Source organism: Megalobrama amblycephala, linkage group LG1, assembly GCF_018812025.1.
Source record: "Megalobrama amblycephala isolate DHTTF-2021 linkage group LG1, ASM1881202v1, whole genome shotgun sequence".
Lineage (NCBI taxonomy): Eukaryota > Metazoa > Chordata > Actinopteri > Cypriniformes > Xenocyprididae > Megalobrama > Megalobrama amblycephala.
The window spans coordinates 10,106,791-10,334,968 of record NC_063044.1 but is presented as its reverse complement, the minus strand read 5'-3'; the positions used below and the strand labels follow the sequence as shown (position 1 = coordinate 10,334,968).

The 228,178-nt window shown below is 38.7% G+C and overlaps 4 protein-coding genes and 1 long non-coding RNA gene across 6 annotated transcripts; 3 read left to right on the top strand and 2 right to left on the bottom strand.

Annotated features, from left to right (window-relative positions):
- The first annotated feature begins 10,288 nt into the window (after positions 1-10,288).
- LOC125262527 (C3a anaphylatoxin chemotactic receptor-like) lies at positions 10,289-13,612 on the top strand. Its single transcript, XM_048181331.1, has 2 exons — positions 10,289-10,369; positions 10,600-13,612. The coding sequence occupies exon 2, from the start codon at positions 10,639-10,641 to the stop codon at positions 11,647-11,649; it is 1,011 nt and encodes a 336-aa protein (XP_048037288.1). The 5' UTR covers positions 10,289-10,369; positions 10,600-10,638; the 3' UTR covers positions 11,650-13,612.
- A 21,972-nt stretch (positions 13,613-35,584) lies between these two features.
- LOC125250578 (NACHT, LRR and PYD domains-containing protein 12-like) lies at positions 35,585-165,119 on the bottom strand. Its single transcript, XM_048163219.1, is given in 14 exon segments — positions 35,585-35,669; positions 54,078-54,193; positions 54,196-54,253; positions 57,616-57,789; positions 57,876-58,049; positions 70,561-70,734; positions 109,883-110,053; positions 110,219-112,004; positions 116,686-116,733; positions 117,442-117,579; positions 117,655-117,744; positions 143,243-143,346; positions 146,655-146,727; positions 164,658-165,119. Coding segments are annotated over 11 exon segments (2,997 nt in total). The 5' UTR covers positions 117,728-117,744; positions 143,243-143,346; positions 146,655-146,727; positions 164,658-165,119.
- Positions 165,120-168,073: 2,954 nt separating this feature from the next.
- Positions 168,074-171,615, top strand: LOC125249443. Its single transcript, XR_007180562.1, has 3 exons — positions 168,074-168,798; positions 169,057-169,136; positions 170,424-171,615. It is a non-coding gene; the product is annotated as an uncharacterized LOC125249443 (long non-coding RNA).
- Positions 171,616-179,750: 8,135 nt separating this feature from the next.
- LOC125243161 (gastrula zinc finger protein XlCGF57.1-like) lies at positions 179,751-198,680 on the top strand. Its single transcript, XM_048152572.1, has 3 exons — positions 179,751-180,458; positions 181,039-181,231; positions 197,434-198,680. Exons 2-3 carry the CDS (start codon positions 181,039-181,041, stop codon positions 198,678-198,680), a joined length of 1,440 nt encoding a protein of 479 aa, XP_048008529.1. The 5' UTR covers positions 179,751-180,458.
- A 25,334-nt stretch (positions 198,681-224,014) lies between these two features.
- On the bottom strand, positions 224,015-226,090 carry LOC125243573. Of its 2 annotated transcripts, XM_048153326.1 has the most exons (5): positions 225,069-226,090; positions 224,916-224,975; positions 224,758-224,817; positions 224,536-224,616; positions 224,017-224,429 (listed from the first exon to the last, which is right to left on the bottom strand). In XM_048153326.1, exons 1-5 carry the CDS (start codon positions 225,430-225,432, stop codon positions 224,374-224,376), a joined length of 621 nt encoding a protein of 206 aa, XP_048009283.1. In that variant the 5' UTR covers positions 225,433-226,090; the 3' UTR covers positions 224,017-224,373. The 2 variants fall into 2 exon arrangements, with proteins under 2 accessions (XP_048009291.1, XP_048009283.1); XM_048153334.1 differs by lacking the exon at positions 224,916-224,975 and having other exon boundaries at positions 224,015-224,429; positions 224,758-224,802.
- Between the last annotated feature and the right edge of the window lie 2,088 nt (positions 226,091-228,178).

The window sequence follows — 228,178 nt, the reverse complement described above, 5'->3', positions numbered from 1 at the left end:
TAAGAATTATGTTTTTTGTAGTGCTTTTAATACAATTCAAGCACATCTTTTAGCTAATACATTACTTTAGGGTTGTCAAAAGAAAGTCAATACTTAACCCTTTACTGCACACATGTTGATGGCACATGACAAAAAAAAAAAAATTTTGGTTAATTTGGAAACATTTTATTGACAAAATATTTTTTGTTGTATCAGGGCAACGTTGTGCAACAATGGTACAGAATCATAGAGAACATTATTATCAAAATCCATTAAAAATAAAAAAATGTCAAGAAATCCTTAATTAAAAAGCGAAAAACACTTGAAAGACATTGATATATTGAATTTGATACATGCATAGGTTTGTATCATGTAGTGTGTCATGCCATATCATGTACTTCATTTAATAAGATTTCACTCCGTACGAAACTTCAAAAAGCAGTTCTTCTCTGCTGTGAAATAGAGGTGTATGTTACAATTTTTGCACATCACTGCGTGTTCCTGCACACCCTTCCTGGGTATAACACATTGTGGCCAATGTGAGGTATTGGCCAAAACATCCTCGAAAAGTACCCCTTATCGTACAACGTTGCCCTGAGGCAATGAAAAGAAAAACTGAATTTATGAACATGCAAAATAAAAAAAAACTTCATAAAACCTGACAAAAGTCTTCTCTACACCTTCATACACACACATATTTTTATGTACAGTTCATTTAATTTTAAATGAGATTACTAAAGCAAATAATCTTGCCTTAATCTTTTCACACCATGTGCTCCTGTGATCATGGTGCAACCAAAACAGGACGTCCCACCTTTAAATGGTGCTTGATAGTGACTCTCACACCTTACTGGACTGCTCTTTGGTCCGACCTTTCTAATGCATAATTTAAAGAAAAATGTACTAAACATAAGGCTTAATAAAACGTTCCATTGCCTGAGGGCAACGTTAGGCTGTAGAGGGTTAATTTTTCAATTTTTAATTCCACATTCTTCACAACTTCCTATTTTTGTCTCCTCTTATCGCTAGTAAAGCAGTGAAGACTTACATCTCTTCTCTTGTTGCCCTTTGTTCTGAAAATTACAACCAAAAGCCGCACAATGAGGCATCGTATATTATATTCCGAGTTATGTTACGGTAAAAATAGCAACAGGCTAGCATCAGTAGCTCACCGAGTGCAACCATTTGACCTCATCGATGTAGAATGCACTGTGCACCTGTTGGCCTCTCTGCTGCCACACCTGACCTTCACTGGTGAGACTGATTATTTAACAGCATATTATGATGACTTTTACAAGTGTTTAATTGGTATGTGCTGAATAAGTTGACTAACAGCCAGGGTTGGGGAGTAACGAAATACATGTAACTTAGTTACGTGAGTTCCCTTTCAAAGGCTACACACTAAGCTGCGTTTTATTCAGTGCTGTGGGAACGTCTTTAGTCGTGACCAGCTGTGAATATATGTGTAAAACAACATCAGTGAAATTGACCTATATTTATAGCCTTACGTGACGTCATTGGAAAGCGCCGTGAGCGAGGCTATAATTAGATGTGCCACCTGTACATCAGCAGGTCTTTTGTCTTCAGAGGCCACTCTGTGAAGTTGTGTGTGAACTATTGTCTCAAAGAATCTATGTTTTTTTTATTATTATATTATATTATATTATTATATATAGAGAGAAAGTATGACTGAACAAGGCAGACGGTCCGATTCCTCCGGATCTCGCTGACGAATGGGAGACGGGTCCTGCCCTTTCGCCCGATTTGTCACCTGATTCACGTGTCTCCTCGCGCGATCCTGAAGCGCACTCCGGTGCTTCTTCAGCTCACGCGGGGGGCGATGATTCTCGTCTGCCTCTGAGCGTTCCTCACGTGATGATAAAGCCGTTGAGGAATTACTCGAGGTAGTAACTCGAGCTGTGGCTAGATTACAGCTAGACTGGCCACAGAAAAAAGAGACCCCCAAACCATCTAAGCTTGAGGATAGGTTTTTGTTTGGTGGCAGAGGGGAGGGGCCACAACGCCAGTCTCTCCCCTTCTTTGAGGACCTCCATGACGAGTTATCTAAGTCATGGAAAAAGCTATATATTTCCCGTGTTTTTGTGCCCTCGACGTCGATTTATTCGACTATCGTGGGTGCTGAAGCACGGGGGTATACAATGATGCCACAGGTTGAAGAGACGCTGGCGAGCTATCTCTCGCCTGTGTCAGCATCATCGTTAAAGAAACCTACCCTCCCCACAAAGCCCTGTAGAACCACCTCAGCGCTTGTGGGAAAAGCTTTCCAAGCTGCAGGTCAGGCTGGTGCTGCGCTGCACACTATGGCAGTGTTACAAGTGTACCAAGCTGACCTGTTGAAGGATCTGAGTGCTGGCACTACCATCACAGAGGAAGCGTTCACAGAGCTTCGTTGAGCCACAGATCTGTCTCTCCGTGCCACCAAGCAGACGGCACATGCCATCGGCCGTTCTATGGCTGCTATGGTTAGCACGGAGAGGCACCTGTGGCTAAACCTTATGGGCATCAAAGATAAAGATCGTGTATTCCTTCTTGATGCCCCAGTATCACCTTCTGGCCTGTTCGGAGACTCTGTCAACACAGTCGTGAGCAGATTTCAGGAGGTGAAAAAAATCAGAAGAAGCGTTTGTGAAGTTCCTTCCTCGCGGCACTCAGGGGGAGGGGCCGTCAGCCACCCAACCCCAACCCGGTCCTTCTAAAAGAGAGGTTCAGAAGTAGAGTGTGGCGAGCCAAACTCCCCCTTGTAAAGACTGGGGACCGTCTCGCCGCCCTGCACAACCTCCCAGGCAGGACCTCAGGACTATTCTCCAAAAAAAGAAGAAATCCTGACGGTCTTGCGCCCAGCCCTGTGGAGATGGCCCCCCTCGGGACGGGGCGCGTAAAACTAGCTCCTTCTCGACATCTCCACAAAAACCCTCCTTTCCCACCACCTCTGGTGCTTCGGGGGGCAGCGGTTTCCAGTGAAATGTTAGGTCTTCCGTTAGCTCCTGTAACACATCAGGATGCGGAACACCTAGTATCCCCTCAAAAGGAAGTGTCAAAATTAGTGCCCATTTCAGAAAGCCTGGCAGCGAGGAAACTACTGCCAGGGATTTCTGCGTGGGTTCTAAAGACAGTAGAATTCGGATACAGAATCCAATTTTTCCGTCGTCCTCTGCGTTTCAACGGCATGGTCTCCACTACCGTGAAGCTGGGGCAAGCGACGTTACTGTCACAAGAGCTGCAAACTCTTCTGGAGAAAGGGGCCATAGAACGTGTTTCCCCTCTACAGAGAGAGTCAGGTTATTACAGCCGATACATCCTAGTTCCCAAAAAGGACGGGGGGCTGCGTCCAATTTTAGATCTTCGAGGCTTGAACCGTTCAGTCAAAGCTCTCAAGTTCAAAATGTTAACAGTAAAGATTATCGTGTCGCAAATCCAACAGTGCGATTGGTTCGTCACGATCGATCTCAAGGACGCATATTTTCATATCGAAATATTGCCACAACACAGGAGGTTCCTGAGGTTCGCTTTCGGGGGCGAAGCTTACCAGTATCGGGTTCTTCCATTTGGCCTAGCCCTCTCACCCCGCACATACACAAAATGCATGGATGCAGCACTGGCTCTGTTGCGACTCCAGGGCATTCGCATTTTGAATTACATAGACGAGTGGCTAATATTAGCGCAGTCAAGAGAGATGGCATTAAAACACAGAGATGTCGTTTTAGTTCATCTAGTTTCTCTAGGGTTGAGACTCAACGAGAAGAAAAGCATTCTCTGTCCAACCCAGAGAACGACATATTTAGGGGTCATTTGGGATTCGACCACGATGCGGGCACAATTGTCTCCCGCTCGAGTCGAGACCATTCTACACACCCTGAAAAATGTCAGGCTAGGCCAAGATTGTACTGTTCTACAGTTTCAGAGAATGTTAGGTCTCATGGCATCAGCGTCCTCTGTAATTCCTATGGGCCTGCTGCATATGAGACCGTTTCAGTTGTGGCTCAAAGCCAGGGGGTTTCAACCAAGGGCCAAACCCCTGAGGCAAATAAGGGTTACGCGCCGCGGGCTTCGTACCCTATCTGTGTGGCTCAGACCCCGGTTCCTCACCTTGGGTCCCACTCTAGGGGCGCCATGTCATCGCAGGTTGCTAATGACAGACGCCTCCCTGACGGGCTGGGGAGCGGTCTTAAGTGGCCGTCCAGCCCACGGGGAATGGGAGGGCCATCAGCTCGTCTGGCACATCAACTGCCTAGAATTGATGGCTGTATTTCTGGCCCTGAAATACTTCCTCCAGCAGCTGAGGGGCTGTCATGTCCTAGTGGGGATGGACAACACAACAGCAGTCTCTTATATAAATCGCCAGGGAGGTCTGCGTTCGCGCCATCTCAACAGGATAGCGTGACAGATCTTTCTCTGGGCCCAGGACAAATTCCTGTCACTGAGGGCAGTGTATATTCCTGGGGACCAGAATGTGGGAGCGGATTTACTGTCCAGACAGAAACTACCGAGCGGGGAATGGAAACTTCCCCCCGACGTAGTGAAACAGATATGGCTGAGATTCTACGAGGCGGAGGTGGACCTCTTCGCCTCCCATCAGACAGCGCAATGTCCCCTTTACTTCTCTCTGAGTCACCCAGCCCCCCTAGGTCTGGATGCGAAGGCGCATACATGGCCTTTGATGCGCCTGTATGCCTTTCCTCCAGTTGCTCTGCTTCCGGGAGTTCTAGGCAGAGTTCGCCAACAAGGGACTTGCCTCTTACTGATAGCGCCGCATTGGCCGAACAGAATATGGTTCTCTGAGATAATATCTCTCCGCGACGGCTCGCCTTGGGCGATACAGAGCAGGAGGGACCTTCTGTCTCAGGCGCAGGGGACAATATTTCATCCCCACCAAGAGATGTGGAATCTTCATGTTTGGCCCCTGAGGGGACACAGGGCTTTCACCTGAAGTTATCGAGACTATTTTGAATGCTAGAGCTCCCTCTACTAGAGCAAGTTATACCAATAAATGGGGTGTCTTTGAAAGATGGTGTACTGCACACAGTGCAGATCCAGTAAACTGCCAAATTGCAACAGTTCTGGACTTCCTGCAGGAAAAGTTATCGACAGGTACATGCCCCGCCAATCTCAGGGTTTATGTGGCCGCTCTCTCGGCTTGCCACGCTCTGATTGACGGGGTACCGTTGGGCAAGCATGTCCTGCTCTCTCACTTCGTTCGAGGAGCTAAGCGGCTTAGGCCTCCTTCTAGAACCAGGATCCCTTCATGGGACCTAGCAATAGTCCTAGAGGGCCTGGTTGAGACCCCCTTTGATCCATTAGAGTCAGTTTCTGACAAGCTGTTAACTCTGAAAATGGTTTTTCTTATGGCTATAACTTCTCTGAAAAGAATTGGGGATCTGCAGGCTCTGTCCATTGTGCCATCCTGCTTAGACTTTGCCTCAGGTATGATAAAAGCTATTTTGCATCCTCATCCTGACTATCTGCCTAAAGTTCCTTTCTCAAACTTGCATCCGGTCACTCTTGAAGCCTTCTGCACTCCGCCGTTCAGTACGCCGGAGCAGGAGAGACTTCACAGACTGTGTCCAGTCTGTGCTCTTCAGACTTACGCCACTGGCTGGTGCGGTGGACATAAGTCAGAGCAACTGTTTGTTTGTTATGGCGGCCATAACAGGGATGCGGCCGCCACGAAACAGACCATGTCACATTGGGTGAGAGATGCTATTGCCCTTGCCTATGAGGCACATGGTCACACTTCGCCAATGGGTATTAGGGCTCATTCCACCAGGGGAGTTGCCTCTTTCTGGCAGGGGGCTCTCCCTTGCAACATGTTTGTGATGCGGCAGGATGGTCCTCTCCGCACACATTCATAAGGTTTTATAGTTTGGATGTTCATGTTACTCCGGGCTCTCATGTCCTTGAGTCGACGTCACAAGCTAGTGTCTGAGACTCTCTGTGCTTTGTGACACACTTCACAGCCAGGGGGCCCGGACACACAGTGCGGCGGCGTGGGTATTCTCGTTCCCACAGCGCTGAATAAAGCGCAGCTTAGAGTGTAGCCTTTGAAAGGGAACGCCCTGGGTTACTTCACTGTAATCCTGTTCCCTGAAAAGGCGGGAACGAGAAGCTGCACTTCATTGCCACACTGAGTTGTCCCTGGACTCTCTTCAGACAAAATATCTGCTGATGTACAGGTGGCACATCTAATTATAGCCTCGCTCACGGCGCATTCCAATGACGTCATGCAAGGCTATAAATATAGGTCAATTTCATTGACGTTGTTTTACACATATATTCAGGGCGTATATTATTAATATATAATATATATTAATGCAATTAAGACTACAAGGGGCCCCTGGGCTTTACCTCTTTAGGGGGCCCTTCATTCCCCAGCACTATTACGTACATTCAGGGGTTATATTGGGCTGGGTAAGACTTTATAATAAGATTCCACCTGTAAGGTTAATAAAAGTATTGTTCATTGTTAATTTCAACATTTCAACATTTTACCTCATTGAACGTTTTCAGAAACTGTATTTTTGCATGATTTGTATTTTTATTGGACTACTGACGACTGCAGGGTTCAGTGAGTGAAGGGTCGCCATCGGTCAATAAGCGTAGCGCCGCACCACGTCTTTAAAATTCGAACACATTGTCTTCTTTGGGGCTGTTCACACAGAACGCGCTTTTCTGCGCTACTTTTTCTTTGTTTTTCTATGTAAACATGCGCTAGAAGGACGTGCAGAACCGTTGCGCTCGCATCTTGATGCATGACATGGCGTTCTAAAGCCATAAATCAGTTCAGCTAAGTTAAAAAAAAGTTTATAAAAAAAGTTTTGTACGCACACAGGCAGCGCCACTGGGTCTGTCCGCGTTGCCCAGATACTGATACTTAGTTGCTTGCTGCTAGACGCGGTGCGTCGTAATGAACTTCACGCACAGAACAGCAGATGTATTCAAATCAAAGCGATGTTAAAGGGACAGTCATTACATTATAAAATGCGGTTATATTTTTTCCGGCATCACCGGGGCCCTCCCTCAGCTTAAGCCCAGGTAAGCCCGTGCATTAATGCGGCCCAGCATATATTCACAGCTGGTCACGACTAAAGAGCAGAATAAAGTGCAGCTTCTCGTTCCCGCCTTTTCAGGGAACAGGGTTACAGTGAATTAACCCAGGGCGTTACTTAGTAAAATTTGAGTAACAGTATTTCATTACAGTTACATTTTAAATGGGTGGTAATCAAATTACAGTTAGATCCAAAAAGTATTTTTGATTACCAGAGTGATTACTTTGAATTTTAATATCATTTACAAAACCGATTCCAAAAAAGTTGGGACACTGCACAAATTTTGAATAAAAACAGAATGCAATGATGTGGAACTTTCAAATTTCAATATTTTATTCAGAATACAACATAGATGACATATCAAATGTTTAAACTGAGAAAATGTATCATTTTAAGGGAAAAATAAGTTGATTTTAAATTTCATGGCATCAACACATCTCAAAAAAGTTGGGACAAGGACATGTTTACCACTGTGTGGCATCCCCTCTTCTTTTTATAACAGTCTGCAAACGTCTGGGGACTGAGGAGACAAGTTGCTCAAGTTTAGGAATAGGAATGTTGTCCCATTCTTGTCTAATACAGGCTTCTAGTTGCTCAACTGTCTTAGGTCTTCTTTGTCACATCTTCCACTTTATGATGCGCCAAATGTTTTCTATGGGTGAAAGATCTGGACTGCAGGCTGGCCATTTCAGTACCCGGATCCTTCTTCTACGCAGCTATGATGTTGTAATTGATGCAGTATGTGGTCTGGCATTGTCATGTTGGAAAATGCAAGGTCTTCCTTGAAAGAGAAAACGTCTGGATGGGAGCATATGTTGTTCTAGAACTTGGATATACCTTTCAGCATTGATGGTGCCTTTCCAGATGTGTAAGCTGCCCATGCCACACGCACTCATGCAACCCCATACCATCAGAGATGCAGGCTTCTGAACTGAGTGCTGATAACAACTTGGGTTGTCCTTGTCCTCTTTAGTCCGGATGACATGGCATCCCAGTTTTCCAAAAAGAACTTCAAATTTTGATTCGTCTGACCACAGAACAGTTTTCTACTTTGCTACAGTACATTTTAAATGAGCCTTGGCCCAGAGAAAACGCCTGCGCTTCTGGATCATGTTTAGATATGGCTTCTTTTTTAACCTATAGAGTTTCCACCGACAATGTTTTCTGGAAGTATTCCTGAGCCCATGTTGTGATTTCCTTTACAGTAGTATTCCTGTATGTGATGCAGTGCCGTCTAAGGGCCCGAAGATCACGGCATCCAGTATGGTTTTCCGGCCTTGACCCTTACGCACAGAGATTGATCCAGATTCTCTGAATCTTTGGATGATATTATGCACTGTAGATGATGATAACTCTTTGCAATTTTTCTCTGAGAAATTCGTTTCTGATATTGCTCCACTATTTTTCGCCACAGCATTGGGGGAATTGGTGATCCTCTGCCCATCTTGACTTCTGAGAGACACTGCCACTCTGAGAGGCTCTTTTTATACCCAATCATGTTGCCAATTGACCTAATAAGTTGCAAATTGGCCCTCCAGCTGTTCCTTATATGTACATTTAACTTTTCTGGCCTCTTATTGCTACCTGTCCCAACTTTTTTGGAATGTGTAGCTCTCATGAAATCCAAAATGAGCCAATATTTGGCATGACATTTCAAAATGTCTCGCTTTCAACATTTGATATGTTATCTATATTCTATTGTGAATAAAATATAAGTTTATAAGATTTGTAAATTATTGCATTCCTTTTTTTATTCACAATTTGTACAGTGTCCCAACTTTTTTGGAATCGGGTTTGTATTTAATTTAATTAATGTTAACAGGAATTGGTGATTCTCTGGCTCTGTCACTGCAAAAGCACAGTTCTGCTCGTAAGTTTCATACCCCTTGCAGAATATGCAATATTTTAATAGTTTAAACAAAATAAGGTGCATGTTACTTTTATTTATTTATTTTATTTTTTGCATGTTATTTTTATTTAGTACTGAATAAGTTATTTCAACAGATGTTTACATAAGAAGAAATGACAGAATTTATAAAAAATTGCCCCATTCAAAAATGTACATACCCTTGAATCTTAACTGTTTGTCAACTATTTTCATGTTTTGTAATTGTCTTGTCTTAATTTTTTCTTGTAATTGTAAAAAAAAAAAGTTAATTGTGACTTTTTATGAGTTTATTTCACAATTCTGAATTTTTTTCACAATTATTTTTTTCTGGAGAATTTTGTGAGATTATTGCTCACTGACTTTATAACTTGCAATTCTGAGAAAAAAAAGTCAGATGTGAAAGATAAAAACTCTTACAAAATAAAAACAATTTGTTTTTGTGTTACATACTTGTTAGTATTCCAAAGTATTATAAAGTATTTAGATTAGGTAATAAAACTTGGGTAATCTAACGAAATATGTTACAAATTACTTTTTAAAGCATGTATTTTGTAATCTGTAGTGAAATACATTTTAAAAGTAACCTACCCTGCCCTGCTAACAGCAATGTTTCTCTCAGCTCATGTGAATGTGGGTATAGTGAATGGAAAAGAAGTCAGACCCCACGGTTTCTCTTCAGAAGAGTGGGAAACATTTCTGTGGTGGATTCCTCATTTCTGATCAGTTTGTCCTGACTGCCGCACATTGCTGGAAAAGGTAAGATCTTGTTTAGAGTGAACTGCAATGTTGAGTTAAAATTACTTTTGACTGATAATGACTGAAGTGCAACCTGTATATCAGTTATGACATAAATTACCATTTCCAATACGCTCTTTCAACAGATATGATAATCTGATGGTTGTTGTTGGTGCTCATGACTTAAGGGACAGCAAGAGTTCAGATCACATCAGAGTGAAGTCCTACATCCCGTACCCAGACTATAGGCCTACAAATAAACCTCATCATCATGATGCTGACATCATGCTTTTGAAGGTAACAACCTGTAATATATTTAATTTTTCAAAATAATATCCAGTCAAGAAACAGTAGCACAAACCACTATGTTTGAATTTCTATTGCAATTTCTTGCTTTTAAAATTACTGAAGGGATTTAAATAATTTCTGTGTAAATGGCCAAGTGCACAAAAAAAAAAACCTCAGCTTCTGTAATGACCTCAAAAACAACAGTATAATCAACAAATGTCAGTTATATAAAAGATTGTTTATTAAAAATGGTGGTATTTTTTAATTATAGCTAAAGAAAAAAGTCAATCTAACCTAGATAGTTCTTCTGTAGTTTTTCATCAAATCATTAGGACTTCCTTCCATTTCCTGTGGTTCCGCCTTAAAGTGGTGAAAGGGGTGAAGAATCACTAGCAAGTACAGAGCAGCTGGTGAGGTGAGTACGGTTTTGTATTCAGTAATATCTGATCTGTAAAACTCTAATCTAAATGAGTATATAAGTATGTGATTTGTATTAAATATATTGAGTACTATATTTAATAAAATATAAACATTATTGTTTAATAATACTGAATATTGTCTTATTTTCCTCATTTATAAATCAGTTTGGATAGAAGCATCTGCTAAATGAATGAATGTTTGACTAATAATACATGATATTTACAGGATAAATAGAGCACTTTGGACAACATCAACTCAAGCAAAATGAATGAGTCTTATTACAGTAACGACATGAACTCAAGTGGATTTGATTTCAACAAGACATACTCAGTGTCTCCAGAGGTGAGGAAGTCTATGAGGGTGATTTCTCTGGTCGTCTACAGCCTGACGTTTCTCCTCGGAGTTCCTGGAAACATTTTTGTTGTGTACATTGCTGGAATGAAGATGAAGAGGACCGTTAATACAATATGGTTTCTCAATCTAGCGACAGCTGACCTCCTGTGCTGCCTTTCCGTACCGTTCAGTATGGTGCAGATCCTTCTTGACCATCACTGGCCGTATGGATCCGTCATGTGCAAGATTCTCCCCACTGTTATAGTTAGTAACATGTTTGCCAGTGTTTTCATCTTGAGCTTGATTAGTCTAGATAGGTTCACCCAGGTGATCACACCGGTTTGGGCTCAAAATCATCGCAATTTGTTCCTTGCACGGCTGTCCTGTGTAGTGGCCTGGGTTCTGGCTTTGGTGCTCAGCTTGCCCTTAATGATATTAGGACATACTTTCACTAATGAGCATTTGAACAACACATATTGCACGTTTCTTGCTAATGAAGAAGATGTGTCAACATCGGGATTGTTGAGTATCATCAGATTTGTGTTTGGCTTTTTGATACCTCTCACATGCATCACATCATGCTATGGAATCATCGCACGCAAGTTAGGCAGCAGTCATTTTCACTCTGGCAGAGCGTTTCGCATCATGTTGGCTGTTATTGTGGCATTTTTTCTGTGCTGGCTGCCGTATCACATGGTGGACTTAATAATATGGTACGGAGAGGATTCAATTTTTTTAACAGCTTTGGCAGTGGATCCATTGGCCATCTCTTTAGCGTATTTCAACAGCTGCCTGAACCCCATTCTGTATGTTTTCATGGGGCAGGATTTTAAGAACAAAGTTAAACTTTCTCTAAGACGTGTTTTTGAAAGGGCTTTCTCTGAGGAAGGAACACAAATGTCACGATCCACCCAGTCACAGCAAATGCACTCAGTGTTGTGAAGATATGAACTCAGAGTTTTATCTGTTTAGGTCATTTTTCTATACCAAATCTATGCATACAAGGCTTTTTACTTGCTTTATATATATATATATATAAATTTGTATTATTCTCAGAATCATTTTCTTTACCAAAATACTCTTGTAAAGTATCTTGACAAAATATTTTGCCTTTTGTTATTTGTCTTAAAAAATGAAACTTAAGATATGAAAAAAAAAAAAAAAAAAAAAAACACAAGTAGCTTTTTCTAGCTCTTTTCAGTAGAAGTGTCCACTGTTATTTTTTTCTTTTGTCAGGAAGTTATGGAACTCTTATTTAGAATGAAACAGATATGATAGAGAAGGAATATTGTTTTATATTACAATGAGTTTTTGCCATTCTTAGCAATGTTCAGTTTTTGTTGCATCGCTTTGTCTTTATTTATATGAATTATTAATTAATATAAATAAATAATTATTATTAAACGTTCAAACTGATTTTTAATTTGGACAAAAAGATTATACAGTGTTATATTTGGGCTGTATGGAATACTTTTAACTGGTTATTGGTGGTTAAATATTAATAAGACTAAGGCTATCATTGTCTCAGTCAAATGTTTTCATGTCTAGTTTCATGTAGGCTATCAATCTACACTCTCTTTCTTCCCACATAGCCCAATAAATCCAACTCAATATTTAATGTCATTTATAAATAGCTTTGTATTGGGGTCCTGAATCATCATGTTGGAATTTACTTTGTGAAGATGACTGATTGACTGTATCTTGTGCTGTTTTGTGCAAATAATACTTTTACTTCAATGCCTGATAGTTTCCTCTACAATGCAGGGCAGCAGAAATTGCTTTCACTTCAAATAACATAAAGTCAATTTTTAGAGTAAATGATAATGGAGATAAAATATGAAACACAATTGCTTTCTTTATACATTACTTTTTTAAATTCACCATCTTAAATCCATTTGGATTATTATCTGCTGCGCTAGCAGTTTTACGACGTAGCTACAATCGTTTTTTCTTCTTCTTTTCTTCCAATTTAACTGTAGTTAACCCCCAGCTCTTAGGTTACTTAATTTAATGTTATGATAACTAAGTCATTTATATATTTTTTCGTCAAGCATAACATAGGTAACAATTGCTTCACCTCAAATAATCGCGCCATTCCCTGCGTGACATTCAGACTTCACCTCAGCGCAAGTCAAACGAGCGCGGAAAAGGTGCAGGTGACGACGAGGGAGCTTCAGTTGAACAACAGTGAATTGCGGTCAGGCTATGTCAGTAAAACTCCAATCAGCCGTTATACTGTGCTCGCGGCGTGCACTCAAGAATTGCTCGTGCAAAAGCGCTGGCGCGCGCTGCAAATGACTTTATTATAGCTTAAATAAAGCGCAAAAGAAACTACGGACATGCATTATTCTGAGGTAAATTAAGTCTGCCACAAAACTGTGCATGCATGTATGTATTTGTTGACATGGTTTTAAAATTGTTATCCAATTTGTTGGCCTGAACGTCTTAAAATGCACACATGTAGCCTACCACCAGGGAAATCTAAATTTTCTCGGGGGAGCATGCCCTGTACCCCCCCTAGGAAACTACGTTTTGTACCTCGTTAATTATGAAACCCTGAGTACGGCCCGGTTTATATTCTATCTAACTAAATCAACAGTAATCGTGTATTTCTCCATATGTGCGCACTTTTGGACTAAAAGTTTGTATGTGTAGGCTATGCATTTTGATAAAAAATAGATGGGGGCAAACGCGATTGAATGTAGGTTTGTGTCCTGTTGTTCTATTAAAAAAATCAATAACTACCGATTGATTTTGCATTCCTATAAGAAATTAAATATTATTAGTTTCATTGTATATTGTGGTGCAAGTACCGAAGATATCTAATCTAATACTTCAAATCTCAAGGTTAAATCAGAAGATTTACTGTAAAAATGTTTCTGTAACAGCTGCCAAAAATAGTATAGGCTATAGCTCCACTGTGGTTTATGATTTATTTTCAAGGGGGGAAAAAAAACAAAAAAACTTTTTAAATCATCCCCAATTTAATGTATACATAATATATATATATATATGTTTCTGCATTATTCTCAGAATTATTTTCTTTACCAAAATACTCTTGTAATGTACCTTGACAAAAATATTTTGCCTTTGTTATTTCTTTTAAAAAATAAAATGTAACCCCATGGTACGCAATATAATATCAATGATGAAAAAAATTATTTGTGTTGTTTTTCCTGCTTAAAATTGGACACTTTAACAATATCAATAAACATTTTCATAATTTGTATTTATTTTTATTTTATTTATTTTTATAAGTTTTATTTTATTTTTATAAAATGGAAAAATTTAAACATTTGGCATTTTCATGTTAATTAAAAAAAAAAACTTACTGAAAACATCAATTACCTTAACTAGACACTTGAACAAATTTATCCAGTTTTTAATGTATTAAAAGTTTCATATTTAATAAAAAGTAACATTTTATTGCAGCGGTTGCTCTCATTCAACATTGTACCATAACACAAGTATTACCAAACCATCATATTATTATATTATTAGGCTATATCAAGTTATCATATCCATCTTCATCCTCATCTCCATCTTCTCTCTCACCCTCACTCTCTCCGTGATGGATTGTCACTATGATTTTATCTTCCTCATCACAGTATGGCCCCTCATCATCACCCTCATCAACTGCCAGTGCTACTTGTGTTTTATACCTTTTCAAAGTGCTATAGAAAATGTGAATATCATAATAAATGCAGATATAGTAAGTAAATTACTATTCTTATAACGTGAATTACAAAATCATGTGAAAGTGTAAATATATTTAGATAATTCTTACTCTTTTCCTTACAAATATAATACATTTATACTGAAACCTATTATGCCTGTATGGCCTTATGCAATTCCATTATGGTACAATGTTGCCTTGAGGCAGCACAGTTTTTTGTTATTTTCTCTAAATCACTGGATGATATATAATGAAAAGTTTTTTGAAAATACTTTTCTACTTGCCAGTAAAGGTGACTTGTATTTTTGTGGGTGATTAAATGGATACAAACAAGTGAAAAAAGCACTTTTCATTGGAGAAAATATGGAGCCATGTGACGTGCTGAAACAGCCCCCTGTTGGTCATGTTTTGGTCTTTTTGCACTTTTATTGATTAGTATTTGAGTTATTCTGTCCTGAGATATGTTTGATCAATCAATTGATGCCTTATTTTATTAAAAACATACTAAAATAGACTATGTTGCCCTGATGCAACAAAAAAAAAAAAAGAAATTGGGGGGCTGACAAATTTTTCTATTTTTTTTTATATCAATAAAATGTTCCCAAATGAACCAAAAAATTATGTGGAATATTTTTTTTTCATGTGCCATCAACATGGTTGCAGTAGAGGGTTAATGGATGTTGTGATCATGGTTCTGATGCACAAAACATAAATTGCACGAGCCAACTCATACTAATAACAGCCTAATAACACCAATAGATGTTTTGAAAAAGAAAACAATTGTTTAATGATATTTCAGCATAAACTGTAGTGATGTTGTTGTGATGTTTCAGGATTGGGCACTTCTGGTGTACACGATATACTAATTAATGACCTAGGGAGCTAATAGAGGGTATGCTTCGATGTCACTTTCCCGTCAGAACGCGCTCTCTCAGCTGGACTGATTCGCAAAAGAACCTGCTGCATGACTGCGAAAACGCGAGTAAAATGATTAGACTAAAGGTTGGACTTGAAAGTTTTTCTTACAACTTGTCAAATAAACCTAATCGATGGATATTGACATGCAGCCAGGAATCATGTTTCCTGACATTTATATGTGCCTGATTTTAACGCCATAAAGCAAATCTGCCTGTGAATATTTTATAACTACAATATTGGCAGGTTTAAATCCGAGTAATCACTTATATCAATGTTATATATATCGTCATATTGCCCTAAAACTTGTATAGTTTTTGTCAGTGTTTATTTAAAAACACACAATTATGCAGAATATAAGATGGTAAATATTTAATTGATGAGTTGTCAACACAAAATATAACAATACAATGTATACAATATATATATAGACTTTACCTCAAAATCCAACAATTTGACAAAATGATAACTGCAAATCCATTTTTCTCTGCCTGCAGTCCAGCCATTTCTGTGAATTGCAGTGATCCATTTGCTTCTTTTTTCTGCCGGTTTTCTATCAGAATTAGTACTAGCTGCAGATAAAGTCCTTGTTGTTGGTGATTTTAATATCCATGTAGATAATAAAAAAGACTCATTGGGATTGGCATTTACAGACATTCTAACGTGTTAGACAACATGTGTCGGGACCCACTCATTGTCGTAATCATACTTTAGATCTAATATTGTCACATGGAATCGATATTGATGCCGTTGAAATTCTGCAGCAGAGTGACGACATCTTGCTAGGCATCTTGCATGTTGCTAGGCAGTTGCTAGGGTGTTCTGGGTGGTTGCTAGGCAGTTGCTATGGTAACCTGGGTGTTTGCTATGATGTTGCTAGGTGGTTGGTAGTTGTCACAGATTGTTACTATGGAGTTTTTATAGAGTTATTAACATGTTCTTAGCCCAATTTAGCACTTAGCTAATCACTATTAGCATGTAGCTATTCACTGCTAGCATGTGTAGCATGTTGGAAGTCCAGATTGCTAGCATGAGTCAAAAGAGCCAACCGCCATGTCTCTATGATGTTCTGATGCAGAGATATAGATCTTGCAAAACGGTTGCTAGTGCACTATTTGGTTGCTAAGGAGTGGCTTGGCAGCTACCAATGATGATACTTCAAAGGCTTCTTGCCAGTATGAATGATATAAACCAACTCCCATGCCTCTATGATATGCAGATTTGAAGATATCCCTGTATGCTTTGGGTTGCTAGGGTACTGCTATGAGGTTGCTAGGATATTCTATATATGATAGATAGATAGATAGATAGATAGATAGATAGATTTAGTTTGATAGATAGATAGATAGATAGATAGATAGATAGATAGATAGATTTAGTTTGATAGATAGATAGATAGATAGATAGATAGATAGATAGATAGATAGATAGATAGATAGATAGAGTTTAATGAGTTTCATTGAGTTTCAATAGATTAGAAATAGTACATAGAATGGCACTTGAGTCTAATTGAGTTTTTGAGTCTAATGGGCTTCCGTAATTTAATTTGAATTTTGACAGTTGGAATTTGAAAGTCTTATGCTGTGTTCACACCAAACGCGAATAGAGCGTCTGGCGCGAATGATTTCAATGTTAAGTCAATGTAAAGACGCGTTTACGCGCGTCTGGAGGTCTTGCGGCGCGAATGAGGCGTTTAGCGCGGCGCGGAAGACGCGAATTCGCCTCATTCGCGCGTCTAGTTCACGCGAAGACGCGAATTGAGCGTTTCGCGCGATACGCGCGTTACGCGCGAATGGTGCTTTTTGTGCATTTAGCGTTTGACGCGAATTCGCGTCTGACGCCCGAGTTGAAAAATTTTAACTTTGGCGTAAATTCGCGCCGCGTTAACCAATCAGGAGCCTGCTTGCTGCTGTGGCGGCAGGCCCGCCCGGAGTCACTCATTCAAAATGGAGGAACGACTGATATTATCAGTGAGCAGTCACCCAGAGATTTATGACACAAGTTCATACTTCAGACAGGAATAAAAAGGACCTCGCTTGGAAGAGTGTCGGTGAGGAGATTGGGCTACCTGGTAAGTTGTAAATACACATTTTACTTTTGAGTCACGTACACGTTTATCGACCCGCGGCCTTCCCGCGACGCTGACCCCTACGCCGCTGTTCTGCTCTCCAGAGCAAATACAAAGCGGTAGCTCTCTCGATGAACGCACGATCAACATCAGCCATCTTGCAAACAGACAACCGCCTAGCACTTGCCCCTCCCACAAGAAGCGGATTTCGCCTCGAACGCGCGTCAATTTCGCTTCAAACGCTTGTTTTTTACGCGCGTCTATTTCGCTCTAGACGCGCGAATGCATTCAAAATGTTCAAGCGGCAAACTAGACGCGGTAGACGCGAATTTGACGCTCTATTCGCGTTTGGTGTGAACGCAGCATTAGGCTGCGTCCGAAATCGCATACTACACGAGTAGGTACAACATTTGAATTTGAACGTACTACCCGACCATTAAAACAGTACGTTCTATATAGTATTAATATGGGTAGTATGAATGGAATTCGGACGTACTACATCCGCCATGTTAATGTTGTCACGTGTCATGCGTCGTCACAACAGCGCGAAAATTTAAAGGGCCTGCTCTACTCCGCTTTCATCAGCAATGTTTTTTATTAATGCTTACTGCTTTCATCGTTTTAATGTCGATTCAATCAACAGCTCAAAGGAGGCGTCGGTCAGCTGCTCGCAGATCACGCTTTCTTCAACAGCTTGTTAAATATGTCAAAGTATAATCACCTATTTAGCTAGCAAATTTTACCTCAGAAAAAAAATACATCTGTTAATATCACGACAGAGGCTGATTTGAAGCAACGAAATTAAGTAATGTATTGTTAAAAATTAATGCATATAAAAATACACGAGAAACAAAAGACATGAATCAATAAACAAACTTGAAAACATTATATAAAAATAAATAATGTGTAGATAGAAAGAGAGGGCGAGAGAAATACACAACATAGCCTAAATATTATATACAATATATACAAATAAATACAATGATAATAATATATAATAATAATATAACTATAATAATATAGTTAATATATAGTATATATAAATATAGTATAATATAATATAGTATAGTATAATAATATAACTATAAAGTTAAACTACTGCCGCCTGAATGTTGCTGTCCATTAAGTTTTCTAATCTCATTAAACTGCTTAACAACGAACGTCTCCGTTAAATAAAACAGTGTTAACAAGCTGATGTAACGTTATCTCGACCTGTTCGTTAGCTTGATGTGCTGTCAGTAATAATGATTAAACATCTTTTTACAGCCAACTCTTAATCTTCTCATTACATTGTTTAAACTTTCAATAAGTCAACCGTTTACTTACATTATGTTAAACAAGTGCAATTTAACCACAGTAAACACCGTTTTTCCCTGAGGTACTTAAGGACTTGAATGAGCTGCATATCGCCGCTTTCCGCCATTTTTGAATATGAAGAATCCTCTCCTGTGGCATCACGGGATAGCGCAGCGTCCATCGAATGCCTACTACAGAATTCGGGCGGAAGCAGTAGGTCATCCGGGTACTTCTCGCCTACTGTTTTTCGAATACTATGAATTCGGACATACTACTTGCCTCGCATACTGTTTTTCGCATACTATATAGTAGGGAAGTATGCGATTTCGGACGCAGCCTTAGCTGTGTCTGAAACCGCTCCCTATCCACTATATCGGGTGTCGGCCATTTTGTAGTGGTGTCCGAATTCTGAGTGAACGACTTCATTCCCTACATTCGTTCACTACTTTATACCCACAATTCTCTCTGATTTCGAGTGTACATTCCATGTACACTTGCTGAAGCACTATTTCCCAAAATCCAATTTTTTTAACCTTTTTTTTTTTTAATCACTACTTGAATAAAACCTACTAAAATGTAGGGGGACATTATTATATAGATGAATTAAAAAAATAAATTACATTAATAAAAATATTATTTTTATTATTAAAATTGTGTACACTTGTTAATGTGTTTATTTTTGTTTGCAGTATTTTATAGTATTAAATAATTATGAACACATTAAGCATGACAAAAAATATACAATCGATTAAACTACAAAGCTGGCACAGAGGCATGTATGATTACAAACTGAAGTCATTATGATTGTTATCGTTATTAACATTGTTTCATAATGTAAATAACATGTAGGATAAAATAGTTTTATCGCGTGTCGAGCCGTTTCTGAGATAGATATCTCCGATGCATAGTGTATACGTCAGCGTCCGAATTCACTTACTTCATTTCGTTCACTCCATACAGATATAGTGCACTCAAATGCCATACACTATATAGGGATTAGTGACTCAGTGAACGAGTGAGCGGTTTCGGACACAGCTCTTGGCTCATTTGAACATTTCGTCAATGAAAGTCAATGGGATTTTTCCGAGCTTTAAAGGTCCCGTTTTTCGTGTTTTTTTGAAGCTTTGATTGTGTTTATAGTGTGCAATATAACATGTGTTCATGTTTCGCGTGTAAAAAAACACAGTATTTTTCACATAATTTACTTATCTGTATACCGCTGTTTCCACTGTCATAAAAACGGGCTGATGACTTCCTTGTTCTATGAAGTCCCTCCTTCCAAAATACGTAACGAGTTCTGATTGTGCCAGCGGTTCCTGTGTTGTGATTCGACAGCTCTGAGCGCACCGTGCCAGGAAAAGTCACGCCTCTTACCATAACGTGGAGATGCATGCGCTCAGTGTTATTGTAAACATGTCTTTAATTTTACCCTATCAATTTGAGCCGGAATCAGACCCGGTGATTGGACTGCGGGATGAAAATAACAGCGTTTCGACGACATGGCGACAAACACACTCTACAAACGCAACTCTTGTGTATTCCTGTGGGCGGAGGTTAGTCAAAAAACTGTTTTAGTGACGTAATTAAAGAAGGAAGTAGAGGGATGTAGTCCAAACTGGCCGTTCGATGTAGGCGACTTCTGTTAAATAAAATATCTCGCTTGGCATTGAACTTTGAGCTTTAAAATTTTACAGATTTTATTTATACTCTAACAACAACATTACACACTAACTAAAGTTTGAAACATGGGATCACGAAGAACGGGACCTTTAATAGTCATTCTTAGGAAAACCGTAAGTCGGATCAGTTAGAAAAGATATAGCAACCCTAGTCAGAACAGTCTGAAGGTCTGACCTGAGTTTGGAGTTTGTAGAGTTAAAGCTCTAGGAGGACTTAGAGTCAGAAATTTTAGTCTCAGAAAAAAATAGCATAAAATATGTTGGCTTTTTTAAGCCAACTTAATTATTTATAATGTAAGTATTTTAGAACTAAGAAGTACTTTTATACTGTTATGATAGACAACAATCTTATGTTTGGGAGCAATTTAGAGAGAACATACAGTTGTGGCCAAAATTATTAGCCCCCTTCATAAATATGATCAAAGATGACTCTAAAAATAAATCTGCACTGTTTATCCTTTTGATCTTTAATTTATAAAATTAGCAAAAATCTAACCTTTCATTGAAGGAAAAGAATTGAGAGTGGGGGGGGGGGGATAACATTATGAAGTAAATGTTTTTCTCCAAAACACGTTGCCTAAAATTATTAGCACCCTTTTATTCAATACTTTTTGCAACCTCCTTTTGCCAAAAGAACAGCTCTGAGTCTTCTTCTATAATGCCTGATGAGTTTGGAGAACACCCGAGAAGAGATCAGAGATCATTCCTCCATACAGAATCTCTCCAGATCCTTCAGATTCCAGCTCCATGTTGGTGCTTCTTCTCTTCAGTTCACTCCACTCATTCTCTTTAGGGTTCAGGTCAGGGGACTGGGATGGCCATGTCAGAAGCTTCATTTTGTGCTCAGTGACACATTTTTGTGCTGGTTTTGATGTTTGTTTTGGATCATTGTCCTGACGGATGATCCAACCACAGCCCATTATAAGATTTCTAGCAGAAGTGGTCAGGTTTTGATTTTTTATCTGTTGGTATTTGATAGAATCCATGATACGATATATCTGAACAAGTTGTCCAGGACCTCCAGCACAAAAATAGGCCCACAACATTAAAGATCCAGCAGTATATTTAACTGTGGGCATGGGGCACTTTTTATCCATGTGTGCACCAAACCCATCTGGTGGGTTTGCTGCCAAAAAGCTATTTTTTTTGTTTCATCTGACCATAGAAGCTGGTCCCGTTTGAAGTTCCAATCATGTCTGACAACTGAATATGCTGGAGATTGTTTCTGGATGAGTGAGGAGGATTTTTCTTGAAACCCTCCTGAACAACTTGTGGTGATGTAGGTGCTTTTGATAATTTTTTTTTGGCTTTCTGAGATTCAAGACTCAACTAATCTCTGCAATTCTCCAGCTGTGATCCTTGGAGAGTCTTTGGCCACTTAAACATTCCTCCTCACTGCGCATTAGGATGATTTAGACACATGTCCTCTTTCAGTCAGATTTGTAACATCTTTAGTTGATTGGAACTTCTCAATTATTGCCCTGATAGTGGAAATGGGGATTTTCAATGCTTCAGCTATTTTCTTACAGCCACTTTCTATTTTGTGAGGCTCGACAATCATTTGTTACACATCAGAACTATATTATTTGTTTTTTCTCATTGTGATGAATGATTAAGGGAATTTGGCCTTTGTGTTTCCTCATGTTTATATTCCTGTGGAACAGGAAGTCATGGCTGGACAATTTCATGTTCATGATCACTCTGGTGAGCTAAAAATAATGTAAATATGAAAGGGAATATACTTCAGAGATATTTTACTCATAAAACATTCTAGGGGTGCTAATAATTTTGGGCAACGTGTTTTGGAGAAAAACATTTATTTCTTAATGTTATTTTCCCCCCACTTTCAATTCTTTTCCTTCAATGAAAGGTTAGATTTTTGCTAATTTTATGAATTAAAGATCAAAAGGATAAACAATGCAGATTTATTTTTAGAGTCATCTTTGATCATATTTATGAAGGGGGCTAATAATTCTGGCCACAACTGTATCTGTAACGTTGGGAGTCGTGACGACAAGGAGTAGGTCCAAACGCAGGCTTTATTAGAATGAGTGTAGTTGTACAGGCAAAGGTCAAACACCAGCAAACAGAAACATAAGGGCAAGGCAGAAGAATAATCCAAATCACAGGCAATGGTCAAGACAGGCAGCAAATGATCATCAAACAAGGGATAAACAGTCCAGGTAATATTGCCTATCCAATTCCTTAATGGACTCGAAAATCTACAAACTAGGGAGATTAATAGTAGGATTCTTGCTTAATAATATAGCTAGTCAGAGGAGCTCACTAGAACGCATCTTTCCTCACAGCCTGCATCACGTGACTCCCTTGTCTCTATAATTTTTAATTAATAAATTTGTTATTCCTTATTCAAATTTGATCTCTGACATAATCATTGCTGGACTGCCTGGATCTCATTGCCTTAAGTTTTTGCATCAAGTGGAAATAAATCAACACTGAATTTTCTTAAGCTTGAAAATGCCACCTTTCTAGAGCACATCTTCTAGAGCTGCTGTACAGCCCAAAAACAGCCCATTACTTTCCTGTTATCACTGTAAAGCTGCTTTAAAACAATTGTAAAAAGCACTATATAAATAAAGGTGGCTTGACTTGTGACGGATAGGTTTAGGATTAGGAAACAGAATATACAGTTTGTATAGAATAAAAATCATTATCTCTATGGAAAGTCCCCATAAAACATGGAAAACCTGTGTGTGTGTGTGTGTGTGTGTGTGTGTGTGTGCGTGTGTGTGTGACAAACATTTCCACTTCTTTCTTTAGTTCTCTAAACTCTACACTACCAAAACCACAAAAGAGCCTTCACAATCCCAGATCAAGGTGAAGAGATTGGCCAAAAGTTTTCCCACTGGTTGAGCGTGGGAGGTCACAAAAGAGACTATGACAATACTAAAGTTGTAGCTGTAAGATGTAATTCATTCTGTAAGAATTATGTTAGTGCTTTTAATACAATTCAAGCACATCTTTTAGCTAATACATTACTTTAGGGTTGTCAAAAGAAAGTCAATACTTAACCCTCTACTTGCACACATGTTGATGGCACATGACAAAAAAAAAAAAAAAAAACATAATTTTTTGGAAAATTTGGAAACATTTTATTGACAAAATATTTTTTGTTGTATCAGGGCAACGTTGTGCAACAATGGTACAGAATCATAGAGAACATTATTATCAAAATCCATTTAAAAAAAAATGTCAAGAAATCCTTAATTAAAAAGCGAAAAACACTTGAAAGACATTGATATATTGAATTTGATACATGCATAGGTTTGTATCATGTAGTGTGTCATGCCATATCATGTACTTCATTTAATAAGATTTCACTCCGTACGAAACTTCAAAAAGCAGTTCTTCTCTGCTGTGAAATAGAGGTGTATGTTACAATTTTTGCACATCACTGCGTGTTCCTGCACACCCTTCCTGGGTATAACACATTGTGGCCAATGTGAGGTATTGGCCAAAACATCCTCGAAAAGTACCCCTTATCGTACAACGTTGCCTTGAGGCAATGAAAAGAAAAACTGAATTTATGAACATGCAAAATAAAAAAAACTTCATAAAACCTGACAAAAGTCTTCTCTACACCTTCATACACACACATATTTTTATGTACAGTTCATTTAATTTTAAATGAGATTACTAAAGCAAATAATCTTGCCTTAATCTTTTCACACCATGTGCTCCTGTGACCATGGTGCAACCAAAACAGGACGTCCCACCTTTAAATGGTGCTTGATAGTGACTCTCACACCTTACTGGACTGCTCTTTGGTCCGACCTTTCTAATGCATAATTTAAAGAAAAATTTACTAAACATAGGGCTTAATAAAACGTTCCATTGCCTGAGGGCAACGTTGTGCTGTAGAGGGTTAATTTTTCAATATTTATTTTTCCACATTCTTCACAACTCTTCACACAAAACCTCTTATCGCTAGTAAAGCAGTGAAGACTTACATCTCTTCTCTTGTTGCTCTTTGTTCTGAAAATTACAACCAAAAGCCGCACAATGAGGCATCGTATATTATATTCCGAGTTGTGTTACGGTAAAAATAGCAACAGTCTAGCATCAGTAGCTCACCGAGTGCAACCATTTGATCTCATCGATGTAGAATGCACTGTGCACCTAAACAAAATGGCCCTTCATATGTCATGGATTTTTTTAAATAACGTAAATCTTTCATGGGTTTTCTACTACATATTTCAGTAAGAGAAATCATTTACATTTTATTAAGCCATACAAGTCTTAATTCCCTTTAAAAATGTAACAGTACAAGTCTTTCTGCCCTACCAGTAGTATTAATTATTGGGTCAATCCGGTACCTGATGAGGTTCATTGTGCAGCACAGACAGATTTTTTGATTATAACAGGAGTTTTCACTCAGTCAGTGAGCTTGCGCTGCAGCTGAACTGAAGTGATATCAGCTTCATTGATTATAAAGCCAGCGCTCTTTGCTTGCTTTCTGTATATAGTCCATTCATAATTTGAATAAAGGTTTATTTTTCATTCTGCAAAGTACACACTTCATAGATTCAAGAGTGACAACTGAATTAAAATGAGAGATTGAACTGGAACTGGAACATGCAATTGGACAATGATCTGAAGATCACAAGCAAATCTACAGCAGAATGACTGAAAAAGAAAAAAATCAAGGTGTTGCAATTGTTCAGTCGAATTCCAGACCTCAACCCAAATGAAATGCTGTGGCGAGAACTGTGCATAAAAAAAGCCCACAAACCCCAAAGTTCACAAAAAGTTGTAATTTCTGCAGGCTATAAACAGCTCGTGAAAATGAAAATAGGCCTAATAAATTCTATAATAAATTTTAAAATATTTGTTAATCGCTGTTTTATTTATCTTATATTTATGTTGTTTTATTTTTGTAATGTGATTTTGTAAAGTCGTACTTTTGTTATAGCATAATAGGCATATTGTTTTTATAATGGTTACTATTAATAGTGTACGTTTTTTGGAGAATTGTATTAAAACCAGACCAAAAATCCTAATAATAAATTAAATCATAGTAATTATTAATGTAGGCTAATAATACCCAGAACAATTAAAAAACAAAAACATTCAAAAATGTACAGATAATAACAAATGAGATTTCGGTGATATTTTGACAACTCAAATGAATATATTTTATGCTAATAACGTTATAATTTTTTTAATGATATGAGTAAAAATATAAATAGTATGTAATATATTGCATATTTAGCCAATAGTTAATTTTTCTAGCTAACATGCTATGGTCATTAAATGGCTTTCCTGAGGGAAAATGCAATTCTATTGAATTGCATTTGATAGATTTCACTTTCAATAAAATATTTGCGATGGGTTTATAAAAGATGTTTTTATGCATCTTTGGCCTGAGTTTTTGTTGCATTTACACTGTTCTGACCAGCAGGTGTCACCAGCGTGTGGTGTTTGGAACGCTTAGTTCGAAACTGAATCATTTTGCGAATTGATTCTTTGAAAGGAGTAATTTCTCCCACCTTAATACCAGGTCGAAACTGTCTCAAAGTAAAAGGAGTGGCCCACCTCCTGTCCTTAAAATGTTTTTTTGAGAGCTGCTAATCCTTTGAAATATTTCAAACTTTTCTGAGAATGTGAAGTGGAACAATTGTAGTAATTGTATTTTCTCAGTCAACATTTTTACTACACAATTTTCCACTAAAAGTACAAAACAGGGTTACACTATGAGTATACACTGATCAGCCACTTAAAACTGACAAAGTGAATAACATTGATTATATCATTACAGTGGCACCGGTGGAGGGATATATTAGGCAGAAACTGAACAGTCAAGACTCGGGAGGCAAGATAACATAACAATGATATTTATTAACAATCAGCAAGCAAAATATGGTAAGATAAAGTTCTTTGGCGTAGGGCCCGTCCGTAGCTCACATCCTGACTGGTGCGGACTCTGCATTTTCTGACTGAAGATGAAGGCAGGGGTGTAGCTGACCCCCGGTAAGTATGGACAGGGACCATCCTGGTGGTGATGGGGAGGATGGAGGTGAAGGTTGGCATCAGCATCTGCGAACTCAGACATGTGTAAGTACCGATCTTTTATACTCCAAATGTTAGATAATGATTGGTTAGATCTAAACTAGTAAGTGTCAACAGCCGAAAGTGCCTACGACGGGCATGTCAGCATCAGACTATGGTGTGATGGAAGAAGGTTGCCTTGTCTAATGAATCATGTTTTCTTTTTGATCAGGTGGATGGCCGTGTGTGTGTGTGTGTGTGTGTGTGTCATTTAGGAAGAGATGGCAGCCGGATGCAGTATGGGAAGAAGGTTGGTGGAGGCAGTGTTATGTTCTGGGCAATGTTACGTTGGCATGTATTACTACCTAAAGATTGTTGCAGCCCACATACACCATGGCAATAGTGTTCCCTGATGGCAGTGGCCTCTTTTTTGCACCATGCCATACTGCAAAGAAATTGTTCAGGAATGGTTTGAAGAACATAAAGAGTTCAAGGTGTTGCCTTGGCCTCCAAATTCCCCAGATCTCAATCCAATTGAAAATTTATAGGATGTGTAGAACCAACAAAACTGGTCCATAGAGGCCCAACCTTACAGCTTGCAGGAGTTAAAGGATCTGCTGGTAAAGTCACGAGGGGGTCCTACATGATATTAAACAGGTTGTCTTAATGTTGTGGCTCATTAGAGTATATAACTGTGTACATAAGTGTTTGCTGTGGTTCATGAAAGCCAATTTTGATGAACTTTACATTTTCATGTTGCCTTCTATTTTACCACTTTTTTTTTTTTTTTTTTTAAAGGTGCAAAACACATTTTGTAGTTCAAAATAAGTTTGTATTACTAACATTATATCAGTTAATGATATATACAGTTATGATCTGTAAAATATTCAAAATGCATGCTTACCTTCTTAATTCTTATCATCCAAACCATCTGTGGCTTCAATGAAACCACAAAGTTTAAATATAGCTGCGAGCAGCGATGGCGGGCCCAAGCCCGGTGGCACCGCCACCCCGGTGGCTTCAGGGCAACTGTGCACAGCGGGCAATAGGCATTTAAAATGGTTAAACATCAAAGGGCTATGTCAAATTCACTCCACATTTACTGCACTACAAGGTGCCGCTATAGAGCCCCTCCTCCCTGCCCATTTTCAAATGATTACATGTGCCAAGTTTTAACATTATTCTGATGAATTTTGAAGCAAATCAGGTAAAAATAAGAGGGTGATCTCAATGTATGCTGAAAGTGACACATTTTCTGCTTCCAGTTGGTGGCGCTATGACTTTGAATCACAATAGTCACATCCATGTGATCAGCCTTGTACAACGAAGACTAAGCCAAAGTTTCATCAAAATCAATTAATGTATGCAGAAGTTATAACACTTTGTTTCCCTTTTCTTGCCATAAATTCATTGCCTCGCCACGGCCAAACCATTTGAGATATCCAAAATCCGTTTGCAATTAAACAACTTCAATGTGTTAGCAACAAGTTAAAAAAAGCTTGGTGTAAATTGGATAAACCCTGTAGGAGTAGTAGTATAAAATTCATAGCCTGTTTTTTCAAAAAATTAAGATTCAAACAAAAATAGCCGACTTCCTGTTGGTTGGAGCTAATGAATGTAAATTAGAAAATTGTCCGGCTTGATGAGAACAATATGTGTACCGAGTTTGGTGACTGTAGGAAAAACTAACCCCCCCACTTTTGTCAAAAGGCGGCGCTACTGAGCCCCTCCACCACGCCCACTTCTATGGCTTTGTCCATGTCTACTGGTTGACAATATTGATGTGTGTGTCGAGTTTCATGCAATTTGAAGCATGTTAAGAGCCTCAAAAACACTCAAGAATATTATTACAGTTTGACCTGTTGCCATGGCAACAATATTTCAAATATCAAAAATCCTGTCATAGGTCTACATCTGCTGTGTATTGACATTACACTGATGAAGTTTGAAGCAAATCAGGTAAAATAAGAGGGTGATCTCAAAGCATTTCAAAAAGTGATACACTTCCTGCTGCCAGTTGGTGGTGCTATAACTTTGACTCACAATAGTCACATCCATGTGATCAGACTACTACAACCAACACACTCGTGAAGTTTCATAAAGATCAATATATGTATGCAGACGTTATAACACATTTCCTGTTTCCTTTTTCTCGCCATAAATTCGTTGCCTCGCCACAGCCAAACCGTTTGAGATATCAAAAATCCGCTGGCAATTTTTAATCATCAATGTCTTGACTTCATGCTGACCGAGTTTGGTGGCGATCGGATTAATCGCCTAGGAGGAGTATATCAAATTCCAGAGCATGCGTTTTTCAAACAACCCTTAATAGCTGACTTCCTGTTGGCGTGGCGTTTAACTTAGAGCACGAAAGTTGTTCGGCCCGATGAGGTCTATATGTGTACCGAGTTTCATACTAATACGTGCAAGCGTGTTTAATATATGGACCAAATTTTCAGACTTTTTTCAAGGGCGCTGTCGAGGCCCCCTGCCACGCCCGGGTACCAGCCTCTGCGGCGTCCTAATGGCTGCGGATTCCAATGTGTGTGCCAATTTTCAAGAGTTTTTGAGCATGTTAAGGCCCCCAAAAAGCCCCGGAAGACGGAAAAAAATAAAAAAAATAAATAAATATAGCTGCGAGCAGCGATGACGGGCCAAAGCCCGGTGGCACCGCCACCCCGGTGGCTTCAGGTCAACTGTGCACAGCGGGCAATGGGCATTTAAAACGGTTAAACATAAAGTACTATGTCAATATCACACCACATTTACTGCAGCAGCTTTTACTTCAAACTTCAGCCATGTTTTTAGTGTTTTTGGTCCAAACAGCATATTATTAACTTTTAACCATTTCAACTACCAGAAGACTGCTATTACACTACAATTGTCCACTATAGATCAAGTTTTAGAATAACAAATACTTTCTTACATATATTTCCCTGTCAGCTTGCCTCCTTTAAGGTGACAAATACATGATTTAATTTTTTACTCCTACTGCTACTACCTTATTAAATTTATACACATATTTCTTTCAAACCATATTAAGGCTGTGCACTATAAGTAAATGTTGTGTTATATCAAACTATTATTTTAACATTGATTATATCATAATATTTACAAATAAATAACTACACACAAAATACTGCATTGTACCCTAAACAATGCAGTTTTATTTTCCAAGTTTTAAAGTTCATTAAAGGTGCCCTTGATTCAAAAATTGAATTTACCTTGGCATAGTTAAATAACAAGAGTTCAGTACATGGAAAAGACATACAGTGAGTCTCAAACCCCATCGTTTCCTCCTTCTTATATAAATCTCATTTGTTTAAACGACCTCCGAAGAACAGGCGAATCTCAACATAACACCGACTGTTACGTAACAGTCGGGGTGTACGCCCAATATTTGCATAATGCCAGCCCATGATGTTCCCAACATTATGAAAGGCATTACACAAGGGCAGCCAGTTAACGTCTGGAGCTGCACACAGCCGAATCATCAGACTAGGTAAGCAAGAACAACAGCGAAAAATGGCAGATGGAGCAATAATAACTGACATAATCCATGATAGCATGATATTTTTACTGATATTTTAAATTGTCTTTCTAAAAGTTTCGTTAGCATGTTGCTAATGTACTGTTAAATGAGGTTAAAGTTACCATCGTTTCTTACTGTATTCACGGAGACAAGAGCCGTCGCTATTTTCATTTTTTAAACACTTGCAGTCTGTATAATGCATAAACACAACTTCATTCTTTATAAATCTCTCCAACAGTGTAGCATTAGCCGTTAGCCACAGAGCATAGCCTCAAACTCATACAGTATCAAACGTAAACATCAAAATAAATACTTTACTCACATAATTCGAAGCATGCATGCAGCATGCATGACGAACATCTTGTAAAGATCCATTTGAGGGTTATATTAGCTGTGTGAACTTTGTAAATGCACTGTAATATAGTCGACAGCTGGTGTGGCAGGGAGCTTGCGATTTAAGGGGGCGGCGCCGAGTGTAAATCAGTGCATTGTTAATGATGCCCCAAAATAGGCAGTTAAAAAAATTTATTTAAAAAAATCTATGGGTATTTTGAGCTGAAACTTCACAGACACATTCAGGAGACACCTTAGACTTATATTACATCTTGTGAAAGAACGTTCTTGGGCACCTTTAAAACTCATACAATGAAAACATAGAATCAATCCACTTTAATCAGTGCCTAACACAGCTATTTTGTCATTCGAACTTAAAAAAACAACAAAGACTAACAGTTTTCTTATCTTTTTACTGATCTGAAGTATAGTACCTTCATTTTGAATTCATCCAGGTTCAATTACTAAACATACAATCGTAATTTAATTTAAATCAAACAATGAGTGCAAAATACCATCCTAATCTGCCATGTCTGTGTTTTTTCTCAGACAAACCCTAAAAAAATTCTAGAGCAAATTACATACTGTTATTTGTGCAAACTCCACCGTGCTCTGAGAAATCTAATTTAGCCTTAATGCGAATGTCTGTGATTGCTGATGTTGTATCCACCTTATTCCAACGCCCCACGACGCTTTGCACGAATTATGGGAGTAATTTCCGTTAAACTGTAAACAGTCAGTGATAGACACTATGATCTTTTTAAACTGGGTACAATAAGATGACATTATTCTACTCACCCTTCAACCAATGAACAATAAATGGACATTTAAAAGTGTGAAAGCATCAACAACGTAATTTCAACAAGCCATGTAAAGGTGTGATTTTTTCCACAGCAATAACGGATGGGTTGAACATATGCTATAGTGATATATATATGCATTATGTAATACATTGCCTTAATAAAAAAGGTCATGAACTTCAGCATTGTGTGATACTATTTCAAAGTGATTTCCATTTTAATAAATTGTATTTACCTTTGAAACAAACCTGGAAAGAGACGTGAGGCTTTGAGGAGATTCTTTGTGCATTCCAGTGAATTATTAATGGGATGTATTGTAAATTATATAGAGAGAACAGACCACAAATGTACAGTATATGCTGTCCCTTTTCATACTATTACAGCAGTATGCAAAGAGACAAAATAAAATATTCTGGAGGATAGAAAGCAGCTGCTGAAAAGAGCTCTTGCCATAGATATTTTTGTTATAACATATTACAATACCAAGCGTTATGTCATTCTCATGATGTCTGAAAATAAAACATGAAAGAAATTGACAGCTGATTCAGTCAAGCTGACTGATAAGCTTTAATTGTAGGGCAACCATATGATTTGAAACGATAAGTTTCAGTTTTTTTGAATGGAAGTTCACCAATCCGGAAGTGGAACCCGTAATTTGAAACGCAGTAGGCTAGTCAGGAATAAGGCTAGTCAATAATCCTCACACTTTATGTTTTTGACCTCCCTGAGCTGTTGTTTGTGCCCCAATCTTATGCACCAAAAGCATGCTTTTGCAGTGTGTTTTTATATTTGAATTAACCCTAATTATCAAACTAATAATGTAATAATATGTTGTCAGTGGCCTACAAATGAACTGGCCTGATTAGCTGCTTCAGATGTGTTTGAGTAAGGGTTGGGAATAAACTCTTAAGCACAGTGAGTCTGCAATAAAAGGGTTAAATAACTGGCTGTAAAACTCTCTCTGTCTCTCACTTTCACTCACACACACACACACACACACACACACACACACACACACACACACACACACACACACACACACACACACACACAGAGGGAGGGGGAGGGGGACTGAGACCCTACGTCTAAGAGAGCTTAAGAAAAATCCACATTTAAACCAAAATATCTGACTTCCTGTTGGTCAGAGCTAATGACTGTAAATGAGAAAGTTGTCCAGTTTAATGAGAACAATAAGTGTACCGAGTTTGGTGACTGTAGGTTAAACTAAACCCCCCACTTTTGTCAAAAGGTGGCGCTGCAGAGCCCCTGCTCCCCGCCCGTTTCTAAGGCTTTGTCCATATCTACTGTATGACAATAATGATATGTGTGTCGAGTTTCATCCAATTTGAAGCATGTTAACGGCTTCAAAAACGCCCAAGAATATTATAAAAGTTTGACGTGTTGCCAAGGCAACTATGTTTGAGATATCACAATTCTTTTCAAAGGTCTACATCTGCCATGTTTTGACATTATTGTGGTGAAGTTTGAAGCAAATCGGATAAAAATAAGATGGTGATCTCAAAGCATTTTGAAAGTGACACGCTTCCTGCTGCCAGTTGGTGGCAGTATAACTTTGACTCACAATAGTCACATCCATGTGATTGTCTATTACAACCAACACACTCGTGAAGTTTCATAAAGATCAATCAATGTATGCAGAAGTTATAACACATTTCCTGTTTCCCTTTTCTCGCCAAAAATTCATTGCCTCGCCACAGCCAAACCGTTCGAGATATCAAAAATCCGCTGGCAATTTTTCATCATCAATGTCTTGACTTCATGCTGACCGAGTTTGGTGGTGATCGGATTAATCGCCTAGGAGGAGTATATCAAATTCCAGAGCATGCGTTTTTCAAACAACCCATAATAGCTGACTTCCTGTTGAGGTGACGTATAACTTAGAGCACGAAAGTTGTTCGGACCGATAAAGTCTATATGTGTACCGAGTTTTATACTTGTATGTGCAAGCGTGTTTGATATATAGACCACGTTTTCTGACTCAATTCAAGGGGGCGCTGTCGAGCCCCTCTGCCACGCCCGGGTACCAGCTTTTCTCCGGCTGTAATGGCCGCGGGTTCTGACCCGTGTGCAAAATTTCAAGAGTTTTTGAGCATGTTAAGGGCCCCAAAAAACCCAAAAACTTAGAAAAAAAAAAAAAAAAATTAAAGCTGCAAGCAGCGATGAAAGGGCCCTCGCACCCGGGCTCACTGCCACCCATTGGCCTTAGAGAAACAGTGAACAGTGGGCGACATGCATGTAAGTGAGTGAATACAGGAGAATTATGCCAAAGTCATTTCGAAATGCCACACTTCCTGTGGCCAACAGGTGGCGCTTTGACCGTCACTGAATATTGCCATGTTGATGTCTTCAGGCAAGGACTATCATCGAACATGTGAAGTTTGAAACAGATCGGACATTGTATGCCTGGGTTACAACAACTTCCTGTTTCTTTCGTGGCATTATTTGCAAACATTAGCACTCAGCCAAGTGTTGCATAATTTAACGTGTTTCTAGCATGTTTGGTACTTCGTGGCATAATGAAATGTGAATCTGGTAGTGAATTACAGTGTAAAGCATGCCATTTCCTGTTGCCAGCAGGTGGCGCTATGGCTAACTGAATATTGTCATATAGATGTCTTTAGGCCAGGAATCACACATGTGAAGTTTGGGGCAGATCAGACATTGTATGCTTGAGTTACAACAGCTTCATCATTCATGGCGAAACATCAGACTTTGTCAGTCCACCACGGACACGCCCTTCACGAAAACTCAAGATCTTTGATATTTAACATCTCCAAGGCCTTAAGATTAGACTGGCCATATATGATGTTGATCTGGTTTAATCTCTATGAGGAGTTAATCACAGTGTAAAACATGTCATTTCCTGTTGCCCCCAGGTGGCGCTATGACTGTAACTGAATATTGTCATATAGATGTCTTCAGGTCAGGACTCTAATAAAACATGTGAAGTTTGGGGCAGATCAGACATTGTATACCCGAGTTACAACAACTTCCTGTTTCATGGCGAAACATCGAACTTTGCCAGGCCGCCACGGACACGCCTTTCAGCGAAAACTCTAGATCTTCGCAATTTAACGTCTCAAAGGCCTTTAGATTATACTGACCAAATATGATGTTGATCTGATTAAAGCTCTAGGAGGAGTTCATTAAAGTACAACGTCTGGAAATGGCAAAAACTGCACAAATTTTGCAAAGAAAATTCAAAATATCTCACTTCTAGCTGGTTTTAAGATTTCACTCCAAGAGACTTTTTTGTAGGTATTGGGCTGTTAGATGTGTGTACCAAATTTCATACCTGTACGTGAAACGTAGTGTCAGGGGCACTTCGTTGAAATTTTTTAGGTGGCGCTATGGAGCCATTTTGCCACACTTAATTCTGAAACCCATATCAGACGTAAATTTTCACCACTTCTGACGCATCTGCAAAGTTTCATGAGTTTTCGAGTATGTTTCGGCCTTCAAAAAAGTGATTCACCTTACATGGCGAAACATCAGACTTTGTCAGTCCGTCACGGACACGCCCTTCAACGAAAACTCAAGATCTTTGCAATTTAACATCTCAAAGGCCTTAAGATTAGACTGGCCATATATGATGTTGATCTGGTTTAATCTCTATGAGGAGTTAATCACAGTGTAAAACATGTAATTTCCTGTTTCCCCCAGGTGGCGCTATGACTGTAACTGAATATTGTCATATAGATGTCTTCGGGTCAGGACTCTAATAAAACATGTGAAGTTTTGGGCAGATCAGACAATGTATGCCCGAGTTACAACAACTTTCTGTTTCATGGCGAAACATCGAAATTTGCCAGGCCGCCACGGACACGCCCTTTGGTGAAAACTCTAGATCTTCGCAATTTAACGTCTCAAAGGCCTTTAGATTAGACTGACCAAATATGACATTGATCTGATTAAAGCTCTAAGAGGAGTTCGTCAAAGTACAACATGTGGAAATGGCAAAAACTGCCAAAATTTTGTAGAGAAAATTCAAAATATCTCACTTCCTGTTGGGTTTACAAACTTTGCACCCAGGGACTTTTTTTGTAGGTATTGGGCTGTTACATCTGTCTACCGAATTTCATAACTGCACGTGAAACGTAGCACGAAGGGCGCTTAATTGAAATATTGTAGGTGGCGCTATCGAGCCGTTTTGCCACACCTAATTCTGAAACCCATATCAGATGTAAATTTTCACCACTTCTGACACGTGTGCAAAGTTTCATGAGTTTTTGAGAACGTTTAGGCCCTCAAAAATGCGATTCATTTTGGAGAAGAAGAATAATTGGCTGAGCAATTCCAATAGGGTCCTCACACCATCGGTGCTCGGGCCCTAATAATCCTAAAGAAAACAAAAGGGCCTTCAGCCCCTTACAGGGCTTTGGCCCTAATAATCCTTAGTGGATCAAGAGGGCCCTGCGCGAATTTTCGCTTGGGCCCTAACAAGAACAATGCTTTCTTATCATGTTGATCTACAATTTTAAGAAGTAAGTAACAGTCAGCTCAGTGACTCCACCCAGCAGTATTACACCATGTTTAGCCAGTGAGAGCTCACTGATCGTCTTCATCATGACCATCATCATCTCTCTGCTCCTGTTGGCCTCTCTGCTGCCACACCTGACCTTCACTGGTGAGACTGATTATTTAACAGCATATTACGATGACTTTTACAAGTGTTTAATTGGTATGTGCTGAATAAGTTGACTAACAGCCAGGGTTGGAGAGTAACGAAATACATGTAACTTAGTTACGTGAGTTACTTAGTAAAATTTGAGTAACTGTATTTCATTACAGTTACATTTTAAATGGGTGGTAATCAAATTACGGTTAGATCCGAAAAGTATTTTAGATTACCAGAGTGATTACTTTGAATTTTAATATCATTTTACAAACCCGATTCCAAAAAAGTTGGGACACTGCACAAATTTTGAATAAAAACAGAATGCAATGATGTGGAAGTTTCAAATTTCAATATTTTATTCAGAATACAACATAGATGACATATCAAATGTTTAAACTGAGAAATGTATCATTTTAAGGGAAAAATAAGTTGATTTTAAATTTCATGGCATCAACACATCTCAAAAAAGTTGGGACAAGGACATGTTTACCACTGTGTGGCATTCCCTTTCTTTTTATAGCAGTCTGCAAACGCCTGGGACATGTTTACCACTGTGTGGCATCCCCTCTTCTTTTTATAACTGTCTGCAAACGTCTGGGGAATGAGGAGACAAGTTGCTCAAGTTTAAGAATAGGAATGTTGTCGCATTCTTGTCTAATACAGGCTTCTAGTTGTTCAACTGTCTTAGGTCTTCTTTGTCACATCTTCCTCTTTATGATGCGCCAAATGTTTTCTATGGGTGAAAGATCTGGACTGCAGGCTGGCCATTTCAGTACCCGGATCCTTCTTCTACGCAGCCATGATGTTGTAATTGATGCAGTATGTGGTCAGGCATTGTCATGTTGGAAAATGCAAGGTCTTCCCTGAAAGAGACTACGTCTGGATGGGAGCATATGTTGTTCTAGAACTTGGATATACCTTTCAGCATTGATGGTGCCTTTCCAGATGTGTAAGCTGCCCATGCCACACGCACTCATGCAACCCCATACCATCAGAGATGCAGGCTTCTGAACTGAGCGCTGATAACAACTTGGGTTGTCCTTGTCCTCTTTAGTCCGGATGACATGGCGTCCCAGTTTTCCAAAAAAAACTTCAAATTTTGATTCGTGACCACAGAACAGTTTTCCACTTTGCCACAGTCCATTTTAAATGAGCCTTGGCCCAGAGAAAACGCCTGCGCTTCTGGATCATGTTTAGATATGGCTTCTTTTTTGACCTATAGAGTTTTAGCCAGCAATGGCGAATGGCACGGTGGATTGTGTTCACCGACAATGTTTTCTGGAAGTATTCCTGAGCCCATGTTTTGATTTCCATTACAGTAGCATTCCTGTATGTGATGCAGTGCCGTCTAAGGGCCCGAAGATCACGGGCATCCAGTATGGTTTTCCGGCCTTGACCCTTACGCACAGAGATTGTTCCAGATTCTCTGAATCTTTGGATGATATTATGCACTGTAGATGGTGATAACTTCAAACTCTTTGCCATTTTTCTCTGAGAAACTCCTTTCTGATATTGCTCCACTATTTTTCGCCGCAGCATTGGGGGAATTGGTGATCCTCTGCCCATCTTGACTTCTGAGAGACACTGCCACTCTGAGAGGCTCTTTTTATATCATGTTGCCATTTGACCTAATAAGTTGCAAATTGGTCCTCCAGCTGTTCCTTATATGTACATTTAACTTTTCCGGCCTCTTATTGCTACCTGTCCCAACTTTTTTGGAATGTGTAGCTCTCATGAAATCCAAAATGAGCCAATATTTGGCATGACATTTCAAAATGTCTCACTTTCAACATTTGATGTTATCTATGTTCCATTGTGAATAAAATATAAGTTTATGAGATTTGGAATCGGGTTTGTAGTAATAATAATAAAGACAGAGAAATTACAGCTTCCAGTTGAGAGGGGAGGATTAGGTCTTCCCAAGTTATCTCTGTATCATTATTCATTTGGTTTGAGACACCTGGGACAATGGATTTACCTCCAGAACGAGCTCCCCCATGGTTAGTTATGGAAAAATTTGCTTGTCCGCTTATACCTTTTGAGTCCATATTGATAACAAAACTACCACTACCAGTGCATAATCATCCAATTATTTCCCATCTCCAAACAGTTTGGAAGAAGACTTGTCGTATTCTAGGGGTTGACCCTTTTTTAAGCCCTTCATCTGCTATTTGGGCCAATCCAAAGTTGCTAATAGGTGGAACACCCGTGTTATGGAAGAAATGGATAGATAAAAATATAAATATTCTGGAAGATCTTTATGAGGATGATGCTTTAATATCTTTTGAGAGACTTAAGCAAAAATTCACCTTGTCTAACGACCAGTTATGGAGATATCTACAGATGAGACATATGCTCACAAGTATCTTTACCTCCCCCTCATATGCTCCCAGGGGTAAAAACACTCTCAAGATGATCCAGAAGATTGTAGGTACTGGCCATGAGGGGTTTAAATATTATTCCTTACTTATTAGTCAGATGGGCCAAAATATTAGTTCTGCGGTTAAGATAATTTGGGAAAAAGATTTGGGATGCACATTTGAGGATGAAGAATGGGGGAGGATCACTGGGAATTTAAAATTGATGTCCAGAGATATTAGAACACGTCTCATACAATTTAAAATCTTACACAGATTCTATTGGACACCCAGAAGGCTGTTTAGAGCGGGTTTTAAGGATAATCCTGAATGTTGGCGATGCCAGAGAGAGGAGGGCAACCTATTTCATGTTTTATGGCAATGTCCAGAAGTCCAGTATTTTTGGAGGGAGGTGCACGATTATATTTTAAAGATATCACAGACCCAGTATGATCTCTGTCCTAGTTTATATATTCTTGGTGACCCTCAGCCTTTAAGTCATGTTAAAAAAAATGAATCAGAATGGATACAGAGCTGCATCATGCTGGGCAGACGTGTGATTGTAAAAAACTGGAAATCTTCTGGAAGGCCTCCGATTTTAGAGTGGCTTTCGGATTTAGGAAGGGTGGCAGCCCTTGAAAAACTCTCCTATAGTCTACACGGGAGGATCGAAATTTATTCTGAAAAATGGGGGAAATTTTTGAATTTCTGAAATCCGTAGTAGCAAGCATGTGACAAGACAATGGTCATGGTGAATATGATTTAGTTTATAGTGGAAACTTATGGTGTTGCCTATACCCCTGCCTTTTTTTTTTTTTTTTTCTCTTCTTTTTTTTCTTTTTACTGTTGTATTTACTTATTTTTATATTGTTACAATTTATCGCTTGTTTTGTTGTATGTATGTGTTTGTGGATTGTTTATATGTTTCGTACTTGATTGTTTATACCACATCTGTCTGCAAATAAGAAAATCAATAAAGTACAAATCATAAAAAAATAATAATAAAGACACGATCAGATTAAAAGGCTGTGAGATAAGATGGATAAATGTATTCTTATGGGCCTTTATTATTTAATGTTCTTACATATTCTTTTATCATTAAATGAAGTTTGTTATCAAATTGATAATATCAAACTTCATTTGAATGCTATAGTGGCAACATCACGCGCAATAGGCTATTTATAGCTTATTACATTGCGCGCGATGTTGACTATATAGACAGCATTCAAATAATATATTAATATAATAATTTCTTAATTCCGCCCTTATTTTATCATTCCTAATTCCAGGTTGCTATGGAAGCACAGGTTGTTTACACATTTAACTGGTGGCCATGAGAAATAGATGTCGTTCCCTCAACATAATGAAGTCATGGCCTCGAGAAAAATATCTCGTTCCCTCACCATATGATCTCGAGGCCAAGATTTTACATAGCGTGGCCACGACATAAGGATGTCGTTACCTCGACAAAATGATGTCGTGGCCACGACTTATTATCACTTTCCAACAAATTAATATCTTGTGGCCACGACATATTATCACGTTCCCACGAGTTTATATGTCGTGGCCACGACAAAACTAAGTGAACCGAACATGTCCCCTCCCGGTCACCGTAAATTTTAACCAGGACACAGACCATGTCCGTGTGTCACCTATCAATGACATCATTACCCTCAATTTCCGGTTTTATTTTGTCGAAACCATGGAAACGTCAAAGACACTTTAGTACTGTATATTATGTGTTTTATTAGACAGGGGAGCAACTGTTTGGATACATTCATCGACAGAAACCTCATCATGTTATATAGTTTAACACATTAAGGGCCAAATTTACTAAACGGGGCAAATTAGCGTGAGAGCGCAATTCCACAAACGCGCCGATGGGAGTGGCAAGTTTTGCACGTGATCTGCTGAATAAAGAATAAATTATCTCCACTTTTATTAAGAGTATTTGAGGAATCTTTTTCTTCTAGTACCCTACCTCCAACTATGCAACACGCAGTCATATCGCTCATTCTCAAGAAAAACAAAGATCCTCTTGATTGTAGCTCTTATCGCCCTATCTCTCTTCTTAATGTGGACAGTTAGATCCTGGCAAAAATGCTGGACCATAGGTTAGAAACTGTTCTGCATTCTATTATATGCAATTATCAAACTGGATTTATCAAAAATGTATTTAATTATTTTTTAATATACGTCGACTCTTAAATATTCTTTATGACCCCACTCCATCTAATGTCCCTGAAGTACTTCTATCACTTGATGCTGAGAAAGTTTTTGACCAGGTGGAGTGGGACTATCTGTTTTATGTTTTGAGGAAATTCGAGTTTGTTTCAAAATTACTCATTTGATTAAAGGGCACCTATTATGCAAAATTCACTTTTACATGGTGTTTGACCATAAATGTGTGTTGGCAGTGTGTGAGCAAAACCACCCTAGAATGAGAAAAATCCACCCAGTGTTTTTTTTACAATCTCAATAATTCATAAGCACTGTCTCAGAACGCCCTGTTCTAAGATTGCTCTCACTGTGACGTAGAATTGCGCTAAGCCCCACCCACGTGGTTTGATTGACAATCTGGTTTTGGCATAGACCCCGACCTCGGTGATCTGTCAACCATCCTCCATTGTTTCAACGACAGCCGGTAATGTCTCCTAAGAAACATAAGTGTTCTGTTGTGGGATGTAATAATGAATATAGTAGTTTACACTTACTTCCGACATCAGAGCCACTGAAAACGCAGTGGATGAATTTTATTTACGAAGGAAAGGCGCCACTCAAAATTCCAAAATACGTTTATGTTTGCGCGAATCATTTTTTGACTGACTGTTTTGAGAACGAGGGTCAATTCAAAGCAGGTCTTGCTTCAAAGTTAATCCTCAAGTGTGGATCGTTGCCTACTGTTCGCGATCCAACGTCACCTCCAGAAGAATAAGTGTATTTAATGTTTTTTGAAGCAAATAGTCATTTCAGTGGATGTCAGCCAATTCAATAACAAATGCGTCTAAAGTTGTTGTCGTCGTCGTCGTAGAATGTCTGTGTATATAATTTAAACCTTGTTTGTATAGTATGTATCCACACGTATATATATATATTTTTTAAAGATATTGTATTAAAAACTGTGTATGTTTACTTAGCAAACGTTATTACAGTATTTGTGTTTGTAGTTTCAAAAAATTGCGCGAACGTTATCACAGTGTGTGTGTTGCACATCCATAATTGCAAAGGGGACGCGATTAAAACTCTATAAGTACATAAATGTATCAAATAACCATTCAGAGACGTCCTGCTCCATTCTCAATTGTGTTTCTTCTGCCGGAGTCTCTTCATCATCTGGGTCTGATTCCGGTTCATACATGTACGGCTGAATGCCATACAAAACAGCGGGTCTCTCACTCTCAGCCATTCTGCTTCTACCCTCTGTTTATTGCCATAGGTATGCAAGTTACGCCCTCATCCAAAGGCAGGGCGGGGATATGCAGCTCATTTATATTTAAGGTGGTACACACCAAAACAGCTCTTTTTAAAACAGGCCCCAAAAATGACATTTTCAAATGGTTATAATAAATTAACTGTGGGGTATTTTGTGCTGAAACTTCACAAATACATTCTGGGGACACCCAAGATCAATATTACATCTTGTAAAAAGGGGCATAATAGGTGCCCTTTAAGGTTCTTTATACATCCCCTCTTGCGGCAATATGTACAAATAATAACTTATCTCCCTTTTTCTCTCTACTGCGTGGAACAAGTCAGGGTTGTCCATTGTCACCCCTTTTGTTTGCGTTAGTAATTGAACCACTAGCTGTAGCTATACATGAGCAGATTGCCATTAAAGGAATTTATAGAAGAGGTATTGAACACAAAGTTTCTCTCTATGCAAATGATATGCTTATATACTTGTCTCACCCACTTACAAGCTTACCAGTACTGATTGGACTGTTAGATGTCTTTGGTAAAATCTCTGGATATAAAGTCAATCTACAGAAAAGTGAACTTATGCCTATTAATCTAATATCTCATTCAGAATTATCTAACTCTTTTCCATTTAAACTAAGCACAGTTTAAGACGCGAATCAGTGAATGTTTGAACCTTTTTTAATAGTTGTGTTTGAGTCGCTCAGTTGTCCTCCATGTGAAAAGATGGATCTCAAAATCATTCAGTCACTGCTGGAAAGGGTTCAAATATGCAAAAGATGGTGGAAAACTGGGACCTGGAGATTTTTTCTGAAGAACAGAGCTCAGTTTAACTGCTCAGAATAAACAAAGGACTCATGAACAACCATCACACAACAAAAAAACAGTCATAGATCATCCAGGTAATGACACACAGTATTAAGAATAAATGGTTCACAAACTTTTGAACTGAGTCATTTTAATAAATTCAGCTATTTTTTTGTCTTATGGATTATATGTAAACATCTTTTATGTAAAATATCTTATTCAGGACAATACTAAATAAAAAATAAAATACATTTTGTATGATCTCTCTTATTTTGTTAAAATTTTGCACATTTTCACAGATTCTGCAAGTGGTTCACATACTTATTCTTGCAACTATACGTAACCTGAGACGTTCCCTTTCGAAAGGGAACTCTACACTGCGTTTGAAACGCATATGGGGAACGATATACCCACGCCGCCATGCTTGAGGGGAGTGCATGCCAAAAAATGGCTAGACAAACATCAGAACTAGCAGCTTCAACTAAAATGCCAGAACCACTCCCCCTACGTCATACATTGGCTGTCAGTGACAGCATTCCCTATGGCCAACAGCCCAAGCTATAAGCCTCAAAGAGGCCTTCCACAGAAGGCCTACCAAGGCCGCTCAAAGTCTTCTGGGACCAAACTTCTTTTCATAGAAAAGAGGGTACCTCTAAGGGAATGTAGCCAGGGGGCCCGAAGAAACCCTAGCCAGTCACTTGTCAGGGGAAACAGAGTCAACCCTGAATGCCACCAGGGAGGCTGACCTGGTCTCACTAAAGCAACCTAGTCTTGGCCAACAACCTGTCTGATCACAGAGTCTCAAATCACATTCTTCAGAGAAGATATCCACTAAGAGTGACTGCAAAGAGGCAGTAACCAACTCAGACCAGAGTGAAGAGAGGGGCATCCTGGAGAGCAGGACTCAGCTTAGCGCTTTTTACCCTTACCAATGAGGGGAATAACACTCTGCTTAATCCTAGGATCTACTCAGCGCTTGATTATTTGCACTGAGGAGGCTGTGCACTCCAAAGGAACCCAACAAGTGGAGTACCAGCCTGGGGGCTGATCCTCAATAGGGAGGCCTCAGAGAGGCCTTCAATCACTGACAAGCTTAACCCTCTGGAGCCTGAGGCTGATTTGGGGCCTGGAGAAGTTTTGACATGCCCTGACATTTGTGCTTTTTTCAGTTGTTCATAAACATATTAATGGCAAAAGTGTCATTACACTGTATTCAGCACAAACTAGGCTACCATAATATGTGAGGAACATGTATGTACATGTTTGTGTTTTTGAAGGAATAATGTTTATGTGTGGTTATTGAAAAAACAAAAAAAACTTAAGTCACTGAAATAAGGCAAAAAAGTATATTAAATCTGTGTTCACAAGACTTCTGGGTATTGGAGGTTGTAGACTAGAGTTTTTGCTTCAAAATTATGTTAAAATTATGCTGCCTACTCCTTCATAGAAAACAATATATTGATTTAGTTTTTGTAAGAAACTTTTTGTCAAGAAACACAGTATGCGTGGAGGTGTGAATCATCATGAATAATGGGTGATTCTCACCTGAGAAGACAAAAGAATCACATAAATAATGACCTGAAATGACTTGCATATTAATGAGGCCTTTCAGTCAGGTAGGCTATGTGAAAAAACCCTCTGTGATCATGTCTCATATATTGAGCTGAATCATGGACTTCTGACATGGCTCTCTTTTCATACAGGTTACATAAACACAGAATGTTTGTTTTCGATTTGACTTGCACAATTTAAAACCTGACATTTCAATGTTTCTTTAGACATAAGTCTATTTTTTTTTCATTAGTATTCACTAAGTTATAGTTCATTTTCTGAGAACTATCAGATTGGACTTCGTTCAGAGGGAGACGAGAGATCACGCATCATGTTAGTTTTCTTTATTTTACAAAAAGCACAACATCGTGTTTTTACTCTGAGTGTACACAAATAAAAGAAGACATTATATAGTTTCAATTGATATATTACTTATGTCTCTATGACAAGAAATGACAGAGTATTTTAAGTCTGTTTTGCTGCAATGTGAAAAAAATCCTGCAAAACGCGCCGGCGCGTTACCCGACTCCAGAGAGTTAAGGAGCTAAGTACTATGCAGGACAACCCTCAAATGAGGGGAGTACAGAGCTCAACCTAACAGATAAACTGTACTGTAGACCCAAAAAGGGGCCTGCAACATGACACAAATTCTACATTGTGTAGAAATACATCCCAGCAGCCTTGCTAAAGGCCAACATGTGAACTACATGCTCAATCTGCTTAGAGGCCTGTGAAGGCCGCACACCCAGAGCAGCTTGCTTGCTGATAAGCAAAACCCACAAACATGGAACTCTTTCAGAATGAAACCGAGTTAAACCAGCAGATAAGACTGTAGAGTGCCCACATAACAGTCTACCTAACACAATCCAACAAGCAGTGTACTCAGTAAAAAAAACTTTTTACTCTCTAAAACATAAGGAGTACAACATACGCCATCATGCACTGCAGGAGGCCCAAAAGAGGGCCTACGACTTCCAGACAGACACGTGGCGTCAGCTGGTGGCAGTGTTCTAAGCTCTAAGGGAGACAAATATGATAACCAAACTTCTCCAGTGAGGTTAACTAGTTTAACTCAACCTGAGCCACCATACCACCTGGCAATGTACTCAGTAAAACACCTTTTACTCTTTAAGCAAGACGAGTACAAACCTATGCCATCATGGTCTTGAAGGAGGCCCAAGCAGGGCCTACAACTCAGAAAGACATGTGGCGCCAGTTCTAGTGGCAGTTTCTAAGCTCCAAGGGAGCCATATATAGAAATAAACTATCCAGTGAGGTTAAAGGCCTTTGCACACCGAGTCCAAAATTTGCATGCGAAATTTCACACGTCAAAAAATAAATTCGACCTCACGTTATGTCAATCACGTTTGCACACTGCCTCCGAAACTTTCGTCTGTCATAAAAATATTCGGATCAGGTTAGATTTTCTGCGTTTTTCGCATCCGTGGCACGCATTTTGAGAGATGTTTTGACAATTCAGAGCCACTGTACGTAAATGCAAAAATCCAGAATGCCATCTGACAAGTTGATCCACGTCATCTACAGCACAAAGCAGTAGCACTGTATGACAAACAATGTGCGAAATACAAAGACAGAAAATAAATTCAGATTGTGCCAGTAGCAAAACATCAAACTGAGCCACTGACATCCTGAAGTAAACTTTGAAACACTCGGGATAATCATGCAGCTCCTTGATGAGGTGAACCCTCCTTTCTCTCTATGCAATCTCGGGATTGGATGGACCCAATATTTCTCTTTCTTTTTCTCTTTTAAAGAAGAGAGAGGACAACTAAATCATGCTCGCTGCTTGAAGACTTCTTTTTTGTATTGTTTTGCGATTTTTTTTTTTTTCACAACAGATTCATTAATACGCATCGGACTCAGTGTGCAAGGTCTCTGTGCATGAATACGAAAGGTCTCTGTCACGAATACGAAAAAACGCATGCGAAAATTTCGGACTCAGTGTTGCCTGGCAAGGCCAGACTGATATATCTTCTACAAGATATATCAGTCTGATCAGTCCGCCCTCCGTCGCGATTCGAGTCAACTCCAAACCGTACCGTGCAAACAGCGTCACTCTAGTGTGGCGAAAGTCCCTTCAATATCAACAAAGATTGCACACGGGAGACCCGAGAGTTTGTTCTATTCAGCCGTGAATTCAGTTTTAAATGACCAAAAACACATTAATTATTTACTTTTCACTGTTGACTCTCTTGTCGCTTTGCTAACGTCATATCCGCCCTTCTCTGATTAGTTTACTCCGCTTCCTGTTTGCTCGGATTTGCTCTGCCCTAGAAATCGAATTGATTCAATGGCCGACCAGACTCATCCGCTGGTACAGTGGTGAGGCTGGATTTTCCAGGCAGGATCGTAAAAATTCCGTCATAATCAATTGTTACCCGTCATTTTTATTTTTATTTTTGAATAAGACATTTAATAGTTTCTGTTTTGTCCACATTTTCATTTTTATTCACGAGCTTACAGAATAAGCAAATAGGTCTAGGCTATGCATTTATTTATATTATGAAAAGAAAGTTGAACAAAGACTGTGCATCACTTTTCAGTTTTCGTGGATCGTGAGTGAACGTGATCATCCCTTTCTCTTTACTATTTTACAGAACGAAATAAACATGAATGAACATCAGAAAATGTTTAAAGATGGTAGCTTTTTACCGAAATCTGTATCACGTCTTAATCAGCTCAATCAGTGTTGCAAACAATGTCATGTAACATTATACCTCAGAAAAGCCATTCGTTGACCATAAACTTGATAGTCAGCAAAAAAAAAAAAAAAATGAACCATTTAAAACAAAAGAAACTGGATTAGAAACTTTATTATGCAAGTAAAAGGATTATAACTTTATTATTATTAAATAGACTTAAACTAGGTGCTCGCCTGTGTATAATCAAACGCATTGTTTTCATTTTATTCTGGAGACTGAACTCGCGCTTTGCTGCCACACTGGAGCGGACTCGCCACCAACTCGACAGGGGTGGGAATTACAGTTACAAATTACATTAGCCTCAGTGTAATCTGTCAAAATGACAGACAGCCTTCAGCTTTTTCCGTCACTGCAAAAAAAAATTTCGGTTAACGCGACCTCTGATACATGTGTATGTATATATATATATATATACATACACTACTCACAAAAAGTTGAGTTCACATGTTCACATGAGTTTCAAGAGTCACATGTACATATAATTCAATATAATAAAAGTTATGCGTATTTGCCGTGCTGTCCAGGGGGAGGGCTCTGAGCTCGGAATATTGGCCCGAACCCAGAGGACTCCCCCTGGTGCAGTAAAAATAGATAGAACTACAAGTGAGGAGATGGGGTGGAGTAGGGATGCTAGTAAACTCTCAAATGAACAGATGTAAGTCTGCTGTATTTATACCTCTAGTCATTGGTTGAGTTGATTAACTGAATGCTCTCCACCTGTGCTAATTAGGTTAATTATCTGAACCTGCTCCTCCTGAATTTTGTTAAAAAAGTTATGCGTATTTGGCGTGCTGTCCAAGGGGAGGGCTCCCAGCTCAGAATATTGGCCCGAACCCAGAGTACTCCCCCAAAAAGCAAAGAGAGCAAAGGACAGCCGCCAGACTAAAGACTCCCAAAAGATGGTGAGAATTGGCAGGCTGGCATGTTAAAAAGAAGCCTGGTCAGTTGACCAGGAGAACCCTTGTTGCCTCTGGCAGGAACAGCTCACGGCGCCGGGCGGACGGGCCCTACTGGCCAACAAACAAGGAGATGCTGAATTTGGAACGATCAATCCGGAGACCAATGCTCACGGCATCGGATGGGTAAAGCCCTACCACCTAATAATTGGGGCGCAGCAGGAGTTAAACTGTCCGGCCGGGGGGGTCCGTGCTTCCTCTGACAGGAATTGTACATCGCCAGGTGGACGGGCCCAACCAGCCAATAGACAGGGAGCACGTGATTTGGAGCGCCCGATCAGGAGGGCTCTGGCTACATCTGACGGGAGACCAATGCTCACGGCATTGAATGAGTTAGCCCTACTGACCGAAAGACAAGGGGCAGTGTGATTCAGGAACGACCGACCGAAGGGGCCCACTCAGCCGACAGGAGCAGCTCCCAGTGACGGGTGAGTGAGTCCTATTGGTCGATGGTTGGGTGAGGGGAATTGTAAGGGCCAGCCAGGAGAGCCCTCACAGCATCCGTTGGGAGACCAATGCTCACAGCATCGTACTGAGAGGGTATCGTGGGAGACCAATGTTTTAGGACAGTGAATCTCAACCTTCTGAGTAATGGACCCCCGTCATCTTTGGAACCGTCCTCAAGGATTCCGGAATAAAATTGGCTCATTGGTATCATTAATGTCTTTGTGATGAACAAATGCAATCGATTGTAATTTACTATAACATTAGTTGACATACCTTCATTTATGGGAACATGTCAAATGTCAAAATATATAAAAGTCATTCAGATATTTAATAAGGACCCCCTGGCATTATGTCAAGGACCACTAGGGGTCCATGGACCCGTGGTTGAGAAACACTGCTCTAGGAGGAGACCAATGCTCTGAGAGGAGACCAATGCTCTAGGAAGAGACCAATGCTCCATGAGGAGACCAATGCTCCGGGAAGAGATCAATGCTTCGGGAAGAGATCAATGCTCCGGGAGGAGACCAATGCTCTGGGACGAGACCAATGCTCTATTAGGAGACCAATGCTCCAGGAGGAGACCCATGCTCTAGGAGACCAATGCTATGGGAGGAGACCAATGCTCTGGGAGGAGATTAATGCTCTGGGAGGAGACCAAATGCTCTGGGAGGAGACCAGTGCTCTAGGGGGAGACCAATGCTCTGAGGAGACCAATGCTCTAGGGAGAGACCAATGCTCATTGCATCAGACGGGTAAGCCTTGCCGGACGAGGAAAGATAAGCACTGACTGGGAGGCTTTTGTGGTGTCCGGCGGGGGACCAATGCTCAGGGAGACCAATGCTTATGGTGGCCGATTTAAGTAACGTAAATAAATAAAAAGGAAGTGGGTAAAACATGCAAAAGATAAAGGCATGTATGCAGCTATTACTCATATTGTAATAATAGTAGGCAAATAATAAAATATGGCCTATCACTTATGTTATGTTGCTTGCTATGCTATTACACATTGGCCAACAATATTCATTTTTCTGTCCAACTAGCTTACATAACCAGACAGTAAAATGTAATTTTGTAACATGTAACTTTTTTTAAACAAACGTAATAGCCTACTTTAATATTTTTTTTATTTTGTAAAGTTGTGCAATTTTGTAGGATTTATGGTATTTTGTGTTATTTATGTGCCTCAGTTTGTAATAATTTAAGTATATACATTTATATAAAATAGCATTTTATGTTAAATCCACTTTAATAAAGATCTACATTTCTAAATTTCATTTATAGTGATAGACATGAAAAATGTGCCTGGTTTTAGTGGACGATTACTGCCATCTACTGGAAAGCAAACACTTAATTAAATTAAAATTAAAATAACGATTTTTTTAACTACAGCCACTAGATGGCTATAGAATTAATCAATGGTTCACATTATAAAATAATTATTATAACTATAAAAATAACTCTATATCAAATTTTAGCATTTTTTTGTACTATCATTTGTACTATCATGGGTATTTGAAGATATTTTGAAAAATACAATTATTTACTGTAGAGAACAGTGCACTATTGCAGACTTATATACTGAGGTTTTAATTGCATTATTTTAATATAGTCAGTCGTGAATTAAAGTGGGCCGGTCTAAGGCATGAAACTCCAGGGCTGAAAATGAGTCCCAATCCGGCCCTGGGTCAGGTACCCTTGCAGATTATATAGTACCCAGATCATGCTGATGCAAGCGGTTTCGAATGGTCTGACGTGAACACTCGGGTGCCTCTCACTTCCCTTAAACTTGCCTGGAGTTGAGTGGCATTCATAATCTGGTTCTGCAGGGCACTATTCACAATGAAGTGGTCATCAGCATGGGATGTGGCCAAAGGATGCCCCTTCTATGCCTTTCTGTGACTCTTCCAGTCTCTCTGCTTCTCTGTTGCAACCTGCTGATGACACTCTGTGACACTAAGCTCAGTGGCAACTTCTCTCTGAGAACATCCTGTTTGAAGCCTCGCAATGGCCAGGTACTGTTGATCAGTGTCGTCTTGGTCTCATGATGTCAAAATGTGAACAGCATGATGAAGAGGACTGTTTAAATACAAATTTTCATTGAACCGGAACATTTAGTGCTCGATTCATGGATCAGACAGTTGTTGTGATTTTTGCGGTTAATCACCTTGTTAGAGAACAGCATATTATGCAAGAAGTACTAAAACATTGAACAGTTGGACATGTGCATTCAAAAGTTTAGAGAAGGTCAAATTAAGTTCACCTTTAAAGGTTATAGTGCATTTTAGGTGCATTCTGAAATTTCACCTGAAAGTCAAATATCCCTAATTTTTTTGTGAGTAGTGTACACACACACACACACACACACACACACACACTTAAAACACAATTAAACACAATTAAAACACAATTAAAAACATTTGTATAGCACAACTTTTTAATGAAGCAACAACATTATAGGCAGGACAAAAGACTATTACTATTCTTTCATTGTGCAAAAGTATTATAAAGGCTCCAACACAGAGTGGCACTTATGCACATCCTGTGTGCAGAATGATGCGCTTAAAGCAACACAGAGTCACTCCTATGCAACAGTTTATTGAGCAATTTTTTTAAACAGTTTTAAATTTCAGTTACTGTGTGTGTGAAGAATGATTCATAGCACTCTATTCCCAGTGTTGTGATCTAACAGACACTGTTTCAGATGTGTGCGCACTGCTTTTTGCAAGGCTTTAAAACATATTTTTTTAGGGAAGCTTTTATTTGATTTACTTCTAATTTTTTCTATACCACTTACTTATGGAACTGCTTTTATAACATGTTTTATATTTTTGTTGTATATCTGAATGCCCCACTTTTATGAATGCATTTTATTTTATCTTTTATTTTATTGTATTTCTCGTTTAGGGTGTACTCACACTAGGCATGGTTGCCTTGAACCGAGCCCGAGCCCGAGCCCGATTGTCCCCCCTCCCCACTCCCCCTCTTGCCTGCACTCACACTGCACTTAACGTTCCGGGCCGGAGCATGCTTGCATCATATACGATGCAGCTTTCTGAATGGAAGAAAACATGAAGAAATGCACTTTCGCTAAGATGCTGCCTAATATAGGCTATTTATATGCCACACAGCGATTTTCAATAGCACGTATCAGAGAATTATTACAAAGGCAGCTGACGACATTAATGGAGGAATTTGCAGCTTTACTCGCAAACTACGATTCCTGTTCATCAATAAGGTGAGAATCATCAATTTGGTGGCCCTTATGAAATAGAGTCATCTTAGTGAAACTGATTATGTTGTGCGTACTCCAGATTGCAGAAGAAAAACACGAGTCTGTCATGTGAATATGCTGAAGCCTTATTATAAGAGAGCTCATGCTGCTGAGGATGTTGATGTCCCATCTGTTACCGTAGTAACACCCACTGGCCGCGGCGAAAAAGATGATGCAGTTAACAATTTTGAACGAATTGCAAGACTGAAATTCAGTAATGTTGTTAAACATCGAACAAATGTTGTCTTATCTTCCTGATCAGCAACGTCGAGATATTATTTTGTTGATTAAAGAATAATTTCTTTGTTTGCAGATACTCCCTCTCAGACTACTGTGATAGTGCACATTATTAAAAATTGAGGGATCAGCTTCCATACGTCAACATCACTATATCGTGTAAATCCTGTAAAAATGGGAGATTATGAAAGAGGAGGTGAAGTACTAGCTGGATCAGGGGCTTGCTGTCTCCAGCTCCAGCCCATGCAGCTAACCTTGTATCCTTGTACCTAACCCTGGTGGTACCAATAGAATTTGTAACAACTACCACAAGGTTAACAGTGTCACAAAACCTGATTCCTTCCACATGCCCTATATGGAAGACTGCATATATTGAATAGTAGGCTATTACAGAGCATTTTGCAAGAATTTTGCTTCTGTCATGTCTCCAATTACTGACTTATTGAGTTCATTTAGAACCTTTATCTGGTGAAAATGTGAAAATGATTTTAAAGTGGCAAAAGATTTGTTGTGTTTTGCTCCTGTTCTGGCCACCCTTGAATTCACTCGCCCTTTTAAACTTGAGGTATTTGCCAGTGTTGTAGGAGCTGGAGCAGTGCTGTTACAGGATGATGACAGTGGAATTGACCACCCCCTGTGTTACTTCTCCAGGAAGTTTTTAAAACCTCAACAAAACTACAGTACTATTGAAAAAGAAACGCTTGCTTACTATTAGCACAAACTTTTTTTTTTTTTTTTTTTATGTGGGCAGCAGTTCTCTTCCAATTAAAGTGTTCAGGGATCATAATGCCCTGACTTTTCTTTCACGCATGTCAAATCACAATTAGTGTCTGATGAGACTGTCATTGATTGTGCAGGAATTTAATTTGAAAATTACAGCACAAGAAAGGAGCTGACAATATTATTGCTGATGTTCTTTCCCAGTCAGTTGGTGTGTGACTTTTCATTGATGGCTGATATAGTTTTTCTTTATTTTTTTGTTTCCTTGTAATAACACTGGAGTTTGTTTCTTATTGGGGTGGATCTTACGTCCTCGGGCATATATAATATTAAACTCTGATTTGTGGGTATGTTTTCCTCTCTCGAGTTTCTCTCACTCCTGTTGCTCCAGATTCCAGCAGCTAATCACCTGGGAAAGTGGATTGGCTCCTCTCTTGGCATCACATCCTTTAAAAACCCGCTTCCACACAATACAAGGGATGCGCGGCTCTGTGTGTGTGTTCTTCCAGGACGATGCGTTTGTGTCAGCACCCCTCCGAAGTGTTGTAGCCTACTAAAGTTGATCAAAAGTGAAGTAGCCTGTTGCATGCTTAATGTTGTTCCCACTGTTTTCCCCACTGACTTTCTTTGGTTGTTGTTGCTACTATTTTTATTTTAAATATTGTGTTGGTATTAAAAGGTAATCTGTAAATATATTATAAGAAATATAATTTTATATAATATACTTTTATAAAAAAACCTGTATACATTACCGATTTTTTTTCCTCTCATGTGGCACAGATCGGGATATGACGTGAACATGTAAGCAGGAAAAAAACGCATGAATTCTGATATTCTCTGATTCGGTTTCAGGCCTCACTCGTATGTGGAAATAAATCTGATACGTGCATTTGCATCTGCCATGTAAGCGGTCAAATCAGATATTCCCCAGTAAATGTGAGTCGTATGTCGTTGAAAAAGGGAATGGAGGCAAATGACGTCAACTCAGGTGGACACGAACTGTGATCACATGACACTAATGGCTCTACTCTTTTTTCTCCACCTTACGAAAGCAATGTTTTGCTGACCTTTAAAGATAGTGCAAAAAGCAAAACGTATAAAATGTTGTCTGCCTCCATTGCGTATACATATCGCGCCAACTTCCTTTTCCGGGTCAGAACGTCTTGGGCTGTTTTGCCAGTGTATAGTGTAAATGCAAATATCGGATACGGGTCACTTTTAAAAGATAATGTAAGCGGGTCGTCAAAAAAAAAAAAAAAACGGATATAGTCAGATATAGTCATATAGCCAGAATTAGGCCTTAGTTCAATAGGGATATTTAAGTATCTTTTATAAATATACACTAGAAAAAAAACATTACTGGTGTGTATCTTGAGACAAAACAATGACACTGGCATATTTAAGATCTGTCAGTACAAGTTGTTTTCATATCAGTCATGACAACTCTTGAGGTTTAGCACATTGTTTAACATGTAACAGTTTGGCAATGTTAATGTATTGCGTCTTGGCAGACTAGATCTGTTATGCTGCTGATGATTATTGCTACTACAGAGAAAGACAGAGATTGGCTACTGCTAATAGATACACAGACACTGTTGTGAGCATGTAAGATATGTGCTACATAAATAGACATGCATAAATTCCATAGCAGATCTAGGCAGGTGGAGCTGGCGGAGGTGGAGGAAATCTGAAAGCATTCTGCAGGATTAGATTGCAGCAAACACTGAAAAATACTATTTAAGCAATTTCATTGGCTGTAGGATCAGCAAAAGGCCAATCAACTTGTGTCTTGTAGTAATGATGTGGTTGCTTGCAGATTACATGTAAAGGACATATCAGCCTGCACCCTCTAGAGTTTCATGAGTAAACTAGACAAATATGTACATCTTTTTAAAAAAAAAAAAAAAAAAAAAGAAGAAGATTCCTGTTCAGCATACCTGAGATTGCCCAGAGTGTAGTTTGGGTGGTTGAGTGCATCAGAGAGCAGCTTCGCTCCTAAATCTCCTGGGTGATTGTAGCTCAGATCCAACTCTCTCAGGTGTGAGGGGTTTAGAACTTCAGAGCTGAAGACACATAATGACAGCCTTCATATGTCACCATACAGCCAGACAATCTACAGACAAACACAGACAACAGTCCACATGATATTAGTTTGGCAATCAGATGTCATCATCACAGTCAATGGCAGTAGCTGTTACCCAGCCAACATGGCTGTGCGGACCCACACTAAACCCATATGGTGTTCGTCCATGCAAGGCCCACAGATGTTTTCCCTTTTGGGGCCCCTATCTGGACAAGTAAACCAACAAAACAACCTGTAGATTTTTAGCAGCTGTTTCCAGACAGACAAAGTTAGAAAGACCACATTGCAGTAGTTCAAAAACTCCATTAGACCTCATCAGCATTAGGTCCCCCCCAATTAATCATGGCACAGCAGGTGGTCAACCAAAATGCCTATTACTGCCATGTGTACCACCGCCACAAGGATGTGACGGTAAATACAACTCAGTGGCCAAGGGCCAATTGTCAATGGCCAGTAAGGCTGAAATTGGGATATTTACAGTAATAAATGAAGTTAAAATAATGAAACAAATGGCTGGTAATGATAATAAAAATATTAATGTAGCATTGTAGGGGGGCTCTGTCATGAATCCAATCCTTGTTGTTTCTCCTACTCAACACCAGATACCCACTGGTCTCCATCTCCCATAATCCCTCACCTAGGAACTGATTAGTCACTCACCTGTCACTCACCAATCAGACAGACTATTTAAGATGCACTCTCTCACGCACACACGGCGAAGTATTGTAAGCCTGTGCTGCACTACCAAGCATTTACCCAGTTGTCTTGGCTTGTTCTTGTTTTTGACCTCTGGACTGATTTCCCACTGTTTGATCTTTTGCTCCCTGCCCTGACCCTCACCTGTATTGTGAATTACTCTTTTGTCTTGCCCGTAATGTTACTGTTTGCTGGTGTTGACCTTGCTTGTCTGACTACATTTGTTAATAAAGCCTGCAAGTGGATCTCCAACGCTGTTGTCATGCTGTTACGTTACATCTAGTCAGTATGTATTGCTCTGTGATAAGACACTGTCTAGAGCAGTGTTTCACAACCCTGGTCCTGAAGGACCCCCAACACTGCAGGTTTTGTCTTTTTCCCTAATTAAACATACCTGATTCAACTCATCAGCTTATTAGAAGAAACTCTACTACCTGAAATGAGTGTGTCAGACAGAGGAGACTTTCAAAATGTGCAGTGTTGGGGGTCCTCCAGGACCAGGGTTGAGAAACACTGGTCTAGAGTATGCAAATGTGCTGTTAGTTGGTTGTATGAAAGAACAAGCAGCTTTACTGGTAATCATGCAAAAGTGAGCATGAATTATTATAAAAACATCAGTACATCTACCTGATTTGCAAAGTAGGAGAGAGCAATCCACCATCAAATTAATACAAAAAATGGCTCCGAATGAACATCCTCTTCATGATTTTGTTCCACTAACTAGGGCTGAAAAAACTTGTCGTCTTAAGAAGCAAATTTGCATTATTTGCATTAATTGCGTTAAAATATTTTAACATGTTAGTGATTAATCACATGAGTTAATGGGTTAACAGTGACACCCCTAATAAAATAATATGGGAAAAAAATCATGCCTGCAAATGTTGTTTTTGTCTTTTCTGGCATTCAATTGAGAGCAGATGCCACAAACGGTGGCAAAATGTAACAATAATTTATAGTAATTGCATTTTGTTAGTTTTTATGAAAAAAAGAGGAAAAAGGATCCCGCACATTAGAACTAGCATGTGTGACCAGTCACGGAAAGTAGGGACACAAGTCGGTTCTGGGGCATTTTGAGTTATTCACAGATTTTGAAAGTGTAGTCTCCAACCTTTCCAACGATGTGTAACACATGGAAATCTGATAATATTTGGAGAAGTTGTGGCCATTTGAAGGTAGGCACTCAAAAATGCTCAAAGGGCAGAAAATGACCTCTAATTTTGCAGTTCTCGCCTGTTCTCACCTGCTGGGAGTGACAAAAGGGCTCATTTACATCTCATTTAGATAAGCCATACCCCCTGTAAAGCTGCATGGTTGCATAGCAACAACAGACGCAACGGGAAAAATCGGACCGCATACTATTAATAATAAAGGATAATGTGCATTGTAAATGTCAGTAATTTATCTTTTTTGACATTAGGACTTTTTTAACAGGATTCTGTGATAACTGTATAGTCCTGGTTTAGACCTCAGTTAGTGGTTAGACCTGGTTTGAGTCAAAGGATTAAAAAAATCCTGTACATCAAACTCTTCAATAAATACTTTTACTTTTGACTTATAACGCACATTTTACGGCTACGGATACTTTATACTTTTACTTACGTAGGAATTTAATCTGATACATTTACTATTACATTACTAAATCCTTGTTAAGAATATTAAGTAGTAACTGGCTAAAATTATTAGCGTCACATTCAATTCAAGAATAGTAAGGTTTACATGAGCTAAGTCATTCACACCAGTCAATTCAAGCAGTTGAAGCGTTATTCAAATTAATAGCAGATGCTAACATTACCATCTAAAAGCCCATTATAGTAATGGGGGTTTTTGGCAAGTGATACGATGCTAACGATTACAATTAAAACGAAACTCCTGAGCTAGCTAATAGCAAAAGACACATGAGATAACGTGTAGCCTACGTGTTCTTAGAATGAACACAAAACGACAAATTTTGATGTTTATGGAAACTCACCCCATAAGAAACAGAAAAGATCTCGTTGCCTCCAATGAAATAAGTTGTTTGGGCACACTTTCTCTTTGTCGGGGTCTTCTTTGTGGATGTAACCATCTCTGAAGTTTGCACTACTATGCGTCTGTTTGCCTCTAAATGTCCAATAATTCGCATGTCCTGACACTCTTTTTTCCACAGCTAAAGAATCCAGCCGTATGTTGTACTTCAAAACATTTTTGGTGTAACGGCCACGGTTCAGCTCGTCTGCGAAATTCTTTGCGGCGTCCATCTTCATTAAATTTTGATATCAGCTAGAGCCGGCCAGAGCGCTGCATAAATAAGTAGCCACGCTTCCCTTGGAGGGCGGCGGCAATAACAAAAGAAACAAAAGCTGGCGTATCCGATTCCAGTATGGAAATACAAACAGACAATGACACGCCCCTACTGTGAGATAGAATCCCAGAAAAACAAGCCGATTTCAACCTCAAAATGTACGCTTTTAAATAAACCAATACTGCTACCTAAAACACAGAGATGCTTCTTCGTGATCTCAACTAACAGATTCTGCAAAAAAACTAAAATCACCAATTTTGAAAAAAAAAAACCCGCTTCTTTCTCAGTTTGCGCAATAGTTGTGCTGCCGACTTGTGTCCCTGGTTTCCGTGAGGGGTCACATATAAAATATATATCTTTAAAAACATAATTTTGGTAACTGGACCTTCATCAGGTGAAGATATATTTTTAGTACCTCAGTATCTCCAGTTGACAGTTAGGATTCTTCAGTCCATCAGAAAGCAGCTTCACTCCTGAATCCTGCAGGTCATTGTTACTCAGGTCCAGCTCTCTCAGAACAGAGACTGAGGATTGTAAAACTGATGACAAACTCTCACAAGACTGAGCAGTGAGATTACATATGGGAAATCTGAAAAGAAAAAAAACTAAATAATTTCATACAGAATAAATCTTAGAAGTGATTTAAAAAACTAATGAAAGCATTCAAACTCAAACCTCAGTATCTCCAGTTTACACTTTGGACTCTTCAGTCCATCAGAAAGAAGCTTTATCCCAGAATCATTCAGGCAATTGTTAGTCATGTCTAGCTCTCTCAGTACAGAGTTTAACAATTGTATAGCTGATGATACATTTTCACAGGACTGAGCAGTGAGATTACAGCTATGTAGCCTGTGTAGAGGAAAAAAAACAATGGTATTACATTTTTAAAATCAGGTAGGGGTTATAACCTGGAACAGATCCTAAAAGGAAGTTCTTCTGATCAAGACTGAGAGGATGTTAATTGGTGTGGTGACAGGTAATGCGTCTACACTGTGTTTCAAATTATTGTGCCAAATAAGTGCCATAAGTGACAAATCAGTAGGATTTCAGTACAATAAACATTCACATTTTAGTTTTTCTAAGAAAGTGTTTGTTTGTTTATTTATCCATGTCTTTTTAGATAACTGGCATCAATCTCAGAAAAAATAATTTGCCAGGTATACTTAGGTAAATGGAAACCCTACTTAAAGAGGTTGTTCCGTATTATTAAAGGATTAGTTCACTTTTAAATAAACTTTTGCTGATATTTACTCACCCCCATGTCATCCAAGATGTCCATGTCTTTGATGAAAACATTCCGGGATTTTTTTCCATATAATGGACTTCAATGGGCACCAAACGGTTCAAGGTCCAAATGACAGTTTCAGTGCAGTTTCAAAGGGCTTTAAACAATACCAGATGAGGAATAAGGGTCTTATCTAGTGAAATGATTGGTCATTTAAAAAAAAAAAAAAGTTTAAGCACAAATACTCGCCTTGCTCTGTTCTGCGATGCGCGTTTGTGACGTCACTTAATACGCAATTACATTGAAAAGGTCACGCTTGACGTAGGCGGAAGTACTGAGTGTTTACAAGTCAAACGCTGTTTACAAAAAAAGGTAAAACAACAATGTTGGACGCTTTTGAACTTCAAGGAGAAGATGAGTTTTTCGCCCTGCCCTACTTTTTTGAACCGAAATACACAGAGGAAGAAACTGCTGCGGCGACACACACCTCTCAAGCATCGGGCAGACGAAGATATTATGTGACGTCATGAAGGCGCATCACAGAACAGAGCAAGGCGAGTATTTGTGCTTATAAAACTTAAACTTTTTTATTATTTTTTTTAATTGACAGATCGTTTCGGTAGATAAGACCCTTATTCATCGTCTGGTATCGTTTAAAGCCCTTTGAAGCTGCACTGAAACTGTCATTTGGACCTTGAACCGTTTGGTGCCCATTGAAGTCCATTATATGGAGAAAAATCTTGGAATGTTTTCATCAAAAACCTTAATTTCTTTTCAACTGAAGAAAGAAAGACATTGACATCTTGGATGACATGGGGGTGAGTAAATTATCAGCAAAAGTTTATTTAAAAGTGAACTAATCCTTTAATCAAGTCACAGTTATCATGTAATATGGGGAGGAAGAAAGATCTTTCTGAAGATGAAAAGCATGAAATGGTGCAATATTGTGCAAAAGGCATAAACTAATATTGTGTGAAAACTGAATGCAGATTATTGAAATATAATAAGATTTGTGAGTGATTTAGAGCACAGCAGAACTCAGTCAGATAAAGGCTTATTAAGGAAAGTTTCCGTCAAACAAGTTAATTGTATTAAAAGGGGCAGCTATAAAAAAAGCCAGTGTTGAGCAGCAAACAGGTATTTGAAGCTGCTGGTGTCTCTGGAGTCTTGAGAACCTTGCATTTTAGCCACCACTAACCAAACCTCACAAAGAGAAACATTTACAGTGGGTGTAGAAATACATTTTCAAACAATTTTTATTGCTGTGGTGTTTTTTGCATCATGGGATAGTGCATAGTGCATTGTATTTCAGAAGGCACTATCCTTCTTTTTATACCATAGCTGAAAATGGCCAGTTATGAACGACACATACCTTGCAGAAGTCATTTTGACACCCTCAGAGACCCTAAAGGGACCTTCCATCTCACCTCCCAATATTCCAGCCCAAATCATCACCCGCAAGCTTCCTGCTGATGTCGCAGTCTTGTTGGAACATGGTGGCCATTCACCAACCATCAAGAAATCCATCCATTTAGACCATCCATTATAGTACGGCATTCGTCAGTGAATAAAACTATTTCAAAAATGAGTCTTCATGTATTTCTAAACCCACTGTAAATGTTTCTCTTTGTGAGCTCTGGCTAGTGGTGGCTGAAATGCGTCTTTATGCACAACTGCCAGCCTGCATGGAGAAGTTCTCAAGACTCCAGAGATACCAGCAGCTTCAAATACCTGTTTGCTGCTCAACACTGGCTTTTTTTTATAGCTGCCCTTTTAATACAATTAATATTTTGACAGGAACTTTCCTTAACCTGTACTGGTGCGCCGACACACCAAAGCTTCTTTGTTTAAATTAGCTCAAATTTACTGTTAGATTTAATGTAATTACCTTGACAAACTATACATCATTAAAAAGATCTAAGACTCGAGCTTCAATTTTTAATCTTTATTTTACTCTCAACATCATATAGTGACCGTTATTTGTTAATATGCGTTGGGAGTTATGAATATGAGAAACGGAGTCGTTACCTTTTTATTGAAATATGAGCGTCAGCCTCAGCCATTGATAAAAAAAACTCCTGTGAGATCGTCATGAAAATACTCCACAAAATAACATCCCTCAGGGCTTTTAGCTTAAAAGCATGCACATTTGGATAAATATTGATGGATTCTCATACGTTTATGTCAATTTTCTATACAGAGGAGTAATATTTATTCAATTTTTACCCAAAACATGCTGTTGTCATCATATGAGCGCTGTATACACTGACTACTGTGTTTTCAAATCATACCTGCAGCCGGAGGGCGCTCTGTGCACACTAGTCCACAAATAACACATGATGAACAAGAGGCAATCATGTGACATACACGGAACTAACAGAGGCTACCAGACATCTCTATAATCATTGATATAAACATACAGAACGTCACTTTTGAAAGTAATAAATACACGATTGTGACGATATGTGGTTTATCTGTGTTCTTCACGCCATGTCAGGTATTCATAATAGTAGATTATTTATATAATGCAATGCTAATCAAGATAGCTTTTCTCATTGTGCAGAATAGCATACAATGATATATTTTCTGTCTGATTTTTGATCCGAAGCCACATCACATCACAGAAGGTTATTTAAAACCTAGTAAGTTTGGAGTAAAAATGTGGCTTTAATCTTATACATTGTCGTGTTTTGTTGGTGTGCTAAGATGTGTTAGCTAACATGCTTACGAGCCCAGGGATGCACCTGTTCTGAGCTAATGCAAATAAATCATTTTGAATCGTAAAGCTCACTTTTTTTCTGTCTTTTTTTCCACGAAGGGCATTAGATACAGTTTGAAAGAAGGTGAAGTGAGAAGTTTGGTGAATGAAATGAGGGATTAAATCATCTTGAATAGAACATCAGTAATTATAATATAGACAAAAGAAAAGAATAATTAGAGCCATAAGCAGGATGGAGAGGTGTGAATGTGTTCAGGGGAGACTGAAACTGAATGGGGCAGTTAGCACCACAAACCCAATATGGACAATACACTTGAATAGATGACAATAAACATCAGTTAACATTTTAGAGTCTTTTCTAAATAAAGTGGTCATGACATGGTCTTGAAAAACATGTAATAAAACTCAGAGTTTTAAACTTGTCATCTTCAGATTTGAAATGTAACATGGTCAGACATGTGGCTTCAGCTGCAGTGCATTTCTAGATTGCCACAAGGCCAACTTCACTTTTATTTTCATAAATATATTTCATAAAAATAAATTTCTAATAACTTTTCAAAACTTTGAAGCTATTTTTAACTATAATTAATACTTAATTATGAGTTTACCATGAACTGCAAAGTGTCTGCTTTCAAATGAGACCTTACTTATGCTTTTAGTGCAAAGGGTTCATGAACTGTATCTGTTTTAGTTTTGGTATGTCATTTCTTGGGATTTTCCAAAAGCAGGGGTGCTGGCTAACAGGTTAATAAGCCTTTATCTGACCAAGTTCTGCTGTGCACTAAATCACTTACAGATCTTATGATAATTCAATTTCCATTCAGTTTTCACACAATATCAGCACAATTCCATGCTTTTCATCTTCAGAAAGATCTTTCTTCCTCCTCATATTGCATGAGAACTGTGACTTGCTTAATAATGTGGAACAACCTCTTTAATTAGGGTTTCCATTTAATCCTCTGGGGTCTGAGGATTTTTGGGGCCCTGGAGAAGTTTTGACATGCCCTTTTTTCAGTTGTTCATAAACATATTAATGGAAAAGGTGTCATTATACTGTATTCAGCACAAACTAGGCTACCATAATATGTGAGGAACATGTATGTACATGTACATTTTTGAAGGAATAACGTTTATGTGTGGTTATTGAAAAACAAAAAACTTAAGTCACTGAAATAAGGCACAAAATAAATACAAAATATGTGTTCACAAGACATCTGGGTATTGGAGGTTGTAGACTTTTTTTTTTTTTTCAAAATGATGTAAAAATTATCCTGTCTACTCATTCATATAAAACAATATAGATATATACATTTTGTAAGACACTTTTTGTCAAGAAACACAGTATACATGGAAGCGTGAATCTTCATGAATAATGCTGTGATTCACACCTGAGAAAACAAAGACCCGCATAATGAGCCCTTTCAGCCAGGTAGGCTATGCGAAATAACCCTCTGTGATCATGCTGATAACAGGAATACATTAATATAATGTCTACTCTTGACAAAAAAAATGATTTTTATGATATCATGCATGCATGTATTATTGAAAATCATGTAAAGAAAATTTTGAATAGGCCTATGTTAAATTACAGTACCAGTCAAAAGTTTGGACGCATTACTATTATAATTTTTTTAAAAGAAGTCTCAAACCAAATAATGGTTCTTATTTTAATATACTTTAAATATAATTCTTATTTCTGTGATGCAAAGCATCTCAACATCTATGTTAGGCCTACCTCTATGGCATTTCATATAGGCTATTATATTTGTTATATAGGCTATAGCCTAAATGTTTATGCGCCGTTGACAAACTATACATCATTAAAAAGATCTAAGACTCTAATACATGTATTGCCTCAGAATTTGCCTCTGAATAGCGCTTGCTCCATGGGCGTGGCCACATTAGTGGATAATGAGCTGACTCACAGACATCTGATATGTCTATCTTTTCATTCAGATTACATAAACAGAGAATTTTTGTTTTCGATTTGACTTATACGATTTAAAACCTGACATTCCACTGTTTCTTTAGACATAAGCCTCATTTTTTGTCTTTAGTATTAACTAAGTTACACTTCATTTTCTGAGAATTATCAGATTGGACTTCGTTCAGAGGGAGACGACAGATCACGCATCATGTTAGTTTCCTTTATTTTGCAAAAAGCACAACATTTTCTTTTTACTCTGTGTGTACACAAATAAAAGAAGGTATTTCACAGATTAAAATTGAGTATAACTCTTAATTGTATGTGCAAAATTGACAGAGTATTTTTAGTCTCTTTCACACTGGTAAGAAAAAAAAACGAGGTGGTATCACCGGCGATACCGCCGACTCCAGAGTGTTAACTAAGTACACCTGGCAAATTATTTTGTCTGAGATTGATACCAGTTATCTAAAAAGACATGGATAAATAAACAAACAAATACTTTCTTAAAAAAAATAAAATCTGAATGTTTATTGTACTGAAATTCTACTGATATGTCACTTGCATAATAATTTGGAACACAGTATAATTTTAGAGACTCTAGCGCTCAGTTGATCAGGGGTTCATGGAGTTCATTACTTGACAGTTGGACATGTAAATGACAGGAACGGCATCATCAAATCTCTTTGTTCTTAATAGCTGAGAACTGTTCCAAGTTTTTTTCTCCAGCAATGCAGTAGCAGATTAGGGGCCAGATTTACTAAAAAGGGCAAATTAGCGTGAGAGCGCAATTCTAAAAAGGGCAGATGGGAGTGGAAAATTCTGCCTGTGATCTACTGACAACGTGCAAATTAAAGAACACAGACACAGCTGGATCATTTCCATAATGACCAACGCAATCTGTTGGTTAATGTCTGGTTTATCTTAGTAAGTCACCTTGCGTGATTCATTTAAATACTCTCCTTCCATAAATTTTGTGTCTAAAAAAGGAAAACTACAAATGCATAGGCAATAAGTTCAGCCGCAAAAATATCCGTGTCCTTGCCTCTTCAGCACTAATTTCACACTGCATGTCTTTAGTAAATCCTGACAGTTTTTTAACGGCAAAAGAGGGTTTGCGGTGGCACAAGCTTTTAGTAAATCTGGCCTTTGAGCTTTAACCCTCTGGGGTCGACAAATGCACAGGTGTGTTCACTCTTTTGTCCTGATAACAGGAACTTAAAATACTCCATCATTTTGATTGTACAGATTGGAGTAAGACACCATTCAAAACTGTGAAGAATTATTTTTGTGCGGCAAAAAAAAAAAAACTTTATTCAACAATATCTAGTGATGGGAGATTTCAAAACACTGCTTCATTAAGCTTCAAATTTTGAAATCACTCATCACTAGATACTGTTGAATAAAGTTTTTTTTTTTTTTTTTTTTGCCACACATGAGGTTGAGTAAACAATGACATAATTTTCATTTTTGGGTGAACTAACCCTTTAATAATATACAGTGTCCTCCACAAATATTGGCACCCTTAGGAAATATGAGCAAAGGCGGCTGTGAAAATAAATCTGCATTGTTTATCTTTTTGATCTTTCATTAAAAAAATTCACAAAATTCTAACCTTTCATTTAAGTAAAACAATTGAAAATGGATGGAAAAGCTCATTATGAAATAAATGTTTTTCTCTTGTTCATGTTGGCCACAATTATTGGCACCCAATTATTGCAATGTCCTTTTCCCAAGATAACAGCTCTGAGTCTTCTTATATAATGCCTGATGAGTTTGAAAAACACCTGAGGAGAGATCAGAGACCATTCCTCCATACAGAATCTCTCCAGATCCATCAGATTCCAGCTCCATGTTGGTACTTCTTCTCTTCAGTTCACTCCACTCATTTTCTTTAGGTTTCATGTCAGGGAACTGGGATGGCCATGGCAGAAGCTTCATTTTGTGCTCAGTGACACATTTTTGTTTTGGTTTTGATGTTTGTTTTGGATCATTGTCCTGATGGACAATCCAACCACTGACCATTATTGGATTTCTAGCAGAAGTGGTCAGGTTTTGAGTTTTTATCTGTTGGTATTTGATAGAATCCATGATACTATGTATCTGAACAAGACGTCCAGGACCTCCAGCAGAAAAACAGGCACACAGCATTAAAGATCCAGCAGCATATTTAACCGTGGGCATGGGGTACTTTTTATCCATGTGTGCACCAAACCCATCTGGTGGGTTTGCTACCAAAAAGCTATTTTTTTAGTTTCATCTTACCATAGAAGCCGGTCCCATTTGAAGTTCCAGTCATGTCTGACAACTGAATATGCTGGAGTTTGTTTTTGGATGAGCAAAGGAGGACTTTTCTTGAAACCCTCCCGAACAACTTGTGGGGATGTAGGTGCTGTTTGGTAATTTTTTTAGGCTTTCTGAGACTCAAGACTCTGCAATTCTCCAGCTGTGATCCTTGGAGAGTCTTTGGCCACTCAAACTTTCCTCCTCACCGCGCATTAGGACGATTTAGACACACGTCCTCTTCCAGGCAGATTTGTAACATCTTTAGTTGATTGAAGCTTCTTAATTATTTCCCTGATGGTGGAAATGGGGATTTTCAATGCGTTAGCTTTTTTCTTATACCCATTTTCTATTTTGTGAAGCTCAACAATCTTTTGCTGCACATCAGAACTATATTATTTGTTTTTTCTCATTGTGATGAATGATTAAGGGGATTTGGCCTTTTTGTTTACACATATTTGTACTCCTGTGGAACAGGAAGTCATGGCTGCACAATTTCATGCTCCTAGTCACCCTGGTGTGCTAAAAAAAGTAAATGTGAATGGGAATATACTTCAGAGATATTTTACTCAGAAGAATTTCTAGGGATGCCAATAATTGTGGCAAACGTGTATTGGAGAAAAACATTTATTTCATAATGAGCTTTCCCCCCATTTTCAATTCTTTTCCTTCAATGAAAGGTTAGAATTTTGTGAATTTTTTGAATGAAAGATCAAAAAGATAAACAATGCAGATTTTTTTTTTCACAGCCACCTTTGCTCATATTTACTAAGGGTGCCAATATTTGTGGAGGGCACTGTAGGTGTTACATTATTGATATCATGATATCATTGATATCATGCTCAGTTGTTTGCTTTATGTTGTTGTTGTTTTTTGTTTTGTTTTTTTGTTTTAGACTGACCAGATACCTGCCTGCACTTGAATCTGGAGCACAAATGAGTCCTGCTATCTATGAGTCTTTTCAAACTGTTTTTCTCTGAGAGCGCTGTACCAGCTCTGTGCCACAACGCAAATGTCTGGGAAATGGGAAAACACCTTGGAAATGCCAGTAATGGTTTACTTGTGTCTATAGTTAAACAGAAACTGAATCCAGGAATGGCACATAGGTATGTAACTGTTAAGTCTCTGTGTTCAGTCAGATCAGTGTGCTCAATGTGCCTTTGACCTTCATTATTTATAGTTGGATTATATTGTGGAAAATGTTGTAAATAAAATGAAAACAAACAAATACCCATTCTCTTAATCTCCTCTCACTCTTCTTTGCCTGTCCCACAGTCACATTCCACATTAATAGTAATTTTTTTAATAGTATTTTTTTTTTTCTTTCAAGGTGTGAATATTCATGGCATTGACATGTTTTATATGAGTGGGCAGGATGATTTTCAATAATTTTGTATTTAACACACTAGTCTACTACATCTGGTACTGAAATATATGTTTAGTATGTGTTTTCTGGCCTTATTTCGAATGACGTAAAAAAAAAATGTTTTTACTAACCAAGCAAAAATCTTTTTTTTTTAATATAAACTTGTACACATGCTGTTTACATAATATTATAGCACAGTTTGTGCGGAATACAGAGTCATTACACATTAGCCATTATAAAAAAAATAGTGTAAATGTCAGGGATAAAATATTCTTTCTGCATTGTTTGTGGTTTCCTAAAGTCAAATGGTTAACCAATATTATAGGCTCAATTTAAATGTTTAAAAATGAAATGCATATTAAGACACAATGGTACTTCAAAAAATTGTTTTTATATGATTTGCTACAAGAGCTGTGCTGAAAAGGTAGAAGCATAGAAATATATGCTTTTCATACAAAACCCATCCAAACTAATGTGCTCAAATGACATCCTCAGACCTCAACATTAGATTTGCCTTAGCCTCGTCTCTACCATGGCATCTAGACCCAGTGAGACCACAGGAGGATCTAGTGCGTCAGTTTGCAGTTTGAGTTAAATCAACCACAAACCCCCCTGATGGTTCATGTAAGAGACCAACAATGTATTGTCTGTCTGGACAAGCAGATGGTGTCTCCTGAGATCTGGGGGGAAATGTCTCAGAGCCAGAAATATGGCTAACATCTCCAGACAATTTATGTACCACAAAAGATGGTGGTTCCTTCAAAGACCTTATGTCGAGCGACCCTCCAAGATCGCTCCCCAGCCCATAAGGGAAGCATCTGTTAGTGTCTTGTGTTGACAGGTCGCTCCCAGCACTGGGCCTTGGGAAAAGAACCAAGGCTTCTTCCACATATCCAAGGAACAAAGGCAATTGTGCGTTACCTTGATCATGCGAAATGGGTTGCCCCTTGGGGAGAACCCCTTGGTCTTGAGCCACCACTGCCAGGGCCTCATGTACAACAGGCCAAAATGTATTACATTGAATGCTGCTCTGGAACTGTTTGACAGTGATGGACTGGCCTAGCTTCAATTTGTTTATGGCTGAGAGAACTGAATCGATCCGAATGGGTGACAGATGTGCTTGCATCGTTGTTGAATCCTAAACCACACACAGAAAAGTGGTTCTTTGTGCTGGAGAATGTACACTTTTCTTGGCATTCAGCCTCAACCCCAATTCCTTCATATAGGTGAGAACGACATCTCTTATTGAGCGAGAATCAACCAATCATTGAAATAATTAAGAATGTGAATGCTCTGAGTTCGTAATGGTGCTAGTCGCATCCCCTATCTTTGTGAAGGTGCGAGGTGACAGAGCTAGGCCAAAAGGAAGATACTGGTATGCTTCATCCCAAAAGCAAACCTCAGGAACCTCCTGTGTTGTGGAAAGATGGATACATGGGAGAATGCATCCTTGAGATCTATCATGACAAACCAGTCCTCAGACTAAATTTGAGACAATTAACTTGAGTGTCAACATCTTGAACCTGCAGCGACACTCTGTTTCTGTATCTGAATGTGAGAGGAGCTAGTAGATGGCAAGGGAGGAATCTTTGTAAAGTAGCCGCTTGCTTCTTCACTTCCTGAAACCTCTCAACAACTGAGATGACAGCACCACTGAAGAGGCCAGGAAGTGAAATAGGGGCGTCAAGGAGAATGTTCTTGTCTTTCTCCATTTTGTCCAACAGATTCAGCCAGAGATGCCTCTCTGTGGCAACTATAGCTGCCAAAAAAAGGCCAATAGATCTGGCCATTTCTTTGGTGGCCCGGAGAGACAAATCTGTGGACCGACGCAGTTCTTTGATCATGTCTAGGCCTACTCCCTCGCCCTCCTCCAGGTCTCTCAGCAGGTCGGCTTGGTATGCTTGCAAAATAGACATCATATGTAAGAAAATACCAGTCTGATATATGCTTTGTCCACTAGAGCCAAAGTTGTTCTGCATAGCCTGGTGAGCAATGTCGGGGCCTTCAGGGACAGTGCTGTCTCTGGAGACATATAATGAACTAAATGATCTTCAATTCTCAGCATCGCCCCATACCAGTGCTCTTTCACCCCCAAGATGGAACAGTAATCAGAAACATGGGGTTGAAGACATTGGCAGAATATGGCTTCCCACAATCTAGATATTAGTGTGTAGATAATGAAAGAAAAGAAGGCCTCGACGAGGAAGTTGCACTCTCGAGGACAGGAATCTCTCATCTAGTTTGCTCTTAGGATGAATTTACTGTCTCTCCGCTGGCCAATAGATGTTTAATTTGGCTACAGCACAAGTGACAACATCCACTAGCTCCTCATAACCAGGGGAACAAGGTGACGAATCCTCTAAATCCCCCACCTCCATGCTCAATGTATCCATCTCCTCAGAGGCGGATACCACAGAACGTGCTTCCAATGCCAGAGAGAAGGCACTAGATCTGGCAGGTGAGAGCAGAGAATGCATGCTACATTCTTAGGCATTTGACACAAACTGCATGTGTGTCCTCATTTGGTATGTATCTGGAACTTGGAAGCACTCATGGCTTGAAATGCCTTTCTGCCATAATGAGATATAGACAAATAACATCATATATATATATATATACACACACACACATATATATACATATATATTATATAGACAAACAACACCAAAAAGACAATTCACACAGAGCAATTGTTGAATGCACGGAAGATGACTCTGTTTGGTTTGAGTGTGCTTTATAGCTTCCTGGTCTTGACGTCTCGCATCATGATTTCACAAGTGTTCCCATAGAGTCGTAACTTCTGACACCGTGCAAGTTCTGTTGAAGTGCTAGTTCCATTGAAAGGGCCACTCTTAAATGTGAGTGTCTTGTGTGTAAATGAATACAGTGCCACGCTTCACTCTAAAACTCATCATATCAGGCTTTATATTTCTATGATTACATCACAAACTCAATTCCTGGAGGGCCCACAGTTCTGCACAGTTTTGCTCCAACCCTAATCAAACACACCTGATCCAGCTAATCAAGGTCTTCAGGATTACTAGAAACTTCCAAGCAGGTGTGAGTTGGAGCTGGTCAGAGTTAAACTGTGCAGAGCTGAGGCCTTCCAGGAATTGAGTTTCAGACCACTGCACTAAGCCATATCACATTCTCACAACCATGCATTGTTGAAATTGTTGTTAAGACCCAACTGGCAAGTAACACCATTTCATTTATTCGCCAGGGCCGTGTTAAGTTTGGACCTTAGCTAAAAGTGTCTCATTCTGTGCTGTCAGAAGTTATCCTTGCAGTTTTGCAGTTTCTTTAGTAATTGTTTCAGACCATTTTAATACATTTACACCTTAATACATTTTACCATTTCAATCTTGATACAATCCACTCACCCCCTAACCTCAAACAAATGATTTTCTGAGATTTATGCAAGGAATTATTCTTCTCAGGACAGAAAATCAGCCTGCATAAATATTTTTAAAAATCCTGCCTGCAAATGTTGCAGTTGTCTGTTGTTTTGGCATTCCATTAAAAACAGATGCAACATTTAAATACAAAATTTAACCCTCTGGGGTCTGAGGGTTTTTTGGGCCCTGGTGAAGTTTTGACATGCCTTGACATTTGTGCTTTTTACAGTTTCTTATGAACTGAAAGTAGACCCTTTACAGTTTTGGATGATGATTTACAACCAAAAATGACCAAGTATTTTAAGTTTCCGCTGTTATCAGGAAAAAAATTTTCAAACTCTGCGCATTCAATGACCCCAGAGTGTTAATGATCATTTATTGTGACATTTTATTACTTATTTTATGGAGGGAAAAAAAACAAACAAGCAAACAAAAAAACATTTACCTCAGTATTTCCAGCTTACAGTTTGGACCCTTCAGTTCATCAAAAAGAAGCTTCATTCCTGAATCCTGCAGATCATTGTTACTCAGATCCAGCTCTCTCAGGACAGAGTTTGAGGATTGTAAAACTGATGACAAGCTCTCACAGGACTGAGCAGTGAGATTACAGCTCTGTAGTCTGTGTAAAGAACAAAATAAACAGTTATATTAATGTGTTTATCAAGTAGGTTTATAATCTGGAGTGCACACATAAACATCACCATTATTGAATTAACACTGCTTAGTGTTCATATGTGTGTACAGAGTGGTAAAAGTAACACTGAAATAGTGTTGCAGTTAATGAGATAATTAAGAGATGATTGAGCATTAGTGATGACCAACTGCTGTTAACAAGCAGAAAAAATAATAGAAATAAAAGAGAAAAGACGAGCAGAAACACAACACTGCGTCTGATTTGAGCGCCACTGTAACGTGTGATTGATGAAAGCGAAGAGGATCCTAGTGCAGCTAAATGTTTATAAAACAAAAACACAAAGTACCTCCAGTCATGGGCAGAATAATACAAATATGGTGAGAAACATGGCATGAAACATAACAGCTAAACAGGATAACACCAGACAAAGAAAACAAAAACTGGGGAATATATACATGGGATAAAAGTGAGGGGGAGGGTCTGATCTCCAGAAACTACAAGGGTAACTATGACAACAAACAAGCCAGGCACAGGAACAAGGGAACACAAGACAGGGCAGACAAGACAAGGACAGTGACATCAACACTGTGATGACAGTTTGTTATCGTCTGTATTATTTGTTTTCTTTTATTTGTTTCTGTTATATTTTGGTTTGTTTTGCCCTGTTTTCAGTTGGCTGCTATTCTACAGCAGCTTTTGTGGTTTTTGCAACCCCTCTGGTTTCTTGGATTGCATTTTTCAACTTTGATCCACCTTCTCTGCATCAGCATCTCTGTTGCCGTTGTGAACTCTCAGCTGTCGGCTTGCTCCAAGCTCTTTCTCTCCTTGATCCTCATTTATCAGACTGAATGTGGGGTGACTTAAAATTCTCCTTATTAATTACTCTATTTGCTTACTGTCATGCTGGGTTGCTTTCCTCTCAGTGAGCAATTTATAGATGCTGTGATGGTTGGGGTTCTGGTTAACGTGGATTTGCTGATGGCTGGCTTTCTCATGGCTATTGCTAGTACGTAAGCTTTAGCACTCATCTAATTTCGGGTGTCCCTCATTTTCAGATTAATCTCCAACACAGAAACTGGGTATTTACCGTAATATCTAAAGGCATCAAATGGGCCTTGACTCTGCAACATAGGAGCATTGCCGGTTGATTTGTGTCACCCAACAGTGTTATGCACATCGCTCACCCCGAAGGATTTTCAACATTCAACAGTCAGCAGCTATGACTTTGTGCATTTGGGCAATTAGTAGAGCATTGAGGAAGCCACAGCTTCTGCAAAAAGATTGTTGGACACCATGATCACTTGTCAAAATAAATCAGACTCAAATTATACCTCAACAGGCAACTTGGGTGTATTGCAAAAACAATTTGTTCTCTTGAACTGGGCCCCTATCATAATGAACAAATTACTGACACCAACCTGGACATATTACTTCTCACTGAAAATTCACAGACACCTAATGATTACATGCATCTTAACCAGTGATGGGACTAACAGCATTATAAATAAACGGCGTTACTGACTAAAAAAAAATATATGCCGCGTTACTATAATTGAACTCACTGAAGCGGTTTTCATCCGAGTCTATCAATTTAATTTAATTTATAGCCTTTCAATTTAATTTCTTAAATACTGGAGAGAATAAACCATAATAATGAGCGTTTACGTAATATAGGCTTATATAGCACTCATAAAGTGCACACATAAAGCTTGCCATAAAGAATTGCACATCTTATAGGCCAATTCACACCACACTGACAAACGCCAACAAACTCGTCTGTTGGAGTTGTTGGATAGGTGTGATACCCCTGTTGCCATCGGTCGGAGTTTGTTTTCACCCGACTGAACATGTTTAATCAGCGTTTATTGGCTCGTGGAATGTCTGTGCGGTGTGAACAGTTTTCCAACAAACAGCAACAAACTCTGACGTAATCTGACCTGGCCACGAACCATTGCCATGACGATGAGGCAAGTCCACCTCAAAGACAGCTGTTTGATCACGCCCGCGCCTCATGCACACACAACAAAGCACTGGAAACGTGACATCACAGCTTGTTTGTTATAAAAAATAAAATGCAGTTTTAAAAAAAAACATATAAAAGGTACAATAGTCCGTAGTGCAATCCGTGCCATTCAGCAAGAGCACTGCTCGACTTCACCGAAAGAGAGAGTAATAACCACCATATGAGAGCAACGCAGGTTTACCTTCAGTTTTGTTTTAAATTAATTCGTTTTGGCTTGTTTAGCTACATGTTTGTATAGGCCTCACATAAATAAAATGGGTCATGCAAAAAAAAAAGTTTAAAAACCGGTGTATACCAACCGCAACGTGATCAGATCGAGATATTGCTGTTGTTGGTGCTGTTTTGTGGTGTTAGCGAGTCTGACTGGGGTTGACACGTGGGGTGATGACATCATTGTTTCAGAAATATACTGATTTTTTCTCAGAACTCTGAACTATTACTAGTGCTGTGTCATCCCATGTCCTACAGTAGGTAGTTAACCAAAATTAGCCAATTACCGCCACGAGGCCGCAGCGTTATATGCACCCAAATGAAAGTAAAATCACCACCAGGTGGCGCAAAGTCACAATTTGCACCAATGCGTGAGACTGCTGTGACATTTGTACTTTTAAATGAAGATAAAATAACAAAATAAATTACTGGTGGTAATAATAGTAATAACAATAATAATATAAAATTTAGTCTTGGCTAATTATTTATCATATAAGTGCATAATGTTCCAGCTATTTGAATAGTCTACTGTTGGAGTGAAATATTACAGTGAACTATCCCTGAACTAACCCTTTAATCTGTCCAATGTAATGACAACACTATCAAGAAGGGGCCCTTTGGAAATTTTTCTTAGGATCCCCATAAGGCCATGGTCAGCCCTGGAAACATATAGTGACAGATCAGGCCATTATTTGTTATATTTTATAAATGATCCACCAGAACGTCCACCAAACAAACTAGGTGTCTGTGAAGTCCCCCAAACTGCAACTAACACCCTGATGCAGAACAGGACTCTGGTTATCCTGGTAACAAATCAAGATAAGACTGGTTTACAACTCAAAGAAATATAGAGTTTCACTCCAAATTCACAAAACAGATTTCCTGAATGATCATTTACATTATATGTCAATACCAGCTCAACATATTAGTATTATAAGAATCTTATTAGCTTCTCCACCAATATCCAATCAAATTACACATGCAAAACACCATGATCGAAGACAAAGGATTCTAAACTTTCTCTCTGAAAGTTTAAATTGCCTCACTGCCCCCTTGAAGGTGATTCAGTCTAAGAACATTGTAAGATTTCTTAAGTTCTAGAGTGTGTATTTGCGTGGTTTTCACCATTTTTCAGATTTTTGCTTCATGTATGTACAGTAAGTATGTTATTTTCCATAACCAGGAAATGAATGTTGTTTTAAGGCTGGTTCACACTCTGCGATTTTTGCCACAATTTGGTCGTCTGAGACAAATTTTGCAAATCCTAAAAGATTCCTATAAACCTAGCCTAAAATCTGTAGTCTTTGATCGCTAGTTTGACATGTTCACTGACAGCCGATTAATGACCGTTGTGATCAAATTTTACCTCAGGCGAAATTCTGGCACTGTCAGAAAATTTGGTGCACAGTCCTCCAATGTGACTTCTCCTACAACGAACATCAAATTGTCTTCATTTTTTTTAAGACAAGCCGTGATCAAAATGAACGAAAGTGATTTCTGCACATTTAGTCCACAAATTATTCTAAAGAAGAAGAGGACATATCAGGAACGGCATGTCTTCCAGAGGTCGTTAACCATGGCTTTTACATACAGATAAACACTTTTCAAGACAATAAATACATGATTGAGATGATGTATGCCTGTATTGACTCATAATTTGCCTCTGAATAGCGCTGGCTCCGTGGGCGTGGACGCATTAGCGGATAATGAGCTGAAACACGGACTTCTGACATGTCTCTTTTCATACAGATTACATAAACACAGAATTTTTGTTTTCGATTTGACTTGCACGATTTAAAACCTGATATTTCAACGTTTCTTTTGACATAAGTCTAATTTTTTTGTCATTAGTATTCACTAAATTACAGTTCATTTTCTGAGAACTATCAGATTGGACTTTGTTCAGAGGGAGACGAGAGATCATGCATCATTTTAGTTTTCTTTATTTTGCAAAAAGCACAACATTTTGTTTTTACTGTGAGTGTATACAAATAAAAGAAGATATTCTATAGTTTCAATTAATATATTACTTATGTCTGTATGACAAAAAATGACTGAGTATTTTAAGTCTGTTTTGCTGCAATGTGAAAAAAATCTGCAAAATGCGCCGGCGCGTTTTCAGACCTCAGGGAGTTAAGCATAGGCCAGGTATATCATGTTATATCTCTTTATGCCGATGACGTTCTTTTGTACCTTTCAGATCCTGAGCGCTTTGTTCCCCCTCTGTTGGATTTATTAAATTCATTTAGCACCTTTTCAGGTTATTCCGTTAATTGGCAAAAAAGCAAGTTCATGCCCATCAGCAATAATATAGATCCAGTTTTCATGCAGAGTCTACCTTTTAAACTGGCTTTGGACTAGGGCTGGACGATTAATCGAAAAGTAATCGAAACCGAAATTCAGAACCTCTAACCGACGTAATTTTCCCATGTCGGTTATTTCGGTTTTTTAATCCTGTTAATACTTCCCCCTTAAAAACATAACTGCGTGTGTAGCCACGTGACTCCGCCCCGTCCAGTCAGTGGCATAAAAGCAAAACACGGAGGTGAACGGCGGTTCAACACATAGTGATGGCGCGCGAGCGGTGAGTCTTGCGTCTTCACTAAACTTTGTCAGTTGTATTTGTTTTATGGTTTGGACATTAAAGCGATTAGACGATCGGATGTGTATTATTATATTGAGCTACGGCGCTCGCATAGATACATACATATATGTATGCCGTGCTCGCGCAGCTGCATGTGGCACAAACACTCATACAAACAGCTGCGCAAAACGTGAAGATCGCGCGCACACAGAGGAACGCAGAAACTTGTTGTCAGCACTGTCCTGTGATTTATCACTAAAATAGCTTAGAAACTCAAAAGTTATAGCATCTATTTTTTCTACTTTTGAAGGAATTATTTACAACCCACAGCTTCACAATTAATAGAGAGACGGTATGACTAATTCACACACACAATCACTACTGGTACTGTGCTAATTTATCTTTATCTGATTTACGAGCAGAAACCTGTAAGAAATGTTACAAACCATAGATAAAATAACTGCTGATAGTGAGCTATGATGTCAGATCACTCTTTCAACAGGAAAAAAAATATCCCACCTTAATAGTCAATCATAGGCTATTTACAGTACAAACCTTGTCAGTGAACTATGAGGGCAAAAAAAAAAAAAAAAAAAAAAAAAAATCAGAAATAAAATAATCGTTCATTAATCGTAATCGAGGTAAAATGTTCAATTAAACGAGGTTTTGATTTTAGGCCATAATCGTCCGGCCCTACTTTTGACATGATAAAATACCTCGGTGTGGTCGTCCCCGAGAATCCAAAGGATTTAGTTAAATTAAATTTTTTATTTTTTTTGCTACTAGATAACTTAAAACAGGACATAGAAAGATGGAGATTACTCCCTATATTAATGATTGGCCACATCAATGCAATTAAAATGGTGAGCCTTCCGAGATTTTTATATCTTTTTCAAAATGTGCCCCTTTTCCTTCCCAAATCTTTCTTTAAAACTCTTGACTCCATTATTATGCCTTTCATCTGGGGATTCAAAAGTGCTTGTATATCTAAGACTCATGTGTATAAACCTAAACACTTGGGGGGTCTCGGTCTGCCTAACTTTCATCATTATTATTGGGCAGCGAATTGCAGAATTTTAATGTATTGGCGTTCATGCAGACACTCCCCCCTGGCTAGCAATAGAACAAAGTGCCTTTCACTCTTCTCTTTCTGATTTGCTTTTTTCAGTACCCCTGCTTAGTAAAGAGGTTCCCAAAGATAATTTAATACTTAATAATTCTATCAAAACCAAGTACCAAGTACTTCCCCACTTACTCCTATTTGTTATAATCATGCATTTAAACCATCTCTCACTGATAAAGTTTTTAAGGAATGGCAAAGCAAAGGAATTTTCAGTGTTAAAGATTTATACTTTAATAAGGCTTTTGCCACCTTTTCCTCAGCTCAGTGAGAGATTCAGTCTCCCTTCTTCAGATATCTTCAGGTCAGCAACTATGCTCGAATTAAAATTTCAAATTTTGATGTTTTGTCTTCAGATTGTAAAATGTTTGACTTATTCTTAAATTCTCCTAATTCTAGAGGCCTAATATCCTTATTCGTTAATGCTTTTAAAGATGAAACAGACTTTTCTTCCCTTCATTTGAAAGCTGCTTGGGAAGAAGACCTGGGGATTCAGATTTCCGAGAGTGACTGGGATAAATGCCTTTTGTCTGTTTATTCATGATCTATACATTCAAGATATCAACTTATTCAATATAAGGTATTACACAGACTTCACTATTGTAAAACAAAGCTTAGCAAATTCTATCCTTCCGTCTCCCCCATATGTGATAAGTGTAAAGCAGCTGAGGGTACCCTGGCACATCTTTTCTGGTACTGTGTACAAATTCAGAGTTTTTGGCTAGAAATCTTCCAGTTTCTTGCCAAGGTTTATAACTGTGTTTTACTCCCCGATCCAATGATAGCAATTTTTGGCTGGTCAGATTTGCTGGAGTCTCTCAGTTTGAAGGTACGTTTACCTGTTCTATATGAAATGATTGTAGCAAAGAAAGTTATTCTGTTGTTGTGGAAGAAAAATGTCAGGCCTCTCTTTTCTGACTGGCTTTCTGGACTCACTTCCACCTTACACCTGGAAAGAATGAGATATACCATCTCTGGGAACTCTGCAAAATTTGACAAAATGTGGGAACCATTTTTTTTTTCTTTTCTGAAGAGCCACAAGGACTAAAAGACTTACACAGTTATTCCGGATCTGTAACAGTATTTTTCTATAAATATGGTAATTACACTCTGTAGGAAATGTTTCTGTATATCGCCATTCCCCTTTTTTTGTGCTTTATTTTACAAATTGCGCAGATTGTTATTATACGTAGGGTCTGTTTGTCTGTTTTTGTTTGTTTTTTTCTGTATGTTTGTAAAAATCATAATAAAAATATATAAAAAAAAGAAATAAGATGATACATACAAGATATGAAATGCATTAAAATGAAGTAAAAACAGGAAAAGGAATTAAAAGAATAAAAAGATAATACATATAAAATAAAATGCAAACAGTTCGGACATAGCACAGTGCTCAATCAGCAAATGCATAGATAAAAAGATATGTTTTGAGTCTGGATTTGAATGTGGCTACTGTTGGAGCACATATGATCTCTTCAGGAAGCTGGTTCTAGCTGCGGCTGGCGTAACAGCTAAAAGCAGACTCTCCTTGCCTTGAGTGAACCTTTGGTATTTCTAACTGATGTGTTCCCATTCAATCGGTCACGTTCGACGTACATCGGACAGACAGGCGAATAGGAATCTCGTAGAATAGGAATCTCCCCAGAGGTGTGTACCATCCGTATCCTTCGGAGCTCCCCAAGATGATAGGATGTCGATCACTGCTTCGGAGGGTGAGCCTGACACTTCGGGGGATGATGATTCGGCGCAGCTGCCTCCTTCGGGGGTGACAGTTGTGCCCGATTCGGACCCGGAAATGATGGCTATGCTTTCCCATAGCCATTGCTATGCAACTGTGCCCTAACTCCACCTGGCGGGGGGAGCCGTCTCTCCCTTCCCGGGCCTGTAAGTACTCTTCGGATCTTACCGGCAAGGCTTATCAGGCATGTGGGGAAGCTGCCTCTGCCCTGCACGCTATGGCGTTGTTGCAGGTCCGTCAGGTCAAGGCACTGAAGGACCTGCACAAGGGTGGTCATGATCCGCAAGTTCTCCAGGATCTTTGTGCCGCGATGGACCTTGTGCTTCGTGCGACGAAGGTCACGGCGCGGTCAGTGGGCCGTGCGATGTCCACATTAGTGGTCCAGGAACGCCATCTCTGGCTGTGTCTCGTGGACATGAGGGATACCGACAAAGTCAGGTTCCTTAATTCCCCCGTGTCCCAGACCGGCCTCTTCGGCGACACGGTCGAGAACTTCACCCAGCAGTTCTCAGCTGTACAGAAGCACTCTGAGGCCATCAGCCACATCCTGCCGAGGCGGTCAGCTGCTGCACCTCCACCGCCCGCAGCACCTAAGTCTGCTCGTCGCCGCACCTGCGAGTTTTGAATTGGAGCCTTTACAAGCTACTGTTCAAAATGCTCACGCAGAAACTAATTTTCGAGTGAATCCGTCCCCAGGATTGGTTTGCAGCGATCGACCTGAAGGACGTGTACTTTCATGTCTCGATTCTTCCGCGACACAGGCTGTCATCAACCGTCAAGGTGGTCTACGCTCCTGTCGCATGTCGCAACTCGTCCGCCATCTCCTCCTCTGGAGTCAGAAGCATCTGAGGTCGCTTCGTGCCATTCATGTCCCCGGTGTGCTCAACCGTGTGGCCGATGAGCTATCACAAGCTGCGCTGCGATTCCACCCCAAGGTGGTCCAGCTGATCTGGAGAGAGTTTGGAGAGGCTCAGGTAGACCTGTTTGCCTCACCAGAAACCTCCCACTGCCAGTTGTTTTACTCCCTGTCCGAGGGAACACTCGGGACAGATGCACTGGCACACAGCTGGCCTTCTGCTGGTTGCATTGGCCTCCATCAAGAGGATAAGAGACCTGCAGTCATTTTCGGTCGATGAATCGTACCTAGAGTTCGGGCCGGGTGACAGCCACGTGGTACTGAGACCCCGGCCTGGCTATGTGCCCAAGGTTCCTACCACTCCCTTCAGGGACCAGGTAGTGAGCCTGCAAGCGCTGCCCTCAGAGGAGGCAGACCCAGGCCTGGCTTTGCTCTGTCCAGTTTGTGCTCTGCGACTGTACATAGACAGAACCCAAAGCTTCAGGACCTCAGACCAGCTCTTTGTCTGTTACGGAGGCCAGCAGAAGGGAAAGGCTGTCTCCAAGCAGAGGATGGCCCACTGGATAGTGGATGCCATCGCCCTGGCTTACCAAGATCAGGGCGTGCCCTGCCCACTCAGGTTGCATGCTCACTCCACGAGAGGTGTCGCGTCCTCCTGGGCGCTGGCTCGTGGCGCCTCGCTGACAGACATTTGTAGAGCTGCGGGCTGGGCGACACCTAACACGTTCGCTAGATACTATAGCCTTTGTATCGAGCCGGTCTCCTCCCATGTTCTCGCCTCAGGTCAGAGGCACGGAGAGGCCCCGGCTTAGTGTCAGCTTGCTGCGCTACATGCGCTTCTTCTCCAGAGAGTCCCTACAAGGCAGACCCTGTCGAGACCTCCAATTGCCCCTCGGCAGCCGATGTGGCGGAGCACCTGGCACCAGGCCTATACTCCACTGCATCCTTGAGAACCGGATCTAGGCTGGTTCCATATGTGTGACCCTACGGGGATCCCATATGTCTGGTTCCACGGTTGCTCCTAAACGAAGCCCGTGTCTTTCCCTCTGGGCTGACCCACCCTTCATTGGGTTGGAGTCACCCCAGCTCTTCCATATGTAGCACAGCCCTACAGGGCTAGTCCATATGTACTTCTCCAAATAACTCCTTCGGGGAAGGATGTGGCTTCTGCAGCGTTCCTTTCCTAAAGGGTAAGGAAAGGGTACACTTCCCAGTGTTATCCAATAGTCTCACTGAATGGGTTTTGGGGAACAGCAGTGATCAACGCTCTCTGTGCTAGCCCTGTCCCACTGTCCTCAGGCAAGGAGATTCAGGTGGCTTGCAACAGAGCGCTGGAAGGGGGCAGCTCCTGTGGCACTTTGGTAGGGATTCCTATTCGTCGTCTGTCCGACATACGTTGAACGTGACCGGCTGAATGGGAATGTCTCGGTTTCGAAGGTAACTCTCGTTCCCTGAAGGAGGGAACGGAGACGCACATCCCGTCGCCACAGTCACTGTACCCTGCTGATGCTGCCGCCTTTCCGGTTCGGCTCCTCAACAAAAACCTGAAGATGCAACGCACCTGCTGCTCATTATATACCCGCGCTGCGAGGCGAGCAGCTGATGCATATGATTGCATGCCAATGTGCATTGGCTCGTTGTAGTTACACTCTAAGTAGATTGGCCTCTCTAGTGAGATTCCTATTCGATGGTCTGTCCGACGTACGTCTCCATTCCCTCCTCCAGGGAACGAGGGTTACCTTTGTAACCGAGACGATCCTATTGATCTTAGTGATCTGTTAGGTTTATATTCTATGAACATATCTGCAATGTATTGAGGTCCTAGGCCAATGAGTGATTAATAAACAAGTAACAGTACTTTAAAATCAATTCTAAATGCAACTGGAAGCCAGTGCAAGGACCTGAGGACTGGTGTGATGTATTCATGTTTTCTGTTTCTGCTCAGAATCCTGGCAGCAGCGTTCTGTACATGCTGCAGCTGTCTTATGGTCTTTTTGGGAAGACCAGTGAGGCAGCCCATTACAATAATCCACCCTGCTGGTGATGAAAGCATGAACAAGTTTCTCTAAGTCTTGACTGGAGACAAAGCATCTAATTCTTTCAATATTTTTGAGATGATAATATGCTGATTTAGTTATTGTCTTTACATGGCTACTGAAACTCAGGTCTGACTCCAAAATCACACCAAGATTCCTGACTTGATTTTTTGTTTGACCCCTAGAGTGAAGGAATGTGTTCACTTTGACAACTTCATCTTTGTTTCCAAACGCAATGACTTCAGTTTTGTCTTTGTTTAACTGAAGGAAGGCACATCCAATTTTTAATTTCATCAATGCATTGGCACAGGGAGTCAATGGGGCTGTAGTCGTAAGGGGATAGAGCAAGGTAAATCTGGGTGTCATCTGCATAGCTGTGATATGCAATTTGGTTCTTTCTCATTATTTGGCTCAGTGGCAGCATATATAGGTTGAACAGGAAGGGTATTGAACCTTGAGGGACTCCGCATGTCATTGATGTCCACTCTGACTTGCTCACATAATAACCTCTCCCTTCTAAGTATGACCTGAACCATTTAAGGACCATCCCAGAAAGCCCAACCCAGTTGTCCAGCCTGTCAAGAAGAATGTTGTGATCGACAGTGTCAAACACAGCACTGAGGTCAAGTAGAACCAGCACTGATCATTTACCTGTATCTGTGTTTATGCGAATATCATTTATTATCTTTATGAGTGCTGTCTCTGTGCTGTGATGCGGTCGGAAACCAGATTGAAAGTTGTCAAAATATCCATTCAAGCTTAAGAATTTGTTCAGCTGATTGAAAACAACTTTTTCAATGATCTTGCCTATGAAAGGAAGATTTGAGATTGGTCTGTAGTTGCTCAATATGGTGTTATCCAGATTGCTCTTTTTCAGGAGGGGCTTAACAACTGCAGAGAGAAGTGAGGCGTTTACCACTTCTTGGAGATCTGCTTCTAAACAGTTAAACACACTTTTGAAAAAAGATGTGGGAAGTGTGTCAAGGGCACAGGTTGATGTTTTAAGGTGCTGTACTGTTTCTTCCAAAATTTTACCATCAATTGCTTCAAAATCAGACATAATAGCAACTTTCTGAGGTTGTGATCTGATCTGTTTTACCCCAGTGCAGCTCAAGGATGTGCTGATTACCTTTCTGATATTATTAATTTTTTCAGAGAAGAAGGAAGCAAACTCACAGCATTTGCTGTCTGAGAGCATTTTACTGGGAATCTGACTTGGGGGGTTTGTTAGTCTTTCTACAGTAGGTTTCTGTTTATAATATTTGAGAAGAAGGTCTATCTTGCTTTGCCTAGTTCCACATTGAAAGCATGAAGGATATCTTTATAAATGTTATAATGGATTTCAAGTTTTGTCTTTCGCCACATGCGCTCAGCTTTTCTGCATTGTCTTTTCATATTTTGCACTGCTGTTGAGTTTCTCCAAGGTGCTTTTTGTCTGCCACTCTTCTTCCTGACTTTCACAGGAGCAATGTTATAAATAACATTCTGTACTTTTGAGTTAAAAGACTCAAGGAGAAAATCAACAGAGTCTGCAGATATGTTTGTTGTTAAATATATAGCTTTCATAAACAGTATACTAGTATTCTCATTTAAGCATCGCTTTTTGACCGAGATAGGTCTAGCTTCAATGGTTGGAGAGATCAATACAGGGAGTGCAGAATTATTAGGCAAGTTGATTTTCTGATCATATTTTTTTCCCAAGCACATTTTACCAATTCCAATCCACATCAATCTTAATAACTACTATTAATATTGTTTTTAATCATTTATAAGTGATATATAATTGTTCATGAAGGCTGGAAATGAAAAATGCCTTATATTCAGGTGTGCAGAATTATTAGGCAAGTTTTCTTTTACAGGCAAAATGAGCCAAAAAAGAGATTTAACTCAGACTGAAAAGTCAAAAATTATTAAATACTCATGAGAAGGACGCAATACTAATGCAATACTAGAAATTGCAAAGTTAAAGCATGACCAAGGGACAGCAAAATGCTCATTGGGTCAGCGGGGTCAGACAAAAACAGGTGGAAAAGAAAAGACACATGTTAACTGCAAAATAATTAAGAATTAAGGTGAAGAATTAAGTGTGAAACCATCAGGAACCCTTTAGTCTCCAGCGCCACCATTTTCCAGAGCTGCAACCTACCTGGAGTCTCCAGAAGTGCAAGGTGTTAGGATCTCAGAGACTTAGGTTAGCTAAAGAATCCTAAAAAATGACCTGCACTTGATAAGAATCACAAGCTGAAGTGTTATAAAATACATGAAGACTGGGTTTTAATAGGGCTTATAGACAGACAGCTTGAGAATGACTCCTGATGGACCAGCACCACATCCTCTTGTACCACTGTTTGAAGAATTTATCCAGAATCTGGCAGTAAGGTGTTTGAGTTCACTTTTAGTCCATCTCTTATCCTGAAATGTCTGTCTTGCAGAGATGGGCTAAAAATGATCTTCCAAAACTTACTGCCAGATTCTGGAAGATAAATTCTTCAAACAGTGGTACAAGAGGATGTGGTGCTGGTCCTTCAGGAGTCACTCTCAAGCTGTCGGTTTATAAGGCCTATAAAAACCCAGTCTTCATGTATTTTATAACACTTCAGCTTGTGATTCTTATCAAGTGCGGGTCATTTTTTAGGATTCTTTAGCTAACCTAAGTCTCTGAGATCCTGAGACCTTGCACTTCTGGAGACTCCAGGTAGGTTGCAGTTCTGGAAAATGGTGGCGCTGGAGACTAAAGGGTTCCTGATGGTTTCACACATAATTCTTAATTATTTTGCAGTTAACATGTGTCTTTTCTTTTCCACCTGTTTTTGTCTGACCCCGCTGACCCAATGAGCATTTTGCTGTCCCTTGGTCATGCTTTAACTTTGCAATTTCTAGTATTGCATTAGTATTGCGTCCTTCTCATGAGTATTTAATAATTTTTGACTTTTCAGTCTGAGTTAAATCTCTTTTTGGCTCATTTTGCCTGTAAAAGAAAACTTGCCTAATAATTCTGCACACCTGAATATAAGGCATTTTTCATTTCCAGCCTTCATGAACAATTATATATCACTTATAAATGATTAAAAACAATATTAATAGTAGTTATTAAGATTGATGTGGATTGGAATTGGTAAAATGTGCTTGGGAAAAAAATATGATCAGAAAATCAACTTGCCTAATAATTCTGCACTCCCTGTATATCAAAGAAAATACAGAAATGATCAGATAGTGCTACATCCTTAATAACAATGGATGAAATGTTTAGACCCTTACTAATAATTAAAGGTCCCGTTTTTCGTGGTTTTTTGAAGCTTTGATTGTGTTTATAGTGTGCAATATAACATGTGTTCATGTTTCGCGTGTAAAAAAACACAGTATTTTTCACATAATTTACTTATCTGTATACCGCTGTTTCCACTGTCATAAAAACGGGCTGATGACTTCCTTGTTCTATGAAGTCCCTCCTTCAGAAATACGTAACGAGTTTTGATTGTGCCAGCGGTTACTGAGTGGTGAGTCGACAGCAGCTTAGCGCTCCTTGCCGGAAAGGTCACACCTCTTACCATAACGTGGAGATGCATGGGCTCAGTGTTATTGTAAACATGTGCTGCACATAGTTTTACATGTGGATTATAATTTTCGGAACCAAGTTAAACATAAATTGTAACCATTGATCTCTAAGTACAGCGTCCCTGGGAAGGCCAAACAAAGGTGATTGGACTGCGGGATGAAAATAACAGCGTTTCGACGACATGGCGACAAACACACTCTACAAACGCAACTCTTGCTCTTCTCCGTGGGAGCGCAACAAGACCACGCCCCTTTTTGTGTATTCCTGTGGGTGGAGGTTAGTCAAAAAACTGTTTTAGTGACGTCATTAAAGAAGGAAGTAGAGGGATGTAGTCCAAACTGGCCGTTCGATGTAGGCTACTTCTGTTAAATAAAATATCTCGCTTGGCATTGAACTTTGAGTTTTAAAATTTTACAGATTTTATTTATACTCTAACAACAACATTACACACTAACTAAAGTTTGAAACATGGGATCACGAAGAACGGGACCTTTAAATCCAGAGTGTGTCCACAATTGTGTGTGGGTCCATGTACATGCTGAGTCCGATCAAATGTATTCAAAACTGTTAGGATTTCTTTTGCCATATTGGATTCTGCATTTTCTATGTGGATGTTAAAATCCCCAGTAATAAAACAGTCAAACTCTGAGGAAATATAATGTATGTAATATAATGTACTATAAGTAGAATGCGAGGAGCACCTTTTAACACAATACCCAAGTATTCGAAAGACAAGTAATCACCAAGTGACACTGGCTTGTATTGATAGATATCTTTAAATAGAGCAGCTACACCTCCAACTCTCCTAACAGCTCTGCAGACACTCATAAAAGTAAAGTTAGGAGGTGCTGTTTCATTCAGGATTGTTGAACTGCAACTGTCTTCAAGCCAAGTTTCATTTAGAAGCATAAAATCTAGGTTGTTTGTGGTTATTAAGTCATTGACTAGAAGTGATTTATTTTTAAGTGAACGGATGTTTAAAAGTGCTAACTTAACAGTCTTACTTTCTGTCTCTACAGTAATCTTAGTTTGATGTGTAATAGGCAGCAGATTAAATGGATTTGCCAAACGGTTTGAGAAGGGCTTAGGCTTTCTATCACGTAATAAAACAGAAATAGAGAAAGCAACAGGCACACTGGGTTCCCGCTTGTTCTGTAAACATTTGACAAAATCACTGTTATCATAGCGGGGACCCAACACACATCACTGAGTGCTGTTATCAGTTGTTTTTGGTTCACCTAGAACAGATGGAGGAGGGTGAGGGCCCTGGCGTTGTGGCAGGGGCCAAAGAGCTCTCGCAGGAGGAGGGGGAGGCCGAGCTGGGCCCACAGGCTTTGGTGGTTTCGGGGCTCGTTTTTTTGTTGATATCTGGGGGCTCGTGGCAAAAGAGTGGGAGAGTTTGGTTCCAGCATACACCAGTTCCTCCATTTTCTCTGAGAAGCACAGAAGAGGGTATGCTGGAGAGAGGGATAACGTGTCCGGTGAGAGAGGCTGTTGCTCTGGTGTTACCGGAGGCTGTAATATGTTGTCCTGGCTTACCTGTCTGTTTACCCGAAAGTCGTCCTTGGGTGCTGAATCTTGGAGCAGTTCTAACACGTCACTGTCTATCGGTGAGCTCTGTGGGCAGGGCTCAGTCAGGATTGTGTCCGTGAGCAGTGGTTGTTGTGGCTGCATGGTGTTATCATTGACCTTGTGGGATGTGTCAACCGCATGTCCATTCAGGTGCTGAAATGAAGTCCTGTGGTCAGTTGTACTCTGTCCAGGTGTGTTAGTGCCATTCAGATTGAGTGGATTTGCACACACTGCTGAAGGATGATGGAGGGAGAAGTAGATATTGTCCTTTAGCACTCTTGAGCCCAGTTTGTTTGGGTGCAGGCCATCACGTGTGAACATTTGTCTCCGACTCCAGAAAAGATTGAAGTTGTCGATGAAATTCAGTCCCTTTAAGTTGCAATTTTTTTGCAGCCATGTGTTAAGCCCAAGCAACCGTGTAAATCTATTTGTTCCTCTTGCTGGGAGTGGTCCACTGATGAACGACTGAACTTTTAGTCTTCTAAGCATTTCAAAAAGTTAATTGAAATCCCTTTTAAGGAGTTCTGACTGCTCCTTCCGAATATCATTCTTCCCCACATGGATGATTAGTTGATTTGCAGTTTTATATTTCATCAGAATGCTCTTAAGTTTACATCAGAAACTGTTGCTTGTGGAAGGCAGCATGTAGTTGTATCCCTGCTGCTAATGTTTCTGATAATAGAATCACCCACTATCAGAGTCCTGGGCTCGGCTGCTCTATGAGCTGAGTGCCGCTGTCTGCTCGAACTTGAGTGGCAGTTAGCATCGGTGTTAGCTGCTGGCTGATTTGATCTGTGTCCGATCATGTTTGGGGATTCCTCACCCACATTCATCATGTCTGGAGATTCCTCACCCACATTCATTAACACTTCAAGTATGTTCTCCAGATGTACTGGTGGTGGTAGGGAGCTAGTGTTTGGGGTAGAGGATGCTACTACAATATGTGATACTCGTGACAATCTGATGTCTCGAGTGCCTTTGGGTCTTGCTCCGTTTGTGCCATCGATTAGTATGTTGATCAGTTTCGGCACTCAGTATGGTCTGTTCAGGAACATTAGATTCATAGGACTCACCGACTGTGTGCTGAGATTATTTATAATATTACAGGACATCCATGACGAAGCTCTGTTGTGTGTTCCTGGTTTGCTAGTCCCGCAAGTAACTTTGTTTAAAGAACTGCAATCCTTTGTAGAAGTCTGTGTCTGTTTGTTCAGCAGGTATATTCTTCAACCAGAGGCGGCATATTATTTCTAATCCTTTTGGATGTAGGCAGCTCTGTTTTCCCTTCTCCGGAATGTAAGCTGATGGCTGCGTCAGTGGTAGGCTGGTTGGATAAAAATTCCCCTTTTTGTAGCAATTCTTCCAGTTAAAATGTTTGTTGGTGCCAAGATTTGTCGTTTGAGCACTGTGCTGATTTGCTGTAGGTAAAATTAAGAGATAAATATAAAAGCAATAAAGCAAAGCGCAGAGCTGTAAGCAAGAGCGTCCAAACAGTAGCGAAGCAGAAGTCATTAGAGTATTTGGCTGAGCTCGTCCGGAATATCTGGTAATGCACATTAATTAATTTTCTGATAATACTAATATTAAATAAATTCTTACGATTAATATTTATATACATAGGCCTATTTCACTATTAATTTACTATGACTAGCTTGCATAGCACATCAGATAAAATGCAATGCCTTTTAATTTGTTTAATTTCATTGGCATTATTCGGTCCTTATCTGGTGTCTTCTGAAATGTGTTGCTTTCCACATACCTTTAAGAGTATCAACACACTGAATGTATATGACAGCAGATCATTTTCTTGCACTGAAACTCATTCAAGGAACCTAAGTTTATATTCTCTACCTCGTCGGTGTCAGGTATGGTGAGGGAAGGATGAAGTGAGGACTCAATAGTGCAGGTTGAGAGCACATAGCACAAAGAAACACGACAAGCCATGTGCTCACACCAAACATAACAAAAACACAAGCACATGGCCAATGAAGACAAATCACAAGCCATGTGCTTACACAAAATGATACATGAACACGCAACTATGAGAACCCATAAGCCATGTGTTCACACAAAACAAGACGACACGAGAGCACGCAGCTCGTGAAACACAGAACGGCGTGCTACACATCACAAGACAAAAACACAACATGAAAGCACGCGGCAGGTGGAAACAAACCGCGTGCTACACAAAACATGACAATACAAGAGCGCCTGGCCAATAAGAACCGACCAGGCGCTTCAAAAAACATGAAACAAGAGTAACAATAAAGACAGGACAGGGAGCGCGAGTGTCCGAATCCCGACACAAAACCGAAACCAAACTAGACATGAGTGCCAGGATCCGAATGCCATGCTCCCAACGTGAAACAAGGCACGCAGACAAGAGAGCGCACGGCCCGAGAACACTCGAGACCGTACGCTCACACAAAGACAGGACAAAAACGGGAGTGTCAGAGCTCTGTCACAAAACCAAGAAATAAACTAGACAGATGTGACAGAACCCTGACAGTCGGGTCCTATATAATATCATGCAAATGACTTTGATCACTCCTGTTACTTAATGCAAATGTTGACAAATATAATCATTTTGCCTTCAAGGAATTCTACTTAAAATAGAGTAGTAAATATCTATGAAAAATATAACTTCACGTTGTGGTACTTTGATTATATTACTATTGAAATGTTCATGTGGACCCCTATCTTCTTCAACTAATATATCCACATTGGATTCAGACTTGAATTTTGATAAATTTTGTTCTCGTAAGAATCTCGGCTTTCTAAACATAAACACAAGGAGTCTTATATCAAAACTAGATCAGCTCAAACTATGGGTAGAAAGCGTAAATCCAGATGTATTAGTTATTACAGAAACATGGTTGAAAAAGACCATTGATGATTCATCAATCAGTATGACTGGATATAATATTTTCCATCATGACAGGTCATCTAAAGGTGGAGGGGTTGCTATTTTTGTAAAAGAGTATCTCCAATGTACAAAAATTAAAATCGATTCCGAAGCAATTTTAACTTTTGATTATAAATATAAAACTATCATCCCCCATCAGCTCCTTGTGTTTTAACAACTCTTGGATCAATTCTTAGCTCTTATACAGATTCAGAATTTATATTAATGGGTGATTTAAATTGTAATATGCTAAATCCTCCTGGTTATGTTCTGCTCCAGTTTGATTCTTTAAAACAAATACTCCAGATCGATATCAGTCTGATGTTTTTTGTAATGATATTAGTGACCATTGCTTTATAGCATGTATCCAGAAAAAAATGCATGCTTAAACAATCTAGTGTAATTTGTTTGAAACGTACTTTTAAAAATTTTAATGAGCAAGCTTTTCTACACGATTTAGCTGCTGCGGACTTGCACAAAGTCAAGTCAGTTTAATTCCAACTGTCGAAGAAGCATGTTCTTATTTTTTTACCAATCTTTTAGTATGATTATTAATAAACATGCCCCCTAAAAACAATTCGACATAAAAAAACGCAGTTGCCCATGAATAAACTGGAGCTTAGTCACATTATTACATAAAACAAAACAAAAAAAAAACATACAGTGGGTACGGAAAATATTCAGACCCCCTTAAATTTTTCACTCTTTGTTATATTGCAGCCATTTGCTAAAATCATTTAAGTTCATTTTTTTCCTCATTAATGTACACACAGCACCCCATATTGACAGAAAAACACAGAATTGTTGACATTTTTGCAGAATTGTTAAAAAAGAAAAACTGAAATATCACATGGTCCTAAGTATTCAGACCCTTTGCTGTGACACTCATATATTTAACTCAGGTGCTGTCCATTTCTTCTGATCATCCTTGAGATGGTTCTACACCTTCATTTGAGTCCAGCTGTGTTTGATTATACTGATTGGACTTGATTAGGAAAGCCACACACCTGTCTATATAAGACCCTACAGCTCACAGTGCATGTCAGAGCAAAGGAGAATCATGAGGTCAAAGGAACTGCCTGAAGAACTCAGAGACAGAATTGTGGCAAGGCACAAATCTGGTCAATGTTACAAAAAAATTTCTGCTGCACTTAAGGTTCCTAAGAGCACAGTGGCCTCCATAATCCTTAAATGGAAGACGTTTGGGATGACCAGAACCCTTCCTAGAGCTGGGCGTCGCCAAACTGAGCTATCGGGGGAGAAGAGCCTTGGTGAGAGAGGTAAAGAAGAACCCAAAGATCACTGTGGCTGAGCTCCAGAGATGCAGTCGGGAGATGGGAGAAAGTTGTAGAAAGTCAACCATCACTGCAGCCCTCCACCAGTTGGGGCTTAATGGCAGTGTGGCCCGACGGAAGCCTTTCCTCAGTGCAAGACACATGAAAGCCTGCATGGAGTTTGCTAAAAAAACCAAGATAGAACTTTTTGGCTTTAATTCTAAGCGGTATGTGTGGAGAAAACCAGGCACTGCTCATCACCTGTCCAATACAGTCCCAACAGTGAAGCATGTTGGTGGCAGCATCATGCTGTGGGGGTGTTTTTCAGCTGCAGGGACAGGACGACTGGTTGCAATCGAGGGAAAGATGAATGCGGCCAAGTACAGGGATATCCTGGACGAAAACCTTCTCCAGAGTGCTCAGGACCTCAGACTGGGCCGAAGGTTTACCTTCCAACAAGACAATGACCCTAAGCACACAGCTAAAATAACGAAGGAGTTGCTTCACAACAACTCCGTGACTGTTCTTGAATGGCCCAGCCAGAGCCCTGATTTAAACCCAATTGAGCATCTCTGGAGAGACCTAAAAATGGCTGTCCATCAACGTTTACCATCCAACCTGACAGAACTCGAGAGGATCTGCAAGAAGGAATGGCAGAGGATCCCCAAATCCAGGTGTGAAAAACTTGTTGCATCTTTCCCAAAAAGACTCATGGCTGTATTAGATCAAAAGGGTGCTTCTACTAAATACTGAGCAAAGGGTCTGAATACTTAGGACCATGTGATATTTCAGTTTTTCTTTTTTAATAAATCTGCGAAAATGTCAACAATTCTGTGTTTTTCTGTCAATATGGTGTGTACATTAATGAGGAAAAAAAAGAACTTAAAGCAGAACTCAGTAAGATTTGCGAAGCTCCCCCTACGATGGAGGTGGGTAATTTTCGAAATTGTCTTATAAAGTCATAATATACATTGTTTTTGAATTGCCGTAAAGCATTTTGTCACTCTCGCGTGAACGTGAACATGAGGCGAGATTGTTTCGGGTCGGTGCAGCTCAAGTTGCAAGTGCTGTATTCTGGCGTAGACGTGCCAGAGGGGGTTAGTGCTCGCCTCAAACACACCACTACAAGTCAATTAACCATCGTAAGGACTTAGAAAACTATTTATGAAGGTAAAAAAAGTTACTTAGTTCTGCTTTAAATGATTTTAGCAAATGGCTGCAATATAACAAAGAGTGAAAATTTAAGGGGGTCTGAATACTTTCTGTACCCACTGTACTTTGGCATAAAGCACGACGTTCAAAATCTTCAAAATCAGACTGTTTGGATTTCTTTTAGGCAACTTCGGAATATGTGTACTCAAGCCGTTAGAAAAGCAAAATCCAAATATTATAAAAAGCAATTCTCCAATTGTTCCTCTAACTCAAGAATTTTCTGGAATATAGTAAAAGAACTAAAAAATAAACATCTATTACTGCAGGGTCCTGTTTCATTTAAAAAAGAATCTATTTTTTTGCAGACAACGCGAAAATAGCAGATCTTTTAAATACGCATTTTATTAAAGCAAGTAAATTATTTGAGAATCAAGCTTGTAGACAGTATATATATATATATATATATATATATATATATATATATATATATATATATATATATATACACACACACAGGTCCTTCTCAAAAAATTAGCATATTGTGATAAAAGTTCATTATTTTCCATAATGTAATGATAAAAATTAAACTTTCATATATGTTAGATTCATTGCACACTAACTGAAATATTTCAGGTCTTTTATTGTTTTAATACTGATGATTTTGGCATACAGCTCATGAAAACCCAAAATTCCAAATCTCAAAAAATTAGCATATTTCATCCGACCAATAAAAGAAAAGTGTTTTTAATACAAAAAAAGTCAACCTTCAAATAATTATGTTCAGTTATGCACTCAATACTTGGTCGGGAATCCTTTTGCAGAAATGACTGCTTCAATGTGGCGTGGCATGGAGGCAATCAGCCTGTGGCACTGCTGAGGCGTTATGGAGGCCCAGGATGCTTCGATAGCGGCCTTAAGCTCATCCAGAGTGTTGGGTCTTGCGTCTCTCAACTTTCTCTTCACAATATCCCACAGATTCTCTATGGGGTTCAGGTCAGGAGAGTTGGCAGGCCAATTGAGCACAGTAATACCATGGTCAGTAAACCATTTACCAGTGGTTTTGGCACTGTGAGCAGGTGCCAGGTCGTGCTGAAAAACGAAATCTTCATCTCCATAAAGCTTTTCAGCAGATGGAAGCATGAAGTGCTCCAAAATCTCCTGATAGCTAGCTGCATTGACCCTGCCCTTGATAAAACACAGTGGACCAACACCAGCAGCTGACATGGCACCCCAGACCATCACTGACTGTGGGTACTTGACACTGGACTTCAGGCATTTTGGCATTTCCTTCTCCCCAGTCTTCCTCCAGACTCTGGCACCTTGATTTCCGAATGACATGCAAAACTGAGCAACAGTCCAGTGCTGCTTCTCTGTAGCCCAGGTCAGGCGCTTCTGCCGCTGTTTCTGGTTCAAAAGTGGCTTGAACTGGGGAATGCGGCACCTGTAGCCCATTTCCTGCACACGCCTGTGCACGGTGGCTCTGGATGTTTCTACTCCAGACTCAGTCCACTGCTTCCGCAGGTCCCCCAAGGTCTGGAATCGGTCCTTCTCCACAATCTTCCTCAGGGTCCGGTCACCTCTTCTCGTTGTGCAGCGTTTTTTGCCACACTTTTTCCTTCCCACAGACTTCCCACTGAGGTGCCTTGATACAGCACTCTGGGAACAGCCTATTCGTTCAGAAATTTCTTTCTGTGTCTTACCCTCTCGCTTGAGGGTGTCAATGATGGCCTTCTGGACAGCAGTCAGGTCGGCAGTCTTACCCATGATTGCGGTTTTGAGTAATGAACCAGGCTGGGAGTTTTTAAAAGCCTCAGGAATCTTTTGCAGGTGTTTAGAGTTAATTAGTTGATTCAGATGATTAGGTTAATAGCTCGTTTAGAGAACATTTTCATGATATGCTAATTTTTTGAGAAGGAATTTTGGGTTTTCATGAGCTGTATGCCAAAATCATCAGTATTAAAACAATAAAAGACCTGAAATATTTCAGTTGGTGCGCAATGAATCTAAAATATATGAAAGTTTCATTTTTATCATTACATTATGGAAAATAATGAACTTTTATCACAATATGCTAATTTTTTTAGAAGGACCTGTATATATATATATATATATATATATATATATATATATATATATATATATATATATATATATATATATATATATATATATAAATAAGAGACATCCAAAAACCATTCAAACTTCATCACCTTTTAGTTTTTCCTTACAAACAGTTAATAAGTCATAGGTCTGGTATGAATTATGTCAACTTAACCCCAAAAAACCTGCTGGTCTAGATGCCTTAGATCCCTTCTTTTTTAAAGTGGGTGCATCAATTATATCTGAACCCTTAACATATATTTTTAATCTATCTATAGTCACAGTGGAAATACCTAAAATTGGGAAAATAGCCATTGTATCCCGTCTATAAGGGTGGTGATAAAACGGATCCAAATTCATATCATCCAATCTCAGTCTTGCCTTGTGTTCCAAAGGTGATGGAGAAATTAAAGGTGCTCTAGAATTGAAAATTGAATTTACCTCGGTATAGTTAAATAATTAGAGTTCTGTACATGGAAATGACATACAGTGAGTCTCAAAAACCATTGTTTCCTCCTTCTTATGTAAATTTGATTTGTGCAAAAGACCACTGAACAACAGGTGAATCTCAACATAACACCAACTGTGACGCAACATTCGGGATCATTAATATGTACGCCCCCAACTTTTACATAGGCCAGCCCATGTTCAAAGCATTAGACAAGCCAGTATTAATGTCTGGAGCTGCACAGCTGAATCATCAGAAGTTCTGCAGGTATTGTAAAGCAAGTTTAAGACAAATCAGACAAATCAGACACAATTATTTGTTATAGTTAACCAGTAATTGTTTAAAGCTCACTCTGGGGTCTTTCCCCCATCCCCTGAGAAGATCTCAGTTACAAGTTTTATTGCGCTAAAGAAAGTGGTTGCCACATGGAAGAGCAGAGATATGTGGTTGCCACATAAAGAGACACAGAAAACCTGCATCTTTCCTGCATTTTTCCCACAGAACACAGACTTTCCTGCATTAATTTATAGACAGACGGTTCTATAAATGAACATGCACATCCCCAGGAAATGGTATCCATTATTACTGTTGTTGTATTGCACTTACAGTGTATTTACATGTTTTATGATACATTTAAGGTAACTTCAATTATGCCATGTTTAGTGTCTATGCTTTCGTATCGAGAAGATGTAAATGCTTGTGTATACAATATGTTTGTAACACATCAGTATTACAAGAATCTTTAATAGTTCCTTTTCAACAACTCAGCCATTTTAAATCACACTCGATCATAAAGCCCCCATAGAGGAATTTTGCCGCTCAGAGATCCTCTCCATTACATTGGCCAGTTCTCCACCTTATTATTTTCAGAGAAACAGTTTATATAGGAGCCATATTTAGATACTCGTGCACAAGAGATTGTTTAATTTATTTATTTATTTTTCAAATATTATTTAAATATATAAAGAAATTTTATGTTGGTTTAATACTTGGACTAACCTGTTTATATGAATAATTTATATGTAACCCTGGGTTTAATCCTTGTGATTTTTAAATGTACACATTCAAAGTTGAGTTCGTTACTTTGTTTACTTTTAAAAGTGTTAACCGGTATTTATAATCTGTGTATGCAAATTTAGTTAAGCAAGTCATTCGTTTCGATTAGCTTGTAAAAGTTATGATCCCACCCCTTTTTACTAGCAGGTGTATTTTGATGGGTGGATTATGATTCAGTGGAGAGAACTGTTAAAGGTGCTCTAAGCGATCCTGGGCGGAGTAACTTCCTGTTGACGTTCGAAGTGTTGTCAAACAAAACAGAGGCTAGCTAGACCCTCCCTCCTCCTCCTCCTCCTCCTCCCCCTCCGTGCTTCCTGAAACAGTCATGAACGCGCATTTAAAATCATTCTTGTCGGTTATTGGCTGGAGCATGTTTATTATGTTTTGTGGTCCAGGCTACACCAGTTTTTTGTTGTTGCCATTTTTGGAGCTTGTGGCGACTACAGAGACCGCGTTTTTTTACAGTGTGTTCAGGGGACAGGAAGCTAGTGGATAGTGAGGAGATGTTTGCTGTATGTGACAAAAAATGTTTTGGCCTAAAAACGTGTGACATCACTTAGAGCACCTTTAAATGATTGAATGGAGTGAGACGCAAGTTTGGTTTTCTCCGTGTGATTTCAGTTTGAAGATGATTTTGTTCGTAAAGTCGGAGTTATTTCGGCAAGAATATACTCTGTAAAAGTTTTATTTATAGTTTGTTATCTAATTTGAGTATTTTAACTCCCTGAGGTCTGAAAACGCGCTGGCGCGTTTTGCAGGATTTTTTCACATTGCAGCAAAACAGACTTAAAATACTCCGTCATTTCTTGTCATAGAGACATAAGTAATATATCAATTGAAACTATAGAATGTCTTCTTTTATTTGTGTACACTCAGAGTAAAAACACAATGTTGTGCTTTTTGTAAAATAAAGAAAACTAACATGATGCGTGATCTCTCGTCTCCCTCTGAACGAAGTCCAATCTGATAGTTCTCAGAAAATGAACTGTAACTTATGAATACTAATGACAAAAAAAATGACAATTACGTCTGAAGAAACGTTGAAATGTCAGGTTTTAAATCGTGCAAGTCAAATCGAAAACAAACATTCTGTATTTATGTAATCTGTATGAAAAGAGAGCCATGTCAGAAGTTGTGATTCAGCTCATTATCCGCTAATGTGGCCATGCCCACGGAGCCAGCGCTATTCAGACGCAAATTCAGAGGCAATACATGCATTCATCGTCTCAATCGTGTATTTATTGTCTTGAAAAGTGTTTATTTGGATTTTAAAGCATGGTTAGCGATCTCTAGAAGACATGCGTTAGTTCCTGTTCCTTTTCTTCTTTATATGAATTTGTGGCCTAAAGGTGTACAGAGAGCGCCCTCCGGCTGCAAGTATGAATTGAAAATACCATTCCTGAAATGTCCTCTTCTTCTTTAGAATAATTTGTGGACTAAAGGTGACAGAGCGCCCTCCGGCTGCAAGTATGAATTGAAAAAACAGTATCCAGCACTCATAGTGATGACAATAAATATTACTTCTCAGTATAGAAAATTGACATAAATATATAAGAATCCATCAATATTTCTCCAAATGTGCATGCTTTTAAGCTAAAAGCCTATATGAAATGCCATAGAGGTAACATAATTGTTCAGACACTTTGCATCACAGAAATACATTTTATTTTAAAGAATATAATAGAATACCATTATTTTAAATTGTAATAATATTTCACAGTATTGCTGTTTATGATGAGCTGAGACATTATACAGAGGTTTTTTTTCACAGCCTACCTGACTGAAAGGCCTCATTAATATGCAAGTCATTTCAGTCATTATTATGGATTCTTTTGTCTTCTCAGGTGTAAATGGCCCATTATTTCAGATTCACGCCTCCACGATACTGTTTCTTGACAAAAAGTGTCTTACAAAAACGAAATCAATATATTGTTTTATATGAAGGAGTAGGCAGCATAATTTTTACATAATTCTGAAGCAAAAACTCTAGTCTACAACCTCCAATACCAAAAAGTCTTGTGAACACAGATTTAATATACTTTTTTGGCCTTATTTCAGTGACTTAAGTTTTTTGTTTTTTCAATAACCACGCATAAACATTATTCCTTCAAAAATACAAACATGTACATACATGTTCCTCACATATTATTGTAGGCTAGTTTGTGCTGAATACAGTGTAATGACACTTTTGTCATTTTATGTTTATGAACAACTGAAAAAAGCACAAATGTCAGGGCATGTCAAAACTTCTCCAAGCCCCAAATCAGCCTCAGACTCCAGAGGGTTAAGCGAGTTTTGATGGACTAAGCATCACTAGAATAACAGTGTTTATGTTCGGATGAGAAGACGGGAGTAACAGTGTATCACTGGGACGGGACATTGTTGAAGGACATACTAATGATAGAGCTCGGATCGGCTTTATATTACGAGCTCCTCTGGCACCGAAAGAGAGTTGTTGCAACCCCAGATAGCGTTCTGAGTCCCCGCGAGATTCAGAGTTCCTCTGGCACCGCTGGATAGTGTACTGTGTTACGGAGGACTTTGGTGGCCGGCGATGGAGCGAGTGATAGAAAGAGCGGACCTCTTGTCGTGGTTGATTGGGTAACTGCACCTGGATCGAGGTACTCAGTGTTGTTTGTGTTGCTCATTTTGGAGTGAAGAGGCCAGTTTGTGTTTTATTAGGCCACAATGCACTCAAGCAACGACTCAGGCCTGCAACAGTGGTGTTTGTAAATGTGTGTGAGTGTGGGAGTGACAACTGCATTTAAATGCGGGAATGAGTCCCCTAAATTATCGTTACATGTGAGTACAGAACACAACTCACTCTCGAAAATGCGATGATTGACAGCTTGGAAACCATAGCGACGTTCTGGCGTCTCTCGTGTTTGGTATCCGTTATCGTGACCAAAGTAATATTAAAGTGACAAAACACTCGTTATTTTCAGCAATTTAACTAAACACACTAACACAGTCGACGGAGGCGTTGTGTTTTGTTTATGCTTGTACAGCCTGTTTCACACAGAGCGCGCTCTATCTGTGTTGCCATGATCACTCATTATAAGCGTATTTAGGCTTGTTGTTTAAGCTCGTCTCATAAGCGAATGGGTTTGTTGAGTTATTAAAGTGAGCAGACATGAATCGCGATATTTTGGTCTTATTTTCAGCATAAAGAATTTGGATTTATTTAGGTTTATTATGGGATTATTCTTGTTCGCTGATTTTTCTAGCAAGATCTGGCAACTCGAATGAGAAAAGGCTTGTGCTTTCCCTGTGATTGACCACACATACAGAAGAGAGACACATCTCCGAAGAAGGTTAAAAAATGTCATTAACAACTAGTTGTTCAGTTCGGTTCCGTACACACTGCATAGAATTTCTGTAAATGCGTTTGTCACTACCTGTATTTTTCGGGAGTTATTTCAGTTGTAGAATGCGGTTTTCACTCCCGTATTTTACTGAACTGTGTGTGTACAGAATGCGATTAAGCACTAAATGGTGAATTAACAACCGAATTTAGCTGCAGTGTGTATGTGGCCAATGTGTATTGTTGCTATGATTACCGTCTAGGCACGCCTTTAGCAAGCCGTAAATAGACTGTCATCATTTCCGTGCCTATATATGGTTATAGATTCCTGTTCAGTCATCTGCAGATACTAATTTATTTGTTTATTTATTGAACTATTTATTTATTTATTATTTAATTTTATTTAATATATTTATTGACATATTTATTGACATCTTGACTATTTATTTATTGATTTACTTTCTGTGATAATAAAACACTGTAGTTTGTAGTATTTACCCATACTTACCTGGTTTATTGAGTTATAATTACCTGTATTATTAGGTCCTTTAACATAGGTGTTTTTTCAGCATCTATCTGACTACAGAAACGGAAAAATTAAGGCTTAGCTTATAACTATGATTAATATTAGAGGTGTGTAATAATTTATACACTTGTCGAGAGACATATTACCAAAACCCGGTGCTCCAACCTAACAGAACTTGGGCGTGGTAAAAGAGGGTAGGGGGCGCTACATATATGTAAATTTTTGTGACAGATATCATTTAGAAAAGTAATTTTCACTGCTACAATGATGATACCCAACTATATGTTTTGAGGCCCAACATGTTACAAGTACAACCTCTGTGGTTCCCTCCTCTGTCCATCAGAGGTCTCACTCCTGAATATTGACTCTTACCATTTCACATTACATTTCCCATAAGCCCTGTTCCTGGTACTTATCACCTGCACACCTGTTCTCCATTTCCCCAGACTATTTAAGTAGCTCTCCCAGTCACCCTCATTGCCAAGTCTTGTTCTGCCTAGGTGAACATTTATGAGCATTACTCCCTATATAATACCCTGTTACATTGACATTGGTTTGTTTATCAGTGTTTGACCTGTTTGCTGCCTGTAGTGATGGGCAAATGAAGCCTCATGAAGCACTGAGGCTTTCCCAAAGCTTTGAGAGTGTCAAAAACAGCGCCATCTGGTGTTTAGTAAAAAAATAAAGCAGCCAAAACCCTGTGAATGAAGCTTCGTCGGACGAAGCAGACACACAGTTTCATGTTACGTGCTCAAATAAAAGCCTAAGGCCGGGTTCACACCGCAAGCGGCAGCAGAGCAGAAGCAGCGCGTATTTTTTCGGCGTCCATGTTAACAGATGAGAGCGTTCACACCGCACGCAGAGGCTGCGCGGCAGCGCGGAGCAGGAGCAGAGCAGAAGCAGCAGTGCCGCGATCGTTTCGGCGCTGGGTCTATTTTTGCTGCGCTGCTAACGCTCAATTAAAGTGAAAGTACACCTTTGATGGACAAAATAAATATGATTTAACACCAAAAGTGCTCAAAATGCACAGAATAAGCATATTTATGTGTTTTAACAAGAATTAAAGCATGTCATGAAAGAAAATCAATATTAAAAAATATTTATAGAAGATTTACTCATTTACACTTGTTTTTAATTATTCAGTTTGGGCTAAAGTATGGTATAGGCCTATTATAGAAAAAAACTAAACTAAACTAGCCAGAAAATATGATATATAAATTTTAGTTATTACACAGACAGCAATATAGGCTCTTGCATACCCAAATCAAACCCGAGTTTGCTGTCTTTTTCGCCGAGTTTGCAGTCTTGTAAACATGTTCATGCGTCAGATTATGTAAAACACAAAGCTTACCTCATTCGTGTGCAGCAATGGATGACACGAGGCTTTTATTTATTTATTTTTATTTAATTTACGTTTATATGTGAGTGTTGTACACCTTGCATGTTAACAAACTTTCAAGACTATCAAGTTTAACTATGACCAATTATAAAAACAAATTTATAGCTGTCTTTGTAAAGAAATGCTCACTTTATATGCAGCTTCGAGCCGCTGCTGTGATGCTGTACAAACGCTTCCAGTGTGAATACTCGCGCGTCTCTGCAGCTGCAGTTCACGCTCACGCGCTGCTTCCGCTCTGCTGCTGCTTGCGGTGTGAACCCGGCCTAATAGTGCGCGTGCGTGTTGAATTTATCTCCGTGATAAATTAATTTACCCAGTAAACTATCTTTTTTAAAGTGGGTGCATCAATTATATCTGAACCCTTAACATATATTTTTAATCTATCTATAGTCACAGTGGAAATACCTAAAATTGGGAAAATAGCCATTGTATCCCGTCTATAAGGGTGGTGATAAAACGGATCCAAATTCATATCATCCAATCTCAGTCTTGCCTTGTGTTCCAAAGGTGATGGAGAAATTAAAGGTGCTCTAGAATTGAAAATTGAATTTACCTCGGTATAGTTAAATAATTAGAGTTCTGTACATGGAAATGACATACAGTGAGTCTCAAAAACCATTGTTTCCTCCTTCTTATGTAAATTTGATTTGTGCAAAAGACCACTGAACAACAGGTGAATCTCAACATAACACCAACTGTGACGCAACATTCGGGATCATTAATATGTACGCCCCCAACTTTTACATAGGCCAGCCCATGTTCAAAGCATTAGACAAGCCAGTATTAATGTCTGGAGCTGCACAGCTGAATCATCAGAAGTTCTGCAGGTATTGTAAAGCAAGTTTAAGACAAATCAGACAAATCAGACACAATTATTTGTTATAGTTAACCAGTAATTGTTTAAAGCTCACTCTGGGGTCTTTCCCCCATCCCCCGAGAAGATCTCAGTTACAAGTTTTATTGCGCTAAAGAAAGTGGTTGCCACATGGAAGAGCAGAGATATGTGGTTGCCACATAAAGAGACACAGAAAACCTGCATCTTTCCTGCATTTTTCCCACAGAACACAGACTTTCCTGCATTAATTTATAGACAGACGGTTCTATAAATGAACATGCACATCCCCAGGAAATGGTATCCATTATTACTGTTGTTGTATTGCACTTACAGTGTATTTACATGTTTTATGATACATTTAAGGTAACTTCAATTATGCCATGTTTAGTGTCTATGCTTTCGTATCGAGAAGATGTAAATGCTTGTGTATACAATATGTTTGTAAAACACCAGTATTACAAGAATCTTTAATAGTTCCTTTTCAACAACTCAGCCATTTTAAATCACACTCGATCATAAAGCCCCCATAGAGGAATTTTGCCGCTCAGAGATCCTCTCCATTACATTGGCCAGTTCTCCACCTTATTATTTTCAGAGAAACAGTTTATATAGGAGCCATATTTAGATACTCGTGCACAAGAGATTGTTTAATTTATTTATTTATTTATTTCAAATATTATTTAAATATATAAAGAAATTTTATGTTGGTTTAATACTTGGACTAACCTGTTTATATGAATAATTTATATGTAACCCTGGGTTTAATCCTTGTGATTTTTAAATGTACACATTCAAAGTTGAGTTCGTTACTTTGTTTACTTTTAAAAGTGTTAACCAGTATTTATAATCTCTGTATGCAAATTTAGTTAAGCAAGTCATTCGTTTCGATTAGCTTGTAAAAGTTATGATCCCACCCCTTTTTACTAGCAGGTGTATTTTGATTGGTGGATTATGATTCAGTGGAGAGAACTGTTAAAGGTGCTCTAAGTGATCCTGGGCGGAGTAACTTCCTGTTGACGTTCGAAGTGTTGTCAAACAAAACAGAGGCTAGCTAGACCCTCCCTCCTCCTCCTCCTCCTCCTCCCCCTCCCCTCCGTGCTTCCTGAAACAGTCATGAACGCACATTTAAAATCATTCTTGTCGGTTATTGGCTGGAGCATGTTTATTATGTTTTGTGGTCCAGGCTACACCAGTTTGTTTTTGTTGCCATTTTTGGAGCTTGTGGCGACTACAGAGACTGTTTTTTTTTTTACAGTGTGTTCAGGGGACAGGAAGCTAGTGGATAGTGAGGAGATGTTTGCTGTATGTGACAAAAAATGTTTTGGCCTAAAAACGTGTGACATCACTTAGAGCACCTTTAAATGATTGAATGGAGTGAGACGCAAGTTTGGTTTTCTCTGTGTGATTTCAGTTTGAAGATGATTTTGTTCGTAAAGTCGGAGTTATTTCGGCAAGAATATACTCTGTAAAAGTTTTATTTATAGTTTGTTATCTAATTTGAGTATTTTAACTCCCTGAGGTCTGAAAACGCGCTGGCGCGTTTTGCAGGATTTTTTCACATTGCAGCAAAACAGACTTAAAATACTCCGTCATTTCTTGTCATAGAGACATAAGTAATATATCAATTGAAACTATAGAATGTCTTCTTTTATTTGTGTACACTCAGAGTAAAAACACAATGTTGTGCTTTTTGTAAAATAAAGAAAACTAACATGATGCGTGATCTCTCGTCTCCCTCTGAACGAAGTCCAATCTGATAGTTCTCAGAAAATGAACTGTAACTTATGAATACTAATGACAAAAAAAATGACAATTACGTCTGAAGAAACGTTGAAATGTCAGGTTTTAAATCGTGCAAGTCAAATCGAAAACAAACATTCTGTATTTATGTAATCTGTATGAAAAGAGAGCCATGTCAGAAGTCTGTGATTCAGCTCATTATCCGCTAATGTGGCCATGCCCACGGAGCCAGCGCTATTCAGACGCAAATTCAGAGGCAATACATGCATTCATATTACGTCTCAATCGTGTATTTATTGTCTTGAAAAGTGTTTATTTGGATTTTAAAGCAATGGTTAGCGATCTCTAGAAGACATGCCGTTAGTTCCTAGTTCCTTTTCTTCTTTATATGAATTTGTGGCCTAAAGGTGTACAGAGAGCGCCCTCCGGCTGCAAGTATGAATTGAAAATACCATTCCTGAAATGTCCTCTTCTTCTTTAGAATAATTTGTGGACTAAAGGTTACAGAGCGCCCTCCGGCTGCAAGTATGAATTGAAAAAACAGTATCCAGCACTCATAGTGATGACAATAAATATTACTTCTCAGTATAGAAAATTGACATAAATATATAAGAATCCATCAATATTTCTCCAAATGTGCATGCTTTTAAGCTAAAAGCCTATATGAAATGCCATAGAGGTAACATAATTGTTCAGACACTTTGCATCACAGAAATACATTTTATTTTAAAGAATATAATAGAATACCATTATTTTAAATTGTAATAATATTTCACAGTATTGCTGTTTATGATGAGCTGAGACATTATTACAGAGGTTTTTTTTCACAGCCTACCTGACTGAAAGGCCTCATTAATATGCAAGTCATTTCAGGTCATTATTATGTGATTCTTTTGTCTTCTCAGGTGTAAATGGCCCATTATTCTTGCAGATTCACGCCTCCACGCATACTGTTTCTTGACAAAAAGTGTCTTACAAAAACGAAATCAATATATTGTTTTATATGAAGGAGTAGGCAGCATAATTTTTACATAATTCTGAAGCAAAAACTCTAGTCTACAACCTCCAATACCAAAAAGTCTTGTGAACACAGATTTAATATACTTTTTTTGGCCTTATTTCAGTGACTTAAGTTTTTTGTTTTTTCAATAACCACGCATAAACATTATTCCTTCAAAAATACAAACATGTACATACATGTTCCTCACATATTATTGTAGGCTAGTTTGTGCTGAATACAGTGTAATGACACTTTTGTCATTTATATGTTTATGAACAACTGAAAAAAGCACAAATGTCAGGGCATGTCAAAACTTCTCCAAGCCCCAAATCAGCCTCAGACTCCAGAGGGTTAAGCGAGTTTTGATGGACTAAGCATCACTAGAATAACACTGTTTACGTTCGGATGAGAAGACGGGAGTAACAGTGTATCACTGGGACGGGACATTGTTGAAGGACATACTAATGATAGAGCTCGGATCGGCTTTATATTACGAGCTCCTCTGGCACCGTAAGAGAGTCGTTGCAACCCCAGATAGCGTTCTGAGTCCCCGCGAGATTCAGAGTTCCTCTGGCACCGCTGGATAGTGTACTGTGTTACGGAGGACTTTGGTGGCCGGCGACGGAGCGAGTGATAGAAAGAGCGGACCTCTTGTCGTGGTTGATTGGGTAACTGCACCTGGATCGAGGTACTCAGTGTTGTTTGTTTTGCTCATTTTGGAGTGAAGAGGCCAGTTTGTGTTTTATTAGGCCACAACGCACTCAAGCAACGACTCAGGCCTGCAACAGTGGTGTTTGTAAATGTGTGTGAGTGTGGGAGTGACAACCGCATTTAAATGCGGGAATGAGTCCCCTAAATTATCGTTACATGTGTGTACAGAACACAACTCACTCTCGAAAATGCGATGATTGACAGCTTGGAAACCATAGCGACGTTCTGGCGTCTCTCGTGTTTGGTATCCGTTATCGTGACCAAAGTAATATTAAAGTGACAAAACACTCGTTATTTTCAGCAATTTAACTAAACACACTAACACAGTCGACGGAGGCGTTGTGTTTTGTTTATGCTTGTACAGCCTGTTTCACACAGAGCGCGCTCTATCTGTGTTGCCATGATCACTCATTATAAGCGTATTTAGGCTTGTTGTTTAAGCTCGTCTCATAAGCGAATGGGTTTGTTGAGTTATTAAAGTGAGCAGACATGAATCGCGATATTTTGGTCTTATTTTCAGCATAAAGAATTTGGATTTATTTAGGTTTATTATGGGATTATTCTTGTTCGCTGATTTTTCTAGCAAGATCTGGCAACTCGAATGAGAAAAGGCTTGTGCTTTCCCTGTGATTGACCACACATACAGAAGAGAGACACATCTCCGAAGAAGGTTAAAAAATGTCATTAACAACTAGTTGTTCAGTTCGGTTCCGTACACACTGCATAGAATTTCTGTAAATGCGTTTGTCACTACCTGTATTTTTCGGGAGTTATTTCAGTTGTAGAATGCGGTTTTCACTCCCGTATTTTACTGAACTGTGTGTGTACAGAATGCGATTAAGCACTAAATGGTGAATTAACAACCGAATTTAGCTGCAGTGTGTATGTGGCCAATGTGTATTGTTGCTATGATTACCGTCTAGGCACGCCTTTAGCAAGCCGTAAATAGACTGTCATCATTTCCGTGCCTATATATGGTTATAGATTCCTGTTCAGTCATCTGCAGATACTAATTTATTTGTTTATTTATTGAACTATTTATTTATTTATTATTTAATTTTATTTAATATATTTATTGACATATTTATTGACATCTTGACTATTTATTTATTGATTTACTTTCTGTGATAATAAAACACTGTAGTTTGTAGTATTTACCCATACTTACCTGGTTTATTGAGTTATAATTACCTGTATTATTAGGTCCTTTAACATAGGTGTTTTTTCAGCATCTATCTGACTACAGAAACGGAAAAATTAAGGCTTAGCTTATAACTATGATTAATATTAGAGGTGTGTAATAATTTATACACTTGTCGAGAGACATATTACCAAAACCCGGTGCTCCAACCTAACAGAACTTGGGCGTGGTAAAAGAGGGTAGGGGGCGCTACATATATGTAATTATTAAATAATTATGTAAATTATTTTGACAGATATCATTTAGAAAAGGAGGTAATTTTCACTGCTACAATGATGATACCCAACTATATGTTTTGAGGCCCAACATGTTACAAGTACAACCTCTGTGGTTCCCTCCTCTGTCCATCAGAGGTCTCACTCCTGAATATTGACTCTTACCATTTCACATTACATTTCCCATAAGCCCTGTTCCTGGTACTTATCACCTGCACACCTGTTCTCCATTTCCCCAGACTATTTAAGTAGCTCTCCCAGTCACCCTCATTGCCAAGTCTTGTTCTGCCTAGGTGAACATTTATGAGCATTACTCCCTATATAATACCCTGTTACATTGACATTGGTTTGTTTATCAGTGTTTGACCTGTTTGCTGCCTGTAGTGATGGGCAAATGAAGCCTCATGAAGCACTGAGGCTTTCCCAAAGCTTTGAGAGTGTCAAAAACAGCGCCATCTGGTGTTTAGTAAAAAAATAAAGCAGCCAAAACCCTGTGAATGAAGCTTCGTCGGACGAAGCAGACACACAGTTTCATGTTACGTGCTCAAATAAAAGCCTAAGGCCGGGTTCACACCGCAAGCGGCAGCAGAGCAGAAGCAGCGCGTATTTTTTCGGCGTCCATGTTAACAGATGAGAGCGTTCACACCGCACGCAGAGGCTGCGCGGCAGCGCGGAGCAGGAGCAGAGCAGAAGCAGCAGTGCCGCGATCGTTTCGGCGCTGGGTCTATTTTTGCTGCGCTGCTAACGCTCAATTAAAGTGAAAGTACACCTTTGATGGACAAAATAAATATGATTTAACACCAAAAGTGCTCAAAATGCACAGAATAAGCATATTTAATGTGTTTTAACAAGAATTAAAGCATGTCATGAAAGAAAATCAATATTAAAAAATATTTATAGAAGATTTACTCATTTACACTTGTTTTTAATTATTCAGTTTGGGCTAAAGTATGGTATAGGCCTATTATAGAAAAAAACTAAACTAAACTAGCCAGAAAATATGATATATAAATTTTAGTTATTACACAGACAGCAATATAGGCTCTTGCATACCCAAATCAAACCCGAGTTTGCTGTCTTTTTCGCCGAGTTTGCAGTCTTGTAAACATGTTCATGCGTCAGATTATGTAAAACACAAAGCTTACCTCATTCGTGTGCAGCAATGGATGACACGAGGCTTTTATTTATTTATTTTTATTTAATTTACGTTTATATGTGAGTGTTGTACACCTTGCATGTTAACAAACTTTCAAGACTATCAAGTTTAACTATGACCAATTATAAAAACAAATTTATAGCTGTCTTTGTAAAGAAATGCTCACTTTATATGCAGCTTCGAGCCGCTGCTGTGATGCTGTACAAACGCTTCCAGTGTGAATACTCGCGCGTCTCTGCAGCTGCAGTTCACGCTCACGCGCTGCTTCCGCTCTGCTGCTGCTTGCGGTGTGAACCCGGCCTAATAGTGCGCGTGCGTGTTGAATTTATCTCCGTGATAAATTAATTTACCCAGTAAACTGATGTTTAATTCTAGGATGAATGTCAATATGATTACGAAGAAGAATATATGAATTGCATATGGCAAATATTTTATTTTCCTGAAGTAATTTGTATCCTTCATATTAATTGTATGACTGGGTATTTAAAAGTGAAAACCTACTCGTAAAGTAAGACCTGGGGGTTCGAACATTCTGATACACAAAACAAAATGTGCACGACATGATTGGACAGAAAGTGAGGTTTCTTTTGTCGTCGATCACGTGACTCTGGGAAACCAACCCTGCGTACAATTCAGAAGGGCTCATCCCTATGCCCTAATCCCTTCAAAGGGTTTACCCTCCGGAGTGAGAGCTTCGAAGGGATGAAGGGTGTAGGGGTCAAAAAAACTATTTTTTTGGAATGCGCTTCTGCGTCATCTTAGCGAGACAAGCAAGGACGAGTAAATTGTGCAAGCCGCACCCTTTGTTTAACATTAGTTTATTTATTTATTTATTTAGGTTTATCGCACCATTATATATGTATTTTAAACATTTAAATGGACTGATAAAGGGAGCTGTAAAGTATTTTGTTTAAGTACAATGACGTTTTGACCATAATAATGTACCAAATCTAACTCGTATAAATATTGCAGTAGTAGAAAAATACTATATATACATTTATAAGTAAAATTGAACTCCTAACCTGTATCTATTCTGTGACATCAAACAACTTTCCTGTGCAAAGGATCATGGGGGCCCGCAGTGTCCATCAGTTGTTCCCTTCGAAATCCTTCATTCCGAAGGGCCCTTTGAATGAGCCAGTTTTGAGTACTTCGGTTTGGGATGACCCTTCAATATGGCGGCCATGATTGTTTTCACTCCGAAGTGCCCTTCGGAGGTCGATATATCCAGTTTGGAATGCACCGCAACACACACCCCAATACGGGGCTTCACTAGAAATCGTGTCGCATGTGTGATACACACATCGAAGCTTCAGTGTCATATATAACATCACTAGCTGCCTGCCTTTGGACTGTTTGCCTGGTATTTTATCTATGATTATTAGCTGCCTGGCCTGACCTGTTATACTACTACTTCTAAAAAGCAAAAGATGGATAGCAACTCAGTTGACGCTTCGTTACATGACGTAACACGCCAATTCACAAAACAGAATGCATAGTTGATATTAAAAATTGGATTAGAAGTGTCTTACTACTATATTTAGGGAAAAAAAGAGGTTTTACAGGTTTTAAAAGAGGTTTTAATTATTGGACCAAAGAGCTCCTTGTGTAAGAACCCAGAATACTGCTTAGTTCTCGATGTATGTTTATTTAAATCCTCATCATCAGTCAAGAACCTGTTATTTTATAGCAATCTGTCATATGAAGGCCACATTTTTAAGATTTGTAAAACTTTCCATCTTAAAAAACATTTCTAAATTATAACATATACTCTATGTGTAATGTAAAAAAATCAATTCCTGCATTCATGACCTCATGTATAGATTATTATAACATATTACTGGGTGGTTGCCATGCAGGCTTAATAAACTCCAGCTGGTGGAGCAAAATGCAACAGTTAGAGTGCTTACTAGAGCCAGTATGATCATATTAGCCTGGTTTTGTCAACACTGCATTGGCTCCCTATGAAACATTGTAAAAATGTTAAAATCCCGCTGATTACTTATAAAGCCCTGAGTGGTTTAGCTCCTCATTATTTGAGTGAGCTTTTGTCACATTACAACCCTTCACATCAATTGCATTCTCAAAATTCTGACCAATTAATAATACATGGAACATCAAATCGACTATCGGCGGGAGATACTTTTCCTCTTTAGCACCCAAGCATTGTTCAAAAGAATGCAGCGTCATTTTTTTCATCGTTTTTGGAAGCTAAAATGAAAAACTAAATTTTTATTTTATTTTTATTAATAGCATTCATTATAGATAGATGTCATTAAATCATCTTTGAGAGCAAGGGGGCCCCCTGATGGTTCAAGGGTCCTACACAATTGTGTACTTGTGTAAAGAGAGGCACTGAAAACACATATTCATTCACATATGAAAACAATGAACACAGTAAATGTTGAAGTCAAACCTCAGTATGTTTAGTCGACAGTGTGAACTCTTCAGTCCAACAGAAAGCTGCTTCACAGAATGCTGCAGGTTATTGTTACTTAGATTCAGCTCTGTCAGATGAGAGTCTGGTGACTGTAGAGCTGAAGACAAACTTTCACAGTCTTGACCAGAGAGACCACAGTCATTAAATCTGTCAAAACAGAACATTTACCCAGATTAATTTTTGATGTTCAGTGTTTCTTAAACAGCATACTTCATAATCAGACCAGCAAGATATTTCATATAATATTTTGACATTTGTTTAGTGATGTAGAATAAAAGCACTGATTAAACAGCAATCAGTGAAATTACTCACAGGGCTTTTCTGCAGCATCTCACAGCTGGAACGAGTCTCTTGTAGTCTGCCTGTGATGATGTGAATCTCTTTGGGTTGAACTCATCCAGCACCTTCTCTGACATCAGCAGTATGTAGGTCAGCACTGTGCACATTGAAGAAGAGAGTTCTCTTCCTGGATGTTCATCTGAACCAAGGTATCTCTGGATTTCCTTATATAATGAATGATCTTTCAGCTCAAGTAAGCAGTAAAATAGGTTGACTGAAGCTTCATCTGATATAAAGTACCCATCTTGTAATTGTTTAATGTATTTAGTTGTTTGCCTGATGCTCTCTGTTGTGTCCTCAATGTGTGTGAACAGGCCTTGGAGCAGGTTTTGACTGGATTCCAGTGAAATGCCCATCAGAAACCGCAGGAAAAGGTCAAGATGTCCTCTCTCACTCTTCATGGCTTTATCAACAGCCTCCTTTAGTAGCTTCTGCAATGTGATATATTCTTTGGGCTTATCAAAGAAAAACTGAAGCTCCTGCATGTTCTTGTTCAGGTAACAGAGGAACACATGCACTGCAGCGAGGAACTCTTGAACACTCAGATGCACAAAGCTGAAGACCTTTTCTTCATGAAGACCATCTTCTTTCTTAAAGATCTCAGCAATCATTCCTGTGAACTCAGTGTCTACATTCACATCAATACCACATTCTTTCAGATCTTCCTCATAGAACACAATGTTTTCTTCTTTCAGCTGTTCAAATGCTAGCTTGGCTAACTTCAGAATCATTTCTCTATTTGACTGTAAGAGCTTTTTACGTTGTCTTTCTGCTTTGCCATCATATTTCTGGCTCTTCATGTTCATCTGTACCAGCAGGAAGTGAATGTACATTTCAGTGAGTGTTGTACTGATGTTCTCTGCATTGTTCTTGATGAGAATATTCTGAAGTACTGTGGCCGTGATCCAGCAGAACACAGGAATGTGACACATGATGTAGAGACTACGAGACGTCTTAATGTGTGAGATGATTCTGGAGGCCAGAGTCTCATCTGTGATTCTCTTTCTGAAGTACTCCTCCTTCTGTTGGTCAGTAAATCCTCGCACCTCTGTGAACAATCCCACATACTCAGGAGGGATCTGATTGGCTGCTGCTGGTCGTGAGGTCACCCAGATGAGAGCTGATGGAAGCAGATTCCCTTTAGCCAGACTTGTAAACAGCTCGTCTACAGATGATCTTTCCTCAACATTGTTCAATATTCCACTTTTAAAATTCAAATCCAGGCGACTCTCATCAAGTCCATCAAATATAAATGCAAGTTTACATTCCTTATATAACTTAGATTTCTCCAGGTCCTTCAATTGAGGATAAAATTTCAGCAGAAACTCATGGAGATTGAACTCTCTGTCTTTAATGCTGTTAATCTCTCGGAATGGAAGCAGGAACACACAGTGTATATCCTGATTGGCTTTTCCTTCTGCCCAGTCCAGGATGAACTTGTGCACAGAGACAGTTTTTCCGATGCCAGCGACTCCCTTGGTCAGCACAATCTTTTCCTCATTGTTTTCCCTTAATAATGTAAATATATCATTGCATTTGATTGGTTTGTCCTGTGTTTTTTTGTTCTTGAAAGCATCATCAATCTTCAGAATCTCATGTTCCTGATTGACATCTTTCATATCTCCCTCTGTGATGAAGAGTTCTGTGTAAACATCCTTAAGATGTGCTTCATTTTCTTTCTTGCACTCAAAAATATGTTCTGCTTTCTTCATCATGTTGGTTTTGTGAGTTCCCAAGAATTTTTTCAGAATCAAATCCTCTGTTATAAAAGATTGGTGTAAGTAAATAAAACATGATGGAAAGCAAAAACATATTTTATTTAAAAAAAAAAGAAACATGACAAAGCTTTCACATCAGCATGATCTGATCAGAATTCATTCAACATATTGTAATTAAATTACTGTTGAAGGTATCACAGCTCAGAGGCCTCAGATCTTCCATTTAATTCACTACATTTTGATAAATATATTACACTCGTGGAAGGGAATACCCTTAAGCATTCAAATCAGAAATATCATCCAGACATATATTCTTTTTTAAAGGATAAGTTCACTTTCAAATAAAATTTTCCTGATAATTTACTCACCCCCATGTCATCCAAGATATCCATGTCTTTCTTTCTTCAGTTGAAAAGAAATTAAGGTTTTTGATGAAAACATTCCAGGATTTTTCTCCTTATAGTGGACTTCAATGGCCTCCAAACGGTTGAAGGTCAAAATTACAGTTTCAGTGCAGCTTCAAAGGGGTTTAAACGATACCAGACGAGGAATAAGGGTCTAATCTAGCGAAACGATTGGTCATTTTCGAAAAAAAAATTAAATGTATATGCTTTATATAAACAAATGATCGCCTTGCAAGTGCTTCCACCTAAACCACACTTTCGTATTCTCCAAAAAGTTTACGCTGTATGTCCTACCCCTTCCCTATTCTACTTACCGAAAAAATGGAACTGGTGCTGCGTTTGTTCTGTAAATAGAATAGGGAAGGTGTAGGACATACAGCGTAAACTTTTTCTAATTTAAAAACTGCATGTTGTGTTTACTTGTGTTATCTTTGATTAATATTTAAATTTGTTTGATGATCTGAAACCAAGTGTGACAAACATGCAAAAAAAAAAAAAAAAAAAAAAATCAGGAAGGGGGCAAGCACTTTTTTCACACCACTATATACATTTAAAATTTTTTTCAAAAATGACCGATCGGTTTCTCTAGATAAGACCCTTATTCCTCGTCTGGTATTGTTTAAAGCCCTTTGAAGCTGCACTGAAACTGTAATTTGGATCCTTCAACCGTTTGGAGGCCACTTGAAGTCCACTATAAGGAGAAAAATCCTGGAATGTTTTCATCAAAAACCTTCATTTCTTTTCGACTGAAGACAGAAAGACATGAACATCTTGGATGACATGGGGGTGATTAAATTATCAGGAAAATTTTATTTGAAAGTGAACTAATCCTTTAATGCCTAATTTGTAAACTCAGTACAGAAGGTAGGGTTTGAGGAACAGCTGGCAGTGAATGCTCTAGTTCTTGTATGTAAGGTATAATGAAAATTGTGAAAAACATAGTGTTATAAGTCCTCCGTTCAAAGACTCTACCTTTTGTGTGTACACATACACATTTAGGATGAAACATAGATTTTCTGTACATTAGGCTCCTGGACTGGTGTCCAAATTCAAAATACATCCGACCATTAAATAACCCCTGAAACAATTTAAAAAGCCAAGTTCACGCTGTACAGACTGACGCTGATCAATCACCAGATCACAGTCCTGCTCACGACAAAAGGTGAATGAACATGTCAGTTGGTGAAAACAAACACCGCCCAACACTAAAGGCCCTTTCACACAGGACGCGGTATGTGCTGCGCAATGAAACCCATTTATTTCAATGGCTTGCACCGCACGAGGACGGTTTGTTGCTGTGTCGACCAAAGCGTGCACGCCGCGCTCAAAGTTCAAAATAGTTCAACTTTCAACTCTGTGACGATTACCCACGTGACCAATAGCAACGGGGCATCCAAACAATCAGAAAGCAAAATGGATGAACAGCTATTGTCTGTGTTGGAATTTTGCTGGTCATATAGAGACATCAGGGGCCGGTTGCACCAGCTGTGAGTAAGTTACAACGTAGCCTAGTTTTGACGTAAATGGCCACTAAGTTACAACTTACGCACTACTAAATATGTTTGTGTTGCACCATTAAATTTAGTTGAAGTGTAACTCTACGTATACAATAAATATTTACGGAAGCCTCCTATCAGGAGTAACGGTTGGAATAAAATAGCAGACTGACTGAACTGCATCAATAAGCTCTTGTTTTACCTGACAGACTTCATTCTTTACACATATATGATGCTGCTGACATATTTTACACTCGCTTACATTTTAAGAGAGAGAACATTATGTGAAAATATTACTTAGCCACTCTTCAACACGAACCCGTCCTAAACAGCGCGCCGTTGTGTGCATTCGTCCCATCACTCCGTGTTGTGCATGTCAAATAAAATCAGTTATAATCAATAAATGTTCCTTCTTATGTTTTTTTTTGTATCAGTATTTATTTATTAATCCTTATTCATTTAGTTTCAAATACAGTTTCCGAATGTAATTTATTTAGCCTACTTATAAAAACATATTCATGATTAAGTAGGCTATTGTATTTAACAGAAACTTATTTTTACTGTAACTACGTGAGGCAACATAAGTCAGAATGAAGGATAAACTGAAATTCATGGCATTTCACCAACTTCTGCTCACATTTTTGAAGGATCACTGAGGGTAAACATCATATTATGCGACTACGCATTACTTTACGGAGATCTTACGAGCTATTAGCTACATTCTGCCTTAAGAACAAATGGTGCAACCGAATAAAATACAGAGTTAGTTACAAACTAGCTAGTAGTTACTAAGCCACTAGTGTGGACTTTATATTCCAACTTAAGAAAGAACTCCAAATGGGTGGTGCAACCCTACCCAGGAGAAAAGCTGTGTCATGGAGACATGATAGAGACTGTCAAGAGCTGCTCTTTTTCTTCTTCTTACAAGCAGCAGGGCTAGTGCTATCATTCGCTTCTTAGCACGGGACATATACTTTGCTGCTGACCGAAAGGTGGAACAACAATCAAATGGCTAGACTTATAAAACTCCCGCTACAAGTTTGGACAACTCTGCCTACTGTGCTCTGGCCAGTGTAGCGCAAATCGCTTTGTATCTGAAGTGCAGCGGCGAGCGCAGCGCATACCGAGTCCTGTGTGAAAGCCCCATAACAGGGAAAACACTGATCTGACAAAACCTGGCATTCATGTCTATTGGTGTTGGTCGACATCTGATGGTGCAGTGTGAACTAGCCTTAACCCTCTGGAGTCTGAGGCTGATTTGGGGCCTGGAGAAGTTTTGACATGCCCTGACATTTGTGCTTTTTTCAGTTGTTCATAAACATATTAATGGAAAAAGTGTCATTACACTGTATTCAGCACAAACTAGGCTACAATAATATGTGAGGAACATGTATGTACATGTTTGTGTTTTTGAAGGAATAACATTTATGCGTGGTTATTGAAAAAACAAAAAACTTAAGTCACTGAAATAAGGCCAAAAAAAGTATAGTAAATCTGTGTTTACAATACTTTAGGTATTGGAGGTTGTAAACTAGAGTTTTTGCTTCAAAATTATGTAAAAATTATGCTGCCTACTCCTTCATATAAAACAATATATTGATTTAGTTTTTGTAAGACACTTTTTGCCAAGAAACACAGTATGTGTGGAGGCGTGAATCACCACTGAATAATGGGCCATTCTCACCTGAGAAGACAAAAGAATTGGATAGTAATGAGCTGAAATGACTTGCATATTAATGAGGCCTTTCAGTCAGGTAGGCTGTGAAAAAAACCTTCTGTGATGTCTCAAGCTCATCATGATATATGAAACATACAGAAAAATATTATTACAATATAAAGTAATGGTTTTATATTATACTTTAAAATATAATGTATTTCTGTGATGCAAAGAGTCTGAATATAGGCTTTTAGTTTAAAAGCATGCACATTTGGAGAAATATTGGATTCTCATATGCTTATGTCAATTTTCTATACAGAGGAGTTATATTTATTTAATAGTCATTGTCATTACTATGAGCGCTGGTGTTTTCAATTCATCCTTGAAGTCGGAGGGCGCTCTCTGTGCATTTTTAGTCCACAAATTCATCTAAAAGAAGAAGAGGCTCTTCCAAGAATGGAGTTTCCAATTCATACTGCAGCCGGAGGGCGCTAAAGAAACAAAAACTCATCTAAAATTCATCTATAGAAGAAAAGAAAACAGGAACTAACTGCATGTCTTCTAGAGCTCGCTAACCATGACTTTTACATCCAGATAAACACTTTTCAAGACAATAAATACACGATTGAGACGATGAATACATGTATTGCCTCTGAATTTGCGTCTGAATAGCGCTGGCTCCGTGGGCGTGGCCGCATTAGCGGATAATGAGCTGAATCACGGACTTCTGACATGGCTCTCTTTTCATACAGATTACATAAACACAGAAGGTTTGTTTTCGATTTGACTTACATGATTTAAAACCTGACATTTCAACGTTTTTAGACATAAGTTTAATTTTTCTGTGATTAGTATTCACTAAGTTACAGTTCATTTTCTGAGAACTATCAGATTGGACTTCGTTCAGAGGGAGAGGAGAAATCATGCATCATGTTAGTTTTCTTTATTTTACAAAAAGCACAACATTGTGTTTTTACTCTGAGTGTATACAAATAAAAGGAGATATTCTATAGTTTCAATTGATATATTACTTATGTCTCTATGACAAAAAATGACAGAGTATTTTAAGTCTGTTTTGCTGCAATGTGAAAAAAAACCTGCAAAACGCGCCGGCGCGTTTTCAGACCTCAGAGTGTTAAAGAGAATACGACTGTCAATACTATACCTTTCTCTTCTCTGTGTTTCTCTGCTGTCTCTGTGATATTTTGTGGCTCTGTGAGGAGAGAGAAAAGGAGGGAAGAAAAAAATGTATATACAGACACAAAAGAAAATACTGTGGCTAAAGCATGTCTGCCTATGAACAATATGACCATAAAATGAACAGATTTAGAGGCCTCCCTTTTATTCTCCTTCTGAGTGTAATATAAGTCACCATTCACTTCCTTTGTTCAGACACCATAGAGAATGTATGAGTGAAAAAATGTCACATAGCCTCTTTTGTATTTTTCTGTAACTGAAAAACAACTCATATGTTTCTTTCCCTCTTATTTCTAGCCACCTTGTTCCTGTTTTTCATTATTATTTCTTTATTATGTTGTGTTCCATATTTGTATATTTCTGACTGTGAAGTGATTCCTTTTATGGTTTTATCTTTGTGCGCCATCTGGAGGGCAACATCTAGGATGGGGTGTCACTTTTTTCTAAGTAAAGTATAAATTGAGTAAACTGCTCAATTAAGATTGAAGTTTTGGGACATGACTCTGTTTGTGTGATAATTCTTTCCACAGCTACAGACCATTGATCACTGAGAGGGACTGAAAAGCAATCTTAAGAGTAAGAGAAATCTAATTATTACATGAACTTACATGAATAGGAGAAGGGTTCACAATAACTGAGCATTATTTCACTTATCAAACTATCAACTATCAACTGACAGCTAATAAGCATTGTGTCTCAGTGAGCACAGCTATAGTGATAGTACCGTTTCCTGCAGGGTTCATGATGATGTTCACTGGTCCTGTGATGGTGTTTCCAGTGAGTACAGGAGCATTTACAGCTGCTCCCGTCTGAGCATTCAGATCAACAATGACTCCAGTGTGAGCGCTGCTGCTCATCTGGACTGGAATAGAGACAGAGATTAATTACATTTCCTAAATGACAACTTTAACATTACTGATATTCTTTTCTTCATTACCTTCCTTGTGTTTCAGCTTGTCTTCTTCCTGCTCCTCTCGTGTGTCACAATGCTGATCAACAGATGCCATCATCCTTCACTCACTCACTGCTGTTGGACATGAAGAAAAAGCTTTTGAATTGCTTTCCAAAAATAAATAAGGCAGTATTTGAAAATAAAAAGTAAATAAAATATAGCCGCAAGCAGCAATTATAAAGTATATTATGAGTTATTGAATGTGAAGGGGGTAGATTCTGGAATCCACTGCCGCTTCAATGTATGTATTTTAAGTGATTTGTAATCAAGGTATTAACCTACAATTAATATTTATCCTTCTACACATTTCATGATTTTTAATTAATTATTCAAGCTTATAAGATTTTACTTAGTCAGTCATATAATTACGTAAACACTAGAGAATAACAAAGAACAACTTATCTATATGTTTTGTGGAAATATTCTGCTCAACCAACTTCAACCTTGGAGAAGCTATGCATCCTTTGTATCTATGTATGTGTTCTTACAGATTAGTATTGGTGAAAGATGAACAACTGGCACCCGTGATCAGGGTGCGAACTACGGGGGAGCTAGGGCGAGCTCGGCTCCCCTTAATAAGACCTGGGCTCCCCTGAAAACGTGATTTGTAAAATTTTGGGGGGTCTCAAAAAATATTGACAATGTGTTATTTTGACGTGCAATTTCATTTTTGTGAAATGTGATCATCATGGATTGACCTGTAAAATTGCAAAAATATCATTCATTCATATCAATTCGTGTCTATAATGTATAAAATAGGGTAAATTCTGTATAGTGATCCTATATAGTTGCTTTAGTGTACACAGTCATAGCTGTTATGTATCTTTGTAACTCCCCCTTTGTATAAAAAAAAAAAAAAAAAAAAAAAAAGTCAAGTGGGCTCCCCCAAAGTCCACGGTAAGCTATAGTTCGAACACTGATTAAAACGATAGCGCACTGTTCGCATTAATAAACATAAATTAAACATATATTAATGCGAAAAACTAGTAATTTCACCATAGATGCATATAATTTAAAGTCTCTGTTACACAGACAACACATGGCTTTTTTGCCTCGGGTAAAGCAAGGAAAATGGTACCTTACCTGGCATTTAGGTGAACATGCCAGTACATATGCAGCACGCGCTATTGTGCTTTCACATATGCCGCATTTGCAGTGCGCAACTGATCCGTGGCTGTTTATCACAAACACAACATTTACTTATTTTTATTTCAAATCCAAAAGTTGTTACTGAACATGGCTTGTCAGCATTGCGCTTTGAAGGAGTTAAACGATCGACTTTTAAAGTCGACATTTATGTGATTAAAAGTGCTAAAGAGGATGTTTTGTTTTATACATTTTTGCAATATTACTTGAAACTGTCTTTACTAACTGGTAAAAGACTATTTATTAGGTGCACTGAAAGTAATAATATTAATATACATCATCTGTGCACGAGGTAGGGCCTTAAAACGATCATCGCGTAAATGATTGGCCCTCTGGCTTGTCAATCACTGCCATGACGTTCCTTGTGAGAGACGAGCGCAGCTGCGCACTCCAGTAACTTTCCACACTCCACAGGCGCCGCATGCAATGTTTTTGTCAGGAGACAGGAGTAACAACTACAGATTACGAGTTACCTGCGGTGAGTCCGACATAATGAATCCACTAACACAACACAGTGAATGCCGGTGGTAAACACTCGTGTTCCAATACGAGTGTTTACGAGTTTTGGGAGGCGTTCCTTCAAAGGAGGGGGTTGTTCTTACGCATGCGCTCATTTCAAAAACTCAGTAACAGTCTTTGGTTTCTCAGTCGACGAAAAGATCCTCTTTAGCATCTTTAAAGGTGTCGTAGAATGTGTTTTCAAAAGATGTAATATAAGTCTAAGGTGTCCCCTGAATGTGTCTGTGAAGTTTCAGCCCAAAATACCCCATATATTTTTTTTAATTCATTTTTTTAACTGCCTATTTTAGGGCATCATTAAATATGCGCCGATTCAGGCTGCATGGCCCCTTTAAATCCTCGTGCTCCCCGCCCCCGAGCTCGCGACTGCCTTAAACAGCATGAACAAAGTTCACACAGCTAATATAACCCTCAAAAATTACAAAGTGTTCTTCATGCATCATGTCCAATCATGTAAGTACAGTGTTTATTTGGATGTTTTGGACATTTGATTCTGAATGAGTTTGATGGTGCTCCGTGGCTAAAGCTAACATTACACACTGTTGGAGAGATTTATAAAGAATGAAGTTGTGTTTATGAATTATACAGACTGCAAGTGTTTAAAAATGAAAATAACGACAGTCTTGTCTCCGTGAATACAGTAAGAAACGATGGTAACTTTAACCACATTTAACAGTACATTAGCAACATGCTAACAAAACATTTAGAAAGACAATTTACAAATATCACTAAAAATATCATGGATCATGTCAGTTATTATTGCTCCATCTGCCATTTTTCGCTGTTTTCCTTGCTTGCTTACCTAGTCTGTTCATTCAGCTGTGCACAGATCCAGACGTTAATACTGGCTGCCCTTGTCTAATGCCTTGAACATGAGCTGGAATATGCAAATATTGGGGGCGTCCATATTAATGATCCGGACTGTTGCGTCACAGTCAGTGTTATGTTGAGATTCACCTGTTCTTCGGAGGTCTTTTAAACAAATGAGATTTACATAAGAAGGAAGAAACAATGGTGTTTGAGACTCGCTGTCAGGCACGGATTAACACATTGTAGTGATTGACCACATTTGAAGTGATTGAAAAATGAGACGAGTAAACTCAAAAGCATGCCTTCTCCATCGTTTTTGAGTCCTGTTCTCTTGGTGTATCTTCTGAACTATGATGCAATGGTGGATGCACTATTTTTCTTATCTGATCCAATGACACGATGTCTGGTAATAGTATAGAAAAAATTGCACTGCGCATGTGTAGAACTTAGTCATCCGCGTGCATCCTTGGTTTAGTATAGAGCATGTATGCACGTGACATCCCCGTCGACCGTTACGACTGCGGTTACGCCCACTGAGTGGCAAAAGACTGAGCGGCAGCATTGGTTTTCAGCGTGAATGCCGTGAAAAACACACAAAACACATCTAATTCGGGAAAGAGCTTTGTGACTGACTAAATAGCTTTGACACAAAACCTGAGGTAGATATTTAAAGACTGCCGAAAGCTACAGAAAAAAGAAGCAAATGGATCACTGCAATTCACAGAAACAGCTGGACTCCAGCAGAGAAACATGGATTTGCAGTTATCATTTTGTGTAAAATTGTTGGATTTTGAGGTAAAAATCATACTGTATATTGTATTGTTATATATTATGTTGACAAATCATCAATTAAATATTTTCCATCTTATATTCTGCATAATTGTGTGTTTTAAAATAAACACTGACAAAAAATTTGTCAGAAACATTTCGGCGTCGAAATCAGGCACATATAAATGTCAGGAAACACGACTCCTGGCTGCATGTCAATATCCATGGATTAGGTTTATTTGACAAGTTGTAAGAAACACTTTCAATTCCAACCTTTAGTGTAATCGTTAGTTTTACTCGCGTTTTCACAGTTTCCCCTATTTTGCCACTCAGTCCAGCTGAGGGAGCGCGTTTTCGGCGGGAAAGTGACGTCGATGCATACCCTCTATACTTTGAAAGATACACGTGATGCACGCTGCACAGAGCGGGACACTTCAAAAACGGATTTAAAATAGACAACAAAAGGGTATGTTATACAGTAAACTACAGTACATGTTTTCATATCATTATAAAGTAATTAGTTTGTTGACTAGATGCTGCATTAGTGGAGAACAGTTTGCCGTCGAGGCCGATAGATGAGGATAACATTAGTACCTCAAGCGGTTAAAACAATGTGACAAAATCACTAACTGTTTAATGTCACTATTGTTACCATTCATTTGCATTAGTTTATATCCATAATCCTACTGCTCAAACTGTGTATTGAACAATTTTTAATAATATTTTTTGCTCATTTTGTATTTTACATTTACTTGAACTTTTACTTTCAATACTTAAGTACGTTTAATATCAAAAAATACTTTTCGTACTTAAGTACAAAAAATGATACTTTAAAACTTTTGCTCCCAAAGTAATTTTCTGGTAAGATATCTATACTTTTACTCAAGTATGGTTTTCGAGTACTTTATACACCACTGGAGATGACAGTTCCTTAAGTTCGTCCCATTGACAGGTAGATGCTTTAATCCACATACAGGTTGGGCCGTGGAATTAGTAATTTGGTAGTTTGGTTTTGCATTTCTTTCAGTAGCCTAATGTTTTGCTCCTGTTCCTCTAATAGTGCAAACAACTTGTACTGAACATCCACGTTCTTGGAAGAGAATTTTAATTTGTGTCTAATCAAATTATTTTACCCGATCTTATATAATATAAATAACACCAATTTGCTGTTGTTGGAACACATGGTAGACAAAAAACAATGCCTTCACAAAAAAAAAAAAAAAAAGACCAAGACAAGACATAGGGAAGGGAGGCTGCTAAAGGTCATTCATTATTGCACACATTAAAAACTTCAGCACGCCAACAGCCCTTACGAAAATTAACCATGGTTTTACTACAATTAAAAATAAATAATTGTAGTTGTTCCATGGTAACCACAAATTAACTATAATTCTGCTACAAAAACCACAGCTTAACTATAGCATTTGTGTGGTTAAATAGAAATAGTAATCAAAACCAAAGTCCTATAGTTTTTTATCAAAACACCAGAAACCATGTTTTTACTATAATAAAACATGGTTAATTTTCGTAAGGGAGGTAAATCATACGGAATATTCAGCAGGCAGTTTGTCACACTTTAACTCCTGTAAAAAATATTTTGCATTGTAATCAATTCTTAGTTGATACTAGTAATCTATAACAAAACATTTATAATATTATAACATACTATAAATGTTCTATATGAGTTTTAAAATTATCATGCAAGTGACTGGGATTTCAGTCAAATACAAATTCAGGTTTTAGTTTGTCAAAGAAAGTGTTTGTTTTATTACTCATATCTTTCTTATCAGACAGGTTTGATGAATAGTTTGCCAGGTCTTCTTAGGTAAATGTAAAACCAACTGCCAGCCTGTATGGAGAGTTTCTTGAGACTCCAGCAGCTTTAAATGCCTGTTTGCTGCCTCTTAATACAATTAATTTGACAGAAACTTTCCTTAATAAGCCTTTATCTGAGTGAGTTCTGCTGTGCTCTGAATCACTCACAAATCTTTTAGCAGTTCAATAATCTCTATTCAGTGTTTGCAGAATATAGGTTGTTTTCATGACTTTTCAAGGCATTGCACAGTTTCATGATTTTTATCTTCAGAAAGATCTTTCTACCTCTCCATATTGCACAAGAACTGTGCTTAATAATGTGGAACAACTAATTTAAGTAGGTTTTCCATTTACCTATAAAGACCTGGCAAACTATTGAACAAATCTGTCTGAGACTGATATGGTTATCTAAAAAGATATGAGAAATAAGTTTTATTTTACTGAAATCCTACTGATATATCATTTGGATAATAATTTGAAACACAGTGTATAGATTTATGCTTTATAATATTAAATTTAATCTTTTATACTTCCATTTAAAATTAAACTGAGGCAGGCTCAGAGAGTGAAGGAGATCCACTGAGCATCAGCCAAATCAGACAATAACAGGTGGCTGAGAGAAAAGGAATATGCTAGAAATTATATGAATGTAAGAATAATTACAACAACTTAAATTCAATTACACAACAATGTAAATTGAATTAGCACTAATCTTAATAATGGTTACAATATGTGTGTTACGGACAGAATGGCGAGAGACACAGATGGTAAGCAGATAATATGTTTATTGAGACAGAGTACTTGAAACACAGCAGAGGAGGCAAGTAGACGGTGAAATGATATAGATGATATGGAATAAACAAACTGATACTTTTCTTTGTTTGCAGGTACATGGAATGGCGGCTGAGTAGATGACTGGAGACGGAGGAAGGTGAACACACTCACACACACATACGATGGAGACACGGAGACTGGGAAACAAGCTGGAGTAGAACTGGTAGGTATTTCTAGAGGATATGGAGATCGACTAGATGAGTCCTTCATAAGAAAGAGATCGTACAACTGGCAGAAGGTGAGTGCAGTGTCTTATAGTCTGTGGTGATGAGGTGCTGATGGGGATCAGGTGTGTGTGTTCAGTACTCAGGTGAGGGAGTCCACAGTGATTGGCTGATGGAAGAACCTGGCGTGTTTGTGACAGTAGGAGAGTAGGACAGTAGGACACACCTAGGAGGGAGAAGAAAGCCTTCCACACTCGTGAAGTGAACTGGGGTCCATGGTCAGACACAATATCTTCAGGAATGACATAGAATCTGAAGATGTGGTTAAACATGAGTTTGGCGGTTTCCATGGCAGTAGTCCCTTGAGGAGAATCAATCTACAGAACTTGAAGAATCTGTCAATTACCACCAGGATGCAGGTATTGTTGTCAGAGGCAGCCAAAAAAGAAGTCGGTGATAAAATCCACCCCTAGGTGTGACCAGAGCGTTGGTAGAGGCATTGGTATGGTATGAGGGCACAGATGTCTGAGACCATTGGATGGGACTCACGATGATGCTCTCAGGGAGAATGGGCTCGGGTTCTTCACTGGTCTCTTCCGAGGTGTAGAGACGGGATAAGGCATCTGCCTTCACATTCTTTGGAACGAGATCGGACAACTGGCAGAAGGTGTCTGCAGTGTCTTACAGTCCGTGGTGATGAGGTGCTGATGGGGATCAGGTGTGTGTGTTCAGTACTCAGGTGAGGGAGTACGCAGTGATTGGCTGATGGGAGAACCTGGCGTGTCTGTGACAACGTGATTGTAAAAAAAAATGTATTCATTCTTTAAGAAGATATTGTCCAAGAGTCAACTAAAAAGAGTCAAAGTGAAGGTGCAGTCTCCCACTGCCACCCCCACCGTCCCTTTAGTGCCCCTTTTTTTGGTTTGGGTCACTGCCCCTTAACCCCTTAACACCGGATGGAGCGTCGGCGCTCCCATTTGCGTGTCTCTCTTTAAAAGCCAATAAAAATTGAATCCATATAGGTAGCACAAAAATTCTTTTTGCATACAAAACCAGAGACTTTAAACTTTCATATCAAGCCTCCAACATGCTTCTGTTGCGTTGTTTTCACCCTCTAATGAGTCTGAGTAATATGCGTTTACAACAAAAACAGCACAGCCGTTAACTGAATACAAGTATGTATATTTCACGTGCTCATAACTTCATGAAAAATGCACAGATCATAAAAAAATGGCACATCAATATTTAAAGCAGATTCTCAAGATTAAAATGTCCAAAATCAATATAATATATTGCGTTGATCACAAGATATTACTCACAGAATGATTTAACATACTTGGCTAAAAACATGTCTCTCATCTCTTCGGGATGCAGTGTGTATCCAATGTTCCCGGACCCATCCATGTTCGTTTTCCAACGTGGAATAACACAAAATAGATATCATTTCAAAGCTTAGAATCTCATCTTTTTAATGCATCTAATCATTTTGAAAAACTCCTAACGAGTGCTGAGAAGCACCACTAAACCAGAGTTTACCGCCCGCTGGCGCCACCTGGCTGCGGAAAAAATGAACAACAATTTTTCAAACTATTCTTTATGCTATCACCACGATATTTGAACCAGATGCAGCTCACATATAGGAGAGCATCACCAAAAAAGAATTTTTTAGTGATCTTATTGTGTTCCTGAGTTATTCCATGTCAAATAAAAAAAAGAAAAATTATTTTTAAAAAATTATATATATTTTTTGTCTTTTATCAGCTGTTTCTCAGCAAGAAAATATCCAAATGTAATGTAATTTATATTTTCTTAAAATTTAAAATGTTTTCTATCAAATGATACCTACCTTTTGACTCTCCTTGCTAGAGTTTTGGAGTTATGAGTCTTTACTTTTGTGTGTGTCGCTCAGAAAAAAAAACTCTAAAAAAGCCTTCAGGTCTTAAAGGGTTAAAATGTCTGTGCACGGCCCTGTTGGACGATATTAACCAACGTTTCATTTCGACAAAAATAATATCCAAAGCTTAAAGCCTTAAGAATTACCTACCTGCACATATCTGAATGTTTAACATGGTGCTGTAAACTGACCTGCTGCAACTGATGCTGTTGCTAATATCTGGTTAATCTGTCGTAATCACCTCAGGAGTCACGGTTGAGGGGAAGGAAAATCGAAAGGTTGACTGCTTTTTATATTTGCATGGTTTTTGTTTTTAATTTAAACTAATATTTTTAGTATTTTGTTACAATTATTCATAAAATATGCTATTTCTAATCATTATTATATTTTCTGGAAATCATCTCGCGACCCCTCCCTCGATGTCTCGCGACCCCCACTTTGGGAACCACTGTATAAGACCTAATGTAATGGAAGAATTTTGGTATTCTTCTGTAGCCTGACGAGTAACTTTAACCGTTGTTCTTGTGAACTCAAAGACAGCCTGATGCTTTGTTTATAAATTATTTGTGGGTGGCTGTTTGTTGTTTCACCTAGCAATTTCCCTTCAATTTATTACTTTTTTATTATTATTATTTATAATGATTACATTTTGAATGTGAAGATCAAGGTAAATTGTACTTAATTTCAGGGAAACATGTAAGAATCTTCTGTTGCGTCCAAAGGGCAATAAATAAATTAAAAATAAGATATTTAAACAAAATAAGAAAAATGTACACATCTTCATCCTGTTCAAAAGTTTTCACCCCCTTGTTCTTAATGCATCATGTTTCCTTCTGGAGCATCAGTGAATGTTTGAACATTTTTTAATAGTTGTGTTTGAGTCCCTCAGTTTTCCTCAGTGTGAAAAGATGGATCTCAAAATCATACAGCCACTACTGGCAAGGGTTCAAATATGCAGAAGATGCTGGAAAAAGAAAAAATTTGCAGGACCTGGAGGATTTTTCTTAAGAACGTTGGGCAGTTTTACTGCTCAGGACTCAAGAACAACCATCACAAAACAAACAGTTGTGGATCATACAGGTAACTACACACAGTATTATGTATCATATGTAAACATTTGAGTGGGGTCACGTGAAAAAAGACCGAACGACTCGGACCGGTGTAGGGACTCAAAGAATGAACAATCATTTCCGTTTCCTGTGCATAGCCTATATGGCTGACACATGACAAAAGACTGAACGACTCAGACCGGTGTAGGGACTCCAGAGGTGAAGTAATCATTTCTGTTTCCTGTGCATAGCCTATACAGCTGTCACGTGACAAAAGAACGAATGACTCGGACCATGAAGGAAATTATTTGAGTAAAGATTTGTGCATTTTGCTGAACGAGATTCAAAGAGTTAATATGCTGTGACCACGACAAAACTAAGTGAACCCTACATATGAGTTTAGCAACATCACACGAGTGCTGTTTTTGTCCCAAATATTACGAGTGCAAATGCGATAGAGCCTACTGATTTTAACAGTTCAGTAAATAAGAAATCTGGTCACCTGGTTGTATACATTGGTTCACAGTGTTATGTTATAAACATTTGTTCTGTAATATTTATTTAGCACTTTTTTGAAAGGCAGATTAAAAAAGACTTGATGTTTGTTTTTTTTTATTATGACTTTGGTAATTATGCCCTTTGAAGTTTATTGGACACTGAAATGTGTGCTTTAAGTTTGTGACAAGCACATACAAATTATTTTTTTTCATTAGAGCAATAATAAAGAAGCTGTCTTACATTCATTAGTCTCACTGTGTTGTGCTTGAAAAACTGCCACATCAAAAAAAAAAAAAAGAAATTAATAAGCGTATAGGCATCGGTATAGGTATTGGTATATATTCACACACACTTTTATATATACAATAACACACAAAAAAAGAATCCTAGTCTGTCATATACAGTTAAAAACAAAGTTTTAAAAAAGTTAGTTTACAGAGTGACAACTTCGCACACTCCTGAAGGAGTTCTCTTTCAGAAATAATTAATCAAATGTAAAATAATATAAAATAAAAATGTGTTCAAGTTCACATACTTTATTGTTGAGCTGTTGAGTTGTCATGAATGGGTGTCCCATTTTAGGGTGTCCCTAAAATGGGGATATATATATATATATATATATATATATATATATATATATATATATATATATATATATATATATATATATATATATACAGGGAGTGCAGAATTATTAGGCAAGTTGATTTTCTGATCATATTTTTTTCCCAAGCACATTTTACCAATTCCAATCCACATCAATCTTAATAACTACTATTAATATTGTTTTTAATCATTTATAAGTGATATATAATTGTTCATGAAGGCTGGAAATGAAAAATGCCTTATATTCAGGTGTGCAGAATTATTAGGCAAGTTTTCTTTTACAGGCAAAATGAGCCAAAAAAGAGATTTAACTCAGACTGAAAAGTCAAAAATTATTAAATACTCATGAGAAGGACGCAATACTAATGCAATACTAGAAATTGCAAAGTTAAAGCATGACCAAGGGACAGCAAAATGCTCATTGGGTCAGCGGGGTCAGACAAAAACAGGTGGAAAAGAAAAGACACATGTTAACTGCAAAATAATTAAGAATTAAGGTGAAGAATTAAGTGTGAAACCATCAGGAACCCTTTAGTCTCCAGCGCCACCATTTTCCAGAGCTGCAACCTACCTGGAGTCTCCAGAAGTGCAAGGTGTTAGGATCTCAGAGACTTAGGTTAGCTAAAGAATCCTAAAAAATGACCCGCACTTGATAAGAATCACAAGCTGAAGTGTTATAAAATACATGAAGACTGGGTTTTTATAGGCCTTATAAACAGACAGCTTGAGAGTGACTCCTGAAGGACCAGCACCACATCCTCTTGTACCACTGTTTGAAGAATTTATCTTCCAGAATCTGGCAGTAAGTTTTGGAAGATCATTTTTAGTCCATCTCTGCAAGACAGACATTTCAGGATAAGAGATGGACTAAAAGTGAACTCAAACACCTTACTGCCAGATTCTGGATAAATTCTTCAAACAGTGGTACAAGAGGATGTGGTGCTGGTCCATCAGGAGTCATTCTCAAGCTGTCTGTTTATAAGGCCTATAAAAACCCAGTCTTCATGTATTTCACAACACTTCAGCTTGTGATTCTTATCAAGTGCAGGTCATTTTTTAGGATTCTTTAGCTAACCTAAGTCTCTGAGATCCTGAGACCTTGCACTTCTGGAGACTCCAGGTAGGTTGCAGCTCTGGAAAATGGTGGCGCTGGAGACTAAAGGGTTCCTGATGGTTTCACACTTAATTCTTCACCTTAATTCTTAATTATTTTGCAGTTAACATGTGTCTTTTCTTTTCCACCTGTTTTTGTCTGACCCCGCTGACCCAATGAGCATTTTGCTGTCCCTTGGTCATGCTTTAACTTTGCAATTTCTAGTATTGCATTAGTATTGCGTCCTTCTCATGAGTATTTAATAATTTTTGACTTTTCAGTCTGAGTTAAATCTCTTTTTTGGCTCATTTTGCCTGTAAAAGAAAACTTGCCTAATAATTCTGCACACCTGAATATAAGGCATTTTTCATTTCCAGCCTTCATGAACAATTATATATCACTTATAAATGATTAAAAACAATATTAATAGTAGTTATTAAGATTGATGTGGATTGGAATTGGTAAAATGTGCTTGGGAAAAAAATATGATCAGAAAATCAACTTGCCTAATAATTCTGCACTCCCTGTATATATATATATATATATATATATATATATATATATATATATATATATATATATATATATATATATATATGTGTGTGTATTATACATACATACATACATATATGCAGACCTGATTGTACTTTTTCATATTTGTCAACTTTTTGTGTAAAATTTTGACTTTTGAGGGTAGTTCTAGAGATTTTCAGAGGGAGGGGTTTGGCAACACTGGTGAGCAATGACCCATACGGACGGGATTAGTTTTACATGGGGAGGTGGAGTAATGTAATTTTACCTCAGGATGTCTGTAATATTAATGGCCAATTCGCACGGGATAAGACATCTCAGTAAAACTAGCAGAAGTGGGAGGGGTAACTCGATTTACGCACTGCCGTCACCTCCCTTTCATCCTGATACCATGCGCGCAAACACATATAATCTAAATATATAAACTATATATAACAGTTAGGTTCGGTCAAACAATTTATTAATTAAATTCTGATTGGGTTCTGATGGTAATAGGCACTTAGCTAAAGCTAAAATTAACTCTGACAAGTGCTTTCGATCTTTTTGCTCCGAATTGGTATGTAACGTATCACAGGAATTTAATCACTTAGCTCAAATCATGGGTGAAATTTATATATTAAATCATAACGCCTTATGATTAATTATGATATAGATCGGCCCAAGAGGGAATTATGCACATATATTGTGAATTAATTATAACAGATTATAATCAATTACATATGATTAGTTCTAGTTTAATAGTTGTCTAGAAAAACTATCCTAGTTTTTCCAGCAAACTATGGGATTTCTCATAGACTATAATGAAAGAAATGTTGTTCTCTGGCCATTAGAATAACTTCCTATTATAGCATTAGAGCGTAAAGCAATGTTGCAGAATCAACGTAGAAGTGACTTGGTTTTCTGAATGAGCAGCAGAACACTCGAGCATGAATATAATGTATTTAATATATGAAACTACAAATACATAAGCTAAATATACACTAAGAATACACGTATATACAAAAGCAAAAGTAAAGGCAGGAAAAGAGAGAAGACAAGTAGCAAAACTTACAGACAATCCTTTGAGAGCCAGCAAAGAATCAGTATCACTTTGTTAGGTCGTATAACTTATTGCATCTAAGATAGAAAGAACGGTACTTGCATGAGTTTGCGTGCTGAGTTTCAAAAAGATACAGGTGATGGTTCAGTGCGGCTGCAGTTTGTTGGCTTCTTCCGTTTCCGCGGGAAGATTTGAACTGAGGACTTGAAAGTTTGTTTCGCTGGAGATGGTCATCCCGAAGAAGAGGAGCGCGTGATGGAAGCACGGTCGCCGAGACGTCCGGGAGAGACGTGCACGAGATGGCGAGGGACAATTGAGACAATCGAGAGACAAAAGAAAAATGCTTGTGCGTGTCTTTTATGGGCAAACAAGCCAACACGCCTCCTTGGATGAAACAGCCAATGATAAGGGTGCAATTTTGGCGGGCAAACTTTTTCTTTGTCTCCATTTATGACCTCATTTGCATGGTTTATGAAGTGTTAGATCGGAGTACATTTTCTTCAAAGTACCATTAAAAATAGAACAATGCATTTTACAGTAATGTGACATACATTATCGAATAAGGCATAAAGAGAGCTTTACAAAGAAACCAAACTTGTCAGGTGGCAAAAACATAAAAGGGAAGATACAGTTTATACTCGAATTTTATCGTTTAGAATGAAACTAACACCACTAGAGTCATAGCTAAGCTTATACACTAGGGATACGTACATGCAACTTGAAATACAATGACGGTTACACTTTGGCACAGTCATATTTTGAGGATAACTGTACCTACATTCTTCATGCACGTTTGTGTGTGTCTCTGTGTATGTGTGTGTACGTGTATTGGAGTTTGTCGTCTGGAATGCAGCCACATGGCTCGCAGTAATTCGATCCAAGTTGACCATGATCGTTTGAAGTCACAAGGGAGGGAATCGGGAATCCATCGATACAGCCATAAAATGTGTCAAGTGGGCTGTTAATGTCCTCCAGGCCGGAGCCAATGAATGATTTACAAACAAAAGTTCAAGGAGTTAAAACTTAAACAGTTTATAGTTGGCCTGCTAATTTTTGATCCTGTGCAGACCTTAGAGGTATGTGGAAAATACTTTAGGTTTGCCACAGACTTGTCCCACCACCTACAACACAAACGAATGTTTCTTCAAGAGCTTCCATGCTTGAAAAACACGCAGAAAACAACTTTTAAACAGGAAATGATGGAATTTTACTGTATATATTTACAGCGGGTCTATTTGAACGGGATTAGTATTACCTGAGGTAATTTTTCCGGACCTTTTTACAGAAGGTAAAAGTCGCCGTAATCTTTACTGACATTGTCCGTAATGATTACCGAGATGGCACATTCGGATGGGACTAAAATCACTGAGAAGCTCTGGTAATAATTACTTTACCCCCACCTCCCCATGTAAAACTAATCCCGTCCGAATAGGGCTTTTAGACAGTGAAGAGAGACATCTCAGGATCATAATATAAAGTATTGTTCACTCTCTAAAGTATTGTCTGTCTGTGTTTCGGTCATTCTACAGAAACGTCCACTTTTCTGTCCCTAGACTTTACAGAAATATTACACTTGAAAAACACTTTAGCATTACAATTTTTTTATATTTTAACATGAAACAATGTGTTATTTGAATAATTACACCTTCTTGAGCCATCAATGTGGCAATATTTGTTTAATTAATTATAAAAATTCCAAGCGCCACAAAAGTGCTCGTCCCCACAGTCATGAGCACAGAAGGAAAGTGCTTTGAGTTCAGAAACGGGTTTTTCTACCATTTCAAATACAATTATACATAACTATCAAATATATAATGTAAATGACATAAAAAAAATATGAAGCTTTTAGTTGAAGTCACTGGTATGACCTACTTTATTGTTAGGGAATTTTAAAATACTATAATACAAATGGATTAAATTACTTAGTGAACATACCATGATTGACAACATGTTGATTGATACCTTGCAGCAGCCATTTTGTAAAACGCATTTCATGAAAATTGCCATTGTGTTAGGGACAGATGGGATGGAGACACAGAGGTGAACGTAGAAGGATGTTTATTTAACAAACAGCAGGGAGACAGTGGTGCAGGTAAGGAAGAATTTGCAGAGAGGTCACTGAGTAGTGATATTGTCCTTTGTCTTACAGAAACGTGGATCTGGGATGGATGGATCTTAACGGAGTGAACAACAGTTGGAGGTAGGTAGACTCACACACAGACACGAAGCATGGAGACTGAGGAAACACGCTGGAGTGGAACAGGATAGTAGCTTTAGACGTCTTGGAGATCAACATAGAGTAATCCTTTGCATATGAATGTATAAACGAGACCGGACAACTGAGGGAGGTGAGTGGTGTGCTTAAGTAGTTGTAGCGTCTGTACAAGAATCAGTCTTGGCCAACCAACTTTGGAATTTTCAGAATGCTTTTAGCCTGCTGAACTGTGTTTGTAAATCTCACATTGGCTCCGGGAGCCTGGCGGACACTAATGGATCACAAGACCCTTTTTATGACTATTTCGATAGATTCCTGAACATTTCCTTCGCGACTTCAAAGGGGCTGCGGCCACCTCGGATCGGGTTACTACGAGCCAGGCACGCATTCCAAAACAGCAATAAAAGAGAAAATACACGCACACAGACCCGCATGAAGATTGTATGCACAAATATGACTGTACCCGCAAATATAAATGTAACCGCCGTTGTATTGTCAAATTGCATATAGTTATTCCCACTGTATACGCCTTGCTATTATTGCAGTTGTACTAGTGTCATTTCTAACGATTACATTTGACTGTAAACTATAGCTTTTTTTATATGCTTTTCTTAAGGCAAGTTTGGTCTTGTTTTAAAGCTCTTTCCACGTCTCATTCACTGAGGTATGTCACATAACGGCAAAATGCACTGTTCTATTTTTAATGGTACTGTGAAGAAAGTACACTCCTATCTGATACCTCTATAAATAATGCAAATCAAGCCAAAAAACAAGACAAAGGAAAGTTTGCCGCCAACTTTTCACCTATGTCATTGGCTATTCCACCCCAAGGAGGTGTGTCGGCTTGTCTGTCATAAAAGAGGAGCACTAGGATTTTCTTGGGTGTTCTCCCGATTGCCCTGAATCATCCATCGGCCACTCACGCACGTCTCTCCCAAACGTCACGGCGACCGCGCTTCCATCGCGCTCATCTTTCGGGACCACCATCTCCAGTAAAACGAACTTTCAAGTCCAGTTCAAATCTTCCCGTGGAAACGGAAGAAGCCAATGAACTGCAGCAGCACTGAACCAAAACTCAACGCGCAAAACTGATGCAAGTACTACCGTTTCTCTATTAGATAATGAAACCGATTTCTGTGCTGGCTCTCAAGAACTGTTAGTAAGTTTTGCTACTTGTCTTCTCTCTTTTCCTGCCTTTACTTCCGCTCTTGTATATATGTGTATATCCTGTATATATGTTTAGATGCATAACCTCTGTATTAGTAGTTTAAACACATTATTCATGCTAGATTGTTTCTGCTGCTCATTCAACAAAAACCAGGTCACTTTAACGTTCTTTCGATCCAGCACCATTGCTTTATGCTTTGATGCTATAATAGGAAGGTCATTCTCGTGGCCAGAGAATAACCTTCCTTTTATAATATTCTATGAGGAGCTAACGGTTTGCTGGACAAACTAATATAGTTTCTCTAAATAATTATTAAACCAGAACTAATCATATATGTAATTGATTATAATTCGTTGTAATTAATTCACAATATGTGTTTAATTCTCCCTTGGGTCAATATATGCATCATAATTAATCATAATATGATTTATTATATTCATATATTTCAACCATAAATTGACTAAACATGTACAAATTTGTTACATAGTCCTGTGTGATGAGGTGCTGATGGGGAACAGGTTTGTGTGATCAGCTGATGGTGGAGTAAGTGCAGGTGAGGGCCAGGGAGGATGATGGGAAATGGAGTCCAGGACAGACAGAGACTGTGACACACTGGTGTTACTGTCAGTGGTGTTACATGTTTATAGATAAACTTTATTCAAAGCTATTCATTTAGTTCTTTTGCATTAAATAGCACTAAGATTACATGATTCTAATTTTCTTTCTCATTGTTAATCCTCCTTTGGGCAGATATGGCTAAATTAAGGGTATTTGGCTAAATTCAGTGCAGCGACTTTACAGACAGCATATTTTACAGACAGTTTTAAAATGTTGATTATGATCTTTTACTGACTGTTTTGTGTGTCAATGATAGTATTTTATTGTATACCAAATGTAAGAATTTAGTCCCATCTACTTAATTATAGTTGAAGAATAAGGATCTTTGGTCTTATGTATACATCTCTGGTGATTCATTGTGTCACTGGTGTTACTGTTTTTTTGTCTGTCACATTAAATAAAATGTCTCACATGTGACATGATGATAATTTTACATTCATTGAATTCTGCTACACTCATGAAATAAGATGTAAAGGATTGCATCATTACTTTTTATAACAAATATATGTTATATAGCAAATACATGGTTGTGCAAATGAACTAACATCATTCAATCACACTTTTAACTAACCAGATTAAAATAAATAACACATAATCTCATTTTTTCCATTATCATTATTTTTCTGCAACTCTGACTGCATGTGCTGAAAAAAATTGAGAAATAATATTTCATGAAAACCTTCAAAATTGCCAGAGAAGTAAGGTAACACCAGTGACAAAAAAAAATTGGTAATTGGTACATGCAGTCTTTAAATAAATACACAAAAAAAAAAAAAAAAAAAAAAAAAATCATTAAGCTGTAATTTATGTGTATTCATAAAGTCAAGGTGTAATATAATAATGTAGTCTAAGTTTAAATGTTAGAAAAAGAAATACATTTTAAGACATTGTCATACCAAAAGTGGACGTTTCTGTAGAATGACCCGTTTACTGCGGTAAACTGGCTGTACGTCTTTCAGGGTTTGATTCATAATATGTTTGAATGTTCAGTTCTTAGAGGACAATCACTTGCTGGGATCAAAATAAATAACTCATAATTTTTTCCCAGAAGAAATATTCAACTGTTTCCTTAAGCATCTGCCTTCTGTTTCATTGACAAAGACATTATCCCATGTTGCTGACAGATTAGTGGTAACCATTACCTGTACTAGTAACAATATGCATCGTCACATCAACAACATCACTGACAGGAGGACATCTAGTGGACACATGAGTAACTGCATCTGTGTGAGTCTGCAGCTGCATTATACTTCAGTTACTTGCAATTTATGTCATTGATTTGAGCTAGTTAGATTTGACAGCTGTGCTGATGGTTCATCTAGACTCAGCATGAAGTTCTCCAGTGTCTGAGATCGTCTTTAGGAGTCTGTGACAGTTTGTGCAGATGAAGTCTGAGCCGAAATGAGGCATTTTCTTTCTTGTGTGTCTGTGTGAAATCCAAGATAATTAAATTGCACTGACTGCGGCTGTATACTAGTAAACTTTACTCACATGTACTGTACTGTACTGGAGTACTGATGGACTGCAGATCAACAGCATTTAACTGTCTTACAGTTCACAGTGTGAAGAACAGCAGCTCAGCAAAGTGCAACATGGTGAAATGGAAAGAATGAGTATTAATCCTTGAATATGTTCTTACCGCTTCTGATATTTTTAATTTACTTTATTTATGAGGGAAGATAAATGATTTGCTGTGATAGACAATAACTGGTGATTTTGTAACTGCTGCAGAAATACAGTATGTTCATTAGTGATGGGGGGGTCGACTCCAGCACAGGAATCGACTCTTGGTGTCGACTCTGTTGCTGTGTCTGAAATTGCTCCTTGTTTACCGATTCTCGAATCCATAGCCTATAGTGCATTGCAGTTGAGTGCACTAGAAGCAAGGAGTGAACAAAATGAAGCGAGGAATTCGGACACTGATGAAAGAGAGCTGTCGCAGAAACTTTGTCACATACATTTATCCTACATGTAGCTTACTTTAGAAATAGATAACAGAGTGACTTAGTTTGTAATTATACATACCTACAGCTTTAGTATTGGTAGCTTATATTAATGCAGTAAATATAGATTTGACTTTCCATGGTTAACGCATGTTCAAAATCATTAAACTAACCATAAACAATAATAAAAACTCACATCAACAATAAATACATCAATAAGTGTACAATATTGTATGTATTTTTGTATGCTTTAACCCTCCTGACCAAGCACATTTAAGACAATGATCATGGGCGTTTAGCGCCATCACCCGACCATTATAATGAGATGAATTCATTAAAAATCCCTTCTTTCTCGTTCATTTAATCCTGACATAATAATCAACCACAGATGTTTTTTATGACTTTTCTCTCTGTAAAATTAGGTATCAGCAATTGGCTAGGTAACAACATTCAGTACATTTAGTTCAGTGGTGTAGTCCTAAAAAACATAAGTGGTGTACTATTACCCATTTAAACCACTCTCTGTCAGTAGGTGGCGCTTATGGAACAGCAGAAATAGAGCCGTTTCCCGGTAACCTCTGTAAACTCAGTTTTATATTATTTACGCACATGTAAGCTTATCAGTTTGACAGAATTTTCTACTTCATTGTGTCATAAGATGTCAAACTAAATCATTTTCCATTATCATAGCATTTATGAAAAATAGCAACCTACACATAGCCTATAGAAACAACAGAAGATGTCACAGGTGTAATATAAATCTAGTGAAAATACATTCCCTTAATAGATTATAAATTCTACAAGTTAAATTTACCATAAACACTACAATAAAACTCTAAATTCTAGTAAGGGTGGGTCATGAATAGTTTAAAAAGCTCCCTAATAAATGTTGGCGCAAGATGATGTTTGTCCTCTTTTCAGACTTTTGTTCATCAGTCTAGATCACGTTTGACTTTCTCTATAGCATTTTAGTATTTAACTCTCAATAGAATTCAAATGGATCGCACATTTTGTCATCAGTGTTGGGATGGCTCCTGGAAATCTCATCAAACTTTTGGAGCGTTATAAGATTCAGAGTAGCAGCCTAGTATGTTTATGATTCCCGCACCACTAATGCATTAAATAAACAAGGCTTCAGTTGCGCTGATGGTCTTTTCAGTTTGTACGGGAACTTAGCGCTTATAAAAGCTCTGAACACATGATGTAGGCTGTATTAATAGTCTTATTTACTCACCACCATATTTCTCACGTCGTGACCGCTGCAGTGAGAGAAATGCGCTCAATACACCGCTCAAAACACCAAGTGGCTTTGATCGGAGTCTCTCACTGCAGCGCGAACACGCACTGTGGTTTTTAGCCGATGATGAGCGGGAAAAAGTAGAATGACAGAAGTGCTCATGCACCAATTCCAACAAAGAATCGTGAGTTTACACAACAGCATTGAACACACAGTTATAGGGGAAGCTAACAGGACAATATTTTATGGACTTTCGAAGCAAAATACAAGTGGGTGTACGCAAATACTGACCCTTAGAAGTCGTAATACGCAAACAGCCCTGAGCAAAAAGTAAGCATGCGTATCGCCCCGACTACACCACTGGTTTACATGGACAACAATATTCCGATATTAACACGATTAAGACAATACTCTGATTCAGGCACGTGCACAGGTAGGGCTCAACCTGTGCAGAGCACATGCCCTTTTTGTCCTTACACTCCGAAGTGCCATTTTTTTGGAGGTGTTTTATTTTATTTATTTATTTTCTTCAATAAAATTTTCTTCAATCAATGCGATCGGTCACCTTTTACGTCTGTCTGTCTGATTTGTAAATATATTTAGCCTAATAAAGGTATTAAAAAGAGACTGTGACAAAATCGTTTTGGTTCCGCTCAAACTATCAGTCAAACCTCTTAACTCCGCCCCCTGAATGCAGCAAACTGAACTTCCACAGCAGAGCAGCTAACTGTCTTGCAATGGTAAATAAATATCTTGTACAACGTTGTCTTTACGAAAGAAACACTAGTATGTCTATAAAGTTTCATATTTTATGCATTTGAGGCCTGAGACTGGCGGCGGAGAGAGAGGGAGGGGACTAGCATTTGCCATCTAAGTTAGTCATAGCCAATAGCCTACAAATAGGGGGGGGATGGTTGCCCTTTTTCAGTTTCAGCACATGCCCCTCAAAAGGTCTGTGCACGGCCCTGCTCTGATTAAGAAACTACCATGTAATCAGGAATTTTTGATTAACTTAAAGGCAGGGTAGGTAAAAAATTTATAAACAACTTTCTTCCAAATTTGTTTAAACTTTCTATACATATCAATGCATAATTAAAATGTAAGTACTCTGATAAAAAGAGTATAAAAATCGAGTGACTCTAGACCGTTTAATCTGTATTAAACACAGCTCATTATTTCCATTCGGGACGAAACATAGGATTGGCTTAGGCGACTGTCACTCTCTCGCAACCATGGCAACCACCCTTTTGCCACACATGACCTGCCCACTTGCGCGCGCACGTTTGATTTGAGGAATTCAAGAGGCACGGATCCTAGGAATACCAAAACAATGGCAGAGAAACAGCAAGCAAAATTCACAGTACCGGCCTATGCAGTTAGTGAAGGCAAACCAGGCAAAAAAAGGAAGACAGGAACAGTACAAGAAAAGGCAATGAACAAAAAGTCTTTGGATAAACAAAGAAATAAAACGCGAGTTAATATTGGCGTGGCTTTCCAGCGATGGCGAGAACTGAGGGAACTCAAGGGGCTGAAAAGTGACTCCTTGATGGCTTTATTTCTGCTGGACAGGTAAATCTTTCTTTTTGTATTTTGATCATACATATTTTTTTGTTTATTTTTTCATGAAGCATGTGTCATTAGCACACGTAGCTGCGTAATATAGCTAACATAACATTAATTAGCGACCGGAAGTAGAGACGATAAATAATCTATAGGCCTAGCTCAAGATGATAGCTATAGTGTTGAATTGTGCATATTTTTGCTTTAGATAACTAAATACATGTTTAACAGATAGTAGGCCTAACGTTACTCCGCATCTAGGAACTTTTCTTAGAACTATATTTACCCTGTCTAACTCTTTTACCATGTTCACCTGTAAGTTTACCTTGTTTTGTTTTTATATTCTCTACCTATGTTTACTGATGTCTTTATCTTGTATCTGTGTGTGTCGTACACACTTTGTTGTATGTGTGTGTTATTATTTTGTGTCTGCAAAGCGGTAACTTACTTGACTCTGGAGTGTAGTCCTCATCAGAGTCAACAATGCTTTCATCATGGAAACTCTTACATGCAGAACAACGTATATGTTATGAATCTTACACGAAATTCATCTTCATCACAGTGTAAATGATGGTAATGGAAAAACGTGTATCATGCAACCTGTTTTTAGCTTTGCCTTATAGATAACTAGCTCGTTAGCAAATCAAAAAATATATATTTTAAACTTTACCAATATCAATATGCTAGCTTGATAGTGAGTACTAAAATACATCTTGTTTGTTTATCTTCATAATTATAAAGTTATTTTTATTACATGTGATTCTGACATGATGTCACTACATGCACTGTGCTCCTTCCTCTCCGCTCGTCTCAGGTAAATAATGCGTCTTCCAGCTCAGTGGTCGGAGTCGCGCGTTCATGCGTTTTGGGGCGTGGCTTTGGAAGGAGCCCAGAAGGGAGGGGGTGGAGTGAATGGAAATAATGAGCTGTCTTTAAAACAGTCGTGAGAGGTCTACAGACACTCGATTTTTATACTTTCTTTTTCAGAGTACTTACATTTTAATTATGTATTGATATATAAATAAAGTTTAAACAAATTTTGAAAAAAAGTTTTTTATACATTTTTTTACCTACCCTGCCTTTAATCCGACTAAAGTCATACTCGAAGCAAACACAAATCGAATTAAGACAGGTGGAGTATTCCTACTTTAGTCACATTATTGCATTATTGCCTGTTTTAGAGTGCATTATAGACATTTACACACCTTAATCACGCTATTGACGTCATGTGGAATTTTTCGCCGTATTTTGCTACAGGACACATAATACACATACGGCAGTATAGTCAACCGCTTGACGGCAAACAAGAGAGCAAGCGTCAAGCAAGAAGTCACAAATCAAATTCCTCTCACCTCATCTCTCATCTAGTACCTCTGAGTTTGTCGCGGTGGCATGAATAAAATGTTGCCAAATTAAAGTGCATAGGAGGCCTGGGGGGGTATTGCACAAAAGCAAGATAAGGGATTAAGCTGGGATTTTCCAGTTATCCTGGCTGAATTTAGCCCTGACTCGGTTGCATGAAGGGAGGCTAAATTAATTTACATTAAGTTACTATGGAGATTTACACTTTGCAGCTAGCCTGCTCCGGAGCAGGCTAACTGTCAGGCTAAGCTGAGCTCCTCTAACACTGACCAATAGGAACGCAATGATATTACAACTGACTCTCTCACATACAATTATTTGACTTTATTAACATATATATAATATATATATATAGTGTGTGTGTGTGTGTATATTATGTGTATATTTTATATATATATATATATATATATATATATATATATATATATATATATATATATATATATATATATATATATATATATATAATACACACATTTACTAAATTGTGCTAAATAAAAATATATATTGGTGTAAGTTTAAGACATTTTTATTATTTTAATATTTTATTAAAAGGTAAGTATGATGAGAAACAAAACATTTAAAGAGAAGTAATTTCTTAAAAATTAAGTGTTATATAGCCCACTGAATCATTCTCAGACTTAATACTGACAACAATGGAAGCACTTGGGAGAGAACTGTCAGAGACTTATTTCTTAGCACAGAAGAATACAAGAGGATTACCAAATCATTGTTTTAAGCGTGAAAATATAGCAAAAGTAACACAGAAATTCAAAATCAATAAACCTGTGTCAAGGCCCCTGAAACAATCAGGCCTTCATTTGTAAGCTTTCATTAAGTGATGAGTGATTTTTTGCTAGACAAAGAGCAGGAGAAATACCAAGTGAGTGTTTCAGAGCCAGCAAAAGAAAAGAGTGACAGAGTAAGATGTGGCCTGCAGAAGTGACATGCATATATATATATGGAATTCAGGTTGATTAGGACACTTTTTGCTATTGAAATAACTGGGAAAAAGTGTCCCAATCAACCTGAATTTATATTTATATATATGTGTGTGTGTGTGTGTGTGTGTAAAACCTACAGGTTTTCCTTTCTTACTGGCTAAATGTTTTGTGCCCAATATTTATTTATATTGTTTTAAAATATATTAATACATTTCTCTCTGGTTTTGTTTGGCAGTGGTACTCTTTATGGTTATTAGAAGAGCAGAAATTAAAATCACAAAATTAAAAATTAAAATAAATATGCACAGACTAAATTTTAATTGGTAAGATGAATCTAAATTCAGTAATTGTCCCAAAGTATATCGATTTACCGCATTACAATAGTCCATTTACAGCTACTGTCATAAAAAATACATTTTAGGTTTAAACTTGTACATAAGGCACATTTAATGTCCAACATCAAATATTTTAGCGAAATGTATATTTTAGAATTATTGCGCTTCTATTGCGTCCCGTCTGTTTAGCGCGCAGCAGCGCTCGTTCACTGTGAAGTTTAGCCGCAAAATGGAAATATTTGCATTACTTTCTAACATTTACAGATGGAGAATAAACTTGTGAAAAGTAAGTTATGCACTGATCAAACACCATGTCTCAAACGCATAAAATAGCACAAAATGTATGCCCTTATATGGTGGATCGATTTGATCCATGATCGACCTCTAGGGCTGCTTAAAAAAATCGTGCATGCGAAATTATCTTGACTAGGTGAACCTGGATTGAATTAGTGGGACTGCGTAAACTTCAATTACCTTTTATGAAACCGTTTTAGCCCAAACTCATTTGTTAGGTTAATTCAAATCAGGTTTTGGAGTTTAATCCTCGCTTTTCTTAGCATCTTTTATGAAACAGCCCTCTGTTGCTGGAGAATTTGTAGCCACCGTTGTCTATTTACAGAGCCCCACAGAGGGAAAATAAATAGTGCGAACTATTATCTATCGTGCGAACGATTTACTCATTCGTTCCCTCCATTTACTAAATTGTGCACACGGTTTACTAATTTGTTCCCTCGATTTATAAATCATTCGCATGATTTATAAATCGAGGGAATGAATTAGTAAATCTTGCACACAATTTATTAATTTTTTTCTTGCATGTCATAGCCTATGCAGGGCTCTGTATCTATTTGCACGTATAGCATGTCAAATAATTAACTGCACTTGAAGCTTTACAAACACCCAAAACACCCAAAACTGTATATGGGACCATAACGAAGATGAACTGTGTGGTGAAATTCTGTAGTGGACGTCGGAGGGCGTGTCTTGGTGCAGGAGAATGTGTGAAATATGTCTATAAAAACTTTAAACACGGATAAAACTTAAAAAACTTTAAACGCGGCTCGCGTGTTTGAATGCAGAGGAGAATGAGCCGCACTTTTGTGACATTTGAATTCTCCGCTGTAATGCGATCTCATGCAAACATATTTTCCATTTGTGCTGGTAGCTTACAGCAAAACAAACCACATGCACCCAAACTTCTGCTCTGGTCACGTCGCAGGAAAACACATTGTGTTGTAGTGAGGAAACAAACACCAACGATATGTCTCTGAATGACAAGAAACCGAGGCGAGAGAAGTGACACTTCCTCATGCATAATACCACGATTATAATCTTATGCTACAGCGCAGTGATTGGATTGAATGAGCTTTTTCTCATGAATAAATGTAGAAACTGTTGATGTCAGCATGTTCGACCAGCCCATACTTGGAGCCAATCAGCACTCCGAATCTTGCCGGAAGTACATGATGACGTCAGATTTTGTGACGTTGCTCCGACTTTGCTTTTCAAACCGGAAGACAGAAATCGCTCTGAAAAAATACAAAAAAAAAAACTAATTTCAACTTTTAAATAAAATAAATGAGAACCTTTAGTGTTTTCAATGATGTGCAGCCTATACATATCTGCTCACAGTTCAAAAAATGTGTTCAGGGGTTTCATGACCATTTAAACAGGTGGAGAAGTTTCCAGAAAAAAGCTTTATGTCTCTGGATCATGTTTCAGGGTTACTTTACTTCAGATAAATGTCTCTGAGATTCAGAGGTTTTCAGCACATGCACAAAAGCACAGATTATGTGTGAATTTATTATAAATCATTATTATGATACAGTGCTTCCCACAGGTTTGAAATATACTTGCAGTGGTAGCCGGATGAAAAATCTTCCTATACCCACGGCACAAAAATGGTCTACTACATGTGACAAACAACAAATAATGTGTGATTTTTAACAGTATTTTTATTTATTGAGATTAATTTTAATTACATAGCATACTATTACATTTATTTACATAATAATATTATGCATTATTATTATTGGTGGGCCGTTATCGGCGTTAACGTGAGACTCTTATCGGGCGATAAAAAAAATATCGCCGTTAATCTATTCTCAAAGTTGGGTTGGGAGCTGGGTCTATACTACGCAAGCTATGATGACTTTCACCTTGATAGTTTAGCGCGGATGTATACATAGCCGAATTGACCCTTCGCAAAGACCCGCCCCCCTTAGTTACTGTTGCTTTGTCCGACAAGCCGTGGCGCTGTGACGCCACACACAGTGATAAATGCATCACGGAGCAAAGAGGACACTGACAACATGACGACAGACAAGACAGAGCAGGTTACTTATGATATTGAACAAAGTCCCAGCTTTCAAACTGTGTAGTTTTTTTTAAGAATTTCAAACAATAAAAACCGTTTTGTGGCTCTTTAATATGTCGTGACCATGGTCGTGACAGATTGCTGTAGCGCCTCAGCTCAAGAGGCTCGTACGTTAAACCGATCATCTCTTACTACGAGTCCATTTATAGCATCAAATAAACATGAATGAACATGAGAATCAATGTTGTTTCAAACGCGGAAAGATGTCAATATACACAATTTTTCAAGTTTAACTCCACTGAGGTTAATCTTCTAACTCCTATCTGCTTTGTTGGACAAAATGGCGGATTACTTTTAGTCATTTGCTGCGTCCCAATTCGCCTACTTATACTACGCCCTAAAAGTATGTACTCTTTCTGTGAACAAAAAGTACTTTTGAGTGTGTAGCAAAAGAGTAGACAAGCTTTGGGACATACTGTCACGTCATATAATTGCATCTTTGCTCTCTGTCGCATCCTGTCACCGTAAACTGCCCTGTCAATCATCTTGCATCCTCCACATTTCATTTAGCTAATTTCCTACCGTATCAGAGAGAAATGCAGCACGTTGATCTGCAGTCGCGAGTCTTTCATGTGGAGAACTCTCCTCATATTAATGCATAATGATGCATTTAAAAGTTAATGCCAATCAGATCTTTATAAAAGTCCACATTGGTATTTGCAGATGAAAAATAACACATATAACATTAAAATAAATATTTTCTATCAGTTTGAACTGATTATTAGTCACTCAAACAACCTCTCAGCGTCGATCGTGCATATTCGCCATGTTTTGTAGTTTTTAACACTTTTTACTCGTGTTTGTAGTTCTGAACTGAATCCGCGTCCAACGCGCAATGGGTTGTGGGCAATATTAGCCTCTATAGTGTGCACGGATCCACACTTTGAAAATCTACCGGAAATAGTAGACCATCCGGGGACTTTTGGCATACTCTTTTAAACATACTATGCTTTGGGACACACTTATTTTAATCTCACATACTATTTAGGATGGATAGTACGGACATTGGGACGCAGGGACAATTTGGGTATCTCACATATTCTGAATGTCTTCAGCAGAATTCAAATGAGCCATTTTAATCTAGATTAATCTAGATTAAAAAAATTAATCTATGCACACCACTAATTATTATGCATTGTAAATTATGCAAAATTACAGCATTTAAATGGTTCTCCTTTTCCTATGTTCTCCTTGCTGTCATATAGTGTCTCTCTCAGTGAATGGGACACAGATTTTACCAGTAAAATTTATAAATGAATAATATATGTGTCAAATAATGTTCTTAGTCTTTTCTTCCTGTGGGGGAGACTACAATAATTTACTATGAATTAAATGGAAATCAAATTAAATACAAATTATTGTGAACCCAAAATACCAATAATGTCCAGAAGAAGAAAAAAAAAATTTAGCGTGTGACTTTTAATTATAAACAAGCCCGAAATACACTGGGACTCTTATTTTGAAATGTCTGTACTATTGCAGGCTGATCACTTTGAAGCAGTCTGAAGCCTTGTGTGAGCCTGTAGAAGTGTAGAACACGCAACAGCGCAGCCTTGTGACTTTGCAACATGCACCGCTCTTTGTGAAATATTTACCACGTATCTGCAGCACACGTGGGAATGTCAGCTCGAGTAAACATTTCTGAAGCACACATAACGAGCAGGTACGAAACGCGTAGGGTGAGGGGAGATTTTCCACTAGTTAATCGATCGCAGATGGTTTCATTATCTTGGGTGGATACAAAAGTATAAGAGGATAAAAATAATAAAAGCATAAATCTGTCTCCAAATATACTTGGGCAGCCGTTAATATACCTGGGCGGCCCACCCAAGTAAAGTCTATGTGTGGGAAGCACTGGATGATATAAAGCTATTAAGCCTTTCCAGTCTCACACAGATCTACACTGAAAACTGAACAAACTAAATGCATTTATGAACACTTTATTTTTGTAATGGGAGTTTTATATTCGGGAGTTGTATATATTTCTATAACTCTGTTGTGTTCAACACTTACAGTAAACTTTAGTAAAAGAGTGTTAATAAAGTAAAATTGCTGCACGTTTAATTGAATGAGTCTTTCATAGAGTTTACTATATAGACACAGTATACATCAAAACTGTCTGCAGATGCATGAATCTGTTGAGTGATAGTTTCTCTCTCAAAGAGTGAAGAGCACATGATAAGAAATACTTTTTAAGAATCACAGATGCAATAATAAACAGTAAAATGAGAAACCGTGATTTCATACCATGTGACAACAATATCAGAATGTGCAGCTTTCTGTGATTGACTTACAAAGACACACTTGATCATCCGTTTGATCATGATATAAAGAGGATTAAAAAAAAATCAGAATGACTTAAGCACAGCATAACAACTCTCAGAAGCATAAAGTGACCAATGACACATCATAACACAACACACATAAATGAAAACAACAGTAGAAAGATGAAACACTCACCTCAGTATTTGTATGTCTTTTTCTTCCTCTGAATCTGTTGTGTTGAACAGCAGCTCTGATATTTCTTTCACCTCTACCAGGAAGAGACGTGAGAATGAGAAGAATGACAGTCAGTCATCTAAACTCTCATCTGATTTGTTCTTCAGTCATTTACAATGAAAGGTTCATTCTCAGCAAACGCTGCTGAACTTAGTTAGAAGTTGTTTTACAAGTCTGTAAAAATATGCTTTGAATGTCTAAAGTGTATCAAGGGTCAGTCCAAGATATTTATAGTGTTGTGTCATGTTTGATTGGACAGCGATAGGTTTTAAATGTGAATGCACTAAATGTGAATTTGTGAGACTTCATTATTTATACTTTAACCTGTCTGGGGTCTGAGGATTTTTCGATTTTCCAATAGAATTTGCTCTAAACAGCCTGGGGGGGTTATTTGTTAAAAACCACAGTGGAGCTATATACTATTTTTGGCAGCTGTTACAGACACATTTTTACAAAAAATCTTCTGATTTAACCTTGAGATTTGAAGTATTAGATAGCTTAGATATTTGCACCACTATCTACAATGATATGAATAATTCTTAATTTCTGATAGAAATGCAAAATCAATCGGTAGTTATTAATAGAATAACGAGACACAAACCTTTACATCACGTTTGGCCCCATTTATTTTTGATCACAGTGCATACACATACAAACTTTTAGTCCAAAAGTGCGCAGATTTGTAGAAATACACGTTTACCTCAGATTTCATTAGATAGAATATAAGCCGGGCCGTACGCAGGGTTTCAAAATTCCCGAGGTCAGAAAATGTAGTTTCCTAGGGGGATGCGGGGGCATGCTCCAAAGAAAAGTTAGATTTCCCTGGTGTACATATGTGCATTTTTAAGACGTTTTAAGGCCAACAAATTGGATAACAATAGCTTTAAAACCATGTCAACAAATACATACATCCACAGTTTTGAGGCAGCTTTAATCGCATGTTTGGTAAATTCATGACTTAACTTACAACAGCACAACAACAGTCATTGCTCGTAGTTTCTTTTGCGCTTTATTTAAGCTATAATAAAGTTTATGCAGCGCGCGCCGGCGCATTTGCGCATGCAGTTCTTGAATGCGCGCCACGAGCACAGTATAACGGCTGATTGGACAGTCATGTTAATTTTTCTGAGTTTTACCTACATAGCCTGACAACATCTCATCTGACCGCAGTTCACTGCTGTTCAACTGAAGCTCCCTCGTCATCACCTAACGTTACCTTTTCCGCGCTCATTTGACTTGCGTCTGGCGCTGAGGGGAAGTCGGAATGCGCATCTGAAAAGTGTCCCGTTTGTTGTGTTCGTAAAGAGACCGTTCTATATAAACGCAGCGTTTTACTTGGCGATGTTTTAAAAAAAGATTTTTATTTTTGGTATTTTATACTCTGTTGGTGTTTTGTGGAGTAGCATCACCCGGGAGGGATTTTTTTTTTTTTTTTTATCCCCACCGGGGATAATTCAGCAGAGGCAGGGATAAATAGACCAGAAGGGGGGAAATCCCCCCTACAAATCGCATCCTGGATTCAACTGTATAATCATAATGCAAAGTACAGGTGCAAAGTCAATGAAAAGCACTTAGTGTTACAATGTCCTTTTTTTTTTTTTAAATCATTGTTCATGTCAAGAAAAAGTTGTGTCCAGAGACCAGCGCATGTGCATTTAAACGTTTTGGAACTGTACATTGTGGCCTTTCTGTGTCACCGTCACTGACCATGTGTATACAATTCAAAATATGAGTAACTTCACAACAAATTGTACAATTGTATGTAATGTACTGCAAAAAATTAATGTAACACATCTGCTGATTTATGTTATGTTTACTGTAGCCATTGTTTCTTTCTCTTTTTATCTTAAGTCTATTGGAGTCTGTACTATTTGATAAAGGTGGGGTTTGTGCAAACTGAAATGTCAGCACCATCAAACAGGTTTGGACATGGGGATCATATCAGAATGACCATAATTACCCAGTGTGTTGTCTGCGTATAAGATGTCTGCTTTCCCTGCCCTCTGTATCAGTCCTAATGAATATTATATAAATGTCGATAGATGACGTCATGCGGCAATTTGTTTGCTTCTCTGGTGCTACCCTTTTTGCTCACATAATATGTTTTAATACAGCCAAATTCCCAATAAAATTGTTTCATCTATATATTTTTCTGCTTTTGTTGTCAGACAACATAAAATGGTGACTGAAACGCGGCCCATTAGGACTTTATACAGGGCTCGACAGTAAGCCTTGTCATTCACTTGTATGAGTAAAACAGTAGCTTGTCCGGAAAAAAAATAGATTTTTTTTTTTTTGGTGGTGTAAATATAAATTTAAAATTTAAATCTGCATATTTGTGATACATTTGTGAAAATTATTAAATTCAATAATGTTAAAAAATATTTGTTAATGCCATTTTATGTTTATCTTATTTATGTTGTTTTATTTTTGCAATGTAATGTGCTTTTGTAAAGTCCTACTAATGTTATAATAGGCATATTGTTTTGAACTGCTTTTACAGTGGTTACTATTAATCGTGTAAAAGTTTTTTTTGGTGAATTGTATTAAAACCAGAGCAAAAATCCTAATAATAAAACTAAATCATAATTATTAATGTAATAATGGCCTATAAGGAACCCACAACAATTAAAAACAAAAACATTCAAAAATGTATTGTCCCCGTTTTTTAATAAATAGATAATATCAAATGTGATTTTGGTGATATTTTTACATAGGAAATGTCCCCAATTTCCATTTCAGAAATCTGGTAACCTTATTAAAAAATAGTTATCTGCATGATGCCTGCTGCCTTTAGGGTCAGTGATGTTTAATTTAAATTACATGTAAAATAAAGACATGTTATGTTACATTGTCAAAATGTTGTCTTTAAGTTAGATAGACATTATATATTAGCTTCAGGTTGTGTTTTAATGTTGGTAACATGTCCCACATTGTCCCACACAAACTTAGTAATCGTCCCACATTTGATTTGTTTGATGGTGGTCACCCTAACCACTAGCCTTATCTACATTCAACTGCATGGCACTGAGGCTGAGAGTGAGGAACAGAATCTAAATTGCTTTCAGGGGCTTTGTCAAGGATCAGTAAGTGCAGCCAATTAAAGTAACATGAAAAAAATGTGGTCCAAAAAACATCAGTGAGAATACTTTCATGGGATATATTTGAAAAAAAAAAAAAGAAAGTTGTATATAGTAATGATAAAAAATATGCATTTTTTATTTATCTTAAAGGGGACCTATTATGCAAAATTCACTTTTTAAGGTGTTTGAACACAGATGTGTGTCCACAGTGTGTGTAAACAACCAGCCTATAATGGTAAAAATCCACCCAATACTATTTTTATAATCCCCATTTATCATTTTGGGAAATCTGGGAAAAGCAGGTTGTATTTGGAGTGGAAAGTTTTAAAACACTTAATAGAAAATTATCAGACATTATTTGTCGTATTATTTATCTTGTTATATTATTTATATTTACCATTTAAATAAAACAAACCAACAACTTTGATCGGCATTTTTGTAGCCATCAAAAATACATCTGTATGTCATAATCAATCTTCTCACTAAAGCTGATCGTGAATCGACGCCTGGCCTACAGAAGCGTTTAGTAGTATTTAGTATTTATTAGGAAGAATTTAGCTTTTATTTTAAATGTTTACATTTCAACTTTGTATATTTCAGATTGTAAATAATCCTAGAGCTCGATGTTATATGAAGATTAACATTTTACATGCATTACAACTCTCTGAAATACTAGTTAACATTTTAAGATCGAGTTTAACATCAACCCAGATAGCAAACAGACGTCGATTCAACATTTATTTTTGGTTGTAAAGATCAGTATCAGTCATCAATCAAATTTCAATGTTGATTCAACGTTCACTATTTGATTGGTACATCAGAACGACGTCGAAAATATAACATCGATTATATAAAAAGCTAACGCATTGAAAATCCCCAGGGAAATAATTAAGAAATTTCAATCAACTAAAGATGTTACAAATCTGCCTGGAAGAGGATGTGTGTCTAAATCGTCCTAATGTGAAGTGAGGAGGAGAGTTTGAGTGGCCAAAGACTCTCACAGCTGGAGAATTGCAGAGATTAGTTGAGTCTTGAGTCTCAGAAAGCCTAAAAAAAATGATCAAACAGCACCTAAATCCCCACAAGTTGTTCGGGAGGGTTTCAAGAAAAATCCTCTGCTCTCATCCAGAAACAAACTCCAGCATATTCAGTTGTCAGACAAGACTGGAACTTCAAATGGGACTGGCTTCCGTGGTAAGATGAAACTAAAAAAGAGCTTTTTGGCAGCAAACTCACCAGATGGGTTTGGTGCACACATGGATAAAAAGTGCCCCATCCCCACGGTTAAATATACTGCTGGATCTTTAATGATGTGGGCCTGTTTTTCTGCTGGAGGTCCTGGATATCTTGTTCAGATACATGGTATTATGGATTCTATCAAATACCAACAGATAAAAACTCAAAACCTGACCACTTCTGCTAGAAATCCAATAATGGGCTGTGGTTGGATCATCCGTTGGGACAATGATCCAAAACAAACATCAAAACCAGCACAAAAATGTGTCACTGAGCACAAAATGAAGCTTCTGCCATGGCCATCCCAGTTCCCTGACATGAAACCTAAAGAAAATGAGTGTAGTGAACTGAAGAGAAGTACCAACATGGAGCTGGAATCTGAAGGATCTGGAGAGATTCTGTATTAAGGAATGGTCTCTGATCTCTCCTCAGGTGTTCTCCAAACTCATCAGGCATTATAGAAGAAGACTCAGAGCTGTTATCTTGGGAATAGGACATTGCAATAATTGGGTGCCAATAATTGTGGCCAACATGAACTAGAGAAAAACATTTATTTCATAATAAGCTTTTCCACCCATTTTCAATTGTTTTACTTAAATGAAAGGTTAGAATTTTGTGAATTTTTGGTGAACCCATCTGGTGGGTTTGCTGCCAAAAAGCTCTTTTTTTAATTTCATCTGACCATAGAAGCCGGTTCCGTTTGAAGTTCCAGTCTTGTCTGACAACTTAATATACTGGAGATTGTTTCTGGATGAGAGCAGAGGATTTTTCTTGAAACCCTCCCGAACAACTTGTGGGGATGTAGGTGCTTTTGATAATTTTTTAGGCTTTCTGAGATTCAAGACTCAACTAATCTCTGCAATTCTCCAACTGTGATCCTTGGAGAGTCTTTGGCCACTCAAACTCTCCTCCTCACTGCGCATTAGGACGATTTAGACACACGTCCTCTTCTAGGCAGATTTGTAACATCTTTAGTTGATTGGAACTTCTCAATTATTGCCCTGATGGTGGAAATGGGGATTTTAAATGCTTTAGCTGTTTTCTTACAGCCACTTTCTATTTTGTGAAGCTCAACAATCTTTTGCTGCACATCAGAACTATATTCTTTGGTTTTACTCATTGTGATGAATGATTACGGGAATTTGGTCTTTGTGTTTCCTCATGTTTATACTCTTGTGGAACAGGATGTCATGGCTGGACAATTTCATGTTCATGATCACCCTGGTGTGCTAAAAAAATGTAAATATGAATGGGAATATACTTCAGAGATATTTTACTCCTAAAAAATTCTAGGGGTGCCAATAATTATGGCAAACATGTTTTAGAGAAAAACATTTATTTCATAATGTTATTTTCCCCCCATTTTCAATTCTTTTCCTTCAATGAAAGGTTAGATTTTTACTCATTTTATGAATTAAAGATCAAAAGGATAAACAATGCAGATTTATTTTTACAGTCATCTTTGATCATATTTACCAAGGGTGCCAATAATTCTGACCACCACTGTATGTGTTATATTCAAAATCTTCAACGCTAGTTCACATACTGTGTTTGAACTCTAGCTCATAATACTGTATGGTTAAAATATGATTTTTTTGTTGCTTCAGTCCTGGTGCCCATTGTAGTGGACATGAAAAAAAATCTAATATATTGTACATTTATTTTTTTATTATTATTATTTTTACAGTTAAAGAGAATCTGAAAGCACGAAAAACTGGCTTTATATATAACAAAAGTAAAGTGTTGGTATAAAAATACTCCAATCACGTTTTCAAATAAAATAAAAAAAGTTCTTTTAAAGTTTCACTTTGTCTCATTTTGCATGAACGGGTCGATAGACCTACAAAATGCATTTTAAATTAATTATTTAAGAATTATTTAATAATTTTAAATTATGTATTGTTTTAATTATCGATGTATTTATTTAATGTTATAATTCTACGTTTATGTTTATAAATGCTGCGTGACTGGGGCGTTTTAATGCGCGTGCGCGTTGAATGTTCGAATCGCTTTCAAACGCTGAGTTGCCATGGAAACGGGGAAACGTCAAGCAGCAAGACTCCGTCTCGCTGTTGTTTTCACTGCTTTTAGGCAAGTTTAGTCCATAAAATCACACAAATAGTATATAAAAATGTTTCTGACACTTTTCTTAAGTGTAATTGACACACTTCTATTGAATATTTACTCAAAAGAAATGATTTAGTGTCTTTGAAAAAGTCTGTTAGCATCTCAACCGTTTTCAGAAGAAGTTGGCTAACGTTAACTCTTGTTTAATGAAAGTTTAGGCTTTTAATCGCATCTTTATGTGTAGATGAGATGTTTTAATAGTTTTGTAAAGGTTTTCCTGGCAAATTGTCAATGAATGATAGTAAACTTATTTATTTATTTAACCTAAAATTATGCGCTTACTGTACCGTTAATCCGTGACGTCACTTAGTGGAGTGCGAAAATTAGCTGAAACTATTTCAAACACGTTTTGATCTCTAATGGTAAACAAATATGGATAAATAATGTTCTGCAATTTCAGGGGTGACAGAAAACCCCCTCTACAACAAAGGGGAAGCTCCAAAGATTGTAGCATTTCTGGAGGAAACTCAGGTGAACTGAGAAAGCTCATTAAATACTTTAATATGCATTTATTTCACAATATATCTAACCTATATCACCATGCATCTACAATTTTCTTTTGCAAAATTAAATATTTTTAATTTATTAGTTAAAGGTGCCCTAGAATCAGAAATTGAATTTACCTCGGCATAGTTGAATAACAAGAGTTCAGTACATGGAAAAGACATGCACTGAGTTTCAAACTCCATTGTTTCCTCCTTCTTATATAAATCTCATTTGTTTAAAAGACTTCTGGAAAACACTCGGATCTCAACATAACCCCGACGGTTACGTAACAGTCGGGATCATTAATATGTATGACCCCAATATTTGCATAATGCCAGCCCATGTTCGACGCATTAGACAAGGAAAGGCAGTATTAACGTCTGGATCTGTGCACAGACAAGGTAAGCAAGCAAGAACAACAGCGAAAAATGGCAGATGGAGCAATAATAACTGACATGATCCATGATAACATGAAATTTTTAGTGATATTTGTAAATTGTCTTTCTAAATGTTTCGTTAGCATGTTGCTAATGTACTGTTAAATGTGGTTAAAGTATTTTCATTTTTAAACACGTGCAGTCTGTATAATTCATAAACACAACTTCATTCTTTATAAATCTCTCCAACAGTGTGTAATGTTAGCTTTAGCCACAGAGCATAGCCTCAAACTCACACAGAATCAAACGTAACCATCTAAATAAATACTTTACTCACATAATTCGAAGCATGCATACAGCATGCATGACGAACATCTTGTAAAGATCCATTTGAGGGTTTTATTAGCTGCGTGAACTTTGTTTATGCGATGTATATAGAGTCTAGAGCTCATGTGGCAAAGGGAGCGCATCTCTTAAAGGGGCCGTGCTGAAAAAATCTGTGCATAGTTAATGATGCCCCAAAATAGGCAGTTAAAAAAATGTATTTAAAAAAAATCTATGGGGTATTTTGAGCTGAAACTTCACAGACACATTCAGGGGACACCTTAGACTTATATTACATCTTGTAAAAAAACAATCTAGGGCACCTTTAAGAAGTCTTTGACATCCAAACGTAAGTGACACTGTATGTACAATAGTGAATTCTAATACTAAAAATATAAATTCTGTTAACTTAAGAAATTATTTTTTAATATTATGTATATTATTCTTTCCACCTCTGCTCTAGCTTGGTTCCTTGTAATAAACCTGGCATTTTATACTAAATATTGTTGGCTGTGTGACAAATTGCATGTTTATGTCCCTAGATCCTTCCATGCTGATAGCTTCCTGCACCCCATAGCTGTCAAAGGCCATGAACCAGATGACTATAGTAAGCAAAACCTCAATCATTCACTACACTACTGTTGAAAAGTTGTGGGTCTGTAACATTTTACATGTTTTTGAAAGAAATCTCACATTTTAAAATCATTAACCCCTGGTTGTTTCAGTAAGATTGTCATTGAAAGGCCTGTAGGCTAAATAATCAGCTAAATGAGGTAACACAGGTGACAAGTTATAATGCTTGTAGTTATAATCATTTATTTAACTATTATGATAACAGGATATCATGGTCGTTAATTTATTTTATTGTATTTCTCTAGGTCCGTTTTGATTTATGTTTTCAAGTGAAGAGACGCCATACTGTTCCACTCAAAGGTATTTATTTATTTGTATACGTGCATGCATTTTTTATATATTCTTAAATACTTTTTACTTATAAATGCTGATTGTGGTTCACTTACGTTTGGATGTCAAAGCCTTCTTAACTAATAAATTAAAAATATGTAATTTTGTAAAAGAAAACTGCAGATGCATGGTGGTATAGGTGAAATATATATTGTGAAATAAATGCATATTAAAGTATTTAATGAGCTTTCTCAGTTCACCTGTGTTTCCTCCTCCTCTGTGTCAGCGGTTTCCTCCAGAAATGCTACAATCTTTGGAGCTTGGAGCTATTTTTTAATGATAAATTCTTAAATAATTTTTACTTATAAATGCTGATTGTGGTCCAGGGGGTCGACAACTTTAGCCATGTAAGTTATTTTTCACAGAAATCTGGGCAGCTTACTCATTGCTCATACTCTTAGCCTCTAATATGTTTGAATTTATATCATCGATGCAATATCAGGGGGTAAAGATATCATTAGAGTTCTTACAGTTATGGCTGTACTATGCTCTTGTTACCAGATGAGATGTAATCTCTAGCGTTTGGAGCTGTGATTCTTCAGGACAAGATGCCATTCACACTTGATACATGAAGATGGTGAGTTTCACAATAGCTGCACAGTCACAAATCAAGAGACTGACTCAAGCTTTCATCCTTATGAACTCACCCATATGTAGGGATGGGTACCGAAATCTGGTATTAAACAGGCCCCGGGGCTAAATTATGAAAGACCGAAGTATCGATAAGCTTGAACATTATCGTTTCTGCCGCCGGTACTGGAAAAATTACACGCACTATTTATTATTGCTATATAGATATTAGGGCTGGGAGAAAAAACTGATTCACCTATTGCAATTTTTTTTGGCTACGATTAAGAAAAAATAGTTTTACTCCAGAATCGATATTAATTCATATGAAATTTCTTTATTTTAGTCCTTGCTTATAGATGAGGTGGACAGAAGTTACCCACTCTTGTGTCATTATCAATGCTTGTCACGTGACGTAAACCAGTCCTGCTGTTAACAAGCAGAATTGCTGAAGGAAAGAAACAACAACAGAAAAAGAGAAAAAATTCCAGCCACAGCCTTAGATGAAATCAACCAAATATAAAAGAAGACATTATCCTGCACTACAAAAAAAAATTTTTCTTACTTAGTATTTTTGTCTCGTTTCCATTCCAAATATCTAGAAATTGTTAAATCAAGATGCTTTTTCTAGATAATTAAAATTACATCAAATATTTTTTTCTTGTTTGGACCGATTTGGACAATGGGTGCACAGTGCGTTCTATGTCAATGTCTATTTTTACCGCAACACAACTCGGAATATAATATACAATGCCACATTGTGCAGCTTTTGGTTGTAATTTTCAGTCAATGGACAACAAGAGAAGTGATGTAAGTCTTTACTGCTTTACTAGAAAAGAATGGGAAGTTGTGAAGAATGTGGACAAATAAAACTTCCTAAAGATGCGCATCTTTGTTCTCTTCCTGGTGCCTTTGAGGCTTTTAGTAGACCACAGCTGAAAGAGCTTACAGTTGCTGATGGATATTTCCACACCTATTGTGGGCAGCCTATAACACATCTCGATTGAGACAGACTGCCTCAAAGCTCATGTGTGCTCTGATGTATGATATATCTGTGATCACATAAACAGTAACATCTTCTCAGCATGTTTAATAATAGAACCCGTTATAATCTGTGATATTGTCTACACTGGATGAGGAGTGACGCAACACAACAAATTCCTGACAGTAAGCAGATTCCCCATTCTATTTTTGACGTAGTCCAAGTGCTTTGCAATGGTTGGTTTGTCACGTTCAGTTAAGACAGCTTTTAGCTGTTGCGGCGCGACACAAAAAAAGTCACGTCTGGTGTAGACATGGTGTTAGCTGTTGTTTAATCCTCCTCTGCTGAGATCTTGAGATTTAATGTCTTTTTTCTTCAGTTGATTTCATGTATAAAGCAATGTTAATTATGTTCTTAATTTGTATATAATAAAAAGAACCAATAAGAATACCGTTGAAGTACCCGATCAATAAGTAACAGTAGCAATACCGTTAGAATGATACTTATCCCTACCCCAGGGGTAGGCAAGTTCAGAGTTCAGTCCTAGAGAGCCGCTGTCCTGCAGAGTTTAGCTCCAACCCTGAAAAAACCCCTTCAGCTGCCTATAGCCTTAGTAATCCTGAAGAGCTTGATTAGCTTGTTCAGGTGTGTTTGATTAAGGTTGGAGCTAAACTCAGCAGGACAGCGGCTCTCTAGGACCAAACTTGCCTACCCCTGCCCTGCCCTACCCATAGGACATAACTGACATAACTTCTATGAGTCACATGAATAACTTCTTAAGGCTGTCCTAACCTAATGTAGCTCTACCTCAGTGTTTCCCAACCCTGTTCCTCGAGGCACACCAACAGTACACATTTTGAATGTCTCCCTTATCTGAACCATATATTTCTGGTCTTGGAGCAAAGCCACTGGAACGCAAGCCTGCAACCTTTAGCCAAAAAAACGTAACGGCTAAAGCTAACGCTCCGCCCCCCCGCGGTACGCAGGGAATGAGACCAGAGGCTGTTTTTTTAATGGAAGTCAATGGATGAGAGTCTTCACTATGCTGATTTAACAGCTTTTGTGGGAAAATAGCAAAACATTTAATTAATCCACAGCCTGTTTGCCAATCTTAAGCATGTTTTACACTAAACAATACTTTCGTTGGGAACTATATGTAGATTTTAGCTTGATAAAAGTGTAATTTTTTAAGAGAAGGCAGACTAGGGACTGACGTCACTGCCATTACACGATTTGTTGAGAGGTGCCACACGTGATTAAGTTAAGCCGAGTTCAGACTGCACGATTTCCAAAGTAGTCGGGTCACTGTTCTTTTCACACTGCATGACTATCTTGGCCAGCATTCAGTCGCTGCTGTGTTCAAACTGCACGATGGATCGGCGACAGAGGGTTTCACACTGCATGACTTTACAATAGGAAGAATCGCCGACAACTCTGTCTGGCACGCAAACTACGTTTCACAACCAAACACACGCGAGATGTGACAAGGAAACAACGCGATATCATGCGTGCAGGACCGGAGTTATTATTATTATTATTAAAAACGGTAGCCCGCAAGAAGCTTGCAATACGAGTTGCCTGTGCGCTGATTTGCAGCGAAAACAAGAAAAAGAAAAGAAGAATATGGAGGAGGAAATAGTTGGGGAGACTGTGGATTGTGTGTTCTGCATCGTGAGTTGGAGGTAAATAAATAACTTTTCAATGTGCTGCTGTTGCGGATGGTCAAGCAAATGTTTGTGTTAGATTAGGGAGAGACTGTACCTCTCATTTGTGTGTCTTGTGTACTATAATTTTAGAACAGGAGCTTGTACTCCTTTGATTTGATTGAAAAGTTTCAGATGGAGCTGTTTTTTACTTTCTGTTCCCATTATGTTCATGTAAACAGCTCATGGTGAAATTTTTCTAGCATTTATATACTACTACTATTACTACTATTAATATTGTTCATATTATTAAACAAAATTAACAAGATCTTTTAAAAACATAATATAATGACTTTATTATAAAAGGACCCACTATGAAAATACAGTTTTACAGTGTTATCGGTGTCTTTCACCTTTATTTATTTATTTATTTCCTTTTACTTTACAGCACATCACTGACGGGCTTTCCTGTGTAACACTGATTCAAGGTTTTAACCATCGTATTTATCCAAATGAGGTTTGTAAATACATGGATGTTTCATATTTTGCATTAATTATTTACCTTATATGAAAATTACAATGTAAAAGAAGACGTGACAAGGTCATTGGTCTTCTCACAACATTCCATGTTAAAGGAATATTCAGATGGGGCGAGTTGAAATAATTTCTTTTGGGCATTATCATGCCACAAATATTGAGCTAAACCTAAACTAAACCTGGAATTATAATTTACGTTACCAGATACTTTGTAATGGGTATGTTTGATCTGTACTATTTCTATTGCAGGATCTCAGGGATCCCCAGTTGAAGGCATCAGGACATCAGATGTTGGCCTGGACAGATGTACCAACAGTACACCACAAAGACCTCTGCCTTTGAATGGATGGCTGATTACTACCATGCTCTGTGAGGGTATTACTATAGCAAAACTGAGCACCTGTGATAGTGGGATTTCTAATTTTAAAGAATAGTCAAACATCAGTAAATTATTATTATTATTTTTAATTAAATTTAAAACAAGTTGCAAACTTTTTCAAATTTCAAAACACTGCTTCAGGAAGCATCGGAGCGTTATGAATCAGTATATCGAATCTGCTGTTCAAAGCGCCAAAGTCACGTGATTTCAGCCGTTGGCAGTTTGACACGCGATCTGAATCATGATTCGATACACTGATTCATTTGTGCTCCGAAGCTTCCTGAAGCAGTGTTTTGAAATCGGCCATCACTAAGCAAGTCGTTTTTTTTTTTTTTTTGGCGCACCAAAAAATATTCTCGCTGCTTTATAATATTAATATTGAATCACTGTACTCACATGAACTGATTTAGATGTGTTTTTAGTACATTAATGGATCTTGAGAGAGGAAATGTCATTGCTCCCTATGAAGGCCTCACAGAGCCATTTCAACTAAAATATCTTAATTTGTGTTCCAAAGATTAACGAAGGTCTTACGGGTGTGAAACAGCATGAGGGTGAGTAATAAATGACAGTATTTTCATTTTTGGGTGAACTAACCCTTAAATTGAAAATAGCATATTTTCTAAACAATATATGCTATTTACACTAGATGAAAATAACGATAGATTCTATTTACACCATGTAAAAGTATCAGTTCTTTGCAATAAGAGCAAATAGATGCTATCTAGGCCTACTTTATATTGGCAGATACTATTTGCACCTCAGTATTTTTGTACATTAACAGGATGCAATAATATCATAGAGTGTAAATGATTATATTTATTAAATTATTAAATGGATGCTGCCTTATTGGGAGAATAAAACCCTCCCTACACCTTCCACTAACCCTTCACAGTAAATACTTTTAATATTATTAAACACTTGTTCACAGTTTTGAAAAAACAAGCAAGTAGGTTTTGAAGCTGGTATGCTGGTTTGAGCTGGTTTACGCTGGTCAAGTGCTGGTCCTGGACCAGCATGGTCCAGCATAGGACCAGCATAATCCAGCTCAAACCAGCTCATACCAGCTTCAAAACCTACTTACCAGCATATGCTTGTTTTTTCAACAGGGGTAACAGACGTGCGTGTTTATTTTAGATATTCCGTCAGTGAAACAATATACTAGCCTGTAAAACTATTAAATAAATATCGTTAAATAATGGTAACCTAAATTATAAGAAAGTTAAATATTATTTTAAAAAATATTCGTTTTTTATTTCCACACAAAGATGCGTCATATAGCCAATGTCCCGTTATTATAGACCACTTTGGAGCAGACGTCACAATGACGTCACTTGCAGCTGCGCGTGCATAGTGGTTGCAGAAAAATAGCGGTAGCAATTGGAGGAAAATAAGAGAATAAGAGAAAAATGTTTTGTTGTGCCTCTGGATGTTGGAATCGGAAATCAAAAAATATAGTCTTAATTTTTAAAGAAAACCATCGTTGAAAACGTCCTTTGAAGCTAAACGGAGACGTTTCACAGACTGGACTGATGACACCTGCAAGGATTAGTCTACTATTAAAGCAGGAATTTGATGCAAACAGTAAGTCTACATAATATTCACATATGCAGTTCAGAGGACATACATACATAGCAGTTATAGCATGAAATAATATTTAAACCTATAACATTTCACATAGATAACTTTTAAACAGTCTATACAATTTTAATTTCACAATTCTGACTTTTTTCTTGCATTTGCGTGTTTATTACTCCCAGTTCGGACTTTATTCCTCGCAATTGTGAGTTTATTTCACAATTCTGAGGGGAAAAAAGTCAGAATTGCGGGATAAATTGCAATTCAGAAAAGACAGAATAACGAGTATATCTCACAATTGTTTTTCTTTGTAAGAAATGTGAGATATAAACTCAGATTTGCGAGAAATAAAAGTCAGAATTGTGAGATATAAACTCGAAATTTACTTTTTATTCTTTTAATTCATGACAAACAAAAACAAAACAAAGTTGTACGCGTCAAGAGACTTATACGCTTTTAGCTTCTCCTGAGTATAGGCTATAGGCCTACACTTGAGGTGTCAATCAGGTAAATATATATCTCTGGCCACTGGATGCTTGGCCATTTCGTTTCATCATTTAACCACTGACAAGGTGCTATGGCAAACGGATCCGTAAGCTGTATCCCACTCGGTAATGTTAATTTTTTGAAATAACAGTGCTTATCGCTGGGTAAAGCTGCTGTGATATGCCGACAACATTTTAAAAAAATAACAAATCAAAATATTCTATAATGTTTCTAAATCTTAACTACTTTGAACCGCTTCGTCGTAACTCTCTAGTCGTACTGGTTATCACTCCCGGGTTTTCTGCAACCACGATGCGCGCGCATCCCGAATGTTTACAAACAGTAAATAGGCCTATAGTCTTTGATATAGCCTACCGCTCTGCGGTTTGAGAGGGATGTGGGACACGAGCAGGAAAGAGACCATTTCTCTTTAATAATATCTTCATGTTTTCTCCTGATGTTACAAACAGCTGACACTTGCTGTAAAAGGTCTGAAGAGCGAGTTTTATCCTCCGCAGGGGCAAGACATTCAGGCTATGTTTGATTTAGCGCTGCCAGAGAAAGCGAAAGTAAAAATCACCAGCGTATGAAACGCGATATATACAAATAAACTTGACGCGCCTTATAAAGTCTAATAACGAGCGCAAACTGTTAAATAGAAATTGACGTGCAAGCAAAAAGGTTTCTGTCCTACGGTGTTTTTTTCTACTTTACCACAGTAAAGAATGCGAATAGCCTATAATAGGCCTAAATGCGAACGAAAGAAACGTTATAATCCCCTGCGTGAGTGAAGATTTGGGAAAAGAAACAGATTCCATGTTCAGTGGAATAACTAATGGAATATTGTTAAATTCTCTGCTAATCAGGTGACCAGATCGCGATTCGCAAAACAGAATACGAAGCTTAAATGTATGGACTCGCGTACCTGTCATTCGGCATGAACCAATATGTTTCCATGGCTGCGCTGTCACATTTAATTGCTAACCTATTATTTCTTCTGTAAACAATGCTTTGTGCTTCACTCGTGTCATATTCAAGTAAATACTGCCAACAGCCCTATCAGTGGGTACCGAATATACCCGGAATCTCGGTACTACCGGTACTACAGAAATGCGGGTATCGTCACATTTTCAATATTTCAGTACCGACTTGGTACCGAAGTACCGGTACTTTTGACAACACTATTGCCTTCTGTGCTTTTTTTTTTAAACTTGAGTGGCCCAACCAGGCATTAGTGGGCAGAGCTAGTGTAAATAGTATTTGCCAACAAGGGACGCTATTTGCACTTTATGTAAATAGACACTCAAGGTGTAACTGTTGTGTTGTGTTTGTGAGAGAGAAAGGAACTAAGTTTTCAACTCCTGAAACATTTTGATGACTTAACTGAAATGTTGTCTACACCTTCCACTGTCACAGGTGCTCAGTTTCGCTACAATAATACTAGATATAACACATCATGTGCATAATTGTGCTTATAATAAATAAGCAATATTATAATAAATATGCACACACTGTAAATGTATTGTATGCAAATATAACAAAGGGATATAAACAACTGAATATTCAGGGATGCAGACTTGACACCTTTAAGTGAAAATGACTGTTTTGAATCCAGAATACATCATCTGCGTTATTCTTGTAGATCCAGAGTTTTTCAAATTGTGACTAAGTAGTAAAAGTAGTACTGACTCAATTTAGGTACCCGCTGAAATCAACTTTCAAATTCGTCTGTGTGTATATTTGTGTGCACGCCTGATTTCTGTTTTTGTGAATGAATGTGTTTTTGCAGCATTAATGTTAAAATTCTAGCTAATGACAGTATATGAAAAGCATTGGCCAATCAGGTGTTTAAGTTATTCAGAATCCATTTAATCATTAATCAGCTTTACTGATTGGGTTCTGCATGCTTACAAAGTCAGATTTATTGATTATAACAGGAGGTTTAAGTAAGTGAGCTCAGTCATTCACAATAACCTGAAAGCGGCATACAGCATCAGTGATTTTATAAAGGAACCACTCATTGATTGCCTTCTGTATTCACAGTTTAGAGAACAGTTTCTTTCTATGCTGCTAGAGAACCGCCTGCACTGCAAATTTTCAGGAGTGACATTCGCATTTCAAATTGGCACTTGATAAATTGACACTGGTTTACATTTAGATAAAGATAATATATTTGAATTTTGATATAAATGTCAATAATAATAATTATAAAATCTAAAATATTTATAAACTTTGAAATTAAATAAAGTAATTTAAAAATATTTTATTGTACATCTGTCACCCTTTTCACCCCTGATGAGTTTACATCCCTGTTGTTACAAGAGCAAGGAACTTACATTTTAATTGCAAAGGAAAACCAATTAATCTGCTATATTCTTCTGTCCTCCATTTTCACGGGTAAGATTTCTTTATAAATCATCTACTGACCCATATGTCTTTATTTTTGTTGAACACAAAAGGAGAGAGTCATAAAGTCTCAGTCACAGCAAGAAAAGAAACTGATGGCGTATTCTGACTCAGGCTGTCAGACTCGTGATGTTCTGCCTTACATCTCCTTTTGTGCTCCAATAAAAATAACACATTTGATACAAAAGAACATGACCAGTTTTATACTTGAGTAAATATTGCTTTAAATTTGTAACTTATTATTTATAATAGCATATAATTAACTTTTATACCTCTTTGTGTGTATTTGAGTGTAAATGCCTTTTCTATGTTAGTCTTGTATAGGTTTACGTAGGCTATTTGTAACTGTATTTTGTAAATATTAAATCAATGTTAACTGAATGTGATGTGTAATTATTTTGTAAACAGGCTTATCTTTTAGTATTAAGTGTCTGAGATTTTTAAAATGAGTAGAAAATGTGTTAATTGTATAGAGTTGCTTCACCAAATGAAATCAACATCAACGGTGGGTAAGCAAACCAGTTAGATCTATTTTATGTTGAGTGTTGATTCTATAACGTCGTTTCAACGTTCGGTAAGCAAACCAATTGCGTCGACAGACTTAGTGTCTAACGTTGATTCAACATTACCCCGATGAGCAAACTGATGCCGGATCAACGGCATCGCTTCGATGTCACGAGAAACGTCGTTTCTACATTGATTCTATGTCAGTTTGCTATCTGGGTAGCGACGCGATGCAAAAACATTGAACAATTACGACATGATATCAGAAGCTGATAAATGAACTTACCGTGATTTGATATTTATGACAGTTTATAAGACTTCGAAATGTACACTTATTCCGTAATAATAGTCTTTCCTTAAGGTTTAGCCACAAAGGTGTTTCCTGCGCCAATGCGCATGTGCAGAGGCCTCAGGTGTCAACAACCAACAAGCTATCTTTCTTCTTCTTTTAGTTTTCTGGCGGGTTTCAGTCTGTCGTTAAAGGTGTTTAGCGCCACCTGCTGTATACTGGAGTGTGTGACATCATGGCTTCCTCAATCTCCAGTTACATTCTACTGATTAGTCCATTACAGTTTCTTTCAGATCATTTGTTTCAATTCAATCTAAACTAAAGTAATTATTAGACACATTTCTGTAAAACACACATTTCAGTTTGCACATTATGCAATGTGTAAAATTTGGGATGATGTATTGACAGAAATGCAATATAATATACATAACTATGTTTTCAGTGGTGTATAAAGACCTTACATAATGAACCATTTTTATTAGAATGATGACAATAGTTGGTTTCATTACAGGTGAGAGACACTGTGAATTCATCTACGTATAACAATATATTGTATCGTAACCCCTGTATCGTGATACGTATTGTATCGCCAGATTCTTGGCAATACACAGTCCTACTGAAAGTAGGCTAAATCTCAAACCTGGGGGTTTCCTTTGCTTCACTGTAATTCTGCTAGTGCTTAATTCATTTCCTGTATCTATAGCATTAAGTATTATAGATGTTTTGAAATTTCTTCCATTTTCTTTGCCAAAAATATAAACAGAAAACACTACTTAATGCAGATCAGATAACAGATGCTTTGACATGGGATACACACGGGAGCGTTTGAAATCAGGCGTCTATCAGCCTACTGGTCCGCTGATCGATGCCTGCTTGTGCTTTCAAGCGCTCCTGCTTTCAAAGCACTTTCAAACACTTCCGTGTGCTTTCAAACACTCCTGTGCATTGATCATTGTAGCCAATCACAGACGCATCCAATGAGTGCGTGAGCACAATGGCCAGTCAGAGGTGTTTACGATTCCAGCTCAACAGTGCTCAAAGCATCACATTTTTAAAATTTCAGTACTGAATTGGTATCATGGTCTGTATTTTATCAGAGCCGATACCGAGACTGAGTATTGGATTGGCCCATCCCTATACTGATAACCTTAATGTGTTTGATTGAGAAGATATGCAAAATGTGCAGTGTTGGTGCCCCCCAGGAATGTGATTGGGAACCACTGGCCTATACTATAACAAAGTTATTGTTATTTGTACATGAATGTATTCATTTGTCTTTTCAGTAGTAAGAACTGGTATTTTACAGTATTTGTCAAACTTTATGTATCCCTGTAACATTTCATTGCCTAATTATTACTTTCTCTTTTTTTACCATAGCAATATCAGCCCATCAGCAGCTTATCCTGCACTTTTTGAAGTTCCAAAGTTTCCTTTTGATGTTCAGGCTAAGTTGGACCAAAAACAAAGCAAACTTTCAGCATCAGATAGGATCAAAATTATAAGAACATTGTATGAAAGCATGGCTCAGTACAGTATGTAAGTATTCCCCATTAACTGTGCCAAGGTTTTAATGAGTTACATTTTAATTAAATTTTAAACAAAATTAAATGCTACACTCGTGTTTAAAATGTTTTTGCAGGTATCCGACTAATGAAGAGTATGTTCAAGTGGCTAAGGCCCTTATTCTGAGGTACCCCTTTTTAAAGGACAAAGAGGGCAATGGATATGTAAGTAGATGAGTAAATCTTAATATCCTACTCTTGGTTCTAATCATACAGTTAATTTTTTTCTTCTTCTTTTTGCCAAAATATGTTTTTTAAATAGCACACATGGCACATGTCTCTGAAATGCAAGTTTAAATTTGAACGGACACCTCTGGCTGATGTTGGAGAAGTGAAAAGACTTAAAGGTGCTAAATAGGATGTTTTGTTTTATACATTTTTGCAATATTACATGAAACTGTCTTTACTAACTGATGAAAGACTATTTATTAGGTGCACTGAGAGGAATAATATTAATATACATCATCTGTGCACGACGTAGGGCCTTAAAAACATCAGCCAATCGTTTACTCGATCATCGTGTAAACGATTGGCCCTCTGGCTTGTCAATCACTGCCATTACGTTCCTTGTGAGAGACGTGCGCGGATTGGCCCTCTGGCTTGTCAATCAATGCCATGACGTTCCTTGTGCGAGACGTGCGTAACTTTCCACACTCCACAGGCGCCGCATGCAATGTTTTTGTCAGGAGACAGAAGTAACAACTGCAGATTATGAGTTACCTGCGGTGAGTCCACTAACACGATACAGCGAATGCCGGTGGTAAACACTCATGTTCCAATACTCGTGCACGAGTTTTGGGAGGCGTTCCCTTGAAATGAGCTGTGAAGGAGGGGGGTTGTTCTTACGCATGCTGTAACGCACGCTGCGTGTGCGTCATGTTTATGTGTGTGTGGTAGTCTTGTCTTGTGTGTGTTCCAGATCCCATTGGTCCATCAGCCTGTCACTCTGATGACGTCCCCGGTTCACGCTACCAATCATCTTCCAGCGCCCCGGTTAAAAACCCCGTATCTCCTCCGCGTTTCCAGCTGTTTTGGCTCAATTCGCTTTGCATTTATCTTGTTTTGCTTGTGGTTGATTGCGCTGTTTTTTTGTTTTTTTTTTGTTCTGATATTGTTCGTTGTATATTGTACGTGTGTCTTTTACCCGGTTGAAGAGTCCTTTGTTGAGCTTGTGTTGTACAGTGTATAGTTGCGTTTTACTGTCAGTCTGTCTTTTCAGTCATCACGTTGTGTGGGGCTGGGAAGGTGTGGGCAGGTAAGTAAGTCGCGCGACATACATTGTGCACACGAAGGACATTTTGTTTCCTGTATTAGACACACTAGTTTAGGAGAGAGTGCCACCCGCTGTATGTTTTGGCTGCCTTTTGGGGTTAGATAGAATAGGTTAGATAGGGCGTTTCTACGCCAAAGACCTTTTTCTTTCTACATTTTTCTTTTGATAGTCAGCTTAGTTTGGTAAAGAAATAGTTAGCTGTGTTTTGTTTTATTTCTTTCTTTGTTTTGGCACCTCTCGAGCTCCCCTTCCCACCTCTGTTTTTTCTGTTAACTGTTATTTTGTTTCTTACATTGTAAATACTGTAAATACTGTAAATATTGATTCTACTTCCACTTGAGCACTGTGCACAATAAAACACCTTATACAGTTTCTTTGTCTCTCGGCCTTCTTACCACTCTTGTACACGCACACACAAATTTTCAAAAAGTGTTACTTCTTTAATTTACCCCTAGTCAAACAAACAGAAAATAAAACATCAAAAAGGACGTAACACATGCGCTCATTTAAAAAACCCACTAACAGTCTTTGGTTTCTCAGTCGACGAAAAGATCCTCTTTAGCACCTTTAAACAGAAGTTTGGTCATTCAAAAAAGTCTCTGGAACCTGAAAAAAGCACTTGCAAACTAATTAAAAGGCCTGTGGTGAGAGCATACATTTATAATCTTTTTACAATGGTACATGTTGCCAGTGTATTTTTCTTAAATTTATCATTATAACGAGTGACAAGACATAAGAGAAAAGGCAAACATTTTCTTTATTTTCTTGCCTAGAAGTTAGAAATAATATTCTACCTGATTGTTTTTGTCTGTGTACAAGGACATGGATGTTGCTGGAGAGGATGCTACCTCAATAGAGGGACATGTGAAAGTCTTACAGGACCAATATCAAAAGACACAGCCAGATGCTCGCATTGTTGAAGAGCGAATGAGGAGGACCTTTGCCTGGAGGCATAAGGAGATTACTTGTGGGATGACTGTTGAAGATGCTGTCAACAAATATTCATTCTTGAAGAGTTCATCAGGGGTAAGTGTGGAAATTATGAAAGTACACAAACCCATTAACATGTAGGACACTGAAACTGTATAAAAAATCCTGACTTTCTTATGTTTGTGTCTTTTTAACAAATTTCAGCTTTATCAAGAAATTTGTTTCCTGTACAAGTCTGTTAATCTTTGCCAGCACTTTCAAGAAAGCTTTGGAAACATTGCATCCAGTGTGCTACAGCTTGCTTGCGGGAAATCTCTTTTAGCAAAGCCGCTCATAGAAGCTAGAGAAGAATCTCTTGTTAAAGACCATCATGGTAATTGGCGTTTTTTTAATCTTATCCTATTTATTAAAGGGTTAGTTCACCCTAAACTGAGAATTCTGTCATTAATTACTCATCCTCATGTCGTTCCAAACCTGCAAGAGTTTTGTTTATCTTTGTAACACAAATGAAGATATTTTTAATGAAATCTGACAGCTTTCTGCCCCACCATTGATGGCTATGCAAATACCACTTTCAAGGCCCAGACAGGTTGTATATCATGTCAGTATCATGTGTTATTTTTTGTTTCAGGAATTGATTTCAAAGCAGCACTTCTCATGTTGCCAGTCTAGTTCAGAGAGAAGCTTGAACACGTCATTGTGCTTGGGGAGGTATGCACATGTTTCTCTGTCTATGACTTGAATGTCTATCATAAATGCATTTTATAATTCTTAAAACATATTTACTGAATAATAATCATCTTACTCCAAATGCAGATTAGTTCAATTGTTCCCTGATATCTACATAGTGTATGTGGCTTATTTAAAGGATTAGTCCACTTTTAAATAAACTTTTCCTGATAATTTACTCACCCCCATGTCATCCAAGATGTCCATGTCTTTCTTTCTTCAGTCGAAAAGAAATTAAAGTTTTTGATGAAAACATTCCAGGATTTTTTTTCCTTATAGTGGACTTCAATGGGTTCCAAACAGTTGAAGGTCAAAATTAGTTTCATTGCAATCATTTTCTGAAAAAAATTGAAAATTATATAAGTTTTAACCATAAATGCTCATCTTGAACTAGCTCTCTTCTTCTTCTCCTCTATTAGAATTCCGGCAGTGTAAAAGCTGCTAAGTGTATTACTGCCCTCCACAGGTCAAAGTTTGAACTAATTTTTATATGCAATATGCTAGTATATGACAATTAGTTCAAACTTTGCTAAGTGTATTACTGCCCTCCACAGGTCAGTGTCTACACTTCCAGAATTCTAATAGAGAAGGCTAAGTGAAGTTATTTCTTTGATCATTAAAACTTAACGAAACGAGAGTTGTGTTTTAAGTCATATTTAATTTTATTACAGTGAAGATAATCATATATGCACACTTATTGCTTGAACCACTTATTAATATGCTTAATATTTTTTTTAAAATGTGAACGAAAAGAGGCAGGGTTGTTTTATATTTCGTTTTGTTATTTTATATGCAGTGAAGATAATCAATGTACGCGTTTCCTGAACTACATTTGTGTGGCTATTAATAGGTTTACATACAGAGATAACCGGAGTAGCCAGAGCGAGCTGAGTGACCCTGTAAGAACACTGCTGTTTTCCGTCTGCAGAATCACCAGACTTCCTCTGGAGTTCATTCTCCTGAGTCGAACTTGGCAAGTCATGGGCTGGCATATGCAAATGCTAGGGGCGTACATCCCGGCGGTTGCGTCACAGTCGGTGTTATGTTGAGATTCGCCTATTTTTCCGTGGTGTTTTTCATGCACGAGATTTACATATGAAAGGAGGAAGCAATAGTGTTTGAGACTCACGTATTTGATTTCCATGTACTGAACTCTTGTTATTCAACTGTCCCAAGGTTAATTCAATTTTTAATTCTAGGGCACCTTTAACCTGTATGATCATAAAATTTGACTGATATAAAATCTTATATGTGCTTTTGTCTTTTTAGAGTGACCCATCTTCACCATATCCAACTGTTCAAGTACAGGAAACCACTGACTGGAAAACTGTGCTTACAAGAAGAGTCACTGCTGTCATCAGAGTTGATGGGATAGAGATCTGCCGGGTTAGCGGTGTGGACGAAGGGGTTCTTGCTGCATTCTGTGCCTATTTCGTCTTCAATTTGACATATCCACCTCACTTGAAGAACACTCTGGTGTTTCTTCAACGGTATGTTTTGAAACTTACTGTGGATGGTGACAAGCCTCTACCTACTCCAGTTACCAGAGTAATCAACCTTTTACAGTAACATCTGCAAAAATGCCTCGCCCGTTCTGTTGTCTCAAATGCTCTCGGAGAACATTCACAATTGTCAAATTAATCCAGCACATTGGTCTCATTCATGCACACGAGGCAAATTTTTCAATAACTTGTGGTCTTAATGACTGTCAGAGAACATTTTCAAAGTACGAGTCCTTTAGATGTCATGTTTAACGAAAGCATAAACATACAGTGTTACAACGGACTATGACTGATGATCCTCTTCCTTTCTTTGAGGATGTTGAGGAAGAATGTCCTAATGATAGTGTTGCACTGTCTGCCCCCCCTCCAAACATGAAGGAGCTGTTTCAGCAATTAAGAGAGAACCTATGTGCCTTTGTTCTGAAATGCAGAGAAAAAAAATCACCTGCCTCAGTCAGTGCAGCAAGAAATTTTAGATGACGTTAATTTCTTATTTAGTTTTTTCAAAGAGAACTATGATGCATTTCTTGCTTATCATCTAAAACAAAATGGATTTGATCTTGCTGCATCCCCAGAACTTCAAGAAGTGCTACAGTCCCCTGACTTTTTTTCAGAGGCCTCGAGACTTGTTAGGTCTCCACACATGTTCAAAGAGTATTGCAAATCAAAATTTGAGTTGACTGAGCCTGTGCAGTATACACTAAGAGACTCGTAATAAGGTGATAAGACTGGAAGTTACTCGTACATTCCTATATGTGAGGTATTGAGAAAATACTGTTCCCATGAGGACATTTGGGACCAGATACAAACTGAGTTGAACACTGAAAAAGATGAACTTGTTCTAAAAGATTATCGAGATGGACTTCATTTCAAAAACCACAAATTCTTTGCAAATAACCCACAAGCTCTGAGACTGCATCTTTATGAAGATGAGTTTGAGGTGTGTAATCCTCTGGGTTCAAAACGTAACAAACACAAACTGTGTGTATTTTACTATACAATTGGAAATATAGGTACAAAGTATTCTTCTCAGTTGAAACATATTCATTTAGCTTAACTTGCTTGCTATAGCTTTGTGAAACGATTTGGATTAAATGAAATTTTGAAGCCATTGATAGATGATCTTAAAAAGCTTTCATCAGACGGAATTAATGTACTTGTTGATGGTGTGGAAAAAAATGTTCGTGCAGCTGTTGCAGTTGTATCTGCTGATAACCTTTCCTCTCACTTAATAGGTGGATTCAGCATGTCATTTAATGTTGGTAGAATTTGTAGATACTGCATGGCCACACATAGCAACATTAAGAGATGTTTTAATGAATCTGACTTTGTTTTAAGAACTGCTGATGTCCACAGATACCACTTGGAGTGTGTAAAGGAAAATCCTCCCATAGGAAAAATGTGTTGCTCATCTGTTGTTCAATCTCATCTCTTGAGATCAATTTGAGCTTCTCATATTCATATCATTCTGTGATCATTTGTTTCTGAGTTACTTCTCCTAAGGGTCCCTTAGGAGCAAGACATAAGCTAAAAAGAGACAAGACACCAGTAAGACAAAGGAGGTTAAATTGAGAAAACCATTTGAGCAATACTTGAGAAGTGGGATAAACAGCGGAGATCTCATAATTGTATACGCCTGATCTCAATTATGTCTTGGTTATTTGAAGGAGAATTAAAGAGAATAACATGAGATGAATCTGAGACTTTTATGAGACAAATCTGAGAATTATGAGCCTTAAAAGAGATCTTATTATTGTGTGTCCAACGTCTCTTAATGTCTTACTGAAGCTATATATGAGAATGATATCCGAGGTATATTTGAGAAATACAAGAACAAATTGAGAATGCAATTTAAAGATTAATGATCTTTATTAATTAGAAATAACTGTAAAACAATACTCAATATTGAAAAGTTGAAAACTATTTGTGTAACACCAGTACAACACTTCAAGACAAAAAACACTGACCAGCAAGTGGAACGTGGGATACGTGGAACAACAATGTTAGGCTCACACATGAAAAGTATGGTGGCCTGGAGGTGCAAACCAACATGAAAAGATTACAGGGTTTGGTTAGAATGCTAACTATAGTAAGGCACACTTGTACCAACTCAGCTCACTCCTCAGATGTAGGTGCTAGAGTGTGGGGACATCACTAGTACAGTACAACACTTCCAGATTGTACAAATAAAACACTGACTAGCACATGGAACAATAATGTTTGGCTCACACACACATGAAAAGTACGGTGGCCTGGAGGTGCAAACTAACATTACAAAATCTGAAACACTTTTACAGAGCTTGAGACCAATTTAAATTTTAGAAAACATTTTTACATATCATAAAACAAATTACATTACCATAACACATTTACAAGTCCCGAAACAAATTTAAATTTTAGAAAACAAATTACCAAGAACACACTTTTACAAACACCAAGACAAATTTACAAATATCAACAACCGGAAAGGGAATGTACCAACTCCGAGGTTGAACCGGAGGTGAATGGCCAATAGGAGTTGATGGTGTTCATTCTGACCCGATCGGTGCCGTTGCCGGCAGTAGACTACCGTATGTGAATTTGCCATGGTCATTACTGGTCTGGCGGTCCGGTTGCCTACTACTACTAACTACATTAACATATTACCATGAAAATGAATAAGAAAAATAAAAGAAGGGGTAGAGAGAGAGAGATAGCGGTCCACATAGGACAGGCTATATCAGTGGCCTACTCCTTGGAGCCTGCTCTGGCCCTACATTTGTTCACAAAGGCTTTCTTGAGCTTGGTTCCCAGTCCGGTAGAGTTGCACATCTCAGGACATAAGCTGTATGACAAGAGCATTAAAATCTGTCATGAGTAATTTGACAAAAAAAAATTACCACATAGACCATATACAACTGCACTTCAGGTTAAAAGGAAATAACACCGTGAGACGTCCATTTCAGTTCAGAGAATTGCAAATCAGCAAGTAAGATTTTTTTGGCCAATCATGAATATAAATAAAACAACAGTGTTATCCTTAAAGGTGCTATTAAGTGATACTGGATAAAACTTCATTTCTGGTTTTAAACTTCTATTCTGACAGTTTAGTCAGACAACTCTGAAATTAGAACAAATAATTTATAAGCATTGCAAGCTGAAGCACAGCATCCTTGAGCATGGATGCAGCAGGTTTGGCATCAGGCTCTGACTCAGTAATTTGTTCCCTGAATTATCTGCTTTGCAAGACAATACAGGGAATGAAGCAGACCCCCTGCAGGGGAGACATGAAGACATGAAGACAGAGCTCAAAGGTGGATGCTGGGGAGGAGGTGGGTTTGCAAAACCTAATCAGTCCCTCCAGGATTTCGCGATCGCAACTATTAACGCAAATTCAAAGGGCGAAAAAGGGCGTTGTCATATGTTAGCAAACTCACTTCCTTGTTTTGTTCAGAAGACGCCGCAGACATGTATGTGTGCTACCAATGTCTCACATTTGCCTACAAAAATAACAGCAAAAGGCGGTGAAAAACAGTATCCAGGGGGCTATTGCACAAAAGTAGAATTTAACAAATCCAGGATAACTGAAAAAGCGAGGCTTGACCAAGTCTAGTATGTGCATCTTGGCTTGGTCACAACTTTAAATAGTAATAGTGCTTAACTGAACATCAATTATGCACCTATTGTATTTTAATACAGGCTGATAACAATAAGATAAAACTACTGCTGAGTGAACAGAAAAGGCCCCAGGATTAATAAATCCTGGCTGTTAGCCTGGTCTGGAGCAGGCTAGCTGCACAGAATAAATCTCCATGGTAACTAAGGTGCCTCTGCTTTTGTGCAAACAAGTCAAGACTAAATTCATCCAGGATAACTGGAAAATCCCAGCTTAATCCCTTATCCTAGTTTTGTGCAATACCCCCCAGGAGTTCTTTACGAAAGTGGGGGTAAACTGTTTTGAAAGATGTGCAATATAGTTGTCAAACATAAACAGAATCGACAATTAAAAAACACTTTGCCACGACTAAATATACGCGGAGAATTCATTAGTTGTCAGTTATAATCATCAAAATTAAAAGAAATAAAACACTTGATATATATCAGTCTGTGTGGAATGAATGTATACATTATACAAGTTTCACTTTTTGAATGGAATTACTGATATAAATTAAATTTTTGATGATATTCTAATTATATGACCAGCACCTGTATATCACAATAAAGGAAAGTGAAAAATACAAAAAGCATAATATGAGCACTTTAGGTAAAAATCTATCTACCTTTGCAGTTTTAACCTATAAAAAAAATTGCAACTTTCATCACAACTTTTTAGAAAACCTGCTGCAATATTATGCATTTTAGCCCGCAACAATCACAAAAAAAGCCCGCAAAATCCTGGAGGGCTAATGGGTGACAGCAGCAGCAAGATGTATGCAGCAGCAAGGCAGCAGAGCAGGAAGTAGCAACGGCAGCAGAAGCATAGCCAGGGATGAGCAGGTAAGCTGGGGGGGGGGAGTTGTCTGCCAGAAGTAGTTTCGCAGACTTTGCATCAATCATTGCTATACTGTCATGATTGGATATAATCATTCCCACTATCCTGGCCTAAAAACACACAGAGCCTAATTTTGAAAAAACTTACTTAGGATTCCGTCAACTTTTTTACGGTCAAGGACCTGCTTTCCTTCCTTTCCTGAGGGGTTGTTGCCAGGGCGACCAAAGGGCACTGCATTTTGACACTCCTCAACAGTAAAGAAATGATCAAAAAGTGCATGAAACAGACGCATGCAATTTGGTTTTGATGCGTGATTCATGGCCAATGCGAGTATATGACCTTTTGTAACACCCATGTCTAGAAAACACATTCCCACTTCTAATAAACATAGTCCCCTCCGAATTACTACATGAAATCACAGACGCTGGGTGTCCCTTCTGAATAGGGCTGTCTAGACTTAAATTTATATAATTATTGTGGATTAGTTCATTCAATGGACTAAAAGTACATTAAGAAGTCAAGAGAATTATGTTTCTATTTTGATGTATACACTTTTCATTCAAACACTTCAATTTTATTTACTGTGTTTATTTCATTAGTTTGACTCTGATGAGATGGATTGTGTTTCTCCTCAATCCATTGACCAAGACACTGCAACTGAAGAGGCCATCACTACTGGAAATGAAACCACTACTTTGCAGATCAGGGATGATGAGAGCATGACAAACCAGACCACTGCTGTACAGCCCTCTTCCAGTGATTACAATGCTGTATGCTCACTCATCCAGAGTATGCTTCATCAACAAATGACAGTGGATACGCTGCATACCTGTCCATTATTCCTTCAGTCTCTGATGTGTCTTTGGATGATGAGTTAAACCGAGCGATATTGGCGAGTATTGAAATTTGCAAGTAAGCATTTAAAAAAAAAAAAAAACCTCTTATAGGGTTAGTTTGCTCAAAAATGAAAATTCTGTCGTTCCACACCTTTGTTCATCTTTGGGACACAAATTAAAATATTTTTTGCCCAGAAAGCTACTAAAGACATATTTAAAACAGTTCATGTGAGTACAGTGGTTCAACCTTAATGTCATGAAGCGACGAAAAAACAAAATAATGACTTTATCCAACAATATCTAGTGATGGGCGATTTCAAAACACTTCGTCATGAAGCATCGGAGCACAGATGAATCAGCGTGTCGAATCATGATTCAGATCGCGTGTCAAACTGCCAACGGCTGAAATCACTTGACTTTGGCGCTCTGAATCGCTGATTCGACACACTGATTCATTTGTGCTCCGATGCTTCCTGAAGCACTGTTTTGAAATAAGCCATCACTATATAAGTCATTATTTTGTTTTTTTGCCGCACCAAAAATATTCTCGTCGCTTTATAATATTAATATTGAACTACTGTACTCACATGAACTGATTTTAGTTCATGTTTTTAGTACCTTTATGGATCTTATGAGAGGAAGTGTCCATTGCTCCCTATGAAGGCCTCACTGAGCCATCGGATTTCAACTAAAATATCTTAATTTGTGTTCTGAAGATGAACGGAGGTCTTGCAGGTGTGGAACGGCATGAGGGTAAGTAATAAATGACAGAATTTTCATTTTTGGGTGAACTAACCCTTTAATATCACAACAAAACATAACACAAGCCTAGAACAGGAAAATATACCTACAGGTATATGTCATGAGCCTGTTCATTTTTTAAGTTAGAGTCTTTTTGGATAGCCGCAGCTCAGTCACTTTTTGATTAATTGCCACCTCTAGTTGGCCCCTGGTGGTTCCAGGAAATTTCTGGATAACTGCATCTGTAAAAAGGAAAGAAATGCATTTTAGTTTTATAATATTTATTTATGGACATCTACATTACAATCACCTAAAACACATTAAATTAACACAGCACATACTTTGTTAGGTAGATAAACTGAATGTAACTGAAATCTAGGCATTATGTAGAACCAGGTGCAAGTGTCTTCACACTGATACACCAAGATGAAAGTGATTAATTTTGATGGTTTTACTGTCACATCTGGTGACACAATTTTAAAAAATGAGCCCAATTAACCAGGTAATACGCATACTCAATTATTGCATCAATTTTGGTTTGTTCCAAGGCCTCTTTAGTTTCCCCAGGGCTTCCTTTTTTGGACTTGCTACCTAAGAAAGAGCAACACAATAGAGATTAGAACAAAATCAGAATCAACTGCACTCCTAACTACTTAACCATTTTTACAATTTTTAACACAAGACAGCCTGCTTCAGTAAAATGGGGATATATGGGTCATTCCATGAAATCAGTGCCTTTTGCATCCCTAAGAAATAACCAGACAAAGAAGTACTATGTAGCGAAAATTAACTCAAAGGGGAAATATTAATAATTATTCATAACTCATTATGATTATTAATTATGATTAATTATGAATATGCAAACCCGTTAATCAGATTAACTGGACGTAGCTACATTAAAATTAACATTACAATCAGTTAACCTGTTCGTCCAGTGAACGCTCAGTGTTGATTGTTTATTAATTCTAATTAATGTCAATTTCCAAGTTATGGAAAAATAATATTTCTTATTGTACTGTACTACTCACGTAGTCTGGATCTATCACTTAAGAGGCAATTCATTAGCAGACGGAGTCAGAACCAAACGTGTATTGTGCACAATCTTTATTAACTAACTCACAAACACATAACTAAACTAACAAACACATAACATACATAAAGGGTCACACACACACACACACACACACACACACAGACACACACGCAAGTCAGAATGAGTAATGATAGAGTTGAACCGGAAGAGATGCTGTTACTAGAGCTACATGAAATGTCAAAGGCAATCTGGAAAGGACTCATCAGTTTCTTTTAGCAATAGCAAAGGTAAAGTCTTTACAAATCAATACTAAATCGCTGTTTAGCATTAAAATGTACGATACTTGCAAGATGCCTTTAGGCTGAAGAGCGTCGGATCTGCAGGTTGAGGATAACTCTTGAAGTTATCATCTGAAGTTGTTGCCAGTCTGTTGGGTGATGAGCACATGGCTGGGTGTTGTAGGCCAGGGGCCTACCAGCCTTGCGGCCGGGCCTAGAGAGGCCGGCCGCAAGGAGATTTGTTCGGTCCAGAAGCAAGGAAGAAGAAGAGAGGGAGTGGCACTGTTCGCTGGTTTTTAAACCTCTGGTCAAAGTCACACCTCTCAGTTGTTGACCGGACCAATGAAGATGTTGTAATTCTGGGTGGCAACACCCCTCCTGTCAGGGCTTTTACAACCCAGAAAGATTAACAAGCTGAGTTCTTGAATCAGATCTATTAAAGATTCTTGTAATACTGATGTGTTGCACAGGTATGGACATACCGCATACACAAGCATTTAAATCTTCCCGCTACGAACGTATAGACACTAAACATGGCATGATTGAAGTTACCGTGCAGGTCATAACATTTAACAATCATCAAACATGTAAATACAATGAGTACAATACAACATCAGTAATAATGGATACCATTTCCTGAGAAGGAATCATTTATAGCACAGTCTGTCTATACATTAATGCCATAGAGTCTGTGTTCTGTGTGGAAAATGCAGGGAAGATGCAGATTTTCTGTGTCTCTACTCTGTTCTCCATGCGGCAACCGCATTCCTCAGCGCAATAAACTTGTAACTGAAAACTTCCCGGGGGATGGGGACAGACTCCAGAGTGAGCTTAAAACTATTGGTTAACTAACCAATAATTGTGTCTGATTTGCCTCAGTCATTACAACTATAACAGCAAATAAATTTGTGATTTAAAAACATATCAATACTGTGCATTGTTTTATCAATATTACACCAAAGTAAAGTCAATTAAATATTATTTTAAATAATTAAAATTGCATGTATTCTCATAAGGGTAAGGTTTTTGGCCTGTCCCTTGCTATGATTGTTCTTTTTCAGCAGGACTTTTAATTTGCAAATTGAATGCAAAATTATACAAAAATCACTTTTGCATATTGTTCTAAGTATAATCTTATTGTCAAGCAATGTTTTAGCATAAGTATACATTATTTTTTATAAAATATATATCATTTTATCTGTGTCCCCTATTTCATGTCAGCCCTGTTACCCTCACCAAAGAACCCTGCATAAATAATGTTACATTCCAGTGACATCACTTCCAGGAAGTTACTTCATCTCTAAACCAAGATGCCAACATTTCAAATAAAAATAAGTTTCTCTCTCTTCTATAATTTTCTGTTTTTGATGAGGTTTGACTGAGGGGGGATATCATGCAATGTCAAACTTGTTACCATTTTTGAAGTATACATTTAAACACTTATTTATTTAATGTAACATAATTATTATCTACAAGTAGTATCCCTTTAAAGTGTACAAAATGTGTTTTTCAAGTTTCATTAAAGGTGAAGGCTCTTTTACTCCCATACAGGTTTCTCAGGTGTTGCGGCCAATGCATGATCAAAGTGCTCAGCTTCATTTCTAAGATTTGGCACAGAGCATTTGTTTGTGTAAGGACCCCCTCCAACATGGTAACAGAAATCACACCCATAAAATCCATTAAACTGTTAAGTATTTCTAAGTAGTAGTTGGGCGACTGAATCAGAACTGCATATAAGAGCAAAAACCTTGGAAATATGCTCTACATTTGCTGAGTCTGTCCATGTAATACCATTTTGTTCTAGAACTGACAGTTCATCTACGAATGGCTTCAAAAATGTGAGCATGTTGGGCTGCTTTTCCCCAAACCAAAGACACGGAAGACAGATTTTTTCCTTGTGTTCTCTAGGCTCGAAGTCTATAACCTGGCACTGTATTGGCCAGATTTGGTACTTGGAGCTCCTGAACAGTGGGATTCCATCACAGTTCCAAATTAAATGATATGTAATCCTCACCCATTGCACCAGATTCCTTAAAGAGATCATCACAGACATCACAGAATTTGATTTGGCAAATAGGCAGCAACTCACACAACTGACCCTTGACACTGAAGACTTTACTTGTTATTGATGAACCTTTTAGCAATATTTTTTGGTACTGAATAAACTACATTTATAATTTTGCTTATTTTATTGATTCTATAAATTGTGTTTCAGTTTGGACGGACACATGAATGAACTTGTACAACCCTTTTAACATGTTTCTTTGTATCTTATTTGTCCCTTTTTTATTTTAATACAAAGATTGTCTGGTAAAAAAAAATAGCTGGATTTCTATTCACTTCTGTGATTGTAGACAATGCATGACTTTTATTTTGGAGTGATGACATGACGTCATAAGACTGCGCCGCGCTCCTGCATCTGCTGTGATTCTGCTGAAGAAAGGTTTGTTTTAAGAATTTAAACTGTTAGAAACAGACAGAAACAGTTAAATGATTTAAAGTTGTGTTTTTTTTTTTTTTATTAAACAAGCGATGTGAAATGAGTTTATTTACTATTTAATGTAACATTGTGATTCTTTATCTAACTGTAATGAAGGATATTTGTGTGAGTAAAACTCCACTGATGAGAAACAGTAAACCTGCGTCTCCTTTCTCTCTATAATTCATAAATCAGTTTATCATGAACACGAGTTCAGTCTCTGGAGAGTAATGATGGAGAAACTGAACTTTTCAACTCCGAGTCAATTGAATCAAACACTTTGAGAAATGATTCAGTGAATCACGACTCGTGCTGCTCAAACAATGAACATGAACGAGAACAACAAACACTAACAAACCAACTAATCATGTTTTCATTAGTGAAATAATTTACAAATTATCTATAATTAATTAAATGTCAAATGTAGATAATAAATATCTAAATATGAAGTTTATTAATTTGTAGCATTAGTTTTGAGTGTTTTTTTTTTTTTTGTCCAACAGGTCATTGAAGACTTATAACTTTAATTATTCTCTTCTTAAAGATGGCGTTCATTAAAGATGAGAGTGAAGACATGAAGATTGAGTTTATTAAGGAGGAGACTGAAGACATGAAGATGGAGTTTATTAAAGATGAGACTGAAGACATGAAGATTGAGTTTAATAAAGAGGAGTTTGAAGAAATAAAGATTGAAGAAACATTCAGAGTGAAACATGAAGATACTGAGGAACAAACAGGTTGGTTTTATTCTCACAGCTGAACTCAGTCGTTTGATCCTTATTAAAATGTCCAGCTCTACAGAAATAGAGAATATACAGAAGTATAATTGTTAGATTAAAATCTCAATAATAGGTAGAATATTTGTAATTCCAGTCATCAGTTAAGAAACAGGCGCCTCAACCCCTGTGACGTGTGGCAGCAGCAGCGCGAGATCTCGGGAGAATGACCAAGCAGACACAGATCAAGTGTGGTACAAAGCATTCTCCCATTTATTCAGGAAGAAGGGTCATATTTATAGACATAGGTCAAACAACAATCTCCAGGATGGCTTGAGCATCCAATTATACGACTTACCATGTAAACCTTACCATGTATGGCATTTCACAAAATATAATAACAAATAAGAAATGTATGTGCGTAAATGTGTGTGTGTCTTCAACTTCTGGTTACGTGTGAGAGTGTCAGTGTGTCCAAGGACTACTACTTGTTGTTTTGTCTAGGTAGGCACATGAGCTGCACAATGGAAAAATCCCAAGACACAGAGAAAGTCAGAAAGTGAAGCCCAAGAAATAAAAAAATATTTAACAATGGCACTTTAAATCATTTATGATTTAGTGCTTCCCTTTAAAGAAAATTGATCAATCTGTTTTTCAAATAATAGCAAGCAAAATCTAAACACATAATCATAATCTAATACTGTGATCTATGGATTATTCCAAGACTTGTCTTAATCATTCCCTGTATGGATTGTAATATGCATGGAGCCAAACATAAAAGCAGTAAAATCATCAGTAAACAGTAAACAGTAGAACAGGAAACAACAAATTAAAGTATGTCGCCCAGTTAGAGAACCATTGTCCTTTTTACATAGTTCAGGTTGATTGTCTTGGCAGCATTGTAAGTTAGAGGGACAACGGACCAGACGCTGTGTATGGCATGACAAATCAAAGAGTCCTTGGTGTCGTCCATGTGTCCATGTCATGGCAGCAGGCATAGCCGAGTTCAAAGTTATTGTTACAAGTCCCATTCTGCAGTCAAAACACTGCTGAACTGCTCTCTCCTTCCATGGTCCTTGACGTTGTTATGTTGGTCCAGATTAACTAGTCAGATCGCATATGGACGTAACGCTGCGTGTTCAGCTCCTTTCCGGCCATATGTTTACTCTCCTAATTAATCTGAACGTCCCCCTTGGCACGGGGCAGCCTTCAGTCTACTCGCGTGCATCAATTGCGGCTGCAGGTCAGTCAGCACTCCCATCCTTGTCACTGCAATCACCATGGCCCACCCCAGATATTTTGGTTCTCCGATCTTGACTGGTTTCAGACTTCTTATCAGCACCTGCACAAACCTGTGTGTTGGTTTCTCTGAGGGGAGAGGAAGAGTTAGTGAAACATCACCATTAATAGAATTAAATTTTTCGACCAGCTCCGTGACATAGTCGTCCAGGATCCTCCATTTCACCTAAAGAAGAAAAACGCCAGCGCGGCCTTTGACCAATGGTGTCGGGAAAGGCCTACCCATCAGAATTTCAAAAGGAAACATTTTAGTAGTGGAGGATGGTGTCATTCGTATTTCAGCTAAAACAGCTTGCAATACAGTCATTCAATTTTTTTCCGTCTCTAAACACGCTTTAGTTAATATATCTTTGATCGTTCTGTTAAATCAATCAATAGTTAAAGTTTTAGCCAATAATTGTGTTACTTTGGATGTAAAAGGTGTTCCATAATCATTTTAAATGACACTTGGTATCCCAAATCTGGGTATAATTTCTTTGCATTTTTTGCATTCTCCCTCGCACATACGAAAGCTTCTGGCCACTCTGTGAATCTGTCAATGGATGTTAGTTTTTGCACAGATAAAGCATTAATTGCCTGAGCTGTCTTAGCAGCATTTGTGTGCGAGAGACCATGATAGTGACGTATAAGCAACACAAGTGTCGACTTTGGCCAATTGATTACTTACTTGCTTCCTCTTAATCTCCTGCTGCATGTCCCCTAACCTTGACTATGGCCTCTTTGCTCGTCAGCTGCACTACATTAATTAAATCTACTATCAAATCAGAATGCGTACTTAGAATTAGTATAAATTTTGACAATTTTATTAACAAGTTCCACTGCCTGTGCTGATGTGTATGGTAATGTTTTTCTGCATAACTATAAACCATCTGATAGTTTAGAACATGAACCATCAACATATAGACTGTCCCCCTCTTCTAGGGCCGTATCTAACAGATCGGTCCTACAAGCAGTTTCAGTTTCAATTGATTTCAAACAATCAGGTACCTCATCAGTGCTGTCAGTGGTTTGGTCAGCAGTACCAAGCAACTCTCTCAAAGCAATGACAGCAGTGTGTGGCACAGATGTTGGCTTAATCATTGAATTTGTAGTTGCACTGTGCCGTCATGTGTATTAAAATTATGTAAAATTGCATTTACCTGATGTGAGGTGTGTAACGTCAGTGGATGTGTACTGTTTTTTCAGCATCTCATACCATCAGGGCAGCAGCAGCCACTGCTCGAAGGCAGACCTTGTGTAATGTTGTCTAATGTTTTGGAAAAATACGCCAAAGGGCGATAACTTGTACCGTGTTCCTGGGCCAGTATCCCCGCTGCAATGCCTCTCTCGTGCACATAAAGGTGGAAGTCTTTTTTGTAGTTCATTTCAACAGTCCACTTGATGACTTGTTGTGGTGAGGCTTGGTGTCAATGGCCTTCTGAGATAATGTGTCCCAGATAACAGACTTGTGGTCTCACCCACTGTACTTTCTTTCTTGAAGCAGACAATGACGGAGGCCTGTTCAGTTCTCTGTTGTTGTGGCTGAGATGAGCGTAGTTGGTGGGAGCTTGATGTTGCTGAGGGTTTTGTGCACGATTGCAGAGAACACAGCAGGCGAGTCAACATAGCCCTGAGGAAGACGTGTCCATGTAAATTGTTGTTGTTTGTACATAAATAATGGCTGTACCTCTTCAGATATCAGTATGCTGAAAAAAAATCAGAACATATATAAAGGACAGTATAGAATTTATGTGTAGGATATTGAATTTATTATAGTTACCACATCCAGTACCACTGGTGAAAGCGGTATGATCAGATCTTTGATCTTTCTCAAATCTTGTTTCAGTCGCCAACTTTGTCCATCTGCTTTGAGAATAGGATTAAAAGATGTGTTATATGGTGAGTGCGTCTTAATAATAATGCCATGTTTTAACAAATTTTCAATCACAGGTTCAATGCCCTTCTGGAGAAAGAGGGTATTGTTTTACATAGACCGGTGTTTTTGTTTTCAGTAACGCAGTGTACGGTTTATCATTGATGAAAGCTTGTGCTTAGCCCACAGTTTCACAGTTTTGGATTTACTCATTTCAGTTACGCTATCTCTTCTCCCTCACTCTCAGCTTCACACAGTAGGATGAGGGTGTGGCTCAGGGGACACCATCAGCACAGAAGGGAAGAAAAAGAAAAATCTTTATCAAAATCATTTTCATAAAATGTTGACCATCACTTGTGACCACAGGCAATATTTTTTTACCATCTACATTCAATTCCAAATTTGGCAAATAATTTTTTATTTTTATTATCAAATTATTTTTATATTTTAGAGTGAGCAGAAGTACTTGGGGTTCCTTCACTCCTTAGGCATCCCTATTGGGGAGTCCATTCCATTCTGTTTGGTATTTGTTACTCTTGGTTGGAGTTTTTAATTCTCCTTTTTGTCTGTTTCTCCCTGTCTGCGTCTCCCTGTCTGCGTCTTTCCCCATCATTTCGATTCCTACACTCTTTTGCCCAATGACCAGGTTTGCCACAATAATGACATTTCTCTCGCCTTCCTTTCCCTTTTCCAGTCATTTTATCATTTTCTGTTTTCAGAGAAGGACACACATCAATTATCTCTGTCTCTGTCACATCATCCCCCAAAGTTCTGAGGAGTATTACTTTAAAATCTGGACCCGTCAGTTGTGCATAACGGGTATGACATTTCAGAATCTGCACAAATTTCACTGGATGAGAGGGAGAAGGCAGATTGTTACATATACTTTCGATGTCACTTGCACTTGCCTTAGCAGGACGTATGGAAATTTGATTTCCCTGTCTCACAAACATTAAAGCAGGCTTTGATTTTTGTTCACCTTTTGCTTTCTCGCAGTCTGCCCGTTTACTGGGAGCTGTGGCCTCCCCTGCCACACACTGTTGTGTCTCTCTACATTCTGGCAGGGTGGGATATAATTTTGATGGAATGAGAGTTTTTTTCAATTCCTCTACTGTAGGAGCCTTATATTGACAAATATTTGATGTTGAGGCATAGGGCTGATATGGGTACCCCTTTTTTCCTTTTTTAAATTTTGGCCTCTCTGGACCTTTTTCCCAATATGTTTTCATTTCTTTCCATTTACTGTACGACTTTTTCATGTACTTATCATTCCACTCTGGGTCTCCCCAGCCCCCATTAATCATTGAATTTGCACTTTCCATATCCCCTGGCTTAAAAGAGCCTTCTTTGGGGAAAGGATCCAATTGTATTTTTCCTTGAGTCCACCCCTCTAAATTTGATAAATAGGGTTCAGTCCAATATCCACAATTATTTCTAAACATCCAATTTCGGGGTGTCTCATCTTGAATTGGTCTTGATATCTTTTGACCCATCCTTCACCTTATTAGATTTTTTAATTTGCCACACCACACCAAAGGGGTCTTTTTATAATTCTTTAATTATAATTATTCAGCCAATTTTATTAATTTGTCAACCGGAATATTCCCATCAACACTTTATTTTCCGTCAGAGCGGATCTAAACGGATATCCTTCAGAGCGGATCTGCACGGATCTTCCTCGCACCGGAGGGATTACCAAAATATTTGCCAGGTAGCTGTGCGTTTAAACAGTACCCTTCCAGACAAATCTTCCTGGACTAACTCTTAGAGCTGCATCCAAGGATAACATGGGATGAGTTCAATCAATCCTACCACCACAGGAAATTATTAAAAAACAACTTACCTGTGATGAAGGATGACCTCTCAGTCCCCCAGTCCCGTGTTTCTTGGGAATATCCCGGACGAGCCCCCAAACTGTTAGATTAAAATCTCAATAATAGGTAGAATATTTGTAATTCCAGTCATCAGTTAAGAAACAGGCGCCTCAACCCCTGTGACGTGTGGCAGCAGCAGCGCGAGATCTCGGGAGAATGACCAAGCAGACACAGATCAAGTGTGGTACAAAGCATTCTCCCATTTATTCAGGAAGAAGGGTCATATTTATAGACATAGGTCAAACAACAATCTCCAGGATGGCTTGAGCATCCAATTATACGACTTACCATGTAAACCTTACCATGTATGGCATTTCACAAAATATAATAACAAATAAGAAATGTATGTGTGTAAATGTGTGTGTGTCTTCAACTTCTGGTTACGTGTGAGAGTGTCAGTGTGTCCAAGGACTACTACTTGTTGTTTTGTCTAGGTAGGCACATGAGCTGCACAATGGAAAAATCCCAAGACACAGAGAAAGTCAGAAAGTGAAGCCCAAGAAATAAAAAAATATTTAACAATAATCTTACAGATAATATTACAGAATCCATTCATGCCAGCATAATATCATTCAGGTATAAATTCCTGTTTAATTGATCATGAAATGGTTTAATTAAGGTTTGCAGATGCTGAATGAATTTCCAGTTTCAAATGATTATTAAACAGCAGCATAAACTCTGTGAAATCAGCAGCCCTTCAGACGCACTCAGTGTCTGGATTCACTCAGTCGCTTCATTCAAGTGGACTTACTGTAGAGCAAGAGTTATGGTTTGGTTTAGGGCTGGTTACTTGTAATTAAAGGGTTAATTCACCCAAAAATCAAAATAATGTCATTTATTACTTAAGCCGAGTTCAGACTGCACGATTTTAGCCCTGATTTTGGCTCGCCGACAGGTTTTGAGAAATCGCCGACAAATGCCCGAAATCACAGGCAAATCGGTGCTCGTTCACGCGAGTGACAATCACGCAGTGTGAATGAGCAAAGACGAGATCTGAGAGAATCGCCGACGAGTCGCCGACACCCGTGAGATATTTGGCATGCTAAATATCTGGACCTGTCTGCGATTCAAAATCCTGCTGTGTGAAAAGTGTTCTGACTGAAAACTACATCGGCGATGACTGACAGCCAATGAGAGAGCAAGATACAGAGCAGCGGGGAGTTCGGGGAGGAGTTATAGACCATAAACATAGTTCCTCGCATCTCCCCAACCATTTTCTCCTCCATATTATTCTTTTCTTTTTCTTGTTTTCGCTGCAAATCAGCGCACAGGCAATTCGTATTGCAAGCTTCTTGCGGGCTACCGTTTTTAATAATAATAATAATAACTCCGGTCCTGCACGCGTGATATCGCGTTGTTTCCTTGTCACATCTCGCGTGTTTGGTTTTGAAACGTAGTTTGCGTGCCAGACAGAGTTGTCGGCGATTCTTCCTATTGTAAAGTCATGCAGTGTGAAACCTTCTGTCGCCGATCCATCGTGCAGTTTGAACACAGCAGCGACTGAATGCTGGCCAAGATAGTCATGCAGTGTGAAAAGAACAGTGACCCGACTACTTTGGAAATCGTGCAGTCTGAACTCGGCATAAGATGTGATGAGTGACTGAATGTCTTCCCACACTGACTGCATGCATATGGCTTCTTCCATTATTACTTACCCTCATGCCGTTCCACACCCGTAAGATAACTTTAAAATTCAGTGTTTCCATTAAATGTGACCCTGGACCACAAAACCAGTCATAAGTCGCACGGGTATATTTGTAGCAATAGCTAACAATACATTTTTTGGGTCAAAATTATGCAATATTAAGTAAAAATCATGTTCTATTAAGATATTTTGTCCATTATTTTAGTCCGTTATATTCAAACAAATCATGTATGAGCTCGCTCGCGCTCTCTCTCTCTCTCTCTCTCTCTCTCTCTCTCTCTCTCTCTCTCTCTCTCTCTCGACGCACTGATCACATGTTGTATTTCTGCAGACACATTTCAGTGCATTCATGTTGTTTTCACACACATTCAGGACAATGTTTGGATTTGTCCTGTGTATGTTTCTGTGTATTTGTATTTTGTATTTGTATTACGAGTTTTGCTGTGTTTTTTTTTTTGTGTGGGTGCTTTAGTGTACATAAAGGTATGAATTATTTGGACTCATAGCATTTGGTTATTTGGTGTCCTTTTGGAGTCTGCATGTGTCCTCTTTTTGAAAAGACCTAAATTTACCTTAAAAAGCTGAAAAATACAGTTTTGTGAGAATCACACTTAAAATCTGATGTATGCTTAATTTCCTGATAAGTGTGAGATTGATTTCTAATCGCGATTAATCACAATTAATCTATTGACAGCCCTATTTTTGATGTTAAATCCACTATTGTATTATATATAATTGTTCTAAACACAGTATTTAGTTCAATAACATCAGAAGTAAATTACTATTATCATTAGCCATTGGCTAATAGATTCTCAGATTTGAATCATCAGTGTGTGTGTTAGAGGCCAAGTAAAAGTTTAGTATAGATATATTTTCACTTTTCATTGAGTTTCGCTCTCTCTCTCTCTCTCAGGTGATCATCCTGTACTATTTCAGTTCAGCTCAATCGATGCGTACCTGTATTTAAAGTACCACAAACGCTAGTGTATTTCATACACAATGGTAATTCAAAGTGCTTTACATAAAGAAGAGTCAAATACATGATAATAAAAATGGAACGCATAAGAAATAGAAATAACAGTAAAAACAGAGAATATCTGGATGGAAGAGCTAGGAAGTTTCAGGGAGTTTTTTGCTGTCCATCAGAGTGGATCAAAATGGATCTTCCTCGCACGTCAGGACTGCTGTCTAACTCTACCTGTTAAGGCACTTCGAACTGATAAACAAAGTTTCAATCTCCCCTTTTGCCAAGACACCTCAAACTGCACCACAGCACCAATCCCCCTTCCGGAGATATCTTAACTATGCAACGCAGCTCAAATTTCCCCTTTGGAAGTGGATTTGTATACATCACCGGGCCCTGGCCTGCTTGAAGGGGCAGTGAGATCGCTAACCATGACGGAGTACAGAATGGCTACTACTATTGTGTGTGCTATGTCTGACATTACAACAACAAATATCTTCTTTACTTATTGAATAGTAAAACACTTTTCAATTAATTTAAATAATTCAAGTATATTTAGGTTTATATCGGGTCCGGTTCTCACCTTAGTGATGAACAGAAATTGTAGTTTGTAAATTCCTCCATCAATGTCAGCTCTCTTCTAACAAGCTGATGATCTTAACCAGATGTGAAAAATAAAGGATACATACAAAATGTGCAGCGATGGGTCCCTTTGGACCAGGTTTGAAAACCACTGCTGTATAAGATCTATAGATGGGCAACTCTGGTCCTGGAGAGACACTATTCTTCAGAGTTTAGCTCCAAAAGCTGATTTTTATTTCTGTGTTGCACCTACACCCGAGCCTCTGCGCAGTAGTCTATGCTAGGGGTGTGCGCAAATAGTCCAATATTTGCATATTCGATCTATAATTAATATTTGAAAAAATAAAAAGACTATTTGAATTTTACTCTGTTGATTTGCTGGCCGTAATGCAGTGAATCCATGATAAATCCCAAGAACTAAAAATACAAAGTTCTGGCATGAAACTCGATGAAACTGATGGCGCAGACTAATAGGTCCTTTTAACACAACCTGCTAATTATCGCATCATCAGAAGGTACAGCAAGTATTTTGTACAGTGCTCAGCAGCAGCAGCAGTATGGATAACAGATTCAGATAGCAATGGAGCGGATATCAGTAACATTACATAGAACGCAGCAGACGTTGCGTGCGTGCCGTGTGCAGGGCTAAAGTAACCTCTTTGCTATTGAGTGAGATGAGTTTGTGTCGGCTAATTAGTGATCATGCAATGTGAATATATCATGATTAAAATGCAAACAATGTTTTCATCTTATTTACATACTAAGTACATGAGCAGCTGTATTTGAATTTTATTAGGCATATACTTTTTCATACTACAGGATGAACAGCGATTTTGCAAGGTCGGTAAATCATTTAATTAATGGAATTTACCTAGAATGATATTTATCATTTCTGCTTACCTTAGAGTGTGCCAAGGCAGTTCCATGTGTTCTTCAAACGAAGCAAGAGTGCCTCAGTTGATGCTTAATATGTATTTTTGTGTTATAATCTGTGTAGTATAATTCGTGTTGCGCTCTGGATAACATTAGGTGTTTTCTATATGCGGTGTGTCGCAGTGGCAGGCAGTGTGGCCGAATTATGGACACGCTTTGTTGATCTAAGCAGTGGCTGCATGTCCGTCAGAAATCTCTCTCTCTGCTTAAAATGCCGAGGTATTCATTAACAGGAGCGTAAATAGGAGACACTTTGCAGTGTGGTGGTCAGCCATTGACATAGCGGAACTTTTGACTTTGCTACTGAGATAAGTGAATGCGGCCATACGTTTCATTTGTGTTTATCTGTGAGGACCGACAGTCGGTTGCACGCTGAGAAATGTTATGGTTTTCACTGTCAAATTGCATCAACTGCCATAACCATTGCATATGGGACAAAGATGTAATAGAAATGCATTAGCATGCAATTCAGACAAGATAGAATATTAATTAAAAATATTGAGTTCTATTAATTTCATTCATATTATGATGTCTAAATCTAAATGTTTCATAGTATTGCTCAACTTCAACAACTCATCAGGGCTGTTGTTTTATGTACCTACATGTTTCCGCCTGGGTCAGCTGATGCATGTTGGAGTCATGCTCATTAATTTTCTGTTCATGCGAATGAGTTTACTTTTTAGGAGTGTACAGGGTTACAATGACATTATCAAATGATGCTACATCATTATACTATTATTTGCTCAGGTGGTCGTGGAGGGTTTCTTATTTCTATTAGCCTGCAACGTTTTACCATTTGTTAAAGCCACACATAATGCGCATTCTAATTGGTATGTTTGAGCCTTTTTGGCTCAGACACACATAAACATAGGCCACTAGAGCTAAGCCATTCGGCGTGGTAGCCCAGGCACACATAGTTTAATAGGCCACTAAGCCAAGCCTTACAGCCCAGAATTACTTGTCGTGGCAAAATGGACCAGACATACATAGATAGCATACACACGGTTCCTATCGCTCTTCGGAGCAGCAACAGTACATTCAGGTGCTGGTCATATAATTAGAATATCATCAAAAAGTTAATTTTTTATTGTAAATTATTTTTAAAAATGAAACTTTCATATATTCTAGATTCCCTACATGTAAAGTAAAACATTTCAAAAGTTTTTTTATTTTATTTTTTTTATTTTTTTTATTTTGATGATTAGAGCGTACAGCTCATTAAAGTCCAAAATCCAGTATCTCAAAATATTAGAATATTTCCTAAGATCAATCAAAAAATGGATTTGCAAAACAGAAAAGTTCAAGTTCTTTAAAGTATGTTCATTTGTGCACTCAATACTTGGTCGGCAGCACATATTACAGCAAATGACTTGCTCCTAGCACAAACTACAGCATCAGTGAAGTGTGGCATGGAAGTGATGAGCCTGTGGCACTGCTGAGGCACTATTGAGCCTTCAGATCATCTATATATTGTTGGATCGACTGTTTCTCATCTTTCTCTTGAAAATATCCCATAGATTCAGGTCAGGCATGTTGGCTGGCCAATAAAGCACAATAATATCATGGTCAGCAAACCACTTGGAAGTGTTTTTTGCACTGTGGGCAAGTGCTGAAGTCCTGCTGGAAAAGGAAATCAGCATCTCCATAAAGCTTGTCAGCAGATGGAAGCATAAAGTGCTCCAAAATCTCCTGGAAGATGGCTGCATTGACTTTGCACTTGATAAAACACAATGGACCAACACCAGCAGACGTCACGGCCCCCCAAAATCATTACTGACTTCAGAAACTTCACACTAGACTTCAAGCAGCTTGGATTCTGTGCCTCTCCAGTCTTCCTTCAGACTCTGGGACCATGATTTCAACATGAAATGCAAAATTTACTTTTATCTGAATAGAGGACTTTCGACCACTGTTCCCTGTCCAGTTCTTTTTCTCCTTAGCCCAGGTAAGATGCTTCTGACGTTGTTTCTGTTTCAGAAGTGGCTTGGTAGTCCTTTTCCTGAAGATGTCTGAGTGTGGTGACTCTTGATGCGCTGACTCCGGCTTCATTTGACTCATTGTGGAGCTCTCCCAAGTGTTTAAATCGGCTTTACTTGACAATATTCTCAAGCTTGTGGTCATCCCTGTTGCTTGTGCACCTTTGCCTACCCAATTTCTTCCTTCTAGTCAACTTTGCATTTAATATGCTTTGATACATCACTCTGTAAACAGCCACCACATTCAGTAATGACCATCTGTGACTTACTCTCTTTGTGGAGGGTGTCAATGATTGTCTCCTGGACCATTGCCAAGTCAGCAGTCTTCCCCATTAGTGTGGTTTCAAAGAACAAGAGATACCCGGAATTTATACTGTAGGGATGGTCATTTAATGAAACTCAAATGTAAATATACTAATATTTTGAGATACTGGATTTTGGACTTTCATTAGCTGTACGCTCTAATCATCAAATTAAAAAAAAAAAAAAAAAAAAAAAAAAACCTTTTGAAATGTTTTACTTTACATGTTGGAAATCTAGAATAAATGAAAGTTTCATTTTTAAAAATAATTCACAATAAAAAAATGAACTTTTTCATGATATTCTAATTATATGACCAGCACCCGTATGTTTTGGCGGTAGATCTGATGGGGGGTGAGGGTGAATCATCATCTTGCCTTCTGCATTTATGGGGGATCTCTGACATCTCTGGGCTTGTATTGTCTAATATCATGTCACCTGTTCTGTTGGGGGGTTATTCATGTACGCTATAATGTACAGCAGCAGCATGTCTTACTTGCTCACAGCAGCGGGTTGTGTATTTATTGGCAGTAGCAAGTCCCATACTTGCTCTGCAGCAGCAGCAGCAGCAGCAGCAATAATCAACAGCAGCAATTAAGCAGCAGCAGTGTAGCAGATCTATTCCGCCAAGACCAAAAATATCTACATTGTCATATCCATTACCATACCAAACACTTCAAGAGTTGTCATGACAGAACTTGCAGTTATAACTAAATGCACCGGGTGGTGCTGTGGATGTTTATTTTATTTTTATTTTGATCATCACAAAATGTCGGCTGCCTCATGAAGTTTGGAATTACTTTGATGAAAGCGATCTTACAAAATGGAATTACCTTTGATCAAATGAATTAATGAAACAGTTATCATTATATCAACACCATAATGATAAAGCACATGAAATCAAAACACCCGTCGAATGAGGAAAGACCGCTGTCCATCACTGGATTCACGACAGGTAAGCGCAGCTGTAACCTGAGTGAGCCGAGAAGATAACTTATGTGATAGCAAAATGATTTTGAGTCATATGTTTCCTTTAAGTTTCATCGAGGGAGATATATTTACGAAACAGAAAATACAAAGTGCTGCTGTTAGAAACTTAGCTTAGCACAGCGTTATGTATTGTTATCTTTGTGTCTCGGCAATGTCTGTCAGCACGGCTCATTTTCTCACCCGAGCATGTGGATATTATTGTTTTTTCTCAACATGAACATGTGAAACAATGTAAACACGATAATCATATGCTGACTCGAGTGTATTATGTACATTACGTTTTGTACGATAACTGGCGCTGTTTGCTTTATTAGTGTTTTTTCCATTCGCGCTGCATGAGCTTAAATGCTTTTGTTCTTTATATGTGTAACGTATGGGACGGGACAACGGAAACAGTCCAGGGTCAAAAACACAGGCAAGGATCAAGGAACACGGAGACAAGGCCGGATACAAGGCTAACCAATAGCTGTGTCTCATTTCGAAGGCTGCGTCCTCCAGAGGTCGCAGAGGTGAAAGGTTGCAGAGATGAACATTGTAGTCAATCACAGACCTTTTGTTGAGCGCATAAAAGCAGTGATCTCATTGCAACTAAATTTCTGTACACTAACAAATGCTTACATCTTCACTAACAGTGCAAACGCGATATAACTAAGAGATTCACTGAATAAAACAGGAGTTTGCATGTCAGTCACTGATAAACTCACGCTGTTTGATTGACAGCTTCAGCGTGCTGCTCCAACGATTGCAAAGGGGGCTTTCTTTGAGCTTTCTTTATATAATTTAATCACTGTTAAATAATATTTTCATCCTACTAAGAGAAACAATGCAAGGCGAAGTTTAATCACTGGTTTGATTTACTGACACACAGACTGTACATGAATCATTAGCCCTTTCAAGCGTGAGTTTAAAATATTCTAACTGTCCCCCCAGAGTGAGTTTTTTTAAGGCGACTGTTATTTTAGAATGTTTGCCCTTATTGTTTCCATCTTTGTAGTTACTTGGGCCCATTATGTGTGTCTGATATGAATAAATGTTTGAAAATTATATATGAATGGATTGTTATTGCTCCTTCCACTGATGTCTGACATCAGTGTGTATTTTATAAACTCTAAATATATTGTTTTAATGGTGCTTATGCGTATTTAAATGTCTGTAACCTTAAAAGAAACGTTATGTGGCTGAAAACACTGCATAGCTGTGATATATGACGAGCTGCGCGTGTCCGTCTCACAGTATAAGCGCGAAAGCGCAGTTTGAATCTGCAGTTATGTGACGTCGCTGAACGTTCGAAATCCCATACGTGGGACCATACGCCCAGGGGCACAGAAATAAAAATCCCACATGTGGGACCGTACCACTCAAAGGGTTAATATCAGATCAAGCATTAGATTTAACACAGTTACTCACATGTTGTTGCGTTACTGTTGAGTCCAGGCACTGCACAATATTTTGTAATCCTCAACGACATGTTTATTACTTGGTAGCTCGATCTGGTTTAGCACTACATAGACCTATGTTACTTAGGCTACCTATTCTATTGCATGTCATGCATGAATCGGTGGGCGGGGCTAAACAGGCAGGGATGAAGTAGGTGTTGATCTTCCTCTGCGGAGGTGGTGCTTGCTGCCCTTTGACGTCATAGATCCCCACTTTGTAGATTCTGTCGTTTGCTGGGTCTGGTGTCAATTAAAGCTACAGTTTGTAATAATTTTGCCCGCTAGAGGTCGCTAGAAGCCTATTCAAAACAAAGGCGTAGCTTGATGACACCAAGTTTTAGAGCAGAATCTTGGGAAATGTGGTCTCCATTTCAGAGACCAGTTCAATCTACTTATAGTGGACTATTCTTTCTCCTTTATTTCTCTATCTATTATTTCTTTTAACACATGTTCACTAAAGGCTACAGCATAACAACACAAGTACAATCTACAATGATTTTTCACATCATATGTATTGACAGCACAATTTATTTTGACAGTAAAATTATGATAACTACACTGTAGCTGCTACAGTAACTAACAAAATCTGTCCAATACTGGATTTCATAAGTGTCTGAAGAAGACAATTTTCACATGCCACCATTACATATTGCGTCATGCTATATTGCAGTACAATACAGCAAATATAGTTTGACAGTAAATGATCAAATTAATAGATTACTGTTTAGTCAGATGATATGAAAACGATTACCACTTGTTCAACAAATATATACACTCGTGTACATTCAAACACAATAATTGGGCATACATAGCAAACGCGAGTAGATTACATACAAAGTCAATGCAAAGACGCGATCAGACTATGGATCAGACGCGTCCTCGCGCGGGTCTAGAGACGCAATGCCCCTCCTCTTGTCCTAAACTCTTCTTGGGTCGTTTGGTTGGCCCGTACGCTTACGTTTACGGGAGCTGTGCTTGTCGACAGAACCAGCGGCAGATGGTAAACAGTAACTATGTTCCATAAATAAGTAACACAATCCACCATAAAACGTGCAAGAAGTAAATAAGGAACTACTTGAAGCAAGCTAGTGGTTTGCTGGACGCTAGACACTACTTCCGCTTTTGTCCACGACACTGTTGTCATGTGGTTTCTACATCAGTATAGGCGGTAACCAAGGGTAACTGACGTCATTGACAGGCGACTGCACTGCCCCGTGTCACTGTTTAAAATGGGAATTTTCTCATGATTTACAAGTAGTTGAAAACATTAGAGATATTGTTAGTAATCAGCTGGACAAAATATATAAGACTAGCCTAGTGGTTTTTGGATATTTTACTGCGAATATCTTACAAATTGTACCTTTAATGCTTTTATTGGAATAACAAGGAAGTTTTCAGCTCTAAAACTTACAGGATATTCTTATAGTATGTTGATCTTTAAATGTAAGTAGTTTAAAGCTTGTTTTTGTTTTAAACTTTGTTCTTCCTAATATAATCCTCCTTTGTCTCTGTAACAAATATCTGTTGTACATAAGCCAGCTCCTCAAGCATAACCCAAAATAAAACAAGTAAATACATTTGCTTTTCAAATTACATACAAATGTATTAATAATTCTCATTCATTGGCTGAGAGCGCAACAAGGTTGCTGTGAACGCGTTGGCATAGCAACGATATACTTCCTGTTTTCTTTCCTGCCTGTGTGTCCTACTAAAGACGTCTCATTTAATTCTGGCTAAGGATACTCCATATACTGCATCCTTCACAGGATTCGTCCTCTTGAAGATGCAGCCTTCAAAATTAAATGAGACAGCTATAATTTAGCAAAGAGTGTGTGTGAATGCAGCTTATTAAGTGTCACTGATGGGAAACGGGGGTGTGAGTGCATGATTGGTTCCTAGGTGGGGGATTGTGGGAAATGGAGTCCATATGATGATAATAGAACATGGACCCAGGGCACATGTAACAATATGTTTTGTTTGCACATATTGTTTAATTCTTTGAACTAAAAGAAAACCTTAAGATATAATGTAAGCTTGTTTCGTATATTGCCTAATCGTAAGCTTGTCCAGAAATGGTTACAAAATCTTGTTGAATATAAAAAAAATATTGTCTTTCTCGTTCTACATGTGGTATTCACAGCCAACACTGTACCTACGGGGTACACATGACACAGAAGTAAAAGTCAGCCTTAAGTCTTCAGGAATGCTTGAAAATTACAGGCAGGTGTATTTGATTAGGGATGAGACTTAACTCTGCAAAAGAGTGGTCCTCCAGTACCAAAGCTGCCCATCCCTGATCCATAGGATACAAACATGTTGTTGGTTTTGATGCTTTAAATGTCTAAATTGTTTTATGTCTATTTTTGTCCTAGATCTAATGGCACTGAAAGAGACGAGTCATGAACTTAATGAAAGGCAAGAAGAGGAAGAACATTATTATAAACATCATGATTTCATGACTGGGGAAAGACCAACACAGGCTTCCTCACAAGAAAGAGCTCAAAAGACTGGAACTAAAAGTTTCTTCACCTGCCAACAGTGTGGAAAGAGTTTCAGACATAAAAAAACCTTTAAAGTTCACATGAGAATTCACACTGGAGAAGAGCTTTACATCTGCCAAGAGTGTGGAAAGAGTTTCAATCAAAAGGGAAGCCTTACAGCCCACATGAGAATTCACACTGGAGAAAAGCCTTATACTTGCCAACAATGTGGACAGAGTTTCAGTCAAAAGGGAAACCTTATAGGCCACATGAGAATTCACACTGGAGAAAAGCCGTTTATCTGCCGACAATGTGGACAGAGTTTCAGTCAAAAGGGAAGCCTTACAGTCCACATGAGAGTTCACACTGGAGAAAAGCCTTACACCTGTCAAGAGTGTGAAAAGAGTTTCAGTAGAAAAGGAAAACTTGAAAACCACATGAGAATTCACACTGGAGATAAAACTTTTACCTGCCAACAATGTGGACAGAGTTTCAGACATAAAAAAACCTTTAAATACCACATGAGAATTCACACTGGAGAAGATCTTTACATCTGTCAAGAGTGTGGAATGAGTTTCAATCGAAAGGGAAGCCTTACAGTCCACATGAGAATTCACACTGGAGAAAAGCCTTATACCTGCCAACAATGTGGACAGAGTTTCAGTCAAAAGGGAAGCCTTACAGTCCACATGAGAATTCACACTGGAGAAAAAGTTCACACCTGTCAAGAGTGTGAAAAGAGTTTCAGTAGAAAAGGAAAACTTGAAAACCACATGAGAATTCACACTGGAGAAAAGCCTTTCACCTGCCAACAATGTGGACAGAGTTTCACACATAAAGGAAGCCTTAAAGTCCACATGAGAATTCACACTGGAGAGAAGCCTTACACCTGCCTACAGTGTGGAAAGAGTTTCACACGTGAAGAACACCTTATAGTCCACATGAGAACTCACACTGGAGAGAAACCTTTCACCTGCCTACAGTGTGGACAGAGTTTCAGTCAAAAAGGAAGCCTTAAAGACCACATGAGAATTCACACTGGGGAGAAACCTTTCACCTGCCAACAATGTGGACGGAGTTTCACACATAAAGGAAGCCTTAAAGTCCACATGATAATTCATACTGGAGAGAAGCCTTAAGCCTGTCAACAATGTGGACAGAGTTTCAGACATAGAGGTAGCCTTAAAGACCACATGAAAATTCACACTGGAGAAAATCTTTACATCTGTCAAGAGTGTGGAAAAAGTTTCAATAGAAAAGGAACACTTGAAATCCACATGAGAATTCACATTGGAGAGAAACATTATGCCTGTCAACAGTGTGGAAAGAGTTTCAGTCGAAAAGAAAGCCTTAAAGACCACATGAGTACTTATACTGGAGAAAAGCCTTAAGGCAGGAACACACCAAGCCGACAGTCAGTTGTCGGGTAGTTTTTTTCAGCCACACAAAGCCGGAGCTTATCCTATCCAATCTTTTTTTTCCTTGTCTCAAGAAATATCTGCGTCCACACGAAACCTCTGAAACGAATCAAAATAATGTAGTATACATGCCAGACCAGTATGTGGTGCTGTAATTCTGCTACAGAGATACACTTAAAGCAGTGAATAAGACTTGGAGCATGTGCATAAACCTTGCATGCTGTATACAAACTATAGTAAAGCTTAGAAATAATGCTTTATTTTGGCTCTGTAGATTCTATAACATTAACACAAGCATCTAGAGTCTGCTATTGCTGTTGTTGCTGTTTTGTGCTGTTAGCGGCGTCTGACTAGGGTCGACACGTGGGGTGATGACATCATCATTTCTCAAAATATACAGAAAGGTTGTACACACAAAAACGCAAACCTATCCAATAAAAAGTTTGTGCATATTCACAAAGATGTGTCTCCATGTGCACGGGGCCTAAGTTCCCTTTCAAGGGAACTCGCGCTGCGTAAATCACTATGGGAACGCCTCTGCATGATGTCGTCATGAAGCACGTATGAAATCTGTCCAATCAGGAGACGGAACGTCATAGGCGGGTGACGTCACTGACCAGGAACTATAAAACCCGCCCGAAAACACTGTCATTCAGCTTCTGTGTCTTCAGCAAGTGTGATACTTACAAGAAGCTTACTTTGTGTGATACTGTCTGTCCTATTTATTGTTGTCTGTCTTTTGCAAAGTTTGTTGAAATGGCGAGTGAACAACTATACAGGAAGTGTGTGCACCCTTGCCTGCGTTTTATCCCGGGCGGGGACACACATGAAATGTGTGTTGTTTGTTTGGGAGCGCAGCATGCCCAGGCAGCTCTCGAGGGGGCTGCCTGTGTGCATTGTGAACAGCTGCCGCTACGTACGCTGCGCTCCCGCCGAGCCCTCTTCGAGGAGGGTGGCTCGGCTCGCGTTCCTCAAGGCTCGGGTCCCGCTTCTGCCGAGGAAGGCCGGCGCCTTATGTCTTGGGGTTCGGAAATGGATGTAACAGAGGGGTTAGAGACGGGCCCTGCCTTATCTCTGCCCTCACCTGTTGCATCCAGAAGTGTATCCATCTGGAGGCAGGAAGCACGTGTTGCGGTTTCTTCCGCTCCGGTGGATACGGTCACGTTAATGGCATCTAGTTCTGAGGAGCTAGATGTTGTTAGCGTGGCCACGGGGGAGGCTGAAGATCCGCCACTTCAGTCTCCTGCCAGCGAGGAGCTTATGGAGGTGCTTTCTCGTGCTGTTGCCAAGTTGAACATCGATTGGCCAGCCAAAAAGCAAGTGCAGATCGTGAGAAGTAAACTGGATGAACGCTTTCTGCCATCTAGGTCTGCTCAGCCTCCACGTCGGGCATTACCATTTTTTCCTGATCTCCACACTGAGGTGTTGAGATCGTGGAAGAAGCCGGTATCTACCTGTGTTTACACACCTCAGACCTCCATATACAGCAATGTGGCAGGAATGAGAAAACACGGGTATGGGGCGATGCCAAGAGCGGAAGAGACACTTGCGAGCCATCTCTCTCCGCAGGCGGCATCGTCCCTCAAAGCCCCGACGTTGCCCACTAAGCCGCTCAAGACCACTTCAGCGCTAGTGGGCAAAGCGTACAGTCAGGCTGCAGCATGCTTGCACACGATGTCCATCTTGCAAGCATATCAGGCTGATCTGCTGAAGGATTTGGGGGAAAGTGATGAGGTTGGGGCAGATCGGATACAGGAGTTATGCCTTACTGCCGATCTCGCTTTCCGTGCCACTGAGACAGCTAAGTCTGTCGGGCGTTCCATGTCTTCCTTGGTGGCTACGGAGCGGCACTTGTGGCTTAATCTCACTGAGATTAAGGACAAGGATAAGGCGTTTCTCCTTGATGCCCCGCTGAATCCTTCCAACCTGTTTGGTGATGCTATCTCTACCGTCACCAACAAGTTCCAAGAGGCGAAGAAACAGTCTGCTGCCTTGCAGCAGTTTCTCCCTCGACGGGCCCAAATTCCCCCTGCTGCTGGGCGAGGGCAGCAGGAACCGAGTACAAGCTCCTCGCAGCACAGACAACACCAGAGGCAGAGTGTTGCTACCCGACCTCCCCCTCCGAGGAGCTGGGAACCGGGTCAGCGTGCTCAGCCGAAGCCCTCGAAGGGCAAGAAGGATCTGAGGGCCGTCATTGCCGCTAAGAGGGCTTCGAAGAAATCCTGACGCCATAAGATCTGTCAGGATTCTGAGGGCGGTCCCCACCAAAGTCAGACAGCATTCACCTCATTATACGGTGCCTGTGTGTCTTCGGTGCCCTCAGGGGGCGCTCTGCCAACCCTGCCACAATGCCGGGGTCCGCCATTACAGGGCACTGTGTTAGGTGCTCATGTTCCACCAGAGACCAGCCTCGAGAGGCTGGTTCCCTTAGTAGATTTTTTTGTCAGAGTGGAAAAATCTGTCAAAAGTATCTCAGTGGGTCCTGCGAACTATAGAAAAGGGGTATGCGATTCAGTTCAGAACACACCCAACCCGATTCAATGGGATTCTGACCACGGTGGTAGATCCCGAGCAGGCTCTGGTGTTAGCACAAGAAGTTCAGACACTCTTGCAAAAAGGAGCAATAGAAAGGGTTCCTCCTCCCAGCAAGGAGTCAGGTTTTTACAGCTGATACTTCATTGTGCCAAAGAAAGATGGGTGATTACGTCCGATTTTAGATCTATGAAAATTGAATCGAATAGTAGCAAAGCTCAAGTTCAAGATGCTCACAATAAAGCATGTCGTGTCACAAATCAGATCAGAGGACTGGTTTGTGATGATAGATCTGAAAGACACGTATTTGCATGTGTCAATCCTCCCGCATCACAGAGAATTCCTGAGGTTTGCTTTCGGGGGCGAAGCATACCAATATCGGGTTCTTCCCTTCGGCCTAGCATTGTCACCCCGCACTTTCACCAAATGTGTAGATGCGGCTCTAACGCACTTGCGTATGCAGGACATCCGCATATTAAACTACATAGACGATTGGTTGATTCTCGCTCAATCAGAGCAGATGGCAGTTCAACATCGAGGTGATGTTCTCGCTCATATGGAAAAGTTGGGGTTGAGACTAAACGCGAAGAAAAGTGTTCTTTCTCCAGTTCAGAGAATCACTTATCTGGGCGTGATATGGGACTCTGTGATTATGAGAGCCCGTTTATCTCCGGCTCAAATAACATCAATCCTCAATGCAGTCTCGGACATAAAGCTAGGCCAGTCACTCACTGTAAAACAGTTTCAGAAAATGTTGGGTCTGATGGCAGCAGCATCCAACGTTATACCTTGGGGCTTACTGAACATGAGATCCTTACAGTGGTGGCTCAAAACCAAGGGGTTCTCACCGAGGGGGAATCCGTTTCGTATGATCAGAGTCACGCAGCGCTGCTTACGTGCTCTGGCCATATGGAAGCAACCTATCCCAGGGACCTGTGTTGGGAGCTCTCAGTCGTCGCGTCACGCTAACGACGGATGCATCCCTCACGGGCTGGGGAGCGATCATGAGTGGTCGCTCAACATGGGGTCTGTGGCAGGACCATCATCTCACATGGCACATAAATTGTCTGGAAATGATGGCGGTATTTCTAGCACTGAGATACTTCCTCCCAGATCTCAGGGACAAACGTGTTAGTTCGATCAGACAACACATCAGTAGTCTCATATATAAACTGACAGGGGGGTCTGAGATCACGCCTGTTTTACAAGCTGGTGAATCAGATCCTCCTGTGGTCCCAGGGGAAACTGCTGTCCCTCAGAGCAGTTTACATCCCTGGGTACCAAAATGTGGGAGCGGACATCCTGTCGAGGCAGGGGCCGAGGCCCGGGGAGTGGAGACTTCACCCGGATGTGGTGAAGATCCTTTGCGAGAACTACGGCGAAGCCAAGGTGGATTTGTTTGCGTCTCGAGGGACGACTCATTGTCCACTGTGGTTCTCCCTGACAAACCCAGCACCTCTTGGGCTGGATGCGATGGTACAGCCGTGGCCGAGGCTACCGCTGTACGCATTTCCCCCGATCACTCTGCTCCCAGGAGTTCTGGACAGGGTTCGCCGGGACGGGGCCCGTCTATTATTAGTAGCCCCGTTCTGGCCAACTCTGATATGGTTTTGAAAAGGTTGAAAGAGAAATTTCTAACACTAAAGACAGTGTTTCTTCTGGTTATCTCGTCTCTTAAGAGAATTGGTGACATTCAAGCCCTGTCGGTTGCTCCATCGTGCTTGGAATTTGCGCCTGGTAATGTGAAGGCATTTCTACATCCCAGAGCGGGATATGTTCCGAAGGTTCTCACTAATACTGCGAGGCCTATTGTACTGCAGGCCTTCTGTCCTCCTCCATTTATGTCATCGGACCAGGAAAGACTGAATCTGCTATGTCCAGTTAGGGCATTAGATGCTTATGTACACAGAGCTTCTACATGGAGAAAATCTGAACAGTTATTTGTTTGCTTTGGCGCACCAAGAAAAGGTCTGCCAGCATCAAAGCAGAGGATGAGCAAGTGGGTGGTTGAGGCTATCTCACTTGTGTATGAGTCAGTTGGACAACCTTCACCATTGGCTGTCCGGGCTCATTCAACACAGAGTATGGTTGCCTCCAAGGCATTTATTTCAGAGGTTTCCCTAAATGACATTTGTGATGCGGCAGGCTGGTCCTCACCGCACACTTTTGTGAGGTTTTATGAATTAGACCTCGGCTCCACTCCAGGAGTGCAAGTGCTACTGTGAACTGTGCGCCTCGGCCTCACACGATCGGTCACTTGTTACTATGGCGGCGTGGGTATAGCATTCCCATAGCGATTTACGCAGCGCGAGTTCCCTTGAAAGGGAACGTCTCGGTTATGTATATAACCTTAGTTCCCTGAATAGGGAACAAGACGCTGCGTATCCTTGCCATACTCCCTGCATGCCCGATAAGCGACTTGCTTCAGACTTTGAGAAGGTGAATGACAGTGTTTTCGGGTGGGTTTTATAGTTCCTGGTCAGTGACGTCACCCGCCTATGATGTTCTGTCTCCTGATTGGACAGATTTCATACGAGCTTCATGACGACATCACGCAGAGGCTTTCCCATAGCGATTTACGCAGCGTCTCATTCCCTATTCAGGGAACTAAGGTTATATACATAACCGAGATGTTTTCTCAGTGTGTTCTGCACCGTCGGCTGAAGTTGGTCCTCGTTGGCTGTTTTTTTTCCTGGCTGATTCGACATGTTGAATCGGCATCAGAGTTCCTCGGTCCATCTGATCATTCTGATTGGCTGTTCAGATACTGCCACCTGCTGGTTCGGAAAGGCATTTCATCTTACGCAGGCGCAGAAGGGATGTGCTACTTGTCCGTCAGCTCTCAGGCTTCGGTTTGGTAGGTCAGGGTAACTTTGGACACGGACACTGCTGACATGAGCCAAACCTGCAGTCTGCTTTCAGTGCCCCTAGTTCGTTGATGTCGGCTTGGTGTGTTCCTGCCTCGACATCAGCACTCTGTGCAGAAATGGCTTCACGCAGGAACAAAGCTAGCCTGGATGCCAGGCGAACTTAGCCCCGCCCACAACATTTTTAGGTCGGGAAGTTCGGTCTGGACTCGATCCGTAGAGGAGTAATTATGCCTGAACAGAAACTGTTCGGACCAATCACATTGTCAGGGCAATGATTGACAGATTATCACCAGAAACGTAATCAGCCACGTCATCAAAGAGCGCTTGGGTTGAATTACCGTGTGTCTCAATCAGCTCCCTAGTTCAGTAGTCAGGGCACTGATCAGGGTATCAGCCACATTCACTTTCATTATATACTGATTCACGACCTAGGGAGCTAGGGAGATGATTGAGATGCACGGTTAGTTTACAACAATGATGGCTGTTGTTGAAGAACTGAGATGTGTAGATTCCACCATCACGTCCGTTATAGAAGATATCAACAGCGCATTCATTTTAAAAGAGGAACAGAGGACCGCGATCAAGGTATTTGTCGATGGGAAAGATGTCTTTGCCGTCCTTCCTACGGGATTCTGCAAAACTTTGATTTATCAGCTGGCCCCGATGGTCGCTACTCTGTAGCTCTGATTGGTTGTAGGTCTATCCAATTGAGGTCTTTCCTGGATCGGTTGAAATACGCCCCCATAATCAAAGCCCAATGGAGCAGTATCAGACTCATATTCTGACTAGAATTGAGTATGACCACGTCAGGCTAGAACAAAGCCTTAGGGAATACATGAATATTCACACAGAGGAGAAGTTACAGTGTGGAAAGAGTTTCATATTTAAAGGGGACCTTAAGGGACATAAGGATTCACTCAAAAGAGAACTGTTTTAGAAGTCGTACCTGTGGAAAGAGCAGAGGTGTAAAAAGTACCTGAAAACCATTCTTAAATAAAAGTACACATACTTTACAATGAAAATGACTCCGTTACAAGTTAAAAGTGACCAATTCTAAGACAATTTGAGTAAAAGTCTTGGAGTATCTGATTTTAACTGTACTTAAGTATTTTACTCATGCTGAATTAAGGCTTGAAGATGCACTAGTCCTTGACACTAGTCCAGAAATGCCATTGAAAATAAGAAAAAGTTGGCAAAGTGCCTGATATTCTAGGGTAGTCTCTCCATGTAAGCATTATTATATTTAATGTACCTGAACACTTTAATAAGCTTGTGTAGACATTAACACTATCCTGCAGACTATAGTTAACATGAACTAACAGTACTTTTCATGAACTTAAAAGCCTTTTCAAATTTTGGCTTATGTAATTTTCAACAAATGTCAATTTTTATGCTATTAAAATAAAGTAATGTGGCATCATTAATAGCTAAAATGAACTGACATTAAAGGGTCATGAAACCCCAGAACACATTTTTTGAGCTGTGAACAGATATGTATAGGCTGCACATCATTGAAAACACTAAAGCTTCTCATTTATTATATTCAAAAGTTGAAATTAATTATTTTGCATTTTTTTCGAGCGATTTCTGTCTTCCGATTTGAAAAGCAAAGTTGGAGCAACGTCACAAAGTGCAGGAGTTTGGATGCATGTGGATTGTTTTGCTGTACCAGCAAAAATTGAAAATTTGTTTGTTTGAGATCACAATACTGCGGAGAATTCAAATGTCACTAAAGTGCTGTTCATTCGCCTCTGTGTTCGGAGCCGTATGTATGTTTCCCCCAGCACAGCAGCACATGAGTGTTGTTTGTATTTTGCCCGTGATGCAGTGGGAACTTGAGTTTCAATATGAACACATCAAAAATACAATTGTTGTTATGATATACAGGTGGAGCGTGCATTTGATCGGTTTCAGCGCGGAGCTTCGCTTTGTGTTTAACAACACTATCATGTGGATCCTAGCTCATACAGAATAAAGTATCCATGTTTAAAGTTTTTATAGACATATTTCACATATTCTCCTGCACCAAACATGAACCAGCAAAGTGTATGCACACATATTTCATCAAGTTTTCTTCAAATAAATTATGTGTGCAAACTGGACACTGATACAGTGGTGTAGCCACATCACAATAACATGATTATTCTAATAGACAAAAGACTGGTTTAGATTGAAAATTCAAAGAAAAATGGACAAAAAATAAATTGTCTTTATTCTTTCTGTGTTTGTTTCGTTTATCATGAGACTGCAGTGCTCATTAACATAATCAAAGTAGCTTAATATTAGCCCTTTTAAATATTCTTTTGCTCTTGTGCTTGAGAGTTTGTTGTCATTCCTGTGTTGACACACAGATTCACTGTGCTCCGAATCTTCCTGAAGCAGTGTTTTGAAATCGGCCATCACTAAATAAGTCGTTATTTTGTTTTTTTGCCGCACCAAAAATGTTCTCGTCGGTTTATAATATTAATATTGAACCACTGTACTCACATGAACTGATTTAGATGTGTTTTTAGTACCTTTATGGATCTTGACAGAGGAAGTGACATTACTCCCTATGAAGGCCTCACGGAGCCATCGGATTTGAACTAAAATATCTTAATTTGTGTTCCAAAGATTAATGAAGGTCTTACGGGTGTGGAACGGGATGAGGGTGAGTAATAAATGACAGAATTTTCATTTTTGGGTGAACTAACCCTTTAACGGTCCTGTCGCCGGTGATTTTCTCATTTGTCGGCAGAAAAGATATTTTAAATCTCAGTTTAGCAGACATTATCTACCGTTACCACTGTTTAGCTTTTAAAGTTTAAATTATATGACATGATTAGCCTACATTTACAAAAGTTTGCTGAAGTTGTCCGTCGCGGCTGACCGTTACGGCCTATCTTTAAATGTGCGCTAATATTGGTCTCACGAAATCCATATTGTCAGTAATAAATGTTTTTTAATAGACAAACGATACCTGATACATTATTGAATGTTTATTTTGTCGTTTTAGGTTAGAAGCCAACGAAATAACTGCCATCAGACCACCACAGCTGACAACGAGAGACGCGCGTTCACACACAACTGCATGTTTGCCTAACACACACACACACACACACACACACACACACACACACACGGAAAGAGCACAACAATTATAAAACTGTTCTTTTATAAATAAATAAATGTATTTTTGCTCCTTACAACGTGTTTGTTTTCTTTTGTTAACCTAGAAGTAAAATAAAAAACAATATAAAAGGGCTTAATGGAAAGTCCCCTAAACGTCCCGAATGGCCACTGAACGTCCGGGGGATGTCTTTGCGGACGTCCCCGGGACAGCTAGAGGACCCTAAACATGGACGTTCGGGGGACGTTCACAGAGGCCATTCAGGGGACGTTCTGGGGACCTTTTTCTGTTAGCTGGGACAGAACCCATGATTCTGTGCATCGATGTCAGTTTTCAGCCCTGATCCAGCACAGTTAGGACAACAAAAACCACTGACTAATTAATTAAATCGTGCGACGTGAATTATGAGCCATTCCTGTGTGGCGCGGCTGTCATTCCCTCCAACACACTCCTTTCCAAACGGTAGCTAACGGGATGAGGCACTCGCTGATGCGATGCACATCGTCTAATCTATTGTTTACTTTCTTTTTACTAGCTCTTGCAAGTGACAACTGTTGCCATCTTTTCTGTGAAAGTTTACATGCTGATTTCGGTGTTGTTGGCATTTTCTCTCAGGTGCAAAATAAACAAGGAAGCATGACGAGTGAGAACCAATCACGTAGTCGGAAATTCACATGACCAATCAGATGTGGTTTTCGGCTGTAGATTCCCCGGCAAACTTTCGCGGTTGGTTATTTCTACAAAGGTAATGTCCATATTTGGATTAGACAGTGCTGTTAATGCGACTGAGATCTTTACAATACAATACAATACAATACAAGTTTATTTATATAGCACATTTAAAAACAACTGGTGTTGACCAAAGTGCTTTACAAGGCAAAAGAAGTTGACAATAACGACAAAATTTAAGCACTAGAGAAACAATAAAAGTAAAAAAGAATAAAAATAAAGGAGAACAGCTAGTTACAAAAGAAATTTAGGCCAATATGATTCACGGGATATTGAACGCCATGGAAAAAAAGTAAGTTTTCAGGGCAGATTTAAAAGTTGACAAGGTTTGAGCCAGTGGCGTAGCCAGAATTTTATTTTTGGGGGGGCCCATCTAAAAATGAGGGGGCCGCTATATTTTATATATATATATATATATGACACTAATAATGACTACAATGACACTAATAATTCTTAATTTCTAAAAGAAATGCAAAATCAATCGGTAGTTATTAATAGTATAACGAGACACAAACTTTTACATTCAATCGCGTTTGGTCCCATTTATTTTTGATCACAGTGCATACACATACAGACTTTTACTGTCAAAGTGGGCACATTTGTAGAAATACACGTTTACCTCAGATTTCATTAGATATAATTTATAGAACATGTACGCAGAGTTTCATAATTACAGAGGTCATAAAATGTATTTTGCTAGGGGGGTACGGGGGCATGCTCCCCCGAGAAAATTTTGATTTCCCTGGTGTACATATGTGCATTTTTAAGACGTTAAGACCAACAAATTGGATACCAATAGCTTTAAAACCATGTCAACAAATACATGCATGCATGCACAGTTTTGAGGCAGCTTTAATCGCATGTTTCGCAATTTCATTTTCAAACGACGGTTATTGCTCGTAGTTTCTATTGCGCTTTATTTTAGCTACAATAAAGTAATTATGCAGCGCGCGCCGGCGCATTTGCGCATGCAATTCTTGAGTGCGCGCCACGAGCACAGTATAATGACTGATTGGACAGTCGTGTTATTTTTTCTGAGTTTTACCGACATAGCCTGACATCATCTCATCTGACCGCAGTTCACTGTTGTTCAACTGAAGCTCCCTCGTCGTCACCTGCACCTTTTCCGCGCTCATTTGACTTGCGCCTGGCGCGGAGGCAAAGTCGGAATGCGCCTCTGAAAAGTGTCCCGTTTGTTGTGGTCGTAAAGAGACGGTTCTATATAAACGCAGCGTTTTACTTGGCAATGTTTTTAAAAAAAGATTTTTATTTTTTGGTATTTTAGATGCTCTGTTGGTGGTTTGTGGAGTAGCATCACCCGGGAGGGATTTTTTTTTTATCCCCACCAGGGATAAAAATAATTCATCAGAGGCAGGGATACATAGACCAGACCATAAACCATTTATAAATTAATTTTAAACAATAAAACATTTTGTCAGAACCTAAAGTAAATTATCCCTACATATTGTTTTGTTTGATTGTGTAATTTGCTTTTTGAATCGTGGAAAAACTGTTATTTCTATTCTAAAAAAAAATACAGATTATCCAGACTCATAACCATTTTGATTACACTCATGCTGATATTGTACTATTTGATGATCAGTAGTGGTTCGCGAAATATAATAATTCAATAAGCATTTAGGCTACAATAAGCACTTAACTTTAAATAAAAATATATATTAAATAGATAATAAAAATATCTAGATAGCTGGCTGACTAATAGGCTAAGTTTGAAAATGATATCATTTGTACATGGAGTTATTATATAAAAAGATACTTAATTTCTTTACAATTTATAGGTGTTGTTTTAACAGTCAGTTATGTAAGTTTGATGGTTAATAGCTTCTAGCAACATTAAATCCAGGAGAGAAGACAATTCTAGAGAAAAAGCATGTTTGATTTACATATAACAAAGTTTGAGCGCGCACAGCCACGCACGCAATATCTGAGCGAGAGCAAATAACGCCACGGAAACTGCCTCAAATTAACTATAATGACGAGAAGAAAGCTGTGTGCGCTGCAGTCAGAGGTTCTTGATTCTCTAACGACTTTTTATTGGTTAAAATGAATGGAGAGTTAGGAGCCCGAGCACCCACCGGATTTCACTGCATTGAGATGCGCGTCCTGGAAACGGGAAGCCTCGAGTGCGGCTTCACATTGTCACTCACCGCATAATAACACGTAAAATAATCAAACCAATAAGTCTAAAAACAGCTGTTGCATTTTACTGCGCAGCATATGCGTCAATGTTACAAATCAACATAAAAAATAAAAAATCGCTCAGAAATCTGGGGGGGCCTGCATGTTAATGAGGGGGCCTATGCCCCCTCAGGCCCCCCCGTGGCTACGCCACTGGTTTGAGCAGATCTGATGTAGGCAGATCTGATGTAGGCTATTCCATAACTTGGGGCCGATGGCCGCAAATGCGCGATCACCCCTGTTTTTAAGTCTGGTTCTAGGAACATATAGTAATTCAGAGTTCCTAGATCTAAGTGATCTAGACTGAGAAGATGGAAGCAGTAATTCAGATAGGTACTGTGGCGCTTGGTTCCGCAAAGACTTAAAATCAAATAACAGGACTTTGAAGTCAATTCTGTATTTGACCGGTAACCAGTGAAGCGAAATCAAAACTGGTGTAATGTGATCATTTTTACACTTCCCTTTGAGGAGCCGGGCTGCGGCATTTTGGACTAACTGTAAGCGTGTGACACAAGACTGAGAGGCACCAATATACAAGGAATTACAATAGTCTAGGCGAGACGTCACAAAGGCATGCATAACAGTTTCAAGATTCTTACCAGACAAAAAGGGCTTAACCTTTGCTAAAAGACGAAGATGATAGAAACAAGACCTAACCACAGAACCTATCTGCTTATCAAGTTTAAGACTGTTATCAAGCAAAACCCCCAGATTCCGAACACAGGTGGTACTGTAAGGTAACAAAGTATCGAGATCAACATCATGAATGCTGCGATCATTTGAACCAAACAAGATAATTTCAGTCTTGCTCTCGTTAAGACTTAAGAAATTACTAGAAAGCCAGAGTTTCAATTCGTCTAAGCAGTCAAATATAGGCTTAAAGGCAAGCTTATCATCACGCTTTATAGGCAGATAAATTTGTGTGTCGTCGGCGTACAGATGAAAAGATACACCATATTTAGATAAAATAGAACCCAAAGGTAACATGTAAAGATTAAACAGTACCGGGCCAAGAATAGAGCCCTGAGGGACACCAGAACTTAGCTGTTTACTAGAGGAAGAATGGTGCCCAAGGCTAACAGAGTAACTCCTATTTGTTAAATATGAGCGAAACCATTGGAGCACCGTACCCCGAAGGCCCACACATTTTTCTAGACGTAATAAGAGAATGTTGTGGTCAACCAGGTCAAATGCAGAGCTAAGGTCTAGCAAGACCAAAGCCACAGACTGCCCAGTATCGGTGGTAAGCATTACATCATTCATAACTCTTAAAAGGGCCGATTCAGTGCTGTGATGTGCTTTAAAACCAGATTGAAATTTCTCGTGAATATTGTTATCATTCAAAAAAGGCAAAAGTTGGCTCAAGACCACTTTTTCTAAAATTTTTGAGAGAAATGGTAAATTTGAAATTGGTCGAAAATTACTCAAAAGAGTAGGATTCAAATTTGTTTTTTTAAGACGAGGCAGAACAGAGGCATGTTTAAGGCATTCAGGTACAGTCCCAGTGGAAAGACATTTGTTGATGACAAACAACAAATCAGGGCCAATAGCTTGAAAAACTTGCTTAAGAAAATGTGTAGGAATCACATCCTGAGGGCAGCTAGTAGGTTTTAAACCAGCAACAATCACATTAAGAGAGTCCAAAGTGATAGACTCAAAGACAGACCATGTAGAAGAGCAGAAAGGAACATCAATTGGTGTATAGGCTGACAAAGGCAATAGAGATTTAATCTGTGAGATTTTATCATTAAAATATCTGGCAAAATCCTCACAAAGAGAAACAGATGTCACAGGAAAGTGATTAATAGTGGGATTGAGAGCAGAATCAATTATTGTGAATAAGGCTTTAGGCCTAGTAGTGTTACTTAAAATTACCTCAGAGAAATATGTACGCTTTGCAGCTTTAGCAGCTCGCTGAAATGCAGAGAGAGAGTCCTTTAGGATTTCATAAGAAACTTGTAATCTATCCTTATTCCACTTACGTTCAGCCCTTCTACAGGTCTGTCTGAGGGAACGAGTAGTGTCATTTAACCAAGGCTTAGAGTTGTGTTTATGTTTTTTCAACTTAAGAAGAGCAACAACATCTAAAATATTAAAACAAATGGAATTAAATTTTTTTTTACAATGATACCAGGCATGACATGTTTTTGTGAAAGGAGACGGCACGGGAGCTCACGTTAGAATGCTAACTTTTGGTGATTTCCGATACAAATCTAAAGGCGCAAGTTGACAAAATATAATGAAATAACCATCTTAATGTGTAATGTTGATATATTTTTTTATTTTGACATGAAAGCTTACATATTAAGGGAGCAAACTGGCCCAAGATCTCAAAATTGACCACTACATGAAAAAACGATGTTTTCACCTGCCATGTCTCGCCTTAATGTTGCAATTCAATGTATGCTTGCCCCCTCCCCACCACCAACCCATCAAGCCATATCACTTCCTTCTTTCAAACAAACACAACCTAAGATATATTTAAAAATATCCTTAGTCCTCCAAGGTTTATAATGGTTGTGAATAGCTGCCCAAATTCTAAAGACCAAAAAATTAATTCATCCATAAAAAAATGAATCAATATGACTCTAGACTCCAACAAGAAGAGAAAAAATAGTTTTTCAAATATACAAGTCTATATAGGAGATCATGATACTACCCCACTCCCTTAAAGCTTGTTCTTGTTGCAGCATGTTAACAACATTAACATTGTGCTTTAAGAAATTATTAAATGGTTTACTGACATCTTTAAAAACATTTGGTTTGACGATATGTTATTTTTTCCATTGACATGCTTAACGCCATTTCTTTAATCCACATCCCAATTTTTGGCTCATTGAGGCTGTTCACATGACCTTTAAATGTATAGATGCTCATCTTCTTCAAGACTCCATCCTGGAATGTTCATCACAAGTGATTTGTCCATTCTCACATGCTTTCTTTACCTCTCTATTTTTCAGGTTTTCATTTTCTTATTTTGAACATCCACACTTGCTCTTTTCACCTGTCTCCTGTATTTTTTTTTGTTTCTCAGTAGAGATTCAGTAGTGTCTTGTTTAGTTCCTTGTTGATCCCTTTGTATTTATGATATATGATGGCGCCAGCATGTTTGCTGGGATGTCGTCAGTCTTTGGAGTTTCCTATTGCTACTATTGCTACTCAACCTTCAGATCTCCATCTCATGGCTCTGACTGAGACATGGATCAAACCAGAGGACACTGCTACACCAGCAGCCCCCTCCTCTAATTTCACTTTCTCTCACACCTCACGCCAGATTGGGAGGGGTGGTGGTACTGGTTTGCTTATGTCCAGTGAATGGAAGTTCAATCCTTTACCGTCTCTCTGTGACAATGGCTCATTTGAATCGCATGCAATTACCATCACCTACCCTGCTAAAATCAATGTTGTAGTTGTTTATCGTCCCCCTGTCACGGGCACACAAGAACAAGATGTTGTGATCCAGTTGCAGCATAAGTATTTATTGGGGAATCCAGAAACATATATCCAAAGACAGGCAGGGGTCAAAATCCAGAATATCCAGTCCATGAAACAAAAGCCAGAGAAACAAAAGTGCACGTAACAAAATACAACGAACCACAACCAAGGACAGACACAACTAAGATTAAATAGACAAACACTAATGAACAAACACAAGACAGCTGGGTGCAATGATGAATGGTAATTAGTCCAGGGAGTGTGTAAGGAAATGTAGTTCATGAAATGAGTGAAACAGTGAGTCCGGGAAGGAGTGCCCTCTAGAGGCTGAAGGGCACTCTCACAGGTGATCGTGACATTACCCCCCCTCAAAGGAGCGGCTACCAGACGCTCCACCAGACAAAAAACACAAACACAAAAAACTCAGGAGGGAGGTGGACAGGAGGAGGATCAGGGGGAGGGATGGTGGGCCAGATCCAGGGTGCCCAACTGATAGCCAGGGCGGTGCTGGAGGAACTGACCAGGCTGGTTCCAGTGGTTCTGGAGTCCTGGCTGAGTGCCAGGGCGGCGCTGGAGGAACTGACCAGGCTGGTTCCAGCGGGTCTGGAATCCTGGCTGATTGCCAGGGTGGTGCCGGAGGAACTGACCAGGCTGGTTCCAACTGTTCAGACGGCCTGGGCAGTGGCGGCAGGGCAGAAAGCCCGGGCGGCGGCGGCAGGGCAGAAGGCCTGGATGATGGCGGCAGGACAGAAGATCTGGGTGGTGGCGGCAGGGCAGAAGGCTTGGACGGCGGCAGCAGGGCAGAAGGCTCGGATGATGGCGACAGGGCTGGCCAAGGGTGCTTCGTGGCCGTATCAGGGACGGCAGCGGGTTCAGACTGGAACTGCTCAGGGACGGCAACGTGCTCAGACTGGAGCTGCTCTGGGACGGCAGCGTGCTCAGACTGGGACTGCTCTGGGACGGCAGCGTGCTCAGACTGGGGCTGCTCTGGGATGGCAGCGTGCTCAGACTGGGGCTGCTCTGGGACGGCAGCGTGCTCAGACTGGGGCTGCTCTGGGACGGCAGCGTGCTCAGACTGGGGCAGCTCTGGGACGGCAGCGTGCTCCGGCTGGGGCTGCTCCGGCGGAGGCGGCAGGGCGAGGCGCTTCGGTGGCGCCGGCAGGGCAAGGCGCTTCGGTGGCGCCGGCAGGGCAAGGTGCTTCGGTGGCGCCGGCAGGGCAAGGCGCTTGGAGAACCAACGAACAACCTCTAGAGTGGCCTCCAGGCCTTGTAGGATGGAGGAAGCCCTTCTCCTCCGCTTATGAGGGTGAGGCGGTGGCTCACCCAAAATGGACTCACTGGCTGGAGCGGGCTCTGTAGTAGACCCACTGGCAGGAACGGGCTCTGGAGTGGACTCACTGGCTGGAGCGGGCTCTGAAGTGGACTCACCGACTGGAGCGGGCTCTGAAGTGGACTCACTGACTGGAGCGGGCTCTGAAGTGGACTCACTGACTGGAACGGGCCCTGAAGTGGACCCACCGACTGGAACGGGCTCTGAAGTGGACCCACTGACTGGAACGGGCTCCGGAGTGGACCCACTGACTGGAACGGGCTCTGGAGTGGACTCACTGACTGGAGCGGGCTCTGTAGTGGACTCACTGACTGGAGAGGACTCACTGACTGGAGCGGACTCACTGACTGGAGCGGGCTCTGGAGTGGACTCACTGACTGGAGCGGGCTCTGGAGTGGATTCACCGACTGGAGCGGGCTCTGAAGTGGACTCACCGACTGGAGCGGGCTCTGTAGTGGACTCACTGGCTGGAGCGGGCTCTGTAGTGGGCTCACTGGCTGGAGCGGGCTCTGTAGTGGACTCACTAGCTGGAGCATTCCTCCTCCGCCTCCTTTTCTTCCGTGTGGGAAGCGAAGATTCAGCGCCCATCTCCTCAGTGATCTCAAGAACGGACTCACGAGCTGGAACGGACTTACTGACTGGAACGGGCTCTGAAGCGGATTCACTGGCTGAGTGTCTAGGTGAGGCCCACTCTATCCGATGGCGGAGATAAGCGGCAAACTTCCAAAAGTCTAAGCTCCGTAGCCCTTCCATCTCACAATGAGACAACGGCTCGTCAAGGCAACTATTAAATAAGTCTTTCAAAGCCGCGTCATTGTAATCCAGCCCCACCGCCATCACCCAAAAGACCTTAGCAAAGCACCCTACCTCCCATCCTTCTTGCCGTAGGGCTCTCAATGTCCGAATTTGAGCCATCCGTTCCTTAGTGCGGGTCTGGAAAGGGATCCGGAAATCCATGCTGCTGGATCAAAAGTGGTGGTTCGTTCTGTCACGGGCACACAAGAACAAGATGTTGTGATCCAGTTGCAGCATAAGTATTTATTGGGGAATCCAGAAACATATATCCAAAGACAGGCAGGGGTCAAAATCCAGAATATCCAGTCCATGAAACAAAAGCCAGAGAAACAAAAGTGCACGTAACAAAATACAACGAACCACAACCAAGGACAGACACAACTAAGATTAAATAGACAAACACTAATGAACAAACACAAGACAGCTGGGTGCAATGATGAATGGTAATTAGTCCAGGGAGTGTGTAAGGAAATGTAGTTCATGAAATGAGTGAAACAGTGAGTCCGGGAAGGAGTGCCCTCTAGAGGCTGAAGGGCACTCTCACAGGTGATCGTGACACCCCCAGGTCAGCTAGGTAACTTCTTGGAGGAGTTAGATGTGTTACTCTCATCCTTCCCTGAGGATGGAACTCCTCTGCTTGTACTTGGAAATTTCAACATCCATCTAGACAAACCTCAGGCTGCTAACTTTCACACTCTGCTTGCCTCATTCGATCTCAAGCGAGTGGCCACCTCAGCTACCCACAAATCAGGTAACCAATTGGACCTCATCTAGACACGCTGTGGCTCCACTGACAATGCACTGGTTACTCCACTACACACCTCAGACCACCTTCTGATCACTTTTAATCTCAACCTGACCCCTAACTCAACACTCACTCCACCACATGTTACTTTTCGGTGAAACCTACGCTCCCTCTCACCATCCCGCCTATCCTCTTTGGTCTCATCCACACTTCCGCACCCTAACCAGTTCTCATCACTGGACACTAACAATGCTACTGACACTCTTTGCACCACTCTAACATCTTGCTTAGATGACTTCTGCCCCCTTTTAACCAGACCAGCCCGTGCCACCACCTCTGCCCCCTGGCTCTCTGACGTTCTCCGTGAGCATCGGTCGAGACTCAGGGCTGCAGAGAGGAAGTGGCGCAAATCTAAAGATCCTACTGACCTTAGCTTATATCAGTCACTCCATTCTTCTTTCTCTACTGATGTCTCCAATGCTAAAACCACATACTATCACACCAAAATTAACAATTCCACTGATTCCTGCACACTTTTCAAAACCTTCTCTTCTCTTCTTTGCCCTCCTCCCCTCCCTCCCACATCAACTCTTACAGCTGATGACTTTGCCACATTCTTCACACATAAAATAACAACCATCAGCGGCCAATTCTCCACACCACACACTGACAATAACATCTTAACAGAAAACACACAAACTCTCTCCTCCTTCTCTATGCTCTCGGAGGCTGACGTTTCAAAACTCATCCTTTTCAATCACCCTACTACCTGTCCGCTAGACCCTATCCCCACTCCTCTTCTTCAGGCCATCTCCTCCTCAATTCTACCTGCACTCACTCACATTATCAATTCTTCTCTTCACACTGGAACATTTCCTACAGCTTTTAAGCAGGCTAGGATTACCCCACTGCTTAAAAAACCCACTCTGAGTCCAGCACTTTTGGAAAACTACAGACCAGTATCCCTTCTTCCTTTCATTGCTAAGACACTTGAGAGAGTTGTATTCAACCAACTGTCTACTTATCTCACACAGAACAACCTCCTTGACGACCACCAGTCTGGTTTCAAGAGTGGCCACTCAACTGAGAACTGCCCTTGCTCTCAGTCACTGAAGCCCTGAGACTGGCAAGAGCGACTTCAAAATCATCAGTACTCATCTTACTGGATCTGTCTGCTGCTTTTGACACCGTCAACCACCAGATCCTCCTGTTAACACTCATGTCGAAGGGCATCTCGGGAACCGCACTAAAGTGGTTCGAATCTTACCTCTCAGGTAGGTCCTTCAGGGTATCTTGGAGAGGTGAGGTGTCCAAGTCACATTATCTTGCTACTGTGGGTTCCTCAGGGCTCTGTGCTTGGACCACTTCTCTTCTCCATCTACATGTCATCACTTAGGATCTGTCATTCAGGAGCATGGTTTCGCCTATCACTGGTTACGCTGATGACACACAACTCTAACCTCTCATTCCAAGCCAGATGGTCCGACGGTTGCTGGTCGCATCGCAGCCTGCCTGACAGCCATTTCTGGCCTGGATGAAGGACCACCACCTTCAACTCAACCTTGCAAAAACGAACTGCTTGTGGTCGGTGCCAACCCAATACTTCATCACAACCTTTCAGTTCAACTTGGGTCGTTCAACCATCACTCCTTCCAGGACAGCCAGGAACCTTGGAGTAGTGATGGATGATTGTTTAAGCTTCACAGATCATATTGCTACAAACCGGCCCGGTCCTGCAGATTTGCCTTGTACAACATCAGGAAGATTAGACCCTTCCTATCGGAGCATTCCACACAAAATTCTTGTCCAAGCTCTTGTTCTATCCAGACTGGACTACTGTAATGCTTTCTTGGCTGGACTTCCAGCATGCACTGTCAAGCCTCTTCAACTGATCCAGAACGCTGCAGCAAGACTGGTCTTCAATGAACCGAAGAGAGCGCACGTCACTCCTCTCTTCATCAGTCTGCATTGGCTGCCAGTAGCTGCTCGCATCCAATTTAAGGCTCTGATTTTTGCCTACAGAACGACCGCTGGCTCTGCACCGCTATACGTTAACTCACTACTTCAGACTTATGCACCCTCCAGAAACGTGCGTTCTGCAAGTGAACGGCGCCTTGTGGTGCCATCACAAAGAGGCACAAAATCACTCTCACGAACCTTCTCCGGGTCTGTTCCTGGCTGGTGGAATGACCTGCCACGCTCTATCCGAGCAGCTGAATCTTTAGCCGTTTTCAAAAAAAGACATATCTTTTTCGTCAGCACTTGACCCAGTAATAGTAGCACTTACCTTGATTTCTATTTTTATTCCATCTATTTGTGTATTTATTTAAAAAAAATAAAATAAAAAATTATTTGCTACGAGCATGTACTTACGCACTGTTGTTCTCATGTTAATTTGATTGATTCTACTATTCTCATTTGTAAGTCGCTTTGGATAAAAGTGTCTGCTAAATGACTAAATGTAAATGCATATTCCATTGCTAATCTGTGCATTAAAATATTCAAATATCTACCCAAGCACTTACGACAACTCACAATCCACTAACCGAATACATGCTTGGACTAAAATCTGATCATCTGAATGTGATGTTTTTTTCAGCCACATTGGCAGCACAATTTTTCTGCAGATTTTTTTTTTTACTTTATAGTCATTGGTGAAAGCATGCTCTTCAAAATGAGCACTGCAAAGACGAGATGACGTTGTTGGTTTCCAGTCCTTTCGTCTCATGTTCACCACCCATTGTCTGAGTCTTTATACATCATGCTCACCTAAAGGAAAACTGCAAAACATTTGTACCTACTGTTCATTGTTTCAATTAAAATACATTTTAAGTCATTAATATAGGTCATATGCCAATCTTGTTAGCAAAAGTAGAGATAAGTAAGTACACATAGCAAAAAAAGATGTCTAAGTATCAACAGGATACTAGCATATCACATATCTGCCACTATATAAAAAAAATCCTTAGCAATTTCTACAATAAGCTTTTTAAACACTGCAGCTGTACTACAGGCTATTTGTTTTATCAATTATTTATTATATTTTTATTTTCATCTTTCCTTTTTTCATTAGGTTTAAATGATAGCTTAAATTACATCTGGCAAAAAGGAATTTACATTTATTTGAATGTTTATTAAAAAGCCAAATGTTTATTAATATACATTGTTCGTTTTCAAATAAATTACTAGTGATAACTAAGAATACATTGGGACAGGTCAAAACAACATATCGTAATTGATGTATTTTAAATATAAAAATTATACACAATTAAAATATACACAAAATAATATTCTGTTTCTAGAGCAGGTAATATTTTTGAAACAGCTAATTCAGTAAGGTTAGATAAACTCAATAATATGCCACTAGAATCAACTCAATGGTCCTGCCATTTTAAATAAAATTACAGTACAGGAGATCGATTTGCTGTAGAAAGTGCTCTATAATTAATTAGAGTAGGTTATCATTAGTTTTGTCCTGCTAATTATTATTTTATACCCATAAAATAGTAACTGCCAGATAACGATTGCCTGCTTTTTTCCCGTCATGGCTAACGTTAGGCGTGTTATCTTAGCTAATATCATTTATTAATTAGCTTATAAAGCCCTCATTTAACATTACCGGAAAAAACTGAGTGTTCCGTCAGATCCTGTAGGTCGGTTAGTACAGTTTACTGCTGAACAACTCATTTTGTCGTTGTAAAAATAACATAGAAATCGAAAATTAATAGTTAGTGATACATCTTCAATCTCCCCTTGAAGCTCGGACAGATCTAAGAGAAGCTGTCAGTCAATCATAATGACATGCCCCGTTTCTATAGCATCAAATTGCTAGCTAAAATCAAACTTATAACAAAAAAAAAAAACAAAAACAATTGAATATATATCAGTGTGATAACAACTACCTTAAATGAAATGTAAAGGTAGTTTAAATGAATGTAAAATTTTTATTGGAGAGTAATACATTTTTTTTTTTTTTTTTTTTTTTTTTTTTGACAAGCGCCATAGAGACAGAGCGCATTTATTATAATCTGAAAACCATGCCCACCAGGGGGAAAACAATCCAACCGTCTCCATTGACATTGTATTGCGTGAGGCTGCCTTCCTGTCTTTTCTGACTTATTACAAAAAGCAGAACAATGCCTAAAAGCTGCTGTGTGTCAAGGTGTACAGCTAACAAGCTAAAAAAACACAGAAATAAGTTTTTATAAGCTGTTGACCCTGAAAAACGAATGTTTAAGGACACAAAAGTGGATACAGGCAGTGAGACAGAGCGCAACAGGGTCCATATTACTATAAGAAATACAACTGGAGGGGAACATAATCGACGACAACATATGCTAAACAAACCAACAAAAATAAACCATTCATTATTTTGCCACAGAGAGAGGGAGAGAGAGGGTAAAAAAATCCACATTCAAACCAAAATATCTGACTTTCTGTTGGTCAGAGCTAATGACTGTAAATTAGAAAGTTGTCCTGCTTAATGAGAACAATGAGTATACCAAGTTTGGTGACTGTAGGTTAAACTAACCCCCCACTTTTTTCAAAAGGTGGCGCTATAGAGGCCCTCCTTCCTGCCCGTTTCTGAGCAATCTGAAGCATGCTAAGTGTCTCAAACCCATCCAAAACTAATATTGAATTTTGATCTGTTGCTATGTGGTGGATCCAAAATGGTCAATATTCATGCATTTTATTCATATTTCATGTTAATCATTTATGGCTTATAATTTATGAATATTACTTTTGATATTATATATATTCATATATTTTCATATACTTTCAAGTATTTACTCTTTATTGTAACTCCTTTATGGTTATTCTTCTTTTATATTTAAGAGTAACGTTTGTGGGTAGATATTGGACTCCTGCCAAGTACTGCAGACGTGATGGTGGTTTCAGAATGAGTTTCTCATTTGAACTTAATGTATCTTTGTATCAAAATATGTCTGTTTCTATTTCTTCAGACATGTGATAATGGAAGATCTGCAGATTTCCCTTAAGGGTGTCAAAACAACCCCTATTTCTATTTTCATCTATTTTTTTTGCATTTGACCAGTCACTCTGACCTAGCCGTTATACCAACTATGACAAAATGGATAAATTAATTTGACCTTTTCTTATTAGACCAAAACATAAGTTTGAGTGGGATGTAAGTTTTCCTATGATTATCATATAAAATGAACAGGGTCTTTCATAGTTTACATGTTTCTTTACTTTTTCTTTGCTCTTTTTGCTTCTCGCATCTCTTCTGCATCTTCTGCTTCTCCTCTTCTCTAATGTCTTAATTTTGTTCCTTCTTTCTGTTTATTCTGATCTTCATCTATTAGATACAATACTCTGGATTTTACAATACTCTAGATTTTATTATTAACTATTAATTACTATGGCAACAGTGTTTAAAAAATATAAAAAAATGAAAATGTATATTAAATACAAATATTAAAAAATGTATGCAGATCTTATAACACACTTCCTGTTTCCCTTTTCTCACCATAAATTTGTTGCCTTGCCACGGCCAAACCGTTCGAGATATCAAAAATCCGCTGGCAATTTTCCATCATTAGTGTCTTGACTTCATGCTGACCGAGTTTGGTGGTGATCGGATTAATTGCCTAGGAGGAGTATATCAAATTCCAGAGCATGCGTTTTTCAAACAACCCATAATAGCTGACTTCCTGTTGGGATGGTGTTTAACTTGGAGCATGAAAGTTATTCGGCCCAATGAGGTCTATATGTGTACCGAGTTTCATACAAATACGTGCAAGTGTGTTTAATATATGGACCAAGTTTTTGGACACCGTTCAAGGGGGCGCTGTCGAGCCCCCCTGTCACGCCCGGGTACCAGCCTCTGCAGTGTCCTAATGGCCGCGGATTCCAATGTGTGTGGCAATTTTCAGGAGTTTTTGAGCATGTTAAGGCCCCCAAAACCCTCGAATGATGGAAAAAAAAATGATTCTCCTTAGAAAAACAAAAGAGCCCTGCGCCTGAGTGGCTCAGGCCCTAAAAAGGCTTGACTTTTTTCCTCTGTAATTCAAAGGTGGATGGTGATTTTCTACTCAAGACACTATCACCTTTCTTTAGTGAGAAGGGTACAATGAGGCGTCAGAGAGAGTTTAGAGTGGTCAACTTTCTGCAGGACTTTGTACAAGATATAGAGGATGAAAATAATGAAATGATTGAAATGAAAATTAACAATTAAATGAAAATTAACAATATTATCATAATAGAGAGTAGACTTTTTTGAGGACTATTTTGTTGCATGATTTACAAATTGGGAAATTACTTTTATTTCTTTGGGTGTTTTTTTTTTAAATTAAGCTAAAGTAATTAGTAGGAATAGTTTAAATTGGCAGGGTAAATTGTCCTTAACTTGCCTTAAGTCTTTTATTGATGAAGCTTCTAATCATCATTACAATTAACTCAACATGATTTTATATCATTTTATCAGAAAAGGGCAAAATCAATGTAGAAGACATGCCTGAAGAGGAGACCAAAGATGAAAATTAAACTAATTAATTTAATCAAACTAAACTATACCTGTTCTGTCTTCATACAGCATATATTCTCTGCCTCTGTAAGCATCTTACAACAGTTCCCACACGAGTGATTTATAGATTATCATGACATAATAAGATAATCAATGACTTTAAGATATCTCACATCAGCTACATGAATTCAACTAAACGTTCAGAAACGCCTTGTTGCGTTCTACATGTTGTCACTTTTTCTTGAGTCTTGGACAGAACTGTCAGATGTGTTTTCATCTATTCCAGAGTCAAGACTTTCTTACAATATTAAGATAGTTGATATTTGTTATACACTTCAGTAACTAAAATAATGAATTATTTAAAGCAGTTGTAGTGTCTTCAGAGCTGTGATCTCACTGTTGAGGTTTAGAAACATGGGAATGTTGAGTGCGTGAACTCTTATTAGTTTAACCACAGAGCACTGATCATCTCTGACCCAGTTTGCATTGATGATGGGTATGGATTCTCAGTCATTCTGATGTCACTTCCTCTTCTTTCTTTAGATGCTGCATGATATTCAACTCTATCTTTTCAGTTAATAAGTCTAAACCAATAACTGTGCTCTTGAAATCCGGCTGTGAGAGAAGGTGAAGTGTGTAAAAATAAAAAATAAAAAGTCATTATCAATGTGAATTTCTGAACTAACCAGAATAAAGTTATGTGAATTATGATGAATCAATCATTTGTTCATCCTCACATTACAAGCTCATGAATCACCATACTTGTAACAAATATCTCAGGAAAGGAGACATATTAAACAACTGTAGAGGTTTTATTAAGCAAATTAGAAGCAATCATTCAAAAAATGACAAAAAGATGCTACAAACAGGAATGAAAAGAATCACTAAATCATCTTCATCACACAGAACAAACAGTCTGTCCTTTACTGTATTTAATATTATATTTAAAGCAGTTTATATATGAACCACAAGAAAATGACATTCAACACTGTAGGAAAACATCCATCAAACCATATAAATGAACATAAATCTGGCCTTTTTTATTTGTAAAATATATTTTAATCTAAACTTCTTCAGGGATTTTTTTCTGTTTTCTGAGAAGAAAATCAAACGATGAACAATCCTCTGTGAGTTTTTGCTGTTTTAAATCTTGTTTCAGATCGTCTCCAAACTCAGCAGTATTTTATTGTAATATTGTAGGCATCTCTATTTCCTCTGGGTGCTGCGAGTCCTTCCTCCCTGCAAAATAAAAGCATTGACTGACCTCCCGGATGTGTTTTTACCATGCAGATTGTTCCAGATCAGATGAGTGTGAATCATCAGATTGTGTGAAGCTCAAACTCACCAGGTCTTCTTGCACAGATGATCTGAAGAAGAATCACAGTAGGAGCAGCAAACACTGCCATCTCAACAATCATCACAATCACTGCAGGAAACGTGTGGAGGAAGAAGAAGAAGAAGAAAAACTGGACATGACTGAAGTCAAGGGGATTCAACTATGAACAGTTATTGATGAAGCTGATAGTTTAATGGTGTAAAGCTGTCAGTATAAATGAACGTGTCGTACCTCTGAATAATGATCCAGCAGTCACACTGACTTCAGTTTCTGATGCTGTGTCAGCTGGATCTGTGGATCACGTCTGTTAGTTCACTTCAACACATCATGACACGTATAAGTGAAGTGAGAGACTGATGATGTGTGACAGTGATCATGTGACCATGAACCTTGTGTAGGAGCTGCTGCTGTAGTTTGGCTTGATTTCTTCTCAGAGTTTGAGCTGCTGACTGGAATCAGTGTTGCTGAATCCACTGCAGAAGATGAATGTTCAGATGTTCATCTATAAGACATATTTTACAGTAGTAATAGTTGTTTCTCACCTGAATACTTGACAGTGTATCTGACTGAGGTCTTGGACTGATTTCTGAGAGTAAGCCGACATCTCCACTCTCTGTTGTCATCTTCATTCAGAAGTGTTGTTGTCAGAGTGATGATACAGTGATCTAATGAGAATAATATCTGATATCTGGAGTCTGTCTTCAGATCAACACCAGTCTGATTCACCCATGACAGCTGAAGTCCCTCAGAACGAACCCAATAATCACAGAAAACTGAATACAATTGACAGGAGAGAGTCACAGAGCGGCCTGGACTGATCTCAGTCTGTGAGGATGATGATGAAGATGATGATGGAGACACTGAAACTGAACACAAGACACAAATCACAGACTCTTCAATCATCATCTGAGTTTAAAGGGAGAATCTGCTCTTTTTAAGTTGATCATATAATCATAAACTCACCATGAAGAACATGCAGAAAAACACATTCATCAGTTCCTTGTTGTTGTCCATTCACATATTGTCTGCATCTGTAATATCCATAATCTTCTTCTGTGACGTTCTTGATGTTCAGAGAGCAGTCAGACCCCAGACTCAGTCTCTCATATCTCTCTGTGTCTTTCTTCTTTCCTCGATCAATCAGTTCAACTGCTGGTGAATGTCTGAATCTGTTAAAGTAGATCCATGTAGTTGATTCACAGTCAGAAAGAGAGTTATTACAGGACAGATGGACATTTTCACCAGAACTGATGAACACATCAGAACTCACTCCACTGGTATCTGAAACACGAGTACATTTGAATGATCATTATGATCTATATTAATAAATTAAAACATACCAGCAGAAGAATCAAAGTCTTTTTTTCCCTCATTAACACAAACATTACTCTCTCCAGAATAAAGTATTTGTCTTGATCATGTAGCTGTTGAAATCTCTGAATATGAAGATAATTGTTGATCATCAGATGTTTGAGTGACTCTATGTCCAGTATCAGGAATAATACAGTATGATCTGTATGTATCAATACACATGAGATCACAACGTGAATGTGTGCAAGAATAAACTGAGCATGTTCAAATCAACTCTTTCCAGATTAATTCCACTAAATGTCTTTTGAGGAAATCCAGATTTCTTTACCTGTATGAAGTGAAGAGAGAATGATCAGTCCCAGCAGACACAGATCACACTGATCAGCCATTTTCTGTTTCTGTCAGTCTTTCTCTTGATTATATAGTTACAGCTCTTCCTTTAATCATCATCAGCTCCTCCTGTGGTTGAGGGCTTCCTCTGATCTGATCTGAGTGTTTAAATACAGCTAGAGTTGATATATAGTGACACTGACTCCAAATCATTTTACTCTCTGTAGATTTGGCTCATATAGACAGAGTTCTTCCACTTCTCTCTGTCCAGTCCTCCTTCGTCACTTTCACCTCCTTTATCCAGTCTAAAGAACTTCATTTCTGTATGTTCAACAAAAGCACTGCCCAGTTACAAAATTATGAAACATTATGAAACCAGTCTGGCTGGAAAGCTTCAAAACTTCATGAAGCTTCATCTCACCACCGCTAGATTTGAGCAGTGCGCTTTTGATTTAAATGATAAACATTTCTCTTCTGACAGGATGAAGACGATGTTGTGAGGAATGAAGTACAGTGTGTTTGAAACTGTAAAACTGCTCTGAAAACAGAGATGGGCTCAAACACATCAAAAAGTATTTAGTTACACATTACAAATACTCATCAAATGTATTTAATTAAAATACAAGTAATTTGTAATTTGAAAATACAAACAATTTACACACAATCATTTGAAGTGCTCACTGTAATGATTAAATATAGATTGATGATCCTTATAAAGATACTAAAGTTATTCAGTCAGGAGCAGTGAGTGACAGACAGCAGCAGGTTTATTAGGCTTATGTCACTTTAAAAATGAACACAGACAGAATAAACTTATGTTTACATTCATTTAAGAGACAACTGACTGATTTTTTTAAATAATTAATGCTATTTTTATTACTTGACCTACTCGTCTGCTGATTATCTGCATGTACCTACGATCCACACATCACTAGACTCGAATGACTCAAATTTATGTGTTTCAGTGGCAACACTATCAACGGCGAAATGAATCTGCAGCAGTCAGGTGCTATGTTCAGTATTATTGTAATTTTATGTGCTTTGAGACATGAGGTAGTTTCACTCAGGCTCCGTCCACACGGAGACGCGTTTCAGTGAAACTGCACAAATTTTTTATCATTTCGTCCACACGGATCCAGCGTTTTCGAAAGGTGAAACCAGTATTTTTTGAAACCGGGTCCCAGAGTGGAAAAATTTGATAACGCCGTCTTGCCGTTATCGTGTGGATGGGGCAATCCGTAAATTTTCTGAAACGATGATGTCATCACCCCACGTGTCGACCCTAGTCAGACGCGCTAACAGCACAAAACAGCACCAACAACAGCAATAGCAGACTCTACATGCTTGCGTTCTTGCTGCAGAAGCCACTGAACCAAAATAGTGTTATTTCTAAGCTTTGCTAAAGTTTGTATTCAGCACACAAGGTTTATGCGCATGCTCCAAGTCTTCTTTGCTGCTTTAAGTGCATTTCTGCGGCAGAATTACAGCGCCACATAATGGTCTGGCATGTATACTACATCGTTTTGAGTCGTTTCAGTGGTTTCGTGTGGATGCAGATATTTTTTGAGACGAGGAAAAAAAAAGACCGGTTTAGGGTAAGCTCTGGCTTCGTGTGGACGTAGCCTCAGTCTCTCTTAACGCTTTTGCTCCCTGCTGTGCGTGTTCATGTGTTTTGAAGGAGGCGTGGCTTTGGAGACCCTCTGAACGGAGGGTGGTATTTTATACTTTCAAAGCTAGCTCGCTATTGCTAGCCTCTCCGAAAATTACCTACAATACCTTTAAGCCTGGTGCAAAAATAATTGCACCTGTAAACACAGACATCATTAGTCTATTCTAACCAACACTGGAACAAATTACTGTTTGAATAAAAGTTCAAATTATTCTAAAAGCACTGTGTTTCACATGCACTTCAAAGAATAAAACATGAGGATAAAATAACATTTGAATGTATTTTTAGTATTTTAAATACTCTCTCTCTCAAAGTATTTAATTACAAATTACATTTGAGTTT

What these genes read in the sequence shown, in the direction of transcription:
- LOC125243573 (XM_048153326.1), bottom strand. Translation starts at nt 225,432, where the DNA reads ATGATGATTGAAGAGTCTGTGATTTGTGTCTTGTGTTCAGTTTCAGTG. An exon ending in AGCAGCAGCTCCTACACAAG is followed by an intron (nt 224,818 to 224,915) that starts GTTCATGGTCAC and finishes CGTGATCCACAG; the next exon opens with ATCCAGCTGACACAGCATCA. An exon ending in TGCTGGATCATTATTCAGAG is followed by an intron (nt 224,617 to 224,757) that starts GTACGACACGTT and finishes CGTTTCCTGCAG; the next exon opens with TGATTGTGATGATTGTTGAG.
- LOC125262527 (XM_048181331.1), top strand. Translation starts at nt 10,639, where the DNA reads ATGAATGAGTCTTATTACAGTAACGACATGAACTCAAGTGGATTTGAT.
- LOC125243161 (XM_048152572.1), top strand. Translation starts at nt 181,039, where the DNA reads ATGGCGTTCATTAAAGATGAGAGTGAAGACATGAAGATTGAGTTTATT. An exon ending in AGATACTGAGGAACAAACAG is followed by an intron (nt 181,232 to 197,433) that starts GTTGGTTTTATT and finishes TTTTTGTCCTAG; the next exon opens with ATCTAATGGCACTGAAAGAG.